This window comes from Somniosus microcephalus, chromosome 24 (genome assembly GCF_052327205.1).
Source record: "Somniosus microcephalus isolate GS21.2 chromosome 24, FLI_Smic_1.0, whole genome shotgun sequence".
NCBI classification, from domain to species: Eukaryota; Metazoa; Chordata; class Chondrichthyes; order Squaliformes; family Somniosidae; genus Somniosus; species Somniosus microcephalus.
Genome location: NC_141010.1, coordinates 43,246,927 through 43,535,284, shown reverse-complemented (window position 1 = coordinate 43,535,284; position 288,358 = coordinate 43,246,927). Strand labels below are relative to the sequence as shown.

The 288,358-nt window shown below is 44.9% G+C and overlaps 11 protein-coding genes and 1 pseudogene across 14 annotated transcripts; 3 read left to right on the top strand and 9 right to left on the bottom strand.

The window, feature by feature from the left end:
* Positions 1-14,074: 14,074 nt before the first annotated feature.
* On the bottom strand, positions 14,075-75,988 carry plekhm1 (pleckstrin homology and RUN domain containing M1). 4 transcript variants are annotated; one of them, XM_085966571.1, is made up of 12 exons: positions 75,849-75,988; positions 59,772-59,851; positions 53,962-54,206; positions 50,014-50,661; positions 37,017-37,542; positions 34,496-34,721; positions 29,841-30,767; positions 26,636-26,781; positions 25,702-25,895; positions 23,722-23,785; positions 20,757-20,914; positions 14,075-15,746 (listed from the first exon to the last, which is right to left on the bottom strand). In XM_085966571.1, the coding sequence occupies exons 2-12, from the start codon at positions 59,823-59,825 to the stop codon at positions 15,638-15,640; spliced, it is 3,297 nt and encodes a 1,098-aa protein (XP_085822697.1). In that variant the 5' UTR covers positions 59,826-59,851; positions 75,849-75,988; the 3' UTR covers positions 14,075-15,637. The 4 variants fall into 4 exon arrangements, with proteins under 4 accessions (XP_085822697.1, XP_085822699.1, XP_085822698.1 ...); XM_085966573.1 differs by having other exon boundaries at positions 37,017-37,191; XM_085966572.1 differs by lacking the exon at positions 75,849-75,988 and adding an exon at positions 75,656-75,731.
* Positions 75,989-158,290: 82,302 nt separating this feature from the next.
* LOC147101452 (interferon alpha-21-like) lies at positions 158,291-160,121 on the top strand. The gene is made up of 4 exons (XM_085966730.1): positions 158,291-158,422; positions 158,810-158,899; positions 159,377-159,616; positions 159,723-160,121. The coding sequence occupies exons 1-4, from the start codon at positions 158,291-158,293 to the stop codon at positions 159,816-159,818; spliced, it is 558 nt and encodes a 185-aa protein (XP_085822856.1). The 3' UTR covers positions 159,819-160,121.
* Positions 160,122-163,226: 3,105 nt separating this feature from the next.
* Positions 163,227-164,726, bottom strand: LOC147101451 (interferon alpha-13-like). Its single transcript, XM_085966729.1, has 4 exons — positions 164,602-164,726; positions 164,425-164,514; positions 164,027-164,257; positions 163,227-163,651 (listed from the first exon to the last, which is right to left on the bottom strand). Exons 1-4 carry the CDS (start codon positions 164,722-164,724, stop codon positions 163,553-163,555), a joined length of 543 nt encoding a protein of 180 aa, XP_085822855.1. The 5' UTR covers positions 164,725-164,726; the 3' UTR covers positions 163,227-163,552.
* A 15,299-nt stretch (positions 164,727-180,025) lies between these two features.
* Positions 180,026-181,495, bottom strand: LOC147101450 (interferon alpha-7-like). The gene is made up of 4 exons (XM_085966022.1): positions 181,406-181,495; positions 180,960-181,049; positions 180,236-180,475; positions 180,026-180,127 (listed from the first exon to the last, which is right to left on the bottom strand). The coding sequence occupies exons 1-4, from the start codon at positions 181,493-181,495 to the stop codon at positions 180,026-180,028; spliced, it is 522 nt and encodes a 173-aa protein (XP_085822148.1).
* A 1,787-nt stretch (positions 181,496-183,282) lies between these two features.
* On the top strand, positions 183,283-184,454 carry LOC147101449 (interferon alpha-13-like). Its single transcript, XM_085966021.1, has 3 exons — positions 183,283-183,405; positions 183,750-183,980; positions 184,356-184,454. The coding sequence occupies exons 1-3, from the start codon at positions 183,283-183,285 to the stop codon at positions 184,452-184,454; spliced, it is 453 nt and encodes a 150-aa protein (XP_085822147.1).
* A 5,276-nt stretch (positions 184,455-189,730) lies between these two features.
* Positions 189,731-191,274, bottom strand: LOC147101448 (interferon a3-like). Its single transcript, XM_085966020.1, has 4 exons — positions 191,143-191,274; positions 190,666-190,800; positions 189,938-190,177; positions 189,731-189,829 (listed from the first exon to the last, which is right to left on the bottom strand). Exons 1-4 carry the CDS (start codon positions 191,272-191,274, stop codon positions 189,731-189,733), a joined length of 606 nt encoding a protein of 201 aa, XP_085822146.1.
* Positions 191,275-210,869: 19,595 nt separating this feature from the next.
* On the bottom strand, positions 210,870-221,863 carry LOC147101447 (interferon alpha-B-like; annotated as a pseudogene).
* Positions 221,864-227,622: 5,759 nt separating this feature from the next.
* Positions 227,623-233,772, bottom strand: LOC147101446 (interferon alpha-5-like). Its single transcript, XM_085966728.1, has 4 exons — positions 233,641-233,772; positions 233,375-233,464; positions 227,830-228,069; positions 227,623-227,721 (listed from the first exon to the last, which is right to left on the bottom strand). Exons 1-4 carry the CDS (start codon positions 233,770-233,772, stop codon positions 227,623-227,625), a joined length of 561 nt encoding a protein of 186 aa, XP_085822854.1.
* Positions 233,773-238,733: 4,961 nt separating this feature from the next.
* LOC147101445 (interferon alpha-1-like) lies at positions 238,734-244,883 on the bottom strand. The gene is made up of 4 exons (XM_085966727.1): positions 244,752-244,883; positions 244,486-244,575; positions 238,941-239,180; positions 238,734-238,832 (listed from the first exon to the last, which is right to left on the bottom strand). The coding sequence occupies exons 1-4, from the start codon at positions 244,881-244,883 to the stop codon at positions 238,734-238,736; spliced, it is 561 nt and encodes a 186-aa protein (XP_085822853.1).
* Positions 244,884-249,932: 5,049 nt separating this feature from the next.
* On the bottom strand, positions 249,933-255,797 carry LOC147101444 (interferon alpha-5-like). Its single transcript, XM_085966726.1, has 4 exons — positions 255,666-255,797; positions 255,400-255,489; positions 250,139-250,378; positions 249,933-250,031 (listed from the first exon to the last, which is right to left on the bottom strand). Exons 1-4 carry the CDS (start codon positions 255,795-255,797, stop codon positions 249,933-249,935), a joined length of 561 nt encoding a protein of 186 aa, XP_085822852.1.
* A 6,217-nt stretch (positions 255,798-262,014) lies between these two features.
* Positions 262,015-267,778, bottom strand: LOC147101443 (interferon alpha-5-like). Its single transcript, XM_085966725.1, has 4 exons — positions 267,647-267,778; positions 267,381-267,470; positions 262,221-262,460; positions 262,015-262,113 (listed from the first exon to the last, which is right to left on the bottom strand). Exons 1-4 carry the CDS (start codon positions 267,776-267,778, stop codon positions 262,015-262,017), a joined length of 561 nt encoding a protein of 186 aa, XP_085822851.1.
* A 10,738-nt stretch (positions 267,779-278,516) lies between these two features.
* Positions 278,517-285,414, top strand: LOC147101442 (interferon alpha-F-like). Its single transcript, XM_085966724.1, has 4 exons — positions 278,517-278,701; positions 278,878-278,967; positions 284,968-285,207; positions 285,316-285,414. The coding sequence occupies exons 1-4, from the start codon at positions 278,570-278,572 to the stop codon at positions 285,412-285,414; spliced, it is 561 nt and encodes a 186-aa protein (XP_085822850.1). The 5' UTR covers positions 278,517-278,569.
* Positions 285,415-288,358: the final 2,944 nt, after the last annotated feature.

The window sequence follows — 288,358 nt, the reverse complement described above, 5'->3', positions numbered from 1 at the left end:
AAAACCAACCGCCGGAAAACCCGCCACCGCCGCGTGCGCGCCGTGGGAGCGGCCATCTTGGACGCCATCTTGCCCGACCTCGTGGGGTCCGCCATCTTATGAGCAGACAGCGTGGACGCCATCTTGTCTCGATCAGGGCCCTACAGTGGCATCGGTCACAGTGGATCAGACCAGGCCGCACCCGCTATCCAAATCAATGGTGGACATCGAGGTAAACGGGTGCAGGGTTAAATGTTTAATTGACAGTGGAAGCACAGAGAGTTTTATCCACCCTGAACTGGCACAACAACTCTCCCTAAAGGTGGTCCCTACTCAGGGTACCATCTCTATGGCTGATAAAACCCAGACATCGACCATTCTGGGTTACTGCACGGTACAATTGTCCGTTAACGGAACTGTATATGATAATTTTAAAGTATTAATCATAAAGAATCTATGTGCGAGCGTGATCTTGGGCCTGGATTTCCAGTGCAACCACCAAAGCATCACGCTCAAGTACGGTGGGTCCCAGCTGCCCCTCACAGTGTGCGGTCTGGCTACCCTGAAGGTAAAGCCGCCTTCGCTATTCGCGAACCTTACCCCTAACTGCCGGCCAATAGCGACCAAAAGCAGGAGGTACAGCTGGGAGGACAAGCGGTTTATCGCGACCGAGGTAGACAGGCTCCTGAAAGAGCGCATTATTGAACGCAGCAACAGCCCGTGGTGCACCCAAGTGGTAGTGGTAAGGGGTAGTGAGAAGAAACGGATGGTGATCGACTATGGCCAAACGATCAACAGGTACACCCAACTAGACGCCTACCCGCTACCCCGCATATCAGAAATGGTGAACCAAATCGCCCAATACCGGGTGTTCTCCACCATCGACCTTAAGTCAGCGTACCACCAGCTCCCTATCAGACCAGAGGACCGCCCGTACACCGCCTTCGAGGCGAACGGACGCCTCTACCAATTCCTCAGAGTCCCCTTTGGGGTGACGAATGGGGTCTCGGTCTTCCAGAGGGAGATGGACCGCATGGTCGATGACCACCACTTGCAGGCAACCTTCCCCTACCTCGACAACGTCACCATCTGCGGTCACAACCAGCAGGATCACGACTCGAACCTCGAGAGGTTCCTGGAAACCGCACAAAAACTCAACCTCACCTACAATGAGGACAAGTGCGTTTTCAACACCACGCGCCTCTGCATACTAGGCAGCGTGGTGGAGAATGGGGAAATCGAACCAGACCCCGACCGATTGCAACCCCTACGGGAGCTGCCCCTGCCCAACACTCCCAAAGCCCTGAAAAGGTGCCTGGGGTTATTTTCCTATTATTCCCAATGGGTCCCCAACTACTCCGACAAAGCCCGCCCCCTCTTGAAAGCATCTTCTTTTCCGCTCTCTGCTGAGGCCCACGCCGCCTTCAAAAGCATTAAGCAGGATATTGAGCGGGCCACGCTACAGGCAGTGGACGAGAACACTCCATTTCAAGTGGAAAGTGATGCGTCTGACTTCGCCTTGGCGGCCACCCTCAACCAGGCGGGGCGGCCCGTAGCTTTCTTCTCGAGGACCCTCCAAGGGCCCGAGATCAGACACTCCTCCGTGGAAAAGGAGGCCCAAGCCATCGTGGAGGCAGTGCGCCACTGGCGCCACTACCTAGCCGGCAAACGCTTCACCCTACTTACCGACCAGCGGTCGGTAGCGTTTATGTTCAATAATAAACAGAGGGGGAAGATTAAAAATGATAAGATTCTTAGGTGGCGGATCGAGCTCTCCACCTTCGAGTACGACATCATTTACCGGCCAGGGGCCCTTAACGAATCCCCTGACGCCCTCTCACGAGGGATGTGTGCCAGCGCCACCGGGGATCGGCTACAGACCCTCCACAATGACCTCTGCCACCCAGGGGTCACGCGGCTGTTCCACTTCATAAAGTCTCGTAACTTACCCTACTCGATTGAGGAAGTTCGGTCTCTGACCAGGAACTGCCGCACTTGCGCTGAGTGCAAGCCTCGGTTCTACCGCCCAGATAGAGCCCACTTAATCAAAGCCACACGGCTCTTTGAGCGGCTCAGCTTAGATTTCAAGGGCCCCCTCCCGTCCGTCGACCGCAATGTTTACTTCCTGAACATTGTGGACGAATACTCCCGGTTCCCATTCGCCTTCCCCTGCCCAGACATGACCAGCGCCACGGTCATTAAATGCCTCAACAGCCTGTTCTGCCTGTTCGGTATGCCGAGCTACATCCATACGGATAGGGGGGCGTCCTTCATGAGTGAAGAGCTACGCCAGTACATGCTGTCCAGGGGGATCGCCACGAGCCGTACCACCAGCTACAACCCCCGGGGTAACGGCCAAGTGGAGCGAGAGAACGGGACAGTATGGAAAGCAGTCACTCTAGCTCTAAGGACCAAGGGCCTCCCTATCTCCCGCTGGCAGGAAGTACTCTCGGATGTGCTCCATTCGATACGGTCGCTATTGTGTACTGCCACTAATGCCACGCCTCATGAACGAATGTTTGTCTTTCCCCGGAAATCCACCTCAGGCGTATCCATGCCGTCATGGCTCTCCACCCCAGGTCCGGTATTCGTGCGAAGGCATGTGAGAGGCCACAAGACGGACCCTCTCGTGGAGCCAGTGTACCTACTCCACGCCAACCCCCAATACGCATATGTCCGGCACGCCGACGGAAGGGAGGACACCGTGTCCATAAAAGACGTCGCCCCAGCCGGTAACGACAACAACCACGACAACGATCGCAGCGACTCTTACCCACCCACTACTCTTTCATCACCCCCGGAAGAACATCGACCGACGGCACCCCCACCAACTACCCCTTCAACAACCCTGGCGGCACCCCCGGCAGAGACCCAGGAGGCTACCGGGGACACCCAGCCGACACCCGCGGCACCGCAACAGCCACGTCGGTCGCAGAGGACTATCAAACCCCCGAACAGACTAAATCTACAGAAGGGGTGAATGTGATGAAATATTCCATTCATCACTGCCTGTGACTGTGGTCGGTTTCAGTTTCATTTCCCTTCCCCCAGTTCCGTTTCCTCACCATTGTATTGTATATTGGAATGTGTTGTGTGTAGGGCTCCGCCCATACCTGGCCCCTATGTAAGCAAACTCAGTCTGGCCTCATATCCAGTACTGCAGCCCTCCGGATGGAAGATACCTCACTCCACTACGTGTTACCTTCTAAGTTAATAAAAGCCTTGTTTTGTTTCGCTAACATCGAGTCTCGGAATTATTGAGGCACATCAACGTTGGAGATGTAACAGTTTTTAAGCAACAACGGAGGCAGGGAAAGGGGGGAGGGGAGGAAAGAACAAAAGGGAAGGTCTGTGATAGGGTGGAAAGCAGGAGTGATTAAATGACAAAGGGGTGATGGTGCAAGGCAAAAGTGGGTGGTAATGGGACAAGTGAAGAATTAAAAGATGGGCCTAGAGGCGCTATAAGTGGCAACAGCAGAACCATTACTAGCACCCGCTGTCCGAAAAAATAGGAGCAGTGATTAAGATCTGAAGTTATTAAAATCAGTGTTGAGTCCGGAAGGTTGTAAAGTGTCTAATCAAAAGATGAGGTGCTGTTCCTCGAGCTTCTGTTCAGCTTAGTGGAACAGTGTAGGAGCCGAGGTCAGAGTGGGAGTGGGTTGGAGAATTAAAATGGCAAGTGACTGGAATATCAGGATCACATTTGTAAACTGAACGGAAGTGTTCAGCAAAGCGGTCACCCAACCTGCAATTAGTCTCCCCAATGTAGAGAGTGCCACATTGTCAGCAGCAAATACAGTATACTAAATTGCAAGAAGTACAAGTAAGTTGCTGTTCCACCTGGAAGGAGTGTTTGGGGCCCTAGATGGTGGGAAGGGAGGAGGTAAAAGGGCAGGTGTTGCATTTCCTGTGCTTGCATGGGAAGGTGCCGTGGGAAGTGGAGCGGTTGATGGAAGAGTGGACCTGGGTGTCACAGAGGGAATGGTCCCTTTGGAATGCTGAAAGGGGAGAGGAGGAGAAGATGTGTTTATTGGTGCATCGCGATGGAGGTGCCGGAAATGGCAAAGAATGAGCCGTTGAATGTGGAGGCTGGTGGGTTGGAAGGTGAGGACAAGGGGGCCCCTATTGTGGTTCTGGGAGGGAGAGGAAGGGGTGAGGGCAGAAGTGCAGGAAATGGGACGGACACAATCAAGGGCCCTGTGAACCACAGTGGAGGGGAATCCTCGGTTGATGAAAAATGAAGATATATCAGACGCACTGGTGTGGAAGGAGCAAGGAACAATCTAGAGTGGAACTTCTAAACTGGAATAGGGCTAACTTCAATGGGATGCAAAAGGATTCAGCCAGGGTAAAATGGAACCAATGACTGACAGGAAAAATTGTAACGGAACAATGGGTGATCTTTAAGGAGGAGATGTTCCAAGTACAGGCTAGGCACATTCCAACAAGAGGGAAGGGTAAAGGAACCAAAGTAAGGGCTCCTTGGATGACGAGGGAGATAGAGAAGATGATGAAACAAAAATAGAGGGTGTATGATGCATGTCAGGTGAATTCTTCAAGGGAGAACCAGACCAAATACAATAAGTTGAGAGGAAGTGAAGATGAAAAAAGATTGGCAAAGAGAGAATATGAGAGTAGAATGGCGGTTAACTTAAAAGGGAACCCAAAAATCTTCTACCGGCATGTAAACGGGTAGTAACAGGTGGAGTGGGCCTATTAGCGACAAAGAAGGTGATATATGCTTAGAGGTGCAGGGCAAGGCGAGAATACTCAATGGTTACTTTGTATCAGTGTTTACTAAGGAGGTGGATGCTGACAAAATATCAGTAGCAGTGGAAAAGGTAGAAGCAATGGAAGGGGTGAAAATTGATAGACAGGATGTACTAGAAAGGCTGGGTATGCTTAGAGTGGATAAGTCGCCTGGTCCAGATGGCTTGCATCCCAGATTGCTAAGGGAATTGGGGGAGGAGATAGTGGGAGGGCTTGCCATAATTTTCCAATCTTCCTTAGATGCGTGAGACGTGCCTGAGGATTGGAAAGTGGCAAATGTGACACCATTGTTCAAGAAAGGCTGTAAGGACAATCCTAGTAACTACAGGCTGGTCAGTTTAACATCAGTGGTGGGTAAAGTTTTAGAACCAATAACCAAGGAAAAAAATTAACAGGCATTTGGAGAAGTTTAAGCTACTTAAGGAGAGCCAACACAGATTTGTAAAAAGCAGATCATGTTTGACTAATCTAATTGAATTTTTTGATGAAGTAACAGGGAGGATCAATGAAGGGAATGCAATAGATTTTGTCTACGTGGATTTTAGGAAGGTGTTTGATAGAGTACCACAGAGAAGGCTGGTTAACAAAATTGAGGCTCATGGAATAGGTGGGTCAGTGGCAGCTTGGATAAGGAATTGGCTTAAGAACAGAAAACAGCAAGTTGTGGTAAATGGCTGTTTTTCAGACTAGAGGGTGGTAGACAGTGGTGAACCCCAAGGGTCAGTGTTGGGGCCACTGCTTTTTTTGATATATATGAATGACCTGGATATTGGAATACAAAGTAGAATTTCTAAATTGGCCGATGACACCAAACTTGGGGGTATGGCAAACAGTGAGGATGATACCAATCGACTGCAACAGGACATAGAAAGGCTAGCAGAATGGGCAGACAAGTGGCAGATGGAATTTAATACAGAGAAATGTGAGGTGATGCATTTTGGTAGAAGGAACAGGGAGAGGCAATATACACTTAATGACACAGTTTTAAAGAGTGTGCAGGGACAGAGGGACCTGGGAGTTAATGTGCATAGCTCCCTGAAGGTGGCAGGACATATTGAGAGAATGGTTAGCAAAGCATATGGGATCTTGGGCTTCATAAATAGAGGTATTGAGTACAAAAGTAGAGAAGTTATGCTGAACCTTTCTAAAGCTCTGGTTAGGCCACAACTGGAGTATTGCATCCAGTTCCGGTCACCACACTTTAGAAAGGATGTGAAGGTCCTTGAGAGGGTGCAGAGGAGATTTACCAGAATGGTTCCGGGGATGGGGAATCTTAGCTACAAGGACAGGTTGGAGAAGCTGGATTTGTTTTCATTAGAGCAAAGGAGGTTGCGGGGTGATTTGATAGAGGTGTACAAGATTATGACGGGTTTGGATAGGCTAGATGGGGAAAGGCTGTTCCCACTAGTTCATGGTACAAGGACTAGGGGACACAGATTTAAGGTTTTGGGCAAAAGATACAGGGGGAACGGGAGGAAAAACTTTTTTACGCAGCGAGTGTGAGGACCTGGAACTCGCTGCCGACGGAAGTGGTTGAAGCGGAGACACTCAATGTTTTCAAGGGGAGACTGGATAGGCACTTGAGGGAAATAAATTTGCAGGACTACAGGGATAGAGCGGGGGAATGGGACTGACTCGATTGCTCTGCAGAGAGCCGGCATGGACTCGATGGGCCGAATGGCCTCCTTCTGTGCCGTTATGACTCTATGGCTCTAAAGTGAAGAACAGATGTGACATAGAAACTGGAAGAATGGAATAGAGTCCTTACATGAAGTGGAGTGGGAGGAAGTGTAATCAAGGTAGCTGTGGGAGTCAGTGAGCTTCCAGTAGAACTGTTTTTATTCCTTATATATACTCAACTCCTGGAGTAGGGCTTCAAACTGCAATGTACTTCATTGGCTGTAAAGCCCTTTGGGATATCCTGAGGTCATGAAAGGCACTACTGTATATAAATGCAGGTTCTTTCTAAGTCACAGATGAATGTGCTACAGTCTACGCAAAGCTGAAACTGCTGCATCAATAGCATCAGCGATGTAGTGAAGCCAGGTCTATGTTTAATACATTTTGGCTATATCCTTGAATTTGACCAGATTGGCAATTCATTTTAAATGTCATGAAAAATATAATTTTTAATTAAAATGGGACCTTACATCCCATCTTCTAGAGCTCCTGTTACAAGTTTCCCTGATTACTCTTGCAATGATACAGATTGGGTAATTTTCTGCTCTTTGTGGCAACAACCAAGTGTGTGCAAGGGTAGCGCTGGAGTTTAACCAGCTAAAAAATTGTGGATCACTGTCACACAGAGCACGGTTAAGCTTTGCACTGTTTGTTCAGTCAAGTCCACCCTGCTCACTAGGGCATTGATTTACAATGTTATCTGGAGGTGAATGGGAAAATCCCAGTCCCCAGTGGCAGGTCTACCTCTCTAGGTCTCATTAAAGAGCCAAGCTGGTTGGTCAATCAACAATACCTTTGAGTACTACCAAGCTCTTTTATTGATTTACTAATACTCTGGCATAAGAACCAGGGGGGAGAGGAGAATTTTTTTTACACAGTGGTTGTTATGATCTGGAATGCACTGCCTGAAAGGGTGGTGGAAACAGATTCAATAGTAACTTTCAAAAGAGAATTGGATATATACTTGAAAAAGAAAAAAAATGCAGGGCTGTGGGGAAAGAGCAGGGGATTAGGACTAATTGGAAAGCTCTTTCAAAGAGCCGGCACAGGCACGATGGGCCAAATGGCCTCCTTCTGTGCTGTATGGTTCTAACATCTGCAACAGAGAGTTGACTTAATTCTGTTCATCCACCTCCAAGCATGTCCTTTTGGAGCTAACCCATGCCCAAAGAGACCACGCTTACCTCTCCCCCCCCAAGGAGGATAGTCAGTAAAACAACTGGAAAGTTCTGTCTGAATCTTCGATAAGTGGATAGCAGGTACCAGGAACATCTTACAAATGGCATAAGAGAGTAGCAGAACTCATCATAACTTTTAAAGAACTGATAGCCATCACACATCTGTGAAAGCGGAGAGAGGAGACTCTGCCACGGAAAAGGCCATTGTTGTCAAATCCACTGGTCTCCGCGCAATTGGATTGTACTGAGGACAGGTACAAGACATTGGGTTTTCTCTTCAGCCTGCCAAATAAGGCTAATTATGATGTAGGCTTTGTAGAAACAGAGATAATTAAACAGATTTACTGTGGAGTGAGATGGAAGTAGAGTTTAACAGTCAGAATTGAATACATGCATATTCATGGCGCACAAGGAATTTAATCATGGTACAACATCTCACATATTTCTACATTATCATGCAGCACAAGTTGTTACCTCAAGTACTGCAAAGTTGCATAAAATATTCAGTCTACTCAAGCAGCGTAATTAATCATAAAACATTTTTTATGAACACCCTGAAAGTGTTGAAATTTAAATATTCACGAATTTAAGCAAGCTTTCATTTTTCAAAGAAACTATTATAGAAAACCCTTTTCTTAAAAATTGCCATTCTGCTTTTACAATATTCCCTTTTACTTTTAGAACATTTTGACTTTATGAAGACTATATCATTGTAAATACATTTCTACTGTGGAGAATAACAGATACGGTTGCAATCAGACCCATGTATCTATTATTTCTTACATGGTCTTAGTGGGGGAAATAACTGAATGACTAGATATTCTGTTCTTGATGGTGATGAATGAAGCAGGGGTGTTGCTTGGAACACCAGGAAAACTCCCTGCTCGTCTTCAAATAATGCAGTGGGATCTCTTACACCCACCTGAACAAGCAGACGGGGGGGGTTCGGTTTAACATTTCATCAGAAAGATGGTACCTCCAACGATGCAGCATTCCGCCAGTACTACACTGAAGTGTCAAGTCCTGAAGCAGAGTTTGATTTTCAGACCCAATGATGAGCGGGCTACCAACTGAGTCAACTTGCTAGTCATGGAAGGAACAAATGTAATTTGATATGTCAAATGATAAGATCACAATTTTTGGTTTTCTCCTGAATCAGTAACTACTCCCTGGTGTAATGCACACTGAAAGTTGTAGAATTCATTCCCAACTCAATATTAGTTGAGCAACTTACATAAGTACAAAGTACAAAATTAGACGTCCCTAACAGAGCCCTTATGTCTGCATATTAAACTCCGATCCCATTTGCAAAATCATTTTTAAGGACAGGAAACGGCCATTAGCCCCAACAAGCCCATATCTTTTTCAAAGATCAACCTCACCTATCTGTCTTTCCCCCCATGTCTTTCAATCCCTTCTCTCCCCAGAAACACATCCGATCATCTCTCTGCTCAATGGTAAGCTTACACCACACTTCAAGTGGCCTTTGGGCAAAAAAATGTTACTGCTCGACACACCCACTTACTCTTAATTTTCTAACTTTTACACTTCTGTCCCGTTATTGAAACCCTTATCATAGTAAACAAACAAATGTTGCAAATGCCCATCAAAAACATTTTTGAAAAGAAAAGCACATGGCATTCCTAAAGCCTTCTTGCCAACATTAGCACAATTCTGTAATTTTTTAAAATGTGAAACTGCTCTTGCAGGGCTTAAAGGGTTAGTAACTCACAGTGCTGATCTCAATGAACTGAAACTTATCACAGGCTGGATTCATTGAGTCTGAAACTAGCCATTTCTGTTGACTTCTAAAGTCAAGGTTAATTATGGGGAACTAATTCTTCCATTATGAATAGAAATGATTCACGAGATGGAATATATTTAAGTTGATTAAGCATTATTTCAGTATATCTATTTTTAAATGATTCCAATATTTATCATTTATTTTAGGCACATTGGAAATTTAATTATAATTTACATTTAGTGTCTTTAACGTAGCAAAACGTCCTAAAGTGCTTCGCAGTGAGTCAGACCAAGCAGGAGTTGGTGGGATATTATGGGAAGTGGCCAGATAAGGGGGGTTTACAAGAAGTTTTTGAAGATTGAGGGAGATGTGCAAAGTGGAGGGGGTTAGGACAAGAGACATAAGATGGTGAAGGCTCTGTCATTGACGGTAGATTAGGGTGGACTTTAGGTGGAAGGAGGCAGTTTTGAGATAGTGATGGACTGATGTGAGATTTGAAATTCAGCTAAGGTTCAAGCAGGACAATGAAGTTGCGGATCATCAGGTGGGCAACTAGAAAGGCCAAAGGGATCACGGGGCTCAGGCACAGTTTCTGGCAGGACTCAGTAGGATGGCTTCCGTCTTGCTAAGGTTGAACTGTAGAACGGCCTGGCTCCGACATGACAATGTCCGTCAGCACAGTGAGGGTCATGGAATGAAAGGTAGAGGTAAAGCTGCATATCCTGGATGTTGTCAATTCTATCCCAGATTTGAAGAGGAATAGTCAGAAAATAAGTACAGTCATTCACAGAATCACAGAAACCCCACAGTGCAGATAGAGGCCATTTCGGCCCATCGAGCCTGCACCGACACATATCCCACCCGATCCCCGTAACCCCACGTATTTAATCCCCCTAACACTAAGGGTCAATTTATCATAGCCAATCATCCTAACCCGCACATCTTTGGACTGTGGGAGGAAACCGGAGCACCCGGAGGAAACCCACGCAAACACGGGGAGAATGTGCAAACTCCACACAGACATTCTCCCCGTGTTTGCGTGGGTTTCCTCCCACAGTCCAAAGATGTGCGGGTTAGGTTGATTGGCTATGATAAATTGACCCTTAGTGTTAGGGGGATTAAATATGTGGGGTTACGGGGATAGGGTGGGATATGTGTTGGTGTAGGGGTTACGGGGATCGGGTGGGATATGTGTCGGTGCAGGCTCGATGGGCCGAAATGGCCTCTATCTGCACTGTGGGGTTTCTGTGATTCCACACACACAGTCACCCGAGGCCGGATTCGAACCCGGGTCCCTGGCGCTGTGAGGCAACAGTGCTAGCCACTATGCCACCGTGAATAATGCTACTGTCATTATTTAGCTATCATGCAGTGTGGTTAAATCTCATTTCACAATTAATGCAAGAACAGAGCTTTACATTGGAGCTGCTATTATCACACGAGACGGAAACGTTTGCAGTCATTGTATTTAACATAAAAGACTTAAGGGGAAAAATTCGGTTGATTAGCGCCTCCCGTTTGCACCCAAGAGGGCCCGCCCGGGCACGGCGATGTTTGCGCCGCTTGCGAAATTGACCAGTTTTTGCGGCGGCGCTAAACTCTACTACAATCACCTGCGCCCGCAGATCGTGATGTCAGTCGAGCGTGCAACGCCCCGGACCGGATATTGAGTGGTGCCCCCTTACTTTTTGCCTACCGCTAGCAACGACAGGTAGAGGGGGGTGTTTTGCAGTCGGAAAGGGGCTGGGGGAGCGCTATTTAAAGGCAGCCTCTTCCTGCCTTTTCTTTTGTTGGAGACATTTTTGCACCACGCATTCCGAGAGAGACTTCTGAAGAGAGTCAATGCTGTGTGTAGGAGTTTCAGGTACTGAGCAGCACTTTGCATGTTCTTTTTGATTTGACCTTCCTTGCATTGATTTAGAAGAGACTATGAGCTCTTTCCCTGGGCCCCTCCATTGTTCTTTGCAGCAGATTTGAAGTTCAGGTCTGTCCAGGCCGAGATTCAAGGCTGCAATGAGCAGGGTGTGGCTGGAGAGCAAGATCGACCCTCCCCTTTAAGAACTGGCCGGCACCAGTGTCTGTGTTCCATTGCTGACTGACATCACATGAGCTTCGCCAGCACTGAGGTAGCGTCTCGCTCCTCGGCGTTAGTGCCTTGAGAGGTGTGTAGCGCCTGATTTAGCGCTCCAACCACCTTCAGGAGTGATAGAAGCCAAGTTTGCAGTCGGAGGCGATAATTAGCGCCAGGCGCTAAAATTTGTGCCCGGTCGATAATTGCACGTCCAACGGGCTGATACAAAATCCCACCCCCCCTCGCCTGAGACTTGCTAATATTAAAGCATACACGTGGGAATGGTGCAAACGCAAGATATATTTAGTACAAATATTACTTTAAATCCCAATGTAGGATATATGATTTTCCTCAATCACCCACCTGCACATAAAAATAAGATATTCCACCTATCTAGGGATACTGTCCCTTTACTCAGTGGTTAGAAGCTGGAACGTGTAGTAGTTGGGGCGAATAGCATAGATACATTTAAGGGGAAGCTAGACAATTACGGGGCAGCACTGTTGCCTCAGTGTGCCAGGGACCCGGGTTCGAATCCGGCCTCGGGCAACTGTCTGTGTGGAGTTTGCACATTCTCCCCGTGTTTGCGTGGGTTTTCTCTGGGTGCTCCGGTTTCCTCCCACAGTCCAAAGATGTGCGGGTTAGGTTGATTGGCTATGATAAATTGACCCTTAGTGTTAGGGGGATTAAATACGTGGGGTTACAGGGATAGGGTGGGATATGTGTTGGTGTAGGGGTTACGGGGATCGGGTGGGATATGTGTCGGTGCAGGCTCGATGGGCCGAAATGGCCTCTATCTGCACTGTGGGGTTTCTGTGATTCTGTGAATTACGAGGAAGAATGTAATGCAAGGATATGTTGATAGGGTGAAATGAAGTAAAATGGCTTGTGTGAAGCATAAACCTGTTAGTATTTACAGCGCAGAAACAGGCCATTCAGCCTATGTAATGTAAATTTGGCTGCAATTAGTGTGGGTAAAAGTCCTCAGTCCCCTCTTATGTTTTACTTTCACATTTTTGAATGCTGACAGCGTATGAAAACTTTGAATGTTTTCCCTACCTCAGTAGCATCATGTAGTTGGGCAAGAGATTTGCAGAGTCTTTTAATCATTTATCTCATTGCTGTTTGTGGGACCTTGCTGTGTGCAAGTTGGTGCTACATTTCCCTACATTACAACAGTAATTCATTGAATGAAGTAGTTGGGGGAGTATTTTATGGTCCCGAAAGGCGTTAATGAAATTCAAGTTCTTTCTTTTTCTACTTCTGATGATCGACAACTTTCATCGTGTGACGTTTCTTCCAAGCTCAGGAAAGTGTGACGCAACCACCTTGGCGAATGGAAAGCTATCTTGCTCAGGCCGAAATGCTGCACCCTTAAGTAGCTCTGGGTCACGTGTGAATTGACTGGCAAAGGAATTATCACGCGAGTGAACACCCAGGATGCCACAGCTAAGCAGTGTGCTGCATTACTTGTGTGCCTAAGAGGTGTTGAAATAACCACCACAAAGTTAGCAAACTTAATAGGTTCATCAGGAGCCCAAAGGTCTGATGGCATTATCCTCGGAAACACTGTATTTGGCCCAGGTCAAAGTTGCAACAAGTCAGAAATTTCTTTGAGTTCTGATCGATCCTGGACATTGTCAACGACCAAATACGCTGCAAATATTATCCTGATGAAGACAGACTTCAACCCAAATGGAAACAGCCACTTGCTAGAAATGGAGAATGTAATCCCAAACAATACTGATAATTGTACAATGATTCGTTTATGTTCCTTTGAAGGAGGATCATTGATCCTGGGTGTCGTCTATGAAAGCTGATGCTTCCTGGGTAGCATTAATCATCCTTGTTCAAACGAGTATAAAAAAGACGATTGTACCACTGTCTGTGCAGTACAGACACTTTCATTCACAACCCACAAGTCTATCAAATTTATGCATAAGCTACTTTAAATTATTAAATTACCTTATGGATCATGGTCAGTTCATCCATGTATATTCTTGTCTATAAATATTTCAAGGCTTGCAGTATTTGAAGCCAGGTATTGTCTTTTAAATTTACTGAAACACCAGTTGTTCACTACTTTAAATGCTCGAGAATAAACTCCAATGTTCCTTCCAAATCCAAATAATCAAATCAAGAATGAATCAAATTTGTCCAGTTCATACTTTGAGATAAATATGACTTATTTTCTCACGTGACTAGCTGCCGATTTCTGCTGGGAGTAGGAGGTGGTAGCCAGAGGCTTTCTATTTAGCAAAATAGAGAAAGAGGAACCAGCATAGACAGTCACCACATGCCATACATGACCCTCCTCCTAATGAGAGCCTAAGATTACAACAGTCAATCCACTTCAAAAGTACTTCATTGGCTGTAAAGCGCTTTGAGACATCCGGTGGTCGTGAAAGGCGCTATATAAATGCAAGTCTTTCTTTTCTTAAAGAGGGAGAAAAAATGCTAAATTCCGAGAGTGAGAGACAGAGACACAGAGCTGGTGTCAGATATTTGAAGATAAGCCTTTCCGACAACATTAAAGCAGCCCCGGTAGTAGAATTCTAAATTATGAAAAAACTGTAGGAAATGGGAATCCAGTCAGATTATACCCTTCACCAAAAACCGACAGGCAGAACATTAGTTAAGATAGTCGTGTACTTTTGGATTTAAATCAGAGCCCCAAACTTTATTTGCACGATTAAAAATCAAACCTTTAATGACAGAACATTTGCTGTTCTTAAGAAAATAGAAATTACTATAGAGCCAGTGTTTAGTAAATCTAGTCATGATCTTTGATTGCAATGAAAGCATAAAGTCTGTAATGCAAAAAAGCTGATCATACAAAAAAGGTACAAAATTTAAGAATACTATATGGCTGTTATGTCCTGCTACAGTTGGAAGACCGCAAGGAACAAGTAATGCTTTACAAACTTGTAACGAGCCGTAATAAATCCAGGATGGTTCTGAAGCATCCAAGATTCTTGTGCAATTTTGAATCTCTGTGCAGTGAAACACTGCAGCCCTGCAAAACTTTGCTGCTTCCAGATTTTTTTCTTTTCTATTAAACATGTACAGAGTCCAGATTTGTCTGCCAGAATTATAAACACTTTTGTAGTGCAGACAGATTTGAACACAGGGAAGGAATGATTTGCACTGAGCTGCACACAAAAGCAAGAGAACTTCACAAACACAAATGTTACAGGGTGCATCCAACTTCCATTTCGAATGCTGAGTATTATTGGAGTTTTTTTATTAGAAAAAGTCCTGCAAGTTTAGCACCTTTGTTGTAAACTCCCATTGGAAAATAGCATAATTTTATGAAAACTATAGATAGGAAAGCTTCAATTTGTACTGATTCACGCAGAATATATTATAAGATGGTGTTAAATTAATCTAGCTACTGGATGCACCAGGATCATAATGATCAGTAACTCAAACAAACGCTCTCAAGTCAATTGATTTAGAAGCTGATGTTATCTGCATCACTGTTAATCTCTTAAAACAAAAACAAAGTCAGATAAAAAACAGATATGAAAACAGCATCACACAAGTGCACACACCCTTTTGGCACGAGTGTTAAAATACAGTAGCCATCCTGCTGTATTGGTGAAAGTTTAAATAGTTCATGTGTTTTTACAAGGGTTAGTTTGCAAAGTGCAGTTTGAAGCAGCAAAGTCTAGCAAATTTGTTATTTTCACCTGTGAATACCGTATGTACATATACTATACTGTACATGCAATGTACATTTAATATTCTCACAAACTGGTGATATAGTTTACATGTCTGAACAAATCTATATGTATGGATTTAAAAATGAGTTAAGCATTACAAAAAAGATGGAACTGTACAAGTCAAACACATTCTACCAACATATAGTAAGTGGGTGAGGCTGAACTCCAGTTGCAGGCAGCCTTCTTAGCAACAGCTCCTGTCTTAGCAGTGCGCAAGTGTCTAAAATTCTGAATCTATGTCAGCCTCTTCACAGAGGTAAAAAAGCCACACCCCTAGCGTGAGGTACGTAGGTGACGGATATTTCTCTCGAAAGGCAGTGGCTGAGGAGTTTCTGCCTACAGGAGTGGTTGTGCACAAATTCATATCGCACCATTTCTGATCAGGGGTTGCGTTGTCCTTGAAAACTGCAGAAATCCATCGAAGGTCTATACACAGTACAGAGCTCACCGCCTCTTTTCCAAGCACGTGATCTTTAATGCAGATCATTGGCTAATGCTGCATTTTGTACTCCTGGTACCTTTGTTTGCGCACACAGCGTGGACACGATTGGACACCAGTCTTGCAAACCTTATGGAAGACAGTCCTGCACTCTTTGCACCTGAGTGGAGAAAGGAACAATTAGATCATTTGTGGGGCTGTCAATTAATTGCAGTTAACTTCTGTGATTAACGTGTTCATTTTTTTTGGGAGGTTAATGTTTTTAACACGTTAATCACGGAAGTTACGGAACTAATACTGGGATTCAAAAAAGAAAAGGAGTTCCGATGTTCTATTCTTGGTTTTCAAACACCACTTTTAACCTTCCTCTTGTGGCTTTGAATATAAAAAGTAGCTCACTTTACCAGACAATGAATCCTCTGGTACCTGCCTTGGTCACTACTGCTTCCCAGCCATCCAGCACCTTGTGCTGGGAAGTGTAGGAACAGGGGAAAAGAAAAAGTATAAAGCAGACAGTAGGTCAGGGAGCAATGGTGCTCGCCACTTGATGTTGGGTGGCTGGGGCAGAGAAAGGGTGTACAGGTGTCATTCCTGATCAGGTGGTCAGACAGAACAATGCCAGGATGGGTTGGATGGGGCAAAGCAGGGCAGAAAGCCATCCGTAAAAAAAAAGTGGAGAGCAAAAAATAACGTAGAAATTTGGGCTATCAAGTGAAGAAAAAAAAAAAAATCATGATTAAAGTGGAATCAATATTCAACAGAACTCAATCGAAAGAATAAAATAAAAGGTAAACTAAAGTATTATGGAGCGAAGCACTAAAAGTGAAAGGACTCGTGAATGGCAAGTTTATATTTTATAAACTGCCCGACGATTCATTGGATAGAAAAATGGTTACTTGTATCTACCGAGTTCCAAAATCACAGAAGTACCCTTCACAATAAACAGCTGTGTCTTGAGTTTTTCCAATATAATTCTGTGTAGTATCAGCAATAAAACAAACTTGAATGAGATGGATGCAGTAATTGGATCAATTAAATCCAAGATTAACAGATTAAAGTTTTACTTTTTGATTGTTTGGCAGCCCTGTTAATTTGGTTAGAGGGAGAAAACAGAATGATCTCGCCCCGCTAAACAGTTCAAAGGGCTGTTCTGGTTAGTAAATGATCTTGCAATACACGGTAGCAAATTAGTAAATAAAAAGCTGAGAGATACGATGATAGAAGCACATCAATAATGCAAATAATTGAGGGTTTAATCTGGTATTAGGCCTCAACCAGCAAATTGGCTGTATAATAGTTCTTAAAAGGGACAGTGTCCAAATGTATTTTCCCTCTTTAGTTAAGGGCATATTCTACTTGAACTACATTTAAAAGGAGAAGGAATGGCATTGCATCGCATGTAATCCAATATTTATCTGAATGGTGGGCAGTTTGAAGTATACAATTTAAAAAGATACACATGCCCCTGGGACTAGAGGTTAAAATCTAGCCCAAATTGATAGGATGGAAGTCTGTTCCCTCTGCTGACTGTAAGGGTGCCCAAGTGAAATGATAATTCTCAATCCATTTCTTATTGGGTATAGGTCCAGAGTACAAAACTGCCCCGAATTCTGCACTCACTTGGAGTCTCACTTAGAGAAGCCATAAAGAAATGGGAAAATGTGGCACTGGAGCTTGAAGGGGTAGTTTTGAGAGCAGGGCTGAAGCACATTGCTACAGTGCAGAGTTGCTGCTTGATTCTGCATCTAATTGTGCTGCATATGACTTGGCACTGCTTGATGCAACCACTGTGTGCCTGAACATTCCTCACATTGGTGAACATAAGAGTTTAAAAAAGGCATAGAATTAGCATTGCAATACTCAATGGGTTAACACCATTAAGAGAATTACAATTAAATTTAGTCTCATTTACAACAGAATTGCACAAACTACTCACTCAATTCTTGGAAAAAAAAAACAGTAAAAGATATGCTCCTGCTATTTAGGACACAATTGGCATCTGTTTGTAAACTCTGTCCATTAGATTACACACAGAAATAGGGAATGTGCAACACACCAGGGCACCAATACTGGGTGTGAAAGGATAGGAAGTAAAGGGATAGCAAAATACTGCGGATGCTGGAAATCTAAAATAATAGAAAACGCTGGAAAAACTCAGCAGGGGATGAATAAACCTGTAACTTTCAGCTCAGCATCACAGCTATTAGCTTAGTGATATCTAAGTGTCAACACAGGCATGGCAGTCCAAGATAAGCAGTTATACTCCCTTCCAAGCACTTAATACCCAACAAACACCCTGTAATTTTGAGCCTTGATCTATGTTCCTGCCACTCAAGGTCAGTCCACTTTCATAAAGGCATTGAAGCAGATGTTACGTAGGAGATGAAAACCCGGCAATTAGTTAATAAATAATTGGATTCCACAGTGAGCAGGGTGGGGAACCCGGGGGGGGGGGGGGGGCGGCGGCAAAAGAAGCCTATAGGATCTTTCTGTATGGCCAAAGTAACATGGGCAAAATGGCCTTCCTCATCTGTATTTATCTTGTAATATTGTTCACATCTTCTCTATTTTCTAATGTTTAACACAGAACGCTTTGAACCACAGACCTGTAGCTCTCCACACCACTCTATAACCTTACCATAAAGAGTGCCCCATGCAATGTTAGACAGTAGGGCCTAGAAATTGGCGCTTGCCAACGAAAGTTGCCGGCAACTGGTTTTAACGGCCGTTGAAAATTACCGCAATGCTGTGGAGAATAATTTCGTCAGGGGGGTGGGGGGGTGGCTGGAGATTGGTGGTGCAGCACTGTACTTCTGTGCAACACCCTCCTGGTGGAGTGAGGCTGTGGAGCTCGCAAGGAATTGTGGGCAATTAAAAGGGCTGTGAATTAAAGGGGCCATGCACACTGAACTAATACAAGTTAAAAGGCAGTGAGAAAAATGCAGTTTTCAGGCCTTACTGCCTTTCAAAAAAAAAAATTAAATTTAAAAAGTCCCAAATGTGATTATTCAGCTCTTAAAGCTGAATTCTCTTGCAACCCTCAAAAAAAACAGGAAAACTGCTTCAGTACCAACACAAATGCCTCAGCAAGCCAGGGAAGGGGCACCCAGGGTCTTGCACGCAGCAATCCAACTTTGTGCAGGGGTTCAATACTGCAAGTCAGGCCCTCTACCCACAGGGGCCAGGAGGCCCTCCAGAAAGAAGGATGTGCGACTACAATGTGGGACATTTGGACAGGTTCTGGGGGAGGTGGGACCTCTACAAGCCGGATGGGTTGCGCCGCAACAGAGCCGGAACCAATGTTGTCATTGGGGGGGGGGGGGGGGGGGTTTGCTAGTGCTGTTGGGGAGGGTTTAAACTAATTTGGCAGGGGGATGGGCACCAGGGTGTAGCATTAGAAAGGAGAAATAAAGCGCACAAAGGATTTGGAGAGACAGATAGCACTAGAGTAAGAAATAGTAAGGTACTACACAGGATCAGACTAAGAGAGAATACAAGGTGGTCTAAGGTAGATTTACAGTGCATGTGTGCAAACGCACAAAGCGAGGTAAATAAGGTTGGTGAACTGCAGGCGCAAATAGCCATCATGGAATTTTAATGTCATGGCGATAATGGAGACCTGACTCAAAAAAGGGCAGGATTGGGTACTAAATATTCCTGGATACAAGGTGTTCAGGAAAGTTAGGGAAAGAAAGAGTGGTGGTGGTGTGGCAGTATTGGTAAAGGAGAATGTTACAGTGCTGGAGAGAGAGGATGTCTTGGAGGGGTCAAGGACAGAATCTATTTGGTTAGAGTTAAGAAATAATAGAGGTGCCATTACACTACTAGGTGTATTCTATAGACCTCCAACTAGTGGGAAAGATATAAAGGAGCAAATGTGCAAGAAATTACAGAGAGCTGAAAGAACTATAGAGTAGTGATAATGAGGCATTGCTGGATCTGGTTCTGGGGAATGAGGTGGGTCAAGTATCAGTAGAGGAACATTTAGGGAACAGTGATCATCGTATCATAAGGTTTAGATTAGCTCTGGAAAAGGACAGGGAGCAATCTAGAGTACTTAATTGGAGGAAGGCAAATTTCAGTGGGTTGAGAACAGATCTGGCCTGGGTAAATTGGAATCAAAGATTGGCAGGCAAAACTGTAATCGAACAATGGGCTGCCTTTAAAGAGGAGATAGTTCGGGTACAGTCAAGGTACCTTCCCACAAGGGGGAAAAGGTAGGGCAACTAAAGCCAGAGCTCCCTGGATGAGGAAAGAGATTGAGAGTAAGATGAAGCAGAAAGAGAGGCCTTGCAAACATCCAGCAGCACTCCCTACACACTTATAAAAAAAAAAAAACTTTTAACATCTATTGCAGCAAGCCGCTACTTCAATAAAATCAAAACAAAAGCTTAAATCCAAACTTACCTGAAAGATGCATGTGTCCTTTTAAGAGGTGCTGACATCACCACTGTCAGTCTACTTGCACGCCAGGTTTATTGCTTAGGACCCAGCACTGAATTCAGCGCTAGGGTCGAAGTTCGGAGTGGTGACGTTAAATCAGCGGTGCACGTCAATTGACGTCAGCATGCCGCCATTTTTTTCCCAGGGCGCTGCCAGTTACCAGCAGCGCAAAGGGAGGGAGGAAAATGGCGGTGGCCACGGAACCCGCCACCAACTGGCGAAGAGCAGCGGTCACCATTTTTTCGCCATTTCATGGCGCTACGGAGTGGCAGCAAGATGATGAATTTCTAGCCCTAAATTTCCAATTGCAGCCATGGCACTGTGGAGAGGCATAGAGCCAAGACCAAACAACATCGCCGGCTGCTCTCAGTGATTGAGTAAACAGCAGCACCAGATCGGGGCTGGGAGCAGGTCTCCGGCACTTCAAGTCAGTCGATGCGAACAGGAGGAAAATAACTACACCACTCATCATGCTACTGTGAAAACTGGATCTACAGCACATAAAAATCAGGTGCGAATATACTAGATATTACAGAGTGAAAGTAAACCTCCATTTGCAAGTTCATAAGCTTGCTTCTTCTAATTAGAAGCTTTTTGTGCAAATGCTTCTCCAAATGCTGCTTTTGTCAATGCACACTGTGCCTCCTCGTGAATTGTTCCCATAGTGCACAAAGCAAGTCTGTGATGACTGTGGCTTATATACACAACAGGAAGTGTGTCTGCTTACCTTGTAGTTGATTCAAACTCAAAAGGGAAGATGATTTCGTTGTTATTACAAAGCTGGCAGATGAAGCCACGCTGAGTGCAAAGGTCACACATATAGACATGATTGGTGGCATATTGGATGGCATGCTGCAAGAATGCTTCAAACACTCCATGTGCTGCCTGCAAGAAAAAGTGAAAAAGGTCTTGGAGATACTGGTTGATCAGAACACTGAAGTAATAACATCTTTTCTAATGTGGACACACGGTGTTTGTAGACAGGTTCACTTCTTGGAATAGTCAGATCCAAAAATATAGTGGGCGCATTGATGACTGCAAAAAGATTGTGCTGCAGTTGCTGCATCAGCTACAGCAAGAATTGCTGTAGAGAAGTTTGTGCATTTCTAATTTGCTTAAAAAATATATATAATTTATGTCTGATGTCATCACATTGTTATCATATTCTCCTTCACTTATTTACTTGACAAGATCAGATGAGACCACTCATTAATCCTTCTCTTTCAGCATTTCATTGCCTCTATTTTCAGTATATTTTGGTGCCATGCCAGGTTTCTCTATTTCTCCTCAGCTTTTATTCTCAGCTTCTTTGCCTTTTGGCATTTTCTTCAGCTACCTTTTCCTTATTGAAATTACCTGCTGCAGTACAGGACTTTTTAAGATGGAGGCAGTGTCAGCCTGATGTCGTACAGTCCTATGGTTGTGAGAGTCATTGAGAACCAGGTGGCTTCTCTCTCCATCTTCTCCCCCACCACACAATTTTAATATTTTCCTTTCCTCCCAAATTCAATATATTCTTGTTTCAATACTTTCTTTTCCCAAAATTTTTTCTCCTCTCCAGAATGCATCAGACTTTGTGCTGCGGGACAGTTCTAAAGGCATCAGTCGCCATGATACCTTGCCCGAGTGACCCTTGACAGCGAGTTTTGATGGACTATTTCACTGCAGGAGGCATCGCAGACAAGCATAATCTTGGCCTCACCTGATGAATCAGATTCACTTCCAGCAGAGTTGTTGAGTAGCAATCAGGAGTGGCAACCCTGGCTGATTTTACCATCCTTAACTAAGGAGTGTTACGCCAGTGGTAATATTCCTAATGCAACCCTGGCTGAAATAGGCTAACTCAGCACAGATCGGGGATCTAACTTGCGATCTTCCTTGTCTGCATATGGATAAATTTGTTAAGACATTGGGGGAGCCTCTTCTAAACAACTTCTTTCATTTAACTCAAGCAGCACAACACGTGTAAATGAATCTCCATGCTTGGCACAAATAAAAATCAAAGGTTGCATTAGGTTCCGAATGCATACTTCTGCTGTAATGTCCTTTTAGAAATTGCACATTTCTCCATCTGGACACTCCATATACCTTTCAATTAATTAGAATGAATAATTATCTGATGAGAGAATATAACAAGGTTGGTAAGAACATTTGCCAAGACAAAAAGGACGAGGTATTGAGCAGAGATGCTTCTGCCATTTGGACAGAGGGAATGGAAGAAATAGAGGACAAGTCATCCCAAATGCTATCATTCATCACCGGGCAACTGACTCAAGGGTACAAAAGCAGAGACCTCAGAGCAGATTGCCCATCTATCTATCCGCTCACCTGGGAAATGAGTTCCAGAGAGACAGAAAATCAAATTCAGTTCAAAATGAATGGTGACTATAGCAAAAAATGAGGGGGAAGGAAGTTGAAAATTACTCAATTGCAGTTTCATCTATATACTAATATATATATAAAGTTAGGAGGATTAGGGAAAGAATCACTTTGGGAGATTCCTATCAAATTAACATATTAAAAAACACACTTTGGCACTTTTCACATCCTCAGGATGTCCCAAAACACTTCACAGCCAATGACTTGCTTTTTAGTGTAGTCACTCACGTAGGTAAATGCAGCAGCCAGTTTGTGCACTGCGAGGTTCCACAAACAGCAAATGAGATCAATGATCAGTGAACTGGTTTTGCTGCTGTGGGTTGAGGGATAAATGTTCGCCAGAACGGTGGTTTAACAGCTCATCCGAAAACAGCACCTCCAATAATGCAGCAGGGACATTTCAGACTAGATTATGTGCTTAAGTCCTGGAGTGTGGTGTGCACCCGCAATCTTCTGGTTCAGTGACGAAAGTGCCATCACTGAGCCAAACTAATGCCAACATTAATTTGTGATCTTTTTGCAAGTTGCATGTGACTTTTGACAAAATTCCACACAGAGCTTTATTGTGTGTTAAGCAATGGATATCGCAATCACACTGTTAAAAACTGACACCTATTTCACTAATATCAGCGTCAGACTCACAGTAGGTGTACCAAAGTCATGACGGACGATAAAATAGCACATAACAAGTGTGAAGGTTTAGAGAGTCTTATTTAGGCAAAGGCTTGGGCATCTCAACAACCATATTGAGATTTGAGCTGTGTTTCAGTAATGGACACTAAAACACAGAAGCATTATAACCAGCTGACAACATTTATACATTATTGCAATTCACATTTCTACCCAGCTTAAATTTCATACGAATGGAGATTCATTATAAATTCTACTCTTTCAGAGTCGGATTAAAAATTCAGCTTGCCATCTGCAGTGTAAAACAGGACACCCGGGCATGAATGAACTAATGGGTTATTTCTCTTCAGTACAACATTCAAAAATAACCTCCCATTTTAATCATACCCATTTTAAATTGTGCATTAGATATGGGATATAACATTGGTGGAGTATGTTACGAAGCAATGATGCAGAGATTTTCAAATGACATCAAGCTGTTCCGGCTTCGCCCTCATTATTTATCAACTCTATATGAAGCAAAAGATCTGATACTGTTGTGAAACCCAGTTTGACCCATGGGTTATCTACTCCGGTTGACAAACGAAAACCTTTACTAGAATGAATGTTACACTACACAAAGCATTGCATGTTTCACATTCCACAGCATAAATAAGGAGTTGGACAATACCAGACTCTCTCACCTGTCGAAGATCAGTGACACTATACAGATGAGGTGACTCCAGGAGATATTTCTTCTGCTCTAACCTGAAACAGAGATATGAGCACTGTTGATTGTTTCACACAGCTAACAGCAAGAGTCTTCTATATTAAAGAAGAAAATAAAGCTTATTTCTTTAGTCTGTAGGCAGCTATGGAGCTGCAGTATTAGCCAAGGCAAAATGGTGCTGATATGCGAGGCTTTTTATAATGTTATGCTTGAAAAAACTAATTACAAGGACTGTTCCCCAGCAACAGCAAGAACAAAGAACCAACTACTGTACTTTTAACAATTCCATTACAGAAGACAACAGATATACTGATGAGAAATAGAACTAAATGCACAGTTCAGAACAAGGCCTTAGATTAGGACGGGGGGGGGGGGGAGGAGGTGTGGGGTGGAAAGTTACACGATTTATTTCACTGGGCAGGGCACAAAGCTCTTAAAGGGACAGTGTCCTTTTGGGATTCCTCCCCCATTACCATGGGCTGACTTGTCATCTTATTTGCATGTAGAAGCTGAACAAATGAATATATTATAATATTGTAAAGTAAAATGGTTAGAGGAAGTGAATTGTACTGGCAGGGTTGAGTCGCTCCCTTTTGAAGATGGAGCACTATATTTAGTACTGTTGGTACAGGTCATAAAGATAGCCTAGCAACAGCCGGTGTTCGCAATCAAAGTAGATCTTGGATATGTTCATAAGAAGAATGTTTAGATTAGAAATGTTATGTTCATAATAAGAATATCTAGAGACTAGAAGTGTTATGCTTACTACAGCATCTTACGTGCAAGGTTGTTGATGAAAATATAGACTTGTGTCTCTGTACTATGCATTGACCAGAGACTACCATATAAGACAATGCCAGTTCCAGTTTGATAAAAGTGTATAAATATAAGTTTTCCCCCTTGTTCAAGCAGCACGAGAAGGAACGCATGCCTACATTCACGTGCTCTGTGACAATACTCCACTTGTAAATTGCTTTTTATGCTGAAGTTAAAGAATAATGATTATAACCATAAGACTGAATTCGTTACTACAAAAGTGAACAACAGAAGACTGTTTTAAATCAACAAGTACTGTGGCCAAGAATTGCACAACATCAGAGTCAGACTCTGTACAGTTTGTCAATTGGTCAGAAGGAAATCTGAACCCAGGCCATCCCAACACCACACGACGGAAATAAAAAGACCGACCTCTATATAGCGCCTTGGATGTCTGCAGGATGTTCCAAAGTGCTTTATAGCCAATTAATTATTTTATTTTGAAATTTAGTCACTTTGTTTTATAGGCAAGTGCAGCAGCCAATTTGCAAGGTCTCATAAATGACCAATAAAACTGTTTTGGCTGGTGATGGTAATGGGGTAAATGTTGACCAGGATTCCAGAAGAACTTCACTGGAATCTTCACTCTATTCGAAGAGCAATGTTCGAAGGGATCTTTTGCAATCAACCTGAGCAGCCAGGTGGGGCATTGATTAACATTTCATCTGGAAGACAGCACCTCTGACAATGCATTACTGCTCAGTATTACACTAAATAATGAGTTTATTGCAAGTTTACAGAAATGTAACTTACTTGAACCGAGTTGGATTTATGTAAACACATATCCAACTTGAGAAAAATAGCACTTATTGCACCAGAAAATGATTACTTCCCAGCAATCTTGCTTCATCAACATCAGAATTGAGAAATGCAGCGTTACGTAATATATTGACCAAAAAAAAATGCCAAATATCTAAAATTCAAGCTATTTTGAGAGTGAAGGAACACTGTTGGACTCATTGGGTTTGGTTGGTGACTCCCATTATGAATATTTCAAAAGTGTCACTAATTATGCCATCTTGACATGTGGGGAAGGACCATTCAGGGCAGCTCCACAGTAGTGGGCGAAGAATTGGGCTTTACTTAACATGACCATGTGCAACTAGTGCAATGAAAACTAAAAGCAGTGATCGCTCACTTTTTATAGAGCTCCTGGATTGCACCACTCCGACACGTGAGAAGATAGTCTTCCAATAGCTTCAACCGATCTCTGCTCCTGTGGGCCTGGGCCATCTGTTCAACATAGTGGTAGAGACTTCCATTGACCACATTAAGATCAATGAACGGTTCATTTTGGATCTGCTGCAGGAATTTTGCCGCCACATTGGAAACCTTGGTTGAAAAACAGAAAATCTCAACATGAGTAGAGACAAACATAGTTAACCATTGCTCATTATTCTAAAACAGCATTTTCCACAACAGTAACCATGACTTTGAGAATTTGTGCCATACTATAATTATAGTGCAATTCCAAGTTATTTTAATTACACTACATACTACCAAGATTCCCTGATAATGGTATGGATGCTCTTGCTGCCTATTATAGAGGTTTCCTAATATTCTACAGAGATGAGTGAGGAATTGCAAAAAATCAGTCTCCAAGTATCAGAACTGGTGAACAGAGAGAAAGATACAGGACCATCCAACCTTACTTGGAACATCTCTCATATAAGGCAGCCCACCACGTCATCATCAGAGCAACTAGGCGTGGGCAATAAATACGGCCATGCCAGCATTTCTTCCTCCTTTTGCGAACAAAAAATACACCTCCCCTTTAAGCTGCTGCAAACCCTTGACAAACAGTCTCATCCCCCTGATTTCCCATCTCCAAATTGGTGGGCTACCTATTGGAAGCACATTTTACACTGGCAGATCACCAACCACGAGGGCTGACCCCAAAATTCACATGGGTCCCATGCGGATGTCTCTGGGTGGCCACCGTGCATGTCCCACCCACTCTTTTCCCACAAACAGACAAAGAAAATCACCCCGCTGTCTTTGGGGGGAGGGGAAGGGCAGTGGTATAGAAAGACTAGCACAATGCACGCATAAAACACACAGCATTAACTCACCCCCTGTTTCGTCAAGTCCCAGTTATGGATCATTCTGGAAGGGATAATTGTCTCTGCATCCTGATAACACATCTCACAGTAGTAGAGGCCGGAATAGGCACAAAGCTTGGGCTTTCCAAATGAAAACCCAATTTGTTGGGGGCATCCTTCAAAAAACAGAATTAAAAAAACATTTTCAGTCCATTAAAAAATAATTTAGTGTCGAGACAGAACACAATCGATTACAATTCTATAACATAACAGAATGTATAGGGACAGATGTTCCGGTTTCCGTGTCTGGGGCTATTTGACTACCTGGGCACAGGGAATGTCAAGAAAACAAAGTGAGGATGAGGGTGTGCACCCAACGGAGCCTGCCCGATTTGATATCCATTCATTTAATTGGATGACAAACTGGATTGCTCGCTTACAGACATGCACCCCTCTCAGACTGATTTTGTTTTTATTTAAATTTTTCAGCATTTGTGGTTTTTCTTTTTATCTAGAAACCAAGTTATGACTGCTTGTGCAAGGTCATGAAAAGTAGTGAGGAAATCAGAGCTTGCTCAGTTCCTTTTTCCCCCCCAAGGTGGTTAAATATCAACTCTTCAGGGGCTCAATTACTGTCAAGTAGTTTTGGATGATTGGACAATTTCCCAAATAGATGCTCTGGAGAAGTTTCCAAACACAGTTAAAAACCCAGTAACACCTCTTCAACCAGGTTTAACGTTGAAGGTTTTTTTTTAATAGCGATATTCCGTTGTTAAAGGGGACGTTTCTGTCATTTCAATTGACTGCCGGCTATGGGGAGTTCCACAGCGCAACCTGTGGCAGGGCAGGGCAATGACTGACCGCAACATCAGGATTTCCGCGTTTATTTGTGCATGCGCTAAATCCTGAAGTTACAATCAGTTTCAGAGAGGTAATGACCACAAACGCTGACAGTTTTGCCGTCATTACCACAGCAAAATCCGGGCCAATGTGTCTCAAGGAGTCAGATTCCCCCATCGCAGACTTGTTCATAGGTAACCCAGAATCTTCTGCAGATTTGAAGCCTTTTGTTTAGAGCAAGTATCAACCAGTTTTCCTTCCAATACAGAGACCTACAGATTACTAAATGACCCAGCACTATGGTGACTGCATTAACAAATGGCACATTGTTCTTTCACTCTGGGATCTGTCTTCAATCCAGCTCCGATTGATAGCACTAACATCTGTTCCTACTGACTAGAAGTACCCTCCATAAAATTAGTTTAGATAATCTCATCTTTGTTTCTGCTGGGTACAATTCCACAGCAAAAATATGGCCAAAGTTCAACACAAACTACCAACTTTGCTCAAAAGCCATGAAGATGGTTAATGTCAACAACCTCTCTCAATAACAATAGGGTACACTACAAACTTGGGCAAAAATCTTTAAATGTAGTATAATTGTTTAAAATTTATATAACTTAATAAACTGAATATTTCTGTAGGAGTGTGCCTCGAATAGTAATATGGGGATTACTCTCCTCATTCCCATACCATTTTGAGAATCTTCACTTTAACCTAACTAACCTACATCATGCGATAGTAAATAGCACATTAATTTTAATTTTGTGCTGATCAAGATAAGGGATGTTAATGCTGAGGAATGCAACACAACACTTTGGACACTGATCTCAGCACCAGTCACAGGTCTGTTATAAGATGGTTTGATGCAGAACAGAGTTCCTTCTACATCAGACGAGCACCATCTACTGTAACAGTGACATTTTTTCATTTCCCATACTAATGATCATGTGCTTGGAGTGGGATTGGTAATTAGGGGCAATTTTGTGTTCAATGCTCATTAGGAATTGGACCGAGACTGCCCAAATCCATTTCACAGAGTTACAGCACAGAAACAGGCTATTCGGCTGAACTAGTCCATGCTGGTGTTTATGCTCCACACGAGCCTCCTCCCACCCCTGATCATCTAACCGTCAGCACATACTATTCTTTTCTCCCTCATGTGCCGATCTAGCTTTCCCTTAAATTCATCTATGCTATTCACCTCAACTATTCTTCATGGTAGCGCGTTCCACAATCTTACCACAGTTTGAGTAAAGAAGTTTCTCCTGAATGCCCTATTGGATTTATTAGTGACCATCTTATTTATGACCTCTAGTTTCGGACTCCCCTACAAGTGGAAACATTTTCTCTACCTCTACCCCATCAAACCCTTCCATAATCATAAAGACCTTGATCAGGTCACCCTCAGCCTTCTCTTTTCTAGAAAAAAGAGCCCCAACCTGTTCAGCCTTTCCTAATAAGTATAACCTCTCAGTTCTGGTATCACCTAGTAATTTTTTTTGCACCTTCTCCAGTGCCTCTATATCCTTTTTATAATCTGGAGAGCAGAACTGTGCACAGTACTCCAAGTGTGGTCCAATTAAGGTTCTATACAAGTTTACATAGAAGATAGGAGCAGGAGTAGGCCATTCGGCCCCTCGAGCCTGCTCCGCCATTCAATGAGATCATGGCTGATCATCCAAATTCAGTACCCGGTCCCTGCCTTCTCCCCATATCCCTTTAGCCTTAAGAAATATATCCAACTCTCTCTTGAATATATTTAATGAACTGGCCTCCACCGCCCTCTGTGGCAGTGAATTCCACAGGTTCACCACTCTCTGGGTGAAGAAATTCCTCATTTCAGTCCTAAATGTCCTACCCCTTATCCTTAGACTATGACCCCTGGTTCTGGACTCCCTGACCATCGGGAACATCCTTCCAGCATCTAGTCTGTCCAGGCCTGACAGAATTTTATAGGTTACATAACATCTCTCTAGAAATGAACCCCAGTGCTTGGTTTGCTCATTTTATTTTTTATTAAAGGCTTTCTTAACATGTGTTGCTACTTTTATGGATTTGTGTATCAGTACCCCTAGATCCCTTTGTTCTTCATTTTAGACTCATCCAATTAGTATGTGGCCTCCTTATTCTTCCCACCAAAATGCACCACCTCACACTTCTAGCATTAGTTTTTTTGTAATTAAAAAATTAGTGGTCATTCATTCTGGATTTCTGATTGGGCCTAACTGATGTTGACGTGAGCTAGTTAGTAAACAGGGAAGACGTTCATTCCATCAGTCTGGGCTGGATTTGAACCCAGGTCCTGGAGGTGAAAGGTTAGTGTCTAACCTTATGGCCTATCCAGCCCCTTTGAGATGTGAAATGTAGATCAGCGCAGGTAGCAGTATCATACCTGCGCATCGAAAATCTTGTGAGTCCAGCCCTTTTTCCATGGGTACAACGGTTAGGCACTGCAGCAGACTGCTGTGCTCCCCCAAGCCAAGCTCCACAAGTCTTCTCTCATTCTTCTCAATGCCTGCATTTGCTGAAACCGCATCTTCTTCTGCATCCAAGAAAGATGATAGAACTGCTCGAATGAGTTCGCGCCATGATCTTGCCTCTGTTGCACTTTCTGCCCGAAGCCTCAGAGTGACTTTGGATGTAATTAATTTAAAGTAAGCTGGACCACCGAGTGCAGTATCAGGTATGACGTCTTTAAAGGTCTCAATTCTGCAGCTGTTGCATAGTATTTTCTGCTGCTCCCGGAGCTGGAAACATTTCAGTGCTTCCAATGACAAAGAGAAGATATAGGGAGTCCAGGTTTTATCAGTTAACAGGTATAGTACAGTTTCTTTAATTGCATCTAATTGAGGTTCTGCCCATGAAACCCAATTAAAATCTTGCTGGAAGCCATTTTCTTTCTCATGGTTTGACTGTTCAGCAGAATGAGGGGCACGTGGCTCAGACACACGAGCTGGCTTCTCGCTCACTGAACTCTCTGCATGCGTTGCTTCCTGTTTTGGAGCTTGGCGAGGCCGGCATTTTTCTAAAGCTTCCCGAATCCGGTCAATCCAGTCCTCCGACTCATCTCGAGAGGGTGCGCGCAGACACAACTTCTTGCCAGCAAAAACCAGCTCAAACCTCCCGTCGCTGTGGGCATGTCCCACTGATTCGCATCTTAATAAAGAGCAGTTGTCATAACAATTGCGGTCGTCGTCGTTCTGGTACAGACGGAACTCGAATGGCGATAACTCGCAGTAATACTCCTTCCAAATGCCAACGTGGCCTCGCCTTTCTAAATTGCCCAACTTCAGAAGTCCCCGGAAAGGGTTTGAAATACCTGTTCAATGAATAGTGCAAAATCAAACATTGTGATTATGTTGCCCAAATCTAGAACAAATAAAGACAACACAACTGAAACAATCACACTATGGGACTGCTCTTGGAGCCAGAAAATCCATTTTAACTTCTGATTGTCCAGTGGACACATTTACTTCTTGTGGTGGTACCAAGCATAGAGATCAGGAGAGGCCCAGGCTTCCTCGCTGGTCTGTGATGAATCTAATCTTCTACCTCAACTCCATATCCCTTGGTTCCCTTAGTATCCAAAAATCTATCGATCTCTGTCTTGAATATGCGCAATGACTGAGCCTCCACAGCCCTCTGGGGTAGAGAATTCCAAAGATTCACAACTGAGTGAAGAAATTTCTCGCATCTCAGTCCTAACTGGCCGATCCCTTATTCGGAGACTGTGACCCCTGGTTCTAGACTTCCCAGCCAGGGGAAACATTCTCCCTGCATCTACCCTATCCAGCCCCTTAAGAATGTTATATGTTTCAATGAGATCACCTCTCATTCTTCTAAACTCTAGGAAATATAGGCCTATTCCACTCAATCTCTCCTCAAAGGACACTTATCCCAGGAATCAGTCTAGTTAACTTGTTGCACTCCCTCGAAGGCAAATATATTTTTCCTTAGATAAGGAGACCAAAACAGTAAACAGTACTCCAGATGTGGTCTCACCAAGGCCCTATATAATTGTAGTAAGACTTCTTTACTCTTATACTCCAATCCCTTTGTAATAAAAGCTAACATACCATTTGCTTTCTGTACCTGCATGTTAACTTTCTGTGATTCATGTACAAGGACACCCAGGTCCCTCTGAATAATATTTCCCAGTCTCTCACCATTTAAAAATATTCTGCTTCTCTATTTTTCCTACCAAAGTGGCTAACTTTACACTTCTCCACATTATATTCCATCTGCTACATTCTTGCCCACTCACTTAACCTGTCTATAGCCCTTTGCAGCCTCTCTGCATCCTCCTCACAGCTTACTTTCCCACCTAATGTTGCATCAACAGCAAATTTGGATACATTACACTCAGTCCCCTCGTCTAAGTCATTAATATAGATTGTAAATAGCTGAGGCCCGAGCACTGATCCTTGCAGTACCCCATTAGTTACAGCCTGCCAACTCAAAAATGACACGTTTATTCCTACTCTCTGTTTTCTGTCCGTTAACCAATCCTCAATCCATGCTAATATATTCCCCCCAATCCCATGAGCCCTAATTTTGTGTGGCACCTTATTGAATGCTTTTTGAAAATCCAAATACACTACATCCACTAGTTCCCCCTTATCTACCCGGCTAGTTACAACCTCAAAATACTAACAGATATGCAATGGGAAAACCCTGAAGTAGCCCAAAATTGGGGAGGGGAGGAAAATACCATCACATTTTTTTTCTTCAGCCAAAGATATTAAACAAACAGGACTCGCGCTGGGAACAGATGGTCTGCAAAAAATTAAACCACACTTGTGCCAGAGTTTGAAGAGAGTCTGATGGTTACTCAGTATAGGCACAAGCTATTGTTTAACCAACATGAAATACTGCTGCAGTAGAATTTGCTAATCTCCATCTTTCAATTAGTCATCTAGTCACAAGATATGCACACCTGCCAGACCACAAGGGCAATTTTCCCTTTCACTTTTCCTTAGTTGTAGTTTGCACACTGTTGATAAGCAATCTTTACAAACATTCAAAATTTCGCTTGAGGCTTTCCGCAACCGGTGGGCACCGCAGGGACTGGAGTGCTTCATCACCCCCGGAACAGAATTTTAATTTATTACGTTTCCTTTAGGATTCAAGTTACAGTTTATTGGTTATGCCCCTTTAAGAAGAGGGCACGTGCTACCTTTTAATTGGTGATGACATCAGTCGTCAATCATCATTAACATAAAGAGGCAGAACTTTTGCCTGTAGGTGAAGCATGTGCATTCATTTGAATAGGCAGGTGCAGAGCTCTGCTGCCCTGTCTCCACTCAGCAGCAGCAGCGAGCGTGGACAGTATAACCACAGCTGCTTTTGATGCACCCAATCTACATTACTTGGTACAGTTTTTCTACACTTTTCCTGCTCTTGGCCCTTCACTATTGTACTGTGCCAAAGGAAAACAAGCTATTTCAACACATCAACATACATGTGCATGCAACATGTTGCACGACTGTGACTATTGTTAAAACAGCTACTGCTATATTGACATTTTATATCCAGATGCTCGGTTTGGTCCTTTTATAGTGCATCTTCAGAGTAACCAAAATAACAATCTTTACATTACTTAGTGGTAAATTTTTAAATTCTTAATAAAAACACCATGTTACTATGGTGACTTAGTTGTGAGCCTATTAAATCCTTACCAGAAACAGCTGCTACAAGGTAGATGATGATTGGTGTGTTGTAAAACTAAATGAAGTGCTCAAAGATCAGAAAAGCTTCAACCTTTAGAGATCACTGCATTTGAAAAAAAGTGAATTTATACCATCGCTCTCCCCTTGGGTTGTGAGGATGGAACAATCTACACCAAGCAAGCGCATCTCAGAGTCAGTTATTCCTTAGTCAGTCTCACTAGAACAAACTACCTGGACATCAAAATGGTCCTTCTGATGTTAGCTTTCTTCCCCATAAACTAGGAAATATAACCCCGCAAAGTGTCAGTCAAGATGGAGATCTGAACTTGGCTCTCCCAGCTGACGATATCACGCTCGACCACTGCAGCTTCTTACAATTTTGCACTAGATATTCTCAGTGTCATCGGTCACTCTTGCAAGCGGACCTTGTGTCCCTACAATGTTACAACTTCACACTTTGTTGCATGCACTGGCTACTGTCATCAGACACATGCCACCATGCGCCTTCTCTCATCTTTCTGATAGATGAACTGAAAAGTACTATATAGCAAGACAAGGCACCAGCATACACCAACAGTTTGGTTTACGTTACATAGATGAATGCACAAAATACAGTTTCCACAGGAAGATCCATTGATTTCCTACTGCTCCTTGTTCCATGAAAACAACAAGAATGTAAACTCTGGCACTTTGGGGCCAGAACTCACTGTCAAGTAAGCTGGTCCCTTCTTATGTTACAAGCATCACATGCTGTCTTGCTGTGTCTGGCAACTCTATCTCACTCTCACGCAGAGAGCAAGAGAGAGCAAGAGTCCTTGGACCTCACCCTTAACTCCGGGTGTGGGGGTTAGGCCTGCTGAGCTTTCAAATCAATAAGTTACCACTCTGACAAAAATGCTTCCCCTTTGATAAAAGAGCCTCTGACTGTCTGCTTAGCCAAGCTAGCCAGTGAAAACCATTCCTGGCTGTTTAGGCGTTGTAAGGAATCAATTCCATCACAATGGCGTTGTTTCCAATGATCCCGTGTCTCAAAGCTACAGAGATGCATGTAGACAAAGGGTTTTACAGCTGTTTGATCTCCAAGTAGCTAATTAACAGTTTAAATCATCAAGGCCTCCACCCATAGTTTAATATACTGGCTAATGTTAAGTAAAAAAAAAATGCTGTAATTCTTTGAGAGTTCATTGCGTGTAAATTGAATCAGAACAAAATCCTTACAGACCATACAGTGCAAGTTCCAAAATATTGCATAGCTATTGGGCTAATATTTTGCGTACGTACGTACGTACGTACGTACAATAGTAGAGATAGGATTAGGTGTTTAAAAAAGTCATATTCCATACCATTTGGAGGCAGTTTTTCCTTCAAACCATCCTACCTGTCTTTCGGCGATGAGTCACTTTAAAGGAGGACTCCTCTAGACCACGTTTAAACGGAGGGAGACTAGACGCTGACTGTCCATGCTCGGTCAGCCTGGTGCTACTTTCATCCACCGGTGTTGTGCTCCTTGAACATTCAGCTGAACTTGCCCTTGTGCTCTTTGGGAGCTCATCTCTAGGAGATGGTTTGCAGATGTCATCATCTGATATCCAGCTGCTTCTTTTCTGAAACAGCAAAGTTCATGTTTACAGTGAATTGTTCAGTGAGAAACACGGAGCATTTCCAGCAGTCGTTTCAAATGGCACCATATAAATAGTTTCACACGGCATTTAAAACTAAAGGGCAAAGCTCTTTATAAAAAGCACAAAGCTGTCGATGGGGTTGAAAAATGTTTTTAAAAGCTTGGAAAGCACTAAAAGAGCAAAACAATTTTTTTTAAAAAAAGACCCCACTTTAAAAGCAGCTAAATGAGATTCCCCTTTCATAGCAGAAAATGCTGGAAAAACTCAGCAGGCCAGGCAACATCCGTGGAGAGAAATTAGAGTCGACGTTTCGGGTCGAAACCCTTTTTCAAAACTGGAAAGGAAATGAAATAGATCGAAGGCAGGGCTGCGATAGAACAAAAGAAGTAAAGAGACATTAAGAGGTATTCAAAACCAGAGGAGCTGGTAACAGGACAGTGGAGACAAAAGATGGCTCAGATTAGGTGTGAAGTGTACTGGCAGGATGAGAGACAGCTGCCATGTGGGAGAGAGAAAAAAAAAGGGGGGGTGGGGGGGGGAAGGGAAAACCCAAAACAAAGGGGTGGAAAAAAAATAAGTAAAAATGTAATAGGGGCCGAGGTTATGATCTGAAATTGTTGAACTCGACATTGAGTCCGGAAGGCTGCAAAGTGCCTAATCGGAAGATGAGGTGCTGTTCCTCGAGTTTAACGTTGAGCTTCCGTGGAACAATGCAAGAGGCCAAGGATGGTGAGGTCAGAGTGGGAATGGAGCGGTGAATTAAAATGACAGGCGACCGGAAGCTTGGGGTCCCCCTTACGGATTGAACGGAGGTGTTCCGCAAAGCGGTCACCCAATCTGCGTTTGGTCTCCCCAATGTAGAGGAGCCTTCGATCTATTTCATTTCCTTTCCAGTTTTGAAAAAGGGTTTCGACCCGAAACGTCAACTCTATTTTCTCTCCACGGATGTTGCCTGGCCTGCCGAGTTTTTCCAGCATTTTCTGTTGTTATTTCGGATTTCCAGCATCTGCAGTATTTTGCTATCGTTCCCCTTTCATAGTGTGGTCATTCTTAAATGCGCTGTTTGTACCCACGTTAAGTGTTTGAACATTTTCAACACAGCACCTTGTACAAATTGAAAGATCTTCTCCCCCTGCACCCAGTAATATATTTGATAAAAGTATTCAATAAGAATTCCCTGATTTATAGGGGTGAGAGAAAAACAGAAATAATCAGAGCAGATAGTAAACTTGTAGTTCCCAGTTCATTCAATATTAAAGGGACCCAGGTATCTGATGTAAGAAAGTTCTTACAACAAGGCTTGTTCATATCATTTATAGTCCCATAGTCCACAAACCTAAGAAACTTTTGTTTTAATAAAAAGGTGTCAGAAGAAAAGACTTGTCAAATTTGGTGAAAATATTGAAGACAGAGGTTTCTCCTTCTACTTATTCAAACGGGGCACATGGACGGCCCACAAAAAAATGTCCGTTTTCCAAAAGGAACCCAACATTTGATGGAAGGAGAGAATTATATGGTTTGTTAAAAACTGGAGAATAATTTTTAATTTGGTGTTTATAGACAGTGAATAAAAATTAACATGTAAACCAAAGATTAAATATATGATTTATTCTAAACCAACGAGAACCAATTAAAGTACGTGAGGAAAACTAGTCTGCAACATAAATGAACTAGACGCTAAAGTCTTAAAACAAGATATTAAAAAAATTATATCGGTTACAAACAGCAATTATAAAATGTGGTCAGAGATTAGCAGGAAAAAACCTACCTTTTGTGCTTTATGAATATATAGAGCAGATTAATTTGACACTACTTTCTCCTTTGCTTGTTCTGTCTATCTCCCCATTCCTTTAGGCACATACACTGTTATTGCAGAAGTTAAAGCACCTCAAATTGGTGAAGGGCCCCTCAGTATCAGTGTAACCATTGGAAGGGAGTGGGGGGTAAAGGGGGAAGTGAAATGCCCTCTCCAATATTTTTTTGTAAAGCATTAGTTACGTCTCACTCCAAATCACAGAACTGCCCCCAACCAACCCTCCCCCACTTTATATTTGGTTGCACCTTTGCCCTTTAGGGGAATAGTTCAGTTTAATACACATCTATGCTGCGCAGTAGCACCACAGTACTCCGACTGTTACACTGCTGCATTTCAGGTATCTAATCAAGGAGGTTCCCTGAAGGAAGGTAGCCAAATAATTCCCCCTCGCTACAGGATGTACTGGTTGTGAAATTTGACACAGGACAGAACCACAGCAGGCAGAAAATAAGTCAACTCACATGATTATCTCCTGGTTCGGTCAAGTGATTGCTGGGCAGTCTCAATTTATCTGCTTTGTCTGTCCCACCAGTAATTCTTCCAACAACAGAAACCTGCTCTGCTGATTCAGAATAATCTCGGTCGGTTTTTACTTCCTGTTCTTGGCATGCCACAGATTGGAAAGTTCTCGTCGAGCTGGTATGGGAAAACATTTTAGCATGAACAGGGTTTAGCATCTCATCAACAAGTGGAGGGGCAGTCTTGGTGTCACTCTCAGGGTCTGGTCCATTGGCAGGAACTGGGTGATACAAGACTGAAACATGAGCAAAGGGTGGCGATTTAACTTGTGAATGGCTTTCCGTAGTTCTTGTATTCATTTCCCCATTGCATGCATGTTGGTCCACCACCTGTTCATCTGGCTGAGCATTAGTTAGAACATCCTCTTCTGGAGGCTTTGAGGACAACTTGGACTGTGGCACTGAAATATAAAAATTGTGCTTCATGGAAACTGGTGTTTGGTCTCCTTCGCTGAGTTCATCTGGTGTCCTTTAAACAGACAGAATAATTATCAGCAAGCTGCTTAGCAACAGACCAAAAAGGAGCTATACAAACTGCTCAATATAAACCTGTGGGATTTCCAGACATCAGCTAGAGGTGTCAGATTCTGAACCTATTGTCCAGGTCTGTAATCAATGCTCTGATCGTTCTCAGAGAGAGTAGGAGCTAAAATAAAGAGAAAAACAAATGGAAGGACAAAAACAAGAGAACACGAAAAGAAAGGTGAGACAACATAGGTTTCCTAAAATTCTCCTTCTTCAAACCGCACAGGCACCATAGCCCCTGGTTCATTACAGTACTCATGGTCCTCAAACAGAATATTTCTTTTTAAAAGAAAAGTCAAGAGAGAAAGGCCAATTAGCACATCGAATACCCCAACTCTCCCAGCCTAGTGGGTAACTGCATTTTAAACAACCCCAAAACCTTCATTTCAACTATCGTGCCTGCCAGATTATTCCAGATAATTATCACCCTGTGTGTGAAGAAGTTCTGTTTGGTTACTGATTTTAAATTTATTTTTTTGCTAGTTTATACCTGCTCTCCTGCCTGGGCCTGGTATCCTGTCTTGAAAGTATTATTTTGGATTTACTTTATCCAAGCATTTTATATTTCAGGGCAGATTCAGATGGACTCCCAGGATATGGCAGAGGTTTTCAATAGCTACTTTGCATCAGCCTTCATTTCAGGAGATGATGCAGAGTTATCAGTGAAACATGGTACAGGTGACTCTAAAGTTGAAAGTGTCAAAATGGATAGAGTAACGGGTCTCAAAACACATCGGGCGGCTGGTCCTGATGGCATTCAGCCAAGAGTGCTCAAAGAAATGGGAGCTGTGTTCACCAAGTCCTGTAACAGCTTGCTAGGTTCTGGGATTGTTTCCATGGACTGGCGAGAGGCCCATGTGGTACCAATATTCAAAAAAGGCAACAAGCCAGTACTGGGAAATTACAGACCAATTACCTTGAGTTCAGTTATTGGCAAGTTCCTCGAAGGGATCATTAGAGATACACTGTATTGCCACCTGGACAGAGGAGGGGTGAGTATAGACTCTCAACATGGCTTCTAGGAAAGAAGGTCATACTTAACAACCTGGTTGAATTTTGAGCAAGTTACTGGGTTGATGATGTAGGTAGCCCAGTTGATATTGTACACCTGGATTATCAGAAAGCTTTTGACAGGGTGTCATTGAAATATATTAGATTCTGAGGGGGATTGACAGGGTAGATGCTGAGAGGTTGTTTCCACTTGCTGAAGAGTCTTGAACTAAGGGGCAGAGTCTCAAGAGAAGGGGTCGGCCATTTAAGACTGAGATGAGGAGGAATTTCTTCACTCAGAGGGTTGTGAACCTTTGGAATTCTCTACCCCAAAGGCTGTGAATGCTGAGTCATTGAGTATATTCAAGGCTGAGATAGATTGATTTTTGGACTCCAGCTCTAAGGGAACCAAGGAATATGGGGATTGGGAGGGAAAGTAGAGTTGAGGTCAAAGGTCAGCCATGATCTTATTGGATGGCGGAGCAGGCTCGAAGGACCATATGGCCTACTTCTGTTCCTAATTCTTATGTTCTTATACAATAGGCTACTTAATAAGATAGAGTTCTGTGGGATTGGTGAACAGATTTTGGGTTGGTTAAGGAATTGGTTGCATTCTCATAGGCAGAAGGTTGTTATTAATTGTAGTGGTTCTATCTGGTTACTGGTGGAGTCCAAGAAGTTCCAGTGTTAAGGCCGTTACTCTTCACAATCTTGATCAGTGATTTGGAAGGCGGCACTGGAGGAACTGTCCACAAGTTCAGAGGATCGAGATTTGTGTGGGTGTTAGGATCTTAGATGAGAAAAATATATTAAAGCAGATCTCGATGTGATGAGGGAATAGGCCCACGTCTGCTAGATGTCATTTAATATAGTTAAACGTAGTAGTATGTACCAGAGTAGGGCAAATGCCAAGCATGTGTACGTCATGCAGGGTTGTGAACTTAAAGCTGTTTTGCGGGATAAAGACATAGGTATTACAGTACATGACTCGCAAGGCTCCTGCCCACTGTCGCAAGGCTATACCAAAAGGACAGAGTACCAAGATATATTGCCAGGACGATCAAATACAAAACAAAAAACACTATTATTGTTCTTATTCATGGAATGTATGCAACATAGTTTTCTAGATCAGTATGTTGAGGAACCAACTAGGGAACAGGCTATTTTAGATCTAGCATTGTGCAATGAGAAAGGGTTAATTAATAACCTTGTAGTAAAGGGGCCTTTAGGGAAGAGTGACCATAATATCATAGAATTTTATATTCAGTTTGGAAGTGATTTAGTTAAATCCGAAACTAGGGTCTTAAATCTAAACAAAGCAAACTACGTAGGTATGAGGGACGAGTTGGCTAAGGTAGATTGGGAAACTATATTAAAAGGTATGATGGTAGACAAGCAATGGCTATCATTTAAAGAATTAATACATAATTTACGACAAATATACATTCCTTTAAGACAGAAAAACCCCACAGGAAAAGTGGTCCAACTGTGGGTAACAAGAGAAGTTAAAGATAGTATTAGATCAATGGAAGAGGCTTATAATGTTGCCAAAGAGTAGTAAGCCTGAGGATTGGGAGGATTTTAGAATTCAGCAAAGGAGGACCAAGAAATTGATAAAGAAAGGGAAAACAGAATAGGAGAGTAAACTAGCGAGAGAGATAAAAACAGACTGTAAAAGCTTCTATAGGTATGTAAAAAGGAAAAGATTAGCGAAAATAAATGTGGGTCCCTTACAGGCTGAGACAGGAGGAATTATAATGAGGAATAAGGAAATGGCAGAGAAATTAAAGAAATACTTTGTGTCTGTCTTCATGGAAGAAGACGTAAAAAACTTCCCGGAAATAGTGGAGAACCAAGGGGTCTAGCGTGAATGAGGAACTATATTAGTAAAAAAAAAAAAATAGTACTGCAGAAATTAATGGGACTGAAAGCCGATAAATCCCCTGGACCTAATGGCCTACAACCTAGGGTTTTAAGAGGTGCCTATAGAGATAGTGGATGCACTGGTTGTCATTTTCCAAAATTCCATTGATTCTAGAACAGTTCCCACGGATTGGAAGGTAGCCAATGTTAGCCCACTATTTAAGAAAGGAGGGAGAGAAAAAACAGGGAACTACAGACCAGTTAGCCTGACATTAGTAGTAGGGAAAATGCTAGATTCCATTATTAAAGGACATGGTAACAGGGCATTTAGAAAATAATAATAGGATTGGGTGGAGTCAACATAGATTTATGAAAGGGAAATCATGTTTGACAAATCTGTTAGAATTTTTTGAGGTTGTAACTAGCAGAATAGATAAAGGGGAACCAGTGGATGTGGTATATTTGGATTTTCAGAAGGCATTCGATAAGGTGCCACACAAGAGGTTATTAAACAAAATTAGGGCTCATGGGATTGGGAGTAATATACTAGCATGGATTGAGGATTGGTTAATGGACAGAAAACAGAGAAGGAATAAACGGGTCAATTTTGGGTTGGCAGGCTGTAACTAGTGGGGTACCGCAAGGATCAGTGCTTGGGCCTCAGCTATTCACAATCTATATCAATGATTTGGATGAGGGGACCAAATGTAATATATCTAAGTTTGCTGATGATACAAAGCTGGGTAGGAATGTAAGTTGTGAGGAGGATGCAAGGAGGCTTCAAGGGGATATAACCAGGCTAAGGTGAGTGGGCAAGAACATGGCAAATGGAATATAATATGGAGAAATGTGAAGTTAACCACTTTGGTAGGAAAAATAGAAAAGCAGAGTATTTTTTTTAAATGGTGAGAGATTGGGAAATGTTGGTGTTCAGAGGGACCTGGGTGTCCTTGTACACGAATCACTGAAAGTTAACATGCAGGTATAGCAAGCAATTAGGAAAGCAAATGGTATGTTGGCCTTTATTACAAGAGGATTTGAGTATAAGAGTAAAGACGTCTTACTCCAATTATATAGGGCCCTGGTGAGACCACACCTGGAGTATTGTGTACAGTTTTGGTCTCCTTACCTAAGGAAGGATATACTTGCCATCGAGGGAGTGCAACAAAGGTTCACCAGACTGGTTCCTGGGATAGGGGGATTGTCCTATGAGGAGAGATCGAGTAGACTAGGCCTATATTCTCTAGAGTTTAAAAGAATGAAAGGTGATCTCATTGAAATATACAAAATTCTTACAGGGCTCGACAGGGTAGATGTTTCCCCTGGCTGGGGAGTCTAGAACCAGGGGTTACAGTCTCAGAATAAGGGGTTGGCCATTTAGGACTGAGATGAGGAGGAGCAGGAGTCGGCCATTTGAGCCTGCTCCGCCATTCAATATGATTATGGCTGATCCTCTATCTCAATACCATATTCCTGCTCTCTCCCCATACCCCTTGATGCCTTTTGTGTCTAGAAATCTATCTATCTCCTTCTTAAATATATTCAGTGACTTGGCCTCCACAGCCTTCTATGGTAGAGAATTCCACAGGTGCACCACCCTCTCTGTGTGAAGAAATTTCTCCTCATCTCAGTCCTAAATATCCTACCCCGTATCCTGAGACTGTGACCCCTCGTTCTAGACCTCCCAGCCAGGGGAAACATCCTCCCTGCATCCAGTCGGTCTAGCCCGGTCAGAATTTTATACGCTTCAATGAGATCCCCTCTCATTCTTCTAAACTCTAGTGAATACAGGCCTAGTCGACCCAATCTCTCCTCATAAGACAGTCCTGCCATCCCGGGAATCAGTCTGGTGAACCTTTGCTGCACTCCCTCTATGGCAAGTATATCCTCTCTTAGGTACTAATACTAATTTAATTCCTCCTTCTCACTAGACCCTTGGTTCCTTAGCATTTCTGGGAAGTTATTTGTGTCCTCTTCCGAAGACAGAACCAAGAATTTGCTCAATTGCTCTGCCATTTCCGTGTTCCCCATTATAAATTCTCCCGTTTCTGACTAAGTGACCTACACTTTTCTTCACTAATCTTTTTCTTTTTACATACTTGTAGAAGCTTTTACAATCCGCTTTTATGTTCCTTGAAAATTTACTCTCATACTCTATTTTTCTCCTCTTAAATCAACCCTCTGAGGGAAGAAATTTCTCCTCAGCTCAGTCCTAAATGGCCGACCTCTTATCCTGAGACTATGCCCCTAGTTCTAGACTCTCCAGCCAGGTGAAACAACCTCTCAGTATCTACGCTATGAAGCCCGCTAAAAATTGTATATGTTTCAATGGGATCACACCTCCGTCTTCTAAACTCCAGAGAATACAGGCTCATTCTACTTAATCTCTCCTCATAGGATAATCCTCTCATCCCAGGAATCAATCTAGTGAATCTTCATTGCAAGACCAAAACTGTACACAGTACTCCAGGTGTGGTCTCACCAAAGCCCTATATAATTGCAGCAAGACTTCCTTACTCTTATACTCCAACCCCCTTGCAATAAAGGCTAACATACCATTTACCTTCCTAATTGCTTACTGCACCTAACAGTTATATTTTCTTCAGAGCAAGTCTTTGCAAACATGTCTGCAATGTTGCCACACATGGCAAGCTCAGGAATTGTTACCTCACTAGTATGAGAATGTTGTGTATTAATTATTATCTGCCAAAACTACTGATATTTAGTGTGCAGAATTTGCTGTAACGAACGTGTGAAACAATGGGTCATTGTAAGAGTTAATGTACGCAGTGAAAGGCTATAAAATGATCTGCTAATGACCTGTGGCAACGTCCTGATCTTAAAGGGAAACTGGGTTAGGAGAGAAGATTCAGATTCAGGCTCCTGAAAAAGCAGAAGTGGGAACGAGGCCTAGAGAAAGAATTGCTTAGGTCGAGAACATTTATATTTCCTGAGATGTAAATAACTCGAGTTTAAATAGAGGAAAAGAAAATGCACAACAAGAGGAGAAACGAGGAGGAGGAGGGGCAGAACGGCCAGACAGGTTCACTTGGGCGCGGGACAGGAGAGCCAATGGAACCATTGGACAGAAGAACCCAGAGGAAAGCAATTAGTAGGTCGTAAAAACATTGTAGTGAAACTACTGAACAGCTAAACTAAGAGAGACTAGAGAAAGTGACTGATGATTTTAAATAAACAAAGACGGTAGAGTTCTCATATTTTAGTACAATGATTAGCTAACTACTCGATTGTTAGAGAATATGAGAATTGTAAAGAGAACCATATTACAGAATTTGAATAAAGATAGCAAGAAAAGGGGAATTAAAGTCTCTGTCTTTGAGTCAGATTGAAACCTGCACAAATGCAAGACAGGCTGGCCTGGTCCAATTGCATAGGTGACTATAAGTTAAACGCCAAGGTGGGGAATCCATCACCGACATAACATCACTATTGGCAGGGTCCATTCTGCAAAGCTTATGTGATGCTGTATTAACTTTCCTGTACTGTCTTGACATACATAATCTAAATTTTAATGAGTCTCTTAAAATAAAATCAGTAGCAGAAACCCAGATTCATTCTCCCATTCTTTAGCCCAATGGCACTGCAGGAAATTGCACTGTCCCCTAGACAATCCCAAGAGATCCGTTTACTCAGCAGAGACCAGCTCCAGATGAAGCCGTGCATTTACCCACTAAGCCACCAGCGAGATGTTTTCTCTTTATTTTAACCTAGCAGTATAAGCACAGTCAACAGCAGCTGAGAGGAAAAACTGCTTGATGGCAGGGCAAACTGGCAAGATGGGGATATGAGCAGCAAGTATTGAGCAGTCTGTGTGTGACTCCAATCAGCTCTTGGAGAGAACCTGTAAGGGGTATATTATTGACCTGGACGCCAATTTAGATCACGACATTTCACGCTAGTCACAACACGCAAGGAGCCTGGATTTCAGGATGGAAACAGCGTCCTTTTGGAACTATAAATGTGGCAGCATAAGAACATTAAGAAACAGGAGCAGGACTAGGCCATACGGCCCCTCGAGCCTGCTCCACCATTCAATATCATGGCTGATCTTCTACCTCAACTCCACCTTCCTGCACTGTCCCCATATCCCTCGATTCCCTTAGTGTCCAAAAATCTATCGATCTCTGTCTTGAATATACTCAACTGAGCATCCACAGCCCTCTGGGGTAGAGAATTCCAAAGATTCACAACCCTCTTAGTAAAGAAATTTCTCCTCATCTCAGTCCTAAATGGTTGACCCAGTAGCCTGAGACTGTGACCCCTCGTTCTAGCCTCTCCAAACCGGGGAAACAGTTTTGCAGCATCTGCCTCATCAAGCCCCCTCAGAATTTTATATGTTATAATGAGATCGCCTCTCATTCTTCTAAACTCCAGAGAATATAGGCCCATTCTACTCAATATCTCCTCGTAGGACAACCCTCTTGACGTAAGAAAACTACTAGGCACTTGGTCAGAGTATTAAACAAGGCTTTAATCGACTGTTTCACAACATGGAAGTCTAGTTGTCCTTCACTAGTTCCTGTTTACAAAATGTCCTGAGCAAGCTGGGCCTGTGCCCGAGTACTTATACTCTCCCTGGACAGCGCCACCAGCAGGCTGCCCAGTATATTTCATAAGTCATTTCTACATGAATGGCAAGATTCATATCACCTCTCATCTCAGAGAGGATAAAAAGATAGACTCAATTATATACAGGCAATTGGTAAAGATCCTGTGAACCAATGTCAAGGCAAATATTAGGTTCTCAACAGCACATCTTAGAAAAAGAACTCCCTATGTCCAGGAGTCACTGCCCCAGATCCATATACTGTCTCTATTTATTTTTACATGGGACAAAACCTGGAATTAAGCTACAAGTCTGAGCTATTTTAGTGGAATGTAGGGAATGGGCTCCAATCAGGACCTCATTGCTTATTGTAAAGTCTGCACTGTAAAGTTGAGCTTTGAGTGGAGACATCCCTCACCGACTTTCTAGGTGTTTAGAGCAACACTGAGTAGGAGAATCAGCTGTCTAACATAAAACTTTTAAAAACACTTGGACCAAAAGTTCAATCACAGTCATGATCACATATTTATGGAGCGATTTCCAAAGGGCTACAAAATTATGTGATGGAAAATCCAAATGTCAACTCCTAAACAGAAAGCTCCGCCAAAATGTACAAGATTCTGCGGATGCTGGAAATCTGAAATAAAAGCAGAAAATGCTGGAAATACTCAGGTCAGGCAGCATCTGTGGCGAGAAACAGAGTTAACGGGTATGGGGAGAAAGCAGGGACTAGGTACTGAATTTGGATGATCAGCCATGATCACATTGAATGGCGGAGCAGGCTCGAGGGGCCGAATGGCCTACTCCTATCTTCTATGTTTCTATGATTCAGGTCGATGACATGAGTTCTGACAAAAGGTCATCGACCTGAAACGTTTTTATACTAGATTCTCAAACTGAAAGGCTTCATTCGAGTAAAGGTGTTTCTATCCCTTCAGAATCCCTCAGAGAATAAGCCACTCAGTGATAGTGTTCATGAAGTGGCAAATGTGACACCATTGTTCAAGAAAGGGTGCGAGGACAATCCTAGTAACTGCAGTTCATCAGTAGTGGGTAAAGTTTTAGAAACAATAATCAAGGAAAAAATTAACAGGCACTTGGAGAAGTTTAAGCTAATTAAGGAGAGCCACAGATTTATAAAAGGAAGATTGTGTTTGACTAATCTAATTGAATTTTTTGATGAAGTAACAGGGAGGATTGATGAAGGGAATGCAATGGATGTTGTCTACATGGATTTTAGGAAGGCGTTTGACAAAGTACCACATAGAAGGCTGGTTAACAAAATTGAGGCTCATGGAATAGATGGGTCAATGACAGCTTGGATAAGGAATTGGCTTAAGGATAGGAAACAGCAAGTTGTGGTAAATGGCTGTTTTTCAGACTGGAGGATGATAGACAGTGGTGTTCCCCAAGGGTCAGTGCTAGGGCCACTGCTTTTTTGATATACTATATCTAAATGACCTGGCTATTGAAATACAGAGTAGAATCACTAAATTTGCCAATGGCACCAAACTTGGAGGTGTGGTAAACAGTGAGGATGATACCAATCGACTGCAACAGGACACAGAAAGGCTAGCAGAATGGGCAGACAAGTGGCAGATGGAATTTAATACAGAGAAGTGGGAAATGATGCATTTTGGCAGAAGGAACAGGGAGAGGCAATGTACACTTAATGACACAGTTTTAAAGAGTGTGCAGGGACAGAGGGACATATTTTGAGAGAGGGGTTAGCAAAGCATATGGGATCTTGGGCTTCATAAATAGAAGTATTGAGTACAAAAGTAGAGAAGTTATGCTGAACCTTTATAAAGCTCTGGTTAGGCCACAACTGGAGTATTGCGTCCAGTTCTGGTCACCACACTTTAGAAAGGATGTGAAGGCACTTGAGGGGGTGCAGAGGAGATTTAACAGAATGGATCTGGGGATGGGGGATCTTAGCTACAAGGACAGTTTGGCAAAGTTGGATTTGTTTTCATTAGAGCAAAGGCGGTTGAAGGGTGATTTGATAGAAGTGTACAAGATTATGACGGGTTTGGATAGGCTAGACGGGGAAAGGCTGTTCCCACTAGTTGATGGTACAAGGAATAAGAGATACAGATTTAAGGTTTTGGGCAAGAGATACAGGGGCCATGTGAGGAAAAACTTTTTTACGCAGCGAGTGGCGAGGACCTGGAACTCGCTGCTGATGGAAGTGGTGGAAGCGGAGACACTCGATGTTTTCAAGGGGAGACTGGATAGGCACTTGAGGGAAATAAACAGGCAGGGCTACGGGGATAGAGCCGGGGAGTGGGGCTGACTGGATTGCACTACAGAGAGCCGGCACAGGCTCAATGGGCTGAATGGCCTCCTTCTGTGCCATTATGACTCTATGCCATCCATTATTTTGTGAAGTTATACAGAATTTTTTTTTATTTAAAAAGAAATGACAGCGCTCATGTTGACAGCCCAAGACAGGAGACAGTTAGTGGAAATATCTTGATGCAATCACATGGTACGATTGAAGCACGTGCTGGAAATCTGATGCCTTCCGAATTGCCAAGTGATATTACTACCACCCAACAACATCAACAGGACCCGAGTCACAGCTCCTAAACTGAAATCCACACAGGGCAAAATAAACTTAGCTTCCAAAAGATGGATTGCACAACATAAAACTGCCGGTTGTGCTATTCGGAAGAATGCGAGAGTGCCCAGAAAATCAAAATGTGAAAATTGCAGACTGCAACAACAATAACTTGTATTTATATAGCGCCTTTAACGTAGTAAAACATCTCACAGTGCTTCACAGGAGCGTTATCAAACAAGATTTGACACCGAGCCACATGAGGAGATATTAGAGCAGACTTGGTCAAAAAGGTAGGTTTTAAAGGAGCATCTTAGAGAGGAAGGAGGTGGAGAGATTGAGGGAGGGAATTCCAGAGCTAAGGGTCTTGGCAGCTGAAGGCACAGCCGCCAACGGTGGAGTGATTAAAATCGGGGATGCTCAAGATGCCAGAATTGGAGGAGCGCAAAGCTCTCAGAAGTTACAGGCAATGATCCCGCTAATTTTTTTTTGGGTGTCCGGCCCCTTTAAAGGGGCAGTGGGGCCCATTCAACACCGCGCATGCACGGTTTCTGCCACTAGAATGCCGTTGAGCCGGCTGCGTGTGACCTGCAGATCGCAGCGTGGCCGCGTAGCTTAAAGGGAATAAAAACAGAAAATGCTGGAAATACTCAGGAGGTCAGGCTTTTATTTCAGATTTCCAGCATCCGCGGTATTTTGCTTTTGTATTAGTGTTTGTGGATGTGGTGTATTTGGACTTTCAAAAGGCTTTCGATAAGGTCCCGCATAAGAGATTAGCGTGTAAAATTAAGGCACATGGGATTGGGGCAAGGTACTGACTTGGATAGAGAACTGGTTGGCAGACAGAAAGCAAAGAGTTGGAATAAATGGGTCTTTTTCCGAGTGGCAGGCAGTGACTAGTGGGGTACCGCAGGGATCAGTCCTTGGACCCCAGCTATTCACAATATATATTAATGATCTGGATGAGGGAACTAGATGTAATATCTCCAAGTTTGCAGACGACACAAAGCTGAGTGGGCGTGTGTGCTGTGAGGAGGATACAGAGAAACTCCAGTATGATTTGGACAGGTTGGGTGATTGGGCAGAAGCATGGCAGATGCAATATAATGTGGATAAATGCAAAGTTATCCACTTTGGTGTCAAAAACAAGAAGGCAGATTATTATCTGAATGGCAATAGACTGGGAGAAGGGGAAGTGCAACGAGACCTGGGCATCCTTGTCCACCAGTCGCTGAAAGTAAGCATGCAGGTGCAGCAGGCGGTTAAGAAAGCAAATGGTATGTTGGCCTTCGTAGAGAGGGGGTTTGAGTACAGGAACAAGGATGTCTTGCTGCAGTTGTACAGGGCCTTGGCGAGACCACATCTGGAGTATTGTGTGCAGTTTTGGTCGCCTTATCTGAGGAAGGATGTTCTTGCCATGGAAGGAGTGCAGCGAAGATTCACCAGGCTGATACCTGGGATGGCAGGAATGACGTATGAGGAGAGATTGGGTCGATTGGGCTTGTACTCGCTGGAGTTTAGAAGAATGAGAGGGGATCTCATCGAAACTTATAAAATTCTAACAGGACTAGACAGACTAGATGCAGGAAGGATGTTCCCGATGGTCGGGGAGTCCAGAACCAGGGGTCACAGTCTAAGGATAAGGGGTAAGCCATTTAGGACAGAGATGAGGAGGAATTTCTTCACCCAGAGAGTGGTGAACATGTGGAATTCTCTACCACAGAAGGTGGTGGAGGCCAATTCATTAAATATATTCAAGAAGGAGTTGGATATATTTCTTAAGGCTAAAGGGATCAAAGGGATATGGGGAGAAAGCAGGAACAGGGTACTGAATTTGGATGATCAGCCATGATCACATTGAATGGCGGAGCAGGCTCGAGGGGCCGAATGGCCTACTCCTGCTCCTATCTTCTATGTTTCTACGTTTAATTCACTGCCACCTCTCTTCTAGGAATGCCCACCTTGAAGAAGTTCTGCTCTTCTCTCCGACAGGATTTCCGTTTGTCTCTTTTACCTTGTTCATCTTTATTGCTTTGCTTCCCTGCTCGTGTTTGCCTCCCCTTCCCCTGCCCCTACACTTGCTGAAAAACCTGTTGCATCTCCAGCTTTTCCCAGTTCTGATGAAAGGTCATCAACCTGAAACACTAACTCTGTTTCTCTCTCCACTGATGCTGCCTGACTTGCTGAGTATTTCCAGCATTTTCTGTTTTTACTTCAGATTTCCAGCATCCACAGTATTTTGCTTTAGCTTAAAGGGAACATTGGTTGTAGGACTGGAGGAGGTTAGAGAGTTAGGGAGTCAAAAACAGTTTCTTAAAAATGGCATGAAATTCTTAAAGACAAATGAGACAATGTAAGCAGCTTTATAAATGAAAATAAAAGAGAGCGTACATTACAGCACTGAGGTACAGGAGGAGAAAAATAACACTTACTCTTGGAGAGATTTGTTGGAGCTCTCTGCACTCGCGATACCCTTGTCTGTATCACATGACCACAATTCTTCAGTAGCTTGGTCAGGGCTCTTCATCCCATTTGACTGAAGCAGGCTGTCGGAGCTCAGGCTGGATGAGAGTTGGGATGACCCAGTTGTTTCCAAACTTAGCGTAGAGGATGCAAGTTTTAGTTTTCCCGAGTGGTGACCGCTGTGTGCAGTCGAGGAACTGGTGTGAGTCACTTCAATGATGTCAGACCCAGAGGACTGAGAAGCTGAATCCCAGGATCCTTTCCTCCTGCCTTCAGAAAAGGTCGGCAATAAAAGTTCAGGCAGCTCGGATTCTGAACATAAACCTGCCAAAGCCAGGGGAGTGGTGGTCCATTCATTTAGTACAGCTGATTTGTAAGAGAGTGCAAATGAAAGAGATGAGAGACCTTGCAGATAGCTCAGCAAAACCTCACTGTCCTCCGAATCGAGCAGCAACGCCACAGGGTGGTAGAAATCACACATGCTGTCCTTCTCACGGAACAGGGACACCAGATAACACTCCATCAGGCCATCATTCAGTGCAAGCCTTACCCACGCACGACACCGTCCAACATCAGTGTTAATAAAGTTCAAATGTTCCAGCTCAGTCACAACATCTCTGCAAAAATATATATATATTTTTTTTTAAAGAATCAGCATGTTAAAGATATTGATCAACCAAATTGAGTAAAAAAAAATTACACTGAATTTCATTCCAACATTATAGAATCATAGAAATTTACAGTGGGCATTTGGCACACGTGTCTCTGCTGGCAAAGAGAGAGCTAGCCAGCCTAATTGCACTTTCCAGCACTTGGTCCGTAGCCTTGTAGGTTACGGCACTTCAAGTGCATATCCAAGTACTTTTTAAATGCGATGAGGGTTTCTGCCTCTACCACCCTTTCAGGCAGTGAGTTCCAGACCCCCACCAGCCTCTGGGTGATAAAAGTTATCCTCAACTCCCCTCTAATCCATCTACCAAGTACAGGAAACTTTGTGCTATCCGGCACCGAGCTGTTGCCGTTCCCTCAAAACTGCCGGACAAACCAGCGCTAATGTTGAAAGAGACGGAAGCTTCGGAGCTCCGTATCGGTCAACAAACCCTGTTGCTTAGCAACAGCTTCTAAACAGTCCAAGCGTCTCTGTAGCTTAGCAACAGCATCAGCAGACCTTGCCTGTTGAGGAAAAAAGCAACGAGAAAAAAACCCTAACGAAAACGGCACCGGATTTTTGCCGGTGGCTCGAGCATTCCGGACAGTTAGCCTCCGGATAACACAAAGTTTCCTGTACTTTAAATCTATGCCTCCTGGTTATTGACCTCTCTGCTAAGGGAAGTAGGTCCTTCCTATCCACCCTATCTAGGCCCCTCATAATTTTATGCCTTATAATGTAATACAATGCGGACGATTCCCAGACCAATAAACCGCCGATTATTTTTTACTGCACTACTCTCTTAAATGCTGGGGTCCAGTGACCACAGATGCTAACATCTCTTTGTACCTCAACCAAGCGGCCACTATCCCCAATCAGCCATAGACAATGAGCGACAACTGATTTACTGTAGGGTATGTCACAAGTGAGCCCAATGCTGACTGTGGTCATTTTAAAGTGAATCATTTTTAAATGGGTTGAAATGCCATATTCGACTTCTTAATATTATTTGCAACATCTTCTTTGCGCGGCAAGTGAACGGCAAGATCTTGTGTGTAATCATGAAGGTCTCAGGACTGAAGAGAATCACAGCACCAAGCCACATTCAGCTTACAAGCACTGGTTCCAAAGGTCACCGAGACCAAAATGTCCTGCCTAATTTTTGCATTTGGAAATAATGTGCAAGTCACCACTTCCTTCTGTATTATGAAGCTTGGATGTGTCGATACAGTATCTTGAACAGCCTGCCCTACAGGACTCTAAATCAAGCGTGTTGATACAACCAGCTCAAGTTAGCTGCTGCTCGAGATTAAATGGAACGGAAAACAAATGGACGGCAGATTAACACACCAAACAAGATGGTGAGGAAACAGCAAACCATCAGCTGTCAGTGGATCCACATTTCATTCACGGAACAAAGAAAGCCCTACTTCTCCAAAATAAAATTGCTAAACCTGTGCCACTTTTACTTTCATACCAATGCAAAGCAGTTTCCGACAGTGTGTGTCAATATGCTATTTAACTGCAGAGGGCGTCAGAGCCAAGCCTGATCTTGTCCTTACCCATAATCCACACACATGCATTTTTTTCCCCCAGCAGGAGCCCCTGGCCAATAATCTGCAGCAGGAAACTTGGCTAGTTTGCCCTCCCTGCTAGGCCAGGGCAACTGTAGCATCCCAGCCAAATCAGCACAAACTGGGAAATGATCCTTGGAGCTTCTAGTCTGTGTAATTCATTGGCGGCGAAGTACTCTGGGACGTCCCGAGGATGTGAAAGGCACTGTATGAAAGCAAGTCCTTCCTTTCATGTCATGCAGCAGTTTTATCCACTAAGCCTTTGCAAATAAATCAATAGAATTGGATTTCTATTAGGATTTTGAAGAATTATGCCCTAGAACATAGACGTCTATGCCAAGCTCATCTATCTCAAAACAACAACAATGGTATCACTTTCCAACAACTGCTTTCAGCAAATAGATGTGCGAGTTTAACATTGCAATATTACCAGCAAACAACAGATGGTACAATTTCTGTAGCTAATTTAACAACAACTATTTATATAGGGCCTTTAACATCGTAAAACATCCCAAGGCACTTCACAGGAGTATTAGAAGACAACAAATTTGACACCGAGCCACAGAGAAATTAGAAATGTAAAATAAATGAAAAGGATTTGAAGTGGAAAGAGAGGTGAATGCTCATACCAACTATGCTTTATACACATATTTAAGAGATATATATATTTATATTTTAGGTGAGTTTTACCAAATAACTTCTTTTAAATGGTTTTTGCAAGATGACACTTTTAAGACAGTTCTTTTGAAGTTCCTTCAGTAACTGGAATCATTAAATTAAACCCCACCGAGCTCATTCAGGTCAGCTGATATACAACCGAATGATATGCAAATAACTGAAAGCTGTAGGAGACAAATCGCAAATCCACATAACAGTCACATTCATGTCAGAATGAAGCGCCTACAGATTTCAAGTGGAGCTGATGTCATCATCATAATCTGGTTCTCTCCTGCTGCTGAATCCTTCCCTACAGAGTGTGTGCGGGCGAGTGTTTAAACACACGTTTGTTTGTGATGGCGGTGTGAAGAGGAGAAGATTTGGTAGGTGCAAAGAAGAATTTAAAGCAAGCTGGCACGGGAATTTTTGCACGAATGTAGTTCGTGGAAGATCTGTGACTGTCTGTTTAGCCCATACTGCCCCGTTGGTTTGGGCCAGCAATGCATGTGCGACTGAGGCAATTCAGCAACGGGAGGCACCTGCAAATCCCTTTCCCGAAAAGGATTTTGGTGCGCCCAGCTCCACCGGCGCCAGATATCTTGTAAAATAAAAACAGAAAATGATGGAGATACTCAGCAGGTCAGGCAGCATCTGTGAAGAGAGAAACAGAGTTAACGTTTCAGGTTAATGACGTTTCGCCATCGACCTGAAACGTTAACTCTCGTTTCTCTCTTCACAGATGCTGCCTGACCTGCTGAGTATCTCAAGCATTTCCTGTTTTTATTTCAGATTTCCAGCATCTGCAGTATTTTCTTTTTGTATCTTGTAAAATAATTGGGTTTGAAGCTATTGAGCCAAACCAGATTGTTAAAAGTTAATACTAACCTTAAAAGAAGTAACATTATATAGTTTGTGATCAGAAAAATTCTACAGAATTAATCAGCATTCTTAGACCGAGAAAGACCACTTCAAATTAACTTTCAATTTTGGAGAATTATGATAATACAGTGGAAAATGAATTAGTTCTACAAACTTACCGGTGAGTGACTGTTTTAAGCAGGGTCCAAAAGACAGGCTGTGGGAGAGGTGCTCGACTGCCCTTTCGCCCTCGGTTTGCTCCGTCTGTTTTAAGGTATTTTGATTTCAAGCCATGCACAAACGCCGACTCCAAGACACAGCATAGCACATTTGCATCACTGTCATCACTGGTTACCACACAGTCCGAGTTTACGTAACGCTTCTGTAAGCACTTCAGGGAATGTGCCAGTTTCTTCTTTATCCGCTGAGAACGCAAGCGGACAATCCGTTATTTAAGTTGACATTAATGAGATGCCAATTTCCAAAAATCATACACAAAATGTCATGAATCCAGAGGCTCAGATCAGGAATTTGGGTTATTGACCCAGGTAGTTCATCTACTAAAAAAAAAGTGGCCTGAAATGGCACTGTGCAATAACAGTAACAGCTTCCACAAAATCAAACCCGCACCGAAGAAAGCAGATTATATACGCTATAGTGTAGGCTTTCTACCTACACTACTTGTAGTGCTTTCTGTTACAGGTAGATATTTCATTTCAGTACCCTTAACTTAAGCTAGATAAAGTAAGTAGTTAAGAAACTACACTGTAAACTAAGTTACCTAATTACAAATGTAATTAAATAAAACAAGGTCATATAGGGATGGCAGCGCAGGTGGTGTGCCTCAACTGCAGCATGTGGGAGTTTGTGGAGAACATTGTGATCCCGGACAACCACGTTTGCAGTAAGTGCCTGCATCTTGAGGAACTTCAGCTCAGAGTTTTTGAGCTGGTGCAGGCATTGCAGGGAATCAAGGATGGGGAGAGTTACCTGGACACTTTGATCCAGGAGGCAGTCACATCCCTTAGGTTAGGTAGTGGTACAGGTCTGGTTAGTGGTCAGGGACAGGAGGGTGTGACTGCAACTCAGGCAGGTAAGGGGACCCCAGGTGCAGTGCTGGAGGAGCCTCAGCCTTTGCCCTTGTCCAACAGGTATGAGGTTCTTGCTGCCTGTGTGGATGAGGGAAAAGCCTGCAGGATGGAGGAGCAAGCTGACCATGGCACAATGGTGCAGGAGGCCATTCAAGTGGGGGGAGTGAAAGGGAATGTAGTTGTGATAGGGGACAGTAGTCAGCGGGATAGATACTGTTCTCTGCAGCCACAACCAAGAGTTCCGAAGGTTGTGTTGCCTGCCCGGTGCCAGGGTTAAAGACATCTCCTCGCGGCTGGAGGAGAACTTGGGAGGGGGAGGATCCAGTTGTCATGGTCCACGTATGAACCAACGACATAGAGCTAGGAATGAGGTTCTGCTGAGGGAGTTTGAGCTAGGATTCAAATTAAAAAGCAGAACCTCAAAAAGGTAATAATCGCTGGATTGTTACCTGAGCCACGTGCAAATTGTATAGGGACAGATTAAAGGTTTAAATGCGTGGCTCAAAGAGTGGCGTGCGAGGAAGGGGTTTCAGTTCATGAGGCACTGGCACCAGTACTGAGGAAAGAGGGAACTGTTCCATTGGGACGGGCTCCACTTAAACCAGGCTGGGCCCAGTGACCTGGCGAACCGAATAACTAGGGCAGTAGACAGGGCTTTAAACTAATGAAGGGAGGGGTGGGAGGATTCAGGAAAGAGTAAATTTAAAAGCAGCGAGAGAAATGTCAAGGCTCTAGAGCAGAGTAGAGTTTTGGGTAAAAATAAGCACACTGGGTCAGGAAGGGAGAGAGAAAGTAACAAAGGTAATAAGGCATCAGTGACTAAGGTGATATCAGGGAAAAATAGAAATAAGTCAAAGCTAAAGGCACTATATCTGAATGCGCAAAGCATTCGTGACAAAATAGATGAATTAATAGTGCAGATAGAAATTAATAGGTTTGATCTAATAGCCATAACGGAGACGTGGTTGCAAAGTGACCAAGGTTGGGAACTAAATATTCCAGGATACTTGATTTTTAGAAGAGATAGGTAAAATGGAAAAGGAGGAGGGGTAGCCCTGATAATAAAGGATGGGATAAAGACAGGAGAGAGAAAGGATCTTAGCTCTGAAAATCAAGAAGTAGAATCAGTTTGTGTGGAGCTAAGAAACAGCAACAGGCAGAAAACATTGGTGGGAGTTGTTTATAGGCCCCCAAACAGTAGATGTAATGTAGGGCAGAGTATAAATCAGGAAATTAGAGGCGCATGAAACAAGGGTAATACAGTAATCATGGATAACTTTAATCTACATATAGACTGGGCAAACCAATTTGCAGTAATAGTGTGGAGGACAAATTTCTGGAATGTATGCAAGATAGTTTTCTAGATCAGTATTTTGAGGAACCAACTAGGGAACAGGCTATTTTAGATCTAGTATTGTGCAATGAGAAAGGGTTCATTAATAACCTTGTAGTAAAGGGCCTTTAGGAAAGAGTGACCATATCATAAAATTTTATATTCAGTTTGAAAGTGATTTAGTTAAATTCGAAACTAGGGTCTTAAATCTAAACAAAGCAAACTACGTAGGTATGAGGGGCGAGTTGGCCAAGGTAGATTGGGAAACTAGATTGAAAGGTATGACAGTAGACAAGCAATGGCTAGCATTTAAAGAATTAATACATAATTTACAACAAATATACATTCCTTTAAGGCACAAAACCCCACAGGAAAAGTGGTCCAACCGTGGCTAACAAGAGAAGTTAAAGATAGTATTAGAGCAAAGGAAGAGGCTTATAATGTTGCCAAAAAGTAGTAAGCGTGAATATTGGGAGGGTTTTAGAATTCAGCAAAGGAGGACCAAGAAATTAATAAAGAAAGGGAAAATAGAATGAGAGTAAACCAGCGAGAGACATAAAAAGACTGTAAGAGCTTCTATAGGTATGTAAAAAGGTAAAGATTAGCGAAAGTAAATGTGGGTCCCTTACAGGCAGAGACGGGAGAAGTTATAATAGGGAATAAGGAAATGACAGAGAAATTAAACAAATACTTTGGCCGCCAATTTAATAGCGCTCAGAGGGCGGGTATGGAGGCGGGTCCGCTGTCAAAATAGCAAAGATTGACAGGGGGTAGGAAACCCGCTATCAACCCGCCTCCACGCGAGTCTCCCAGGTGTCGGGTCTGTCAGCGGAGAACTGGCCCAACACCAAGCATTGGTTGTCATTTTCTAAAATTCCATAAATTCTGGAATGGTTCCTACGGATTGGAAGGTAGCAAATGTAACCCCACTAGTTAAGAAAGGAGGAAGAGAGAAAACGGGGAACTACAGACCAGTTAGCCTGACATCAGTAGTAGGGAAAATGCTAGAATCTATTATTAAGGACGTGATAACAGGGCACTTACAAAATAATAATAGGATTGGGCAGAGTCAACACAGATTTATGAAAGGGAAATCGTGTTCGACAAATCTGTTAAAGGTTTTTGAGGTTGTAACTAGCAGAATAGGTAAGGGGGAACCAGTCGATGTGGTGTATTTGGATTTTCAGAAGGCATTCGATAAGGTGCCACACAAGAGGTTATTAAACAAAATTAGGGCTCACGGGATTGGGGGTAATACACTAGCATGGATTGAGGATTAGTTCACGGACAGAAAACAGAGTAGGAATAAACGGGTCATTTTCAGATTGGCAGGCTGTAACTAGTGGGGTACCGCAAGGATCAGTGCTTGGGCCTCAGCTATTCACAATCTACATCAATGATTTGGATGAGGGGACCAAATGTAATATATCCAAGTTTGCTGATGATACAAAGCTGGGTGGGAATGTAAGTTGTGAGGAGGATGCAAGGAAGCTTCAAGGGGCTAAGTGAGTGGGCAAGAACATGGCAAATGGAAAATAAATGTGGAGAAATGTGAAGTTATCCACTTTGGTAGGAAAAATAGAAAATCAGGGTATTTTTTTTTAAATGGTGAGAGATTGGGAAATGTTGGTGTTCAGAGGGACCTGGGTGTCCTTGTACACGAATCACAAAGTTAACATGCAGGTACAGCCAGCAATTAGGAAAGCAAATGGTATGTTGGCCTTTATTACAAGAGGATTTGAGTATAAGAGTAACGACGTCTTACTGCAATTATATAGGGCCCTGGTGAGACCACACCTGGAGTACTGTGTACAGTTTTGGTCTCCTTACCTAAGGAAGGATATACTTGCCATCGAGGGAGTGCAACGAAGGTTCACCAGACTGGTTCCTGGGATGGGGGGATTGTCCTATGAGGACAGATTGAGTAGACTAGGCCTATATTCTCTAGAGTTTAGAAGAATGAGAGGTGATCTCATTGAAACATACAAAATTCTTACAGGGCTTGACAGGGTAGATGCAGGGAGACTGTTTCCCCTGGCTGGAGAGTCTAGAACCAGGGGTCACAGTCTCAGAATAAGGGGTCGGCCATTTAGGACTGAGATGAGGAGAAATTTCTTCACTCGGGGTGGTGAATCTTTGGAATTCTCTACCCCAGAGGGCTGTGGAGGCTCAGTCGTTGAGGATATTCAAGACCGAGATCGATAGATTTTGGAATATTAACGGAATCAAGGAATATAGGGATAGTGCAGGAAAGTGGAGATGAGGTAGAAGATCAGCCATGATCTTACTGAATGGCAGAGCATGCACAAAGAGCCAAATGGCCCACTCCTGCTCCTATTTATGTTCTTATGAGACATGGAAAACCTGCACGTTCATGGGAATTTTCTTAGCCTTCGGACCCCCATTCGCCACAATATTTCTGCAGCTGTCAATCTGCTTAATCACTCCCTCACACCCACCTTTGATGCCCTTATACCAAGAAAAACTTTTACTTTATTCCATTCCCCTCCCTGGCCATTGTCACAGACTGAACCAAACTGTTTGCAATCTCTGCATCCTGTTTGACCTTGAGCTGAGCTTCCGCCCCTATAATAGTTTCCATGGGAAAGTCTGCGTACGTCCAGCTCTAACATCACCCGCCTCCACCCATCAGCTGCTGAACGCCTCATCGATGACTCCAGACTCGAATATTCCAACACCTTTCTGGCTGGTCTCCCACTTTCCACCCCTGTAACTCTTAGCTCATCCAAAACGCTGCTGCCTACATTCAATTGCACACCAGGTCACACTTCCCTATCACCACTATCCTTGCTGACTTACATTGGCTCCTGGTCTCCCAATGCCTCCAATTTAAAACTCTCATCCTCATGTTTACATCCCTTCATGGCATCACCACCATCCCCAATTATCTCTTTAACCTCTTCCAGCCCTATAACCCTTCCCAAACACGGTTCCTCAGACTCTGGCCCTTTGTACATCTCCCCCTTCCTTTGCCTCACTATTGGTTGCCATGCCTTCAGCCAGATAGGCCCCGCGCTCTTACACTGTCTCCCTAAACCTTTCCACCTCTCCCTCTCCTGCTCCTCTTTTAAGACCCTCTGTAAAACCCACTTCTTTGACCAAGCTTACAGTCACCTCTCCTAATATCGCCTTCTTTGGCTCAATGACGATTTTGTCCGATTACACTTTTGTGAAGCACCTTAGGATATTTCTATACATTAAAGGCACTAAATAAATGCAAGTTATTGTTATTCATTCTGGAATCAATGAACAATCTGAGCAGTCCATTACTCCAAAATATGTAAATAACCACCAGATGTCATTTGAGCACATCCCTCCCAAATATGTTATATTTCAACTGTGGAAAAAGCAAAACTCATCTGTCTCATTCAGGTTAGTTCTCTTCCTCAATAAATATTCTACAAATAGTATCTTCTTGATTATTGGAAGAACGAGATTTACTTTACTTCATAAAGCTGAACTTTACCAATGACACAATGCAAAAGCAGAAGTGCACCCTCTATTCTAGATTTGTCAGCTGTATTAATATTTTACTTCCCCTTACCTGTTTAATGTCTCTGGGTGTAACCGAGTTTTCGGGCGTGTGCGCTGAAATCATTATGTACAGGTTCACTCACATGACACCTTTAGATAGAGGAATGAAGAAACACTTAGGATCACAGAACAAATTTAGAATTGAAATGAGCAGCGACCACGCTAACCTTGACCGTGACAAACACATCAAAGCAGAGACATTAGGCTTTATGAATTTCACCTCAAACCACCAATTTCCTTTGGATGACGAATTGTTAATCTTAACTCAAGCAGCCAACAACAGGGCTCGATGGGCCGAAATGGCCTCTATCTGCACTGTGGGGATTCTGTGGATTCTCCTGTGGAAGTGTCCCAAGACAGAAATAATCAACACATTGCGTTCTCTCTAGAACCCCACTTTAGTACTGGTTGGCCAAAAAACAACTTTGCAATCCAATCATCATCCAGCTCCACAATTTATTTTAAATAGCTGCCTCTTTAAAATGTTGATGTTCTGTACTTCAGGAAAATCAGAGAGGGTCAAATGAAGTTTGCTGCAAGCAACCTGAAGTCTAGGCCGAGATTCTTCAGCTACTTGAGACAACACGATTACCACTTTGGACAATTCTCTCGGTGTTGTCCTAATACATCAAGAGACACATGAGTCAAGTCAATCAGGGCATTTACTTTGAGGAGTGACATCATACTAATCGGAACTGGAAAAACAATACAAAGCTTCTATAACGTGCATGATCACCAAGCTACTATGAGCCGATAAGGACATAAAAAAGCTACGTTACTAGGTCAACTTTATGTACCATAGATTTGATAGCCAAGGTGTGCTAGAAAAGTCAATAATCCAGGTCTTGAGTTGAGTCTGTGTGTACCTCCCTCCCTCTCAAAGTGAACAGTTCAAACTTCACAAGCCACAATGATAACATTTGGCAAAGATGCTAAATTATTTTCTATTCAGTTACAAGGCAACAAAGGGAGATTTCTAGTACATGTATCACAATCGGATTTGCATGAAATTACACCTCATATGTGCCACAGACAAAACTGTCGGCCTTACGTACAGTTAGAATAGTACAGAACTTGAACAATAAGGTAGATTGGTTACCCTCTCAATGGCCGAGTAGATAATGGGACTTCCCAGTGTAGTATAAATCATACAGACCACAAGGTCCCAAGTTCAATACCTGATCCAGGCTGTTGGAACATTCTAGGTGCTACAATTGGCTTCAGCATCCCTAGGCTAGGGAAGATGGGGGAACAGCCAAGTGTCTTGCCCTGAATTGCCAGCTAGTGATCCCTCCGTGATCAAAAGTAGGAACCCTGGTTTATTTTACATTCCCTAACCCAGTGTGCTGCAGCTAATTGTAGCACCTGCCCTGCTCAAGATCAACTAACTCAGGGGCTCAAACGAGGGCCATGTTGGTCCACGAACCAAGATTTTTGCTTTCAATCGTTGAGGTTTCCATGCGACCATTTCCAACTTCAGAACGGGTCAGCTTGGCTCAGTTGGTTGCACTTTCACCTCTGGATCAGATGGTTGTGGATTTGAACAGCACACTTATCATCTAGGCTGACATTCTGGTGCTGTAACATCAGAGGAAGCATCCTGTGCATGAGAAATTCAACCAAGGTTCCACGTCCCTGATCAAATAGCTGTTAAAGATTCCAAGGCACCATTCAAAGCTGCGCAGCCTCATCAACATTCCTCTCAATCAATACAGGGGTACCACCAATACAAAACTGGCCATTCATCTCATTAGTGGGACACTGCTGGTGCAGAATGGCTGTGACATTTGCCTGCTAACAACTGTCACTGCATCGCAAAAAGTAATTCATGTTTGAAGTGCTATAAAACATTGATAACATGAGGTACGATACATAGCAGGTTTAATGATGAGCAAGAGAAAGTACTTCCAGTCAGAATGTTTATAATTATTGTGCAGGAAATTTCATGTGATCAATCTAGTTTGGCTGCAAAGATGCTATCAAAACATCCGCTACATGAATTTGAGTTTTGAACCCATTTCCATAAAATTATTGTGTACTTCTAATCTAGAGAGAAGGTAATAGGGTCTTGGTGGTCATAAAGTAGACTGTTGATCCCATGGTATGCAGCAGCATGGTCAATATTTGAACAGAAACAATTCCAGCACCAAGTGTTTAAGCTGCAGCTCAAGTTTTACCCAATGGGCAAACAGAGTAAAGTTGCCAAAATGATACGCTTATCAACCTAAAGAAAACAAACAGAGGTGATGGACCAATCTGCACCGAGCAAACAGTATATCGATCGAACCATACTGAACTGAACTGTCTGAACCACACTGTTCGCAACCTTGGTGTCATATTTGACCCTGAAATGAGCTTCCATCCACGTATCCGCAGCATAACAAAGACCGCCTACTTCCACCTCCGTAACATCGCCCGTCTCCGCCCTTGCCTCAGCTCATCTGCTGCTGAAGTCATCATCCACGCCTTTGTTACCTCTAGACTTGGCTATTCCAACGCACTCCTGGCCTCCCACATTCCACCCAACATAAACTTGAGGTCATCCAAAACTCAGCTGCCTGTGTCCTAACTCACACCAATTCCTGTTCGCCCATCTCCCCTGTGCTCACTAACCTACATTGGTTCCCAGTTAAGCAGCGCCTAGATTTCAAGATTCTCATCCTTGTTTTCAAATCCTTCCATGGCCTCGCCCCTCCCCATCTCTAATCTCCTTCAGCCCCCCACCCAGAGATATCTGCACTCCTCTAATTCTGCCCTCTTGAGGATCCCTGATTATAAATCGCTCAACCATTGGTGGCCGTGCCTTCTGTTGCCTGGGCCCCAAGCTCTGGAATTCCCTGCCTAAACCTGTTCGCCTCACTACCTCTCTTTCCTGCTTTAGGACGCTCCTTACAACCTACCTCTTTGACCAAGCTTTTGGTCACCTGCCCTAATTTATCCTTATGTGGATCAGTGTCAAATTTTTTGTCTTAAAATACTCCTGTGCAGTGCCTTGGAACGTTTTACTACATTAAAGGCGCTATATAAATACAAGTTGTTGTTGTATGCTGTACATGACTTAACCTAACAAAGTATGCAGTTGAATAACGCCCCAATTGATCAATAGGCGCAAGCTCACATCAGAAGGGTCAGTTAATCCTTTGGCAGACTGAAAGAGTGAGTGGAGTTCAGCATGATATTGAGTCGATCAAGCAATTTCTATTCTCCCGCAAGGTAGCGAAACCAGGACATACAATCACCAATAATAATAGCAAAATACAATCACCAGCTTATCGAAGAGGTCCACATGTTTCACTAGCCCTGCCTCGAATCCATTGCGTCTATCAAATCAGTGACTAAGTGACCAAAATGTGGAATGTCAAACAGTGTTAAGACAATGTTGATAGAAGCTGAGCTCCACATGGTGGAGTGGATCTTTGGCTCAGTGGTAGCACTCTCACCTCAGTCAGAAGGTTGTGGATTCAAGACCCACTCCAGAAACCTGAACACAAAATCTAGGCTGACACTCCAGTGTAGTACTGAGGGAGTGCTGCACGGTCGGAGGTGCCGTCTTTCAGATAAGACGTTAAACCTAGCCCCCAGCTGCCCTTGGGGGTGGACGTACAGGATCCCATGGCACTATTTCAAAGAAGAGCATGGGAATTCTCCCCTAGTACCCTGACTAATACTTATCCCTCAACCAACATCACAAACAGATTATCTTGTCATTACCTCATTGCTGTTTGTGGGAGCTTGCTGTGCGCAAATTGGCTCCCACATTTCCTACATTACAACAGTGACTACACTTCAAAAACAAAAATACGTAATTGGCTGTAAAGCGCTTTGCGACCTTCTGAGGCCGTGAATCATAGAATAGAATCATAGAATGGCTAAAGCACAGTAGGAGGCCATTTGGCCCATCGAGCCCGTGCCAGCTCGCTGCAAGAGCACTTCAGCTAGTCTCAATCCCTCACCCTTTCTCCATAGCCCTGCAAATTTTTCCGGTCAAGTACTTATCCAATTCCCTTTTGAAAGTGCATTCCAGATCGGAACCACTCACTGCATAAAAAAGTTTTTCCTCATGTCGCTTTTGGATCTTCTGTCAATCACCCTATGTCCTCCGGTCCTTGACCCCTCCGCCAATGGGAATAGCCTCTCCCCATCCACTCCGCCACGATCCCGAACACCGCCATCAAATCTCCCCTCAAAAAGGAGCTATATAAATGCAAGTTCTTTCTTTTTTGAACATGATGGTTCAGGTTTATGATGACAGCAGTTCTTGGTACAGCAAACACAAACCTGTGGGTTGTGCAGAGGGAGTATTTTAAGAATGTACTGAAGCAAACCTCATTTCAGTGTGGCATTGACACGAACTGACTGACCAGGATGTTTTTTAACACTGATACAGAGTGAACAGCTTAGAAGTCAACACCGCCCATAGCAGCAAGAATGTGGTCACTGCTGCAGAAACAGCCTCAACAGCAATAACCAAATGACTTAAACAGGCATCTGCACAGACTGTGGTAAGCACTGTTCTTCCTAAATTGGATAACCCAGCCACAAGCAGATCCATAGAACCAGCCACCACGGTGACTGGGGAAACACCAAGCAAGTCAAAAATAATGGACCAGATTTTGCTGTAGCAGGACATCTAATGTTAGTTGGACTTACCCTGCATCCTGCCGCTCACAAAATGTTGCCCACTAAGTTGCTGTAAGTGTGAGCTGATGACAGCGCAGTGAGGGAAACAGAGCATCTGGGATCGGAGTGAACAGGGCAACCAACAGGGCATCTCCTTAACCAATGATGTTTAAAGGATTGGGAAATAAACACTGGAAAGATTGAGGAGGAAGTTGAATTCAATGGCCCAGAAATTCGGGTCTCCACGGGCGAGTACGCACGGGGTACTCACCCGTAGGCCCAACGGAAGTGCCGGTTTCGTGCATGCACTGCGCATGTGCGGGAAACCAGAACTTCCGTTCCCTTAAAGGGGTTCAGAGGTCGAACGCGTGCGCCGGAGAGGCAGCGCGTGCGCATCGAACTTACGTTTTTTTCCAGGTTTCTCCGGGAGGGTAAGTCTCCAGGAGTTACACATGTAAAAAGCAGTCACAAGACCGGTTTTTAACAAGTGGTGAATTAATTAAAATTAAAACATTTTTTCCACAGGTTTATTATTTTTAAATACTTTAAAGGTAAGTTTATTTTTAGCCCTGTTAGAAAATGTAATTAATTTTTTCAAAAATTTAAATTGTTTAAAATAGTTATTTTATGTAATTTATAGTTATTTTAAAAATGATGTTTTAAAAAAAATTTATTTGAAGTTTTGGGGCTTATAGTATTTATAGTTTTGACAGGTCTTCCTGTCAATTTTGTGAATGAAGCATTCCCTGCTACCATTGGCTCTCCATGGCCCACATGATCCCAGGGGACGCATCGAACTAACTGCGCCCCTGGGATACGCGAGCACTGCGCGCCGGCAGTTGGAGCAGGCCCAGGATCGGAATCCCACGCGGGCCCACAGCACAACGGCCGGCGCGCTAGGTAAGTGCAGGTCGGAAGCCTTCAACACGAATTTCTGGGCCAATGTCAAATAAGGTACAGAAAGTGAAAAAAAAGATTAGGTTGAGAGAGAAAAATCAGAAAGGAAATGAGAAATTCAATGTAAAATTTGACATTTAAAAAAAACAAAAAAACAAATCGCTCGAAAAATTCAAAGCCTGAAGGAATTAGACTCCACGCTTGTAATAGTTCATTTTCAGTGACAGAGAGGTTGATTGGCAGTAATTAACAATTATCATGTTGTTAAAAAGAGAGTTCTTGCGCTACCATTTACTAGCCCCAAATATCTGTAGCGGGTTTAGTTCGTATTCACCGTGCAAATACAGCAACTTTATGACATTCAATGCGGGTCAGTGGTGAGGCAGACAGCGAGATGCTGTTTTCGCATTGATAACGGCGGAGGCGCACAACTCAGACAGCAACTTCTGGATATTCACATTTAACCTCGCATCTGCTCCTCGCCTGAAGTTGCTGTACCATTTACACACAAATAACAGCGAGAGTCATTAGCCTCACCGTTATTTTGACAGCAAGTTCTGGCCCAGTAACATTCCTGTGGGTTATAATACAAAATGTATATTTACTCTAAAGGATTTTAAAGTGTGATTAAATATAGTCATGGTTCTCTTAAAAAGCACTTATTCCAGTAACCCATTGTAATCTTTTTACCAGAACCAGCAGCGAATCAGATTTCAAAAGAGTTTTAAAAAAGTTAGAAGAATAAAAACAATTAAGCTAGCAAAACAAAAACTATAGCCCTAACCAGCAGGCACTCTCAAATAGAAAGAGAAAGGTTAAGTCTTTCAAAATTATCGTTGCCATTAAAGCTCACTCACTTGGCGGATGTTCCAACTCAGGAAAGAATATGTTTAAATCATGCCAGATCAGATCAGGTCAGGTCAGGATCCCCTTTACTCTGTTGCGGTCTCACTGACTCGGTCTAGAATGAAAAGCACTGCCAGCCACGGCAATAGACACAAAAAACAGGAAACAGAAGGAGTTCAAAATGCAGCTTCAGGCGATAACAGAAGTTAGGGCAGTCGGCGGGTGAGCTTTGAAGACCATTTGGCATTTTCTCACCTTCAACACTGTTTTTCATGCAACTGTTCATGATACTTATTATCCTAACTGGTTATAGTAAACGAAATGCTAGCTCGAAATTGCATTTGTTTATTGCAAGACTAACTTCTGAATCACAATGGCCCTGAAATTAGGATCGGGAGCTTGCCGCGCGTGCAAGCCCCCGATGTGCACTTACCCAGCGCGCTGACATTTCAATCCTGGCCCGCATTGCATTTCCTCTCACTGGCCCGCTTGAGGTCCTGCCGCGCTGTGCGTGCGTGACCCAGCGGCGTACTTAGCGCGATGAGCCGGCTGGGATCACGTGAGCACAGGGTAACCAATGGGAGGCTGCAAAAGTTCATTCATGAGTTTGATAGTGAGAGCTGTCAAACTCATGAAAACTCCTGGCCCCAAAACACTACTAAAACTTGAAAGAACATTTAAAAAAACATTGCACTACTTAAATGAACCATAAATAACTGCAAAAAACTATTTTAAACAATAATTTTAAAATTTGAAAAAAATATTAAAAAATCAGGGCTAAAACTAAACTTACCTTACTGTAAATTCTTTAAAAATAATAAACCTGTGGAAATTTTTTTTATAAATTGTATTAATAGACCACTTACCTGTAAAACTAAGTACTTACGTGTGGTTTTTCAAAGCGTAAAAACCGGAGGCCTTTACACATGCGCAACTCTCTAAAAAAATAAAGGAAATCCAAGTCGCACGCGCTGCCTGTGTAGTCGCACGCGTTCAGCCTCTTAACCCCTTGGGTCAGAGGAGAGGAAATGCCGGTTTTCCCCGCATGTGCTGTGCATGCTGAAAACCGGCAATTCCTCCGGGCACACGCGCGAGTACCCCGTCCGTACTCACGCATTGGGAGAGGAATTACTGGGCCATTATCTTCCTAAACTATAAAACTTATTCTCCTACTGTAAACCTACGGATCACAAAAGAACTCCTGTGATATTCTCCAGTGTGAGTCATGATCCCGTGCTGTTATTCATTAGCAGTTGATTCAGTTGGCTGTAATAAAAAGCTTTCACTCAGGCTCACAGTGAAGTTGTCAGGCACAAAAGATCATAGTAGTACATTATAGTACGGTACGGCACAGAATAAGGCCATTCAGCCCATCGTGCTGGCTCGTTGAAAGAGCTATCTAATTAGTCCCACTCCCCTGTTCTTTCCCCATAGTCCTGTAATTTTTTTCCCCTTCAAGTATTTATCCAGTATACATGATTTCAGATTTTAAAAAAATTATCAGATTAATAAATACACACTATTCCCATTATTTAGGTGTCTTGTTTAGTATTACTGGAAAGAATGAACAATAATATCTTGCATTTATATAGCGCCTTTAACATAGTGAAACATCCCAAGGCGCTTCACAGGAGCGTTATCAAACAAAATTTGACACCAAGCCACAGAAGATGATGTTAGGGCAGTGGAACACGGTGGAAGGCCAAGCTATCCGATCTGCCTGCATGCATGAAGCACAAACAACTTGGATACGTGGAAATGCTGTCTACATCTGGTTATACGCTGGTGACTGCTAGGTTCTCTCATTACCAACAGCATATCTGGCCACACCACGAAAAGCAGAGAACTTTGCCCCAGTCGACTCAAAGATATTTAGGGGGGCTCATTAAATGTCTTTTGACTGCACAAAATTTGAGTAAACAAGCTATGGGTTTTGTTCGACACACTCCAACACTGCTCACTTCTCCAGGCTGTTAAGCTGCTTTTAATATTGGTCTTAGAGAGGTGCTTATGCCGCTGATTCCCAACACACAAGCTTCATGCACCTAGCAGCAAGTGACACCAGTCCCTAATGCACAGGTCCCTGCAACCCCAAACTAAAATTACCAGGATTCACTCAGGCTGCTCTTCCCTGCTATCAACTTAAAAGGATCCTGGCAAGTTCATTTTTGGGTTGCAGCGTGTCAGGAGCCAGCGCCACGAACAGGGATCTTCACACAATATATAAAAGCAGAAAAACGGTCACTCATTAACTCTCGGCACACCACTGATCTTACTTCAACTGCGTCGGGAGAGTAATAGTATTGATGCATGCCGCTCTTGATAAAGCTCCGCAGGAACTTGGTTAAATAGCTAAGCAGCTCTGAACCAGTCTGGAATACAAACAACCGAGTAGCAATTAAGACGCTTTTATATTTAGCCCTTCTGTAGATTTATATTTTGGATTTTCGTGGGTCTATGATTCTGCCATCAGGATAAGAGAGCTGGTTTTGGTCATTTTAACACGGGGAGCCTAAATCATTGAAGTGGCAAATGTAAAAGTGCCTATTACTGCTGGGTAGTGACTACACTACTCCACCCTTTGACATCAGTGCAGTAGGAGTGCCGTCCCGTGCACTTAAGGCACTTTTACAGGACAGGAGTGCAGCTGACTGCACACACATGAATCTCCCTTGGCTGGCTGCACTCGATAGAGTAAACAAGCCCAGCTTCCAAGTAATGTTCCCTGTAATTGTTTTTTCGTGCGCGGCCCTTTTAACTGGCTGTGCGGCCCATTCAAATTTTCGCGCATGTGCGATTATTTCCATTGAAAAGCTGGTGAGCGGCCTGCGTGGGACCTCCAGACCACAGCTTAGCGGGAACATTGCTTTCAAGTACCAATGAAATCATGGTCCCAGCAAAATGTAGGTCTATGAATCTACTGGCACAATGAGTGAGTCAGTCTTAGTAACACTAATATCATGGGCTCGATTTTAACTCGGGTGTGGGGAATTGTCAGGTTCCTCAAATTTGGTGTTTCCCACACAAATCTAAACGGGTCTGAAAGATTGATGCAATTTTCACTCAATTGGCCAATTGATTTCCAACGTGTGGGAAGCCTTGGCAATGGAGTATTTCCAGTCAGAAAGTCACAGAATAGGACGCCATCATTGCTGCTGCTTTTAGGGCCCACAGCAAGCCTTGCTTCTTCTGCAGGCTTTCAAACTTCACCATCGAGATGGCACAGGAGCCTGCAGGAGCAATGGCCAACGGGAGGGCAAGAGCGGCCCCCAAATTTGATGAGGCTTCACTCCAGGCATTGCTGGATGGTGCTAGGGCCCACAGGGAGGTCCTGTTCCCTTCTTCAGGGAGGAAGAGGCCCCCCAGTCAGACCAAGGCTGTGTGGCTACAGGTGGCAGGGGAAGTCAACTCATCGTACTGGAAAAGTAAGTACTGTATGAAGTTTCCATCACCCTCAATCTGATTCCCATTGCCTTTCCTCACCAGCACTCGGCTTTAGCAATCTCTTCCTCCACATCCCACTTGACACTCACATCCATGCACCCTTACCCATTCCCTCTCTCTATGCTCACATTCACATAACTATTCCACCATGCAGCCCTCACACTCTGATGCTTTGAACACAACTGACAACACACAGGGAGGGCCCTTGGACTTGCAACCTCACTCCATCTTTGTCTCCTTCTAAGTATCTATGCTATGCAAGCTCTACACTCACTCCTTCATTCTCACTCAACCTCCACTTGTCTCCCTCATTGCAGGAAAAGAGAGCTCACAACAGGAGAGAGCAAGCGAGCGAGGACAGGAGGAGGGCCACCCTCATTAGCCCAACTCACCCCCTCGGAGGAAGGCATCCTGGAGATTGTTGGGGCTGACATAGATGCGGGAGTTGGGGAAGGAGAGACAGGTGCATCCCCGCAAGTTGGTGACAGAATTGTTTTCCATTTCTCTCATTGGCATTGCATGAGTCGCTGATAATGATTCTGAAGCTACATCATATGGACTTATGATCATCTGCAAAATGCAATGTGCATGTAACCTTGGCATCACATCTCTAACTTTTTCCTTGACTCCCCCACAGGACCATCGAGAGCCCCCGTCCCCACTGTGCAGGAGAAGAGCCTGAGCAGCCAGACTCCTCAGAGGAATCTGCAACCTCCGAGGGCACAGCGTCAGCAGAAATAAGCGCACCCAGCACCAGCGCAGACACTCACACCTCGGTGGGACCTTCGGGACAGAGTAGAGTTGTCATCTGGTGTATCACAGCTCACGAGTGAGCATCAGCAGATTGTGGAGACAGGGACAGCAGTGGAGAGTCCTCGTTAGAGGGTGCAGGACTCTGCCACCTTGGTTCAGCTGCATGTCGACCCTCAGCCTCTGGGTCCATCCGTAAGATCAGAGGTGATGGAACTCCAGGCACAGATGCAGGAGTTTCTGGCAGATTTTGTCTCTAGGGTCGCTGCGAGTGTGGAGCAAATGGAGGAGTCCATAGCGAACATGACCAGAACCTTTGTGGAGTCATTGGCGCATGAACGCATCACCACGGAAAGGATGGCAACCTCCGTGGAAATGATTGCTGCCTCCGTGGTAAAGCTGGCTACGGTAGAGGAGAGGCGGGCTACAGCCATGGAGGTGGTTAGTCACCAGGGTATGGAAAACATGGTGAGTGTTCAGAATAGAATGACATCTCTTGAGGAGCGATGGGCATCTATTGAACAGAAACCAGACCTTCATGGAAGTCCTTCTGAGTAGGACTGCCATTGCAGATAGGGGTCCCCATGACCCCCCTGATGTGCAGCAAGGTGCTCTCAAGCCACTTGCAGGAACTGAGGGGGACATGACCCATGAGAGCGAGGTTGGTGGCAGACCTCAAGGAAGTGGGGGCTCCTCTCCAAGCGCTCACACTTCCATGCCACTGCAGAGCCCTCGGTCAAAGCCCTACCGGAGTCCATACCCAACTGAGACAGACGTCTCAACTCCTGCACAGCCACAGGAGCAGCAGACTGCTGACGAGCCCTCACAGGCTCGCCACCCCAGAGGACGCCCGCCAAAGGTGTCGAGACAGGAGCAGCAGGAAAGTGAGCAAGGGGCCTCCACATCTGCTGAAGCCACAGGGGGAACCACTACGTAGGAGCACGCGCAAGAGGAAAATAAAGCACAAATAGTCACAAGGGTAGTCACTTGGGTGAAATGTTGTGTATTTTGTAAAAATGCCATCAGCTGCTTGATTTGCATAAAAATTCTGATGGCAGCTTCTGCAGCTGTGGCGTGTGTCATTTCTCGAATGGGGCTGGAGGTCCTCTAATGCCAAGAAGGGAAGGAAAAAAAAGGCCTCCCATGCTTCTGGTAGATGCCTCAGTTGAGGAAGCGCTGAGTGAGGCTGGCGAGAGGGGTCTCGCAGGAGGTCACACTGGAGAAGTGTGTGAGGCTCCAACCTTCCACAGGTGTGGTTAAGCCTGGTAAAAGTTGCCCCAGGCCTGAAACAACAAAGTCCTGCCACCTGCAAATGATGGCTGATCAAATCTCCTCTTTAATGGTGGACCTGCAGCTGATAGTCAGCAAGCCAATAGTGCTCCCGCCAGGTTTCACAGGCGTGATCCCCACCAGGCGTGTTTTATGTGGGAAAAGGGTTAAACAGGCAAGGGCCTGTTAAAATGGGATTATAAAGGCCAATGAGTGCTGTTTAAGGGCCTAAAGACCAGTCCCGCCTGTTGCAGGCGGGACTGATTCGGGACCATCAAACACGCCTGGGTTAAAATGGCTAGGGGTCGGGAACCAGGCCGGGGCCCGACCCCCAGGTTTTGCAATTTTAACCCCCCACACACCTCAAAGCCCGCCTGACGGCTGAGTTAAAATCAAGCCCCATGTGTTTGGTATCTGTGGGATTCTACATAAAATGGAGCCCAGCACTCGCTCTTCAGTCCGAGTGTAATGCCAGGAAACAGACATGCAGGTGTTGCTCTCCTTAAACTGGATGCAGCATAAGCACAAAGTATAAACGCACCTTTAGATTAATTTGCTAGTCTGCCAGGAATCTACAGACGAGTCTTCATTATCTTGTTTGCAGTTTTGAGCATAACAACTTGCATTTGTATAGCACCTTTAACATGATAAAACGTCGCAGGGCGTTTCACAGGAATGTTATCAAACAAAATTTGACACCGAGCCACATAAGGAGATATTAGGGCAGATAACCAAAAGCTTTGTCAAAGAGGTAGGTTTTAAGGAGCCTCTTAAAAAGGAAGAAAGAGAGGCGGAGAGGTTTAGGGAGGGAATTCCAGAGCTTAGGGCCCAGGCAGCTGAAGGCACGGCCTCCAATGGCAGAGCGATGAAAATCAGGGATGAACAAGAGGCCAGAATTGGAGGAGTGCAGATATTTCGAAGGGCTGGAGGAGGTTACAGAGATAGGCCATAGAGGGATTTGAAAACAAGGATGAGAATTTTAAAATCGAAGCGTTGCTTAACCGGGAGCCAAGGTAGGTCAAAGAGCAAGGGGTGATGGGTGAACGGGATTTGGAAGTGCATGTTAGGACACGGACAGCAGAGTTTTGGATGACCTCAAGTTTACCCGGGGGGGGGGGGGGGGGTGGAAGATGGGAGGCCGGCCAGGATTGCAGTGGAATAGTCAAGTCGAGAGGTAACAAAGACAAGGAGGAGGGTTTCAGCAGCAGATGAGCTGAGGCAGGGGTGGAGTCGGGCAATGTTACGGAGGTGGAAATAGGTGGTTTTAGTGATGGCGCGGATGTGGTTGGAAGCTTATCTCGGGGTCAAATACGACACCAAGGTTGCAAACAGTCTGGTCCAGCCTCAGACAGTTGCCAGGGAGAGGGATGGAGTCAGTGGCTAGGGAACGGAGTATGTGGTGGGGGCCGAAGACAATGGCTTCCGTCTTCCCAATATTTAGTTGGAGGAAATTTCTGCTCATCCAGTACTGGATGTCGGACAAACAGGTTGACAATTTGGAGACAGTGGAGGGGTCGAGAGAGGTAGAGCTGGATGTCGTCAGTGTACATGTGGAAACTGACGGTGTGTTTTCGGATGATGTCGCCGAGGGGCAGCGTTTTCGGATGATGTCGCCGAGGGGCAGCGTTTTCGGATGATGTCGCCGAGGGGCAGCGTTTTCGGATGATGTCGCCGAGGGGCAGCATGTAGATGTAGGAGGTGGCCAAGGATAGATCCTTGGGGGACACCAAAAGTAACGGTGCAGGTTCGGGAAGAGAAGCCATTTCAAGGTGATTCGCTGGCTACAACTGGATAGATAAGAATGGAACCAGGTGAGTGAAGTCCCACCCTGCTGGACAACAGTGGAAAGGCATTGGGGGAGGTTGGTGTGGCCAACCATGTCAAAGGCTGCAGCCAAGTCAAGAAGGATAAGGAGGGATAGTTTAGCACTGTCACAATCACAAGATGCCCTGCCGTTTCAGTACTGGTCACAGAACATACAATGGAAAAGTACCTATGCCAACACTTACTGCTCCCTTTTGTGAGGTTCTTCCTTTTGACCACGAAAGAATTGCAAAATCTCACTTCCTGAACGCTGAATTTGAGCATCTTGCAAGTGCTTACTCATCTAGACAACCTTGACAGTAGCTGCTGCTTCCTGCTTCTGTAGAGAAGCCTGCATGAAAGATTGACCTGTTCCAGTCATATCAATTTTCAGATCTTCCCCACAGATATTGCTGTAATACCAGCTATTTTGAAACAGATTTCAGCTCGACTGACAATTTTTCCAGCAAGAATTGTCCCCTGTTCAGAAAAGAGTGGAGCAGGGTTGCAGCAGAAAAAGGCCATGTAGGAAAATAAAAACTTAGCAGGTGGAGTCAATTATTAGGTAGAAAAATGTAAAACTAAAGGTTGAAATAAAAACACGACTTGGGAAGAAAGTATAGAGGAAAATAGGAACGAGTGTCGATTTAAAAAAAATCTAAAATGTGCTTCAGTGTTTATTTTAGTATTTTGTGGTTAACAACATGAACAAAGCCATTCCTGATCTTTCAACGATTATTATTTTTTTTCCTCCTGCATTGCATGAGCTGAAAACTCACTAAACAAGTTGGCCCAGGGAAGACAGAAATTCCACCAATCAACTAGCAGGCTAATGGTTAAAGGAAACTATATAAAATGGTTTTTAAAATCTTCTTAAATGAAAAAGGCACACAATATTTAACATGGTGTCCCACAAACAGTGGACTAAAAAAGCAGCCAATTGTACGATAAGCCTCAGGTCATCATCAGTGATCATGACCCGACAATTAACAGTCAACTAAAAACATTTTTCTTTTCTCCTCTGTCATTTTGTTGGCCAATTATCTGTCTGCTCTCCTGAAGTGTTCACTACTTCCCATGGCACTATTTCAAAGAGGAGCAGGGGGAGTTATCCCTGGTGTCCTGGCCAATATTTATCCCACAACCAACATAATAAAAAAAATTATCGGGTCATTATCACTTTGCTGTTTGTGGGACCTTGCTGTGCGCAAATTGGCTGCTGCGTTTCCCACATTACAACAGTGACTCCACTTCAAAAGTACTTCATTGACTGTAAAGCGCTTTGAGATGTCCGGTGGTTGTGAAAGGCGCTATATAAATGCAAGTCTTTCTTTCTTTACTTGCTGGGATACAGATCCACAGGCAGCTTTCCAAGAGTTGGCCCACTGTCGACCATTTGTGAGCCTAAAGATCGAGTGATAGTAGGTTATTTGACTGCAGGAAGTGTCGCAGTCATACCTGCCCTCACCTGCTATCTACACTAGCACACTTCCAACAGGGTTTGTTGGACAGATCAGTGGCGAGAACCACGTCCCATTTTCCTTTCGCCTATTACAGGTCCAGAGGCCAATTATGACAGCTGCCCTGACTGAGATCAGCTGACTTCGCAGCCAGAGGTTCCAGTAAAAATAATTGAACTTGGCACATTACTAATCTGTACAGATAGTGCGCAATCGGGAAAGCTTGACAAAGCAGCTCTCGTCAAGTGGTTCTTCTCTCCCAACTTTTCAGAGTTTCAACAAAGTCGAAAGAAAAAAGGAAGCTCGAGTTATCAAGAGTTTAGTGAAGAGAACTGCAACTGAATTGACACTGCCCAGCATTTCAGACCACAATAAAAGTCTTGAGTTTAACATGGAAAGGTTCCAGCAAAATGTTTATGAATAAAAGCTGAAATTAGCGTCGAAAAGCTTGTGTTTTTTATTAGAGAAGTCAGATTGATAACACTGTCTGTAACCCTGAAAACTTAAAATAAAATCCCCAAACACTAAATATTTTGCTTGTTAAGAAACTTTTAAGACAGGCAGTCCGATTAGTAACAGTGTTTCACTGATAATTACAAAGTATCCAACACAGACACGGTTTCATTTACAAACCAGCATCTTGCTGGAATCTCGTCCCTGTTCCTGTTACATTCCTTCCAAAGACAAATTGATGTCAGATGAGTAACATTGTTTCCCCGAGAGAGCTCAAGGATGAGACAGTGACATACAAAGGGCTTAAAATCAAACAAATAAACAAACCACCACAAGGGAATTCCCATCTCACCTGTCGCAGCTCCCATCCCAACTTTAATAACCCAGCTCCGAGTCAGGTCGCCAGCCCCCCAGATTACTCTAAGCCCCAGGCCGGGAGGCGCTGCCTTCGAGCTCCCCCTTGCCCCACCGCCCGCTTCATCCTTCGTTCCACTCGGCCCCCTTTGCCGTGTTGCGGCCCCTCTCGGCGGCCGGTTGCCTCTTACCCTCTCGCGGCCGTTCACAGGCTCCGGTTTTCAAGCCCGCGACCGGCTCCGCTCTCAGCGTCGCCCCTGAGCCACTCAGCCAACCACATAAACAGAGTCCTCCAACATCCCAGGGCTCACCGCGGCAGCAGCTCACTCCTCCAGTATCCCAGAATCCCCCCGCTCGCTTCCCACAGAATGAGCGCCATCTGGCGACAGGCTGCTGTCAATACAACAACAACTTGCATTTATATAGCGCCTTTAAGGCAGTACAACGTCCCAAGGTGTTTCTCAGGAGCGATATCAAACAAAATTTAACACAGAGCCACATAAGGAGATATTAGGGTAGATTTTAAGGTGCGTCTTAAAGGAGGAGAGAGAGGTAGAGAGGCGGAGAGATTTAGGGAGGGAAAGAAAGACTTGTATTTATATAGCGCCTTTCACGACCACCGGGCGTCTCAAAGCGCTTTACAGCCAATGAAGTACTTTTGGAGTGTAGTCACTGTTGTAATGTGGGAAATGTGGCAGCCAATTTGCGCACAGCAAGCTCCCACAAACCACAATGTGATAATGACCAGATAATCTGTTTTTGTGATGTTGATTGAGGGATAAATATTAGCCAGGACACCAGGGATAACTCCCCTGCGCTTCTTCAAAATAGTGCCATGGGATCTTTTACATCCACCAGAGAGAGCAGACTTGGTTTAACGCCTCATCTGAAAGCCGGCACCTCCGACAGTGCAGCACTCCCTCAGCACTGCACTGGGTGTGTCAGCCTAGATTTATGTGCTCAAGTTCCTGGAGTGGGACTATAAACCCACAACCTTCTGACTCAGAGGCGAGTGTGATACCCACTGAGCCATAGCTGACACTGTAAATCCAGAGTTTCGGGCAATGGCAGCGATTAAAATTGGGGATGCACAAGAGGCCAGAATTGGAGGAGTGCAAATAACTCGGTGGGTTGTCGGCACTCTTTTTATTTGGACCCCAAAAAAAAACCCAATTGGACTGTAAATAAACAAAAGTTCAACTAAAACTTAACAAATCAAATTAAAATTTGGTTTTCCGGGCTGATAATGCACTCCAGTCCCCGCGGCACCCACCGGTCGCGGAAATACTCAAGCGCGCCGGCGGACACCGCGTGCTCCATCTCCAGGGCCACCCGGGCGCGAACATGGCCGCGGAAGAGAGGCAGGCAATCCGGCTGGGCGACCCCCTCGACCGCCCGCTGCCTGGACCAATTGATGGCTCTTTTAGCCAGGCCCAGGAGCAGGCCCACAAGGAGGGTGGGTTGTAGGCAATGTTCCCTATAATTTTTTTGGGGCCCCTTTAAAGGGCTGCGTAGCCCAATCAAAATTCCTTGCATGCACATTTTTTTCAATTTAAAAGCCGGCTCACCAGCTGCACGGGAGGTTAAGAGCGCCGTGTGCCCACGCAGCTTGATGGGAACATTGGTTGTAGAGTTGGAGGGGGTTTCAGAGATTAGGGACGCAATTTTGCCGGTCCTCAGAGTGCGGGATTGAAGGTGGGACCGCTGTCAAAATGGCAAAGATTAACAGCGGGTAGGAAACCCGCTGCCAACCCACCTCCAATCAATCTTCCCAAGTGTTGGGTCCCTGATTTGCGCATGGACCCGACACCTAGCGGCGGGAAGAGGATTATAGCCACACTTACCTGCCTGTTAACAGGTACTTGATACTTGTTAACAGGCTCTTTTTCAATTTTGCCGCTTCTGCCTTGGGTTCCCCGATGTCCGGACAGCACGCCAGGTAAATGTGGCATGTTGTGAGTCTGCTGTAATGTTTCTGGATTGATGGCAACTGCAGAAGTGGTGTGAAGAATCCAATGATGCACTGGTGAGTTTCAGAGGTAAGAAAATGTTGGGAAAATCATATTTAATGCATTTAAACTTTTCTGTAGGTAACAAGTTTTGAATTGGATGTCTAGTCCCACCTCATTGGGAGAACCTCTCTCACCAGTGACAGATCGCTTCTGTAACCTCACCTGCAGCTGCCATCTGTTCTAGCCTAAGGAGGGGGTCACTGGAGAGCCTGGGTGCAAGAGCTCACCTGTGAACAGCGATTGTCAGTGTTTGCAGCACCTCAATGCTGTCAAACACTGAGAAATCAGCTGTCAAAGAAAGATTGTGTGTGGTCCCTTTAAGAAAACCGGCAGATGATGCATCATCAAATGACGTCATCCGACCGGCTTAATCATAATTGGCCGGCAAGCTCGCAGAGCGGGCTTAACAATGCCAATTGACGTAAAATCAAGTCTGTTGGCCGGATGCAGTTGGGGGCGGGACTGGAACCCGGAAACCAGCTGACCTGCTCCCAAGCCGCATCCATTTGCAAAATCGCAGCCTTGGAGTGGGGAGGCCATGGAGGAATTTGAAAACAAGGATGAGGATTTTAAAATTGAGGCGTTGCTTAACTGGGAGCCAATGTAGGTCAGTGAGCACAGAAGTGATGGGTAAATGGGACTTGGTGTGAGTTAGGTCACGGGTAGCAGAGTTTTGGAAGATCTCAAGTTTATGGAGGGTAGAACGTGGGAGGCCGGCCAGGAGTGCAATGGAATAGTCAAGTCTAGAGGTAACAAAGGCATGGATGAGGGTTTCAGCAGCGGATGAGCTGAGACGGGGCGGAATCCGGCGATGTTACAGAGGTGGAAATAGACAGTCTAGGTGATGACATGGATATGTGGTCGTAAGCTCATCTTGGAATCAAATATGAAACCAAGGTTGCGAACAGTCTGGTTCAGCCTTAGATAGTTGCCAGGGAGAGAGATGGAGTCAGTGGCTCGGGAACAGATTTTGTGGTGAGGACCAAAGACAATGGCTTCGGTCTTCCCAATATTTAGTTGGAGGAAATTTCTGCTCATCCTGTACTGGAGTCTGACAATTTAGAGACAGTGTAGGGGTTGAGAGAGGTGGTGGTGAGGTAGAGCTGGGTGTCATCGGGTTTTCGGATGATGTCGCCAAGGGGCAGCATGTAGATGAGAAATAGGAGGGGGCCAAGGATAGATCCTTGGGGGACTCCAGAGGTAACAGTGTGGGAGCAGGAAGAGAAACCATTGTAGGTGATTCTCTGGCTACGATTAGATAGATAAGAATGGAACCAGGCGAGTACAGTCCCACCCAGCTGGACAATGGTGGAGAGGCATTGGAGGAGGATGGAGTGGTCAACCATGTCAAAGGCTGCAGACACATCGAGAAGGACGAGGATGGATAGTTTACCTTTGTCACAGTCATATAGGATGTCATTTGTGATTTTGAGCAGAGCCATTTTGGTACTTTGGCAGGGGCAGAAACAACACATACAGCACGTGCCCCAGGAGAAGTTGGCTGAGATATCATAGGGATTCCACTGCCTAATGTTTTACCCAAGGCTCTCAACTCGAAACATTAACCAGGTTTTTTCCCTCTTTTCAGGTAATATAATGTATTTGTAGCATTTTCTTTTTTATTCAGGCTTAAAATTTGCTCTGCACACTGACAGGGATAACTTTCCCACCATCAGTTTGGGTGGGTGTGCAATGTCTGTATTGGGCTCCTGGTCCATACTTCCAGCAGTAGGACTTCCATCTCTCCAGGATTGCCCTGGAGTCACCAGGAATAGAAGATTAATTTCCTGGATACTTCACAGAATCATACGGCACAGAAGAAGGCCAATCGGCCCATCGTGCCTGTGCCGGTAGTTCCACTCGCCTGCTCTTTCCCCACTGCTCTGCAACTTTTTCCCCTTCAAATATTTATCCAATTCCCTTTTGAAAGTTACTATTGAATCTGTTTCCACCACCCTTTCAGGCAGTGCGTTCCAGATCATAACAACTCGCTTCATCTTTTTTCATTTACCTTGTGCTCTTCCTTGCTCCACAGCAGTGCTGCAGGCCGCTACCGGCTTGCCCTCGACCACCCTCCTGTTCGCCTCCCTCCCCCCCTCCCAGGACCTACCTGAGTTGCGCTGCCGGCGTACAGCAGCAGGCGCAGCTGATCCAAATTGATCTTCAGCAAACCAGCAAGCTTGGCGTCCACAGCTCACTGTAATTATTCATTTTCTTTGAACACTTTGGTTTATTAGTGACAAAAGTATTGGAGATGAGATAAAAGGCTGCTTAAGTAAGCTAGCAAGAAATATAAAAACAGACAGCAAGAGCTTCTACAGGTATATAAAAAGGAAGAGAGTAGCTAAAGTAAACGTTGGTCCCCTAGAGGATGAGTCTGGGGAATTAATAATGGGAAACAGGGAAATGGCGGAGACTTTGAACAAATATTTTGTATCGGTCTTCACGGTAGAAGACACTAAAAGCATCCCAATAATGGATAATCAAGGGGCTATTGGGGTAGGGGGGGACTTAAAACAATCACTATCGCTAGAGAGAAAGTACTAGGCAAACTAATGGGACTAAAGGTGGACAAGTCCCCTGGACCCCATGGCCTGCATCCTAGGGTCTTAAAAGAAGTGGCTGCAGAGATAGTGGATGCATTGGTTGTAATCTACCCAAATTCCCTGGATTCTGGAGAGGTCCCAGCGGACTGGAAAACTGCAAATGTAACGCCCCTATTTAAGAAAGGAGGGAGACATAAAGCAGGCAACTATCGGCCAGTTAGCCTAACATCTGTCATTGGGAAAATGCTGGAGTCCATCATTAAGGAAGTGGTAGCATTACATTTAGAAAATCATAATATAGTCAAGGAGAGTCAGATGGTTTTAAAAAAGGAAATCATGTTTGACAAATTTGCTGGAGTTCTTTGAGGATGTAACGAGCAGGGTGGATAAAAAGGAACCAGTAGATGTTTCCAGAAGGCGTTCGATAAGGTGCCACATAAAAGGTTACTACACAAGATAAGAGCTCACGGGGTTGGGGGTAATATATTAGCATGGATAGAGGATTGGCTAACTAACAGAAAACAGAGTCGGGATAAATGGGTCATTTTCAGGTTGGCAAACTGTAACTAGTGGGGTGCCGCAGGGATCAGTGCTGGGGCCTCAACTATTTACAATCTATATTAATGACTTGGATGAAGGGACCGAGTGTAATGTAACCAAATTTGCTGATGATACAAAGATAGGTGGGAAAGCAAATTGTGTGGAGGACGCAAAGAATCTCCAAAGGGATATAGATAGGCTAAGTGAGTGGGCAAAAATCTTGCAGATGGAGTTTAATGAGGGAAAATGCGAGGTTATCCGCTTTGGTAGGAAAAATAAAAAAGCAAATTAATATTTAAATGGGCAGAGATTTTGCTTTCTTTACTGCTGGCCACAATGCACACACAAGCTCAGTTACTGCTAGCTAGTCTGGCTAATAGTCACATCTCAGGTCAAGCTAGAGACTTATGTAGTTCTGGAAATCTTTACTACACATGCCTAAAAAGTCGGTTGCTTTGCGCCTCCCGTTAGCACCCTCTTAGGGCGCTAATGGGGCACAAAGCAACTAGCGCCCGGACGCGGTGCCACCAACGCCTCCCGTGAAATTCAGCGGGAGGTTAGTGGCGGCGGTAACCGATAGCGCCCTGTGACGCTGCGCCGCTGGCAATGACGTCATTGCCGTGCGCAGGGCCCTGTTCGCGCCCCGACCGCGATCTTCAGTAGCTCCCCCTGACTTACCACCAGACACTATGTCTGATGGGGTCAGGGGGGCCTATCTGCGGCCGGGGCGGCACTAATTAATGGCGAGGTGCCGGGCGGCCATTTTTATTGCTGGCCGCCTGCCAGCACCTGCCCCCTCCGCCATCCCCGGCCTCCTCTGAAGCCCCCCAGCGGAGTGCCATCTGCACTCCGTGAGCCCGGCACTTCTCTTGAGTGCGGGCTCTTTTGCCGGCTCTCCAATCCCTGGTAACCCAGCTGGGCCTCGGGTTGCGCTGCGCAAGGCCCTACCCTTTAAGAAGGGGAGGAAGGCCTGCCGTACCACGGCACGACCTGCCGCAGCGCCGCGATATTCCCTCGCAGCACCCCAAGAGGGTGGCGAGGCACTTCCAGTAGCACCCTGCTTCCCTCTTGGGGCACTACCGATTAATTTCGGCTGCAGGGACACTAATTTTTTTCGGGGCACTAAAGGTTGCACCCCGGCGCAGTTAGCGCCCCAAAGGGGGCGCGACTCAATTTTTCCCCCCATCATTTCATTATTCACACTATACCGGGACAAGCATCCATCTAGCAGGCATTTCAAAGTACCTGACACAGATCAATGAATCAAGCCATCCCATTTAATTACAAACATCCCAGGTGATTGATAACCTGGGGTAGTGGTACGATAAGCAGCTGTACCTGAGGTGAAGACATGGGTCAACACCAAAAAAACCCAGATTATCTCGCTCGTTCATTCATTTGCTGTTTGTGGGACTTTGCTGTGTGCAATTGGCTGGCACATTTTCTTGTATAACAACAGTGACTGCACTTCAAAAGTAATACAATGGTTGTGAAGTGCTTTGGGATGTTCTGGGGATGTGATAAGGTGCTTTATAAATATATCAATTATTTTTTTACTAAGCAATTGGGAGCCCTTTGTTAGAATTTGGTACGGCATAATCATGACACTAGGTGGTGCAAGAACTTAAATGATTGTGACACTCAGACAAATTTGCCAGGAACGTTTTTCACTGTTTGCTTGTTGCCTAGACTGACAGCAGTACCAGCCAAGACAGCTAGATCTTGGGTCCAGGCTTTCTGCCCATGCTTGGTGTTACAATAATTAACGGGAAAGTCTTCTATATTGTTAATAAACAACAACAGTGTCTGCCAATTGTAGTGTTGCTTTATTGTGGAGAAATCCAGTGGCACCATCAGCAACGTGTGTCATACACTTCCCTGTCCATGTGTTAGTAGTGTTTTTCGTGATGGAAAGAGCCAACGCCTGCAGGATGCATGGCCAGTAGGAACTAGCCAACAATTTGGGATATCCTGAGGGTCCAAAAGGTGCTAAACAAATTCACGTGTTTTCTTCTTTGTCTTCTGATTTGGTGAATGAGACCAATTCAATTCCACTTTAAGCACAAAACTATGGAAATGTACCTTCTCTTTAGACTGGCACCGACTTTCTCTTTGATGACTGATAACACAAAACATTGGCAGGGAGGCTTGCCCTGAAGAGATTGGTACATGCGCCAGCTGTCTAGACTGGCACCGGTAGAACTCTGTCTAACAAGTCATAGAATCATAGAAAGTTACAGCACAGAAGGAGGCCATTTCGGCCCATCGTGTCCGCGCCGGCCGACAAAGAGCTATCCAGCCTAATCCCACTTTCCAGCTCTTGGTCCGTAGCCCTGTAGGTTACAGCACTTCAAGTGCACATCCAAGCACTTTTTAAATGTGGTGAGGCTTTCTGCCTCTAGCACCCTTTCAGGCAATGAGTTCCAGACCCCCACCACCCTCTGGGTGAAGAAATTTCCCCTCAAATCCCCTCTAAACCTTCCACCAATTATTTTAAATCTATGCCCCCTGGTTGTTGACCCCTCTGCTAAGGGAAATAGGTCCTTCCTATCCACTCTATCTAGGATCCTCATAATTTTATACACCTCAATAAGGTCTCCCCCCAGCCTCCTCTGTTCCAAAGAAAACAACCCCAGCCTATCCAATCTTTCCTCATAGCTAAAATTCCCCAGTCCAGGCAACATCCTCGTAAATCTCCTCTGCACCCTCTCTAGTGCAATCACATCTTTCCTGTAATGTGGTGAACAGAACTGCACGCAGTACTCTAGCTGTGGCCTAACTAGTGATTTATACAGTTCTAGCATAACCTCCCCGCTCTTGTATTCTATGCCTCGGCTAATAAAGGCAAGCATTCCGTATGCCTTCTCAACCAAGTCGGCTGTGCAAATTGTTGCTTGTAAATTTGTTTGATACCACAAACAGGACCATACAGGTTCCTGCACCAAATAGTATCATGATTTCTGCTGTGCCAAGTGATTCAGCGTAAAGTCCTGCAGTAAAAATACATCTGATAAACGAAAGCTTGATATTAAATTGGCTCCAGCAAGCAAAAGGAAAAGAACTCTTAAAAAGGCTGAAGAACTATTAAAAGGATTATTAATTTACACATCGTAAAAGACCACATCGAAAAGGATAGATCACCACAGTAACTTGACCACAGCAACAAGAACGCGACTCCAGGAGATTGGTTGTGCACCTGTCTCATTGACACTGGAGAGAAAACAGGTGAGGTGTCAATTATCGTGGGCTGTATTTGGAGGAACTTATTGGCCCGGATAAGTGCCCCGCAGGTTCCAGGTATCGCATGTGCGAAAACCCGGAACTTGCGATCTGTGAAGTTTCTGCTTGACAGATCATACCCATCCGCTGGAAATTGACATTCACTGGCACAGAGTTTACCCAACTACTGCCCAGCGAATACCCACCAAACCCTTATGCCTGGTAAAAGCAGGCGTAGGGCCTTCTCTTACCAGCGTAAGGGTTAAAATAAATGTTAAAATACATTTTTAAAAATCATTTAAACATTCTCTTACTATTTAAGGCTATTTTTGTCCCATTTAAAAATGCTTACATTTATTTTTCAAAAAAATAATTTTTTATTTTAAATGTTTCATTAAAGGGTATTTTAATTCATTTTGAACCTGTGATGATTTATTTTTATTTCAGTGTTGTGAAAATGTATTTTTTAGGTGATTCCTGTTATGCTTGTGGGGAATCCGTACATCAATGGAATCTCCATAAACATAATGGGAATTCCCCCTTTGTCGTTGGTTGGGCTGAACCGCCTGCACCCCTGGGATATGTGGGCCTTTACGCAGGCGTACACCTGCAGGCTTGGGAGCGCAAGTGTTCGAAGGCCCGGAGCCATCAGGTAGGTGTGGAGTTTTCTTGTGGTTCTGAGGCCTTCGCTGGCGGCAAGCCTCCGACCGCAATTTCCACCCCGTTTGTTAACAAGCCACTGCCCCAGAGGTGTGGTTCAAATTTGAAGACTTTTAAATCTAAGCAGAAGTTAGAGTTGGAGTAAGGCTGAGCTCCAGCGTGACTGCTCCAACCTCGCCTTTCGCCCCCTGGACCTGGAATCTTCATGACTGCTCTCCACCTCGCAGCTTCATGCCTCGATGCAGGTTTACAGATTGCCTGTGAAGCAGATGACCTGGCTCTTAGAGAAAGCCAGGCTACACTACAACAGTGTCCATAAAAATACTTGGAATTTTCTCGACAAGCTTAAGCCAACCATGACTATATAACTTTCGTTATGGGGTTAATCTAAGATAGATATTTGGGCCCCGATAATAACTCCGAGTCGTGATCGGAGTGAGGGGAGCGGGTCTGATATCTGGTGGGAAACCCGGAAGAACTTTCAGCATGTCTGTCTGTGGCATTTTAACACAGACACCTAATTATTGTATTACTTCCGGGTTTGGCGTCGAATGCGCAGCAGCGGGTGTGGCGCAGACCCCATGACACGATCTCAACTCAGTTATTTAAAGGGCCAATCCAAAGATGGAATTTATAGGAGATGGGAAGTTTCGCACAGATACAGCAATTGCAGAATATGGACTCAGGATGCTCAAAGGCTGTGCCCCTCTTTAATGTCGCTTCCCTTGCTGTACTGCTGGGGGTTTTGAGGTGTTGGGGAGAGATACTGTTCCCCAGAAATGGGAGGAAGAAACCTGCTGCTGCCACAAAGAAGGCGTGGTTGGATGTGGCCGAGGAGGTCAGCAGCAGGAGCATTATGCCACGTTCCTGGATTCAGTGCAGGAAGCTCTTTAATGACCTAACCAGGTCAGAAAAGGTGCACATCACCCTCTCTCCCCTCACTCTGCCTTGTCAAGTCCCTTCCATCACCTCACTCCTCACACCCACATACCTTGCAACCGCACCCATCATTCTCTGTCTATGCACTTCCTCACATCCCCATCTATCCATGCACCACTGCCAATCACTCTCACCCTTACGTAATTTGATGCCTCTCTCTGATAGTTACCCTCACCAAATGCATTGCATCCATCAGGTGAGCACATGTCATTACAGTCACTCATAGGTCTGTTCTTTCCACCGTTGCAGGAGAAGAGAGCACAGAACACTAGGGAGAGGGAGGCGGGCCTCCACAGATTTCACAGCTAACGGCATCTCTGACCATCGGAGATGATGAGATTGGGACCTTTCATTTACCGGGTGATAGAATTAAATATCAGCGACCCACATATCATACATGTTGACTTGATTTCAGCAGCGAGTGAAATATGATTTTCATAATGCTAAGTTGCAACATTCTTACCTTGCCAATACTAATTCAGACCTTTTCTCTCCGCCAGGGCCTTCGCATGTACAGCAGCAGTCGCTGGACCACCTGGACAATGAATCCTCAGAGGAGCTGGTTCCTTCTGAGGGTGCACCGTCACAGGACTCATGCAGACCAGGCACCAGTGCAGATACTCACACTTCAGTGGGTCCGGTAAGACAGATAGTTGGATTTTCACCTGGTGGCTCACAGTTCACAAGTAAGCATGAGCAAACAGTGGTGGCATGGACAGTGGTGGGGAGTCCGTGTCGGAGGGCACCGCCCTCTCCAAGTTCTGTTCGGCTGGACACAGATGCTGTACCTCGGGGGGCCATTGATGAATAGGCTAATCATTGAGGGGCAGCAGAAAATCTGTGACGTACTGGCAGGTCTTCCACGAGTGCAGAGATAATGGAGGAGTCCAGCTCAAGCATGAGTGGGTTGATGTCGTTGCAGGGCATTGCGAGGATGTCTTCTTCCATGGATAGAGTGGCCAACTTCATGGAACGCCAATCACGGCAATCAAATGAGTCCATGCAGGTCTTGACCACGGCTGTGCAGGCTTTGGATGCCAACATGTCTGGAGCCTGTATTAGGATGATGGACAACTTAGCTTTGGCCTTACCGCGCGTCACTGATCTGCACCAAGCTGCTTTCCAGCAGAGTGGTAGGAGTGAAGTATGGCTGGACCATAAGAAATATGATGGCGAAAGGGGACCTGGAAGTGGGGACTGCACTTAAAGTGCTTTCACTTCTCACCCACTGTCCCCCCCCCTCCTCATTCAGTACCAGACATGCTGCCTCGTGTCCTGATGGTCGAGTCTGCCCATGCACAGGTGGAGCAGTCTTTGGAGGGGCCCTCACGGGCTCCAAATCCCAGAGGTTGTCGGCCAAGAGTATCTCAGCAGTCAGAGCAGGGATCTGAGCAGCCTGCCTCTACCACTGCTGAAGCCACAGGGGTTGCACCACGTAGGAGCGGTAGGAAAAGGAAGAATAAAGCTTTGTAGTTGCACAAGGGTATGCACATGGGTGTCTGAGAAAATGTTATGTTGTGAAGTTTCTGTTAGTTCAATCACATAAATTTTATTCTTTTGCACCACTTTCCCATCTTGTCCATTTTTGGTTGCTGGGTGGCGTCGCCTTTTAACTTGTTTGATGATAGAATCATAGAATGGTTACAGCAGAGAAGGAGACCATTCGGCCCATAAAACCTGTGCTGGCTCTCGACAGTTAGTCCCACTCCCCTGCCCTATCCCCGTAGCCCTGCAAATTTTTTTCCTTCAGGTACTTATCCAATTCCCTTTTGAAAGCCGTGATTGAATCTGCCTCCACCACCCTTTCAGGCAGTGCCTTCCAGATCCTAACCACTCGCTGCGTAAAAAAGTTTTTCCTCATGTCGCCTTTGGTTCTTCTGTCAGTCACCTTGAATGTGTGTCCTCTGGTTCTCGGCCCTTCTACCATGGGAACAGTTTCTCTCTATCTACTCTGCCGAGACCCCTCATGATTTTGAACACCTCTATCAAATCTCCTCTCAACCTTCTCTGCTACAAGGAGAACAACCCCAGCTTTTCCAGTCTATCCACATAACTGAGGTCCCTCATCCCTGGAACCATTCTTGTAAATCTTTTCTGCACCTTCTCTAAGGCCTTCACATCCTTCCTAAAGTGTGGTGCCCAGAGTTGGAAACTACTCCAGTTGAGGCCGAACCAGTGTTTTATAAAGGTTCGTCATAACTTCCTTGCTTACTATGGCCGCGATTTTGCGCCTGAAGGCGGGATGGTGGCAGGTCCGCTGTTCGGCGGGTTCCAGACCCGCTCCCGGTTCCCACCGCCCTGTAGTTGAAATTTTCCGTTGATTGGCCTCGTTCAGGCCGACGTGCGGATTTTCCAAGACAATTGCTGGGTGCGGGTCAGCTGCTCGTGTCTGATGAAGCGATGTTGGACTGATTATTTAAAGGGGCCATGTCCCCTCTGCAGATTAATTTCCGTTTTGTTCCCTGAAGAGCTGGCTGCTGCAGGTATAGCAATGCAAAAACCTAAGGCTGCTCCCCACTTCGATGCGGACTCCCTCCATGCTCTTGTGGAGGGAGTAAGAGGACATAAGGAGGTCCTCTTCCCGGAGACGGAAGGAGGAGGCCTCCTCAGCAACCCAAGGCAGCTTGTCTGCAAATTGCTGAGGAGGTCAGTTCGAGGTCGGTCTGCATATGCACCTGGGTGCAGTGTCACAAGAGGTTTAATGATCTGTTGCGATCAGCAAAAGTGAGTGTAACATCACATTTACCTTCCATCTACCTCCAATCTCTTCTCATCCCCATCACTCTGCATTGGCAACCTTCCCCTGCACATCCCAACTCACTCTAACATCCCTTGCACCCTCACCCATCCCTCTCTTTGTACAGAATCACGTCACCATCTTACTATGCACCACTCACACTCTTATGCAATGCCAACAACTAACAACGCACAGGGAGGGAACTTGATTTGTGCACCTCACTCTTTCATAGTCTCCCTCTAAACATCTATGTCATCTGTTCTTTACACTCACTCCATCAATCTCTCTCAAACTCCACTTATGTCCCTCATTACAGGAGAAGAGAGCCCACAATAAAAGGGAGAGGGGGAGGAAAGGAGGAGGCCCACCATCCCTGGCGCACCTAACGAGCGCTGAGGAGGCAACCCTGGAGATCGTCGAAGGTGCAGAAGAGCTGGAAGTGGGGGACGGAGAGACGGCGTAGAACAGCAAGCTGGTGACAGAATTGATTTCTAACCCTCTGGTTTAGCATTCATGAGTGACTAATATGGGAGATAGGTTCATAGAGATTGAATGCTAAGCATCTGCACAATGGGATGTGTCTGCAACATACATTTCACTTGTCTAACTCATGCCTTTACTCCCCCACAGGACCATCGAGAGCCTCCTCCCCACTGTCCAGGAGAAAGAGCAGGAGCACTCCTCAGAGGAACCACCAGCCTCTGAGGGAGTAGCGTCACCAGCATTCAGCGCACCCAGCACCAGCGCAGAGACACACACCTCGGTGGTTTTTTTACGAGATAGATTAGTGTTGTCACCTGGTGTATCACAGCTCACAAGTGAGCAGGAACAGATGTTGGAGACAGGTACAGCAGTGGAGAGTCCTCGTCGGAGGATGCAGGTCTCTCCCAGCTCTGCTCAGCTGCATGTAAACACTGAGCCTCTGGGGCCATCCAGAAAGAGAGCGGTGCTGGAGCTTCAGGAACAAGTGCAGGAGGCTCTGAGTGGGTTTCCTTCCATGGTAACTGCAAGTGTGTAGAGAATGGAGGAGTCCATTTTAACCATTAGCAATGCTGTGGTGAATGCTATGGGCAATCTAGGTGCCGCCATGGAAAGGATGGCAACCTCCATGGAGGACCTAACTCGCCAGACACAAGCCAACATGGTGGCTCTTCCAGATAGATGGCCAGCTATGGAAGATAGAAGGCCATCTATCGTAGAGAGGAACCAGAGGTACATGGACGTCCCGGTCATGAGGACTGTCCGTACAGAGACGGGTCCACATGGCCCCGCCGATGTGCAGCAAGGTGCTCTCCAGCCACTTGCTAGCAGTGAAGTGCGGGTGACCCATGAGAGGGACGTTGGTGGTCGACAACAAGGAAGTGGGGGCTCCTCTCCAAGCGATCACACGCTCTTGCCACTGCCGAGCCCTTGGTCAGTGCCCCACCTACCTGAGCCAACAGAGATGGCCAAGTCTGCCCCTGCACAGCCGCAGGAGGAGCAGATTTTGCAGGGCCCTCTAAGGCTCGCAAAACCAGAGGACGGCCGCCAAAGGCATCTAAGCAGGAGCAGCAGGGAAGTGAGCAGGCTGCCTCCACATATGCTGAAGCCACAGGGGTCTCGCAACGTAGAAGCACGTGTAAGAGGAAGATGTCACATTAATAATCACAAGGGTTCTCACTTGGGTGTTATGATAGATTTATTTGTAACGTTTCTGCTCTTTCCCAATACAGGTAGACTATCCTTTATCCGAAAACCTCGGGACCAGCCGTGTTTCGGTTTTCGGAAAATTTTGGATTTCGGAAGGTATTTTATAAGACTGGGAAATTTGTCGGGGGTGGGTCGGCGGGGGTCTGCGGGGGGGTCGGCGGGGGGGGGTCAGTGGGGAGGTCGGCGGGAGTCGGGGTCGGCGGGGGGTCGGCGGGGGTCGGCAGGGGGGGGTTGGCGGGGGTGGGTCGGCGGGGGTCCGCGGGGGGGTCGGCGGGGGGGTCGGCGGGAGTCAGGGTCGGCGGGGGGGTCGGCGGGGGTCCGCGGGGGGGGTCCGCGGGGGTCGGGGTCGGCGGGGGGGTCGTCGGGGGTCCGCGGGGGGGGGTCCGCGGGGGGTCGTCGGCGGGGGTCGGGGTCGTGCGCCACTCTGGTCATGTCATGTGCATGACTTATGCTGAACGAAAAAACCTTCGGTTTTTAGAGAGTTTCGGTTTTCGGAAGTTCGGATAAAAGGTAGTCTACCTGCATTGTAATAAATTGATGTAGAACGAAGTTTTGGCATCATTGCCATCTGTGTGCTGACAACTTGAGGTGGCGCAGTTTAGGGTAAGTGCGCCTTTAAAATCCAGCAATGGATCTGTAGTGCACAACACATACTTGCAGCCTAAACACAGAATATGCCCCTCAAATTATTCAATCACCAACATCACAGATTTCTAAATGACAAGATGTGAGAGTGCAGCTTTTACACTGCAGTTGCAGCTGTGAAGTTTCCAGCTCGCTGGTCTTCACACCACACTTGCCTGGCGTGTTGTTGGAATATCGTGAAACCCAACCCAGAAGCTGGAAAATCTAAAAACCCTGTGAAAATAGCTCTAAAGTACCACTTAATAGGCAGTTATATGCCTTTAATCCCTTTCCCGCCACTTGGTGTCGGGTCCGTTTGCAAATCGGAGACCCGACACTGGGGAAACATGCGTGGAGGCAGGATCACGGCGGGTTCAGAACCTGCCGTCAATCATAGCGAATTTAACCTCTGACCCGCCTCCAATTCCGCCCTCTGAACGCCGGCAAAATTCCGGCCTATGCCTCTATTTATGAAGCTCAGGATCCCATATGCTTTTTTAACTGCTTTCTCAACCTGCCCTGCCACCTTCAATGATTTGTGCACATATACCCCTAGGTCTCTCTGTTCCTGCACCTACTTTAGAATTGTACCCTTTAGTTTATATTGCCTTTCCTCATTCTTCCTACCACAATGTATCTCTTCGCACTTTTATACGTTAAATTTCATCTGCCACGTGTCTGCCCATTCCACCAGCCTGTCTATGTCCTCTTGAAGTCTATGAATGGGAAGAGATAAATTGATGGGGACCATTGGGGGGATGTGCAACGAGTGGTTGTTTGTTTGCAGGACTGCTTTGTTAGTGGCATGGGGGGGGCGGTGGTGGTGAGAAGAATGGCTGTTGCGTGTGCTTCTGACATCGGTTCACTGGTGCAACCTAAGTGAACCTTGCATTAATAAGGGCATCCCTGGCATCCCTGGCAGCAATGTGAGCAGTTGGTGGTGCATTGCCCTCATCACCTTCCTCCTCATCAGCTTCCTCGTCTTCCCCCTCCTCCTCTTCGGAATCGTCCAAAGAGGATCTGAGCTCTGTGCCTTGTTCCTCCTGCAGGTCCAAACCTCGCTACTGTGCAATGTTGTGCAGAGCACAGCACACCACAACCATTCTGGAGACCCTGGCTGGTGCACGTTGAAGGGCGCCTCCAGATCTGTCTAGGCATCTAAAGCGCATCTCAAGCGTGGGCTTGTTCGATCACGCATCTGCTAGTCATATGGCATTTATTGTAGCGCTGTCTGGCTTCACTAGTTGGGTTTCTGACGGGTGTCATCAGCCAAGTTTGAAGTGGGTATCCCTTGTCTCCTAGCATCCACCCCTCAAGTGTGCTTCTAGGTCTGAAGACGTCAGGGAGCTTGGACTGCCACAGTACAAAATCATCATGGCAGCTGCCCGGGAACCTTGCGCACACTTGCAGAAATATCTTTTTGCGGTTACACACCAGCTGCACATTGATGGAGTGGAAGCCCTTGTGGTTGACGAAAACTCCTGGTTGTTCTAGGGGTGCCCAGATTGCCATGTGTGCACAGTCGATGATGCCCAGCCCCTGTGGGAAGCCAGCCAGAGCCGCAAACCCGAGCGCCCGCTCATTCGGACTGGCATCATCGCTGGAGAAGTTCACATAATTGCCGGCCATGGAAAACAAGCTATCAGTCTTATGCATTTGTGGGCTGCTGTCTGGGAGATCCTGGATATGTCTCCAGCAGAGCCCTGAAAGGATCCGGAGACAAAGCAGTGGAGGGCGGTGGTGACTTTGACAGCCACTGGTAAAGCGTGGCCACCAGGTCCAGCAGGCAGCAAGTCTTCTAGCAGGCTGCAGATAGCTGCCACCACCTGAAGCGATTGCCTGAGCCTCCTGTTCGGACATGTCAAGGAAACTCAGCCTCTGCCTGTAGACCCTCTCTGCTGCTCCCCTCTCTGCTGTCTAGCTACAGGTCTCTCAAGAGCAGACTGCTGCTGCTGTTGCTGGTACTGGTACTGGTTATATTACTCCTCGTCCGAGGTCCAATCTAAGGCAGCTAAGGCATCACCCATCCTAATGTGATTCACAAAACCTCCATACTGTAGAAAATAAATAACAACAGAAAACGCTGGAAAAACTCAGCAGGCCAGGCAACATCCATGGAGAGAGAAACAGAGTCAACGTTTCGGGTCGAAACCCTTCTACAGAACTGAGAGAAAAGGCAGGAAATGAAACAAAAGGCAGTTTGGGGGCTGGGAAATGGGGGAGGGGATGAAAGAAGAGACATTAAGAGATATTCAAGGTGAGACGAGATGGTAATAGGACAGGTAAAGAGACAAAGGATGGCTCTAGATGAAGTGTGAAATGCGCTGGCAGAGTGAGAGACAGCTGCCATGTAGGAGAGAGAGAAAAGGAAAAGGCACAAACCAAAAGTGTGGATAAAAATATAAAAATATAATAGGGGCCGAGGTTATGATCTGAAATTGTTGAACTCGATATTGAGTCCGGAAGGCTGTAAAGTGCCTAATCGGAAGATGAGGTGCTGTTCCTCGAGTTTATGGTGAGCTTCCGTGGAACAATGCAAGAGGCCGAGGACAGTGAGGTCTGAGTGGGAATGGAGCGGTGAATTGAAATGACAGGTGACCGGAAGCTCGGGGTCACCCTTACGGACTGAACGGAGGTGTTCCAAAAAGCGATCACCCAATCTGCATTTGGTCTCCCCAATGTAGAGGAGACCACATCGTGAGCAGCAAATACAGTATACTAGATTGCAAGAAATACAAGTAAATCGCTGTTTCACCTGGAAGGGGTGTTTGGGGCCCTGGACAGTGGGAAGGGGGGAGGTATATGGGCAGGTGTTACATCTCCTGTGCTTGCACGGGAAGGTGCCGGGCGAAGGGGAAGGGGTGCTGGGGGTGATAGAGGAGTGGGCTAGGGTGTCTCGGAGGGAGCGGTCCCTATGGAATGCTGAAAGGGGAGGGGAGGGGAAGATGCATTTGGTGGTGGAATCACGTTGGAGGTGGCGGAAATGGCGGAGGATGGTCTGTTGAATGTGGAGGCTGGTGGGGTGAAAGGTGAGGACAAGTGGAACCCTATCATGGTTCCGGGAGGGAGGGGCAGGGGTGAGGGCTGAAGTGTGGGAGATAGAATGGACCCGGTCGAGGGCCGTGTCAACCACGGTAGAGGGGAATCCTCGGTTGAGGAAAAAGGAAGACATGTCGGAAGCACTGGTGTGGAAGGTGGCATCATCGGAGCAGATGCGGCAGAGACGGAGAAACTGGGAGAATGGAATAGAGTCCTTACAGGAGGTGGGGTGGGAGGAAGTGCAGTCCAGGTAGCTGTGGGAGTCAGTGGGCTTATCGTGAATGTTGGTCAATAACCTATCCCCAGAGATGGAGACAGAGAAGTCGAGGAAGGGAAGGGAAGAATCGGAGATGGACCATGTGAAGGTGTGGGAAGGGTGGAAATTGGAGGCAAAGTGAATGAAATTGTCTAGTTCAGGGCGTAGAAAATAAATTCTCAGCAAAAGCACTGTGAACAAACCCTTTCTCACTAGCAAGTAAGAAAGCAGCTGTAAGTAGATTATTTATTGCAATATTTCCATGAGTTTGATTCAGCCTCCTCAATTACCGTTGTTTTCTCACCTTGCTTTCACTGGCGAGTTTCAGGAAGCCGGTGAAACCTGTGGAGGTGCCATTAAATTTGAAAGTGAGTTGAAATCTTGCTCCAATTGAATGATTAGCATATGTTCAAAGGCAACCTGCCTCTCCTGAGGGGGTTGCACGCAAGCAGCCTAATGCGCTTGAGTTAAATGCGGTTCTCAGCAGGTTGAAGCTGGCTTTCTGCCGGGCTCACATTTTTCTTGGTTTTCACCCCCCACCCGTATCCAAACCCATGCGCTCCTCCACATTAAAATTCCCCCCCAATAATCTGGGACAAAATTAATTGGCATTTGGAAATGTATGGGCTAATAAATGAAAGTCAGCACGGCAAGCCGCATTTGATTTAATTGATTGAGTTCTTTGATGAAGTGACAGAGAGGGTTGATGAGGGTAGTGCAGTTTATGTTGTGTATATGGACATTTAAAAGGCATTTGCCAAAGTACCACATCATAGACTTGTTGGGTGACTATGGGGGGAATTTTGCCAGCCCTGGGGAGGCAGGACTGCCGGGAAAATGGCAGAAACTGGGAGCGGGTACCGACCCTGCTCCCAACCCGCCTCCGTGCCATCTTCCCGGGAGGCGGGTCCCCGACTCGCGCAGGGACCCGTCTCCTCGAGGCGGGAAGGGGATTACAGCCAATTAACTGCCTGTTAACAGGTAGTTAACAGGCAATTAAGAGGCTTATCCCCATTTTATCCACACAAGTGCGGGCTTCCCGACAGCTGCGAACCTCGCCAGGGTCAGCGAGGCGAGCAGTGGGTCTGCGGGGACAAAAAGTGCGCTGTGGAGGTGAGTGATGGGTGCAAGTGTGGAGCGGTAAGTATGGGAGGTGAGTGAAAAGTGTTAGAAAAAGTTTCCTTACCTTTGTTTCTTCGTGCAAGCTTCAACCCTTGGGGATCCAGAGGCTCCTCATCTCCACGGCAGGGATGAGAGAATGGTTGCTGCATTCTCCGATGCAACGGCCATCTGATTTCTGCTCAGGAAAGAGGTTTGTTGAGTCTTCAGTACAAGGACTTACCATAGAACAGAGATTGTCAGTGTTTGATAGCTTCTCGAAGCTGTTCTCAATTCATCTGTCAAAAATACACTGACGTCCTCTGTCATAGGCTTTCCCTTAATTGGCCTGCTTAGCGCGCAGGGCGGGCTTAACAAGGTCAATCAAGGGAAAATAGCGTGGGTTGGCCGGACATCGTTGGGGGTGGGACTGAAACCCGACACTAATTAGGCCTCAGATAGAGTATTGTGTTCAATTCTGGGCACCACACTTTAGGAAGGATGTCAAGGCCTTGGAGAAGGTGCAGAAGAGATCTACTCAAATGCTACCAGGAATGAGGGATGTGGCGAGACTGGATACGCTGAGGTTAGAGCAGAGCAGGTTAAGAGGAGATTTGATACAAGTGTTCAGAATCATTAAGGGTTGTGATAGAGTAAATAAGGAGAAACTGTTTCCCGTGGCAGAAGGGTCGATAACCAGAGGACACAGATTTAAGGTGATTGGCAAAAGAACCAGAGACGACATGAGGAATCATTTTTTTTACACAGTGAGTTGTTGTGATCTGGAATGCACTGCCTGAAGTAGGGGTGGAAGCTGAATCAATAGTAACTTTCAAAAGAGAATTGGATAAATACTTGAAAAAATTACAGGGCCATGGGGAAAGAGCATGGGAGTGGGATTAATTGGATAGCTCGACCAAAGAGCCGGCATAGGCACGATGGTGCTGTATCATTCTATGATTCTATGGGGGGGATCTTCTAATCTCCAGACTGTCTGGAAGCTTTTTAGTTTTGTAGTTACTAATGTGAAGTAAATAAATCTCTCAGTTTTAAAGTAGTTTTGTTCCAAACAGGTGAAATGTTAAAAGTGAATTAGTAGAAGAAGCTGGATATTGTAGTATTTCTGTATTGAACAGGGGAGATTTCTGACTAGCACAGTTCCTTGAATGCTTGAATTTAATCTCACTGTTAAATGCATATAGATGCATCAAGTCCGAGTGATTTTACAGGTGCAATAGCTTTCCATTGGAGTCCGATATTTCATTTTCCTCACTATTTTAAAATAAGTGTACAATTTACTTTCTAAACTCAAATCTACCACTTTGTAAACTATTTGTATTTGCGAAAGCTGTGCCGTGCTTGTGGGATTTTATGTTGAGTCATCAAACAGAAACTGAAACTGAATCCAGCCTCTTGCTAGTCCAAGGGGTAACAATTTGAAGGGCTCTGTTCAGGAGATGAGTGAGAAGAACAGCCTATAATTTGACTGTCTGATTTCGCTCTCTCCTGTGGGGGGAAAGGCCAGCCTCCCACTCATGGGTGCAACAGATCAGTAGTTGTGCATTCGCTATTCTGCACATTTTTGCACCACCTGAGAAACAGTTTCGGCTTGGTAGTGACTCAAAATTACAGCATAACTGAGAAAGAAACCAGCTTGAGCTCGGGTTTCTGCAGCTGGTGCCAGACCAGCTCTAGAAGGAAACATCGCACCACATGAACTTCGCCCCTCGTGGATTAGCTGATATTGAAGAGTTAACGTACTTGAACCTGTTAGCTGAGATAATCACCACTGTCAACATCGAATCGTGTGGTAAACCACGTTCACTATCGTATCACTGTTAGTAGTTAGCACTGTTCACCACTGTTCGTTATAACTGTATCACTGACCACTATTGTATCACGGTACGAGGTCGCCTCTTGCCACACTGCTATACCTGGGATGACCACCGCCGACTCCGCCTTGGCTCCACCCACCAGGCCAGGTATAAAGGTGAGCGACTGACTGGTATTCCTCCTGCTTGGATCGGATCACCCACGAGAGTGGGCTCTGTTATTTAGTCAATAAAAACCTTTAGTCACCTTCGTAACTCTTCGCCTTTTATTGGAGGAATTGATAGGTATATCAATTTTATTGACTAAATTTAATGATGTCCGACAACGAGTCACAACCGGCGGAGGAGCCACCAGCGCAGCTCCCAGGAGCACAGCCACACCAGCCAGCTTGGCTGCGAGCCCTCAGACCGCCGTACCTGGACCTGAACCCACGAGCAGCAAACTCAGCCGCAGACTTTAAACACTGGCTGGTCTGCTTCGAATCATACCTGAGAGAATCCAGCGTCCCTCAGGCATCCAAACTAAGTGTCCTGCAGGCGCAACTGAGCCCGAGAGTATACACTCTCATCGAGGACATGACTACCTACGAGACCGCCATCAACCTGCTGAAACAGAAGTACCGGACCCCGGTAAACTACATGTACGCTAGGCACCTCCTAAGATCACGGCCGCAACAGCCAGGAGAATCAGTAGCCGAATTCTCACAGGCGCTATATGCACTCGCCAGGAACTGTGACTTTAAATCGGTGTCGGCAGCCGAAAATACTGAAGATAATATCCGCGACGCATTCCTGAAAGGCCTACGGTCCGAGTACTCACGGCAAAGACTGCTGGAAGCTAAAGACCTCAGCATGGAAAAAGCTGAAGCCCTCGCTATCTCCCTGGAAGTGGCCCACCAAGATCAGGAAGCATTCACCAGGTACTGCTCGCGACCCTGGGACTCGGGCCCGACCCCTACCACAGCACCCTTCCCAGCGCCGCCCCCGGGACCTACCTCTGCGTCGGCGTCCCGGACCCGACCGGCCCCGCCACCCCCGGCACCGGCCCCGACATCGGGCATCCGCGATCGGGCCGCCGGCTGTTTTTTTTGTGGCCAGGAGAAGCACCCGAGGTCGCGCTGCCCAGCCAAGAACTCCACATGCAGAACCTGCCTGAAGAAAGGCCACTTCTCCAAGGCCTGCAGGAGCGGATCCTCAGAGGCCAGCAGTGCCGCATGCGAACTATGGGGGCGGCCATCTTCGTTTAGGGCAACTGAGGCCAGCATCCCCACACATGAGTCATGGGGGTGGCCATCTTTGTTTAGGGCAACTGAGGCCAGCATCCCCACACATGAGTCATGGGGGCGGCCATCTTTGATTAAGGCAACCGACCCCAATAGTGCCTCATGTGAGCTACGGGGGCAGCCATCTTCTCCGTCATTTTGCCCTACCTCGTGGGAGACGCCATTTTACTCACCACGCCCGACCGCCTCGCCCGCAGATGACAACGACTCGCTCAGCTACACACTAGCTTCCGTCACCCTGGACCAAGCCCGCCCGCACCATCTGTCCAAGTCAATGATGGACATCAAAGTGAACGGCCACGCCACGACCTGCCTGTTCGACAGCGGAAGCACGGAGAGCTTCATCCACCCAGACACGGTGAGCCACTACTCCCTCTCTGTCCTACCAACGCGCAGCCGAATCTCGATGGCATCGAGGTCCCACGCCACGGACATCAGCGGCTACTGTGTCGTGACCCTGTCGGTTAAGGGCACGGAGTATAAAAACTTTAAACTCCTCGTCCTCCCCCATCTCTGCGCTGCCGTCCTACTAGGGCTGGACTTCCAATCCCACCTCCAAAGCGTAACCCTAGCATACGGTGGACCCCTCCCCCCACTCACAGTCAACAACCAGCAAACGTTAAACCGCCCACCGCGTAACACCTGCAGCCTCTCCACCCTCAAGGTCCCGCCACCCTCTCTGTTTGCTAACCTTACCCCTGACTGCAAACCCGTCGCTACCAAGAGCAGGCGGTATAGCGCCGGGGACAGAGCCTTCATTAGCTCTGAGGTGCGGCGCCTCCTGAAAGAGGGCATTATCGAGGGGAGCAGCAGCCCCTGGCGTGCCCAGGTCGTAGTCGTAAAGACCGGCGATAAAAACCGCCTGGTCATCGACTACAGCCAGACCATAAACAGATATACCCAGCTGGACGCATACCCCCTCCCCCGCATATCTGACATGGTCAATCAGATTGCACAGTATAAAGTATTCTCGACCATCGACCTGAAGTCGGCCTACCACCAACTCCCTATCCACCCTGAGGACCGCCAGTATACCGCCTTCGAGGCGAATGGGCGCCTATACCACTTCCTTAGGGTCCCCTTCGGTGTCACTAATGGGGTCTCGGTCTTCCAAAGGGAGATGGACCAGATGGTTGACCAGAACGAACTGCAGGCTACATTCCCCTACCTAGATAACGTCACTATCTGCGGCCGCGACCGGCAGGAACATGACGCGAATCTGGAGAAATTCCTCCGTACGGCCCAACGGCTGAACCTCACCTACAATAAGGAGAAATGCGTGTTTAACACCACACGCCTTGCCATCCTCGGCTGCGTAGTGGAGAACGGAATCATCGGCCCCGACCCAGAAAGAATGCGCCCCCTCATGGAGCTACCCCTCCCCCACTGCCCTAAAGCACTTAGGAGAACCCTGGGGCTTTTCGCCTACTATGCCCAATGGGTACCCAATTACGCGGACAAAGCCAGACCCCTCCTGAAAGCCACTTCCTTCCCCCTCACGGAGGAGGCGTGCGCGGCCTTCTCCCTCATTAAGGGAGACATAGCCAAGGCCACGATGCACGCAGTGGACGAGTCCATCCCCTTCCAGGTGGAGAGCGACGCATCCGACTTCGCCTTAGCCGCCACCCTAAACCAGGAGGGGAGGCCAGTGGCCTTCTTCTCAAGGACCCTACAGGGCCCCGAGATCCGACATTCGTCGGTCGAGAAAGAGGCCCAGGCGATCGTGGAGGCAGTACGGCGCTGGAGGCACTACCTGGCAGGCAAACGATTTACCCTCCTCACCGACCAGCGTTCGGTGGCTTTCATGTTTAATAACAAGCTGAAGGGCAAAATCAAGAATGACAAGATTTTGAGATGGAGAATCGAGCTCTCCACCTACGATTATGAGATCTTGTACCGGCCAGGCAAGCTGAACGAATCCCCTGATGCCCTTTCACGAATGACATGCGCCAGCGCGCATATCGATAGGCTTCAGACCCTCCACGACCAGCTCTGCCACCCCGGAGTCACCAGACTCTACCATTTCATTAAGGCCCGCAACCTGACCTACTCCATCGAGGAGGTCAGGACCATGACCAGGAACTGCCAGACCTGTGCGGAGTGCAAACCGCACTTCTATAGGCCGGACCGAGCAAGCCTGATCAAGGCCACCCGCCCCTTCGAGCGCCTGAGCATCGACTTTAAGGGGCCCCTCCCGTCCTCTGACCGTAATGTGTACTTCCTCAACATCGTTGATGAGTACTCCCGTTTCCCCTTTGCCTTCCCCTGCCCCGACATGACCAGTAGCACGGTCATCAAGTGCCTGAATGCCCTCTTCGCCTTGTTCGGGTTCCCGAACTATATACACAGCGACCGGGGCTCCTCCTTCATGAGCGAGGAACTCCGGCAATTCCTCCTAGAGAGAGGTATTGCAGCAAGCAGGACCACCAGCTACAACCCCAGAGGTAACGGTCAGGTGGAAAGAGAGAACGCGACGGTATGGAAGGCCGTCCTCTTAGCCTTAAAGTCTAAGGGCCTCCCAACCTCCCGCTGGCAAGAAGTCCTCCCGACAGCGCTGCACTCCATCCGGTCATTACTTTGCACGGCCACTAACACCACCCCCCATGAACGAATGTTCGTTTTCCCCAGGAAGTCGACTACGGGAACCACTCTACCAACCTGGCTGACCGCCCCGGGGCCGGTCTGGCTGCGGAAACACGTGAGGGCCCATAAAACGGACCCCCTGGTCGAGAGGGTGAACCTCCTGCACGCCAACCCCCAGTACGCCTACGTGGCGTACCCAGACGGGCGGGAGGACACTGTCTCCCTACGAGACCTCGCACCCTCAGCCGATCCGGAAACACCGCCACCACCCCCCCCAACCCCAGCCCAGGTAGACGGCATGCCGGAACCCCACGAGCCCTCGCCGACCACGCAAACACCAGCATCAACACCGGATAAGGCACCAGCACCGGATAAGGCAACACCACCGCTGCGGCGATCGGAGAGGCTTACGAAGCCTCCGGACAGACTGACCTACCAGAATTGGTAGTACACTTCACCCCGCCGGACTTAATTCTAAACAAGGGGTGAATGTGGTAAACCACGTTCACTATCGTATCACTGTTAGTAGTTAGCACTGTTCACCACTGTTCGTTATAACTGTATCACTGACCACTATTGTATCACGGTACGAGGTCGCCTCTTGCCACACTGCTATACCTGGGATGACCACCGCCGACTCCGCCTTGGCTCCACCCACCAGGCCAGGTATAAAGGTGAGCGACTGACTGGTATTCCTCCTGCTTGGATCGGATCACCCACGAGAGTGGGCTCTGTTATTTAGTCAATAAAAACCTTTAGTCACCTTCGTAACTCTTCGCCTTTTATTGGAGGAATTGATAGGTATATCAAATCGTAAAAATGATAACATAAAAAAGGCCATTGCACCCATGCCTGTGCTAGCTCTCAACTGGAGCTAGCACAGGCATGGGTGCAATGGCCTTTTTTATGTTATCATTTTTACGATTCGATGTTGACAGTGGTGATTATCTCAGCTAACAGGTTCAAGTACGTTAACTCTTCAGCACGGTGGCATAGTGGTTAGCACTGTTGCCTCACAGCACCAGGGACCCGGGTTCAAATCCGGCCTCGGGTGACTGTCTGTGTGGAGTTTGCACATTCTCCCCGTGTTTGCGTGGGTTTCCTCCGGGTGCTCCGGTTTCCTCCCACAGTCCAAAGATGTGCGGGTTAGGTTGATTGGCTATGATAAATTGACCCTTAGTGTTAGGGGTATTAAATACGTGGGGTTACGGGGATCGGGTGGGATATGTGTCGGTGCAGGCTCGATGGGCCGAAATGGCCTCTATCTGCATTGTGGGGTTTCTGTGATTTCTGTGATTTCTGTGATTTACTCTTAATCTAATTTCACAGCCCTTTTTCCCTGTATACTTGTACATTCTTCCTTGTAAATACTTATCCAATTCAGTTTAGATGTTATATTCTCTCATGCAATAGCCACGTGCGTTAATGGATCAGTTTGAGGCCAGGATTTGGTGGTGCCCCAACTCACCAACCTGAATGTGAAATGACGGAAGCTTAAAAAACTGTATGAATTAATTATTTGCAGGCCTTGTGGGAACACAGCATCGGCGGCAGTTCAAACCGGCGGCAGTGAGTCAGGAGCAGCCTGACCAATTCAACAGCAGGGGAGAGAGGTAAAAAGTAATCAAAGTGTGACGTCACCAGGAAGCAGGTAAGTGATTGGTTGGTGAGTATTTGGTTGGTGAGTATATCTCTTTTTTAAACTTTAACTCTGGTTTATAGTTTCTAAGATCTCTCTGGTGTAGCAGGGACTGTTGGTAAACCAGTTAACTGTAGTGTAATTAGTGGGATTGATTGATTTAATTTAAATTCAATTAATTAAAGGGTAAGTCATGGCAGGACAGCCGGGCCCCGTGATCTGCTCCTCCTGCGATATGTGGGAACTCCGGGACACTTCCGGTGTCCCTGACAACTACATGTGCAGGAAGTGCATCCAGCTGCAGCTACTGACAGACCGCATTGCGGCGCTGGAGCTGAGATTGGATACATACTGGAGCGTTCATGATGCTCAGGACATCGTGAATAGCACATTTACGGAGTTGGACACACCGCAGGTAGAGGTTGGACAGGAAGAAAGGGAACGGGTGACCAACAGGCAGAGTACTAGGCGCAGGCAGGTAGTGCAGGGGTCCCCTGTGGCCACCCCCCTCTCCAACAGATACACCACTTTGAGTACTGTTGGGGGGGATGGCTTATCAGAGGAAGGCAGCAGCAGCCAACTTCCTGGCACCAGGGGTGGCTCTGCTGCACAGAATGGGAGGAAAAAGAGGGGTAGAGCTATAGTAATAGGGGATTCAATTGTAAGGGGAATAGATAGGCGTTTCTGCGGCCGCAAACGAGACTCCAGGATGGTGTGTTGCCTCCCTGGTGCAAGGGTTAAGGATGTCTCCGAGCGACTCCAGAACATCTTGGAAGGGGAGGGTGAAGAGCCAGTTGTCGTGGTGCATATAGGCACCAACGATATAGGTAAAAAGCGGGATGAGGTCCTAAAAGCGGAGTATAGGGAGTTAGGAGATAAATTAAAAAACAGGACCTCAAAGGTAGTAATCTCAGGATTGCTACCAGTGCCACGTGCTAGTCAGAGTAGAAATAGAAGGATACTTCAGATGAATACGTGGCTAGAGGAATGGTGCCAGGGGGAGGGATTCAAGTTCCTGGGACATTGGAACCGGTTCTGGGGGAGGTGGGACCAGTTCAAACCGGACGGTCTGCACCTGGGCAGGGCTGGAACCAATGTCCTAGGGGGAGTGTTTCTAGTGCTGTGGGGGAGGGTTTAAACTAAAATGGCAGGGGGTTGGGAACCTGAGAAGGGAGACAGAGGAAAGGGAAACAAGGATAAAAGCAAAAGATAGGAAGGAGAAAAACAAAAGTGGCAGTCAGAGAAATCAACGGTTTAAATCAAACATGGCCACAGTAAATAATAATTCTAATAGGTCTAAGAGCATTAAAAAAACAAGCCTGAAGGCTTTGTGTCTTAATGCAAGGAGCATTTGTAATAAGGTGGATGAATTGGCTGCGCAAATAGAAGTAAACAAATACGATTTGGTTGGGATTACGGAAACGTGGCTCAAGGAAGGCCAGGACTGGGAACTCAACATCCAGGGGTATTCGATATTCAGGAAAGATAGGCAAAATGGAAAGGGAGGTGGGGTAGCATTACTGGTTAAAGAAGGGATTAACACAATTGTAATGAAGGATATTAGCTCTGATGAGGTGGAATCTGTATGGGTAGAATTGAGAAATACTAAGGGGAAAAAAACGTTTGTGGGAGTGGTTTATAGACCTCCAAACAGTAAGGCGGAGGTTGGGGATGGCATTCAAAGAGAAATTAAAGAAGCGTGCAATAAGGGCACAGCAGTCATCATGGGTGACTTTAATCTACATATAGATTGGGCCAACCAAATGAGTAACAATACTGTGGAGGAGGAATTCCTGGAGTGTTTACGGGATGGTTTCCTGGACCAATATGTCGAGGAACCAACCAGAGATCAGGCCATCTTAGACTGGGTATTATGTAACGAGAAAGGATTAATTAGCAACCTTGTTGTAAGAGGCCCCTTGGGTCGGAGCGATCATAATATGATCGAATTCTTCATTAAGATGGAGAATGAAGTAGTTGACTCGGAGACTAGGGTCCTCAATTTAAATAAAGGAAACTATGATGGTCTGAGGAGCGAGTTGGGTAGGATTGATTGGGAAATGGCACTCAAAGGGTTGACGGTGGATAGGCAATGGCAAACATTCAAAGACCGAATGGATGAACTACAGAATTTGTTCATCCCAGGTTGGCATAAAAATAAAACAAAAAAGGTGACCCAACCGTGGCTAACAAGGGAAATTAGGGATAGCATAAGGTCCAAGGAGAGGGCATATAAATTGGCCAGAAAAAGCAATAACCCTGAGGATTGGGAGCAGTTTAGGATTCAACAAAGGAGGACAAAGGGATTAATTAAGAAAGGGAAAATAGAATATGAGAGTAAGCTTGCAGAGAACATAAAAACTGACTGTAAAGCTTTTATAGATATGTGAAGAGAAAAAGATTGGTGAAGTCAAGCGTAGGTCCCTTGCAGTCAGAATCGGGGGAATTTATAATGGGGAACAAAGAAATGGCAGACCAACTAAATACATATTTTGGTTCTGTCTTCACAAAGGAGGACACAAATAACCTCCCAGAGATGCCGGGGAACATAGGGTCTGATGAAAGGGTGGAACTGAAAGAAATCAGTATTTGTAGGGAAATGGTGTTAGGAAAATTGATGGGACTGAAGGCCGATAAATCCCCAGGGCCTGATAATCTACATCCCAGGGTACTTAAGGAAGTGGCCCTAGAAATAGTAGATGCATTGCTGGTCATCTTCCAGAACTCGATAGACTCTATAACGGTACCCATGGATTGGCGGGTAGCTAATGTTACCCCACTATTCAAAAAAGGTGGTAGAGAAAAGGCGGGGAATTATAGACTGGTAAGCTTGACATCGGTAGTGGGGAAAATGCTAGAGTCCATTATAAAAGATGTAATAGCAGAGCACTTGGAAAGCAGTGACTGGATTGGACAAAGTCAACATGGATTTACAAAAGGTAAATCATGCTTGACTAATCTACTGGAATTTTTTGAGGATATAACTGGTAAAATAGATAAGGGAGAACCAGTGGATGTGGTGTATTTGGACTTTCAGAAGGCTTTCGATAAGGTCCCGCATAAGAGATTAGCGTGCAAAATTAAGGCACATGGGATTGGGGGCAAGGTATTGACTTGGATAGAGAACTGGTTGGCGGACAGAAAGCAAAGAGTTGGAATAAACGGGTCGTTTTCCGAGTGGCAGGCAGTGACTAGTGGGGTACCGCAAGGATCGGTCCTAGGACCCCAGCTGGTCACAATATATATTAATGATCTGGACGAGGGAATTGGATGTAATATCTCCAAATTTGCAGACGACAGAAAGCTGGGGGGGAGGGTATGCTGTGAGGAGGATGTCGTGAAACTCCAGCACGATTTGGACAGGTTGGGTGATTGGGCAGAAACATGGCAAATGCACTATTATGTGGATAAATGTGAGGTTATCCACTTTGGTGGCAAAAACAGGAAGGCAGATTATTATTTGAATGGTAATAGTTTGGGAGAAGGGGAAGTGCAAAGAGACCTGGGTGTTCTTGTGCACCAGTCGCTGAAGGTAAGCATGCAGGTGCAGCAGGCGGTTAAGAAGGCAAATGGTATGTTGGCCTTCGTAGCAAGAGGGTTCGAGTACAAGAACAAGGATGTCTTGCTACAGTTGTACAGGGCCTTGGTGAGACCACACCTTGAGTATTGTGTGCAGTTTTGGTCGCCTTACCTGAGGAAGGACGTTCTTGCCATGGAAGGAGCGCAGCGAAGATTCACCAGGCTGATACCTGGGATGGCAGGAATGACGTATGAGGAGAGATTGGGTCGATTGGGCTTATACTCACTGGAGTTTAGAAGATTGAGAGGGGATCTCATCGAAACCTATAAAATTCTGTCAGGCCTGGACAGACTAGATGCAGGAAGGATGTTTCTGATGGCTGGGGAGTCCAGAACCAGAGGTCATAGTCTAAGGATAAGGGGTAAGCCATTTAGGACTGAAATGAGGAGGAATTTCTTCACCCAGAGAGTGGTGAACCTGTGGAATTCTCTGCCACAGAGGGCGGTGGAGGCCAGTTCATTAAGTATATTCAAGAAAGAGTTGGATATATTTCTTAAGGCTAAAGGGATCAAGGGATATGGGGAGAAGGCAGGGACTGGGTACTGAATTTGGATGATCAGCCATGATCTCATTGAATGGCGGAGCAGGCTTGAAGGGCCGACTGGCCTATTACTGCTCCTATCTTCTATGTATCTATGTATCTATGCAACATGATTACTGCTCATTGAACTATACTGTGAACAGGATGTTATGCTGCCTGATTGTAATCTTTTAGGATCAATAGATTACTGCAGGGTTGCGTGTAGCAATTAATCTTTCTGAGATACAAACTAGTCTGGTAATTGGGGGGGTCAGGTCCTCTCAGCTGTAACCTTGAGTGAACCATATATCTGAGGGTGAGGGAGTGCCAGGCTGCAGGGTAAGTTGGTGGCCAACAGATACTGCATTTTAGATCTGATTATCCCTGCTATTCACGCGCATAGCAATCAGAAGATGGTACCCTCAACTATTCAGAGCTTAGATTTAAGTCTTCTATTAGATATCTTGCTGAATGCAGTGAGATTGACAATCTTTCAGCAATATTTACAGTATTATTTCTCAGTAATCACTTTGCACTGACCAACTCATAAGGCTTGAGCACGTGATCACAAATGACACTTCAGTGCAGTACTGAGGGGGTGCTGCACTGTTGGAGATGCCATCTTTTGGATGAGATGTTAAACTGAGGCCCTGTCTGTCCTCTCAGGTTGATGGAAAAGAAGAGCAGGGGAGTTCTCTCCAGTGTCCTGACCAATATTTATCCCTCAACCAACACCACTAAGACAGATTATCTGGTCAATTATTTAATTGCTGTTTGTGGGAGCTTGCTGTGCATAAATTGGCTGCTGCATTTTCTACATTACAACAGTAAGTACACTTCAAATGTAATTCAGTGGTTGTGAAGCGCTCTGGGATGTCCTGAGGTTGTGAATGCTGCTATATAAATGCAAGTCTTTCTTTCTTTCTAAGTGTAATTATCCAGGGTGGTTGTTATTGTACAACAACATTCTGGCCCTCAGATCATGATATCCACCACCAAGCACAAACTGACTTCTACACCGCAGGAGCAGATCAGACTTATCAGACAGTTGGACACCACACACTGCGTTGCTGCCAAATGGTTTCAGCTTCGTAGTGATTCAAAACGTGCAGCATCACTGAAAGCAAAGCAACCGCAGTTTGGGTTTCAGCATCACCTCACACTTGGTCACCTCACCTCACACCATTTGGGCAAACGTTTTAAAAGGAGTTAATCAACTCATTTTAGTTTTATTTTATTCTTAATCTTTACCTTAGACTAAGAGCAGTTAAAAGCCACGGATCAGGAAGCCTGCATAAGTTTTGGTCTAGGCTACAATTCCTCTAGGCCATGAATCTCTGCTGTTCACCCTGCTCGGCCTGTACTCGATTAAAAACTAAGCATCAGCCCAACCCACCCAATGTGTTGACTAGAAGCTCATCAGAAGCCGTTAATCCTATGTTGATTAACTCCTTTAAAAGGAGTTAGACAATTATTATGAGAGAGAGTGCGAGGTGATCAGAATAAGTACAGACATAGGAGCCCTCGAAATTCCTCGAGAGGCCTTTTGGAGGCAGATTTGGGGTGGGTTAGAGCATCCCAGATCAGTTGGCCTCTGACCCATGACCCACTTTCTGGGGTCAGGGAGCAGTTGCTTGCTTGGGCAGCCGCTTTCACGGCACAACTGGAATGCCCTCCTCGGGAAACTCACCGTAGAGCCCAGCTGCAGCATAACGGTGCTGGAACGAGGAAATTCCAAGAAAAATAAATGGCTCTTTCTTTTTTTGAGTGGTTGTTTTTCACGCTGTGATCGACTGCAGTAGGGAAACCGCAGCTTTTTAAAATTTAAATGCCTCTGCCACCCGAGCAGTGCTGGGCACCAAGGTCACACAGGCACCCTTGCCTTCGCTAAGGATGCAAATGAGGAAAAGTCACAATACGCCCACCCGCGGAAACCTTTAATGGGGAAAAATTCAGTATCGCCCCGTTTGGGGCGCCATTATCGGCCATGCGCAAAGTTCAGCGCCTGGCGCTAATTATCGACTCCGACGGCAAACTTTGCTTTTATCGCCCATGGAGGTAATTGAAGCGCTAAATCAGGTGCTTCATACCTGTCTTAAGGCGCAAAGGCCGAGGAGCGAGGCGCTACCTTAGAGCACGGGCGAAGCAAGGAAGTGCATATCAAAATGAACCTGCAAAGTGCTGCTCAGTACCCAAAACTCCTTCACACAGCGTTGAATCTCTCCAGAAGTTTCTCTTTCTCTCAGAATGCGTGGTGCACAAATGTCACCAACAAAAAAAGGCAGGAAGCGGTCGCCTTTAAATAGCGCTCCCCCAGTCCCTTTCTGACAGCAAAACGCTCCCCTCAACCTGTCGTTGCTAGCGGCAGGCGGTAAGGCAGGGGGCGCCACTCAATATCCGGTCCGGGGCACTAACGGGGCGCTGCGCACTCGACTGACGTCACGATCTGCCGGCGCAGGAGATCGTGGCGGTAGTGTTTAGCACCGCCACAAAACGTCTAGTTAATTCCGCGAGCGGCGCAAATATCGCCGCACCCGGGCACTAGTTGCTTTGCGCCCCATTAGCGCCCTCTTAAGGCGCTTAACGGGAGGTGCAAACAACTGAATTTTTGCCCCTTAGAATTTTTGACATGGGCAAAAAGGATGGGAACCCAAAGTAACCAGATCCTGCCCAAATCCCACCCATCCAGACAGCAGTGGCTTTGCCCATCCCCTCAGGCTAGATGCAACCACAGTTCATCGACAGTATTACTCTATCGCACAATATGGTTCTAAATCTTTTGTACCATGAGAATGCAACTAGTCAGGGTTTTTTTTTATAACGTTCCTGTGAAGCGCCTTGGGACATTTTATTATGTTAAAGGTGCTATATAAGTATATAAGTTGTTGTTAAGTTGTTATTGAATAATGTAGATCGTATTGTGAAGATTGATGGGCGCGCAGAGAATTTCACTTTGTTCAGAAATTTTGCCTGTTGTCAGTTACCTCCCTTGGGTGAATGGCAAGATAAATTTCCCACTGGAAGAAGCAGACTCTATTATTAAATAGACTCAGTTTCATTTTGGCTAAGGAAAGCAGTGGTGAAATCCAGAAATCAAAACTTCTTACCTATGCTCCTTAAAATTGATACGCACTGTAGATCCTCACACATATGCTGCATGTGTTTCAATACTTTGTGATTGTCTCAGTTGATAAATAATGGAATTTAAAATAATTCTGAAATTAACCCTCATGAAATGGGCCTATGGTAACATTCCCTTTGAGAAATGAAATATTGGAAAAATAAATACTGCATGACCAAAATGGAATTATTGCCTAATTCTGTTTTTTTTTTAATGCCTTTGTTTTAATTTGATACCATCTACTCCTTCAAGCACTGATTGCTTACTGGCTGCTTACTGAGCCATGGTTCATTGGGCCCCAGTACATTGACTAAGTGGCCATTCTTTTTGTATGAGCCTTGACAGTGAGTCTATTTGTTTATGGAAGGCACTGAAGCTGAGGCCTGTCTTGTTCCCACCAATTGACGATCAGGATTATCAATCGGGAGTGGAAACCTTGACTGATGTTTCCCCTCCCTAGCTCAGGGTGCTGAGGCCAACTGTAGTGCTTCACCTGTTGAGATCAGCTTGTTCACCGCAGGCCAGGAATTGAACTTGGGATCTGCTGTTTTTTTATGGCTATGTGCAATACCTGCACCCAACAGGCCATTGAGAGAGCCGAGAGTATTAAGACATTAGTTAAAATACGCACTAGTGCAGGTTTACAAAGTCATCCAGAAATGGGGCAAAATAATGAGAAGCAAACACTAACAGACACACAGCATGAAAAATATAGACACAGAAAATATATTGAAAGCTTTGCTCTTTTAGTTTTTATTTTGATTCTGACATTTTACTACTGTATTACAAGTCAGGTGAAAATCCAATTTAACAGGAAACATTTTTATATGTTTTAGTTGTGGGGTGGGGTGGTTCAAGTTAGTGTTTACAGACAAACAGGGTCATTAAAATAATTTGCAACCATTTAAAAGCAGCACTTTGTGGGGGTTTCATGCTCTGATAAGCATGAATTCTTACTTGTAATATAAGCATGTACAGCTCGTACACATACTTAACAAATTACTTTGGGTTTAAATATCATTAAATATCATTTTAATAAATTAACACAGATTATTTTGCATATTTGGTTAAAGAGTCACAGGTTACATGAATCCGTAGCTTGCTGGGTCCAATTAGGAGTGTGGCAGTGGACACGAATGTTGGAAGTAAATTTTCCAAGACTCTGCTCTTGGCATGGAGTCTCTCTTGACAGGAGCGCAGTTTGGAGAATCAAGAAGAACGTTAGTGTTCCTGATTCGCGGTGCTCTTAATTTAACCGTCATTAATTTGAATGGCCTGCCAAAGCAGGATCTCTGCGATAGGAAAATACTGTTCTGAAGAAGGGTTTCGACCTGAAACGTTAACTCTGTTTCTCTCTCCACGGATGTTGCCTGGCCTGCTGAGTTTTTCCAGCGTTTTCTGTTGTTATTCAGGATCTCTGCGAATTAGGTGCACTGCCCTCCACGAACGATTCTCTGATCCACTCTTTTGCCAAGTGAGGCTTCATGCTGGAAGTGTCACAGAAAGTTTACCTTCTGCTGTAATCTTCGACATTCTGGGAAGAGCTTTAGAACTGGGATTGAGCCTGTAGGGATAATTTTACTAATTTATGCTCCTTGTGCAGGGGCTTTGCCTGCTGTCAATGCATGTCATGATTTGAATGTGTGCTCCCCATGATTTTGGGACAGTAATTCATGGAGAATGTGTGCCAAAATTCCTGATACATGGTCCCAATGGGTGAAGCTCCATAGCAGGGGGCAGGAATTCATAAAATTACCCTTTGTATCGCTGAAACTATCCAGCAGCACCCTCATTGGAGACAGTGCAGCAAATTCACATCTGCCATTATTATCATTATTACTGGCTAACACGTAAGAATTTTTGGCTTGAAAGAGAGGTATTCCCAGTTAGAATGGCTGACTAAAACTCTTGCTCAGTACAGTCTAAAGCTGTACATTTGACATGGATAGTCTGCTCTGTGAGAAAGTCCACCCTGTACATTAGGAAGAAGCTGTCAGTCCTCTACAAGATTTTGGAGTTGCTAGTGCTTAAGCTTACGGCAGGCCTCCATGTTTATGCCTGTTGCAGCCACACCTCAATATTCGGTAACCATCAAAAAAGTCCACACCGGACAACATCTTTATCCATTAGGTCAGCAGGGGCACTGAGTTAACAACTATGAGACATCTGTCCATGTTTCAGTTTACCTCAGGCTGTGCCCTGTTATTCCTGTGTTCCCAGCAGCCAGGTGTGTTTGAGAGGACTGCATTGCAGTAAATCACTAACCTGCAGCCCTTGAGTTTAAATCGATTTGAAAAAAAAATGAATGGATGGATAATCACAGATAGGACAGCCATGATTTCCCACACTACACTTCTGGCAAGCACAACTCCCTAATCAGAGATTGGGATCATGGAACCAGCTCTCTAATTTAGAAAAATAAACTACTATAAAAATATATTTTTTTCTTAGTAGACTTCTGACGCTAAAAGAGATGACACATAACTCTTACTAGCACAAATAAAAATGGAAAGTACTGGAAAACACTCAGCAGGTGAGACAGCATCTGTGGAGAGAGAAACACAGTTAACGTTTCACCAGAACTGAATCTGAAAAGACCTGAAACGTTAACTCTGGTTCTCTCTCCACAGATGCTGCCTGACGGGCTGAGAGTTTTCCAGCATTTTCTGTTTTTATTTCCGATTACCAGCACCCGCAGTAGTTTGGTTTTACTCTCAGATTAGCAAAGTATAAATAAATAAGTAAGTCTGGTTCTAATTGTCCAATTCAAGATTTTGCAAAATTAAAAAAAAGTAACCATTACAGGATTTTTGCGTGACATAATTAAATTACGCCAACAAGCCAATGGCTTGTTGCAAGTTTCTTCTGCTTTCATAACGAATCATTTCCCAGGCGCATCTACTGTACCCCTGAAAACAGAACAAGAATGAACATTGAGGCGATTATACACCACATTCACAGAATTAAACCATTTAATACTTTTTTAATTGGGAGAGCTTTTCTTTGATAAAGGTATGATAAAATGTAAATATACCTGATTTTGCAGAAACATTCTCAGTTTTGTGAAGTGTTTGCGAATTTTTATCTTCCTGGCCATTTTGGAGTCTGACCGTCGTCCTCCTACGTCTTGACGCAGCTCCTCGAGCTGTTGATGCAGAACTACTGCAAATTTTTCCGTTTCGTTCTTGTCCCAAGTAATGGAGCAGACGTTCGTTCTGTAAATCTTGCTGAGGTGGCACACTATTCGATAGACGATCAGAACTTTGTCCTCAGTCTGTGTGAAACACACAACACACGACTCAGAGAGTGGAGAGAATGTGGAACTCGCTACCACTTGAGGTGGTTGAGGCGAATAACACAGATGCATTTACGGGGAAGGTAGATAACCACATCAGGGAGAAAGGAATAGAAGGATATGGCGATAGGCTGAGATGAAGTGAGGTGGGAAGAGGCTTGTGTGGAGCACAAACACTGGCATAGACCTGTGGAGTGCCAAATGGCCTGTTTCTGTGCTGTACAATTCTATGTACAGTAATACAATCTTCTCACTGTTACCAATTTTTTTCCCCCTCTCAATTTTCTCTCCCCCTTCTCCTGAAGCTGCTGCCTCTTGCTAGGATACAGTTCCACAGAGACTGACAGCCCTCTGGTGTGAAGTGGCCACAGTTTACGTGTGTGAACTTTGACGATGACTGTTGGAGGGTATTTGATTTTGGGGGCATCACAACTGAGCCAGATACGCACACACGTTTTCCAGCAGAGGTCACTGGATAGCAATTTGGAGCAGGAACTGAGCTTGATTTTTTTTGCTCTCTGTTGTTATTTTAAGGGATTAATAATTACAGTGAACACATTTTGAAGATAATTATGCTTGGTATGGGTGGACAATGCTTTGCCTAAAACAGAATAATGGAATCAATAATACAACAACTATACAAAGTGCATGGATTTGTAACCTTATTTTGCATTTAATTATTCTATTTAGAAATTAAGCATCATAACAATTCAATATTAGAAATAAATAAAAGGGGTGGTGTAATGAGATAGAATATTGTTCTTTCACCTTTAGGACCGAAGTTTGAATTTTGCCCAGGATGAAGGGATGAAACTCTCTTCTTTCTGCTGGTTGTTAGGGCAATAAGTGTTTAGACAGTCTCAACTCAACCCCAGCTGGTACGAATTCATAGTAAAGAAAACCCTCACAATTTAGTATTAATTAGCACAAATTTAACAGTCTCACGCAGGATGAGTGGAGTGGGTAATGGAAATGTCACAATGGTGCAGTAGGAATGCTTTGTTGAGCTGCACTGGCATGGTAAAGGGAACTTTATTTTGCATCTAACTTGGACGAGGCCACCAAATTTACCCCTTCCTTGAGTCATGGGGTTAGCCCTTGTCAGAGCTGCCCTGAACTTTCCTCTCTTGTTCCTTTTACTCGCCCTTTTTCCTCCCTGTATTCTCATTGTGTTGAAATCAAGACCCATTATATGGTCACCCACTCTAATGCATTCTTTCCCAGAATCTCAAAACTGTGGAACTCCTTACATCCTCAAGTCTTTTCGTCTTCCTATAATCTATACATTTCTAAGATAGCAATTTTCCTCATCTCTTTTACTCTTTTCAGCCTTGGTGTTGCCCTACACTGTGGGCCTTGCCTCTTCATCACAGTTTCTCAATATTGTAAAGATCTTGCTGTGCTGTACAGCAGTTCATTTGCCAGAACAGGTAAGATCTGATTGTTGCTCCCTCTCTGTTATCCACTTTGCACACCTCTCTGACAACATAGATCAAATTTTAAACTCATGGGTTCGATTTTGACTGCCTTCGCCTGGCGTTAACAGGACAATACAGAAGCAAAATACCGTGGATGCTGGGAATCTGAAATAAAAACAGAAAATGCTGGAAATACTCAGCAGGTCAGGCAGCGTCTGCGGTGAGAGAAACAGAATTAATGTTTCAGGTCGATGAGCTTTCGTCAGAACTGGCTTCAAAATGGGGTCAGATGCCATCCTGGCCCGTTAACACTGGCAGTGAGGTCGGCTCCATTTTGAAAGGGGCCTAGCACCGGGTGTCCCAAGCACCGGCTGTTTCTGGTGATAGGCCCCTTTTAACACAATAGGATAACGATTGCCATTTTAGGTCGGAACTGTCCTGCACCATGTGCACTCTGACCAGTTCCACAGGCGATGAAACCAAGGAAGCCCAGCAAAGGTAAGTGTTGAATTATTTTTGTGGGCCCTGGAGGAGCAGGAGTGGGGCCCACAAAAATAATCTGGGCAGCTACTGCTCTTGCTGGTGGCCGCCCCAGCCCGAATCCGAGGCCTCAATCCGATGTGCTGCCTGTTTGGCATCCCGCAGGTCGACTGTCAGATTTAAATGAGGCCGGGGTCTCAAAATCACCGTAATGGGTGGCCGAACAGTGCGCTCCACCAGTCGGTCGCCCAAAGGTCAAAATAGACCTCAGCACAGAAGTCTAGCTGTAGCTTAGTGGTAGCACCCTCGCCTCTGTGTCAGAGGTTGTGGTTCATAGTCCTACTCCAGAGACTTGAGCAGAAAGTCTAAACTGACACCCTAATGCAATGCTGAGGGAGTGCTGCACTTTCAGAGGTGCCGTCTTTCAGATGAGACGTTAAACCGAGGCCCCGTCTGCTCGCTCAGGTAGACATAAAAGATCCCATGGCACTATTTCAAAGAAGAGCAGGGGAGTTATCCCTGGTGTCCACTCCTGACCAATAATTAATCCCTCAACCAACATTGCATTTCCTACATTAAAACAGTGACAATGCTTCAGAAGTGCTTAATTGGCTATAAATCACTTTGAGATATCCTGAGGTTGTGAAAGGCACTATATAAAAACACGGAGTGATTATCAGCGCAAACACATTTGCAGTCTTCTGCACGTGCGCGCTGTATTCTGGAGCCGGGCATGTGCACCCAATCCCCTTCTGCGCATGCATGCTGTTTACCGAAGCTGCACATGCAGTATCCAACAGTTGCGGCCACGCTTTTCTCAGCTTCGTGGGAGAAGGTCACTGGATCCGTTGGTGGCTGGGGCGGGGGGAGGGGGGTAGAGAGAGGAGAGAGGATTGGAGGGGGGAGAGCATCGAAAGGGGAGAGAGAGAGAGGAAATTGGAGAGGGAGAGAGAGGATTGGAGGGGGTAGAGAAAGAGGGAATTGGAGGGGGAAGAGAGATAAATCAGAGGGGAGAGAGAGGAGATCCAAGGAGGGAGAGAGGAGAGGAGATCAGAGGGGTTGGAGAGAGATTGGGGGAGAGAGAGGGGATCCGAGGGGGAAGAGAGAGAGGGGATCAGAGGGGGGAGAAAGAGCGAATTGGAGGGGGGAGAGAGAGTGAGAATCTGAGTGGGGTGAGAGAGAGGATCGAAGGGGGGAGAGAGATGGAATCAGAGGGGGGAGAGAGAGGATCGAAGGGGGGAGAGAGATGGAATCAGAGGGGGGAGAGAGGGAATCGGAGGGGGGAGAGGGAATCGGAGGTGGGGAGAGGGAATCGGAGGGGGGGAGAGGGAATCGGAGGTGGGGAGAGGGAATCGGAGGTGGGGAGAGGGAATCGGAGGTGGGGAGAGGGAATCGGAGGTGGGGAGAGGGAATCGGAGGTGGGGAGAGGGAATCGGAGGTGGGGAGAGGGGGGATCCAAGTGGGGAGAGAGAGGAGATTGGAGGGGTTAGAGGAGGGGATCCGAGGGAGGAGGGAGAGAGAGAGGGGATCAGAGAGGTGGGGGGGAGAGAGTGTGGGGGAGAGAGAGAGGATCCAAGGAAGCCCAGCAAAGGTAAGTGTTGAATTATTTTTGTGGGCCCTGGAGGAGCAGGAGTGGGGCCCACAAAAATAATCTGGGCAGCTACTGCTCTTGCTGGTGGCCGCCCCAGCCCGAATCCGAGGCCTCAATCCGATGTGCTGCCTGTTTGGCATCCCGCAGGTCGACTGTCAGATTTAAATGAGGCCGGGGTCTCAAAATCACCGTAATGGGTGGCCGAACAGTGCGCTCCACCAGTCGGTCGCCCAAAGGTCAAAATAGACCTCAGCACAGAAGTCTAGCTGTAGCTTAGTGGTAGCACCCTCGCCTCTGTGTCAGAGGTTGTGGTTCATAGTCCTACTCCAGAGACTTGAGCAGAAAGTCTAAACTGACACCCTAATGCAATGCTGAGGGAGTGCTGCACTTTCAGAGGTGCCGTCTTTCAGATGAGACGTTAAACCGAGGCCCCGTCTGCTCGCTCAGGTAGACATAAAAGATCCCATGGCACTATTTCAAAGAAGAGCAGGGGAGTTATCCCTGGTGTCCACTCCTGACCAATAATTAATCCCTCAACCAACATTGCATTTCCTACATTAAAACAGTGACAATGCTTCAGAAGTGCTTAATTGGCTATAAATCACTTTGAGATATCCTGAGGTTGTGAAAGGCACTATATAAAAACACGGAGTGATTATCAGCGCAAACACATTTGCAGTCTTCTGCACGTGCGCGCTGTATTCTGGAGCCGGGCATGTGCACCCAATCCCCTTCTGCGCATGCATGCTGTTTACCGAAGCTGCACATGCAGTATCCAACAGTTGCGGCCACGCTTTTCTCAGCTTCGTGGGAGAAGGTCACTGGATCCGTTGGTGGCTGGGGCGGGGGGAGGGGGGTAGAGAGAGGAGAGAGGATTGGAGGGGGGAGAGCATCGAAAGGGGAGAGAGAGAGAGGAAATTGGAGAGGGAGAGAGAGGATTGGAGGGGGTAGAGAAAGAGGGAATTGGAGGGGGAAGAGAGATAAATCAGAGGGGAGAGAGAGGAGATCCAAGGAGGGAGAGAGGAGAGGAGATCAGAGGGGTTGGAGAGAGATTGGGGGAGAGAGAGGGGATCCGAGGGGGAAGAGAGAGAGGGGATCAGAGGGGGGAGAAAGAGCGAATTGGAGGGGGGAGAGAGAGTGAGAATCTGAGTGGGGTGAGAGAGAGGATCGAAGGGGGGAGAGAGATGGAATCAGAGGGGGGAGAGAGAGGATCGAAGGGGGGAGAGAGATGGAATCAGAGGGGGGAGAGAGGGAATCGGAGGGGGGAGAGGGAATCGGAGGTGGGGAGAGGGAATCGGAGGGGGGGAGAGGGAATCGGAGGTGGGGAGAGGGAATCGGAGGTGGGGAGAGGGAATCGGAGGTGGGGAGAGGGAATCGGAGGTGGGGAGAGGGAATCGGAGGTGGGGAGAGGGAATCGGAGGTGGGGAGAGGGGGGATCCAAGTGGGGAGAGAGAGGAGATTGGAGGGGTTAGAGGAGGGGATCCGAGGGAGGAGGGAGAGAGAGAGGGGATCAGAGAGGTGGGGGGGAGAGAGTGTGGGGGAGAGAGAGAGGATCCAAGTGGGCGAGAGAGGAGATTGGAGGGGGGAGAGAGAGGAGATCGGAGGGGTTAGAGAGAGGAGGGGAGAGAGGGGATCTGAGGGAGGAGGGAGAGAGAGAGGGGATCAGAGAGGAGGGGGAGAGTGTGGGGGAGAGAGAGGATCAAAGGGGAAGAGAGAGGATTGGAGGGGAGAGGAGATCAAGAACTGGGGGGGGAAGAGAAGTTCAGGAACTTGGAGGGGGGGTGTTAAAGAACATGGAGAGCACAGTGGGGATGGGGGAAGAACGTCATAATGGTCTAAAGGTGGGGGGGCGGTGGGAATGACAGCAAGAACGCGATCCCAATGGTAAGATGGATCACATTCTTCCAACCCCACACCCACCCTCTTTACATTCGCACCACATTCTCCCTGGACCTGGTTGATTTCTCAGAAAGCTTGGTGCATGTGTGGCAAGTGACATAATTGGACTGGGCAAAATCCGGAAGTCATGACACTGTCACTACTCACTTCATACCCAATTAACTTGTTAGCAATCCGTGACCCACACACAATGCCTCATCTATGCGGGGGGGGGAGGGGGGAAGGTCAGGAACTTGTTCTGGGTAGAAGGTCAGGAACCCCAGTGGGGGGGGGGGGGAGAACTTGGGCAGGGGGAAGAAGTTCAGGAACTCGGGTGGGGGGTGGGGGAGAGGGAGGAGGTCAGAAACCTGGGGGGAGAAGGTAAGGAACTTGGGGGGAGGAAGTCAGGAACTCAGTTTGGGGGGGGGCGGTCACACACTTGGGCAGGGGAGAAGGTCAGGAACTTGGGGGAAAGTCAGGGTCAGGAACTTTTGTGGTGGGAAAAGTTCAGAAACCCGGGGGCAGTGGGAGGAAGGTTAGGAACTTGTGGGGGGGGGGGAAGAACTTGTTTGATGGGTGGGAGAAGGTCTTAACTATGAGGGTGAGCTCTGTTCTGTCTGGAGTCTGGCAGTCAGAATGGCTCAAATTACACTTTGCAACATAATTGATTACTTAGGCAGGGAGGATCTAATTACACATTCCAGAGAAACTGCTGGGCGTGTCTTGTCCTCCAGGGGGATCAATCAGAAATCAGGCCTTGTCCTCCAAGGTGACCAATCAGAAATCTGATGCTGGAAATAAATGCAACCATAAAAACAAGTCTGTCTTTCTTTTGTAGTCTCATCACAAGCTGGTATTCAACTTCCTGCAGAGCATTATCAAATGACACTCCCACCTTGTTTTATTCTACAGGTAATTATAAAAAGGGTGCCAGTTACCTTTAAATCTGCTGCAATCCCCATCAGATTAAGAGTCTTGATTTTCATTCTTTGTGCTCTACAATGAACTGGAAAGCTACCCCCCTGAAACAGAGCAGAGTCGGTGTTAATACCATCACATGTTGCGTTGGGAAGTTAAGTGGGTTTGGATTCTGTCCGGTAAACTCACCATTGCGTCCAACATTTGCAGAGTTTCGCTGTTGAGACGTTGATGGAGCTCCAGCCGCATTCGGTTGCCCTGACTCGAGGTCCCGGGCAACAGGACAAATAGAATAACAAGTTGCCAAATACAAGCCAAAGCCATGCTCCAAAGCAAATCTGACCTGAAATGTCACAGTAAATAAAAGGTCCATGTTCAACATCGGGGGGGAAAAGAACATGCTCTGTCACTCAACCAATCAACAAATCTCAGAGCCTCTTACCTGCTGGAGATGGGATTCTGTTCTGTGTCCAACTGGAGGGAAATGCCAAGCAGTCGCCAGATAAACCATATTCCGTGTCCAGAACTGTTTACATCACAGAAGTGAAAAATCGACCACATTCATTTTCAGATCTAGAGAGAGAAGCAAATACTTTCAAGGACAAAAAGTACCCGTGAGAGTACGTCACCCAATGAACTAATATCTGAAGTCCTCGGCACTTAGTAGAAAGTACCCGAAGGTTAGTCCCGACCAATTCAGGTTTCATGAGTTCAGATGTGTGTCGGTGTGAGACCAGTGCATGTGCCAAAATTATCAAACTACCAACGGCTGAGTAAGATTTGGACTTCCATAGCCGCTGTCAGCTCCATCCCGAAAGAAAGTCAATATCGACATGCAAATAATTGTACCTGACTTGCGAGGAGCTGTACAAGTGGGGAATCTCTGCTCCTTCCCCTTCTCTTTATGGAGCGAGTGGAGGCGGGGCAGTGAGAATTGGTGTTCTCTCAGTCTGAGGTTCTGAAAACTGCTGGTTCCTATTCTCTTCATTGGACGGGGGGAGATAGCTGGGGGACGCAGTGCACGGCCTTCCTCTTAACACGGCACCGACCCCACTGCTAGCAGTCTAACTCTGTCCCGGCAGGGGATGCCTATTTTTAATGAACCAATAAGGCTGACACTGGGTTGCCCCAGTGTCACTAACAGAAAACAGCTCTACAAGGAACTGAGGAGGCACCACCCATGCCATAATTTAAACATAAGATCTAATTAAACTAAGAAAAACTTATAATGCTAAATCATAATATTATTATCTGTGCCAATTAGTCACTCTACACCCACCAGCCACAGAATAAAATTAATTCCCTGACCAGGCATCAACTCCAGGCCGAATCCTAACCAGGGATCTGCACCTGCAGAGGCTACTGTGTACAGTTCTGGGATAAGTCTCCAAAGGACTGTGTATGCAGATGGATTGGCAGCTTTCTTTGAATCTATGGATCGCAAGGGCTTTGACAACACGCTTCAATCCCATCAGTCAGATTCACGATGAATAGTTGGGGATGGGGGTTGGATTTGGGGATGCACTAGTACTGGGCTTGTTATAGACTTGATAGTGGGGGAATGGATTGCTAGACTGGAAAGAAATTGGTGGAATATGAGGGGTGGGGGGGCGGGGGTGGGCGCAGACTGAGGGATGAACCAGTAAGGAACAAAAGAGTTGATCGAGAGTGCCCCGTGAGCACAGAGCCAGACAACCTGACAATGATGAATAGCTGCCACATCTGCCAAATGCTCCTCACTTTAAATTCTGCTGGTAAAACCTTGGATAGAGTTTCTCTGCCAGCAGTAATGCAGGAGAAAACTGGGGCCCTGATGGAAAGCTGCAGGTTTCAGGTTCTTTATTCACTTTTCCATTTGTGCTACTTTGTTTATTTCAAGCCATTCATAAACTGGGCCAATATATCCTTTCTAAAAGGTGGTTCCCAGAACTGTACACAGTGCTCCAGATGTGGTCTAACCAGGGCTTTGTATAGCTGTAGCAAAACTTCCTCCCCTTTATATTCTAGCCCTCTAGTTACAAAGGCGAACATTCCATTCGCCTTTTTGAATATTTTTTGCACCTGACCACTGCATTTTAGTGATCTGTGTACATGGACACCTAAATCTCTTTTGACCTCCACTGTTCCATGTTTTTCACCATTTAAAAAATACTCTGACCTATTTTTTTAGGTCCAAAATGGATCAGCTCACACTTACCTGTGTTGCAATCCACCTGCCACTCTTTTGTCACTCATTTAATCTATCAATGTCTCTTTGTAATTTTATGCTCCCTTCTACGCTACTTACTATGCCACCAATCTTTGTGGCATCAGCAAATTTGGATATATGGCTCTCTATTGTGTTATCTAAGTCATTGATAAAGATTGAGGGAAGCCTCAGGCTACTGGACGATATAGACAGGATGGTTAGATGGGCAGAACAGTGGCAAATGGAACTTAACCCTGAAAAGTGTGAGGTGATGCATTTTGGGAGGAAAAACAAGGCAAGGGAATACACAATGAATGGTAGGATCCTAGGAAGGACAGAGGATCAGAGGGAATAACAACAGAAAATGCTGGAAATACTCAGCAGGCCAGGCAGCATCTGTGGAGAGAGAAACAGAGTTAACGTTTCAGGTCTGGGACCCTTCATCAGAACTGGAAAAAGCTGGAGATGTAACAGATATTAAGCGGGTGCAGAGATGGGGGGGGGGTGGTTAGGAGGGGAGGAAGGAGTAGAAAGAACATCCTGTACTTTTGTAAGAGGCAGGAAAGATAAAATGTTGCAAATGGGAATGGCAAAAATCACACTGCATGAAAAATGGGGGCAGGGATAATTATCTGAAATTGTTGAACTCAATGTTGAGTCCGGCAGGCTGCAAAGTGCCCAATCGAAAGATGAGGTGCTGTTCCTCGAGCTTACGTTGAGCTTCATTGGAACAATGCAATAGCCCGAGGACAGAGAGATCAGAGTGGGAGTGAAGCGGTGAATTAAAGTGACAAGCGACCGGAAGCTCCGGGTCACCCGTACGGACTGAGCGGAGGTGTTCCGCAAAGCGGTCGCCCAATCTGCGTTTGGTCTCCCCAATGTAGAGGAGACCGCATCGTGAGCAGCGAATACAGTGTATTAAATTGCAAGAAGTACAAGTAAATCGCTACCTGGACTACACTTCCTCCCACCCTGCTTCCTGTAAGGACTCTACTCCATTCTCCCAGTTTCTCCGTCTCCGCCGCGTCTGTTCTGACAATGCCACCTTCCATACTAGTGCTTCAGACATGTCTTCCTTTTTCCTCAACCGAGGATTCCCCTCTACCGTGGTTGACACGGCCCTTGACCGTGTCCGCTCTATTTCCCGCACTTCTGCTCTCACCCCTGCCCCTCCCTCCCAGAACCATGATAGGGTTCCCCTTGTCCTCACCTTTCACCTCACCAGCCTCCACATTCAACGGATCATCCTCCGCCATTTCCGCCACCTCCAATGTGATCCCACCACCAAACACATCTTCCCCTCACCTCCCCTTTCAGCATTCCGAAGGGACCGCTCCCTCCGCGACACCCTGGTCCACTCCTCAATCACCCCCAACAGCCCTGCTCCTTCACCTGGCACCTTCCCGTGCAAGCGCAGGAGATGCAACACATGCCCTTTTACCACCTCCCTTCCCATTGTCCAGGGCCCCAAACACCCCTTCCAGGTGAAACAGTGATTTACTTGTACTTCTTGCAATTTAGTATACTGTATTCGCTGCTCATGATGCAGTCTCCTCTACATTGGGGAGACCAAACGCAGATTGGGCGACCGCTTTGCGGAACACCTCCCCTCAGTCCGTACGGGTGACCCTGAGCTTCCGGTCGCCTGTCACTTTAATTCACCGCTTCACTCCCACTCTGATCTCTCTGTCCTCGGGCTATTGCATTGTTCCAATGAAGCTCAACGTAAGCTCGAGGAACAGCACCTCATCTTTCGATTGGGCACTTTGCAGCCTGCCGGACTCAACATTGAGTTCAACAATTTCAGATAATTATCCCTGTGTGGTAAACCACTGTTAACCTGTACATGCCTGTGTGGTAAACCACTGTTAACCTGTACATGCCTGTGTGGTAAACCACTGTTAACCCTGTACAAGTCCAGGCATGTCTCAGCCCCTGGCTCCACCCCTAAGCCCGGGTATAAAGGTGACTCACCACCCTTCCCCCGGGAGCTCTTAGGAGGGATTCACTAGCAGAGGCATGCTCTAGTTCTTAGTCAATAAAAGCCTACTTCATATAAGTCCATTTCGTAGTCTTTGGTATTGTTGCTAGCGCATCAATTTTATTGACTAATTTTCAACATGGAGCAAATCTTGAAGCCGGAACGTTTAGACCTGGATCCTCAAGCAGCAGATGCAGCCAATAACTTTGAACACTGGCTGAGCTGTTTCGAAGACTTCCTGGAGGCCTCCAGCACTACTGTCACTACAGATGACGCAAAACGGCTTGTCTTGAACTCACGGGTGAGCCACCGAGTCTACTCGATCATCCGAGATGCCACTACTTACGCGGCCGCCATCGCGACGCTAAAGGAACAATACGTGAGGCCTGTTAACGAGGTCTACGCCAGACACCTCCTGGCTACCCGAAAACAGCGCCCCGGGGAATCGGGCGCTGAATATTTACTGGCACTGAGAGTCCTCGGCCGGGCCTGTAATTGCAAAGCGGTGACGGCCAAGGAATGCATGGAAGACCTGATCCGAGACGCCTACGTAGCCGGCATCAGGTCCAACTATACTCGGCAGAGGCTGCTGGAACAGAGGGGGCTCGACCTGCAGAAGACGGTGGCCCTCGCTAACTTGTTAGATGTGGCCCTCCAGAACATGGACGCCTACCCCCCTGACCGGATGGCCACGGGAGCAGCCATCTTGGGACCCGGTAAGGCCACAAGCTGCCAGCAGCCCAACTACAGCTGCAATGACCAGAGGCCAGAAATGCTACTTCTGCGGCCAGGCCAAGCACCCCAGACAGCAATGCCCAGCAAAGGACGCGACCTGCTCCAAATGCGGCAAGAAAGGCCACTACGCGAGAGTGTGCAAGGCAAAATCGACCCCCAATTCCAGCAGCGCCGCGTGTGAACCGTACAGGCTGCCATTTTGGACCCCACCAACCACATGTGAGCCATGCGGGCCGCCATTTTGGACACCACCAGCCGAGGGGGAGCTGCCATCTTGGACACCATCTCGGGACCAGGCCCTCGGCGCGGGCGAATACTACAGCGACCCACCGACCTCGACGATGGCCTCCATCACCCTGGACCAATCTAGGCCCCATCAACTAGCCAGGTCCATGATGAACGTAAAGGTAAATGGCCATGCCACAAATTGCCTTTTCGACTGCGGAAGCACGGAGAGCTTCATCCACCCCGACACGGTGCGACGCTACTCCCTATCGGTTATGCGCACACGCCACCAGGTCTTTATGGCCTCAAAGTCCCATACGGCGGACGTCGGCGGCTACTGTGTAGCGACTCTGACAGTGAACAGCGTGGAGTACAGAGAGTTTAAATTCCTCGTCCTGCCACAGCTCTGCGCTCCCGTACTGCTAGGAGTAGACTTCCAGTGCCATCTGGAGAGCGTCACGATGGCATATGGCGGGCCCCTGCCCCCACTTACAGTCTGCAGCCAGCAGAATTTAAACACGGCGCCGCGCAAAGTATGCAGCCTGTCCACCCTGAAGGTCAAACCCCTCCCGTTGTTCGCTAACCTCGCCAAAGACTGCAAGCCAATTGCTACTAAAAGCAGGCGGTACAGTGCCGGGGATAGGAGCTTTATTAAATCAGAAGTACAAAGACTCCTGAGGGAAGGGATTATCGAGGGCAGCACCAGCCCATGGCGAGCCCAAGTGGTGGTAGTAAAGACCGGCGAAAAACAGCGCCTGGTTATTGATTACAGCCAGACGATCAATCGATACACGCAATTAGACGCATACCCACTTCCCCGCATATCTGACATGGTCAACCAGATAGCACAATACCGGGTATTCTCGACGATTGATCTGAAGTCGGCATACCACCAGCTCCCCATCAGGCCTGAGGACCGCCAGTACACGGCCTTCGAGGCTGACGGTCGCCTCTACCACTTCCTCCGAGTCCCCTTCGGCGTCACCAACGGGGTCTCGGTCTTCCAAAGGGAGATGGACCGGATGGTTGACCAGAACGCGCTGCAGGCCACCTTCCCCTATCTAGACAACATCACCATCTGCGGCCATGACCGGCAGGACCACGATGCCAACCTAGAAAAATTCCTCCGTACGGCCCAACGGCTGAATCTGACATACAACAGAGAAAAATGTATGTTCCGCACCGCGCGCCTCGCTATTCTTGGCTGCGTGGTGGAAAACGGAGTCATCGGCCCCGACCCCGACCGAATGTGCCCCCTCCTGGAACTACCCCTCCCCACTGCCTAAAAGCCCTGAAGAGATGCCTAGGGTTCTTCTCTTACTACGCCCAGTGGGTGCCCAACTATGCGGACAAAGCCCGGCCCCTCATCAAGTCAACCTCCTTCCCCCTGACGGCAGAGGCCCGTGCGGCCTTCACCCTCATAAAAGAGGACACTGTGAAGGCCACAATGCACGCAGTGGATGAGTCCATCCCTTTCCAAGTGGAGAGCGATGCATCCGACTTCGCCCTAGCCGCAACCCTTAACCAGGCGGGGAGACCCGTGGCCTTCTTTTCACGGACCCTCCAGGGCCCCGAAATTCAACACTCCTCAGTCGAGAAGGAGGCCCAGGCGATAGTGGAGGCTGTACGGCACTGGAGGCATTACCTGGCCGGTAAACGTTTCACCCTGCTCACTGACCAACGGTCAGTAGCATTTATGTTTAACAACAGACAAAGGGGGAAAATCAAAAATGATAAGATATTGCGGTGGAGGATCGAGTTATCCACCTACAACTACGATATCTTATACCGGCCCGGGAAACTTAATGAGCCCCCAGACGCCCTATCCCGTGGGACATGTGCCAACGCACAAGTCGATAGGCTACGGACCCTCCACAATGATCTCTGCCACCCGGGGGTCACCAGGTTCTTCCACTTTATTAAAGCTCGCAACCTGCCTTACTCCATCGAGGAGGTCAGGACCATGACCAGGAACTGCCAGGTCTGCGCCGAATGCAAACCGCATTTTTATAGGCCAGACAGGGCACACCTGATTAAAGCCACCCGCCCCTTCGAACGTCTCAGCGTCGATTTCAAGGGGCCCCTTCCCTCCTCTGACCGCAACACGTACTTCCTCAATATTATTGACGAGTACTCCCGTTTCCCCTTCGCCATCCCCTGCCCGGACATGACCAGCGCCACAGTCATCAGGTGCCTCCACGACCTGTTCGCCATATTTGGCTTCCCCAATTACATCCACAGCGACAGGGGCTCGTCGTTCATGAGCGACGAGCTGCGCCAGTACCTGCTCGAGAAGGGCATAGCCACGAGCAGGACTACCAGCTACAACCCCCGGGGTAACGGACAGGTAGAGAGGGAGAACGCAACGGTGTGGAAGACCGCCATGCTCGCCCTAAAATCCAAGGGCCTCCCAATCTCCCGCTGGCAAGGTGTCCTCCCCGATGCGCTCCACTCCATACGATCACTGCTCTGTACTGCCACAAACGCCACCCCTCACGAGAAGATGTTCGTCTTCCCCAGGAAATCCACCTCGGGGACATCACTACCACCATGGCTGACGTCTCCGGGACCCGTCCTGCTCAGGAAACACGTGAGGAGCCATAAGACGGACCCCCTGGTCGAAAAGGTTCACCTCCTCCACGCCAACCCACAGTACGCCTACGTGGCGTATCCTGACGGGCGGGAGGACACAGTCTCAATTCGAGACCTCGCACCCTCAGGTACCACCCGAAACACCATCGATCACCATCCACTACCTCCACCCACCACCACTACCCACGACGCACCACCGGGGTGTCTACCATGAACTGACAACATGCCGGTGCCATCCCTACCCCGAGTGGACGACACGCCAGTGCTCCGTCCCACGCGAGAAGCGGCCGCGGGCAAAGAACCGCCGCAACCGGCACCACGAAGATCACTACGGCAGACAAGACCCCCGGAGAGACTTTCGTATACGAACCTTTGAAACACTTCACCCCGCCGGACTCTTTTTAAACGAGGGGTGAATGTGGTAAACCACTGTTAACCTGTACATGCCTGTGTGGTAAACCACTGTTAACCCTGTACAAGTCCAGGCATGTCTCAGCCCCTGGCTCCACCCCTAAGCCCAGGTATAAAGGTAACTCACCACCCTTCCCCCGGGAGCTCTTAGGAGGGATTCACTAGCAGAGGCATGCTCTAGTTCTTAGTCAATAAAAGCCTACTTCATATAAGTCCATTTCGTAGTCTTTGGTATTGTTGATAGCGCATCACCCTGCCCCCATTTTTCATGCAGTATGATTTTTGCCATTCCCATTTGCAACATTTTATCTTTCCTGCCTCTTACAAAAGTACAGGATGTTCTTTCTATTCCTTCCTCCCCTCCTAACCGCCACCCCCCTGTCTCTGCACCCGCTTAATATCTGTTACATCTCCAGCTTTTTCCAGTTCTGATGAAGGGTCCCAGACCTGAAATGTTAACTCTGTTTCTCTCTCCACGGATGCTGCCTGGCCTGCTGAGTATTTCCAGCATTTTCTGTTGTTATTTCAGATTTCCAGCATCTGCAGTATTTTGCTATTGTATGCGGATCAGAGGGACCTTGGTGTGCATGTACATAGATCCTAGAAGGCAGCAGGACAGGTCGATAAGGTGGTTAGAAAGGCATATGGGATACTTGCCTTCATTAGCCGAGGCATAGAATATAAGAGCGGGGAGGTTATGATGGAGCTGTACAAAACGCTGGTTAAGCCACAGCTGGAATACTGTGTGCAGTTCTGGTCACCACACTATAGGAAGGATGTGATTGTATTGGAGAGGGTGCAGAGGAGATTCACCAGGATGTTACCTGGGCTGGAGCGCTTCAGCTATGAAGAGAGACTGGACAGGCTGGGGTTGTTTTCCTTAGAGCAGAGAAGGCTGAGGGGGGACCTGATTGAGGTATACAAAATTATGAGGGGCATAGATAGGGTAGATAGAAAGGAACTTTCCCCCTTAGTAGAGGGGTCAATAACCAGGGGGCATAGTTTCAAGGTAAGGGGCAGGAGGTTTAGAGGGGATTTGAGGAAAAACTTTTTCACCCAGAGGGTGGTTGGAATGTGGAACTCACTGCCTGAAAGGGTGGTAGAGGCAGGAACCCTCACAACATTCAAGAAGCATTTAGATGAGCACTTGAAATTCCATAGCATACAAGACTACGGACCAAGTGCTGGAAAATGGGATTAGAATAGACAGGGCTTGAAGGCCGGCGCAGACACGATGGGCCGAAGGGCCTCTTTCTGTGCTGTAGAACTCTATGACTCTATAGTGAATCATTGAGGCCCCAGCACAGAATCTTGTGGGACACCACTAGTCACTTCCTTCCAATTCGAGTACATACCCATTATCCCTACTCTCTGTTTTCTACTGCCTAAATGATCTCCTAACCAGGTCGATAATTTACCTTCAATTCCATGAGCTTTAATTTTAACTAACGTTCTCTCCTGTGGAACCTTATTGAATGCCTTCTGGAAGTCCATATAAATTGAAGTGGAGGAACAGTTTTGGAGATAGTGGTAGATGGAAAATATTCTTCCTTCTTCTTTTTCCCTTTGTTCAATGTTAAGATTTCTATGCGTCGTGTGTATAAATAAAATGAGATTCTATAATCAAAGTGGCTTTTGTGTCTGACTCAGTGATATTTAGGATAGTCGAGTGCTTTATTTCTGTTCTCACAGAAAAACTGGGCACAGCGGCCTAATTGCTGTGCTGCTCACTTCCTCTAGGTGGCGATGTGCCATTACCACACAGCAACATAGGAATTGCTGGACGAAAAATGACCACGATCCATTTCGTTTGTCTTTTAGCTCGCCTGGTAATTGCATGATACAAAGATAATGGAGTTGTTGACTAATCATAGCAATCAGTCTCTTTCAGTTAGCCTACAACATGAGATGAGGTGAGGGAAAACCCCAGTGGTGGAGAGCTTTGGGAGCCATAGGTCCAAAGTTATCTTTATCCTCCCAAGCATGCTACATTTAGCAAATGTTATGTCTCAAATTACTCATATACTTAGCACAAAAAGTTATTTTTTAAAAGAAATCTATCTATTTGCATTCGAATCAATACTAACAGCTTGTACCATCTTGCTAGGGGCCTGTTCCATGGATTGTTCAGTGAAATATTATTTCCACAGGTTAATTTTGAATTTAACCCCCCCCCCTTCAAGCGCAGGTCATGTCCTCTGATTTTACTGTCCTGGAGAAGATGAAATAGCTTGTCATAATCAACATTATCTAGTCCATTTAGAATCCTAATAATGACAATCGCATCACCTCTCAACTTTCTCTTTTCCAGTGAGAACATGCCCAATTTACATAATCGCTGCACATAATCCAATCCCTCCATCCCCTCAATCATTCTGGTTGCTCTTTTCTGTCTGTATAGTTGCTCTGTGCCCATTTCTCCCTTTGGCCTGGTTTCTGCCTGTCCCACAGAATTGAGACTGTTGTGGTCAAAGTTACCAATGACATCCCCTGTGACTTCAACAGTGGTTCTATATTCCTCCTTGGCATCTATGACTCCCCACGGCGTTTTACAGGATTGACCACGCCATCTTTCTCTATCATCTCTCCTCTAAGTTTCACTTCCATGACAACGTTGTTCCACTCCTACCTATCCCAAAGTAGCCAGCACATCTGCAATGTCCTCTCCTCCCTCTCCTGCACATTCCACATTCATCCTTGGTGCTCTTCTATTTATCATTGATGTGGCTTCCTCCATGGTCATCCATAGGCACAGTTAGCTTTTAAATGTGAATTGGGAGCACTGTCTCCTCTGAGTCAGAGGGTCATGGATTCAAACCCCAATCAAGGATTTAGGAAAGTAATCGAGACTGAAAATATCATATTTCAGATGAAATGTTAAACTAAGCCTTGTTCAGGTGAATGTAAAATATCCTATGGCACTAGTCAAAGAGAAGGGAGTTCTTCTAGTGCCCTTGTCAACATTCCTCCTTCAATCCCACCACCAAAAAGTAACATTTACGCCACACAATTGCCAGGCAATGACCATCTCCAAAACGAAAGAGTCTAAACATCTCCCATTGACATTCAACGGCATTACCATCATTGAATCCCCCACCATCAAAACCCTGGGGGGTCACAATTGACCAGAAACTTAACTGGACCGGCCACATAAATACTATGGCTACAAGAGCAGGTCAGAGGCTAGGTATTCTGTGTGAGTGTCTCACCTCGTGAATCCCCAAAGCCTTTCCACCACCTACAAGGTAGAAGTCAGGGGTGTGATGGAATGCTCTCCACTTGTCTGGATGAATGTAGCTGCAACAACACTCAAGAAGCTCAACACCATCCAGGACAAAGCAGCCTGCTTGATTGGCACCCCATCCACCACCTTAAATATTCACTCCCTCCACCACTGGTGTACAGTGGCTGCAGTGTGTACCATCTACAAGATGCACTGCAGCAACTCACCAAGGCTTCTTCGACAGCACCTTCCAAACCCGTGACCTCTACTACCTAGAAGGACAAGGGCAGCAGGCGTATAGGAACACCACCACCTCTAAGTTCCCCTCCAAGTCACACACCATCCTGACTTGGAAATATATCGCCGTTCCTTCATCGTCGCTGGGTCAAAATCCTGGAACTCCCCCCCTAACAGCACTGTGGGAGTACCTTCACCACACGGACTGCAGCGGTTCAAGAAGGCAACTCACCACCATCTTCTCAAGGGCAATTAGGGATGGGCAATAAATGCTGGCCTTGCCAGTGATGCTCACATTCCATGAATTAATAAATTAAAAAAAAACATTATCTGGTTATTCATTTGTTGTTTGTGGGACCTTCTTGTGGGCTAATTGACTGCTGTGTGTTCCTATACAACAACAGTGACTGCACTTCAAAAGTAATTCATTGGCCTAGAAATTGAGTGGGGTTAGCGCCCAATTAGAGGCGCTAGAGGGCCTTGCGCCGGAATTATAGCCGCTTCGGAAATTGATTTGGGCCCTACCATCGGCGTTAGCCGGTAGCGCTGCGCCGGCACCGATGACGTCATCGGTGTGTGCAGCGTCCCGGTTGCCGTGGTAACGCGGCCGGACGCCGAAGTTCAGTTGCGGCCGCCTCGCCCGTGGCAGCCGCAACCAACGATTTTTCAAAAGTTTCTTGCTGGACTTAGCGCCGGCGCATTAAGGTAGCGCGGCGGCCGGCCGCTTTCCCGGCGGCCGCCTGCCCGCACCTCCCTCCCTGGACTCCTCCACCACCCCCCCCGTGGCACAGATGTGTGTGGGCCTCGAGCCCGGCACTTCTCCGAGGTGCCGGGCTCATTTTTCGTGCGATTCCACCGGCCAGCGGTCGGCTGCAGGCAGCTCCTCCTTAACAGAAGGAGGAGGCCTGCAGTACCCCAGCCTGCCGCACCGCATCGGGTGCCGCAGCGGGGGATTAGCGCCGCAATCCTGCATTCAGCGCCCATTGCAAGGCGCTGACACCCTCCATTAGCGCCCGCAGCCGTCTGGGCGCGGCGCAGCTGAATTTTTGGCGGGCGCAGCGGCAATTAACGCTGGCGCTAGATTTTGGGCGCTACAGCCCTGGCGGAGGCAAACTCAATTTCTAGGCCATTGTTTTTAAAGCAATTTGGGACATCCTGAGGATGTGGCAAGGCTCTATATAAATGCAACTTCTTTCTTTCTTTCTTTCTTTCTTTCTTTCTATACATACACCCAGAACACCCAACTCTATTTCCCCACCATCATAGTGACTCCACAATCACCACTATGCTGTTCAACTTTTTTGTCTGAGATCATCTATAGCAAGGGTTCCCAACCATTTTGCTTCTGAGGCCCCCCTCCTGCATTGTAAAAATTCCGCGGACCCGCTGTAACACAGCACAAGTATTTTTTCTGTATAAAATGAGTTATTAGTTATTACTAGCTCTACTACACCTTACGTAAAGAAGAATTTATTAAGTCCTAAATTTACAGAAGCAAAATACTACGGCTGTTGGAATCTGAAATAAAAACAGAAAATGCTGGAAATGCTCAGCAGGTCAGGCAGCAGCAGTGGGGAGAGAAACAGAGTTAATGTTTCAGTTCTGACGAAAGGTCATCGACTTGAAACGTTGGGGTAGATTTTCCCGAACCTGCCGGGAAGAAGGCGGGACTACAACTTTCGGGTTTTTGACCCGCCTACATCGACGCCCGGCCAATCCATGCGATCTTGATTGACCTTGTTGAGCCTGCCCAGAGGGCTCAGCAGGCCAATTAAGGGCCACCCGGCAACAGGTGACGTCACAGACTGCAATTTCATCTGTCAAGAGTTCTTGACAGATGAAATATCAGTGTTTCACAGCTGCACAGACTCAGTTAGAACTCTCAGCAGCACTCAAAGCTGAAGGCTGTCACTTTTCACAGATCGCAGCCATTCAGCTTTAAGTGCCGGCTGAGTGATGGGCTCCTGACGCCTGCAGGAAGAAAGGCTGTTAAGGTAAGTACAGGTAAGTAAAAGTTCTTTACACACTTTAGACACACCAAACACACTTACCTTTGCACTCATGCACCCATCACTCACCTGAGCGCCGACATCGCGACCCCTCCAACTCCTTCAACCCGACGGCCCGCCTGCTCTAACCTGGCGTGGTTTGGAGCCGTCGGGAAACCCACACGAAACCCCTCAAAATAGGGATTAGGCTAAAAACTGCCTGTTAACTACCTGTTAACAGGCAATTAATTGGCACTAATCCCTTCCCGCCTGGTTTCTGCGGGTCCCAGTGCGGGGTGGGTACCCGCCGCCCCTGAAACTTGTGAGGGGCGGGGTTTTGGGCGAGATGGTGTCGGGACCCCCAAATTCGGGATTCCCCCCCCCCCACCCACACGCCTGAAACCTGCCTGACGGCTCCAGGAAAATCTAGCCCGTTAACTCTGTTTCTCTCTCCACAGATGCTGCCTGACCTGCTGAATATTTCCAGCCTTTTCTGTTTTTATCCTAAATTTACATTATGTTGCTCCTTTGCTGCCCAAGGTCTGCTCCGCCCCATCAACCATTTGCTTAACAGGAAATGAACCAGGAGCAACAAGCACAACCTCACTACAGGCTCATTTTGTGTAGACTGCACTAAAGTTCCAGATCCACATCCTCCATTTTGGAAACAGAATTTCCCTCTAATTTCGATACCAAACTCCAACACGGCGGTGAAAGTCAGCGACTTGAATTAACAGCACCAGTAATGGCGGCGGATGGCACATGAGAGAAATGGAAAAATAAACAGGGCCGTGAGTGACTTTACCCACCCGACCTCATCGCCATCAATCCTTTAGTGACAAAGGCAGCCTCTCTCGTCCCTCCTCCCCAACCCTTTCACAAACAGCCGGCGGTATCTCAAAGGACACGGGTACCCAGACTAGGCCTATCCGTCCATCAGAGAAGCACGTGGCCATGAATATAAAGCTGAGGTACAAGGAAAATCGTGATAACGCCTTCAGCTATTTTATTAACTCAGACTGAAGACATTGAAAGAGAGAGTCACACCGGATCCCGATTATTATGACCATGCCACAGGCCCAGAAACTGGAAAGTCTCTTTCTTTCCATCCCCCCATCCCCTTCCAAGATCACGTGGCGCGCGCAGACTCTCTCCATTGAGGGCGCTCTATTCAAACGCGCAAGCAGCTTCCAACTGACACAGGGCGGCTCCGCATGAGGGGAAAGAAAAGGGTTGAAAGGAAGGCTCACACTCCCTCAGCGCCGGACTAACTCATGGATTTCCCCACCCCCAACTCCGATTTTAATTCCCCCGGAAGAGAAGTTATAACTCCCACTGTTTTATTTAATAGTTAAAAGCGGTGGAAGCGAATAGGGCTGGATCAAAAAAAAACTTACCAAGATAAATACTGCTGCAAAGGTCAGTGACACGCAAAAGGACTTGTCTAAGTCAGGAGCATATAAATGGTGACCAACAGTAAGAACTGGCACTTGCACAGTCTTTGTATCGCTGAGACTATTCCACTCGTCTCAATATACAAGGGAGATTACTGATGTTAATGCCATAATCATAAGCAGTCTCCCCTGTATATTAATGGGACAAACCAACTGGTGGACCCCCTAAAATCTTCTTGTGGACCCCGAGGGAGCCGCAGATCCCAGGTTGAGAACCTCTGATCTATAGAATTCCTTACATAACTTCAGTTTGATGAGATACAGCAGCCTCTTTGCTTTAGAGCTGGGAGAGTCAATGAGCCCTCCTTAATAAATTAATAACTACACGCCACATTGCTCCTCATTCTTTGGAGTTTGCATGTCTTTTGTACCTCTGCATATTACCTAAATTGCTTTTGGCATCATTCTGTTCGCACGTTGTCATTGTCTTTTGTTTACCTACTCAAACCTAAAAATATTTAAAAAAATTTAAATGGCATTGAGTAATTAAAACTTGTGGCTTAGCACAAACCATTTTTGGTTCTCATTTTGTCTTCTCACACCTATTAGTTGTGTCATTAGTCAAAACTCACTTGCTGTATTTTTGGGAAAGCAATGAATTCCTCTCTGCCTACTTTGCAGACCATAACCTTTTGGACCATTGCTGTCAGAATTGTCCAATTTGTGGATACAAAGGCCATACAGGTAGATTTACAAACAGTTTCCAAAAAAAATTACCTGCTACTTTCCACTACATCAGCCTGACGACACTAAAAAATGACATAGGATCAGAATTCACCTATAAAAACACATTTCAATGGTTTAACTACTGGGAGTGGATCACTTGACCTATGTAAATGGGTTTTGGTTCACGCCAAGCAAACACAAAGTCAAATCTTAGTTCCACATGTAAGAATAGTGGAGCCATCCAAACATCAACAAAAAAACAACTTGCATTTATATAAAACTTCCAAAGGCCTTTCACTGAAGTGTTATCAAACAAAATTTGACACCGAGCCACATAAGGGCAGATGGTCAAAAAGATAGGTTTTAAGGAGCGTCTTAAAGAAGAAAAGAGAGGTGGAGAGGTTGAGGGAGGGAATTCCAGAGCTTAGGGCCTTGACAGCAGAAGGCATCTCATGGATGGTTAAACTAGTTGTCTGCCAAAGAGTGGGAAATGGCACCCAGTGTAGGCTCAGAGCAGAAACCAAGTTTTACAATATCTCATTGAAAATTCTTAGCAGAGAATTTACCAAACCCTGAGATTTATTGCTGACGTGAAACTTATCCAAGAAGTTGTTGCATTCTTGCAGTTAACTGAGTATGCATTGTATATCAATCCTCAGAATGCAGTAAACACAGCAAAAAATATATATGCTGAATGGCCAGGCCAAACATGCAGAACAAAATATTCATTATGAAAGACTCAAGCGCAACTAAAGGGAAACAATTAATCTGGGCACAACTAAGGGTGGCTCAAGTATTCTATATCATGGAAAAGGGATCAGTCCTATTTTCTAACTCCAATGATTCTGGTACGTTTTACATTTCTAATTTTTGACATCACTTCTAATACTTCACACATTGCAATCTGAGTTGTTATCAATACATATTATACAACATGCATTGTAATCATGTGAAATATAAGTCCTAAAAAGCACGTGTAAATATTCTTCCTCTTTGATCAATTGTTGTTTGGATAGGTTCAGTACAGGCTTCGTTGATGATTCACATTTCAGCAGTTTCTCTTTTTTCTCCTTTTTTAGATAGCGCTTCTTTTGCTTTCTCTTCTTTGATTCTTATTATGATCTTTTAGTTTATGTATAGTCCACCATCAATTATGCAAAGCCTCATGGCTAGCACTAGAGCAAGCTCTCATGATATCTGAGGGGCAGATGCCTCTGCCCAATATGAAGAACCTGGTGTGGCTGAGGAAAGCATGGAAACAGAGATCATGCAACAGAGACATTGGCCATGATTTTGCCGGCGCTCAGGGGACGGGTTCGGAGGCGGGTCAGCTGTTAAATTCGGAATGATTGACGGCAGGCTGAAACCCGTATAAGGAGAGATTGGGTTGATTGGGCTTACACTCGCTGGAGTTTAGAAGAATGAGAGGGGATCTCATTGAAACTTATAAAATTCTAACAGGACTAGACAGACTAGATGCAGGAAGGATGTTCCCGATGGCGGGGAAGTCCAGAACCAGGGGTCACAGTCTAAGGATAAGGGGTAAGCCATTTAGGACTGAGATGAGGAGGAATTTCTTCACCCAGAGAGTGGTGAACCTGTGGAATTCTCTACCACAGAAGGCAGTTGAGGTCAATTCATTAAATATATTCAAGAAGGAGTTAGATATATTTCTTAAGGCTAAAGGGATCAAGGGATATGGGGAGAAGGCAGGGACAGGGTACTAAGTTTGGATGATCAGCCATGATCTCATTGAATGGCGGAGCAGGCTCGAGGGGCTGAATGGCCTACTCCTGCTCCTGTCTTCTATGTTTCTATGTAACCCGCCGTGAACCCGCCTCCATGTGAGTTTCCAAAGTGTCGGGTCTGCGATTTCAGAACAGGCCCGACACCAAGCGGCGGGGGAGGCAATTAAGATACTTAACTACTTGTTAAGTGCTTGATACCTGCCATTTTGCCAGCCTTTTTCTATTTTACCACATTTTCAACGGGTTTCACATCGTTCGCAGATCACGTCAGGTAAGTATGTTGGGAGTTCCAACAAGCTGAATAGTTCACAGCTGCAACTTCAGTATAAAAGCTAAACTCACACATCTGTTCACTGTCAAATGTCAGAGGTTGCTGATTTAAGGATTTGGAAGACACATTTGAACTGTATTGAGGCTGCAAGTGTGCGTTGTAAACTCTATTTGCACTGTCACCTCCTTGGAATAACCTCTCTCCCCATTGACTGACTGCTTCTAAGATCGCATCCTCAACTGCCATATATAGCAGCAGAATGGGAACGCTTTATACTCTGTCATCCTGGTCCTCAGAATCTGTTGAGGATCAGCTGCAGCAGCAGCAGAACCAGCCACAGCAGCATCACCAACAAAAGCGCCAACCTTCTCCTCAACCACCTGATGCTGCACAGGGCAGAGGGCGTCAGCGCAGGGCTGCACCGCACCGCAGGAGATACCCCCAACACAGCCTTTACAGGCAGAGGATGAGCTTCCTCAACATGACTGAGCAGCAGTGCCGAAGGAGGCTGAGACTTTCACGAGAGGTAGTCGCAGACATTTGCACCATGCTCAATCAGGACCTGCAGAACAGAGGAGCAGGTGGACACACCTTTCCAGTAGCTGTCAAAGTCACCACCGCACTCAACTTCTTTGCCCCAGGCTCCTTCCAGGGATCAGCAGCAGACATCAGCGGCATCTCCCAGTCGGCCGCACACAGATGCATCACGCAGGTCATCGATGCCCTCTTTCACAAGTCCGCAAATTACATCTACTTTTCCACTGATGAAGCAAGTGTTAGCGTGCGGGCGCTCGGCTTGGTCAATCTGGCTGGCTTCCCACGGGTGCAGGGCATCATCGACTGCACACATGTGGCCATCAGGGCACCCCATCAGAACCCAGCAGCATTTGTAAACCGCGAGGGCTTCCACTCCCTTAACATGCAGCTGGTCTGCAACCATAGGAAGATCATCATGCATGTGTGTGCAAAGTTCCCTGGCAGCTGCCATGACTCTTACATCCTGCGCCAGTCCACTGTGCCTCAGCTGTTTGCACCACCAAACAAACTTTCTGGCTGGCTCCTTGGAGACAAGGGCTATCCCCTGAAGAAGTGGCCAATGACACCGTTGAGGAGACCCTCAAACGAGTCTGAGGAGCGCTACAACAAAGCCACATTTCCACTCGATCTCTCATAGAGCAAACAATAGGGTTGCTCAAGATGCGCTTCAGATGTCTGGACATCTGGTGGAGCCCTTCAGTACGCACCAGCCAGGGTCTCCAGAATCGTCATTGCCTGCTGCGCCCTGCACAACATCGCACTGCAGCGAGGATTAGTGCTGCATGAGGAAGAAGGCGCAGAGCGCACAGCCTCTTGAGGAGGAGGAGGACGATGAGCAGAATGAGGGTCAGCAAGAGGAAGACCTGGAGGAGGCAGCTGCCCCAGTGCAACCAGCACGTGAGCACATTGCTGCCCATGATGCCAGGGATGGCCTAATCAGTGCCAGAGTCATGTAATTTTATGCAGCACAGACATGTGGCTGACACATACACATGAAGGTTGGCATTACCACACTGCCACACCATAGAGCATCTCTACAATGAACTGTTCAATCCTTGCACTCTCACCACCATTGCTGGACAATAAAGGCACCCTTACCCTTGTCTGTACCACCTCAATTTGTGACCAAATATATGGCAACAACATCAATCATTCACAACACATTACTTTATTACAACAAAATAAAAGAACTGAGACTTAGCATTCATTTATAGGAGAACACCCAAGTGACTACCCTAGTGACTATTTATGTGTGAGCATTCTTTTACGCGTGCTTCTACGAGGCGCTACCCCTGTCGCTTCACCAGATGTAGAGGTAGGCTGCTCACTTCCCTGCTGCACCTGCATCGACGCCTTTGGCGGTCATCTTCTGGGTTTTGGAGCCTTTGAGGGCCCCGCCAAAGTCTGCTCCTCCTGCAGCTGTCCAGGGGCAGACTCGGCCATCATTGTTCGAGGAGGCATATGGGGCTCTGACCGAGGGGTTGGCAAGGGGGGGGGGGAAATTGGAGCACTTGGAGAGGAGCCCCCACTTCCATGTCCCCTCCCACCATCATCCCTCTCATGGGCCACCCGCACTTCTCTGCTAGCAAGTAGCTGGAGAGCACCTTGCTGCACATCAGTGGGGCCATGAGGACCCATTTCTGTGCTGACATTCCTCATAACAAGGCCATCCATGAACCTCTGGTTTCTCTCCTCAATAGATGCCCATCTATCCTCCATAGATACCCATCTATTTAGAAGTGTTACCATGTTCTGCTGAGTCTGGCGATTTATGTCCTCCATGGAGGTTGCCATCCTTTCCATGGCAAAACCTACAGTTGCCAGTGCGTGCGCCATGGCGTTGTTCATATTTGAGATGGACTCCTCCATTCTCTGCACACACGCAGTCACCGTGGTTGCAAATCCTGTCAGAGCCTCTTGAACTTGTTCCTGAAGTTCCAGCATTGCCCTCTTCCTGGATGGCCCCCGAGGCTCAGCATCTGCCTGCAGCTCAGCAGAGCTAGGAGACTCCTGCAGCCTTCGGCGAGGAGTCTCCACTGCTGTCCCTGTCTCCACCATCTGAGCTTGCTCACTTGTGACTTGTGATACACCAGGTGACAACACTACTCTGTGTCGCATAGGACCCACCAAGGTGTGCGTCTCTGCGCTGGTGCTGGGTGTGATCATTTCTGCTGATGCTGCTCCCTCAGAGGCTGGAGCATCCTCTGAGGAGTGCTCCTGCTCTTCCTCATGGACAGTGAGGGGCCGGGCTCTTGCTGGTTCTGTGGGAGAATAAAGACATGAGTTAGACATGTGATATGTAGATTGCAGACACATCCCATTGTGCACACGATTAGCATTCAATTTCTAGTGACATCAGATCCCAATCGAGTCATTCATGATTGCAAAACAAGATGTCTGGAAAATAATTCTATCATCAGATTGTTCTAATGAGCCTCTCTCTCCATCCCCCACTTCAGGCTGCTTAACTTCTTCTGCGATGTCCAGAGCTGCCTCCTCAGCGCTGCCTCCTCAGCGCTGGTGAACACAGTGAGTAATGGTGGTCATCCTCCTGTTCTCTCTCTCTCCATTTTATTGTGGGCTCTCTTTTCCTGCAATGAGGGAAAGGAGTGCAGTTTTAGTGAGAGTGATGGAATGAGTGTAAAGAATGGATAGCATAGATGTTTAGAGGGAGACTATGATGGAGTGGGGTGCCAATACCAAGTTGCCTTCTTTTGAGTTGTTAGTTGTTGTCATTGCATAACGTTGAGGGTGAGTGTGAGGGGTGCATAGTAAGATGGGGATATGATTCTGAACGCAGGAGATCATTGAACCTCTTCCTGCACAGACCTGTTCCATAGAAACATAGACATAGAAGATAGGAGCAGGAGTAGGCCATTCGGCCCTTCGAGCCTGCTCCGCCATTCAATGAGATCATGGCTGATCATCCAAATTCAGTACCTTGTCCCTGCCTTCTCCCCATATCCTTTGATCCCTTTAGCCTTAAGAAATATATCCAACTCTTTTTTGAATATATTTAATGAACTGGCCTCCACCGCCCTCTGTGGCAGAGAATTCCACAGGTTCACCACTCTCTGGGTGAAGAAATTCCTCCTCATTTCAATCCTAAATGGCTTACGCCTTATCCTTAGACTATGACCCCTGGTTCTGGACTCCCCGGCCATCATAAACATCCTTCCTGCATCTAGTCTGTCCAGGCCTGACAGAATTTTATAGGTTTCGATGAGATCCCCTCTCAATCTTCTAAACTCCAGTGAGTATAATCCCAATCGACACAATCTCTCATATGTCATTCCTGCCATCCCAGGTATCAGCCTGGTGAATCTTTGCTGCACTCCTTCCATGGCAAGAACATCCTTCCTCAGGTAAGGCGACCAAAACTGCACACAATACTCAAGGTGCGGTCTCACCAAGGCCCTGTACAACTGTAGCAAGACATCCTTGTTCCTGTACTCGAACCCTCTTGCTACGAAGGCCAACATATCATTTGCCTTCTTAACCGCCTGCTGCACCTGCATGCTTACCTTCAGTGACTGGTGCACAAGAACACCCAGGTCTCTTTGCACTTCCCCTTCTCCCAATCTATTGCCATTCAAATAATAATCTGCCTTCCTGTTTTTGCCACCAAAGTGGATAACCTCACATTTATCCACATTATAGTGCATTTGCCATGTTTCTGCCCAATCACCCAATCTGTCCAAATCGTACTGGAGTTTCACGACATCCTCCTCACAGCTTACCCTCCCACCCAGCTTTGTGTCGTCTGCAAATTTGGAGATATTACATCCAATTCCCTCATCCAGATCATTAATATATATTGTGAACAGCTGGGCCCTAGGACCAATCCTTGCGGTACACCACTAGTCACTGCCTGCCACTCAGAAAACGACCCGTTTATTCCAACTCTTTGCTTTCTGTCCGCCAACCAGTTCTCTATCCAAGTCAATACCTTGCCCCCAATCCCATGTGCCTTAATTTTGCACGCTAATCTCTTATGTGGGACCTTATCGAACTGAAAGTCCAAATACACCACATCCGCTGGTTCTCCCCTATCTATTTTACCAGTTACATCCTCAAAAAATTCCAGTAGATTAGTCAAGCATGATTTACCTTTTGTAAATCCATGTTGACTTTGTCCGATCCTGTCACTGTGTACCAAATGCTCTGCTATTACATCTTTTATAATAGATTCTAGCATTTTCCCCACTACCGATGTCAGTCTTACCGGTTTATAATTCCCCGCTTTTTCTCTGCCACCTTAGCTATTTGCAGCCAGGATGCCTTGGCCTGGTGAGGAGGTCTCCTCCTTCCATTCCCAGGGAACAGAGCCTCCCTGCGACCTCTGACTCCCACCACAAGTACATGGAGGGAGTCATCATTGAAGCATGGCGCAACCCTCTGTCTCTCTGCAGTCAGTTTGCTCTCAAGCAGCACTCAGGAGTGTGAAGTAGAAGTGACAGCAAAGGTGGTGTAAGAAATCGTGGATTGAAAGAAATAATAGTCTGTTACGAGTTCCCTAGATCAGCAGTTTGCCGAATTTGATGACACAGAAAGATTCCAGTCACATCAGAAAAATAGCTGTACAGAGAGTTGAACTACAAGGTCAGCACACAAAAACAGGCCTTCGAGTGGGCATAGCTAGGCCTGATACGGGATGCAGCAGGGAGCTGTAGGATAAACAAGCCGTCTACAAGAGGGCAACAAGACCTTTAGAACAGAGATAAGGAGGAAAATGACCTCATGGGGCTGGGAGGGGGCTGTCATAAGTAGCCTCTCCCTTGTAATTGGACAATAGGTTGGGGAACAAGTGATTGACACCAGGTAATCACCAGCCCACCGAAATAACTATAAATATAGACGACCGAGAGAGGAAATCAGACAGTTAGGTGCGAAGGCTTCCCCGAGGTGTCTACGGCCTAACACCTTGGTGAAGTTTAGCCTCTGAGGTGGCTGGCGGCCTCACACCTCCAACAACCGTCCATCGGGTTGTTTCATTCTGTTCCAGGGCCATAGCTTGCCCTCATCTACCATGGGTTGCACGTCTACTGTATCTATTTCAATCGCATGTAGTAATATCTGATTATGCTTTAAACTGTAGCTCTTTAATCAAATGCCTTACAACTCCTAAAACCCTTTGGGTAATCTGTGTGTGACCTGTGATCCTAATCTTACAGTGGTGTCAGAAATGGGATCACAGAGTTGGGAGTTGTTAAGTTTCTGGTTGGGGGGACCGGAGGGTCTTGGTCAAATGCACGTGATCGTTGCTTAGACTGAGTACTTTTCTCCCTGAAGGAATGGAGCGGGAAAGAACGTGTTAAAAAGTAAAACCAGAAATACAATGGTGTTGGCATATCACCGGGAACAGTTGATCGATAGCCTGAAGGAGGTGAAGCATAAAGTGCTGGAGAGAGAGGGGGAGATAGAGAAGGAACAAAATCTAAATTGCAGGCTAATCAATCTGAAAACTCAGCAAAGAAAGGGAAAAAACAGGGATTTGGAAAGCCAGGAAAAGCTGCTGAGATGCTGATTGAAAAGAAAGGGGAAAAAAAGAGAAATTTAAAGCTTTACCAACATGGAGGTTATTAATGTCTGTGCCGAGACCAATAAAACACCAGATTTGCTGATGAAAGGAACCTTAAAAAAATGCTGGAATTTCAGTTTGTGTGAAAGTGTGTGTTAAAGTGTGGAAGTTTTCCTGACTGTGAATATTTAAGAAGTTACAGTATTCCTTTTCTCTGAAAGTCTGTCTTTTAAACAAAAAGGCCCCGATTTTCGGCTTGTGTGGGGAATGGTCAGATTTCCCCGAATGTGGGGTTTCTGACACACATAAAAAAGTGTCAGCCAGCTCCATGCAATTTTCCCTCAAGTGGCCAATTAATTCCCAGCATGTGGGAAGCCTTGCTAATTGTCCAATTCGAGTCAGAAATCCCCACAGTATGATGTCATCATTCGTGGTGCTTTCAAGGTCGAAAGCAAGCACTGCGTCCTCTGAAGGCTTCCAAACGAACCACACAGGATGGCAGAGGAGCCTACAGCAGCTGTGGACAGTGCCAGACCCCAAGCTGCCTCCAACTTCGACGAGGCTTCACTGCAGGCATTATTGGATGGGGTTAGGGCCCACAAGGAGGTCCTCTTCCCTAGGTCAGGGAGGAAGAGGCCTCCCACTGAGACCAATGCTGCATGGATGCAGGTGTCAGCAGATGCCAACTTGTTGGGAGTCACCAGAAGAACCTTGGCATTACATCTCTATCTCCTTCCTTTACTCCCCCACAGTACCATCCAGAGCCCCCATCCTCACTGTGGAGGAGGAAGAGGCTGTGCAGCCAGACTCCTCAGAGGAAGCTCCAACCTCTGAGGGCGCAGCGTCAGCAGAAGTAAGCGCACCCAGCACCAGCGCAGACACTCACACCTCGGGGGGACCTTCGGGACATAGAGTAGTGTTGTCACCTGGTGTTTCACAGCTCACAAGTGAGCCTCAGCAGATTCTGGAGACAGGGACAGCAGTCGAGAGTCCTCATCGGAGGGCGCAGGACTCTGCCAGCTCAGCTCAGCTGCGCTGCATGTCGACCCTCTGCCTCTGGGTCCATCTGCAAGAGAAGAGGTGATGGATCTCCATGCACAGATGCAGGAGTCTCTGGCAGGTTTTGTCTCCAGGGTCGCTGCGACTGTGGAGCGAATGGAGGAGTCCATAGCGACCATGAGCAGAGCCTTTGTGGAGTCATTGGCGCATGAACGCATCACCATGGAAAGGTTGGCAATCTCCATGCAGGAGATAACTCACCAGGGTACGGACAACATGATGAGTGCACATAAGAGAATGACACCTCTTGAGGAGCGTTGGCCATCTGTTGAACAGAGAAACCAGATCCTCATGGAAGTCCTTCTGAGCAGGACTGCCAGTGCAGATACGGGTCCCCATGGCCCCCTAAAGCGCAGCAAGGTGCTCTCAAGCCACTTCCAAGCGCTGGCCCCTTCTGGCCTGTGCAGCTTCAGGTGAGTGAGCAGCAGCCTGGTGCTCCTGGTGCTCATCATGCTGTTCCTGGTTCTGCTGCTGCCGCCTCTGCTGCTGGAGATCCTCTAATGGCAAGAAGGGAAGGAAAAAAAGGCGTCCCATGCTTCTCGTAGATGCCTCCGCTGAGGAAGCGCTGAGTGAGGGTGGTGAGAGGGGCTTCCCAGGAGATTGCATTGGAGAAGTATGTGGGGCTCCAACCTTCCACAGCTGTGCCTAAGCCTTGAAGAAGTAGCCCCAAACCTGCAACAACAAGGTCTTTCAACATACAAGTGCTGGCCCTTTAAATCGCAGCTTCTCCTTACCTGCAGCTGACAGCTAGCAAGCTTCACGCCAGCTCTCAGCAGCGGGGTTCCCCGCAGGCAGATTTCAGGTGGGGAAAGCCCCAAAGTCACAATGGCACGGGAAAATCAACTTCAACAAGCAGATAATTGCTTGTTAGTGCTCCGACGACCAGTCCCACCAGTGGCGGCCGGGTCTGAAGCGGGGCGCGGGGAAACGCCAGTCCGAAAGTCGGACAGGGCGGGGAATCAGGTGGCGGGGGGTTCCCGACCCGCTTTTTCACTGATTTTCGGCCCCCGGCCGCATGAAAAGCCGCCCGACGGCGTCCAGAAAATCGGGGCCAAAGTGTCTGTTATGTGTGTTTTAGCTCCACCCACTTCTCTGTGTTAAAAGCATTTAATCCTTTTGTCTTGTCTTGGATTCTGGAAGTTTTAAGAATGTGCACATAAGGTTGTGCACCCAGAATTGGAAACACACACTTTGAACTATAATTTAAGTTAAGCTGGTGTGTCAAAACTGAGAACAACAAAAAGTTTGTTTAACAAAAGATTAAGTTTCAGTCTAAGATTTAATGTTGGAGTTGTGGTTGCTATGGTGAAATTTTCCAAAGCAGTTTGATTTGATTTGTTTAAATGTGAAAAACTAATTTTTCTCCAGTTGTATTCAATGTTTTTACAGTCATTTGAAAAGGCATCTGAAGAAAGGACAATAAGAAATATGACATAATTTACTGTTTTCTGCAAGCATGTGCTATTTTGTTTTGTTTTATCTGTTCTGTTCGTGTTTAGTTAATAAAATATTGGCTTGAATTAGTTTGGAATTATTAAGGGTAACAAACCTATTAAATTGTGAAAACACAACTGTCTTTTTCAATCGGGAAAGTTTTTAAAAATTTACACGAAGTGACGCAATTACATGCGCCTGACAATGTTTCATTCCACCTTCTTAAAATCCTACAAAGGAGTTAACCTTTTCCACTGACAGCTGTTTAATCTCATCAAGCAACAAATTTAGTATTACTGAATGAAATTCAAAGATATTAGACATTATTAAATTTAAATTTCTTAATTTTAAGTTAATATTTCCCCACAGTGACAGAAGAAAAATTATGATTTGATAAATTAACCCCTTGGGCTCTTAAGCAGAGCCACAATGGATTATCTTCTTTCTTTTGTTATATGGAAGTTACCTTGTAAACTAATTGCAGCACTTCTGTCTCTAATATTAAAACACTATGTAAACCACCTAGCCTGGGAATCACCTGTTTCTGAAATTGGAATTGATAAGATAAATTGATCGAAATAAAGTTGAATATTGACAAAACCTGTCAGTTCAACAATACTGCTGTTTGGATTTTGGGATAATTTTCAAATAACAAAATGGACTCAGGCACTATATATTGGGTTACTTTTGGGAAAATAAAAGATCCTCTAAAATAATGATAAATAAAAAGTGTTAATAATCAATATTGTACTGGACAGTAAAGTTCTTCCAGGGCTCATGAATGAGATATGGATGGTAATTAATGGGCTGTGTAAAATGGAAAGAGGAAGTGATTGAGGGTGTAAGATAGAAACAGGAAAATTACACGACCAAATTGGAATTTTCCAAACTTTCTAGTGAAAGTCAGGAAAGTGTAGTTAAGAATAGTAAATTGCTAGCTTTCTCTTGGAGACATTTGTGTCCCTGCCTATAATGGACGTTTTGAGAAAACTGAATTTGATAGTCCAGCCACTACCCAAGACATCGGGACCATGCAGAGGAAGATGAGCAAAGATCTCCAGACGACTACAATCTTTTGATAGGATCACCTGAAAGCCTGAGAATGGCTTGTATCAGATGGCGTGTGTGGCATGATATTGAGATTGTGATTTGTTATGTATGAAGCAATTACCATCTGGAAATGCATGGTGAATCTGCACTGAAGAATGGGACTCAGATATGCTCAGTTACTTGACAACAGCAAGACATGAAATGGTTAATGTGGCTCAGGAGAGCGAGACAACTTTTAAAGCATTGCCACACACTCCATCGAGAAACTATCTAATTAATGAAACAATCAGAATAGAGTTAAACACACTGGTACCTGTTAGAGGGATTGAAATTGAAGTTGAAACAGAGAGTTACATGGAATTTGGATTGGGACAATTGAGGGCTAAGGAGAAACCATGTTTAGTAAGAATTATCCACAAGATGGATATGAGTAAAAGAGATCTGGAGAATCTTTTAATTCCATGATTTTTTGATTAGATGTTAAACTATAGTGCCGCTTGAAATGATTATAAGACTGACTTATAACTTGTAACTATAATAATTGTGTTTTGTAGGTAACAGGGAGTGGAAAAAACCAGTACGAATCCAGAATGAGGTGGTTTTGCTGGTGCCTCCTGTGTCACTACTACCGCAACTACCATGCTTTACAGGTCTAACAGGACCTGTCCCATCAACCAACACGTTTTACTCAATATCAAAACCTATGCTCAAGTGAAACTGACAGTAAATGAGATACTTAAGTATGAGCTGCACAATTATGTGGCACAATTCAGGTTGTCTAAGGGCTTCAGTGAGTTCGTGAGGCAACTGAACTCCTCCCTAAAGCATTTTTATGCTTTGGAGCAAGACAACTCGAGAATAGGTCATCTCTGAAGGAATAATTACAGTCCTAGCCCTTTTGGGCTACCCCAGATCAGGCGTATTCCCAAACGTTCACCTTCAACTTAAGTTAGAAATAGCCGAATTCCATAAGACGCTTAAATAGGTCTAAAGGCTCAGGCTATCTCTCCCTAAAGGAACGGAATGACTGAAGAACATAAGAACATAAGAACATAAGAAATAGGAGCTGGAGTAGGCCAATCGACCCCTCGAGCCTGCTCCACCATTCAATAAGATCATGGCTGATCTGATCCTAACCGCCAATCTACTATCACAGAACCCTCTCCTGAATCTAACAGAATTAGACACACGAAATAGCAGCAGGATCAGGCTACATGGCCCCTGAGCCCGCTCCGCTACCCACAGGGCCATGTCCGATCCGAACCTGGACTCATGTCCAAATTCCTGCCCGCTCCCCGTGACCCTTAATTCCCTTTACTTCTAGGAAACTGTCTATTTCTGTTTTAAATTTATGTAATGATGTAGCTTCTACAGCTTTTTGGGGCAGCATATTCCATGGACCTACCACCCTCTGAGTGAAGTAGTTCCTCCTCATCTCAGTTTTGAAAGAGCAGCCCCTTATTCTAAGACTATGCCCCCTAGTTCTAGTTTCACCCATCATCGGGAACATCTTCCCCGCATCCACCCGATCCAACCCCTTCACAATCTTATATGTTTCAATAAGATCGCCTCTCATTCTTCTGAACTCCAATGAGTAGAGTCCCAATCTACTCAACCTCTCCTCATATATCCATCCCCTCATCCCCGGGATTAACCGAGTGAACCTTCTTTGTACTGACTCGAGAGCAAGTATGTCTTTTCTTAAGTATGGACACCAAAGCTGTATGCAGTATTCCAGGTGCGGTCTCACCAATACCTTGTACAACTGAAGCAATACCTCCCTATTTTTATATTCTATCCCCCTAGCAATGAAAGCCAACATTCCATTGGCCTTCTTAATCACTTGCTGCACCTGCATACTAACCTTTTGAGTTTCGTGCACCAGGACCCCCAGATCCCTTTGTACTTCAGTACTTCCCAGTTTCTTGCCATTAAGATAATAACTTGCTCTAGGATTTTTCCTGCCAAAGTGCATAACCTCACACTTTCCAGTATTGTATTCCATCTGCCAAATTTCTGCCCACTTACTTAGCCTGTCTATGTCCCCTTGCAGGTTTTTTATGTCCTCCTCACTCACTACTTTCCCTCCCATCTTAGTATCATCTGCAAACTTTGATATGTTACACTCGGTCCCCTCCTCCAAATCGTTAATATAGATTGTAAGGAATTGGGGACCCAGCATTGACCCCTGCGGAACACCACTAGTTACTGATTGCCAGTCTGAGAATGAACCATTTATCCCAACTCTCTGCCTTCTGTTAGATAGCCAATCCTCTATCCATGCCAGAATATTACCCCAATCCCGTGATTTTTTATCTTAAGCAATAATCTTTTGTGTGGCACCTTGTCAAATGCCTTTTGGAAGTCTAAATACACTACGTCCACTGGTTCCCCTTTATCCACCCTATATGTTACTTCCTCAAAGAACTCCAGCAAATTTGGCATAGTGGTTAGCACTGTTGCCTCACAGCGCCAGAGACCCGGGTTCGAATCCGGCCTCGGGCGACTGTCTGTGTGGAGTTTGCACATTCTCCCCGTGTTTGCGTGGGTTTTCTCCGGGTGCTCCGGTTTCCTCCCACAGTCCAAAGATGTGCGGGTTAGGTTGATTGGCTATGATAAAATTGACCCTTAGTGTTAGGGGGATTAAATATGTGGGGTTACAGGGATAGGGTGGGATATGTGTTGGTGTAGGGGTTACGGGGATCAGGTGGGATATGTGTCGGTGCAGGCTCGATGGGCTGAAATGGCCTCTATCTGCACTGTGGGGTTTCTGTGATTCTGTGATGACTTCCCCTTCTAAAATCATGCTGACTTTGTCCTATTAAATTATGATTATCCAAATGTCCTGTTACTGTCTCCTTAATAATGGACTCCAAAATTTTACCTACCACAGATGTTAGGCTAACCGGTCTATAGTTTCCAGCCTTCTGTCTACTGCCCTTTTTAAATAAGTGTGTTACATTAGCAGTTTTCCAGTCTGCCGGGACCATTGCTGAGTCCAGGGAGTTTTGGAAAATTATTACCAATGCATCCACAATGCCTACTGCCACTTCTCTCAAGACCCTAGGATGTAAGCCATCAGGTCCAGGTGAATTATCCACCTTGAGTCCCATTATTTTACCGAGTACCACTTCCTTAGTGATTTTAATCGTGTTTAGCTCCTCCCCTCCTATAGCCCCCTGTTTGTCCAGTGTTGGGATATTCTTAGTGTCTTCTACTGTAAAGACTGATACAAAATATTCATTCAGTGTTTTTGCCATCTCCATATTTCCCACCATTAATTTCCCGGTCTCATCCTCTAAGGGACCAACATTTACTTTAGCCACCCTTTTTCTTTTTATATAACTATAAAAACTCTTACTATCTGTTTTTATATTTTTTGCTAATTTACTTCAATAATCTATCTTCCCTTTCTTAATCAATCTTTTTGTTATTTTTTGCTGTCTTTTAAAGTTTTCCCAATCCTCTATCCTCCCACTAGATTTGGCTACCTTATATGCCCTTGTTTTTAGTCGAATACTATCCTTAATTTCTTTACTTAGCCACGGATGGCTGTCTTTTCTTTTACACCCTTTTCTTCTCAGTGGAATATATATATTTTTTGGAAGTTGTAAAATAACTCCTTAAATGTACACCACTGATCATGTATCGTCTTACCCTTTAATCTATTTTCCCAATCCACTCTACTCAATTCTGCTCTCATACCTTCATAGTCTCCTTTATTCAAGCTTAGCACGCTTGTTTGAGATCCAACCTTCTCACCCTCTAATTGAATATGGAATTCAACCATGTTATGGTCACTCATTCCAAGGGGATCCTTTACTAGATGTTACCTTCCTCCAGATAGTACTTTTAATAAATTGAACTAGACTGTAACCTTCCGGATATTATGAGGGTCCAGAATAGCCCCAGAATTCTGCAACTCCTTACAAAAGAGTGCACAGAAATGTGGGTTTGCGAGTTTATACAGAATTACTTTTTGAGACAATTCTAAAAATATATCGTTTTATTTAAGAGCTGGCATTCAGTTAACATCTGTTGAATCAGTCGCACCTGACGTAGAGTCATCCAGAATCGAGTTGTCATTGGCCTGTTCTCTCTTCACAGATGCAGTCGGACCTGCTGTGATTTCCAGCAAAAAAAAAATTTTTTGTTTGTTTTTTGTTTTTCATACAGACCCCAGCATCTGCAACATTTGACCCCTTGTGACCCCACCTCATTTTTCTTTGATGTAATGTTTTCCCGACTGATCTGTTTGGATACCATCCACACCTTTGATTGCTGTGATTATCTCTCTGCCGAGGTGTGATAAAGGGCAGTTAGAAAGATTACCTGTAATGATCTGGCAGTGCTCTCTGACTATATATGCTGTGTCTATAAGCTTCTCTTCACTTCACCTGACGAAGGAGCAGCGCTCCGAAAGCTTGTGATTTCAAATAAAACTGTTGGACTATAACCTGGTGTTGTGCGACTTCTCACATTTGTAGACCCCAGGTGGGGTAAGATCAGGAAAGATAGAAGAAAAAGAGGATACTCCAGGCGGGGCAGAATTGGAACACCGGAACAGTGAATTGAATTTGAGTAAGGGGTCAGAGGTTGCTCCTCCCCCTCAAAGGAATGGATTGTAATGAAGGGGGAAATCTTCATTTTCGAGACTCCCTACTAACTAACGCCCAAGTTGAGAGAGCAATAAGAACTAGCTAGATTAGTCAAGAGCCAATTTTGAGAAGTCAATAAGGATATTTCCTTCTCAGGGTGGGGAGATGTAAGAAAGAAATAATAGTCTGTTACAGGTTCCCTAGATCAGCAGTTTGCCTAAGTTGATGACACAGAAAGATTCCAGTCATGTCAGAAAAATTGCTGTACAGAGAGCTGAATTACAGGGTCAGAACACAAAAACAGGCCTTCGAGTGGGCATAGCTAGGCCTGATACAGGATGCAGCAAGGAGCTGTAGGATAAACAAACTGTCTACAAGAGGGCAACAAAAGCTTTAGAATAGAGATAAGGAGGAAAATGACCTCATGAGGCTGGGAGGAGGCTGTCATAAGTAGCCTCTCCCTTGTAATTGGACAATAGGATGGGGAACAAATGATTGAAACCAGGCAATCACCAGCCCACTGAAATAACTATAAATATAGACAACCGAGAGAGGAAATCAGGCAGTTAGGGGCGAAGGCTTCCCCGAGATGGCTACTGCCTAACACCTTGGTCAAGTTTAGCCTCTGAGGTGGCTGACGGCCTAACACCTCCAACAACCGTCCATCCGGTTGTTTTGTTCCATTCCAGGGCCGTAGATCACCCTCATCTCTCACAGGTTGCAAACCTACTGTATCTATTTCAATCACATGTAGTAATATCTGATTATGCTTTAAGCTGTAGCTCTTTAATAAAATGCCTTACAACTCCTAAGACCCTTTGGGTAATCTGTGTGTGACCTGTGATCCTAATCTTACTGTGGACATGGCCCCCTTAAATACAATGGTAGAAAATGCGTCATCAGAGGAGCTGAACAGACCCGCACCTAGTGATTGGGCCGAGCAACGCGCACCGAGGGCGTAACAAGCCCAATTATCACAAAATTCTATCAGCAGAGCGGCTGTAGCTGGGAGCGGAACCGGAACCCGTCAACTACCTCTCCCGACGCTAACCCGCCTCAGCTGGGAAAATCCAGCCCCTTGTGTGTAAAGCTGTGTAGCAATCGGCAATCTCTCATATGGAGGGATTCTTTATAGTCTATTTGGTAAACAGGACTCATTTGCCACAGTCCACAGGTGATGTTTGTCATAGTCCTATAGAATCCAGCTAGGTGGCATCAGACCCATATGTAAGAGGCTACAAATCTTGTCCTCATTGCGCAATATTTGTCGATCAAATAGGACTTGTAGGCAGTGCAGGTTAGAAAATCAGGGCTACAATCTTCTAGCCCTATTTCCAACCTCTGCTTTTTGTGATACAACTCCCCTTGGGAACTACATAGAATTTACAGCTTAGCATCAAGGCATTTGGCCCAACTGGTCAGTGCTAGTGTTTATGCTTCACTAGAGCCTCCTCCCACCTGACTTCATCTAACCCTGTCTGCATATCCTTCTATTCCTTTCTCCCTCATGTACTTATCTAGCTTCCCCTTAAAGGCAGCTCTGCTAGTCGCCTCAACTGCTGAATGTGGTAGCAAGTTCCACATTCTAACCTCTCTCGGGGTAAAAACAAATGGCCAATTGATTTTAGGGAATGTTTTGCAGTATCCTGGATTCCACTTGTCACAGCAGTTTGTCTTTCTGCTTGTTCTGAGGCACAGACTGGTGAGACTCCAGCAGTCAGTCTTGCCATGTTTTCGCCATTCAGACCTCCAAAGAGTCAACTGATTTTTTTTAGGGTATCTTATAAATCTCATCATCATCAAGAAACTACTCATGAAATAACACTGGACGGCCAGCTGGTGGCGCGTCCAAGGAGTATAAATACTCGGGCGTGGACCCAGCTTTCCAGGGACATTTTGTAAGACAAGGAACTAGTGAAGTACAACTAGACCTCCATGTTCTGAAACAAGTTGATTAAAGCCTTGCTTTATGCTCAAACCAAGTGCGTAGTGAGTTTTATTACGTCAGATGTTGCAATATCTGGTGACAATATACTCTTCCATTTGTGTTGGGAGGATTTTACCATTAAAAAAAAGAATGACTTGCATTTATATAGCACCTTTCACAACCACCGCACGTTCCAATGCGCATTACAGACAAAAAAGTACTTTTTTGAAGTGTAGTCACTGTTGCAATGTAGGAAACGCAGCAGCCAATTTGCAGACAGCAAACTCCCACAAACAGCAATGTGATAATGACCAGATAATCTGTTTTAGTGATGTTGATTGAGGGATAAATAATGGCCATAACACCGAGGAGAACTCACCTGCTCTTCTCCAAAATAGTGCCGTGGGATCTTTTATGTCCACCAGAGTGCAGACAGGGCCTCGGTTTTATGTCCCATCCAAAAGATGGCACTTCCAACAGCACAGCGCTCCCTCAGCACTGCACTGGAGCGTCAGCCTAGATTTTTGTGTTCAAGTCTCTGGAGTGGGACCTGAACCCACAACCTTCTGACTCAGAGGCAAGGGATCTACCAACTAAGCCACAGCTGACTATTTGATGATTGGAAATTCATCTCAGTGCTCTTCACATTGATGTATAATATCTATGCAATAAAAGGCATGTGGGAAACCTTTGTAAAACACTATTATAATCTGATAATTATCAACCACACAGTTTACATTTCCACTTACAGGTTAAGAATAATGAAAGTGCTCGACTACAGTTTGCATTAAGTTGGCAAATTTTATTCCAGTGCTATATTGCTTTAGTTAACTGGTTGCTTGGTGCATATACAACTATATGTAACATTAAACTAAGATCAAAGCTTCATTACAACCAATTATATAGTGAATAAAAAACCTGTATTGCCCACATTATTGTCATTTGTCTCTTTTCTTGGTCATGTTGGAGTTTCCACTGCAAGTTCCAGTTCATCCCCACTTTGACAGGGAAATCGTGGGTACCTCATTGGTGGAAGCAATAAACAAATAAACTGTAACTTAACAAAAAACATTAAAGGAAACTTAAGAACTTAAATTAAAATTCTATTTCCCGGGGTGATGATGCACTCCAGTCCCTGAGGTGCCCACCGGTCGCGGAAGGCCTCGAGCGTGCTGGCGGACACTGCATGCTCCATCTCCAGGGCCACCCGGGCGCATACGTGGCCGCGGAGGAGAGGCAGGCAGTTCAGCCGAATGACCCCTTGACCGCCCGCTGCCTGGACCAGTTAATGGCAACTTTGGCCAAGCCCAGGAACAGTCCTAGGAGGAGGTCCCCCGACCTGCCCGCTCCCCTCCGCACTGGGTAGCAATTGATGGGATGGTTGTTCAAGAGCTTCTGCAATCATAGAAGCATAGAAGCATAGAAGATAGGAGCAGGAGTAGGCCATTTGGCCCCTCAAGCCTGCTCCGCCATTCAATGTGATCATGGCTGATCATCCAAATTCAGTACCCTGTCCGTGCTTTCTCCCCATATCCCTTGATCCCCCTAGCCTTAAGAAATATATCATCTATCACCATGGGATGTTATTATATCCTGTGGCAAAGAGGGACTGATGTAAATGGGTTTAATCTTTACATCAGCTTTATATTTCTTGATGTTCACTATAATAATCCACACCATGAACAGTTAGGACAACTGCATATCTAACATTATAGGTAAGGAACTGTTTTTTATTATTATTGCATTGCGTTTAAATACCTCTAAGCATTGAAGGCAGAATAGAAGAACTTTAAGACAAAATATAAATGTTTTAAACAACCTTTGGTTAAAACAATGAACCACAACATGGATCATATGCTTTAGGTTATATGAGACACCGCGCACACACGGCACTCTTTGAGCACTTTATTTTTAAAGCTTAAAAAGATGGTCTCTAGAAAATTGTAGTTACACCATGACCAAGGCTCTCTATGTGGGAGTCCTCCCTTTATCTATTGGGGTCTTGGCCTGGAGGGTGTTGCACGGAGCAGTCCCGTGCAATATGGTTTTAAGTTGGTTCATGGGCTCCCAGGCCGCCTGCCTTTTCTGCAGCCTCGAGGAGTCCGTGTTCCATGTGTACATAGAGTGAGAGAGGTTGCAGCCCCTCTTCCATTATTTGAAGGGGCTGCTCCTCAATTTTTGGCTGCACTTCAGTCCCATGCTCCTGATAATAATAATAATAATAATCAACTTTATTGTCATTGTTAGTGCACAAGTGCAGTACAACGAAATGTAGGCTTGCGGCTCCCGAGAGTGTACATTTAGATTAAGACATTTAAACATTCAACATTCATTTGGCTTGTAATACATTAACATAAACATAATAAAGTGCATTGGCAGATGTGCAGGCTTTAGAGTTTATTTGTGGAGTTCAGTAGGATGACAGCCCTGGGAAAGAAGCTGTTCCTAAATCTGGTCGTTCGGGTGCGAATGCATCTGTAGCATCTCCCAGATGGCAGGGGGGTGAACAGACTGTGGCTGGGGTGGGTAGGGTCTTTGATGATGGTCAGTGACCTCCGTAAACAGCGTTTCTGGTAGATGTTCTCTATGGTCAGTAGCCGGGTGCCAGTAATGCGTTGGGCAGTTTTGACTACCCACTGCAGGGGGTCACCTGGTGCGGAGGGGAGTGGGCAGATCGGAGGACCTCCTCATTGGACTGCTCCTGGGCCTGGCCAAAATGGCCATCAACTGGTCCAGGCAGCGGGTGGTCGAGGGGGGTCATTCGGCCCCACTGCCTGCCTCTCTTCTGCAGACACATTCATGCTCGGGCGGCCCTGCAGATGGAGCACGTGGTGGCCGCCGGCACGCTCGAGGCCTTCCGCGACCAGTGGGCACCGCAGGGACTAGAGTGCATCACCCCCGGCAACCAAATTTTAATTAAATTTATTAAGTTTAATTTAATGTATTTTTGTTCAGTTAAAGTTTATTTGTTTATTGTTGCCACCAAAGGAGTACACCATGACCAAGATGCACGTGCCAAAATTCGAAGCACCCTCAAATTGACAACCTAACAGATTAACTGGCTTACTGTCAGTAGGAGCTTGATGTGTGCAAATTGTCTCCTGTTTGTTTCTATAAAAGTAACTATTGGTAACTCTGGCTTGAACCCAGATAGCTTCAGCGGTATGTGCAGAAGCAAGACCACATCTATCTGGAGAAGTTACATCTACGATATTATCTTTTCAAATCCCTTTTAGATATATTTCTCAATATCCAAACTCCTCCAAGTTTGAAAGAGACATTCTTTCTCAACATTTGCATGTGAGGAAAGAAAGAAGGAAGAAAATAACTATTGTGAAAATAACATCCATCGACCAGATCCTGCTGGAGAGGAGCAACAATAGGGAGACCCAAGAGATGGAGAACACAACAGTACAAACCTGCGGAGGGGAGTGGGCGGGTTGGAGGACCTCCTCGTGGGTCTGCTCCTGGGCCTGGCCAAGAAAGCCATCAATTGGTCCAGGCAGCGGGCGGTCGAGGGGGTCATCTGGCCAGATTGCCTCCCTCTCTTCCGCGGCCATGTTCGCGCCCGGGTGGCCCTGGAGATGGAGCACGCGGTGTCTGCCGGCACGCTCGAGGACTTCCGCGACCGGTGGGCACCGCGGGGACTGGAGTGCATAATTGATTTGAATAACCAAATTCTGATTTGATTTGTTAACATTTATTTAAAGTTCTATTAGTTACAGTTTATTTGTTTATTTTTTGATTGGTGCTACCAAAAGAGGAACAGTACAAACCTAGAGCCACCTTTATGCCTCCGCTGGTTAAGTCAATTAAGAGCTGAGCCATTCCGGCCATGAAGGCTCCAGAATCAATTCCAGTCATCCTCTTTTTGGGAAAATATGTTAGACAAATAAAAACTGTAAATAAACCATTAAAACTTCAAATAAACCTTAAAAATCAAATTAAAATTTGGTTTTCCAGCCCAATTATGCACTCCAGTCCCCACGGCGCCCACCGGCGGACACCGCGTGCTCCATCTCCAGGGCCACCCGGGCGCGAACATAGCCGCGGAAGAGAGGGAGGCAATCCGGCCGGACGACCCCCTCGATCGCCCGCTGCCTGGACCGATGTATGACTCAATTCCAGTCATTGCTGAGTTAGCCGGTCTCAGCTGTTGAGGAGCTATAATTGGCTGCAGCACTTGTGAGTTAAAGAGGAGATATTGGCCAGCATACAATTCCTGGTCATTATGCAATGTGTGTGTGTTCTATAAGGATAATTCTGGACCAACAGCCTCCTGGTCGGGAAGTTCCGGTAAAAAGAAAAAATAACAGCCTCCTGGTTCACGGAGCAGGCTCACCCATTAACAATGGCCCAGTTAGTGATGTACCAGCGGGCGACCAGCTCTAGAATACAAAAACGATTGACTCCTGGAGAATTGTAAGAGAAAGCCGAACATTTGTGAAAAGCGAAAGGAAAGGAAATCAAAACCAAGCTGCAATCGGCTATTAGCAGGCCCGCTGATTTATAATTACCGAGCAAGGCAAGTTCCACCGTTCCGCGAGTTTCCCGGTGCCTAGTGAAAGCCGATGGCCTTGTCTATAAATATACCAGCAAAGGGTAAAACAGCGGAATTTCTCTCTTATAATTTATAAGATTCCAGGATTTTTATTGCAGGTTCGTTAATCACATTCCATCCGTTTCCTTCTCTGCCCCATCCCCCATAGAACCACCAGCCTTACCTGACAGATCTTTGTACTTAGAAATGAACAGGACCCGGTCTAATAGCTTAAAAAATCCACCCAAAGTTTTAACGCTTTACACCGACAGTGACCGGAGTAGTTTCTGATGTAAAACGGTTCCGCATTTTAGGATCATAAAATATAATTTTATTAATTGTTATTGTAAAGTCCCGGGACCTGAGGAACAGCCGTTGTGAAATTTAGAGAACCATCTGCCCTGTATTTAAAATCGAAGAATATTTCTTGTGACTTCATTGATCGGAGTCAATACCACTGTTTTAATTAAGCAGAAAGTGAAAGGTTTCAAATGAAGTCACTTTGGAAAGAAGTGAAAAGATTCCCTGAAAACATATTGTGGTTAGAAGCAAAATCGATCAGTTTTTGTAACGTCAAAGGAATATCCTAGTGTGCACCTTTTAAAATGGGCTCCGCTCACCCAGAAGGAACATCCCTGTCAACCCAACACTGAAGGAGTGCAGCTCGGCTAGATACTGCTTTCGGAGCTGAACCTCGATCCAGTCCGTTTCTGAGATTTCAGGTCGCTGCTTTACCCTGTGTTGGTCCAACATGGATTTTCCGAGTGTCTGGAGACTCTGGATTTTGGTAGTCTTGTTGCCCGGGACCCTGAGCCAGGACTGCCAGAGGCTGCAGTTACTTGACAATATTAATAATCAGGCTCTAGGCGCCCTGCGTGAAATGGTGAGTTTATTCAGAGAACCAGGGATTAGAGTAACCAATCTTAACCACTAGTTTCTCGGGATAATCTCCTGTCGGGAAACTGCTGAGATTGAATCAGTTTTATTACAAAACTGCATCAACTGGTGTGGAATATTTTCTTGATGGAATTCACGTTGAAGTATCAAAATCACGAAGGAATTGTGTAGAAACCGTGTAACACTTTGTATAAAGAGTGACTGGTTCCGTTAGACGGTCAGTTAAATATGGAAGGGATAAAATCTTGAAACAAATTGTTCAGTGACAATGGATGAGTGACAGTGGTTTTAAGGGAAACATTTCTGAGAGTAAGTACCGATTGTGAAGCGTGTGCCTGGAGCCAGTTCTGACAGTCGCTCTCTCCTGTTGCAGGGAGGGCCCATTCCACTACAGTGTAAAACAGAAAGGACATCACTGAGCACCAAGTCCCTGGACCTGCACCAGCTCAGCAAGAGGTTAGAGGTGAGTGTGTACTTTGTACACTGTCTAATCATTCCGCTAATGTTGCCAGGAGCAATAACCATGTGGGAAAGAGATTCACATCACCAAAATAAACCGAACGTAACTAATTTTAAATATGAATGTGTTACTTTGATCATTTTAATAAGACGGAAGATGTACTGTTGGGCCTTTAGCGGACCAACACTCTGCGGAATGGTTTGATATTCTTATGTCTATTTGATTGAAGGAATTCGTCTGCTAAATAAACGGGGTAAATAGCCCACAGCGGAATGTGGTAGGAACCAATTGGGTGTTAACCCAGTGATACTGCTAGCAGCAATCTCTGGGCTGCGCTTTGAAATTCAGATACTTTACATATTTACATCTACAGATGTCCATTAGATTAAGCTGCGGTGATTGGCTGTGAGTTTTGCCCTATCCCGGGCCGGTTAAATGGGACCAGATCCTCTCTAATGTCATTGTGTGTATTTTGCACAGACCCCGGACAGGATCCAGATTGTCCATCAAACACTGCGTCACCTCACCAAGATCTACAGCATGAACCTGGGCTCAGTCACATGGCCCCGGGACAAGGTGGAAAACTTCCGTCTTCTCCTGGATCGGCAGCTCGAGGAGCTGGAAGAATGTGTCAGGAAACCGGGCTCAGAGTCCAGGCCGAGGAGAAACGCCTCAATTCACACATACTTTAGGAAACTGAGAGAGTTTCTCAAACAGAAGGTGGGACAATTGATATTTGGCTGTGTGATTACTGACATGTAGTTCATTTCACCCCATTTAAACCGGTTCATTCTCTAATGGATTTCCCTGAATATTTCTCTTTCAGAGATTCAGTGACTGCGCCTGGGAAATAATCCGGGCTGAGACCAGGGCCCGTTTACAACACATCCTTTTAATAACGGCAAAAATCAGAAGAAATTAAAGATTTTCCATAGATGTGTTTAGTAGAGACTGGGGACAATGAATATTTATTAAAAATTGTTGAATTTTATAAAAGTCTTATTTTGTTCGATCGACCGCGCAAACCGATTTAACAGTCAGAATGGCATTGGGACAACAGATTGTAACTTTAATATTTAATTTATGAGGTGAATATTTCTGTCGATGTACTGTGTGAACTTATTTCAAATTGAAAGATATTTAGTGTATGTCAGAGGTGCTGATTGATATATATTTATACTAGTTCTATGTCGCGATACACGGTGTTTGTTGGTACCGGATGTGTCCCAAATTAGTTTCGCAATAAATATTTTGTACTTTGATATTTATGAAGTGGTCTTCGTTTCTAAATTGGTGTTCATGTCCTTTGTCTGTGTGTGTTTTTTGTTGACCTTGTAAGATATTGAAATCATTGCTCTACTCATCTCTCATTAATACCTGAATAATAATTGAAGCCATATTTAACTTTCTATCTGTGTGGTTCAATCACACTGACTCTGGTCACCATGAGCGCTCTTCCTAATGAATATTGCCCCGTGTATTTAAATAAATTGAACCATTTTCCTGCCATATGCGAAATCGGCACATTTCCATGAAAATAAAATGTTTGTTGGAGGTGTCATGGCTCCTGTGAGTCCTGTTCAGCTGTGCCGCCTCACCCAGATCCAATGTTTATTAAATTGCTGTTCGAATGCACACTCGGCTGTCAATATGCACCGGTAAATATATTGGAACCATATACCAGAACTACAATAGTTTAAAAACTACTGTGGATATTTTTCTTTAAAAATAAATTTGACCGTTTCTCGAGACGATCGCCTTGTTGTTAAATGGTGCCCGGTTTTCTAACTTGAATGTGTAATCTGCGATATTTGGTTTCTTGAAATAATGTGTGAACGAAAACAAACATATAGCGGTGACTAACAAATCCCGGCATTGATCAATCTTAATTTTTATGAATGGAAAATTTTGGCTACATTTTACAACAAACAAAAATGATCGAATTATTCGCAACACAGAATTCGACGGAATGGAAATTAGAACAAAATGTTTGTAAAGAAAAATTAATAAAATCACGGCAATTAAAAATGAATTATTGCCTCTAAAGACGTAAACATGCCAGTATAATCAGAATAGGTATCAGTTAATGGCTCTTATGCTTAGGCTCCCCGTCAGTGTAGGCAATCTAACAGAGTGCGAGAGGGCTTGAGGTACACTGAAACTCATTGAATTCCATGGCTGCAAAAACAGGCGATCCTCTCCCACAATGTTTTTAGCCAGCACCATTCACATCTTGCCACGCATTGATACCAATGTCAATGGGAAGAGATTTGAGCACCAATGCTAAATTTGTGGCCATTCTGGTGTCGAGGACGGAACAGACTCTGAAGTTAACCAGATGGAATGCAGGATTGTGGAATTACATAGATTTGCTTAGAACTTACAGCACAGAAACAGGCCATTTGGACCACGTGGTCTGTGCTGGTATTTATGCTCCACTCGATACTCCTCTCATCCTACTTAATCTGCATATCCTTCTATTCCTTCCTCCCTCCTGTACTTATATAGCTTTCCCTTAAAGGCATCGATTCTATTTGCCTCAACTTCTCGATGTTGGAGCATGTTCCACGTTGGAACTACTCTCTGAGTAAAGAACGAATGACCTATTGATTTTAGGGAATGATTTGCAGTATCCTGGGTTCCAGTTGTCACAGCAGTTTGTCTTTCTGCTTGTTCTGGTCCACAGACGGGTGAGACTCCAGCAGTCAGTCATGCCGTGTTGTCGCCATTCAGACCTCCAAAGAATCTACCAATCTCTTGAGGGGAATGTTCGTACAATATCTGGTGAGAATGTCCTCTTCCATTTGAGGAGGAAGGGTTTTACCATTGGAAATTCATCTCCGTGCGCTTCACATTGATGTACAATATCTATGCAGTAAATGGCACGCGGAAAGCTTTTGTGAAACACAAATATATTCTGATAATTATCTACCACACAGTTTACATTTCCACTTATAGATTAAGAATAATGAAAGTGCACGACTGCAATTTGCATTAAGTTACCGAATTTTATTCCATTGCTATATTGCTTTGGTTAACTGGCTGTTTGGTGCAAATACAACTGTGTGTAACATTAAATCAATATCAAAGCTTTCATTTACAGACTATTATATGTATCGTCAATAAAAAACCTGTATTGCCCACATTATTGTCATTTGTCAATTTTTCTTGGCCATATTGGAGTTTCCACCGCATCCCCACTTTGACAGAGCAATCGGGGCTGTAGTTCTTCAAGAGCTTCTGCCTCATCTATCGCCACCTAACCTTATTATATCCTGTGGCAAAGAGGGACTGATGCAAATCAGTTTAATCTTTTCAGCAGCTTTATATTTCTTGATTCTCACTAAAGTAACACACAGCATGAACAGCTGGGACAACTGCTTGTCTAATATTGTAGGTAAGGAACATTTTTGTGCTGATTTCTTTGCATTTAACCACCTTAAATCATTGAAGGAAGAAGAGAAGAAGTTTAAGACAAAATATAAATGTTTTAAACAACTTTTCGTTAAAACAAGGAACCATTCCATGATTCGTGTTCTTTAGGTTCTGTAAAACTCATCAGATAAATGTATATTTCTATAGTAAACATCTCCGCCTTTTGCTGATTTGATATTGTAGCTGGCAATGATGGGCTTTCTGTGGTTGAATAAAAATAGGTATTTTGATCTTATCGAGCTGATTTCTGGGAAGGAGGGAGGGAGGGAGGGAGGCAGGATGGAAACTTTGTCCAAAGTGTTTTAAAGCTGATGAATGACTTTTGTAGGTAAATGTGACTGTTAATTCAGCACCCAGCAAACACATGTGAGATAATTGACCAGTTAATCTAGTTTGGTGATGCTGCTTGAGGGAGGGATGTCGGCCAGGGCACCTGCACTCGTTCCTGCTTTCCTTTAACAAGTGCATTTGGAACTTTAACCCCCACCTAAACAGGCAGACCTTGGTTTAACGTCCCAGTTTCATGTTGGACATGTGAGCATATCCTCCTCTCTGTGAGACATGCACACATATTTATTAATATAACTGCACTTCCCTGTCTCCCAGTAGATTTTACAAACTTCTATCCAAATCCTTATAGACACCCAACACCAGCACTCCCAGTCGCAACAAGGTAACTCCCGAACCAGTGCAACACCTTGGGAACTCGGCTAGATCTCTTTAAGTTTCATTATTCTGCCTGGGACTGGTTCACATTCACAGACCAGATCCAAACACAAACATCCAACAATATAATCATACAGTCCATTGTCGAAATGAATAAAACTTAATGAGGCAGAGCGAAGATGCAAAAATAATTTATTGAAACACATACGTTTGTATAAAACACCTTTCAAACAACAACGATCTGGTCCAGTTATAAATATGATTCAATAAATATAAATAAATAAGTAACATTTTCTTGTAACTTAGTTTCCTCACTGTGCAAAACTAACGCGTTATTGCAAAATATATGGATATAATAAATACAAATAATTTAACATCACTATTACATGATCATTTCAAGGTTCCTTAACATTACCTCTGGCAGTGAGAGTAGCTGTAACATTGTCGATATTTTAAATAGCGAAAATACTGGAATTGTAAAAATATTCTAATAAATTAATACATTTGTTCGTGCAATTAGAAAATATTCTGTTTAAAATTTTCGCTCCGTGATCTTCAGTTGCTTTTCTTGATTTTTGCTATTATGGTCTGGATCTGCTGTAAACGGGCCTTGGTCTGAGAGTGGACGATTCTCCAGGCACAGTCACCGAATCTCTGAAAGGCAGAAAAGTTGAAATGTATTATCGGGAATATACTGGGAAAACAACCAACAATCTATGTTGAAAAGTCCCGGTACAGTTTTTACGGGAGTATAAGGATTAATTTGGTCCCGGAGTGTTGGGACATGACAAATCTCTTCATGCCGAATTCCTCTGACTGAGGTTACAGTGGAATTATTAAAATTTTCTAACAGATTTCACCGGAAATTCTCACCAGAGGGAATCTTCACCAATGCACCGATGGTGTCTACATGTAGTGACAGGAGTCATTGCTACCCCCGGGTATTTACAGGCTCGGGACTCTGCTACATTGGGGTTATCCATATGGTGCTTCACTCGGAATAAAACAATCAAACATTAATTCCCATACCTCCAGCTCTAAAAACTCCCTCAGCTTCCCGAAGTATTCCTGAATTTCCTGGCTGTTGGAGTCTGACCGAGGTTCCCTGACACACTCTCTCAGCTCCTCCAGCTGCTGATTCAGTTCAACCCGAAAACTTTCCAGCGAGGCAGCGTCCCAGGGCGCGGTGTGAAGATTCTCACTGAAAGTCCTGTTGATTTGATCCAATGTTTGGTGGATAACCAGGATCTTGTCCCCGGCCTATGAAATACACACAGTGACTTTATGAGAAAACTTGGCACTACTGAAAAGGTCAAAGGACCATATGGAATACTGGTGGCTGTCCAAATGTTATGTATACAATTAAAAGACTGATCAATAAGGCAGGCACCGCTACAACAGAAATACATTCTGAACTAGATACTTACATTTAAGTTGTTTGAATATGTGATCAGGTCGAGGGGTTGGGTCTGCAGTGCCGCTCTCTTTGTCACACAGTGCCGGGGCAGTCGACCTCCCTGGAACACAAGAGAATTCCGGTTAATACAATTTGCCACACACACAAATGCTGGAGATGGGATAGATCAAGGTCAGTTCAAGCTTACCATTTCAATCAGTCTGCCCAGAGTCTCTGTGTTGTGAACGTGTAGCCTCTCACAGCCCAGACTCAGGGTCCCGGCCAAGGAGAGCAACACAATCCCAAATCTCCAAATGCACGAGAGAGCCATGTTCAAGCAGAAAGGGTAAAGGAGCGATCTGAAATAGCAGAGTGATAAAATCATTAGCGATCAATATCAAACAAAAGCCACTTTAATGTCGGTTAGTATATGAACAAACTCGGCAGTGTCTTACCTGTTTCAGATGAATCCTTCGACAGAGACAAGTGTCAATTGATATTCGGTTCAGGAGTGAAGTGTCAGAGAGAGACCATGCCGAATATAAAGGGTCTGCAGTTTGCATCATCAAAGTGAAAAGCCCATTTAGCCACATTCGATTTTGAAATGCTGAGGTCTGTCAAAGCTCATCCGATTTCGCTTTCAGCCCACGTGTGGTTTGAGCGCATGTCGCCGCTCTGAATTGAGGAAACACCAAAACAACCCCTTGTTCAATCAGAAGTAAAAGCAAAACTGCACTGGATCAATCGGAGAATTTCTTAGAGTTTTATTTCCCAATGAATCTGGGTCAGTCGGAGAATTTCTTAGAGTTTTATTTCCCAATGAATCTGGGTCAATCGGAGAATTTCTTAGAGTTTTCTTACCCAATGAATCCCAAAAGATCAGATTGTCCCAACTTTTTGAGAAGCCGTCGAGGGTCGGATGGGTAAACTGTCAGCTGATTGCATTATTTATAAATAAACCTCCCGCCGCCCCGGTGGGCGATCATTATTCCCCGAGTTATTCCGCTCGCTTCCCCAAGTTGGGTCTCCCAGTGTTTCGCACCTGGGGAGGTCCCAGATCTGGCCGCTGGGCCTGAGCTCCATTATTCCGACTGCCGCTCCCTGTCCCTTTTTTTGCGGAAAGATGAACCCAACCCTCTAACCTCCGCTCTTTAACCGTGAGGCCTGGAGCAGCAGAAAGTCTGATCCCCGATTGGTAGATTCAGGGCACTGGAGAGGTACCACCAACGCTGCCTCCACAATATCCTGCAAATCCATTGGCAGGATAGGCGCACCAACGTCAGTATTCTCTCAGGCCAACATCCCCAGCATCGAAGCTTTGACCACGCTCGATAAGCTCCGATGGATGGGTCACATTGTCCTCATGCCCGATAGGAGACTCCCAAAACAAGCGCTCTACTTGGAACTCCGACACAGCAGGAGCGCTCCAGGTGGGCAGAGGAAACACTTCAAGGACACCCTCAAAGCCTCCTTGAAAAAGTGCAACATCGACACCTGGGAATCCCTGGCCCAAGACCGCAGAAAGTGGAGGAGAAGCATCCGGGAAGGCACGAACACCTCGAGTCTCTTCGCTGCGAGCAAGCGGAAGCCAAGCGCAAGGAGCGGAAGGAGCGCACATCAACCCAAGCACCCCACCCACCCGCCCCTTCAACCACCATCTGCCCCACCTGTGACAGAGACTATAGGTCCCGCATTGGACTCACCAGTCACCTGAGAACTCATTCTTAATGTGGAAGCAAGTCATCCTCTGTTCCGAGGGACTGCCTAAGAGAGAGGGATTCAGGGAAGCCTCAATTATGTTTTAAGACCACCTTTGCTGTGGATTCACTGGGGCACATTTCCCCAGGACAGCAGTGCTCCAGTATTAAAAAGTCTGAAGAACAATTCGCAGATGAAACGTGAACTTATCTGATCTCTCCGAAGATGCCGAGTGACCTGCTCAGCGTTTGCAGCGTTTTCTGTTTTAACTTCCCACAGCTGTTAAAGGCTGGAATGCTTTGCAAGCGAGTAGTTGAGGCAGTGACCAGTGCATCGCTTGGAACAAAACGCTGGAAAGAGTAAAAGAGATTCAGGCAGCGTTTAAGGGGGATGAAGCCAGCCAGATAGTCCACCCCCACCCCGGTGTTGGTTCAACGTGTTTTTTCCGAGTGTCTGGAGACTGGATTTTGTTCGTCATGTTGCCCGTGACCCTGGACCAGGACTGCCAGAGGCTGCAGTTACAATATGTTTTTAACAGCGATGCTCAAGAGACCCTCAGTAGAATGGTGGGTTTATATAGAGGTCCGGGGATAAGAGTAACCAATCTTAACCACTAGTTTCTCGGGATAATCTCCTGTCGAGGAAGTGCTGAGATTGAATCAGTTTTATTACAAAACTGCATCAACCGGTGTGGAATATTTCCTTGGTGGAATTCACGTTGAAGTATCAAAATAACGAAGGAATTGTGTAGAAACCGTGTTGATTCCGTCAGATGGGCAGCTGAATACATTTCAGGTCGGTCGTACGTGTCTTCACACTGTTCCCTTTGGGGAACTGTATGAAGTGGTGGAAGGATTTCTGGCCGCGATTAACGCTCCTTCCGTGACCGTAACCATCTTCGGTAAAATCTTGAAACAACTTGTTCAGTGACAATGAATGAGTACAGTGGTTTTAAGGGAAACATTTCTGAGAGTAAGTACCGATTGTGAAGCGTGTGCCTGGAGCCGGTTCTGACAGTCGCTCTCTCCTGTTGCAGGGAGGGCCCATTCCACTACAGTGTAAAACAGAAAGGACATCACTGAGCACCAAGTCCCTGGACCTGCACCAGCTCAGCAAGAGGTTAGAGGTGAGTGTGTACTTTGTACACTGTCTAATCATTCTGCTAATGTTGCCAGGAGCAATAACCATGTGGGAAATAGATTCACATCACCAAAATAAACCGAACGTAACTAATTGTAAATGTGAATGTATTACTTTGATCATTTTAATAAGACTAAAAATCTACTGTTGTGCCTTTAGCGGACGCACGAATGCTCTGCGAAATGCTTAAATAAAGCAGCTAATCCCATTTTAACAAAACTAAATGAATCTTATATAACTAAGTTTTATGTTATTGCAAATGTCTATTAGGCACTCTGTTTTCTGCCGTGTCCACTGATCATGGAAGGCCTCAAGCATGCCACCACATGCTCCCCCTCCAAGGTCACCTGGGCAAGGACTCGCGGTGGGCCACGTTTATCTTGGGAGTTGTGAATTGAAGCCTACAGCACCTTGTATTTCCCAGGTGAGTTTCCAACCAAGTACAAACCATGCCTGACTCTGTCTTAGTTTCCACGATCAGACACTTTCAGCGGAGTGCCCCAGTCAGCCTAGTGCCCAAAATACAAGTCACTCTTTTTAGAACACGTGATTGCACACGGAGACCTCGATTGGAGAAAGAGACTTTCTCCCCTTTTGTTTATGGCTGTTATTACAGCAGATAGGGGGGAACTAACGGCGAAGGCAAATGGTGGACGAATGAGCAGTCGTGCACTCTACTAAACAATTCAACGTTGGTATCATAAGTGGTAACAACAAAAATAAAGAAAATTGAAGAGAATTTCATGCAACATACTTTGCTGGAACAGGAAACTGAAAGGCCTGTGGTGGAGGAAAACAAGTAGTATCATAATTTCAGTAATGATGACTTCGTCACAGCCTGAGATCGGAAATTGTGGCTGGTTTGTGACAACCAGTGCCCACGAATTCTGAATTAATGGCACTTATGTGAATAACAGTACACAGCTGCATCCTATTTTTGCTACCAAAGCACAGCAGGAAAGATTAAGCGAGGAGGACTCGGTCTCTACAAGCAACATATATAAAAACTATTAAACATAGGAATGAATTTCGTAACAATGGAGATTCAGCAGACAATTTATATCAGGAAAGACTGAACCGGCTGGGGCTCTTTTTGTTAGAAAAGAGAAGATTGAGGGGTGACCTGATAGATGTCTCTAAGATTATGAAAGGGTTTGATAGGGTAACCTTGGGGAAAATGTTTCCACTTGTGGGGAGTCCAACACTAGAATCCATAAATATAAGATAGTCACTAATAAATCCAACAGGGGTTTCAGGAGGAACTTCTTGACCCAAAGAGTGGTTAGAATGTGGAACTCTATTACAGGGAGTGGTTGAGGTGAATAACATAGATGCATTTAAGTGAAAGCTAACTAAACACACAAGGGCGATAGCAAAATACTGCAGATGTTGGAAATCCGAAATAACAACAGAAAATGCTGGAAAAACTCAGCAGGTCAGGCAACATCCGTGGAGAGAAATTTGAGTTGACGTTTCGGGTTTGACCCTTCTTCAAAACTGGAGAGAAAAGGAACTAGATCGAAGGCAGGGCTGCGATCGGACAAAAGAATAAAAGAACCGAAAGAAGTAAAAGAGATTAGAAGCTAGACGAGATGGTAATAGGCTGGGATTAGGTGTAAAGTGTACTGGCAGGGCAAAAGATAGCTGCCAGGTGTGAGAGAGAAACAAAAGGAAAGGGGGGGGGAGGAAAGGAGTGGAAAAATATAAGTAAAAATGAAATAGGGGCCGAGGTTATGATCTGAAATTGTTGAACTCGATATTGAGTCCGGAAGGCTGTAAAGTGCCTAATCGGAAGATGAGGTGCTGTTCCTCGAGTTTACGTTGAGCTTCCGTGGAACAGTACAAGAGGCCAAGGACCGTGAGGTCCGAGTGGGAATGGAGCGGTGAATTGAAATGACAGGTGACCGGAAGCTCGGGGTTACCCTTACGGACTGAACGGAGATGTTCCGCAAAGCAGTCACCCAATCTGCGTTTGGTCTCCCCAATGTAGAGGAGACCGCATCGTGAGCAGCGAATACAGTATACTAGATTGCGAGAAGTACAAGTAAATCGCTGTTTCACCTGGAAGGGGTGTTTGGGGCCCTGGACAGTGGGGAGGGGGGAGGTATAGGGGCAGGTGTTACATCTCCTCCGCTTGCACGGGAAGGTGCCAGGCGAAGGGGAAGGGCTGTTTGGGGTGATAGAGGAGTGGACTAGGGTGTCTCGGAGAGAGCGGTCCCTGCGGAATGCTGAAAGGGGAGGGGAGGGGAAGATACGTTTGGTGGTGGGATCACTTTGGAGGTAGCGGAAATGCCGGAGGATGATCCGTTGAATGTGGAGGCTGGTGGGGTGAAAGGTGAGGACAAGGGGAACCCTATCGTGGTTCCGGGAGGGAGGGGCAGGGGTGAGGGCAGAGGTGCGGGAGATAGAACTGACACAGTCGAGGGCAGTGTCAACCACGGTAGAGGGGAATCCTCAGTTGCGGAAAAAGGAAGACATGTCTGAAGCACTGGTGTGGAAGGTGGCATCGTCGGAGCAGATACGGCGGAGGCGGAGAAACTGGGAGAATGGAATAGAGTCCTTACAGGAAGCGGGGTGGGAGGAAGTGTAGTCCAGGTAGCTGTGGGAGTCAGTGGGCTTGTAGTAAATATTGGTCGATAACCTATCCCCAGAGATGGAGACGGAGAAGTCGAGGAAGGGAAGGGAAGAGTCAGAGATGGACCATGTGAAGGTGAGGGAAGGGTGGAAATTGGAGGCAAAGTGAATGAAATTGTCAAGTTCGGGGCGAGAGCAGGAAACGGCACCGATACAGTCATCAATGTATCGGAAAAAGAGGTGAGGGAGGGGACCCGAGTAGGACTGGAACAAAGATTGTTCCACATAGCCCACGAAAAGGCAGGCATAGCTGGGACCCATGCGGGTACCCATGGCAACACCTTTGATTTGGAGGAAATGAGTGGAGTTAAAGGAGAAGTTGTTCAATGTGAGAACAAGTTCAGCCAGGCGGAGGAGCGTCGTGGTGGATGGGGACTGGTCGGGCCTCTGTTCAAGGAAGAAGCGGAGTGCCCTCAGGCCATCCGGGTGGGGGATGGAGGTGTAGAGGGATTGTACGTCCATGGTGAAAAGGAAGCGGTTGGGGCCAGGAAACTGGAAACTGTTAAAGTGGCGGAGGGCGTCCGAAGAGTCGCGGATGTAGGTGGGAAGAGACTGGACAAGGGGAGAAAAGATAGAGTCAAGATAGGAAGAGATAAGTTCCGTAGGGCAAGAACAGGCTGAAACGATGGGTCTACCAGGGCAGTCCTGTTTGTGGATCTTGGGAAGGAGGTAGAAGCGGGCTGTGCGGGGTTGGGGAACTATGAGGTTGGTGGCAGCGGGGGGAAGATCTCCAGAGGAGATGAGGTCAGTGACAGTCTTGGAAACGGTGGTTTGATGTTCGGTAGTGGGGTCATGGTCCAGGTGGAGGTAGGAGGAGGTGTCGGAGAGTTGGCGTTCAGCTTCCGCTAGGTAGAGGTCAGTACGCCAAACAGCAACAGCACCACCCTTGTCAGTGGGTTTAATGACAATGTCAGGGTTGGATCTAAGAGAATGGAGTGCTGCAAGTTCAGAGGGAGGTAGGTTGGAGTGAGTGAGGGGAGCAGAGAAATGGAGACGGCCGATGTCACGTCGGCAGTTAGCGATGAAAAGATCTAGAGAGGGTAAGAGGCCAGGGGGAGGGGTCCAGGTAGAATGGGAATTCTGCAAGCGGGAGAAAGGGTCAGTTGTGCGGGGGGAAGACTCCTGGCCAAAGAAGTGGGCACGGAGACGAAGGCGGCGGAAAAAGAGCTCAGCATCGTGCCGAGCTTGAAATTCATTGAGGTGGGGGCGTAAGGGGATGAAGCTCAGGCCTTTGCTGAGGACTGATCGTTCAGGGTCAGAGAGTGGAAGGTCAGAGGGGATAGTGAACACACGGCAGGGGGTGAGATTGGGAGAAGGGGGGTCAGAGGAAGGTGAAGGGGAAGAAGGTTCCGGAGGGGCATTGGTGTCCAAGAGTTGATGAAGCTTGCGATCCTTGACATCGGAAAGGAAGAAGAAAAGTTTTTTGTTGAAGCGTCGGATGAGTCGAAGGATGAAGTGGAACTGAGGACCCGGACAGCTTTGAGATAGAGTGCGCCGGTGTTGCTGAAGAGAGAAGTCGAGTGTGTTCATGTGGCGCCGCATGGCGTTGAGCGTGGATCTCAGGATGCGGCGAGAGCAGTAGTTCGAGGAATGATGAATATCTTGGAGATATCTCAGGAATAAAGGTTATGTGGTAGGAGGAGGCTCGCCTGGAGCATAAACACCAGCATGGACCAGTTGGACCCAATGGCTTCTTTCTGTGCTGTAAATTCTATGTCATTCTGTGCAATTTCAGTGATGTGGGCCTAGCTAATCTGGAATCAAAGAGCTCTAACATACATAATATTAGCAAAGGAAATAAGGAGGCAGAAAATTATCCACCGTTCAGAAAATTCTCCAAATGGCTTCAACCAGGTGTAAAATTGAGCTTTGCCCGGAAAAGTTTGGTTCAGTGGAATTTCTGCCGGAAACCCATTCAATCACAAAATCTGCAAATTAACGTAATTATTTGGTGATACTATAACTTCAGTGTTACAACAGAGGCGGTAACGTTATTAAGCGAACTGGAGGCATAGTTGAAAAATAAGCATATAAAATGAATAGGGGAAACCGACAGGGAAATAGTGTTAGATTGGTGCAAGTGAAGAGTTAGTACCAGTGCAGGAGAGATGGGTTGAGTGGTATCCTTCTGTGCTGTAACTTCTATGATTCAGTGATGGAATCAGCGGCCAGGTTCCAGCAATTAGCTGTTCGATATCAGCTAGGCCATGAGGGAGAGGCAGGGTGAGAAACGAGCAGGATCTTGGAAGTGGACGCACAGCAGTTGCAGAAACCCGAACTGAAGCTGGTTTGGTTTCAGTTATGTTGCACACTTCAGTTATTAGCAAGCAGAAACTGATTCTCAGCGATGTAAAATGCGCAGTGTAGCTGCAAGTATAGCTAGATTCATGTGGTAAAAGTTTCCATTTGTTTAAAAACACAGAACACAGTCTGCATCGGGAAGAGTGCTGAGTCAAGCCCTGCTCAAGTCATTTCAATGATGCACTGTAAAGTCAAATATTACTTCAATTATTATTCCGGTATTAATAAGAGTTGATTAGTACTATGATTTAAATATCTGACACAAAGTTATAGAATCCTTAGCACAGAAAGAGGCCATTCGATTCATTGTGCCTATGCTGGCTCGTTGAAAGATCTATTGAATTGGTTTCACTCCCCCAGCTCTATCCTCACAGCCTTTCAAATTTTCATTTTCAAGTATTTATCCAATTCGCTTTTGAAAGTTACTGTTGAATCTGCTTCCACCACCCTTTCAGGCAATGCATTCCAGATCATAACAACTCACTGGAAAAAAAACTCCTCATCTCCTCCCTGGTTCCTTTGCCAATTATGTTAAATCTGTGTCCTCTGGATACTAACCTTCCTGCCAGGGGAAATTGGCTCTCATTTCCACTATCAAAACCCCTCACAATTTTGAACCCCTCTATTAAACCTCCCTTTAACCATCTGTGCTCTAAGGAGAACGAGCCCAGCTTCTCTATTCTCTCCAAATTACTGTAGTCCCTCATCCCTGGTGTCATTCTGGTAAATCTCCTCTGCACCCTCTCCAAGGCCTTGGCATCCTTCCTAAAGTGCAAGGCGCAGAACTGGACACAATGGGCCAGAAGTTCATGTAGGGGGCTTCCCGCAGGTGCAAGACCCCGACCTGCACTTACCTAGCGCGCCGGCCGTTGAGCTGTGGGCTCGCGCGGGATTCCGATCCTGGGCCTGCTCCAACTGCGGCGCGCAGTGCTTGCGTATCCCAGGGACGCAGTTAGTTTGAAGTGTCCCCTGGGATCACGTGGGCCATGGAGAGCCAATGGTAGCAGGGAATCTCTATTCATAGATTTGACAGGAAGACCTGTCAAATCCATGAATAGAAATTGGCCCCGAAACCTAACTAAAACTTCAAATAATTTTTTTTTTAAATCACATTTTAAAAGTAACTATAAATTATATAAAATAACTATTTTAAACAATAATTTAATTTTTTGAAAAAATTAATTACAGTTTTTAACGGGGCTAAAAATAAACTTACCTTTCTTTAAAGTATTTAAAAATAATAAACCTGTGGAAAAAATGTTTTAATTTTACTTAATTCACCACTTACCTTGTTAAAAGCAAGCCTTGCAACTGCTTTTTAAAAGCGTAGCTACTGGAGACTTACCCTCCCGGAGAAATCTGTAAAAAAAACGGAAGTTCCAGGTGTACGTGCTGCCTCTCCGGTGCACGCATTTGACCTGTGAACCCCTTACTTCAAAGGAACGGAAGTTCTGGTTTCCCATGCATGCACGAAACCGGCACTTCTGTTGGCCCTACGCATGAGTACCCAGCGTGTACTCAAGTGTGGGGACCCGAATTTCTGGCCCATTGATTGAAGCCTACCAGTGCTTTGTAAAAGTTTTGCATAACTTCTTTGCTTTTGTTCTCTATGGGGGTTATTTTGGTGAAAGAGTGAAAACAGGCCCTAAGTGGGTGCTGTGCTAATAAGATCACCTTTTTGAAAGTCTGGTTTTAGCTCACAATTTTAGGGCTAATTGAAGATTGCCGTGATTTAAACGTGCCTGCAGGTACTAAAACAGACACCTGCAGGTTTAGCACTCAGGTGCTGATTGGCCGCAATTTTCGTGGAGCAGTATATTGGGCTCCATGCACTGAAGGAGTGGAGTGCGCTGGCTGACACGCAGTAGCAGCTTTCAGTATGGATCAGGGGCTGAGTGAATGGAGGCACAGGTCGTGGCACTGAAGGTCCTGCTGGAGGAGATCCAGAGGAGGAGGGATGTCCTGCACCCACGGCCGGGGGGGGGGGGTGCGGTGGTGGGGAGGAATCCATTTCACTCCCTATTCCTTCTGCCCCTCTCTCCTGTGGAAGCTGGTGCTGCTCTGCCTGACCTCATGACCTCCTCCCATTCCTTTCCAGAACAAGGGGGAGCCCTAGCAAGATGCCGATAACCAAGCTCTCCCTTTCTCCTGGTGATTCCTATAAGGTGTCCCATAAGGTAGTGACGTAATAAAACTCACTACGCACTTGGTTTGAGTATAAAGCAAGGCTTTAATCAACTTGTTTCAGAACATGGAGGTCTAGTTGTACTTCACTAGTTCCTGTCTTACAAAATGTCCCTGGCAACCTGGGCCCACGCCTGAGTATTTATACTCCTTGGATGGCGCCACCAGCTGGCCATCCAGCATTGTTTCATGAGTAGTTTCTTTATGAGGATGAGATTTATGACAGGTAGAATGTCGCAGCACTTACTCTTTTTAGGTGAAGTCCTCAGAGAATTTCTGGAATAATTGTTGATAGAGTGTTGGTGAAGTCTTGACAAAGCGCCCCAGAAAGTCTCCCGCTGTGTTTCAAAACTTCTCTTCAAACCCCTAGCAGCAAGTGAACAGTAAAAAGTGATGGCCTGGAGTTTCCACTCGATTGCGTTGGTTTCTTTGCCGCAATTCAGCTGAAATCGGCGTAACCGGCGCAAAATATCGCGAAACTTTAAGTGCAATTTGTGTTTGACGTAACTCAAGTTTCCGCGATCTTTTACACTAGTTTTAAAAACATCACGCTGGAAGCAAGCCCCACCCACTAAGGGCAGCACAGTGGCATAGTGGTTAGCACTGTTGCCTCACAGCGCCAGGGACCCGGGTTTGAATCTGGCCTCGGGTGACTGTCTGTGTGGAGCTTGCACATTCTCCCCGTGTTTGCGTGGGTTTTCTCCGGGTGCTCCGGTTTCCTCCCACAGTCCAAAGATGTGCGGGTTAGGTTGATTGGCTATGATAAATTGACCCTTAGTGTTAGGGGGATTAAATACGTGGGGTTACGGGGATAGAGTGGGATATGTGTTGGTGTAGGGGTTACGGGGATCGGGTGGGATATGTGTCGGTGCAGGCTCGATGGGCCGAAATGGCCTCTATCTGCACTGTGGGGTTTCTGTGATTCTGTGAAAATTGGACATGTCCCCGGGGTGAATTAATCACCATGGGAGTTTCTGCTAATTGTGCTCGTTTACAGGCCTTCGGGGAGGCTGTAAAAATTAAGATGGTTCTTTTGGGTGCAAGGACATTAAAAGATACATGCTAAAAGCTTTTAAATGTGATTTTTGTTTTAATTTACTAAGAAACAGACTAATGTACCCCAATATAACATCACATCACTCTGCCTTCCCTACCCTACTCCTGCACATCCTTACTCACACCAACTTACCTTGGACCTCCACCATCCCTCTCTATCTATATTATCACTTCCCCCTCTCACTAGCCACCCCTCACACTCACCCTCATCCTAGTGCAATCATACCAACTAACAACACACAAGGGTAGATACTTGGGTGTTTTAGCCCATGTTCATGCAAAGTTTCTGTTAATGTGGTGTCAAATATTGAAACCTTTATTTTCAACCCTTTGCATTCTTGGACAGATTTGAGTGAACCTTTGGAAGTGGCTTAGTGAGTTGCAGTGAATGGTGAGACATAGCAGTACCCCCCGCAATGGTGGTGAGTGTGAAAGGAATGGCTTGGACATTGTAGGGATGCTTTATGGTGTTGGTGTGGGGTGGTGCCAACCTGGCACATCATGTGACAGCCAGGTTGTACAGCATGAAGTGAAGTAAATCTGGCCATGGTGAGGCCATCACTGGCCTCCCAAGCAGCAATGTGATCGGGTGCAGATGTCCTGTGTCCTGTGCAGCATCAGTTGATTGCGGAGAAGGTTGGTGTTGGTGTTGGTGCTGCTGGTGTTCCTGGTGATGCTAGTGTTGGGGCTGATTGTGGTGGGATTCTGAGAAAGAAAGAAAGACTTGCATTTATATAGCACCTTTCATGAACACCGGATGTCTCAAAGTGCTTGAGGATCAAGGTGAGAGAGTTTCACAGACACCCATGCTGATGAAATAGATGGCAGGTGATGTAGAGATGGCAGAAGTGATCTGTCAATAGTGGGAGAGGTAATGAGATCAGACTGGATGGAGACTTGTGTAAAGACTTGCAGCATAGTGAACCTGTTACGAAAATGCATTTTAGAGAAGCTAGTGGTTAAGCAAACATATCTCAATCAACTGGGAGCTTTGACTTGACATTTGAAGCTGTCAACTCATCAGCTGAATCAATGACCACTGACCTCCCGCCTCAGCTTCACAGACAAGGTGAAGGCACAGTGTGAAACTAGTGGGCGACCTGTCAAATCCAAAAAGCTGGGATAGAAACATTGATAAGTGGCTGTAAACAAGCCACTAATAATTTTAATTGACTTCCCTGCTGCTGCGTGTCAGGTCTGCTCAGCGCTGACAGACCCGACATTTGGTAAAGGCATGTGGCAGCGGGTACACAGCAGGATTCCACCAGGGAAAAAATAAACTTTCCCACCCAAACCGCCACCGATCACACCCGCTGACCACTGCAAAATTCTTGCACCCCCTTTAAAATTGTACCATTTTATTTATATTGCCTCTCCTCATTCTTCCTCCCAAAATACATCACAACAATAACTTGTATTTACATAGCATGTTTAATGTAGTCAAATGTCACAAGGCGCTTCATAGAAACATAGAAGATAGGAGCAGGAGTAGACCATTCGGCCCCTTGATCCTGCTCCGCCATTTAATGAGATCATGGCTGATCATCCAAATTCAGTCCCTGTCCCTGCTTTCTCCCCATATCCCTTGATCCCTTTACCCTTTATTCTCAGCACCTTGCTGGCAAGGAAATTAATTTCTGCAAAGGACAACCTCTCTAAACACTTAAACACCTTCGTTATTCAAAACTAGTCTCTCAACTCCTCCTTGAATATATTTAATGAATTGGCCTCAATTGCCTTCTGTGGTAGAGAATTCCACAGGTTCACCACTCTCTGGGTGAAGAAATTCCTCCTCATCTCTGTCCTAAATGGCTTACCCCTTATCCTTCAACTGTGACCCCTGGTTCTGGACTCCCCCGCCATCGGGAACATCCTTCCTGCATTTAGTCTGTCTAGTCCTGTTAGAATTTTATAAGTTTCAATGAGATCCCCTCTCATTCGTCTAAACTCCAGCGAATATAAGCCCAATTGACCCAATCTCTCTTCATACGTCATTCCTGCCATCCCAGATATCAGTCTGGTGAATCTTCACTGCACTCCCTCCATGGCAAGAACATCCTTCCTCAGATAAGGTGACCAAAACTGCACACAATACTAAAGGTGTGGTCTCACCAAGGCCCAGTACAACTGCAGCAAGACATCCTTGCTTGTGTACTCGAATCCTCTCGCTATGAAGGCCAACATACCATTTGCCTTCTTAACCACCTGCTGCACCTGCATGCTTACCTTCAGCGACTGGTGCACAAGGACACCCAGGCCCCGTTGCACTTTCCCTTTTCCCAATCTATTGCCGTTCAGATAATAATCTGCCTTCTGGTTTTTGCCACCAATGTGGATAACCTCGCATTTATCCACATTATACTGCATCTGCCATGCATCTGCCCAATCACCCAACCTATCCAAAGCATACTGGAATTTCTCTGCATCCTCCTCACAGCACAGATGCCCACCCAGCTTTGTGTCATCTGCAAACTTGGAGATATTACATCTAGTTCCATCGTCTAGATCATTAATATATATTGTGAATAACTGGGGTCCTAGCACCGATCCCTGCGGTACCCCACTAGTCACTGCCTGCCACTCAGAAAAAGACCTGTTTATTCCAACTCTTTGCTTAGTGCCTGCCAACCAGTTCCTTATACAAGTCAGTACCTTACCCCTAATCCCATGTGCATTAACTTTGCACACCAATCTCTTATGCGGGACCTTATTGAAAGCCTTCTGAAAGTCCAAATACAACACATCCACTGGTTCTCCCTTATCTATTCTACCAGTTACATCCTCAAAAAATTCCAGTAGATTAGTCAAGCATGATTTACCTTTGTCCGATCCTGTCACTGTTTTCCACGTGCTCTGCTATTACATCTTTTATAATGGACTCCAGCATTTTCCCCACTACCGATGTCAGGCTTACTGGTCTATAATTCCCTGTTTTCTCTCTACCACCTTTTTTAAATAGTGGGGTTACATTAGCTACCCTCCAATACATGGGAGCTGTTCCAGAGTCTATAGAATTTTGGAAGATGACCAGCAATGCATCTATTATTTCTAGGACCACTTCCATAAGTACCCTAGGATGTAGATTATCAGGCCCTGGGGATTTATCGGCCTTCAATCCCGTCAATTTCCCTAACACCATTTCCCTACAAATACTGATTTCATTCAGTTCCTCTCTCTCATTAGACCCTATGTTCCACGACATCTCTGGGAGGTTATTTGTGTCCTCCTTTGTGGAGACAGAACCAAAGCATGTATTTAATTGGTCAGCCATTTCTTTGTTCCCCATTATAAATTTCCCTGATTCTGACTGCAAGGGACCTATGCTTGACTTCAGCAATCATTTTCCCTTCCCATATCTATAGAAGCTTTTACAGTCAGTTTTTATGTTCCCTGCAAGCTTACTCTCATACTCTATTTTCCCCCTCTTAATTAATCTCTTTTTCCTCCTCTGCTGAATCATAAACTGCTCCCAATCCTTAGGTTTGCTGCTTTTTCTGGCCAATTTATATGTCCTCTCCTTGGATCTTATGCTATCCCTAATTTCCCTTGTTAGCCACGGTTGTGTCAGGAGTCAGGAGCCACAGGAGCATTATCAAACAAAATTGGATAAAGGGGATATTAGGACAGGTGACCAAAAGCTTGGTTAAAGAGATAGGTTTTAAGGAGCGTCTTAAAGGCAGAGAGAGAAGTAGAGAGAGGGAGAGTTTTAGGGAGGGAATTCTATAGCTGTCCACATCTCTGAATTAAATTTCAACTTGCATTTGTCTGACATTTCACCGCACATAAACAGACAAAAGACACAAACACTATTCTAAAAATGAAGGCCACGGCATGAAAGTGATCAAAGTACTACTTCACTGTAATTTCAAACAAATCTGTTTTGAATAAATATGATATGTCAAAGTGTACAACTGTAGGTGTGTTTTATATATATAGATACATATACAATGAGCATTTCTGTCATGCACTAAATATCTTCAAAAACAAAATAAATCTTTTCAATCAGTATATTTTGCCATGAATAATAATTGACGTAATAAAACTCACTACACACTTGGTTTGAGCATAAAGCAAGGCTTTAATCAACTTGTTTCAGAACATGGAGGTCTAGTTGTACTTCACTAGCTCCTTGTCTTTACAAAATGTCCCTGGCAAGCTGGGGCCAACGCCCGAGTATTTATACTCCTTGGACGGCGCCACCAGCTGGCGTCCAGTGTTATTTCATAGGTAGTTTCTTGATGATGAGATTTATGACAATAATGTTATCATAAATATATTTCATTTGAAACTAAACACTTAAAAAAACAACCAATGTTCGCAGTCTCTATTAAACATGTCATTGGAAAATCTTTAGGTGTTTTTACTTTTTTGCTTGTTTGTTCTTCCTTCTCTTAGGCAGTCCCTCGGAACTGAGGATGACTTGCTTCCACATTAAAAATGAGTTCTCAGTTAACTGATGAGTCCAATGTGAGCCATGAGGGTCCTGACGTTCAAGGTCCCGAAATTAATTTTAAAGGGTGGAAGACTGTGCGGTTGATTGAACAACAGAGTAACACTTAATAAAAAAATCAACCATTTAAAAATAAATAATCACCAATCTCTGTTTCTATTAAACATATCTATGGAAAATCTTTTCTAATTTTTGCAGTTATGGTAAGGATCTGTTGTAAACGGGCCCTGGCCTCAGCACGAACTATTTCCCAGGCGCAGTCACTGAATCTCTGAAAAAGAGAAATATTCAGGGAAATCCATTATAGAATGAACAGATTTAAATGGGGTGAAATGAACTACATGCCAGTAATCACACAGTCAAATATCAATTGTCCCACCTTCTGTTTGAGAAACTCTCTCAGTTTCCTAAAGTATTTGTGAATTGAGGCGTTTCTTCTCGGCCTGGACTCTGGGCCCGGTTTCCTGACACATTCTTCCAGCTCCTCGAGCTGCCGATCCAGGAGAAGACGAAAGTTTTCCACCTTGTCCCGGGGCCATGTGACTGAGCCCAGGTTCATGCTGTAGATCTTGGCGAGGTGACGCAGTGTTTGATGGACAATCTGGATCCTGTCCGGGGTCTGTGCACAATAAACACAATGACATTAGAGGGGATCTGGTCCCATTTAACCGGCCCGGGATAGGGCAAAACTCACAGCCAATCACCGCAGCTCAGCTATTTCTTAATCTAATGGTCATCTGTAGATGTAAATATGTAAAGTGTCTGAATTTCAAAGCGCAGCCCAGAGATTGCTGCTGGCATTATTACTGGGTTAACACCCAACTGGCTCCTACCACATTCCGCTGTGGGCTATTTACCCCGTTTATTTAGCAGACGAACTCCTTCAATCAAATAGACATAAGAATATCAAACCATTCCGCAGAGTGTTGGTTCGCTAAAGGCCCAACAGTACATCTTTCGTCTTATTAAAATGATCAAAGTAACACATTCATATTTAAAATTAGTTACGTTCGGTTTATTTTGGTGATGTGAATCGATTTCCCACATGGTTATTGCTCCTGGTAACATCGGCGGAATGGTTAGACAGGAAAGTACACACTCACCTCTAACCTCTTGATGAGCTGGTGCAGGTCCAGGGACTTGGTTCTCAGTGATGTCCTTTCTGTTTTACACTGTAGTGGAATGGGCCCTCCCTGCAACAGGAGAGAGCGACTGTCAGAACCGGCTCCAGGCACACGCTTCACAATCGGTACTTACTCTCAGAAATGTTTCCCTTAAAACCACTGTCACTGTCACTGAACAATTTGTTTCAAGATTTACCTGTAACGTATTCAGCTGCCCGTCTGACAGAATCAACACGGTTTCTACACAATTCCTACGTGATTTTGATACTTCAATGTGAATTACACCAAGGAAGTATTCCACACCGGTTGATGCAGTTTTGTAATAAAACTGATTCAATCTCAGCAGTTCCTCGACAGGAGATTATCTCGAGAAACTAGTGGTTAAGATTGGTTACTCTCATCCCCGGATCTGTATATAAACCCACCATTCCACTCAGGGTCTCTTGAGCATCCCTGTTAAAAACTTGCTGTAACTGCAGCCTCTGGCAGTCCAGGTCCAGGGTCACGGGCAACATGACGAACAAAATCCAGTCTCCAAACACTCGGAAAAAACACGTTGAACCAACACCGGGGTGGGGGAGGACTATCTGGCTGGCTGCATCCCCCTTAAACGCTGCCTGAATCTCTTTTGCTCTTTCCAGTGTTTTGTTCCAAGCGATGCAATGGTCACTGTCTCAACTACTCGCTTGCAAAGCATTCCAGCCTTTAACAGCTGTGGGAAGTTAAAATAGAAAGCGCTGCAAACGCTGGAAACGCTCAGCGGGTCACTCGGCATCTTCGGAGAGATCAGACAAGTTCACGTTTCATCTGCGAATTGTTCTTCAGACTTTTTAATACAGGAGCACTGCTGTCCTGGGGAAATGTGCCCCAGTGAGTCCACAGGAAAGGTGGTCTTAAAACATAATTGAGGCTTCCCTGAATCCCTCTCTCTTAGGCAGTCTCTCGGAACCGAGGATGACTTGCTTCCACATTAAGAATGAGTTCTCAGGTGACTGATGAGTCCAATGCGGGACCTACAGTCTCTGTCACAGGTGGGACAGACGGTGGTTGAAGGGGTGGGTGGGTGGGTGCTTGGGTTGATGTGTGCTCCTTCCGCTCCTTGCGCTTGGCTTCCGCTTGCTCCCGGCCTTCCCGGATGCTTCTCCTCCACTTTGTGTGGTCTTGGGCCAGGGATTCCCAGGTGTCAGTGGGGATGTTGCAATTTTTCAAGGAAGCTTTGAGGGTGTCCTTGAAGTGTTTCCTCTGCCCACCTGCAGCTCTCCTGCTGTGTCGGAGCTCCAAGTAGAGCGCTTGTTTTGGGAGTCTCGTATGGGGCATGCGGACAATGTGACCCATCCATCGGAGCTTATCGAGCGTGGTCAAAGCTTCGATGCTGGGGATGTTGGCCTGAGAGAATACTGACGTTGGTGCGCCTATCCTGCCAATGGATTTGCAGGATCTTGTGGAGGCAGCGTTGGTGGTACCTCTCCAGTGCCCTGAATCTACCAATCGGGGATCAGACTTTCTGCTGCTCCAGGCCTCACGGTTAAAGGGCGGAGGCTAGAGGGTTGGGTTCATCTTTCCGCAAAAAAAGGGACAGGGAGCGGCAGTCGGAATAATGGAGCTCAGGCCCAGCGGCCAGATCTGGGACCTCCCCAGGTGCGAAACACTGGGAGACCCAACTTGGGGAAGCGAGCGGAATAACTCGGGGAATAATGATCGCCCACCGGGGCGGCGGGAGGTTTATTTTTAAATAATGCAATCAGCTGACAGTTTACCCATCCGACCCTCGACGGCTTCTCAAAAAGTTGGGACAATCTGATCTTTTGGGATTCATTGGGTAAGAAAACTCTAAGAAATTTTCCGATTGACCCAGATTCATTGGGAAATAAAACTCTAAGAAATTCTCCGATTGATCCAGTGCAGTTTTGCTTTTACTTCTGATTGAACAAGGGGTTGTTTTGGTGTTTCCTCAATTCAGAGCGGCGACATGCGCTCAAACCACACGTGGGCTGAAAGCGAAATCGGATGAGCTTTGACAGACCTCAGCATTTCAAAATCGAATGTGGCTAAATGGGCTTTTCACTTTGATGATGCAAACTGCAGACCCTTTATATTCGGCATGGTCTCTCTCTGACACTTCACTCCTGAACCGAATATCAATTGACACTTGTCTCTGTCGAAGGATTCATCTGAAACAGGTAAGACACTGCCGAGTTTGTTCATATGCTAACCGACATTAAAGTGGCTTTTGTTTGATATTGATCACTAATGATTTTATCACTGCTATTTCAGATCGCTCCTTTACCCTGTCTGCTTGAACATGTCTCTCTCGTGCATTTGGAGATTTGGGATTGTGTTGGTCTCCTTGGCCGGGACCCTGAGTCTGGGCTGTGAGAGGCTACACGTTCACAACACAGAGACTCTGGGCAGACTGATTGAAATGGTAAGCTTGAACTGACCTTGATCTATCCCATCTCCAGCATTTGTGTGTGTGGCAAATTGTATTAACCGGAATTCTCTTGTGTTCCAGGGAGGTCGACTGCCCCGGCACTGTGTGACAAAGAGAGCGGCACTGCAGACCCAACCCCTCGACCTGATCACATATTCAAACAACTTAAATGTAAGTATCTAGTTCAGAATGTATTTCTGTTGTAGCGGTGCCTGCCTTATTGATCAGTCTTTTAATTGTATACATAATATTTGGACAGCCACCAGTATTCCATATGGTCCTTTGACATTTTCAGTAGTGCCAAGTTTTCTCATAAAGTCACTGTGTGTATTTCATAGGCCGGGGACAAGATCCTGGTTATCCACCAAACATTGGATCAAATCAACAGGACTTTCAGTGAGAATCTTCACACCGCGCCCTGGGACGCTGCCTCGCTGGAAAGTTTTCGGGTTGAACTGAATCAGCAGCTGGAGGAGCTGAGGGAATGTGTCAGGGAACCTCGGTCAGACTCCAACAGCCAGAAAATTCAGGAATACTTCGGGAAGCTGAGGGAGTTTTTAGAGCTGGAGGTATGGGAATTAATGTTTGATTGTTTTATTCCGAGTGAAGCACCATATGGATAACCCCAATGTAGCAGAGTCCCGAGCCTGTAAATACCCGGGGGTAGCAATGACTCCTGTCACTACATGTAGACACCATCGGTGCATTGGTGAAGATTCCCTCTGGTGAGAATTTCCGTTGAAATCTGTTAGAAAATTTTAATAATTTCACTGTAACATCAGTCAGAGGAATTCGGCATGAAGAGATTTGTCATGTCCCAACACTCCGGGACCAAATTAATCCTTATACTCCCGTAAAAACTGTACCGGGACTTCTCAAAATAGATTGTTGTTTGTTTTCCCAGTATATTCCCGATAATACATTTCAACTTTTCTGCCTTTCAGAGATTCGGTGACTGTGCCTGGAGAATCGTCCACTCTCAGACCAAGGCCCGTTTACAGCAGATCCAGACCATAATAGCAAAAATCAAGAAAAGCAACTGAAGATCACGGAGCGAAAATTTTAAACAGAATATTTTCTAATTGCACGAACAAATGTATTAATTTATTAGAATATTATTACAATTCCAGTATTTTCGCTATTTAAATAATCGACAATGTTACAGCTACTCTCACTGCCAGAGGTAATGTTAAGGAACCTTGAAATGATCATGTAATAGTGATGTTAAATTATTTGTATTTATTATATCCATATATTTTGCAATAACGCGTTAGTTTTGCACAGTGAGGAAACTAAGTTACAAGAAAATGTTACTTATTTATTTATATTTATTGAATCATATTTATAACTGGACCAGATCGTTGTTGTTTGAAAGGTGTTTTATATACAAACGTATGTGTTTCAATAAATTATTTTTGCGTCTTCGCTCTGCCTCATTCAGTTTTATTCATTTCGACAATGGACTGTATGATTATATTGTTGGATGTTTGTGTTTGGACCTGGTCTGTGAATGTGAACCAGTCCCAGGCAGAATAATGAAACTTAAAGAGATCTAGCCGAGTTCCCAAGGTGTTGCACTGGTTCGGGAGTTACCTTGTTGCGACTGGGAGTGCTGGTGTTGGGTGTCTATAAGGATTTGGATAGAAGTTTGTAAAATCTACTGGGAGACAGGGAAGTGCAGTTATATTAATAAATATGTGTGCATGTCTCACAGAGAGGAGGATATGCTCACGTGTCCAACATGAAACTGGGACGTTAAACCAAGGTCTGCCTGTTTAGGTGGGGGTTAAAGTTCCAAATGCACTTGTTAAAGGAAAGCAGGAACGAGTGCAGGTGCCCTGGCCGACATCCCTCCCTCAAGCAGCATCACCAAACTAGATTAACTGGTCAATTATCTCACATGTGTTTGCTGGGTGCTGAATTAACAGTCACATTTACCTACAAAAGTCATTCATCAGCTTTAAAACACTTTGGACAAAGTTTCCATCCTGCCTCCCTCCCTCCCTCCTTCCCAGAAATCAGCTCGATAAGATCAAAATACCAATTTTTATTCAACTAGAGAAAGCCCATCATTGCCAGCTACAATATCAAATCAGCAAAAAGGCGGAGATGTTTAATATAGAAATATACATTTATCTGATGAGTTTTACACAACCTAAAGAACACGAATCATGGAATGGCTTCTTGTTTTAACGAAAAGTTGATTAAACCATTTATATTTTGTCCTAAAGTTCTTCTCTTCTCCCTTCAATGATTGAAGGTGTTTAAATGCAAAGAAATCAGCACAAAAATGTTCCTTACCTACAATATTAGATAAGCAGTTGTCCCAGCTGTTCATGCTGTGTGTTACTTTGGTGAGAATCAAGAAATATAAAGCTGCTGAAAAGATTAAACTGATTTGAATCAGTCCCTCTTTTCCACAGGATATAATAAGGTTAGGTGGCGATAGATGAGGCAGAAGCTCTTGAAGAACAACAGCCCCGATTGCTCTGTCAAAGTGGGGATGAACTGGAACATACAGTGGAAACTCCAAGATGGCCAAGAAAAGTAGACAAATGACAATAATGTGGGCAACACAGGTTTTTTATTGACGATATATATAATGGTTTGTAAATGAAAGCTTTGATACTGATTTAATGTTACACACAGTTGTATTTGCACCAAGCAGCCAGTTAACCAAAGCAATATAGCAATGGAATAAAATTCGGTAACTTAATGCAAATTGCAGTCGTGCACTTTCATTATTTTTAATCTATAAGTGGAAATGTAAACTGTGTGGTAGATAATTATCAGAATATATTTGTGTTTCACAAAAGCTTTCCGCATGCCATTTACTGCATAGATATTGTACATCAATATGAAGAGCACTGTGAGGAATTTCCAATGGCAAAACCCTCCCCCTCAAAAGGAAGAGGACATTGTCACCAGATATTGTACGAACATTCCCCTCAAGAGATTGGTAGATTCTTTGGAGGTCTGAATGGCGACAACACGGCATGACTGACTGCTGGAGTCTCACCAGTCTGTGGACCAGAACAAGCAGAAAGACAAACTGCTGTGACAACTGGAACCCAGGATACTGCGAAGGATATGCAGATGAAGTAGGATGAGAGGAGGCTCGAGTGGAGCATAAATACCAGCACAGACCACGTGGGCCAAATGGCCTGTTTCTCAGAATCACAGAATCACAGAATCTACAGTGCCGATAGAGGCCATTTCGGCCCATCGAGCCTGCACCGACACATATCCCACCCTATCCCCGTAACCCCACGTATTTAATCCCCTAACACTAAGGGTCAATTTATCATAGCCAAATCAACCTAACCTGCACATCTTTGGACTGTGGGAGGAAACCGGAGCACCCGGAGGAAACCCACGCAGACACAGGGAGAATGTGCAAATTCCACACAGACAGTCGCCCGAGGCCAGATTTGAACCTGGGTCCCTGGCGCTGTGAGGCAACAGTGCTAACCACTATGCCACCGTGCCCCTCTGTGCTGTAAGTTCTAAGCAAATCTATGTAATTCCACAATCCTGCATTCCATCTGGTTAACTTCAGAGTCTGTTCCGCCCTCGACACCAGAATGACCACAAATTTAGCATTGGTGCTCAAATCTCTTCCCATTGACATTGGTATCAATGCGTGGCAAGATGTGAATGGTGCTGGCTAAAAACATTGTGGGAGGGGATCGCCTGTTTTTGCAGCCGTGGAATTCAATGAGTTTCAGTGTACCTCAAGCCCTCTCGCACTCTGTTAGATTGCCTACACTGACGGGGAGCCTAAGCATAAGAGCCATTAACTGATACCTATTCTGATTATACTGGCATGTTTACGTCTTTAGAGGTAATAATTGATTTTTAATTGCCGTGATTTTATTATTTTTTCTTTACAAACATTTTGGTCTAGTTTCCATTCCGTCGAATTCTGTGTTGTGAATAATTCGATCATTTTTATTTATTGTAAAATGTAGCCAAATTTTTCCATTCTTAAAAATTAAGATTGATCAATGCGATTCCCAGTTTTGCAGCCTGTATATAATGGCCGGGATTTGTTAGTCAGCACTACATGTTTGTTCCCTTCCTCGACTTCTCCCGCTCCATCTCTGGGGATAGGTTATTGACCAACATTCACTACAAGCCCACTGACTCCCACAGCTACCTGGACTACACTTCCTCGCACCCCGCCTCCTGTAAGGACTCTATTCCATTCTTCCAGTTTCTCCGACGATGCCACCTTCCACACCAGTGCTTCCGACATGTCTTCCTTTTTCCTCAACTGAGGATTCCCCTCTACCGTGGTTGACACGGCCCTCGACACGGTCCGTTCTATCTCCCGCACTTCTGCCCTCACCCCTGCCCCTCCCTCCCGGAACCACGATAGGGTTCCCCTTGTCCTCACCTTTCACCCCACCAACCTCCACATTCAACAGATCATCCTCCGCCATTTCCACCACCTCCAAAGTGATCCCACCATCAAACGTATCTTCCCCTCCCCTTTCAGCATTCCATAGGGACCGCTTCCTCCGAGACACCCTAGTCCACTTCTTTATCACCCCCAGCACCGCTTCCCCTTCGCCGGCACCTTCCCATGCAAGCACAGTAGATGCAACACCTGCCGTTATACCTCCCCCCTTCCCACTGTCCAGGACCCCAAACACCCCTTCCAGGTGAAACAGCGATTTACTTGTACTTCTTGCAATCTAGCATATTGTATTCGCTGCTCACGATGTGGTCTCCTCTACATTGGGGAGACCAAATGCAGATTGGGTGACCACTTTGCGGAACACCTCCATTCAGTCCATAAGGATGACCCCGAGCTTCCGGTCGCCTGTCATTTTAATTCACCGCCCCATTCCCACTCGGACCTCACCGTACTCGGGCTCTTGCATTGTTCCACGTAAGCTCAGCATAAGCTCGAGGAACAGCACCTGATCTTCCGATTAGGCACTTTACAGCCTTCCGGACTCAATATCGAGTTCAACAATTTCAGATCATAACCTCGGCCCCCATTACATTTTTACTCATTGTTTCTCCACACCTGTGTTTTGGCCCTTCCCCCTTTGTTTCTCTCCCACATGGCAGCTGTCTCCCATTCTGCCAGCGCATTTCACACCTCATCTAGAGCCGTCTTTTGTCTCCACTAGTCCTATCACCATCTCGTCTCGTTTTGAATACCTCTTAATGTCTCTTCACTTCTCTTTTGTTCTCTCCCAGCCAGGCCTTTTAATCTATTTCATTTCCTGTGCTTTTCCAGTCTTGACAAAGGGTTTGACCCGAAACGTTGACTCTATTTTCTCTCCACCGATGTTGCCGGGCCTGCTGAGTTTTTCCAGCATTTTCTGTTGTTATTTCGGATTTCCAGCATCTGCAGTATTTTGCTATCGTACGATATGTTTGCTTTCGTTCACACATTATTTCAAGAAACCAAATATCGCAGATTACACATTCAAGTTAGAAAACCGGGCACCATTTAACAACAAGGCGATCGTCTCGAGAAACGGTCAAATTTATTTTTAAACAATAGAAAAATGTCCACAGTAGTTTTTAAACTATTGTAGTTCTGGTATATGGTTCCAATATATTTACCGGTGCATATTGACAGCCGAGTGTGCATTCGAACAGCAATTTAATAAACATTGGATCTGGGTGGGGCGGCACAGCTGAACAGGACTCACAGGAGCCACGTCACCTCCAACAAACATTTTATTTTCAAAAATGTGCCGATTTCGCATATTGCAGGAAAATGGTTCAATTTATTTAAATACACGGGGCAATATTCATTAGGAAGAGCGCTCATGGTGACCAGAGTCAGTGTACTTGAACCACACAGATAGGAAGTTAAATATGGCTTCAATTATTATTCAGGTATTAATGAAAGATGAGTAGAGCAATGATTTCAATATCTTACACACGGTCAACAAAAACACACACAAAGGAAATGAACACCAATTTAGAAACGAAGACCACTTCATAAATATCAAAGTACAAAATATTTATTGCGAAACTGTAATTTGGGACACATCCGGTTCCAACAAACACCGTGTATCGTGACATAGAACTAGTATAAATATATATCAATCAGCACCTCTGGCATACACTAAATATCTTTCAATTTGAAATATGTTCACAGTACATCCAGACAGAAATATTCACCTCATAAATTAAATATTAAAGTTACAATCTGTTGTCCCAATGCCATTCTGACTGTTAAATCGGTTTGCGCGGTCGATCGAACAAAATAAGACTTTTATAAAATTCAACAATTTTTAATAAATATTCATTGTTCCCAGTCTCTACTAAACACATCTATGGAAAATCTTTAATTTCTTCTTCTGATTTTTGCCGTTATGGTAAGGATCTGTTGTAAACGGGCCCTGGTCTCAGCCCGGATTATTTCCCAGGCGCAGTCACTGAATCTCTGAAAAAGAGAAATATTCAGGAAAATCCATTAGAGAATGAACCGGTTTAAATGGGGTGAAATGAACTACATGTCAGTAATCACACAGTCAAATATCAATTGTCCCACCTTCTGTTTGAGAAACTCTCTCAGTTTCCTAAAGTATTTGTGAATTGAAGCGTTTCTCCTCGGCCTGGACTCTGGGCCCGGTTTCCTGACACATTCTTCCAGCTCCTCGAGCTGCCGATCCAGGAGAAGACGGAAGTTTTCCACCTTGTCCCGGGGCCATGTGACTGAGCCCAGGTTCATGCTGTAGATCTTGGTGAGGTGACGCAGTGTTTGATGGACAATCTGGATCCTGTCCGGGGTCTGTGCAAAATAGACACAATGACATTAGAGGGGATCTGGTCCCATTTAACCGGCCCGGGATAGGGCAAAACTCACAGCCAATCACCGCAGCTCAGCTATTTCTTAATCTAATGGACATCTGTAGATGTAAATAAGTAAAGTGTCTGAATTTCAAAGCGCAACCCAGAGATTGCTGCTGGCAATATCACTGGGTTAACACCCAACTGGTTCCTACCACATTCCGCTGTGGGCTATTTACCCCGTTTATTTAGCAGACGAATTCCTTCAATCAAATAGACATAAGAATATCAAACCATTCCGCAGAGCGTTGGTCCGCTAAAGGCCCAACAGTACATCTTTCGTCTTATTAAAATGATCAAAGTAACACATTCATATTTAAAATTAGTTACGTTCGGTTTATTTTGGTGATGTGAATCTCTTTCCCACATGGTTATTGCTCCTGGCAACATTAGCGGAATGATTAGACAGTGTACAAAGTACACACTCACCTCTAACCTCTTGCTGAGCTGGTGCAGGTCCAGGGACTTGGTGCTCAGTGATGTCCTTTCTGTTTTACACTGTAGTGGAATGGGCCCTCCCTGCAACAGGAGAGAGCAACTGTCAGAACCGGCTCCAGGCACACGCTTCACAATCGGTACTTACTCTCAGAAATGTTTCCCTTAAAACCACTGTCACTCATCCATTGTCACTGAACAATTTGTTTCAAGATTTTATCCCTTCCATATTTAACTGACCGTCTAACGGAATCAGTCACTCTTTATACAAAGTGTTACACGGTTTCTACACAATTCCTTCGTGATTTTGATACTTCAATGTGAATTCCATCAAGAAAATATTCCACACCAGTTGATGCAGTTTTGTAATAAAACTGATTCAATCTCAGCAGTTTCCCGACAGGAGATTATCCCGAGAAACTAGTGGTTAAGATTGGTTACTCTAATCCCTGATTCTCTGAATAAACTCACCATTTCACGCAGGGCGTCTAGAGCCTGATTATTAATATTGTGAAGTAACTGCAGCCTCTGGCAGTCCTGGCTCAGGGTCCCGGGCAACAAGACTACCAAAATCCAGAGTCCCCAGACACTCGGAAAACCCATGTTGAACCAACACAGGGTAAAGCAGCGACCTGAAATCTCAGAAACGGACTGGATCGAGGTTCAGCTCCGAAAGCAGTATCTAGCCGAGCTGCACTCCTTCAGTGTTGGGTTGACAGGGATGTTCCTTCTGGGTGAGCGGAGCCCATTTTAAAGGTGCACATTAGGATATTCCTTTGACGTTTCAAAAACTGATGGATTTTGCTTCTTAACCACAATATGTTTTCAGGGAATCTTTTCACTTCTTTCCAAAGTGACTTCTCATTTGAAACCTTTCACTTTCTGCTTAATTAAAACAGTGGAATTGACTCTAATCAACGAAGTTACAAGAAATATTCTTCGATTTTAAATACAGGGCAGATGGTTCTCTAAATTTCACATCGGCTGTTCCTCAGGTCCCGGGATTTTACAATAACAATTAATAAAATTACATTTTATATAATTTAAGATCTTAAAATGCGGAACCGTTTTACATCAGAAACTACTCAGGTCACTGTCAGTGTTCCGACTTTGGGTGGTCCCACGGCACTTTCTGAAGGAAAGCAAGTGAGTTACTCTGGTGGTCTGGCCAATATTTATCCCTCAACCAATTAATTATCTGGTCATTTATCTCATTGCAGGTTGTGGGACCTTGCTATGTGCAATTTGGCTAACGCGTTTCCATACACTTTAAAAGTACTTAATTGGCTGCAAATCACATTAGGATGTTGTGAGGTTGTGAAAGATACTATGTAAATGCAAACTCTAGCTTCTTGTATAAACTCACCTTTGCAGTAAGTCAGGTGTAGTCATACCCATATTACATTTCTCCATATTATATATATATATAAAGGTTAACAATAGTATGGGTATACATATATACTTTATTTCTCTAAGTTTCCTTCAAAATTATTGGCAGGTGGGACAAACAGCAGCAGAACAAAAAATAGTGTAGAAAGAGCAGGAATTAAATGGAGGAAAGACGCAAAGCGGACCAGCATGGTGTTGGACTATATGTGTGTTAATGCGAGGAGTGTGAACAAATAAGGTTGATGAGCTACAGGCGCAAGTTGCACCATGGGAGCTATGATACAGTGGCTAAAACAAAGACCTGGCTTAAACATGGGCAGGAATGGGAACTAAATATTCCTGGCTACAATGTATTCAAGAGGGATAGGGAAGAAAAAGACAGGAGGGGTTTTGGCAGTATTGATCAAGGATAATCTTACAGGTCTACAGAGGGACAATACACATAGGATATACGACACAGAAACAGGCCATTCGGCCCAACCAGTCCATGCTGGCGTTTATGCTCCACTCGAGCCTCCTCCCCTCTTTCCTCATCTAAATCTATCAGCATAACCCTCTATTCCCTTCTCCCTCATATGCTTGTCCAGCCTCCCCTTAAATGCATCCATACTATTCGCTTCAACCACTCCCCGTGGTAGCGAGTTCCACATTCTCACCACTTTTTGGGTAAAGAGGTTTCTTCTGAATTCCCTATTTGATTTCTTGGTGACTATCTTATATTGATGGCCTCTAGTTATGCTCTTCCCCACAAGTGGAAACATTCCCTCTGTATCCACTCTATCAACATTTTTCATAATTTTAAAGACCTCTATTAGGTCACCCCTCAGCCCTCTTTTTTCAAGAGAAAAGAGGCCCAGCCTGTTCATCCTTTCCTGATATGTATACCCTTGAATTTCTGATATCATCCTTGTAAATCTTCACTGCACCCTCTCCAGTGCCTCTATATCCTTTTTTATAATATGGTAACCAGAACTGTACGCAGTACTCCAAGTGTGGTCTAACCAAGGTTCGATACAGGTTTAGCATAACTTCCCTACTTTTCAATTCTATACCTCTGGAAATAAACCCTAGTGCATGGTTTGCTTTTTTTTAATGGCCTTGCTAACCTGTAATATACTAGAGGGTTCAAAGATTGAATTTATTTGGTTAGAGTTAAGGACCAGAAATGGAGCTGTTACATTGTTGGGTGTTTACTATGGACCCCCAAATAGTGAGAAGGAGATAGAGGAACAAATCTGTAGCCAAATTACAGAGAAATGTAAAAATAATAGGGCAGTAATAGTCGGGGACTTCAATTAACCTAATATAAACTGGGGAAAAACAGAGTAAAGGGCAAGGTGGGTGAAGAATTCCTAAAATGTGTACAGGAGAACCATCTTAATCAGTAGCCCAATGAGGAAGAAAGCAGTGCTGGATCTAATCAATGGAACTGAAGATCAGGTGCTGCATATAATGGGCGGTCAATCCGCTACAGCTCATTTTGTGCCTCTGCCCAAGAAAAATTTCTAGCGCATGGGACTTTCAAAAGGCATTTGATAAAGTACCACAAAACAGACCTATTCAGAAATTGAAGCACATGTTATTAAAGGGACGGTGGCAACTTGGGTAAGTAATTGGCTAAGTGATAGGAAGCAGAGAGTAGTGGTGAATGGATGTTTTTTTTCTGACTGGAGGGCAGTATGCAGCAGGGTCCCCCAGTGGTCAGTATTAGGACCATTGCTTTCCTTGTATAGAAACATAGAAACATATAAAAATAGGAGCAGGATTGGCCATTCGGCCCTTCGAGCCTGCTCTGCCATTCAATATGATCATGCTGATCCACTATCTCAATACCATATTCCTGCCCTATCCCCCTACCCCTTGATGCCTTTTGTGTCTAGAAATCCATCTATCTCCTTCTTACAAATATTCAGTGTCTTGGCCTCCACAGCCTTCTGTGGTAGAGAATTCAACACTTCACCACCCTCTGAATGAAGAAATTTCTCCTCATCTCAGTCCTAAATGTCCTACCCCGTGTCCTGAGACTGTGACCCCTTGTTCTAGACCCCCCCAGCCAGGGGAAACATCCTCCCTGCTTCCAGTCTGTCTAGCCTTGTCAGAATTTTATATGTTTCAATGAGATCCCCTATCATTCTTCTAAACTCTAGTGAATACAGGCCTAGTCGACCCAATCTCTCCTCATACGACAGTCCTGCCATCCCACGAATCAGTCTGGTGAACCTTCGCTGCACTCCCTCTATGGCAAGTATATCCTTTCTTAGGTAAGGAGACCAAAACTGCACACAGTACTCCGGGTGTGGTCTCACCAAGGCTGTGTATAACTGTAGTAAGACATCCTTGCTCCTGTACTCAAATCCTCTTGCAATGAAGGCCAATATACAATTTGCCTTCCTAACTGCTTGCTGCACCTGCATGTTTGCTTTCAGTGACTGGTGTACAAGGGCACCCAGGTCCCTTGGTACTTCAACATTTCCCAATCTATCACCATTTAAATAATACTCTGCCTTTCTGTTTTGCCTACCGAAGTGGATAACTTCACATTTATCCACGTTATACTGCATCTGCCATGTATTTGCCCACTCACTCAACTTTTCTAAATCACCTTGAAGCCTCTTTGCATCCTCCTCACAGCTCACAATCCCACCCAGTTTCATGTCATCAGCAAACTTGAAAATATTACATTTGGTTCCCTTATCCAAATCAATGATATATATTGTGAATAGCTGGGACCCAAGCACTGAACCCTGCGGTACCCCACTAGTCACCGCCTGCCACCCCAAAAAGGACCCATTTATTCCTATTCTCTGTTTCCTGACTGTTAACCAATTTTCAATCCATGACAGTATATTACCCCCAATCCAATGTGCTTTAATTTTGCACACTAACCTCTTATGTGGGACTTTATCAAAGGCCTTCTGAAAATCCAAATACACCACATCCACTGGTTCTCCTTTATCTATTCCACCAGTTACATCCTCAAAAAACTCCAGTAGGTTTGTCAAACACGATTTCCCTTTCATAAATCCATGTTTACTTTGTCTAATCCTGTTGATATTTTCTAAATGTCCTGTTATCACATCCTTTATAATAGACTCTAGCATTTTCCCTACTACTGATGTTAGACTAACTGGTCTGTAGTTCTCTGTTTTCTCTCTTCCCTCCATTTTTAAATAGTGCGGTTACATTTGCCACCCTCCAATCTGCAGGAACTGTTCCATAAACTATAGAATTTTGGAAGATGACAACAATGCATCCATTATTTCCATGGCTACCTCTTTTAGTACTCTGGGATGAAGATTATCAGGCCCTGAGGATTTATCGGCTTTCAGTCCCATTAATTTCTCCAGCACTATTTTTTTACTAATACTAATTTCCTTTACTTCTTCCTTCTCACTAGACCCTTAGTTCCCTAGCATTTCTGGGCAGTTATTTGTGCCCTCTTCTGTGAAAACAGAACCAAAGTATTTGTTCAATTGCTCAGCCATTTCCTTGTCCCCCATTATAAATTCTCCCATTTCTGACTGTAAGGGACCTACATTTGTCTTCCCTAATCTTTTTCTTTTTACATATTTGTAGAAGCTTTTACAATCTGCTTTTATGTTCCTTGCAAGTTTACTCTCATAATCTATTTTTCCCCTCTTAATCAATCGCTTGATCCTTTTTTGCTGAATTCTAAATTGCTCCCAATCCTCAGGGTTGCTACTTTTTCTGGCAACTTTATATGACTCCTCTTTGGATCTAATACTATCCTTAATTTCTTTTGTTAGCCATGGTTGGGCCGCTTTTCCTTTTGTGTTTTTGCACCAGAAAGGAATGTTTAACTGTTGCAATTTATGCATTCGTTCCTTAAATGTTAGCCATTGCCTATCCACCATCATGCCTTTTAATGAAGCTCCCCAAACTATCATAGCCAACTCACGCCTAGGGAGTACAATTTCGAAGTTTGCAGATGATACAAAACTTGGCAACATAGAAAATAGTGAATAGGATAGTAGCAGACTTCAGGAGGACAGACAGACTGGTGAAATGGGCAGACACATGGTAGATGCAATTTAATATGGTAAAGTGTGAAGTGATGCACTTTGGGAGGAACAACATGGAGAGGCAGTATAATCTAAATGATACTATTTTGAGGGGGTGAATGAGCAGAGATCTGGGGAGTGCATATTCACAAATCTTTGACGATGGCAGGGCAAGTTGATAAGGTGGTTAAGAAAGCATATGGGATATTTGGCTTTCTAAATAGGGCCATTGAATACAAAAACAAGGAAGTCATGCTAAACCTTTACAAATCACTGATTATGGCTCAGTTGGAGTACTGTGTACAATTCTGGGCAGCACACTTTAGGAAGGATGTCAATGCCTTGGAGAGGGTGCAGAGGAGGTTTACCAGGATGATACCAGGGATGAGGGATTTCAGTTATGTGGAGAAATTAGAGAAGCTGGGATTGTTCTCCTTAGAGCAGAGAAGGTTAAGGGGAGACCTAATAGAGGTATTCAAAATTATGAGGAGCTTTGATAGAGCAATTAGGGAGAAAGTGTTTCTTGAGGGTTCAGGTACATAGGTCATTAAAATGTCATGAACAGGTACAGAAAATAATCAAAAAGATTAATGGAATGCTGACCTTTATATCTAGAGGACTAGAATACAAGGGGGTAGAAGTTATGCTGCAGCTATACAAAACCCTGGTTAGACCACACCTGGAGTACTGTGAGCAGTTCTGGGCACCACACCTTAGGAAGGATATACTGGCCTTGGAGGGAGTGCAGCGTAGGTTTACCAGAATGATACCCGGAGTTCAAAGTTTAAATTACGAGGAGAGATTACACAAATTAGGGTTGCATTCCCTAGAATTTAGAAGCTTAAGGGGTGATCTGATCAAAGTTTTCAAGATATTAAGGGGGACAGATAGGGTAGATCGAGATAAATGATTTCCGCTGGTTGGTGATTCTAGGACTAGGGAACATAGTCTAAATATTAGAGCCAGACCTTTCAAGAGTGAAATTAGGAAGCACTTCTACATACAAAGGGAGGTAGAAGTTTGGAACTCTCTTTCGCAAATGACAATTGATTCTAGATCAGTTGTTAATTTTAAATCTGAGATTGATAGCTTTTTGTTAACCAAAGGTATTAAGGGATATGGGCCAAAGGCAGATATATGGATATAGGCCACAGATCAGCCATGATAGAAATATAGAAACATAGAAAAATAGGAGCAGGTGTAGGCCATTCGGCCCTTTGAGTCTGCTCTGCCATTCAGTATGATCATGGCTGATCCTCTATCTCAATGCCATATTCCTGCTCTCTCCCATTACCCCTTGATGCCTTTTGTGTCTAGAAATCTATCTATCTCCTTCTTAAATATATTCAGTGACTTGGCCTCCACAGCCTTCTGTGGTAGAGAATTCCACAGGTTCAGCACCCTCTGAGTGAAGAAATTTCTCCTCATCTCAGTCCTAAATGTCCTACCCCGTATCCTGAGACTGTGACCCCTCTTTCTAGACCCCCCAGCCAGGGGAAACATCCTTCCTCCATCCAGTCTGTCTAGCCCTGTCAGAATTTTATACGTTTCAATGAGAACATGGATCCAGGGCAATTTGGCACATTGGATCCAAAATTGGCTTAGTGGCAGGAGGCAGAGGGTGATGGTCGAAGGTTGTTTTTGTGACTGGAAGCCTGTGTCCAGTGGTGTACCGCAGGGATCCGTGCTGGGTCCTTTGCTGTTTGTAGTGTACATTAATGATTTAGATGTGAATGTAGGAGGTATGGTCAGTAAGTTCGCAGATGACACGAAAATTGGTGGAGTGGTAAATAGCCAGGAGTGAAGCCTCAGGCTACAGGACGATATAGATGGGTTGGTCAGATGGGCAGAACTGTGGCAAATGGAATTTAACCCTGAAAAGTGTGAGGTGACGCATTTTGGGAGGACTAACAAGGCAAGGGAATACACAATGAATGGTAGGACCCTAGGAAGGACAGAGGATCAGAGGGACCTTGGTGTGCATGTACATAGATCCCTGAAGGCAGCAGGACAGGTAGATAAGGTGGTTAAAAAGGCATATGGGATACTTGCCTTCATTAGCCGAGGCATAGAATATAAGAGCAGGGAGGTTATGATGGAGCTGTACAAAATGCTAGTTAGGCCATAGCTGGAATACTGTGTGCAGTTCTGGTCACCACACTATAGGAAGGATTGCATTGGAGAGGGTGCAGAGGAGATTCACCAGGATGTTACCTGGGCTGGAGCGCTTCAGCTATGAAGAGAGACTAGACTGGCTGGGGTTGTTTTCCTTAGAGCAGAGAAGGCTGAGGGGGGACCTGATTGAGGTGTACAAAATTTTGAGGGGCATAGATAGGGTAGCTAGAAAGGAACTTTTCCCCTTAGTAGAGGTATCAATAACAAGGGGGCATAGATTCAAGGTAAGGGGCAGGAGGTTTAGAGGGGATTTGAGGAAAAACTTTTTCACCCAGAGGGTGGTTGGAATCTGGAACTCACTGCCTGAAAGGGTGGTAGAGGCAGGAACCCTCACAACATTCAAGAAGCATTTAGATGAGCACTTGAAATGCCGTAGCATACAAGGCTATGAACCAAGTGCTGGAAAATGGGATTAGAATAGATAGGGCTTGATGGCCGGCGCAGACACGATGGGCCGAAGGGCCTCTTTCTGTGCTGTATAACTCTATGACACTATGATGATGACTCTAGTTCCCCGCTAATTTTTCTAAACTCTAGTGAATACAGGCCAAGTTGACTCAATCTCTCCTCATACGACAGTCCTGCCACCCCACGAATCAGGCTGTTAAACCTTCGCTGCACTCCCTCTATGGCACGTATATCCTTTCTTAGGTAAGGAGACCAAAACTGCACACAGTACTCCAGGTGTGGTCTCACCAAGGCCCTGTACAACTGTAGTAAGACATCCTTGCTCCTGTACTCAAATCCTCTTGCAATGAAGGCCAACATACCATTTGCCTTCCTAACTGCTTGCTGCACCTGCATGTTTGCTTTCAGTGACTGGTGTACAAGGACACCCAGATCCCTTTGTACATCAGCATATCCCAATCTATCACCATTTAAATAATACTCTACCTTTCTGTTTTTCCTACCGAAGTGGATAACTTCACATATATCCACATTATACTGCATCTGCCATGTATTTGCCCACTCACTCAACTTGTCTAAATCACCTTGAAGCCTCTTTGCATCCTCCTCACAACTCACAATCCCATCTAGTTTCCTGTCATCAGCAAAGTTGGACATATTACATTTGGTTCCCTCATCCAAATCATTGATATATATTGTGAATAGCTGGGGCTCAAGCACTGATCCCTGCAATACCCCAATAGTCACCGCCTGCCACCCCAAAAAAAGACCCATTTATTCCTACTCTCTGTTTCCTGTCTGTTAACCAATTTTCAATCCATGCCAGTATATTACCCTCAAACCAACATGCTTTAATTTTGCACACTAATCTCTTACGTGGGACTTTATCAAAGGCCTTCTGAAAATCCAAATACACCACATCCACTGGCTCTCCCTTATCTATTCTACCAATTACATCCTCAAAAAACTCCAGTAGGTTTGTCAAACATGATTTCCCTTGATCTCATTGAAAGGCAGAACAGGCTCGAGGGGCTGAATGGCCTACTCCTGTTCCTATGTTCCTATGTTCCCCTGGCAAGTGAGTAGGTAACCAGAGATCATAAATTTAAAATAATTGGCAAAAAAACCAGAGGAGAATATTTTTCAGAGGCTCGTTAAGATCTAGAACGCACTACCTGGAAGGGTGGTGGAATCAGAGTCCATAGGAACTTTCAAAAGGCAATTAGACATGGATTTGAAGGGAACTAATTTGCAAGGTTACGAGGAAAAAGCTGGGATGTGGGACTAAGTTGGAAAACTCTTTCAAAGAGCCGATACAGGCACGACAGGCCAAATGGCCCCCTTTTGTGCTGTAAGATTATTGATTCTATGATTTATTTCTCTATTTTATAAAATCTATGTATTTATCTAAAATGTTTCTCTGAGATAAGAATGAAAAACACACAAATGCTGGTTTGCTGAAACAAAACAGAAAGTTATAGAACCAATTGTATTGAAGGGTATTCCCGAAACAATAAGCCACATTTCTCTTTCTGATGCTGATTGCTGTGCTGTGCATTTCCAGCACTTTCCGTTTGAATTTCATATTTATTTTCCATGTAATTCTTCTTCATCCTTTATACCACTGTGTATATACCTTCTCTTGTGAAATGTTTTGTAATCCAGTCTTTGCTGATACCCCTCAGTGGAGTTTAAATCATTACGTAACATATATAAATTAGTTTGAACGGCTTTAAATATTATAAGAACATAAGAACATAAGAAATAGGAGCAGGAGTAGGCCAATCGGCCCCTCGAGCCTGCTCCGCCATTCAATAAGATCATGGCTGATCTGATCCTAACCGCCAATCTACTATCACAGAACCATCTCCTGAATCTAACAGAATTAGACACACGAAATAGGAGCAGGATCAGGCTACACGGCCCCTGGGCCCGCTCTGCTACCCACAGGGCCATGTCCGATCCGAACCTAGACTCGTCCAAATTCCTGGCCGCTCCCCGTAACCCTTAATTCCCTTTACTTCTAGGAAACTGTTTATTTCTGTTTTAAATTTATGTAATGATGTAGCTTCTACAGCTTTTTGGGGCAGCATATTCCATGGACCTACCACCCTCTGAGTGAAGAATAAGAACTGATACAATCTTTACTTAGGCAACGCGCTCTTTGCACTACACTACAGAGAAAATGTTTTAAACATCTACTGACATTTGGACTTGCCTGTCTCAGTTAGAATGTAATTATGAGTAACTACATCAGGAGAAAACTTTGGGTAAAAATATAATTGACATAAAATCAAATCCAGGCCCAGCAACTACTGTATAAGAGAGGCTAATCATTTTGATAAGTACACATGAAAGAGTTAACCTATGCACATATGCATTTTGTACTGAATTGTATCAGATGTTAGTTCCTCTCCTTGTGTAGTCTGATAAATCCCTGTTTTTATCACATATTATTAAAAATAACAACAACTTGTATTTATATAGCGCCTTTGACATAGTAAAACATCCCAAGGTGCTTCACAGGAGTATTACAAGACAAAAAAAAAATTGACACCGAGCCACATAAGGAGAAATTAGGGCAGGTGACCAATATCTTGGACAAAGAGGTAGGTTTTAAGGAGCGTCTTAAAGGAGGAAGGAGAGGTTGAGAGACAGAGGTTTAAGCAGGGAATTCCAGAGCTTAGGGCCTAGGCAACAGAAGGCACAGTCACCAATGGTTGAGTGATTATAATCAGGGATGCTCCAGAGCACAGAATTAGAGGAGCGCAGATATCTCAAGGGGTTGTGGGGCTGAAGGAGATTACAGAGATTGGGAGGGACGAAACAAATCCCTCCAAATAAAATGAATGTTCTGTGATAAACTGCTGATGTTGTTGAAGATGGTAAGAATTAATTGTGACATCATGGCACTAATGCAGAGTAACATGAAATGGTAGGATATGATCACCCGCACCGGTTACTTCCCTATTCCAGCAGTATTACTCTGGAGAAGCGTCAAGTGGAGGCCAGGCATTTCCCTGTAGGGAGGGAGGGAACCTGGAAGAGAACAATACACCAGGATGTTCTTATACAACTCTGAGCAGAGTTTCCGAGGTGTGTACCCTACCAGGAAACTTTCATATTGACTACAAACAGTTGCACGTGGTAAGTGATTTACTGTTGACAGAATCACCAAAGGGATCTAAGTAGAGTCAGTGTTGCACCCACAGAATGAACATGAAGTTTGCCAAATTAAAGTCTGGTATTTTTTTTCTGTTCTTGCGTTTTGTAATTTTTTTCCCAATCTTCTTGGTAGGCCCACAAGGAGATTTATGTTGGTACTTTGCAAAAGTACTTTCCCCCTTCTTCAACAATTTTTGCGCTCTCAATCCTGAACACTAGGACCACTAATGACCACTGGAAGAAGGCAATGGCTCTGGTTTTAGTCTGGGGCAGGGTGGATTCAAATCCTGATTTCAGAAGGGAAAGGAGCACTTTTGGGAACTCTCCCCGAAATCCTCATAACAACTGAAAGATTAATCTAAACATGTTAGCACTGGTTATAAGCTTGAAGAGTTTCATGGGCACAGTATCGTTGACATTGAAGAATGAACGTTAAAATTAGTTATGTGATAGAGGATAACTGAGATCAAAAAGGGGGTTCAGAGGCTGCACCTTCTTATTACTTTGTCACAGACTCAGTTTTCTGCCCCCAAATATATTTTGCTTTCCTTTACGTTTTGCCAACCATTCTTTTTGGCCCCAACAGCCTTTGGAAAGGCCAAAACAAAACATTTTAAATAATTGCAACCTCACGGTGTAAGGACCAATATGGACGAGGAGCTCATCATGTATAACTAATTAAGTAAAGTGTATAAAGTTGGCCCAGCATGATATCAGCAAGCGCTAAGATATCTCCACTTCTGGGGGGTTCCAAAACCAGGGCCTTCTGGAGAAACATGTTTACTCAGAGAATAGTGAATATGTGGAACTCGCTCCCACAGGGAGTGGTTGAGGCGAGTAGCATAGATGCATTTAAGGGGAAGCTAGATAAACACATGAGGGAGAAAGGAATAGAAGGATATATTGATAGAATGAGATGGAGTAAATGGAGTGGGAGGATGCTCGTGTGGACCATAAATACCAACTGGCCTAGACGTGTTGGGCCAAAAGGCCTGTTTCTGTGCTGTAAAATTCTATGTAATTCTATGTAATAAGCCTCCTTGTGAAGAACCCCAATAATGTTGATACTGGCTCTAAATAGTCCCCTATTATTGCTGTGGTTTAATTGAACAAATGGAGGCTGCTTTCATTTTTCCTACCATAAGTAGATATTAAAAGCTATTAAAGCCATTTTTCCATTTATATAGCACCTTTCACATTAGTTTGTTCATTCACAAACCAGTTTAAAGTGTATTTTTTTGGATGTTGATCACTAGTTTTATCACTCTGCTTTACCTTGTCTTGGTTGAGCATGGCTCTCTCGTGTATTTGGAGATTTTAGATTGTGTTGGTCTTGTTGCCCGGGACCCTGAGTCTGGGCTGTGAGAGGCTGCAGTTACAGTAAGTTCTCAACACAGAGACTCTGGGCAAACTGAATGAAATGGTGAGTTTGAACTGATCTTGATCTATCCTATCTCCAGGATTTGTGTATGTGTCAAATTGTATTAACCAGAATTCTCCTGTGTCCCAGGGAGGTAGATTGCCCCAGCACTGTGTGACAAGAGAGGGACACTGCAGACCCAACCCCGTCATCACATTGAATGTGAGTATCCAGTTCAAAATGTGTGTCCGCCTTGGCTCAGTTGGTAGCACCCTCACCTCTCAGTCAGAAGGTTGTGGGTTCACAGTTCTATCTAGAGACTTGAGCACAAAAATCTAGGCTGACACTCCAGTACAGTACTGAGGGAGTGCTACACAGTCAGAGGTGTCGTCTTTTGGATGAGGCATTAAATCAAGGGCCTGTCTGCCCTCTCAGGTGGATGTAAAAGAACCTATGGCACTATTTTGAAGAAGAGCAGGGGTGTCCTGGCCAATATTTATTCTTAAATCAGCATCACTTGAACAGATTATCTGGTCATTATCACATTGCTGTTTGTGGGAGCTTGCTGTGCGCAAATTGGCTGCCATGTTTCCTACGTTACAACAGTGACTACACTTCAAAAAGTACTTCATTGGCTGTAAAGTGCTTTGGGGTGTCCGGTGGTCGTGAAAGGCGCTATATAAATGCAAGTCTTTCTTTCTTTCTATTGTAGCTGTGTCTGACATGTTGTCTTTTAAATGTATAAATAATATTGGGGCAGAACACATTTAACTATGGTCATTTAACCTTTTGAATAGTGTCAAGTTTCTCCATGCAGTCACTGTGTGTATTTTCTAGGCCGAGGACAAGATCCTGGTTATCCATCAAACATTGGATCAAATCAACAAGACTTTCAGTCAGCTCAGCGTCCTGGGACTCTGTCAGACTCCAAAAACAAGAAAATTCAGGAATACTTCAGGAAATTGAGGGAGTTTTTAGAACTGAATGTTTGGGAATTATTGTTTGGTTGTGTTATCCCTCATGAAGTGCCATGTTGATAACCCCAATGCACCAAAGTCCTGCACCTGTAGATACCCGGGGGTAGTAATCACTCCTGTCACTACATGTATACACTATCAGTGCATTTGTGAAGATTTCCTCTGTTGGGTATTGCCAGTGAAATGTGTTAGAACACATTGGGCCATAATTTGCTTTCAAAATAATAATTCAACTTTATTGTCATTGTACAACGAAATGTGATCTTGCAAGCTCCCATGAGTCCAGTACAAATAACATTAACATTAAACGTAAACAGCACCGTCCTGGGAGAAGCAAAGCCGCTGCGGCTGTGCGCGCCGCCATTCCATTTCCACCATTCCGACAATCTCCAGCCCAACGCCCGGGCCTGCTCACCAGCCACCCCTCCCGGGGCTCCTTCCGTGACCTTCTCACCAACTGCCCCTCCTCGGGGCTCCTTCCGTGACCTTCTGCACCTGGTCTTCCCTGATGGTCACACCCTCCAGGATACTAACCAGGCCTGGCTCTGCTTAGCTTCACCAAGCTATGCCAGTGACCCTGTCCCTAGTCAACTATGAGGTTAATAGCGCTCACTGTTATTTATGCGCAAATGGTACAGCAACTTCAGACGAGGGAGGATCCGAGGTTAAACGCGAAAATCCAAAAGTTGCTGTCTGTGATGCGCCATTCCACCATTAGCTTCACAAAAACGGCATCTCGCTGTCTGTCTCACCACTGAAATGCAATGAACGGTGTGAAGTTGCTGAATTTTCATTGCAGATACGAACTAAACTCGCCACAGAAAGTTAAGTCTTGTCTATTTCAGTCTTATACCGTTTTAATGACATAAATATTAATTACTGCCAGTCAACCTCTCTGGCACTGAAAATTAACTATTATAAGCATGGAGTCTCATTTCTTCAGGTCAGTTAGGAAGTAAGATCTATGGCTGCAAGGACAGTACAGACAAATCAGTGTTGGAGGCTAACTGTGTATTAGGCAATGCTATGGAACATGCAAATTGTCACGTACCAGTTGTGACACTGGGTATAAAAAGTGGTTGTTAGAGCAGATACTTTGGAATGCGATGGTCTGGCCAATCAAGTACACCGAGCTCTGCAAAGTGTTGTAAATTTCCAGGCTAAAACTAGCAAGGTTTTGTCATAAGTGTTGCAGTTAAGTATATGTTTAATTACTGTCAATAATTATTATATGCTTAATAAATCTGTGAACGTCTGACATTAAGAGCTGTGAACCCTATTATTTTGAGGAGTAATACCCTTCCCCTAACACAGCCAGCAGTATTCCTCCGGGGCACAGGGGTGGGGGGGAATGGAAATCCAGGTCGGGGCGGAGAGACGTTGGTCGGCCTCACCGCCAGATTTAGCCTCATTTCGGGTGGGATTGCAGTGGAGAATCCAGCCAAATGCGTCTTAATCCGAACCTCAGAAGACCTTCCCCTGCTGCACCAATGTAATATTTTGCCATTCTGAGTGAGATTTGCAATTTCACGCTGAACGAGGGGAAGTTTGTGCTGGGAAGCCCGTAAAACTTCAAGTGCGCCCCTACGTATGATCATGTCGATGGTTTGCGCCGCCTACCTTATCAGGTGAGCCATCTGCACAGGAGGCTGCTCATTGGTTGACCACATACAATGAGAAATCCCACCCTCCACGTTCAGCTAAAATGAAATTGAAAGCGATACTGAAATTAAAAGTGACTGTGAAAATAGTAGGTGACTGGGGACTGATTACTGCAGAGATCGGTGGCTTGCCTCACCGCTGTAGAGAGAGCATAAAACCACCTAGAGGGTCAGAAAATAGAGGAAACTGCTCCGATATTTCACAGGAAATGTGCCAGGGCTGCGGCAACATGGAAGGGCCAAACTCAATTCGATGATTCCATCCCATGGTTTGCCAGTAATTCCAGCCTGAAAAATATATCCAGTAGATTGCTGAAGTGGAGCAATGCTTTGCTGTCCAGTAACATGGTACTCTCTGCGTCAATAAGCGGGCCTCAGTAATTCATGCTCCCAGTGGGCGGAACTTCAATTTAAATATTATATTGAGGCTGGAGGCCTCTTTTTCCCCGTCCATTTTGAATTTAACTGCATGTGGACGGGTTTCACACAATTCATGAAACCAGGCAGTTAAAGTGAGATGGGGTCTGCTGCATCCAGGAGGTAAGTGGCTTTATACAATTTTACAATTTAAATCGCTTTATTGGCATGATAAGTTACATCTTATGTTGCCAAAGCATCAAAATACATTTATGGTTCAGCACATAAACGCAGTTCTATTCATACAGTGTATAAACAGGTATATCCCTGAGTGTATAAATATACATTCGCATTGTTTATATATATTTTTTTCTTAGCTTACTGGTTGTCCCTCTGTTCATGGCAAGCTGCAACATAGTGCGCCGCCAGCGTTACACAGCTTCTCTCCTCTCCCAGTAGGAATGGGAGTTTTTGGTTGTCATTCAGATTTCTGAAATCAGGGCATATTTGTGAGAATTTTTGGTAGAAATTCTCCCTGATGCCCTGATATTTTCCACAAGCTGTGAGGAAGTGCATCTCTGTCTCCACCACTCCCTGACTGCAGTGAGAGCATATCCTGTCCTCTCTTGGCAGCCTGGTCTGCCTGTGTCTGCCTTTTTCGATCGCTAGGCTATGTTCGCTAAGTCTGTACCTTGTCAAGGTTCTTCTCAGTTTGTTATCCTTTACCATGGTCAGGTAATCAGCTATGTTGTATTGTCTGTTTAGGGCCAAGTAGCAATTGAGTTTGCTTTGGGTTTTTGTTGTTTCTGCCCAATATGTCAGATATTTTTCCTTTTGCTTAGCGACGATTGTGTTGGGTCGAATTCTTTGTGTTACCTACCTCCTGGATCCAGGGTCCCAACCTAACCCATCCCCCGTGATCAGAGACCCCCTCGCGAGGCCTTTGATCACCTTCCCAGGCCTCCAATCCCCACCAAGAAGACTGCACCACCACCCCACAGATGATGCTGAGGCCCCGATCCTCTCTCCCCCCCACCGCTGATCCCCGACCCACGCCCCCCCCGCCAATTCCCGATCCTCGGCCGAGCCCCCCCGCGATCCCCGACCGAACCCCCCGATTCTTGACCGAGCCCCCCGCGATCCCAGACCGAATCGCCCCAATTCTCGACCAAGCCCCCCCGGCTCCCCGACCAAGCCCCCCGCGATCCCCGACTGAGCCCCCCCGAGATCCCCGCGATCCCCGACCGAACCCCCCCCGATTCTCAACCAAGCCCCCTGCGATTTTCGACCGAACCCCCCGATTCTCGACCGAGCCCCCCCCGAGATCCCCAACCAAACCCCCCGATTCTCGACCGAGCCCCCCGCGATCCCCAACCAAACCCCCCCGATTCTCGACCGAGCCCCCCGCGATCCCCGACCGAACCCCCCGATTCTCGACCGAGGCCCCCGCGATCCCCAACCAAACCCCCACAGCACAAAAAAAAGGCCTTTCGGCCCACCATGCCTGTGTCGACTCTTTGAAAGAGCCGTCCAATTCATCCCATTTTACTGCACTTTCCCCAGAGCCCTGCTAATTTTTCCTTTTCAAGTATTTATCAAATTCCCTTTTGAAAGTTACTACTGAGTCTGTTTCCAGCACCCTTTCAGGTGGTGAGTTCCAGACCATGACAACTCGCTGCGTGAAAAAAAATCTCCTCATCTCCCCCGTGCTTTTTTTTTTCTCCCATTTTCTTCTCTTAACTTCTCTCTCCTTAAAGGAGCAGCTGATGATGGGTATTATTCCGCAGGATGGCACAGTCTCCAATGCCTTGTCCCAGCAGCTGGTGAGCTTGTGTCATTTTGGACAACGAGGCCTAGCTCTTCCGTGGTTGCGGAACAGGAGTGTGCGAGATCTCAGCCCGCTGCAAAGGTGTGCTCTGACCCTAGCCAATTTTCCAGCTGCAGGCAGGGTCATGTACATAATTTTGGTGGTGATGGGGGGTTGATGTGGGGGTGGCGTTGGGGGGGGGGGCAACATTCCATTATCCTTTTTGATTGCTTTTAGTACCTGTGCATTAGCTTTTAATGATTTGTATGCTCAGGCTCGCAAATTTCTATGTGGGTACACAGCAGACTAACACACGATCAATGTGCCAAATTGTGAAATTTATAGTTCCAAAAGGACACCGTTTCAATCCTGAAATCCAGGCTCTTTGAGGGCTGTGAATAACGTGAAATGTTGTGATCTAAATTGGTGTCCAGGTCAATAATATGCCCCTCACAGACTAGTTCTCTCAAGGGCTGATTGGAGTCACACACAGACTGCTCAATACTCGCTGCTCATAATCCCCATCTTGCCAGTTTGCCCTGCCATCAAGCAGTTTTTCTCTCAACTGCTGTTGACTGTGCTCATACTGCTAGGTTAAAATAAAGAGAAAACATCTCGCTGGTGGCTTACTGGGTAAATGCATGGCTTCATCTGGAGCTGGTCTCTGCTGAGTAAACGGATCTCTTGGGATTGTCTAAGGGACAGTGCAATTTCCTGCAGTGCCATTGGGCTAAAGAATGGGAGAATGAATCTGGGTTTCTGCTCTCAACATTAACAGAAAATTAATTAGCTTTGTTTTACTCTCTGATTTTGTTATTCACAACTCAGTGTTATATGAATGTGGTTTTCTACTGTCAACAGCAACACAGGTATGTGCTACCTTTAGCATAAAAGCATCCCCAAATGTTTCACAGAGGTTAGAAATGGACTCCAAACAGCAGGACAGACAGTGGAGATGGCTAAAGACAAGGCGAGAAGGGTGGATTTTGAGGAGGCTTGTGAAGATTGGGCGAGAGAAAGCAAGGCAGAGGGCTTTAGGGATAGAGTTCCCGAGTGTGGGCCCAAGGTACTATAAACCCTGCCACTGACAGTGGAGCAGAGGGAAAGGGGTTTGCAAAGGTGGTCAGTCACAAGCGCAGAGGGTGCATGCTGCTACGCAGAACTGCAGGAGGTTGCAGAGGTAGAGAGGGGCACGGACATGGAGAGATTTGTAGACCAGGACAGGGACTTTGAATTCAAAGCATTGGGAGATGAGGAACCAAAGGAGATTGGTGAGGGAACGGGTCATAGGGAAATGAGACTTAGTGTAGCACATGCTGCAGGCAGATGCGTTTTGGACGAGTCAGAGTTTATGATGAGTGGAGTTTAGGGGGCTGACAAAAAGATCCCTGGACAATTAAGGCCTGGAGCGGACAAAAGAGTAGATGAAAGTTTCATTGACAAAGGGGGAGAGCTAGGAGTAGAGCGAAATTATGCTGCAGTGATAAAGGCATTCTTGGTGCTGGATAATATTTTGGGCTTGAAGTTCAACTCAGGGTCCAATAGATCACAGGTTGGATTCAGCCTGAATGAGCTGCCAGCCAGAGAGGGGGATGAAATTAGGGGCTCGGTGTGGAGTTTTTGGTGTGATTTAAATAGGGTGGCTTTGGCTTTGCTGGTCCTGAGTTGGGAAAAATTCTGTCTCGCCTATGATTTACTGTCAGATAGTACAGTGGCAGTCCATGAATTAAGGGTGATGGTGGAGGGGCAAAGCCAAACGTCAACATAAGGAAGTTGAGAACGATGTTACCAAAGGGAAGCATGTAGATGAAAGAAAGGGCAAGGAATGATCTTAAGGGGTACCCAAAGTGACTGTACAGGGCTTGAGGGAGAAGCCATTTTAGGAAGTGCGATGGCTACATTGGGCCATGTAAAAGTGGGGCCGAGCAAGGACGGTGCCACAGAGGTGAATCACTGAGGAGAAATGGTGGAAAACGATGGAGTGGTAGATCATGTGGCACACAACAGAGAGGTCACGGAGGACAAAGAGGGACAGCACGTCTCTGTGACGAAGGATGTCTATGAGGACCATGACCAGGACAGTCAAATCTCCCGTCAGTGTCACAAACTCTCTTTATCCTGCTTGAAGCGGCAATCAGAGATATTGAGGAATAGAAGGGACTAACTAATGCTGCTGAATGGTGGAATCAGTAGATTGTGAGCTTGAGCATTTGAGTGTGCGAGAGAATCAAAAGTATTTATAATAAAAATGGCAAACTCAAATGCATTAACAGGCATGAGACCAGAAAGTATTGACGTATATTTATTTAAAATCAATGTAAACAGATTCATTAAAAAAAACATATTCTGTTCCATTTCAAGGAATTTATATTTCTTATTGAACTGACTTTACACATTGTGTAAAAAGTGTAACATTTTATTGCATGAAGATATCACAACAATAAAATTGACTCAGTTCCGATGAGCAAAAGGAGTGTGAGCCGGGTGGGCCGGTCCAGGGAGCTGACACTGGAAAACCAGGGAGTACAATAAGGTGCCCAACAGAGCGAACCTGAGATGAAACTTTTCATTGTAGCAGCTGCCATTCAATAAAGGGACAGAAACAGCATTTACCTCAGACTCTCCCCAGGGAAACACTAACATTTCATCACAGGAAAATATCACGTAATAAATATCAATAAATTAAAATAAATAATTAAATATAAAAACTTATCAACACGTTCCTTGTTCTCTATCAGTCACCTTGCTGCAAATAGTGTTATTACAGCAAAACAATATAACGTCTGTAAAAATGTAATAATTTTTTAATAAATATAAGATATTTTAAATAAATGAACATCATTCCCAGTTTGTACTAAGCATGCCTTTGGAAAATCTTTAATTTCTTCTTCTGATTTTTGCCGTTATGGTAAGGATTTGTTGTAAACGGGCCCTGGTCTCAGCCCGGATTATTTCCCAGGCGCAGTCACTGAATCTCTGAAAAAGAGAAATATTCAGGGAAATCCATTAGAGAATGAACCGGTTTAAATGGGGTGAAATGAACTACATGTCAGTAATCACACAGTCAAATATCAATTGTCCCACCTTCTGTTTGAGAAACTTTCTCAGTTTCCTAAAGTATTTGTGAATTGAGGCGTTTCTCCTCGGCCTGGACTCTGAGCCCGGTTTCCTGACTCATTCTTCCAGCTCCCCGAGCTGCCGATCCAGGAGAAGATGAAAGTTTTCCACCTTGTCCCGGGGCCATGTGACTGAGCCCAGGTTCATGCTGTAGATCTTGGTGAGGTGACGCAGTGTTTGATGGACAATCTGGATCCTGTCCGGGGTCTGTGCAAAATACACACAATGACATTAGAGGGGATCTGGTCCCAATTAGATTTAGAGTAGTTATGGTAAAGGACAAGCAACAATCACATTTGAAAACATTCAAACTAGAGGAGGGCTAATTTCAGTGAGTTGAAATGGTTTCTGGCCCATGTGGATTGGAATCTAAGATTGGCAGGTAAAACAGTAAATGAAACAGTAAATCTTCAAAGAGGAGATAGTTCGGATAAACTCTAGACATATTCCCACGAAAGGGAAAGGAAGGTCATGCAAAACTAGATCTCCCTGGATGATTAAAATATATAGGGATTAAAATGAAATAACAAAAGGAGGCTTATGATAAATGGCAAGCTCAATACAGTAGATTAAGAAGCTGAATACAATCAGTACAAAGGAGACTTTTTAATATTCATTCCTGGGATGTGGGCGTGGCTGGCAAGGAAAACGGAAATAAGAGGTGCAAAGAAAGAGTATGAGAATAGATTAGTGGGTGATATTAAAGGGATCCCAAATGTGTTTTATAATTGTATAAATTGTAAATGAATAGTGAAAGGAAGAGTGGGAACACTTAGGGACCAAAATGGAAATTGTCTTGTGGAGGCTGATGTACTAAATGAAAACTTTGCATCTATCTTCAATAAAGAAGCGAATGCTACCAATGTCACAGTAAAGGAGAAGGCAGTAGAGAAATTGGATAGGATAAAAATAGATAAAGACATGGTACTTAAAAGTTTACCAGCGCTCAAAGTAGAAAAGTCACCTAGACTGGATGGGATGCATCCAAAGTTGCTGAGGGAAGTAAGGGTGGAGATAGTGAAGGCTCTAGCCACAACCTTCCAATCCTCCTTGGATATAGGAGGATTGGAGGATTGGAAACTTTACACTCATGTTCAAAAAGGGGAAAGGGATAAATGCGGCAACTACAGGCCAGTCAGCTTAACGCTGGTGGTCGGGTAAGTTTTAGAGACAATAATCCAAGATAAAATTAATTATCACTTTGAGAAATATGGATTAATAAATGACTGCTAGCAGGGATTTGTTAAAGGCAAATCATGTTTGACTAATTTGATTGAGTTATTTGATGAAGTGACGGAGAGTGTTGATGAAGGTAGCATGGTAATAGGGTAAATAAAGAGCACTGCTTCCAGTGGCAGAATTATCAGTAACAAGAGGACACAGATGGTAATTGGCAAAAGAATTGGAGGTGGGATGACAGAACTTTCATTAGACAGCAAGTTGTTATGATCTGGAATGCGCTGCCTGAAAGGCAGATTCAATAATAACTTTCAAAAGGGATTTCGATAAATAATTCAATGGGAAAACTGTGCAGGGCTATGGGGAAACAGCAGGGGAGTGAGGTTCATTTTATAGCTCTTTCAAAGAGCTGGCACAGGAACGATGGGCTGCACTGCCTCCTATTGTGCTGTATCATTATATGCATCTATGATTTAATAATTGAAGGGGAAATATGTACACGGCTACGGGGAGTGGGCAGGGTAGTAGGATTAAGAACTGGCACAGGAACGATGGGCTGCAATGAGTCGACAAAGATATGATGGGCCGAATGGCCTCCTTCTGTGCTATATCATTACATGATTCTATGATTTAACCAGCTCGGGATGGGGCAAACCTCACATTTATCACCACAGCTCAGGAGTGAAATGGTTTATCACAGAAATCACAGAAACCCCACAGTGCAGATAGAGGCCATTTCGGCCCATCGAGCCTGCAACGACACATATCCCACCCGATCTCCGTAACCCCTACACCAACACATATCCCACCCTATCCCCGTAACCCCGTGTATTTAATCCCCCTAACACTAAGGGTCAATTTATCATAGCCAGTCAACCTAACCCGCACATCTTTAGACTGTGGGAGGAAACCGGAGCACCCGGAGGAAACCCACGCAAACAGGGATTAAGATAGACACAAGGTCTGAGATCATTAGAGGTGTTGACAAAATTTCAGGGAGTCATAGAGTCATAGAGTTATACAGCACAGAAAGAGGCCATTCTGCCTATCGCATTCACACCAGCCCTCAAGCCCTGTCTAATCTAATCCCATTTTCCAGCATTTGGTCCGTAGCCTTGTATGCTATGGCATTTCAAGTGCTCATCCAAATGCTTCTTGAATGTTGTGAGGGTTCCTGCCTCTACCACCCTTTCAGGCAGTGAGTTCCAGATTCCAACCACCCTCTGGGTGAAAAAGTTCTTCCTCAAATCCCCTCTAAACCTCCTGCCCCTTACCTTGAATCTATGCCCCCTTGTTATTGACCCCTCTACTAAGGGAAAAAGTTCCTTTCTATCTATCCTATCTATGCCCCTCATAATTTTGTACACCTCAATCAGGTCCCCCCTCAGCCTTCTCTGCTCCAAGGAAAACAACCTCAGCCTGTCCAGTCTTTCTTCACAGCTGAAGCGCTCCAGCCCAGGTAACATCCTGGTGAATCTCCTCTGCACCCTCTCCAAAGCAATCACATCCTTCCTATAGTGTGGCGACCAGAACTGCACACAGTATTCCAGCTGTGGCCTAACCAGTGCTTTGTACAGCTCCATCGTAGCCTCCCTGCTCTTATATTCTATGCCTCGGCTAATGAAGGCAAGTATCCCATATGCCTTCTTAACCACCTTATCCACCTGTTCTGCTGCCTTCAGGGATCTATGTACATGCACACCAAGGTCCCTCTGATCCTCTGTCTTTCCTAGGGTCTTGCCATTCATTGTGTATTCCCTTGTCTTGTTAGTCCCTCCAAAATGCATCACCTCACACTTTTCAGGGTTAAATTCCATTTGCCACTGTTCCGCCCATCTGACCAACCCATCTATATCGTCCTGCAGACTGAGGCTACCCTCCTCGCTATTTACCACCCCACCAATTTTTGTGTCATCTGCGAACTTACTGATCATACCTTTTACATTCACATCCAAATCATTAATGTAGACCACAAACAGCAAAGGACCCAGCACCGATCCCTGTGGTACCCCACTGGACACAGGCTTCCAGTCACAAAAACAACCTTCGACCATCACCCTCTGCCTTCTGCCACTAAGCCAGTTTTGGATCCAATGTGCCAAGGCACCCTGGATCCCATGGGCTCTTACCTTCTTGACCAGTCTCCTGTGCGGGACTTTATTGAAAGCCTTACTGAAATCCATGTAAACCACATCCACTGCACTACCCTCATCCACACAGCTAGTCACCCCCTCGAAAAAATTCAATCAAATTGGTCAGACATGATCTTCCCTTGACAAAGCCATGCTGACTATTCCTGATTAATCCTTGCCTCTCCAAGTGGAGACTAATTCTATCCCTCAGAAATTTTTCCAATAATTTCCCTACCACTGATGTTAGGCTCACTGGCCTGTAATTCCCTGGTTTATCCCTACTACCCTTCTTGAATAATGGTACTACATTAGCTGTTCTCCAGTCCTCTGGCACATCCCCTGTGGCCAGAGAGGTTTTGAAAATTTGTGTCAGAGTCCCTGCAATCTCCTCCTTTGCCTCACACAGCAGCCTGGGATACATTTCATCCGGGCCTGGGGATTTATCCACTTTTAAGCCTGCTAAAACCGCTAGTACCTCCTCCCTCTCGATGCTAATATGTTCAAGTATATCACAGTCCCCCTGCCTGATTTCTATGTCTACATCGTCCTTCTCCATCGTGAACACAGATGCAAAAAATTCATTTAAAACCCCACCTACATCTTCTGGCTCCACACACAGATTGCCACTTTGGTCCCTAATGGGCCCTACTCTTTCCCTAGTTATCCTCTTGCCCTTAATATACTTATAAAACACATTTTCCTTTATTTTGCTCACCAGTGTTATTTCATGGCCCCTCCTCGCTCTCCTAATTTCTTTTTTAAGTATCCCCCTGCACTTTTTATACTCCTCTAGGGCTTCCTCTGTCTTTAGTCCTTTGTATCTGCCAAAAGCCCCCCCTTTTTTCCTAATCTATTCTCATATATCCCTTGACATCCAAGGTTCCCTGGGCTTGTTGGTCCCACCCTTGACCTTTACAGGAACATGTTGCCATTGTACTCTCTCAATTTCCTTTCTGAAAGACTCCCATTGCTCCAATGTGGATTTTCCTACAAGTAGCTGATCCCAGTCCACTTTGGCCAGATCCTGCCTTATCAAGTTAAAATCGGCCTTCCCCCAATTTAGAACCATTATTTCCGGTCCATCTCTGTCCTTTTCCATGACTACCTTAAATCTCACCGAATTATGGTCACTGTCACCAAAGTGCTCACCTACTAACACTTCTACCACTTGCCCGGCCACATTCCCTGGAATTAGGTCCAGTACCACCCCCTCTCTTGTAGGACTTTCTACATGCTGGCTCAAAAAGCTCTCCTGGATGCACTTTAAGAATTCTGCACCCTCTAAGCCTTTCACACTCTGACTACCCCAGTTAATATTGGGGAAGTTGAAATCCCCCACTATTATTACCCTATTATTTGCACATTTCTCTGAGATTTGCCTACATATCTGTTCCTCTATCTCCCCCTGACTGTTTGGGGGCCTATAGTACACTCCCAGCAAAGTGCTTGCCGCCTTTTTGTTTTTAAGTTCTACCCATATGGCCTCATTAGAGGAACCTGTTAATATATCATCCCCCCTTACAGCAGTAATTGACTCCTTAATTAATATTGCGACACCCCTCCTCTTTTACCCCCCCGCCCCCTCTGTCTCGCCTGAAGATTCTATACCCCAGAATATTTAGCTGCCAGTCTTGCCCCTCCCTCAACCATGTCTCCGTGATAGCAACAATATCATACTCCCATGTGTTCATCAACACCTTCAGTTCATCCACCTTATTCGCAAGACTCCTTGCATTAAAATAAATGCCATCCAGCCTTGCCCTACTCCCTTGTGCCGTTACATATTTACTCTGCCTTCCAAGCTGACTTGTTTTTTCCTCTATATTTGGCTGTACATCACCCCCTATTATAGCTCCACTCTGTATCCATCCCCCTGCCAAGTTAGTTTAAACACCCCCCAACAGTGCTAGCAAACCTCCCCGCAAGGATATTTGTCCCGTTTTGGTTCAGGTGCAACCCGTCCGACTTGTACAAGTCCCACCTTCCCCAGAAGCAGACCCAGTGATCCAGGAAACTAAAGCCCTCCCTCCTGCACCAACTCTTTAGCCACGTATTCAGCTGCTCTATCCTCCTATTCCTATACTCACTAGCACATGGCACCGGGAGTAATCCAGAGATTACAACCTTTGAGGTCCTGCTCTTTAATCTGCTACCTAGCTCCCTAAATTCTTGCTGCAGGACCTCATCCCTGTTCCTACCCATGTCTGGTACCAATGCGAACCACGACCTCTGACTGTTCACCCTCCCCCTTAAGAATGCCCTGCAGCCATTCAGTCAGATAGATAGAGGGCGTTTATAGTTTCTAAGGTGTGATATTCACCATCTAGAATCGGGGCAGAGGATATTTAAGAATAATATTAATAAATTTAATTAATTACATAGAATGGGAGATCAGGCGATGTGTTGCTGCTGCAATATGTGGAAGCTGGTGAACACCATTGATGCTCACAGTGATCACATTTGCAGTAAGTGTTGGCTGCTCGAGGAACTCCGGCTCCGTGTTGAAGAGCTGGAGTCTGAGTTTCAAACACTGAGACACATCAGGGAGGGGGAGAGTTACCTGGACTCTGTGTATCACGAGGTAGTCACACCAATTAGATTAATTAATTCAGATGTAGTCCGTGGCCAGGGTCAGGATGGTGTGACTAGAAGTGAGGCAGGTACGGGGATCCAGGAGGTAGTGTTGGAGGAGCCGCAGCCCTTGCACTTGTCCAACAGGTTCGAGGCTCTTACTCCCTGTGGGGACAGGAGCAGGGACTGTAGGGAGGATGAGCAACCTGGCCACAGCACCGTGGAGCAGGGGGCCATTCAAGTGGGGGGAGTTAAAAGAAATGTTGTAGTGGTAGGGGATAGTATCGTTAGGGGGCTAGATAGAGTTCTTTGCAGCCAAGAGCGAGAGTCCCGAAGGCTGTGTTGCCTGCCCGGTGCCAGGGTTAAGGACATCTCCTCTGGACTGGAGAGAAACTTGGAGTGGGAGGGGGAGGATCCAGTTGTCGTGGTCCATGTTGGTACCAATGACATAGATAGGACAAGGAAGGAGGTTCTGCTGAGGGAGTTTGAGCAGCTAGGGGCCAAATTAAAAAGCAGAACCACAAGGGTGGATTATTACCTGAGCCACGAGCGAATTTGGCTAGGACAAATAAAATTAGAGAATTAAATGCGTGGCTCAAAGACTGGTGTGGGAGAAATGGGTTTTGCTCCCTGGGACACTGGCACCAGTACTGGGGCAGGAGGGAGCTGTTCCGTTGAGACGGGCTTCACTTGGCCAGTGCTGGGACTAGAGTCCTGGCGGATCATATAACTAGGGCTGTAGAGAGGGCTTTAAACTAACTAGTGGGGGGGGGGGGGGGGTTCCTAGAGAGCAAATAATAAAAATGACAACAGAGAAGGTCATAGACTTAGGTAGCAGTGGGGAAATTAAAAACCAGAGCGTGTCAGGAAGGGGCAGAAGGTATGGAGTAAAAGGTAAAGTAATAAAAAGGGCAAAAGCAGGAACTAAGTGTCACAAAACATCTTTGAAAGTACTCTATCTGAATGCACGTAGCATTCGTAACAAAATAGACGAGTTAATGGCACAAATAAATACATATGGGTATGATCTTGTGGCCATTACAGAAACATGGCTGCAGGGTGACAATGCCTGGGAATTAAACATACCAGGTTATTTAACGATCAGGAAGGACAGGCAGGAAGGAAGGGGAGGTGGGGTGGCTATGTTAATAAAGGAAGGAATCACTGTAATACAGAGAAATGATATTGGGTCAAAAGATCAGGATAATGAAACAGTTTGGGTGGAGGTAAGGAATAATAAGGGGGAAAAACATTAGTGGGCGTAGTCTATAGGCCTCCGAACAGTGGCAACTCTGTTGGATGGAGTATCAATCAGGAAATAGTTGAGGCTTGTAATAAGGGAACATCTATAATTATGGGGGATTTTAACTATCATATTAATTGGACAAATCAAATTGGGCAGGGCTGCCTTGAGGATGAGTTCATTGAGTGTATTAGGGATGGGTTTCTTGAGCAGTATGTAACTGAACCGACCAGGGGGCAAGCAACCTTAGATCTGGTCCTGTGTAATGAGATGGGATTAATTTAAAATGTCCTAGTAAAGGATCCCCTTGGAATGAGTGACCATAACATGGTTGAATTCCATATTCAATTAGAGGGTGAGAAGGTTGGATCTCAAACAAGCATGCTAAGCTTGAATAAAGGAGACTATGACGGTATGAGAGCGGAATTGAGTAGAGTGGATTGGGAACATAGATTAAAGGGTAAGACGATACATGATCAGTGGTGTACATTTAAGGAGTTATTTTACAACTTCCAAAAAAAATATATTCCACTGAGAAGAAAAGGGTGTAAAAGAAAAGACAGCCATCCGTGGCTAAGTAAAGAAATTAAGGATAGTATTCGACTAAAAACAAGGGCATATAAGGTAGCCAAATCTAGTGGGAGGATAGAGGATTGGGAAAACTTTAAAAGACAGCAAAAAATAACAAAAAGATTGATTAAGAAAGGGAAGATAGATTATGAAAGTAAATTAGCAAAAAATATAAAAACAGATAGTAAGAGTTTTTATAGTTATATAAAAAGAAAAAGGGTGGCTAAAGTAAATGTTGGTCCCTTAGAGGATGAGACCAGGAAATTAATGGTGGGAAATATGGAGATGGCAAAAACACTGAATGAATATTTTACATCAGTCTTTACAGTAGAAGACACTAAGAATATCCCAACACTGGACAAACAGGGGGTTAAAGTGGGGGAGGAGCTAAACACGATCAAAATCACTAAGGAAGTGGTACTTGGTAAAATAATGGGACTCAAGGCGGATAAATCACCTGGACCTGATGGCTTACATCCTAGGGTCTTGAGGGAAGTGGCGGTAGGGATTGTGGATGCATTGGTAATAATTTTCCAAAACTCCCTGGACTCGGCAAAGGTCCCGGCAGACTGGAAAACTGCTAATGTAACACCCTTATTTAAAAAGGGCAGTAGACAGAAGGCTGGAAACTATAGGCCGGTTAGCCTAACATCTGTGGTAGGTAAAATTTTGGAGTCCATTATTAAGGAGACAGTAACAGGACATTTGGATAATCATAATTTAATAGGACAAAGTCAGCATGGTTTTATGAAGGGGAAGTCATGTTTGACAAATTTGCTGGAGTTCTTTGAGGAAGTAACGTATGGGGTGGATAAAGGGGAACCAGTGGACGTAGTGTATTTAGACTTCCAAAAGGCATTTGACAAGGTGCCACACAAAAGATTATTGCTTAAGATAAAAAATCACGGGATTGTGGGTAATATTCTGGCATGGATAGAGGAATGGCTATCTAACAGAAGGCAGAGAGTTGGGGTAAATGGTTCATTCTCAGACTGGCAATCAGTAACTAGTGGTGTTCCGCAGGGGTCAGTGCTGGGTCCCCAACTCTTTACAATCTATATTAACGATTTGGAGGAGGGGACCGAGTGTAACATATCAAAGTTTGCAGATGATACTAAGATGGGAGGGAAAGTAGAGAGTGAGGAGGACATAAAAAACCTGCAAGGGGACATCGACAGGCTAAGTATGTGGGCAGAGATTTGGCAGATGGAATACAATACTGGAAAGTGTGAGGTTATGCACTTTGGCAGGAAAAATCGTAGAGTAAGTTATTATCTTAATGGCAAGAAACTGGAAAGTACTGAAGTACAAAGGGATCTGGGGGTCCTGGTGCATGAAACTCAAAAGGTTAGTATGCAGGTGCAGCAAGTGATTAAGAAGGCCAATGGAATGTTGGCTTTCATTGCTAGGGGGATAGAATATAAAAATAGGGAGGTATTGCTTCAGTTGTACAAGGTATTGGTGAGATCGCACCTGGAATACTGCGTACAGTTTTGGTGTCCATACTTAAGAAAGGACATACTTGCTCTCGAGTCAGTACAAAGAAGGTTCACTCGGTTAATCCCGGGGATGAGGGGATGGACATATGAGGAGAGGTTGAGTAGATTGGGACTCTACTCATTGGAGTTCAGAAGAATGAGAGGTGATCTTATTGAAACATATAAGATTGTGAAGGGGTTGGATCTGGTGGATGCGGGGAAGATGTTCCCGATGATGGGTGAAACTAGAACTAGGGGGCATAGTCTTAGAATAAGGGGCTGCTCTTTCAAAACTGAGATGAGGAGGAACTACTTCACTCAGAGGGTGGTAGGTCCATGGAATATGCTGCCTCAAAAAGCTGTAGAAGCTACATCATTACATAAATTTAAAACAGAAATAGACAGTTTCCTAGAAGTAAAGGGAATTAAGGGTTATGGGGAGCGGGCAGGAATTTGGACATGAGTCTAGGTTCGGATCGGTCATGGCCCTGTGGGTAGCGGAGCGGGCCCAGGGGCCGTGTAGCCTGATCCTGCTCCAATTTCGTGTGTCTAATTCTGTTAGATTCAGGAGATGGTTCTGTGATAGTGGATTGGCGGTTAGGATCAGATCAGCCATGATCTTATTGAATGGCGGAGCAGGCTCGAGGGGCCGATTGGCCTACTCCTGCTCCTATTTCTTATGTGAAACGATTAGAAGGAGTGAGATGGTTACAGGGAGTGAGAAAGAGGAGGTGAGATGGAAAGAGGGAGTGAGATATTGGGAAGCAGCTGGTCATGGGAGCAAGCAGATTACAGCGGGTTAAGTGAATAGAGGGTGTGAGATGATTAGAGGGAATTAGATAGTTAAAGGGAGTGAGATAATCACTGAGTGAGGTAGAGAGTTGAGATAGTTAAAGAGTTTGATAGAGTGAGTGAGGGAGTTTGAGTGAAAGAGATAATTAGAGACAGTGAGAGTGAATGAGCTAATAAAAGAGTGAGATAGTTAGAGAAAGTGAGATAGTTAGAGGGAATTAGACAATTCGAGAGAGTGACATGGGGTGAATGAAAAGTTCTTCTTCCATGTTCACATCAATGGGTGGCTAACACTGGATTTAAATTTCCAAATTAAAGTTCTGGCCAGGATGTTGAACAAACTCATACTATCGATAAAACTCGAGTTTGAATAAAATAAAACAACACTCACCTGTAATCCCTCCGAAAGTTTCAGCAGATTCAAGGGCTTGGTTTTCAGCGAGAGCCTCTCTCTAACACACTGTCGGGGGATGCGACCGCCCTGAGACAGAAGATAATTGCTGTTACTGACAACCCCAGAAACAGGAATACTGGAGAATCACTGATTTTTAAATTGATAAAGTTATAAAACTCCAAACTATCTCCCCTGATATGACTTTTCACAACAAACAGACCCCGTGTGGACCGGATCCGGCTCGGGATGCAGGTTAAACTCACCATTTCATTCAGTTTGCTGAGAGTCTCTGTGTTGAGAACTTACTGTAACTGCAGCCTCTCACAGCCCAGACTCAGGGTCCCGGACAACAAGACCAACACAACCCAACATCTCCACACACTCGCCAAAGCCATGCTGGACCGACCCAGGGTAAAGCACCGATCTGAAGGCTCAGAAAGCGAGCGGATCCGGGTTCAGCGCCGAAAACGGTTCTTGTCACCGAATGAAAGTCTGGAAGTGGAAATGCAGCCGCTTGTGATCCGGGAGCAGCCGCCTGTGTTGCCGAGTGTTGTGGGTGTGCGGCTGGACACTGCTGGGACCTCTCACTGCCATGCTGCCGGCTTTAATATGTGGCATTCGAAAAGTGAAATCGGGCTGCGGGAGTTTTGGAAGAGCCGCAGGAGAGGAATGGTTTGTGCGGATTGTTTCTGAGGTGAGGAATCCAAAAGCTGGAGATTCCTGAACCAGCGATAGGAAAATCCCCGCTAGAAGATCCCAACCAGCGGCCGCTTCCAGCTCCGTGTTGTGTGGACTGGGATCACCGGGGCACTGAGGCGGTGTAGAGGGAGGCTCTGTATTGGGGGAGTGTGAACATGTATTGGGAGCTGTATTTTATAACCCGGGTTCCAGTGACACCGACAGCGGCAATCCCGGGGTGGCGGATTTTCGTGCTGACACTGGGCTCCAGAGAGAGCCATTCCATTTCCATTCCTCACGTACACAGGGAATGTCACAAAATCACTCTCAGCTGTAACTGCGAACAAAAACATCCCCCCGAGTGTATCTGGGACTGAGATCCCAGGAGCGCCGCCTGTAGACCGCGACAGCAAGTTATTGGCGCTTCAGTTAAACAATCATATTGCAGCAACTTAAAGAGATAATGTGTTGGTGAGAATCTTATCATCAAATCTTTTAGTTTTGGCATATTTCATTGAACATTCAAGGCCGGGGGTCAATGGTGAGAGGGAGAGCTCAGAGTAAAAGTAACATATCAAAAAATGCCTATAACTGTAAGATAATGCTGAAGAATTTTGCAAAATGTTAAAAGAAATGTTTAGAACGGAGGGGAAAAGCAGATTAGGAAGCTTACGAGTTTAAAGGGTTTTGATAGAATAAATAAGGAGAAGCTGTTTCCAGTGGCAGAAGGCTCAGTAACCAGACAACCCGGATTTAAGATCATTACTCCTGCTCCTGTTTCTCCTACTCCTGCTCCTGTTTCTCCTGCTCCTGTTTCTCCTACTCCTGCTCCTGTTTCTCCTACTCCTGCTCCTGTTTCTCCTAAGCCTGCTCCTGTTTCTCCTACTCCTGCTCCTGTTTCTCCTACTCCTGCTCCTGTTTCTCCTACTCCTGCTCCTGTTTCTCTGACTCCTGCTCCTGTTTCTCCTACTCCTACTCCTGTTTCTCCTACTCCTGCTCCTGTTTCTCCTACTCCTGCTCCTGTTTCTCCTAATCCCGCTCCTGTTTCTCTGACTCCTGCTCCTGTTTCTCCTAATCCTGCTCCTGTTTCTCTGACTCCTGCTCCTGTTTCTCCTAATCCTGCTCCTGTTTCTCCTACTCCTGCTCCTGTTTCTCCTATTCCTCCTCCTGTTTCTCCTAATCCTGCTCCTGTTTCTCCTACTCCTGCTCCCGTTTCTCCTACTCCTGCTCCTGTTTCTCCTACTCCTGCTCCTGTTTCTCCTACTCCTGCTCTTGTTTCTCCTACTCCTTTTCCTGTTTCTTCTACTCCTGCTCCTGTTTCTCCTATTACTCCTCCTGTTTCTCCTAATCCTGCTCCTGTTTCTCCTACTCCTGCTCCCGTTTCTCCTACTCCTGCTCCTGTTTCTCGTACTCCTGCTCCTGTTTCTCCTACTCCTGCTCCTGTTTCTCCTACTCCTGCTCTTGTTTCTCCTACTCCTTTTCCTGTTTCTTCTACTCCTGCTCCTGTTTCTCCTATTCCTCCTCCTGTTTCTCCTAATCCTGCTCCTGTTTCTCCTACTCCTGCTCCTGTTTCTCCTAATCCTGCTCCTGTTTCTCCTACTCCTGCTCCTGTTTCTCCTATTCCTCCTCCTGTTTCTCCTAATCCTGCTCCTGTTTCTCCTACTCCTGCTCCCGTTTCTCCTACTCCTGCTCCTGTTTCTCCTACTCCTGCTCCTGTTTCTCCTACTCCTGCTCTTGTTTCTCCTACTCCTTTTCCTGTTTCTTCTACTCCTGCTCCTGTTTCTCCTATTACTCCTCCTGTTTCTCCTAATCCTGCTCCTGTTTCTCCTACTCCTGCTCCTGTTTCTCCTACTCCTGCTCCTGTTTCTCCTACTCCTGCTCCTGTTTCTCCTACTCCTGCTGCTGTTTCTCCTACTCCTGCTCCTGTTTCTCCTACTCCTGCTCCTGTTTCTCCTACTCCTGCTCCCGTTTCTCCTACTCCTGCTCCTGTTTCTCCTACTCCTGCTCCTGTTTCTCCTACTCCTGCTCCTGTTTCTCCTACTCCTGCTGCTGTTTCTCCTACTCCTGCTCCTGTTTCTCCTACTCCTGCTGCTGTTTCTCCTACTCCTGCTCCTGTTTCTCCTACTCCTGCTCCTGTTTCTCCTACTCCTGCTGCTGTTTCTCCTACTCCTGCTCCTGTTTCTCCTACTCCTGCTCCTGTTTCTCCTACTCCTGCTCCTGTTTCTCCTACTCCTGCTCCTGTTTCTCCTACTCCTGCTGCTGTTTCTCCTACTCCTGCTCCTGTTTCTCCTACTCCTGCTCCTGTTTCTCTGACTCCTGCTCCTGTTTCTTCTACTCCTGCTCCTGTTTCTCCTACTCCTGCTACTGTTTCTCCTAATCCTGCTCCTGTTTCTTATGTTCTTTACCAGAGGTGAGATGATCAGCCGTTATTTTTGATCTGATCTGGAATGCACTTCCTGAAAGGATGGTGGAAGCAGAGTTAATAATAAATTTCTAAAGGAAATTGGGAAATACTTGAAGGGGGAAAATTGTCTGGGTTTTGGGGAAGGGGCAGGGCGATGGGATTAATTGAATCACTGATTCAAAGAGCCGGCACAGGCACGATGGGCCACATGGCCTCATATGCTGCTGTATCGTTCTATGATTCCGTGACTCTGTTATTCTATATGATAAACACTGGCGGGAAACATAAAGGGAAACATCAAGGACTTTTATCAGCACATTAATCTATGATATAAAATAATCTTATATCCTTGCTCATTTCCTGTTGCTTAGTCTGAGTTCCAGATGTCACGTTTGTGTCACACTGTTTGAGTTAACTTTTTCCCAATATAAAGTACAATACCAACATTTATATTAGGTCTTGCCTATGTGAACTTTACAGCCTGATTTCACAAACTGGCCACTGGCTCAGATAATTCAAAGGAAAAGATGTCGGGCTATTGATGGGAGTGAGCTAGTGGGGACTGAGCTAGTTGGGCACTGAGTAGTGGAAAGATAAATGGGTAGGATTTGCATAGACAGCAATAGTGTGAGTTAATTTACCCAAGTAAACTCCCATGTAAAAGATCACGGGAGAGTAACTAATTGTTAGGCCACAAATTTCCCTGAAGTTTGTCACAAATGTTGATGAGGTTTTTTTGTCTGCATTTACCATTGCAAGTTGCTATGTCAACATTTGCAATTCTATTTTGACAAGTCAGCTGTTCTGATGTAGTTGCAGCCTTTGGCCATGAGGTTGTCGTTTTCCTGCCTTAACAACCTTGCACTGTAGAGAAAAGTGTGGAGTAATGAAAGCATTCACAGGCCAATTGACAGTCTGACAGGCCCCCACTTGCTGGGACTGTGTGGAGTGGGGTTTGAACCCTCCACTCTCTGAGTCACAGGTGGGAATGGTAAATCCATTCCAAAGCCTCACTCCAGGCCCTGACAAGATTCTGAAGTCTCTTCATCTTGTAGATAAAGAAAATGTGTTTATCAGCTGACTGTGGGCAAAGACAGTAGAAGTTTGCTAAAAAGAAGTATAAGGATATTCAGTGAAATGCTGGATGCAGTTATACGTGATTGAGGACATGTTGTACTTGAGTGTGACAAAATGGCAAACATCAGTCGCATGCCTCAGTGTTACAGAGGAACGTGAAAGCGAAACCCAAGGAGGATGTAGAATAAAGGTATTACGATAAATATACAAAAGAAAGGCTGGAGAGTAACAAGGCAACACGAGGGAAGGGAGAAGAAAAAAGTGAATGTGACTGAACATTGAACAGATTTTCAGAAGGTGTAGGATAAGATGCCACAAAAGAGCCTTTGATTCCCATTCTCCACTCATTCCACTCCTCACTCATTGCCTGGTGTCCATGTCCACTCATTGTTTGATTTCCCCCTCTGTACTGTGTCCCTGATCCTCCAGCCACGCCCCCTTTTCTCAGTATCTCTGAATGTCCCTTTCCACTTAATGCCTCCAATTTCCCTTTTCCTGTTCAACACCTCAGGCTCAATCCTCTCTCATTCAGAGGGAGAATATGCAGTTGAGTAGCAGGAGAGTAAAACAGTGATACTGCCTAGGAGATGGAAATTGGGCCAATTGGGTTCAAAATGGATCCGCAGTTTTGACTGGTGAGGAAGAAGCGGGCAATGGAGAGAGGAGAATAGAGCAGAGAGGGTGTCCCAGTAACAGGCAGCAGGTATGGGAATCCAGAGTATCTATAGTGCGTATGGAAAACTGACAGGTACAAATGAGAAATAAATATCACTCCAGTAAAAGTGTAATATTGTAAACAATTTATTTATGCCAACCTGATTTCATTCAGTATAAAAGTTTCCAGTTTAGAAAAACATTGTCTATTCTCCAACTCTTAATAAATATGAATAAATTAACACTTCTTTTTAAATTCATTTTACACATTGTATAAAACTGTTAACATTTAATTACATGAAGACATCACAACTTTAAATATCAATAAATTAGGAAGGCATGATGAGACGAGTTGAAGTGTTGGCCACTGCGAGAGCAGAAATGTAAAGGTCAGTGCAGGTCAGGGATGAGCTCAGGGGTTATTGGTCTGCAAACCCCACCCTTGAGAGCCCGACAGTACCATGGCAACCAGTGACAGAGCTGGGTATTGGCCGAGGCATTCCCAGTGCAGAGAGTTCTCACTGGAAGTTCAGCAACTGGAATAAGGAGCCTTGCAGCTAAATGGAAATAAAAGAGTTCATTTGGGGTGGGGTTTTGACCCAGAACCTTCTGACTCAGTCTATTATATCTGAGCCAAGCTGACAACATTGTAAAATTAGTAATACTTTATATATAATTAAAATATATTTTGTAAAATTTCGGGGTCTTTAAAATAGCTTATCGTTCGCAGTCTGTATTAAACATGTCATTGAAAAATCTTCAGTTTCTTCTCATTTTTGACTTTAGATATTGTGTTAAAACTGTAATGTTTTATCGTATGAAGGTATCACAATAATAACATTGACTCAGTTCCGATGAGATCAGGAGCAAAAGGAGTGTGAGCCGGGTGGGCCGGTCCAGAGAGCTGACACTGGAAAACCAGCGAGTACAATAAGGTGCCCAACAGAGCGAACCTGAAATGAAACTTTTCATTGTAGCAGCTGCCATTCAATAAAGGAAGGGACAGAAACATCATTTTCCTCAGACTCCCCCCCGGGAAACACTAACATTTCATCACAGTAAAATATCACAGTAATAAATATCAATAAATTAAAATAAATAATCAAATATAAAAACTTATCAAGACATTCCTTGTTCTCTAACAGTCACCTTGCTGCAAATAGTGTCAGTATTGCAAAAAATATATATTTTGTAATAAATAGAATTTATTTTAAATAAATGAACATCATTCCCAGTCTCTACTAAACATGTCCTTGGAATGTAACAATTTATAAAAGTCAACAATTTTTAAATAACTATTCATTGTTCCCAGTCTCTATTAAACACGTCTATGGAAAATATTTAACTTCTTCTTCTGATATTTGCAGTTATGGTAAGGATCTGTTGTAAACGGGCCCTGGTCTCAGCACGGATTATTTCCCAGGCACAGTCACTGAATCTCTGAAAAAGAGAAATATTCAGGAAAATCCATTAGAGAATGAATGGGTTTAAATGGGGTGAAATGAACTACATGTCAGTAATCACACAGCCAAATATCAATTGTCCCACCTTTTGTTTGAGAAACTCTCTCAGTTTCCTAAAGTATTTGTGAATTGAGGCGTTTCTCCTCGGCCTGGACTCTGAGCCTGGTTTCCTGACACATTCTTCCAGCTCCTCGAGCTGCCGATCCAGGAGAAGACGGAAGTTTTCCACCTTGTCCCGGGGCCATGTGACCGAGCCCAGGTTCATGCTGTAGATCTTGGTGAGTTGACGCAGTGTTTGATGGACAATCTGGATCCTGTCCTGGGTCTGTGCAAAATACACACAATGACATTAGAGGGGATCTGGTCCCATTTAATTTTAGAGTGCTTATGTAAAAGGACCAGCAAGAATCATACGTGAAAATACTCAAACTGGAGGAGGGCTAATTTCAGTGAGTTGAAAGGGGTTCTGGCCCAATGTGGAACAGTAACTGAACAATGGAAGGCCTTCAAAGCGGAAATAGTTCGGGTAAACTCCAGACACATTCCCAGGAGGGGAAAAGAATGGAATCCAATCCTCGATAATCCTGGATGACTATCGATATAGAGATTAAAATGAAACAGAAAATGGAGGCTTATGATAAATGTCAGGCTCATAATACAGTCGAGAACCAAGCCAAATACAAAAGAAAATCCAGAAGAGAACTCACAAGGGAAATAAGAGGTGCAAAGACCGTGTATGGGAATAGATTAGCAGGAAAATAAAAGGGAACCCAAATGTCATTTTTAAGCATATAAACAGTAATAGTGCATTCAAAGGAAGGGTGGGATCAATTAGGGACTAGAAAAGAGATCCTGTGGAGGCAGAGGGCTTGGCTGATGCACTAAGTGAGGACTTTGCATCCGTCTTCACTAAAGTAGAGAATGCTGCCTATGTTACATTAAGGAGGAGGCAGTAGGGTAATTGGACGGGACAACGATTGATAAAGACAAGTTAGTTAAAAGTCGGCAGCGCTTGAAAAATCACCCGGCCCAGATGGGATGCACCCAAGTTTGCTGGGGGGTTTTGATATACATTGATGATCTGCACTTGAGTATACAGAACATAATTCCAAAATTTACAGATAACATAATTTCAAAATTTGCCGATGACCCGAATCTCGGAGATGTAGTAAACCGTGAGGAATATTGTTACTTGTTTCAGGAGGACACAGACAGACTGGTGAAATGGGCAGACATATGGCAGATGAAATTTAAGAGAGAGAAATCTGAAATGATGCATTTTGGTCTTCGCACAACTCGAGTTTCTGCGACATTCCGCACTGGTTTTAAACACATCGCGCTGGAAGCAGGCCCCGCCCACAAAATTGGCCACGCCCCCGGGTGAATTTACAGGCCTTCAGGGAGGCTCTGGAAATTAAGCTGGTTCTTTTGGGTGCTGGGACACTAAATAGTGCGTTTTAAAAGCTTCTAAATGTGATTTTTGTTTTACTTTACAAAGAACTTGACAAAAGTACCCCAATATAACTAGAAAATGGTTTAATATATTTTTTAAGAATGAAGATCAGTAATTTAAACTCAGGTTACTCACAGGTGATGGATTGACACTGTGATTAAAAATCCTTTTGTTTGTAATAAACACATTTTCTGCTGCTTTAATCAAATTTCGTCAAGTTAACACTTTTAAATGTATAATTCCAAATTTTTTGAATCAAATGTTTAAAAAAAATACATTTTAAAACGCTGCCCAATTGCGCTGGTTCATGGCAGATTTTGTGTTCAGTGATATGAAAATGAGTTTAAGTGGAATCTCGGGGAAAAACATTATTCAAAATGGGCCCAATTGTGGCTGCACTTTGCACCAGAATCGGCAATTATGCCAAAAGCGGAATCTCTACTCCAGGGTGTGAGATGATTCAAGTGCTTGAGAAGATAGAAACATAGAAGAATAGGAGCAGGAGTTGGCCATTCGGTCCTTAGAGCCTGCTTCGCCATTCAACATGATCATGGCTGATCCTGCATCTAAATACTATATTCCTGCTCTCTCCCCATACCCCTTGATGCCTTTTGTGTCTAGAAATTTATCTACATCCTTCACAAATTTATTCAGTGACTTGGCCTCCACAGCTTTCAGTGATAAAGATTTCCACAGGTTCGCCACCCTCTGAGTGAAGAGATTTCTCCTTATCTCAGTCCTAAATGTCTTATCCCGTATCCTGAGACTGTGACCCCTTGTTCTAGACACCCCAGCCAGGGGAAATATCCTCCCTGCATCCAGTCTGTCTAGCCCTGTCAGGATTTTATATGTTTCAATGAGATCCCCTCTCATTCTTCTAAGCTCTAGTGAATACAGGCCTAGTTGACCCAATCTCTCCTCATACAACAGTCCTGCCATCCCAGGAATCAGTGTGGTGAACCTTCGCTGCACTCCCTCTATGGCAAGTATATCCTCTCTTCGGTAAGGAGACCAAAACTGCACACAGTACTCCAGGTGTGGACTCACCAAGGCCCTGTACAACTGTAGTAAGACATCCTTGCTCCTGTACTCAAATCCTCTTGCAATGAAAGCCAACATACCATTTGCCTTCCTAACAACTTGCTGCACCTGCATGTTTGCTTTCAGTGACTGGTGTACAAGGGCACCCAGGCCTCTTTGTACATCAGCATTTCCCAATCTATTACCATTTAAATAATACTCTACCTTTCTGTTTTTCCTACCGAAGTGGATAACTTCATATTTATACTGCATCTGCCATGTATTTGCCCACTCACTCAACTTGTCTAAATCATCTTGGAACCTCTCGGCATCCTCCTGACAACTCAAAATCCCACCCAGTTTTGTGTCATCAGCAAACTTGGAAATATTACATTTGGTTCCCTCATCCAAATCATTGATATATATTGTGAATAGCTGGGGCCCAAGCACTGATCCCTGCAGTACCCCACGAGTCACCACCTGCCACCCTGAAAAGACTCATTTATTCATACTCTCTGTTTCCTGTCTGTTAACCAATTTTGAATCCATGCCAGTATATTACCCCCAATCCCATGTGCTTTAATTTTGCACACTAACCTCTTATGTGCAACTTTATCAAAGGCCTTCTGAAAATCTAAATACACCACATCCACTGGTTCTCTTATATCTATTCTAACAGTTACATCCTCAAAAATCTCCAGTATGTTCCTCAAACATGATTTCCCTTTCATAAATCCTTGTTGACTTTGTCTAATCCCGTTGATGTTTTCTAAGTGTCCTGTTATCACATCCTTTATAATAGACTCTGGCATTTTCCCTGCTATTGATGTTAGGCTAACCGATCTGCAGTTCCCAGTTTTCTCCCTCCCTCCTTTTTTAAATAGTGCGGTTACATTTGCCACCCTCCAAATCTGCCGGAACTGTTCCATAATCTATAGAATTTTGGAAAGTGACAACCAATGCATCCACTATTTCCATGGCTACCTCTTTTAGTACTCTGGGATGCAGATTATCAGGCCCTGGGAATTTATCAGCTTTCAGTCTCATTAATTTCTCCAGCACTATTTTTTTAACTAATACTAATTTCCGTTAATTCCTCCTTTTCACTAGACCCTTGGTTCCCTCGCATTCCTGGAGAGATATTTGTGTCCTCTTCCATGAAGACAGAACCAAAGTATTTGTTTAATTGCTCAGCCATTTCCTTGTTCCGCATTATACATTCTCCCATTTCTGACTGTAAGGGACCTACATTTGTCTTCACTAATCTTTTTCTTTTTACATACTTGTAGAAGCTTTTACAGTCCACGTTTATGTTCCTTACAAGTTTACTCTCATATACTATTTTTCCCCTCTTATTCAATCTCTTGGTCCTTTTTTGCTGAACTCTAAACTGCTCCCAATCCTCAGGCTTGCTACTTTTTCCAGCAATTTTATATGACTCCTCCTTGCATCTAATCCTATCCTTAATTTCCTTTGATAGCCATGGTTGGGCCGCTTTTCCTTTTGTGATTTTGCACCAGAAAGGAATGTAAATGGTTGCAATTCATGCATTCATTCCTTAAATGTTAGCCAGTGCCTATCCACCATCATGCCTTTTAATGAAACTCCCCATTCTATCAGAGCCAACACACTCCTCATGCCATTGTACTTTCCTTTGTTTAGCTTTAGGACAGAGCCAGGAATTCATCCTCCACAGTATTATTGTTAATTTGGTTTGGCCAGTCTATATGTAGATTAATGTCTCCCATGATTACTGTAGTACTCTTGTTACATGCATCTCTAATTTCCTGTTTGATGCTGTCTTCTACATTTCCACTGCTGTTGGAGGCCTATAGACAAATCCCACCAATATTTTCTGCCCCTTGGTGCTTCTTAGCTCCACCCAGACTGATTCTACATCTTGATTTTCTGAGTGAATATCCTTTCTCGCTATTGCTCTAATTTCATATTTTACTAACAAAGCCACCCCACCTCCTTTTCCTTTTTGCCTGTCCTTCCTAAATATCAAATATCGAATATCCTTGGATATTCAGCTCCCAGCCTTGGTCACCCTGCAGCCATGTCACCGTAATTGCAATTATATCGTATCGGTTTACATCTATTTGTGCTGCTAATTTGTCTACCTTATTACGAATGTTTCGTGCATTCAGATAGGGTGCCTTTAGATTTGTCTTTTTAACATTTTTAGACATGTTAACTTTTTTTGTATTATGGCCCTATTTGTCTTATTACCATTTTTTCTTACCAGGACCCTATTTGTTAGTGCACTCTTTTGTTTCTATGCTCTGTCCCCTCCTGACACAATCTGGTTATCCTTACCCCAATCAATTTCCTGCACTGCTTCATTGTCTTTTCTCTTCAGCATTCTAAAATTCTCTCCACCGGGACCTTCCGCCGCCCCGGGATTCCCGCTGTTGGTGTCACTGTAACCCGGATAATAAAATACAGCCCCCAATACATGTCCACACTCACGAGAGTCAGATAGTTAGCGGGTGTGAAAAGATTAGATTGAGTGAGATGGTCAGAGGGAGTAAGATAGTTAGAGGGAGTGAGGTAGAGGGAATGAAATTATCAGAGGAAGTAAGATAGAGGGAGTGAGATTGTAAGAGGGAGTGAGATAGAGGGAGTGAGATTGTAAGAGAGGGTGAGATAGAGGGAGTGAGATTGTAAGAGGGAGTGAGATAGAGGGAGTAAGATTGTAAGAGGCAGTGAGATAGTCAGGAAGCTGATGGTTGCAGGGATCGAGATGATTAGGGGGGTTAAACGAATAGAGGTTGTGAGATGGGAGTTAGATAATTACAAGAAGTGAGATAGTTAGTGAATGAGATAGAGTGAGATAGTTAGAGGGAGTGACATAGAGTGAGTGAGATAGATGGAATCAATTAATTACAGAGTGAGATCGTCAGTGTGAGTGAGATATTTATAGAGAGTGAGATAGTTATAGAGAGTGAGATAGTTATAGAGAGTGAGATAGTTAGAGGGAATGAGATAGTTCCAGAGAGTGACATGGAGTGAATGAAAAGTTCTCTTTCCATGTTCACATCAATGGGCGGCCAACACTGGATTTAAATTTCCAGATTAAAGTTCTGGCCAGGATGTTGAATTAACTCATACTATCGATAAAACTCGAGTTTGAATAAAATAAAACAACACTCACCTGTAAGCCCTCCGAAAGTTTCACCAGATTCAAGGGCTTGGTTTTCAGCGAGAGCCTCTCTCTGACACACTGTCGGGGGATGCGACCGCCCTGAGACAGAAGATAATCGCTGTTACTGACAACCCCAGAAACAGGAATACTGGAGAATCACTGACATTTAAATTAATAAAGTTATAAAACTCCAAACTATCTCCCCTGATATGACTTTTCACGAGAAACAGACCCCTTGTGGACCGGATCCGGCTCGGGATGCAGGTTAAACTCACCATTTCATTCAGTTTGCTGAGAGTCTCTGTGTTGAGAACTTGCTGTAACTGCAGCCTCTCACAGCCCAGACTCAGGGACCCGGACAACAAGACCAACACAACCCAACATCTCCACACACTCGCCAAAGCCATGCTGGACCGACCCAGGGTAAAGCACCGATCTGAAGGATCAGAAACCGAGCGGATCCGGGTTCAGCACCGAAAACGGTTCTTGCCACCGAATGAAAGTCTGGAAGTGGAAATGCAGCCGGTTGTGATCCGGGAGCGGCCGCCTGTGTTGCCGAGTGTTGTGGGTGTGCGGCTGGACACTGCTGGGACTTCTCACTGCCATGCTGCCGGCTTTAATATGTGGCATTCGAAAAGTGAAATCGGGCTGCAGGAGTTTTGGAAGAGCCGCAGGAGAGGAATGGTTTGTGCGGTTTGCTTCTGAGGTGAGGAATCCAAAAGCTGGAGATTCCTGATCCAGCGACAGGAAAGTCCCCGCTAGAAGATCCCAACCAGCGGCCGCTTCCAGCTCCGTGTTGTGTGGACTGGGATCACCGGGGCACTGAGGCGGTGTAGAGGGAGGCTCTGTATTGTGGGAGTGTGGACATGTATTGGGGGCTGTATTTTATAACCCGGGTTCCAGTGACACCGACAGCGGCAATCCCGGGGCGGCGGATTTTCGTGCTGACACTGGGCTCCAGAGAGAGCCATTCCATTTCAAACCCGCTCTCTCCCCGCTGGGCTCACATCGCGCTTGGACTGTTCACACTTGGCAGCTGGGACATTGCAGAGAGCCCGGCTCCCAGCCCAGGGGCACTGCTTGATGCCCACTGTCTCCGCCCGCAGTCACCTGGCGGAGTCTCTGCTCTTTCACTACAAGAAGCTTCTCATTTCTGGCCTGTTCTCTGGAGTCATTTTGAGATTTTGTTTTAAAGAATATTTAATCCGCTTCGACTCGGAGTCCGAAAGTGTTCCCGATTTGCCTTTTCTTTCCTCGTTTCTTTCTTGTCTCTCTCCCGGGAAAGTGTCCGTGTCGGTTTCTCTGTGGAAATGAGCCTTGTGTCAATTTCACTGAAAGCGAAAGTGTCTCAGGGAAAGTGACGAGTTTTGTCATTTCCGAAAGTGAGGAGTGTTTGTAAACAGAACGACTCACACTAAGAGGGGGGAGCGGCGGCTGGGAAAAGGTTTGGGATATCCGGGATTTCCCCGCGTTCACAGGGAATGTCACAAAATCACTCTCAGCTGTAACTGCGCACAATAACTTCCCCCGAGTGTCTCTGGGACTGAGATCCCAGGAGCCCCGCCTGTAGACCGCGACAGCAAGTTATTGGCGCTTCAGTTAAACAATCATATTGCAGCAACTTAAAGAGATAATGTGTTGGTGAGAATCTTTTCATCAAATCTTTTAGTTTTGGCATATTTCATTGAACATCCACGGCCGGGGATCAATGGAGAGAGGGAGAGCTCAGAGTAAAAGTAACATTTCAAAAAATGCCTATAATTGGAAGCTAATGCTGAAGAATTTTGGAAGAATGATAAAAGAAATGTTTAGAACGGAGGGGAAAAGCAGATTAGGAAGCTTAGGAGTTTAAAGGGTTTTGATAGAATAAATAAGGAGAAGCTGTTTCCAGCGGCAGAAGGCTCAGTAACCAGACAACCCGGATTTAAGATCATTACTCCTGCTCCTGTTTCTCCTACTCCTGCTCCTGTTTCTCCTACTCCTACTCCTGTTTCTCCTACTCCTGCTCCTGCTTCCCCTACTCCTGCTCCTGTTTCTCCTACTCCTGCTCCTGTTTCTCCTACTCCCGCTCCTGTTTCTCCTAATCCTGCTCCTGCTTCTCCTACTCCTGTTTCTCCTACTCCTGCTGCTGTTTCTCCTAATCCTGCTCCTGTTTCTCCTGCTCCCGCTCCTGTTTCTCCTACTCCTACTCCTGTTTCTCCTAATCCTGCTCCTGTTTCTCCTACTCCCGCTCCTGTTTCTCCTAATCCTGCTCCTGTTTCTCCTACTCCTGCTCCTGTTTCTTATGTTCTTAACCAGAGATGAGATGATCAGTCGTTATTTTTGGTCTGATCTGGAATGCACTTCCTGAAAGGATGGTGGAAGCAGAGTCAATAATAATTTTCTAAAGGGGATTGGGAAATACTTGAAGGGGGAAAATTGTCTGGGTTTTGGGGAAGTGGCAGGGGGATGGGATTAATTGTATCACTGAGTCAAAGAGCCGGCACAGGCACGATGGGCCACATGGCCTCATATGCTGCTGTATCATTCTATGATTCAGTGACTCTGTTATTCTATATTATAAACACTGGTGGGAAACATAAAGGGAAACATCAAGGACTTTTATCAGCACATTAATCTATAATATAAAATAATCTTATATCCTTGCTCATTTCCTGTTGCATAGTCAGAGTTCCAGATGTCACGCTTGTGTCACACTGTTTGAGTTAACTTTTTCCCAATATAAAGTACAATACCAACATTTATAATAGGTCTTGCCTATGTGAACTTTACAGCCTGATTTCACAAACTGGCCACTGGCTCAGATAATTCAAAGGGCAAGATGTCGGGCTTTTGATGGGAGTGAGCTGGTGGGGACTGAGCTAGTTGGGGACTGAGTAGTGGAAAGATAAATGGGTAGGATTTGCGTAGACAGCAATAGTGTGAGTTAATTTACCCATGTAAACTCCAAAGTAAAAGATCACGGGAGAGTAACTAATTGTTAGGCCACAAATTTCACTGAAGCTTGTCAGAAATGTTGATGAGGTTTATTTGTCTGCATTTACCATTGCAAGTTGCTATGTCAACATTTGCAATTCTTTTTTGATAATTCACCTGTACTGATGTAGTTGAAGCCTTTGGCCATGAGGTTGTTGTTTTCCTGCCTTAACAACCTTCCACTGGAGAGAATAGCGTGGAGTAATGAAAGCATTCACAGGCCAATTGACAGTCTGACAGGCCCCCACTTGCTGGGACTGTGTGGAGTGGGGTTTGAACCCTCCACTCTCTGAGTCACAGGTGGGAATGTTAAATCCATTCCAAAGCCTCACTCCAGGCCCTGACAAGATTCTGAAGTCTCTTCATCTTGTAGATAAAAAAATGTCTGTTTATCAACTGACTGTGGGCAAAGACAGTAGAAGTTTGCTAATAAGAATTAAAAGGATATTCAGTGAAATGCTGGACGCAGTTATACGTGATTGAGGACATGTTGTACTTGAGTGTGACGAAATGGCAAACATCAGTAGCATGCCTCAGTTTTACAGAGGAACGTGAAAGGAAAACCCGAGGAGGATGTAGAATAAAGCTATTACGATAAATATACAAAGAAAGGCTGGAGAGTAACAAGGCAACACGAGGGAAGGGAAAATAAAAAAGCGAATCTGACTGAACATTGAAAAGATTTTCAGAAGGTGTAGGATAAGATGCCACAAAAGAGCCTTTCATTCCCATTCTCCACTCATTCCACTCCTCACTCATTGCCTGGTGCCCATGTCCACTCATTGTTTGATTTCCCCCTCTGTACTGTGTCCCTGATCCTCCAGCCACGCCCCCTTTTCTCAGTATCTCTGAATGTCCCTTTCCACTTAATGCCTCCAATTTCCCTTTTCCTGTTCAACACCTCAGGCTCAATCCTCTCTCATTCAGAGGGAGAATATGCAGTTGAGTGGCAGGAGAGTAAAACAGTGACACTGCCTAGGAGACGGAAATTGGGCCAACTGGGTTCAAAATGGATCCACAGGTTTGACTGATGAGGAATAAGCAGGCAATGGAGAGAGGAGAATAGAGCAGAGAGCGTGACCCAGTAACAGGCAGCAGGTATGGGAATCCAGAGTATCTATAGTGTGTATGCAAAACTGACAGGTACAAATGAGAAATAAATATCACTCCAGTAAAAGTGTAATATTGTAAACAATTTATTTATGCCAACTTGTTTTCATTCAGTATAAAAAGTTTCCAGTTTAGAAAAACAGTTTCTATTCCCCAACTCTTAATAAATATCAATAAATTAACACTTCTTTTTAAATTCATTTTACATTTTGTATAAAACTGTTAACATTTAATTACATGATGTCATCACAACTTTAAATATCAATAAATTAGGAAGGCACGATGAGGCGAGTTGAAGTGTTGGCCACTGGCAGAGCAGAAATGTAAAGGTCAGTGCAGGTCAGGGATGAGGTCAGGGGTTATTGGTCAGCAAAACCCTATCCGTGAGAGCCCGACAGTACCATGGCAACCAGTGCCAGAGCTGGGTATTGGCCGAGGCATTCCCAGTGCAGAGAGTTCTCACTGGAAGTTCAGCAACTGGAATAAGGAGCCTTGCAGCTAAATGGAAATAAAAGAGTTCATTTGGGGTGGGGTTTTGACCCAGAACCTTCTGACTCAGTCTATTATATCTGAGCCAAGCTGACAACATTGTAAAATTAGTAATACTTTATATATAATTAAAATATATTTTGTAAAATTTAGGGGTCTTTAAAATAGCTTATCGTTCGCAGTCTGTATTAAACATGTCATTGAAAAATCTTCAGTTCCTTCTCATTTTTGACTTTAGATATTGTGTTAAAACTGTAATGTTTTATCGTATGAAGGTATCACAATAATAAAATTGACTCAGTTCCGATGAGATCAGGAGCAAAAGGAGTGTGAGCCGGGTGGGCCGGTCCAGAGAGCTGACACTGGAAAACCAGCGAGTACAATAAGGTGCCCAACAGAGCGAACCCGAGATGAAACTTTTCATTGTAGCAGCTGCCATTCAATAAAGGAAGGGACAGAAACATCATTTTCCTCAGACTCCCCCCCGGGAAACACTAACATTTCATCACAGTAAAATATCACAGTAATAAATATCAATAAATTAAAATAAATAATCAAATATAAAAACTTATCAAGACATTCCTTGTTCTCTAACAGTCACCTTGCTGCAAATAGTGTCAGTATTGCAAAAAATATATATTTTGTAATAAATAGAATTTATTTTAAATAAATGAACATCATTCCCAGTCTCTACTAAACATGTCCTTGGAATGTAACAATTTATAAAAGTCAACAATTTTTAAATAACTATTCATTGTTCCCAGTCTCTATTAAACACGTCTATGGAAAATATTTAACTTCTTCTTCTGATTTTTGCAGTTATGGTAAGGATCTGTTGTAAACGGGCCCTGGTCTCAGCACGGATTATTTCCCAGGCACAGTCACTGAATCTCTGAAAAAGAGAAATATTCAGGAAAATCCATTAGAGAATGAATGGGTTTAAATGGGGTGAAATGAACTACATGTCAGTAATCACACAGCCAAATATCAATTGTCCCACCTTCTGTTTGAGAAACTCTCTCAGTTTCCTAAAGTATTTGTGAATTGAGGCGTTTCTCCTCGGCCTGGACTCTGAGCCTGGTTTCCTGACACATTCTTCCAGCTCCTCGAGCTGCCGATCCAGGAGAAGACGGAAGTTTTCCACCTTGTCCCGGGGCCATGTGACCGAGCCCAGGTTCATGCTGTAGATCTTGGTGAGTTGACGCAGTGTTTGATGGACAATCTGGATCCTGTCCTGGGTCTGTGCAAAATACACACAATGACATTAGAGGGGATCTGGTCCCATTTAATTTTAGAGTGCTTATGTAAAAGGACCAGCAAGAATCATACGTGAAAATACTCAAACTGGAGGAGGGCTAATTTCAGTGAGTTGAAAGGGGTTCTGGCCCAATGTGGAACAGTAACTGAACAATGGAAGGCCTTCAAAGCGGAAATAGTTCGGGTAATCTCCAGACACATTCCCAGGAGGGGAAAAGAATGGAATCCAATCCTCGATAATCCTGGATGACTATCGATATAGAGATTAAAATGAAACAGAAAATGGAGGCTTATGATAAATGTCAGGCTCATAATACAGTCGAGAACCAAGCCAAATACAAAAGAAAATCCAGAAGAGAACTCACAAGGGAAATAAGAGGTGCAAAGACCGTGTATGGGAATAGATTAGCAGGAAAATAAAAGGGAACCCAAATGTCATTTTTAAGCATATAAACAGTAATAGTGCATTCAAAGGAAGGGTGGGATCAATTAGGGACTAGAAAAGAGATCCTGTGGAGGCAGAGGGCTTGGCTGATGCACTAAGTGAGGACTTTGCATCCGTCTTCACTAAAGTAGAGAATGCTGCCTATGTCACATTAAGGAGGAGGCAGTAGGGTAATTGGACAGGACAACGATTGATAAAGACAAGTTAGTTAAAAGTCGGCAGCGCTTGAAAAATCACCCGGCCCAGATGGGATGCACCCAAGTTTGCTGGGGGGTTTTGATATACATTGATGATCTGCACTTGAGTATACAGAACATAATTCCAAAATTTACAGATAACATAATTTCAAAATTTGCCGATGACCCGAATCTCGGAGATGTAGTAAACCGTGAGGAATATTGTTACTTGTTTCAGGAGGACACAGACAGACTGGTGAAATGGGCAGACATATGGCAGATGAAATTTAAGAGAGAGAAATCTGAAATGATGCATTTTGGTCTACGCACAACTCGAGTTTCTGCGACATTCCGCACTGGTTTTAAACACATCGCGCTGGAAGCAGGCCCCGCCCACAAAATTGGCCACGCCCCCGGGTGAATTTACAGGCCTTCAGGGAGGCTCTAGAAATTAAGCTGGTTCTTTTGGGTGCTAGGACACTAAATAGTGCGTTTTAAAAGCTTCTAAATGTGATTTTTGTTTTACTTTACAAAGAACTTGACAAAAGTACCCCAATATAACTAGAAAATGGTTTAATATATTTTTTAAGAATGAAGATCAGTAATTTAAACTCAGGTTACTCACAGGTGATGGATTGACACTGTGATTAAAAATCCTTTTGTTTGTAATAAACACATTTTCTGCTGCTTTAATCAAATTTCGTCAAGTTAACACTTTTAAATGTATAATTCCAAATTTTTTGAATCAAATGTTTAAAAAAAATACATTTTAAAACGCTGCCCAATTGCGCTGGTTCATGGCAGATTTTGTGTTCAGTGATATGAAAATGAGTTTAAGTGGAATCTCGGGGAAAAACATTATTCAAAATGGGCCCAATTGTGGCTGCACTTTGCACCAGAATCGGCAATTATGCCAAAAGCGGAATCTCTACTCCAGGGTGTGAGATGATTCAAGTGCTTGAGAAGATAGAAACATAGAAGAATAGGAGCAGGAGTTGGCCATTCGGTCCTTAGAGCCTGCTTCGCCATTCAACATGATCATGGCTGATCCTGCATCTAAATACTATATTCCTGCTCTCTCCCCATACCCCTTGATGCCTTTTGTGTCTAGAAATTTATCTACATCCTTCACAAATTTATTCAGTGACTTGCCCTCCACAGCTTTCAGTGATAAAGATTTCCACAGGTTCGCCACCCTCTGAGTGAAGAGATTTCTCCTTATCTCAGTCCTAAATGTCTTATCCCGTATCCTGAGACTGTGACCCCTTGTTCTAGACACCCCAGCCAGGGGAAATATCCTCCCTGCATCCAGTCTGTCTAGCCCTGTCAGGATTTTATATGTTTCAATGAGATCCCCTCTCATTCTTCTAAGCTCTAGTGAATACAGGCCTAGTTGACCCAATCTCTCCTCATACAACAGTCCTGCCATCCCAGGAATCAGTGTGGTGAACCTTCGCTGCACTCCCTCTATGGCAAGTATATCCTCTCTTCGGTAAGGAGACCAAAACTGCACACAGTACTCCAGGTGTGGACTCACCAAGGCCCTGTACAACTGTAGTAAGACATCCTTGCTCCTGTACTCAAATCCTCTTGCAATGAAAGCCAACATACCATTTGCCTTCCTAACAACTTGCTGCACCTGCATGTTTGCTTTCAGTGACTGGTGTACAAGGGCACCCAGGCCTCTTTGTACATCAGCATTTCCCAATCTATTACCATTTAAATAATACTCTACCTTTCTGTTTTTCCTACCGAAGTGGATAACTTCATATTTATACTGCATCTGCCATGTATTTGCCCACTCACTCAACTTGTCTAAATCATCTTGGAACCTCTCGGCATCCTCCTGACAACTCAAAATCCCACCCAGTTTTGTGTCATCAGCAAACTTGGAAATATTACATTTGGTTCCCTCATCCAAATCATTGATATATATTGTGAATAGCTGGGGCCCAAGCACTGATCCCTGCAGTACCCCACGAGTCACCACCTGCCACCCTGAAAAGACTCATTTATTCATACTCTCTGTTTCCTGTCTGTTAACCAATTTTGAATCCATGCCAGTATATTACCCCCAATCCCATGTGCTTTAATTTTGCACACTAACCTCTTATGTGCAACTTTATCAAAGGCCTTCTGAAAATCTAAATACACCACATCCACTGGTTCTCTTATATCTATTCTAACAGTTACATCCTCAAAAATCTCCAGTATGTTCCTCAAACATGATTTCCCTTTCATAAATCCTTGTTGACTTTGTCTAATCCCGTTGATATTTTCTAAGTGTCCTGTTATCACATCCTTTATAATAGACTCTGGCATTTTCCCTGCTATTGATGTTAGGCTAACCGGTCTGCAGTTCCCAGTTTTCTCCCTCCCTCCTTTTTTAAATAGTGCGGTTACATTTGCCACCCTCCAAATCTGCCGGAACTGTTCCATAATCTATAGAATTTTGGAAAGTGACAACCAATGCATCCACTATTTCCATGGCTACCTCTTTTAGTACTCTGGGATGCAGATTATCAGGCCCTGGGAATTTATCGGCTTTCAGTCTCATTAATTTCTCCAGCACTATTTTTTTTACTAATACTAATTTCCTTTAATTCCTCCTTTTCACTAGACCCTTGGTTCCCTCGCATTCCTGGAGAGATATTTGTGTCCTCTTCCATGAAGACAGAACCAAAGTATTTGTTTAATTGCTCAGCCATTTCCTTGTTCCGCATTATACATTCTCCCATTTCTGACTGTAAGGGACCTACATTTGTCTTCACTAATCTTTTTCTTTTTACATACTTGTAGAAGCTTTTACAGTCCACGTTTATGTTCCTTACAAGTTTACTCTCATATACTATTTTTCCCCTCTTATTCAATCTCTTGGTCCTTTTTTGCTGAACTCTAAACTGCTCCCAATCCTCAGGCTTGCTACTTTTTCCAGCAATTTTATATGACTCCTCCTTGCATCTAATCCTATCCTTAATTTCCTTTGATAGCCATGGTTGGGCCGCTTTTCCTTTTGTGATTTTGCACCAGAAAGGAATGTAAATGGTTGCAATTCATGCATTCATTCCTTAAATGTTAGCCAGTGCCTATCCACCATCATGCCTTTTAATGAAACTCCCCATTCTATCAGAGCCAACACACTCCTCATGCCATTGTACTTTCCTTTGTTTAGCTTTAGGACAGAGCCAGGAATTCATCCTCCACAGTATTATTGTTAATTTGGTTTGGCCAGTCTATATGTAGATTAATGTCTCCCATGATTACTGTAGTACTCTTGTTACATGCATCTCTAATTTCCTGTTTGATGCTGTCGTCTACATTTCCACTGCTGTTGGAGGCCTATAGACAAATCCCACCAATATTTTCTGCCCCTTGGTGCTTCTTAGCTCCACCCAGACTGATTCTACATCTTGATTTTCTGAGTGAATATCCTTTCTCGTTATTGCTCTAATTTCATATTTTACTAACAAAGCCACCCCACCTCCTTTTCCTTTTTGCCTGTCCTTCCTAAATATCAAATATCGAATATCCTTGGATATTCAGCTCCCAGCCTTGGTCACCCTGCAGCCATGTCACCGTAATTGCAATTATATCGTATCGGTTTACATCTATTTGTGCTGCTAATTTGTCTACCTTATTACGAATGTTTCGTGCATTCAGATAGGGTGCCTTTAGATTTGTCTTTTTAACATTTTTAGACATGTTAACTTTTTTTGTATTATGGCCCTATTTGTCTTATTACCATTTTTTCTTACCAGGACCCTATTTGTTAGTGCACTCTTTTGTTTCTATGCTCTGTCCCCTCCTGACACAATCTGGTTATCCTTACCCCAATCAATTTCCTGCACTGCTTCATTGTCTTTTCTCTTCAGCATTCTAAAATTCTCTCCACCGGGACCTTCCGCCGCCCCGGGATTCCCGCTGTTGGTGTCACTGTAACCCGGATAATAAAATACAGCCCCCAATACATGTCCACACTCACGAGAGTCAGATAGTTAGCGGGTGTGAAAAGATTAGATTGAGTGAGATGGTCAGAGGGAGTAAGATCGTTAGAGGGAGTGAGGTAGAGGGAATGAAATTATCAGAGGGAGTAAGATAGAGGGAGTGAGATTGTAAGAGGGAGTGAGATAGAGGGAGTGAGATTGTAAGAGAGGGTGAGATAGAGGGAGTGAGATTGTAAGAGGGAGTGAGATAGAGGGAGTAAGATTGTAAGAGGCAGTGAGATAGTCAGGAAGCTGATGGTTGCAGGGATCGAGATGATTAGGGGGGTTAAACGAATAGAGGTTGTGAGATGGGAGTTAGATAATTACAAGAAGTGAGATAGTTAGTGAATGAGATAGAGTGAGATAGTTAGAGGGAGTGACATAGAGTGAGTGAGATAGATGGAATCAATTAATTACAGAGTGAGATCGTCAGTGTGAGTGAGATATTTATAGAGAGTGAGATAGTTATAGAGAGTGAGATAGTTATAGAGAGTGAGATAGTTAGAGGGAATGAGATAGTTCCAGAGAGTGACATGGAGTGAATGAAAAGTTCTCTTTCCATGTTCACATCAATGGGCGGCCAACACTGGATTTAAATTTCCAGATTAAAGTTCTGGCCAGGATGTTGAATTAACTCATACTATCGATAAAACTCGAGTTTGAATAAAATAAAACAACACTCACCTGTAATCCCTCCGAAAGTTTCACCAGATTCAAGGGCTTGGTTTTCAGCGAGAGCCTCTCTATGACACACTGTCGGGGGATGCGACCGCCCTGAGACAGAAGATAATCGCTGTTACTGACAACCCCAGAAACAGGAATACTGGAAAATCACTGACATTTAAATTAATAAAGTTATAAAACTCCAAACTATCTCCCCTGATATGACTTTTCACGAGAAACAGACCCCTTGTGGACCGGATCCGGCTCGGGATGCAGGTTAAACTCACCATTTCATTCAGTTTGCTGAGAGTCTCTGTGTTGAGAACTTGCTGTAACTGCAGCCTCTCACAGCCCAGACTCAGGGACCCGGACAACAAGACCAACACAACCCAACATCTCCACACACTCGCCAAAGCCATGCTGGACCGACCCAGGGTAAAGCACCGATCTGAAGGATCAGAAACGGAGCGGATCCGGGTTCAGCACCGAAAACGGTTCTTGCCACCGAATGAAAGTCTGGAAGTGGAAATGCAGCCGGTTGTGATCCGGGAGCGGCCGCCTGTGTTGCCGAGTGTTGTGGGTGTGCGGCTGGACACTGCTGGGACTTCTCACTGCCATGCTGCCGGCTTTAATATGTGGCATTCGAAAAGTGAAATCGGGCTGCAGGATTTTGGAAGAGCCGCAGGAGAGGAATGGTTTGTGCGGTTTGCTTCTGAGGTGAGGAATCCAAAAGCTGGAGATTCCTGATCCAGCGACAGGAAAGTCCCCGCTAGAAGATCCCAACCAGCGGCCGCTTCCAGCTCCGTGTTGTGTGGACTGGGATCACCGGGGCACTGAGGCGGTGTAGAGGGAGGCTCTGTATTGTGGGAGTGTGGACATGTATTGGGGGCTGTATTTTATAACCCGGGTTCCAGTGACACCGACAGCGGCAATCCCGGGGCGGCGGATTTTCGTGCTGACACTGGGCTCCAGAGAGAGCCATTCCATTTCAAACCCGCTCTCTCCCCGCTGGGCTCACATCGCGCTTGGACTGTTCACACTTGGCAGCTGGGACATTGCAGAGAGCCCGGCTCCCAGCCCAGGGGCACCGCTTGATGCCCACTGTCTCCGCCCGCAGTCACCTGGCGGAGTCTCTGCTCTTTCACTACAAGAAGCTTCTCATTTCTGGCCTGTTCTCTGGAGTCATTTTGAGATTTTGTTTTAAAGAATATTTAATCCGCTTCGACTCGGAGTCCGAAAGTGTTCCCGATTTGCCTTTTCTTTCCTCGTTTCTTTCTTGTCTCTCTCCCGGGAAAGTGTCCGTGTCGGTTTCTCTGTGGAAATGAGCCTTGTGTCAATTTCACTGAAAGCGAAAGTGTCTCAGGGAAAGTGACGAGTTTTGTCATTTCCGAAAGTGAGGAGTGTTTGTAAACAGAACGACTCACACTAAGAGGGGGGAGCGGCGGCTGGGAAAAGGTTTGGGATATCCGGGATTTCCCCGCGTTCACAGGGAATGTCACAAAATCACTCTCAGCTGTAACTGCGCACAATAACTTCCCCCGAGTGTCTCTGGGACTGAGATCCCAGGAGCCCCGCCTGTAGACCGCGACAGCAAGTTATTGGCGCTTCAGTTAAACAATCATATTGCAGCAACTTAAAGAGATAATGTGTTGGTGAGAATCTTTTCATCAAATCTTTTAGTTTTGGCATATTTCATTGAATATCCACGCCGGGGGTCAATGGAGAGAGGGAGAGCTCAGAGTAAAAGTAACATTTCAAAAAATGCCTATAATTGGAAGCTAATGCTGAAGAATTTTGGAAGAATGATAAAAGAAATGTTTAGAACGGAGGGGAAAAGCAGATTAGGAAGCTTAGGAGTTTAAAGGGTTTTGATAGAATAAATAAGGAGAAGCTGTTTCCAGCGGCAGAAGGCTCAGTAACCAGACAACCCGGATTTAAGATCATTACTCCTGCTCCTGTTTCTCCTACTCCTGCTCCTGTTTCTCCTACTCCTGCTCCTGTTTCTCCTACTCCTGCTCCTGTTTCTCCTACTCCTACTCCTGTTTCTCCTAATCCTGCTCCTGTTTCTCCTACTCCCGCTCCTGTTTCTCCTAATCCTGCTCCTGTTTCTCCTACTCCTGCTCCTGTTTCTCCTACTCCTGCTCCTGTTTCTCCTACTCCTGCTCCTGTTTCTCCTACTCCTGCTCCTGTTTCTCCTACTCCTACTCCTGTTTCTCCTAATCCTGCTCCTGTTTCTCCTACTCCCGCTCCTGTTTCTCCTAATCCTGCTCCTGTTTCTCCTACTCCCGCTCCTGTTTCTCCTAATCCTGCTCCTGTTTCTCCTACTCCCGCTCCTGTTTCTCCTAATCCTGCTCCTGTTTCTCCTACTCCTGCTCCTGTTTCTTATGTTCTTAACCAGAGATGAGATGATCAGTCGTTATTTTTGGTCTGATCTGGAATGCACTTCCTGAAAGGATGGTGGAAGCAGAGTCAATAATAATTTTCTAAAGGGGATTGGGAAATACTTGAAGGGGGAAAATTGTCTGGGTTTTGGGGAAGTGGCAGGGGGATGGGATTAATTGTATCACTGATTCAAAGAGCCGGCACAGGCACGATGGGCCACATGGCCTCATATGCTGCTGTATCATTCTATGATTCAGTGACTCTGTTATTCTATATTATAAACACTGGTGGGAAACATAAAGGGAAACATCAAGGACTTTTATCAGCACATTAATCTATGATATAAAATAATCTTATATCCTTGCTCATTTCCTGTTGCATAGTCAGAGTTCCAGATGTCACGCTTGTGTCACACTGTTTGAGTTAACTTTTTCCCAATATAAAGTACAATACCAACATTTATAATAGGTCTTGCCTATGTGAACTTTACAGCCTGATTTCACAAACTGGCCACTGGCTCAGATAATTCAAAGGAAAAGATGTCGGGCTTTTGATGGGAGTGAGCTGGTGGGGACTGAGCTAGTTGGGGACTGAGTAGTGGAAAGATAAATGGGTAGGATTTGCGTAGACAGCAATAGTGTGAGTTAATTTACCCATGTAAACTCCAAAGTAAAAGATCACGGGAGAGTAACTAATTGTTAGGCCACAAATTTCACTGAAGCTTGTCAGAAATGTTGATGAGGTTTATTTGTCTGCATTTACCATTGCAAGTTGCTATGTCAACATTTGCAATTCTTTTTTGATAATTCACCTGTACTGATGTAGTTGAAGCCTTTGGCCATGAGGTTGTTGTTTTCCTGCCTTAACAACCTTCCACTGGAGAGAATAGCGTGGAGTAATGAAAGCATTCACAGGCCAATTGACAGTCTGACAGGCCCCCACTTGCTGGGACTGTGTGGAGTGGGGTTTGAACCCTTCATTCTCTGAGTCACAGGTGGGAATGTTAAATCCATTCCAAAGCCTCACTCCAGGCCCTGACAAGATTCTGAAGTCTCTTCATCTTGTAGATAAAAAAATGTCTGTTTATCAACTGACTGTGGGCAAAGACAGTAGAAGTTTGCTAATAAGAATTAAAAGGATATTCAGTGAAATGCTGGACGCAGTTATACGTGATTGAGGACATGTTGTACTTGAGTGTGACGAAATGGCAAACATCAGTAGCATGCCTCAGTTTTACAGAGGAACGTGAAAGGAAAACCCGAGGAGGATGTAGAATAAAGCTATTACGATAAATATACAAAGAAAGGCTGGAGAGTAACAAGGCAACACGAGGGAAGGGAAAATAAAAAAGCGAATCTGACTGAACATTGAAAAGATTTTCAGAAGGTGTAGGATAAGATGCCACAAAAGAGCCTTTCATTCCCATTCTCCACTCATTCCACTCCTCACTCATTGCCTGGTGCCCATGTCCACTCATTGTTTGATTTCCCCCTCTGTACTGTGTCCCTGATCCTCCAGCCACGCCCCCTTTTCTCAGTATCTCTGAATGTCCCTTTCCACTTAATGCCTCCAATTTCCCTTTTCCTGTTCAACACCTCAGGCTCAATCCTCTCTCATTCAGAGGGAGAATATGCAGTTGAGTGGCAGGAGAGTAAAACAGTGACACTGCCTAGGAGACGGAAATTGGGCCAACTGGGTTCAAAATGGATCCACAGGTTTGACTGATGAGGAATAAGCAGGCAATGGAGAGAGGAGAATAGAGCAGAGAGCGTGACCCAGTAACAGGCAGCAGGTATGGGAATCCAGAGTATCTATAGTGTGTATGCAAAACTGACAGGTACAAATGAGAAATAAATATCACTCCAGTAAAAGTGTAATATTGTAAACAATTTATTTATGCCAACTTGTTTTCATTCAGTATAAAAAGTTTCCAGTTTAGAAAAACAGTTTCTATTCCCCAACTCTTAATAAATATCAATAAATTAACACTTCTTTTTAAATTCATTTTACATTTTGTATAAAACTGTTAACATTTAATTACATGATGTCATCACAACTTTAAATATCAATAAATTAGGAAGGCACGATGAGGCGAGTTGAAGTGTTGGCCACTGGCAGAGCAGAAATGTAAAGGTCAGTGCAGGTCAGGGATGAGGTCAGGGGTTATTGGTCAGCAAAACCCTATCCGTGAGAGCCCGACAGTACCATGGCAACCAGTGCCAGAGCTGGGTATTGGCCGAGGCATTCCCAGTGCAGAGAGTTCTCACTGGAAGCTCAGCAACTGGAATAAGGAGCCTTGCAGCTAAATGGAAATAAAAGAGTTCATTTGGGGTGGGGTTTTGACCCAGAACCTTCTGACTCAGTCTATTATATCTGAGCCAAGCTGACAACATTGTAAAATTAGTAATACTTTATATATAATTAAAATATATTTTGTAAAATTTCGGGGTCTTTAAAATAGCTTATCGTTCGCAGTCTGTATTAAACATGTCATTGAAAAATCTTCAGTTTCTTCTCATTTTTGACTTTAGATATTGTGTTAAAACTGTAATGTTTTATCGTATGAAGGTATCACAATAATAACATTGACTCAGTTCCGATGAGATCAGGAGCAAAAGGAGTGTGAGCCGGGTGGGCCGGTCCAGGGAGCTGACACTGGAAAACCAGCGAGTGCAATAAGGTGCCCAACAGAGCGAACCCGAGATGAAACTTTTCATTGTAGCAGCTGCCATTCAATAAAGGAAGGGACAGAAACATCATTTTCCTCAGACTCCCCCCCGGGAAACACTAACATTTCATCACAGTAAAATATCACAGTAATAAATATCAATAAATTAAAATAAATAATCCAATATAAAAACTTATCAAGACATTCCTTGTTCTCTAACAGTCACCTTGCTGCAAATAGTGTCAGTATTGCAAAAAATATATATTTTGTAATAAATAGAATTTATTTTAAATAAATGAACATCATTCCCGGTCTCTACTAAACATGTCCTTGGAATGTAACAATTTATAAAAGTCAACAATTTTTAAATAACTATTCATTGTTCCCAGTCTCTATTAAACACGTCTATGGAAAATATTTAACTTCTTCGTCTGATTTTTGCAGTTATGGTAAGGATCTGTTGTAAACGGGCCCTGGTCTCAGCACGGATTATTTCCCAGGCACAGTCACTGAATCTCTGAAAAAGAGAAATATTAGGAAAATCCATTAGAGAATGAATGGGTTTAAATGGGGTGAAATGAACTACATGTCAGTAATCACACAGCCAAATATCAATTGTCCCACCTTCTGTTTGAGAAACTCTCTCAGTTTCCTAAAGTATTTGTGAATTGAGGCGTTTCTCCTCGGCCTGGACTCTGAGCCTGGTTTCCTGACACATTCTTCCAGCTCCTCGAGCTGCCGATCCAGGAGAAGACGGAAGTTTTCCACCTTGTCCCGGGGCCATGTGACCGAGCCCAGGTTCATGCTGTAGATCTTGGTGAGTTGACGCAGTGTTTGATGGACAATCTGGATCCTGTCCTGGGTCTGTGCAAAATACACACAATGACATTAGAGGGGATCTGGTCCCATTTAATTTTAGAGTGTTTATGTAAAAGGACCAGCAAGAATCATACGTGAAAATACTCAAACTGGAGGAGGGCTAATTTCAGTGAGTTGAAAGGGGTTCTGGCCCAATGTGGAACAGTAACTGAACAATGGAAGGCCTTCAAAGCGGAAATAGTTCGGGTAAACTCCAGACACATTCCCAGGAGGGGAAAAGAATGGAATCCAATCCTCGATAATCCTGGATGACTATCGATATAGAGATTAAAATGAAACAGAAAATGGAGGCTTATGATAAATGTCAGGCTCATAATACAGTCGAGAACCAAGCCAAATACAAAAGAAAATCCAGAAGAGAACTCACAAGGGAAATAAGAGGTGCAAAGACCGTGTATGGGAATAGATTAGCAGGAAAATAAAAGGGAACCCAAATGTCATTTTTAAGCATATAAACAGTAATAGTGCATTCAAAGGAAGGGTGGGATCAATTAGGGACTAGAAAAGAGATCCTGTGGAGGCAAAGGGCTTGGCTGATGCACTAAGTGAGGACTTTGCATCCGTCTTCACTAAAGTAGAGAATGCTGCCAATGTCACATTAAGGAGGAGGCAGTCGGGTAATTGGACAGGACAACGATTGATAAAGACAAGTTAGTTAAAAGTCGGCAGCGCTTGAAAAATCACCCGGCCCAGATGGGATGCACCCAAGTTTGCTGGGGGGTTTTGATATACATTGATGATCTGCACTTGAGTATACAGAACATAATTCCAAAATTTACAGATAACATAATTTCAAAATTTGCCGATGACCCGAATCTCGGAGATGTCGTAAATCGTGAGGAATATTGTTACTTGATTCAGGAGGACACAGACAGACTGGTGAAATGGGCAGACATATGGCAGATGAAATTTAAGAGAGAGAAATCTGAAATGATGCATTTTGGTCTTCGCACAACTCGAGTTTCTGCGACATTCCGCACTGGTTTTAAACACATCGCGCTGGAAGCAGGCCCCGCCCACAAAATTGGCCACGCCCCCGGGTGAATTCACAGGCCTTCAGGGAGGCTCCAGAAATTAAGCTGGTTCTTTGGGTGCTAGGACACGAAAAAGTGCGTTTTAAAAGCTTCTAAATGTAATTTTTGTTTTACTTTACAAAGAATTTGACAAATGTACCCCAATATAACTAGAAAATGTTTTAATATATTTTTTAAGAATGAAGATCAGTCATTTAAACTCAGGTTAGTCACAGGTGATGGATTGAAACTGTGATTAAAAATGCTTTTTTTTGTAATAAACACATTTTCTGCTCTTTTAATCAATATTTCACCAAGTTACCACTTTTAAATATATGATTCGAAATTTTTGAATCAAATGTTAAAAAATAAGACATTTTAAAACGCTGCCCAATTGCACTGGTTCTTGGCAGATTTTGTGTTCAGTGATAAGCAAATGATTTTAAGCGGAATCTCGGGGAAAAGCATTATTCAAAATGGGCCCAATTGCATCTGCACTTTGCACCAGAATTGGCAATTATGCCAAAAGCGGAATCTCTACTCCAGGGTGTGAAATGATTAAAGTGCTTGAGAAGATAGAAACATGGAAAAATAGGAGCACGAGTTGGCCATTCGGCCCTTAGAGCCTGCTTCGCCATTCATCATGATCATGGCTCATCCGCTATCTAAATACCATATTCCCGCTCTCTCCCCATACCCCTTGATGCCTTTTGTGTCTAGAAATCTATCTACGTCCTTCTTAAATATATTCAGTGGCTTGGCCTGCACAGCCTTCTGTGGTAGAGAATTCCACAGGTTCACCACCCTCTGAGTGAAGAAATTTCTCCTCATCTCAGTCCTAAATATCCTATCCCGTATCCTGAGACTGTGACCCCTTTTTCTAGACACCCCAGCCAGGGGAAATATCCTCCCTGCATCCAGCCTGTCTAGCCCTGTCAGAATTTTATATGTTTCAATGAGATCCCCTCTCATTCTTCTAAACTCTAGTGAATACAGGCCTAGTTGACCCAATCTCTCCTCATATGACAGTCCTGCCATTCCAGGAATCAGTGTGGTGAACCTTCGCTGCACTCCCTCTATGGCAAGTATATCCTTTCTTAGGTAAGAAGACCAAAACTGCATACAGTACTCCGGATGTGGTCTCACCAAGGCCCTGTATAACTGTAGTAAGACATCCTTGCTTCTGTACTCAAATTCTCTTGCAATGAAGGCCAACATACCATTTGCCTTCCTAATGACTTGCTGCACCTGCATGTTTGCTTTCAGTGACTGGTGTGCAGAGACACCCAGGTCTCTTTGTACAGCAGCATTTCTCAATATATCACCATTTAAATAATACTCTATCTTTCTGTGTTTCCTACCGAAGTGGATAACTTCACATTTATCCACGTTATACTGCATCTGCCATGTATTTGCCCACTCACTCAATTTGTCTAAATCGCCTTGAAGGTTCTTGGCATCCTCCTCGCAACTCACAATCCCACCTAGTTTTGTGTCGTCAGCAAACTTGGAAATATTACATTTGGTTCCCTCATCTAAATCATTGATATATATTGTGAATAGCTGGGGCCCAAGCACTGATCCATGCGGTACCCCACTAGTGACCACCTACCACCCCAAAAAGGACTCATTTATTCATACTCTCTGTTTCCTGTCTGTGAACCAATTTTCAATTCATACCAGTATATTACCTCCAATCCCATGTGCTTTAATTTTGCACACTAACCTTTTATGTGCCACTTTATCAAAGGCCTTCTGAATATCCAAATACACCAAATCCACTGGTTCTCTCTTATCTTTTCTACCAGTTACATCCTCAAAAACTCCAGTATGTTTGTCAAACACGATTTCCCTTTCATGAATCATTGTTGACTTTTTCTAATTCCGTTGATATTTTCTAAGTGTCCTGTTATCACATCCTTTATAATAGACTCTGGCATTATCCCTACTACTGATGTTAGGCTAACCGGTCTGCAGTTCCCTGTTTTTGCTCTCCCTCCTTTTTTAAATAGTGGGGTTACATTTGCCATCCTCCAAATCTGCCGGAACTGTTCCATAATCTATAGAATTTTGGAAGATGACAACCAATGCATACATTATTTCCATGGCTACCTCTTTTAGAACTCTGGGATGCAGATTATCAGGCCCTGGGAATTTATCGGCTTTCAGTCTCATTAATTTCCCCAGCACTATTTTATTACTAATGCGAATTTCTTTTAATTCCTCCTTCTCACTACACCCTTGGTTCCCTCGCATTTCTGCAGAGTTATTTGTGTCCTCTTCTATGAAGACAGAACCAAAGTATTTGGTTAATTGCTCTGCCATTTCCTTGTTTCCCGTTATAAATTCTCCTGTTTCTGACTGTGAGTGAACTACATTTGTCTTCACTAATCTTTTTCTTTTTACATACTTGTAGAAGCTTTTACAGTCCACTTTTATGTTCCTTACAAGTTTACTCTCATACACTATTTTCCCCCTCTTATCAATCTCTTGGTCCTTTTTTGCAGAACTCTAAATTGCTCCCAATCCTCAGGCTTGCTACTTTTCCGGCAACTTTATATGACTCCTCCTTGCATCTAATACTATCCTTAATTTCTTTTGATAGCCATGGTTGGGCCGTTTTACCTATTGTGATTTTGCGCCAGAAAGGAATGGTTGCAATTCATGCATTCCATTCCTTAAATGTTAGCCATTGCCTATCCACCATCATGCCTTTTAATGAAGCTCCCCAATCTATCATAGCCAACTCACTCCTCATGCCATCGTAGTTTCCTTTGTTTAGCTTTAGGACAGATCCAGGAATTCATCCTCCACGGTATTATTGCTAATTTGGTTTGGCCAGTCTGTATGTAGATTAAATCTCCCATGATTACTGTAGTACCCTTGTTACATGCACCTCTAATTTCTGGTTTGATGCTGTCTCCTACATTACCACTACTGTTTGGAGGCCTATAGACAACTCCCACCAAATGTTTTCTGCCCCTTGGTGCTTCTTAGCTCCACCCAGGCTGATTCTACATCTTGATTTTCTGAGCCAATATCCTTGCTCGCTATTGCTCTGATTTCATATTTTACTAACAAAGCCAACCCACCTCCTTTTTCTGTTTGCCTGTCCTTCCTAAATATCAAATATCCTTGGACATTCAGCTCCCAGCCTTGGTCACCCTGCAGCCATGTCTCCGTAATTGCAATTATATTGTATCCATTTACATCTATTTGTGCTGTTAATTCATCTACCTTATTATGAATGCTTCATGGATTCAAATACGGTGCCTTTAGATTTGTCCTTTTAACATTTTTAGACATCTTAACATTTTTTTTGTATTATGGCCCTATTTGTCTTATTACCATTTTTTCTTACCAGGACCCTATTTGTTAGTGTACTCTTTTGTTTCTACGCTCTGTCCCCTCCTGACACAATCTTGTTATCCTTACCCCAATCAATTTCCTGCACTGCTTCATTGTCTTTTCTCTTCAGAATTCTAAATTTCTCTCCACCGGGACCCTCCGCCGCCCCAGGATTCCCGCTGTTGGTGTCACTGTAACCCGGATAATAAAATACAGCCCCCAATACATGTCCACACTCACGAGAATCAGATAGTTAGCGGGTGTGAAAAGATTAGATTGAGTGAGATGGTCAGAGGGAGTAAGATAGTTAGAGGGAGTGAGGTAGAGGGAATGAGATTATAAGAGGGAGTAAGATAGAGGGAGTGAGATTGTAAGAGAGAGTGAGATAGAGGGAGTGAGATTTTAAGAGGGAGTGAGATAGAGGACTGAGACTGTAAGAGGGCGTGCGATAGAGGGAGATAGTTAGAGGGAATGAGATAGTTCCAGAGAGTGACATGGAGTGAATGAAAAGTACTCTTTCCATGTTCACATCAATGGGCGGCCAACACTGGACTTAAATTTCCAAATTAAAGTTCTGGCCAGGATGTTGAATTAACTCATACTATCGATAAAACTCGAGTTTGAATAAAATAAAACAACACTCACCTGTAATCCCTCCGAAAGTTTCACCAGATTCAAGGTCTTGGTTTTCAGCGAGAGCCTCTCTCTTACACATTGTCGGGGGATGCGACCGCCCTGAGACAGAAGATAATCGCTGTTACTGACAACCCCAGAAACAGGAATACTGGAGAATCACTGACTTTTAATTTGATAAAGTTATAAAACTCCAAACTATCTCCCCTGATATGACTTTTCACAACAAACAGACCCCGTGTGGACCGGATCCGGCTCGGGATGCAGGTTAAACTCACCATTTCATTCAGTTTGCTGAGAGTCTCTGTGTTGAGAACTTGCTGTAACTGCAGCCTCTCACAGCCCAGACTCAGGGTCCCGGACAACAAGACCAACACAACCCAACATCTCCACACATTCGCCAAAGCCATGCTGGACCGACCCAGGGTAAAGCACCGATCTGAAGGATCAGAAACCGAGCGGATCCGGGTTCAGCGCCGAAAACGGTTCTTGTCACCGAATAAAAGTCTGGAAGTGGAAATGCAGCCGCTTGTGATCCGGGAGCGGCCGCCTGTGTTGCCGAGTGTTGTGGGTGTGCGGCTGGACACTGCTGGGACTTCTCACTGCCATGCTGCCGGCTTTAATATGTGGCATTCGAAAAGTGAAATCGGGCTGCGGGAGTTTTGGAAGAGCCGCAGGAGAGGAATGGTTTGTGCGGTTTGTTTCTGAGGTGAGGAATCCAAAAGCTGGAGATTCCTGAACCAGCGACAGGAAAGTCCCCGCTAGAAGATCCCAACCAGCGGCCGCTTCCAGCTCCGTGTTGTGTGGACTGGGATCACCGGGGCACTGAGGCGGTGTAGAGGGAGGCTCTGTATTGGGGGAGTGTGGACATGTATTGGGGGCTGTATTTTATAACCCGGGTTCCAGTAACACCGACAGCGGCAAACCCGGGGCGGCGGATTTTCGTGCTGACACTGGGCTCCAGAGAGAGCCATTCCATTTCAAACCCGCTCTCTCCCCGCTGGGCTCACATCGCGCTTGGACTGTTCACACTTGGCAGCTGGGACATTGCAGAGAGCCCGGCTCCCAGCCCAGGGGCACCGCTTGATGCCCACTGTCTCCGCCCGCAGTCACCTGGCGGAGGCTCTGCTCTTTCACTACAAGAAGCTTCTCATTTCTGGCCTGTTCTCTGGAGTCATTTTGAGATTTTGTTTTAAAGAATATTTAATCCGCTTCGACTCGGAATCCGAAAGTGTTCCCGATTTGCCTTTTCTTTCCTAGTTTCTTTCTTGTCTCTCTCCCGGGAAAGTGTCCGTGTCGGTTTCTCTGTGGAAATGAGCCTTGTGTCAATTTCACTGAAAGCGAAAGTGTCTCAGGGAAAGTGACGAGTTTTGTCATTTCCGAAAGTGAGGAGTGTTTGTAAACAGAACGGCTCACTCTGAGAGGGGGGAGCGGAGGCTGGGAAAAGGTTTGGGATATCCGGGATTTCCCCGCGTACACAGGGAATGTCACAAAATCACTCTCAGCTGTAACTGCGCACAATAACTTCCCCCGAGTGTCTCTGGGACTGAGATCCCAGGAGCCCCGCCTGTAGACAGCGACAGCAAGTTATTGGCGCTTCAGTTAAACAATCATATTGCAGCAACTTAAAGAGATAATGTGTTAGTGAGAATCTTTTCATCAAATCTTTTAGTTTTGGAATGTTTCATTGAACATCCATGACCGGGGGTCAAGGGTGAGAGGGAGAGCTCAGAGTAAAAGTAACATTTCAAAAAATGCCTATAACTGTAAGCTAATGCTGAAGAATTTTGGAAGAATGATAAAAGAAATGTTTAGAACGGAGGGGAAAAGCAGATTAGGAAGCTTAGGAGGGAAAAGGGTTTTGATAGAATAAATAAGGAGAAGCTGTTTCCAGTGGCAGAAGGGTCAGTAACCAGACAACCCGGATTTAAGATCATTACTCCTGCTCCTGTTTCTCCCACTCCTGCTCCTGTTTCTCCTAATCCTGCTCCTGTTTCTCCTACTCCTGCTCCTGTTTCTCCTAATCATGCTCCTGTTTCTCCTACTCCTGCTCCTGTTTCTCCTACTCCTGCTCCTGTTTCTCCTACTCCTGCTCCTGTTTCTCCTACTCCTGCTCCTGTTTCTCCTACTCCTGCTCCTGTTTCGCCTACTCCTGCTCCTGTTTCTCCTAATCCTGCTCCTGTTTCTCCTACTCCTGCTACTGTTTCTCCTACTCCTGCTCCTGTTTCTCTGACTCCTGCTCCTGTTTCTCCTACTCCTGCTCCTGTTTCTCCTACTCTTGCTCCTGTTTCTCCTACTCCTGCTCCTGTTTCTCCTACTCCTGCTCCTGTTTCTCCTACTCCTGCTCCTGTTTCTCCTAATCCTGCTCCTGTTTCTCCTACTCCTGCTCCTGTTTCTCCTACTCCTGCTCCTGTTTCTCTGACTCCTGCTCCTGTTTCTCCTAATCCTGCTCCTGTTTCTCCTACTCCTGCTCCTGTTTCTCCTAATCCTGCTCCTGTTTCTCCTACTCCTGCTCCTGTTTCTCCTAATCCTGCTCTTGTTTCTCCTGCTCCTGCTCCTGTTTCTCCTAATCCTGCTCCTGTTTCTCCCACTCCTGCTCCTGTTTCTCCTAATCCTGCTCCTGTTTCTCCTACTCTTGCTCCTGTTTCTCCTACTCCTGCTCCTGTTTCTCCTACTCCTGCTCCTGTTTCTCCTACTCCTGCTCCTGTTTCTCCTACTCCTGCTGCTGTTTCTCCTACTCCTGCTCCTGTTTCTCTTACTCCTGCTCCTGCTTCTCCTACTCCTGCTCCTGTTTCTCCTACTCCTGCTCCTGTTTCTCCTACTCCTATTTTTCCTACTCCTGCTCCTGTTTCTCCTACTCCTGCTCCTGTTTCTCCTACTCCTGCTGCTGTTTCTCCTACTCCTGCTCCTGTTTCTCCTACTCCTGCTCCTGTTTCTCTTACTCCTGCTCCTGCTTCTCCTACTCCTGCTCCTGTTTCTCCTACTCCTGCTCCTGTTTCTCCTACTCCTGTTTCTCCTACTCCTGCTCCTGTTTCTCTGACTCCTGCTCCTGTTTCTCCTACTCCTGCTCCTGTTTCTCTTACTCCTGCTCCTGTTTCTCCTACTCCTGCTCCTGTTTCTCCTACTCCTGCTCCTGTTTCTCCTACTCCTGTTTCTCCTACTCCTGCTCCTGTTTCTCCTAATCCTGCTCCTGTTTCTCCTACTCCTGCTCCTGTTTCTCCTAATCCTGCTCTTGTTTCTCCTGCTCCTGCTCCTGTTTCTCCTAATCCTGCTCCTGTTTCTCCTACTCCTGCTTCTGTTTCACCTAATCCTGCTCCTATTTCTCCTAATCCTGCTCCTGTTTCTCCTACTCCTGCTCCTGTTTCTCTGACTCCTGCTCCTGTTTCTCCTACTCCTGTTTCTCATACTCCTGCTCCTGTTTCTGCTACTCCTGCTCCTGTTTCTCCTACTCCTGCTCCTGTTTCTTCTACTCCTGCTCCTGTTTCTCCTACTCCTGCTCCTGTTTCTCCTAATCCTGCTCCTGTTTCTCCTACTCCTGCTCCTGTTTCTTATGTTCTTAACTAGAGATGAGATGATCTGCTGTTATTTTTGGTCTGACCTGGAATGCACTTCCTGAAAGGATGGTGGAAGCAGAGTCAATAATAATTTTCTAAAGGAAATTGGGAAATACTTGAAGGGGGAAAATTGTCTGGGTTTTGGGGAAGGGGCAGCGGGATGGGATTAATTGGATCACTGATTCATAGAGCCGGCACAGGCACGATGGGCCACATGGCCTCATATGCTGCTGTATCATTCTATGATTCAGTGACTCTGTTATTCTATATGATAAACACTGGTGGGAAACATAAAGGGAAACATCAAGGACTTTTATCAGCACATTAATCTATAATATAAAATAATCTTATATCCTTGCTCATTTCCTGTTGCTTAGTCTGAGTTCCAGATGTCACGCTTGTGTCACACCTTTTGAGTTAACTTTTTCCCAATATAAAGTACAATACCAACATTTATATTAGGTCTTGCCTATGTGAACTTTACAGCCTGATTTCACAAACTGGCCACTGGCTCAGATAATTCAAAGGAAAAGATGTCGGGCTGTTGATGGGAGTGAGCTGGTGGGGACTGAGCTATTTGGGGACTGAGTAGTGGAAAGATAAATGGGTAGGATTTGCATAGGCAGCAATAGTGTGAGTTAATTTACCCATGTAAACTCCCATGTAAAAGATCATGGGGGAGTAACTAATTTTTAGGCCACAAATTTCACTGAAGTTTGTCACAAATGTTGATGAGGTTTCTTTGTCCGCATTTACCATTGCAAGTTGCTATGTCAACATTTGCAATTCTATTTTGATAATTCAGCTGTACTGATGTAGTTGAAGCCTTTGGCCAGGAGTTTGTCGTTTTCCTGCCTTAACAACCTTGCACTGTAGAGAATAGTGTGGAGTAATGAAAGCATTCACAGGCCAATTGACAGTCTGACAGGCCCCCACTTGCTGGGACTGTGTGGAGTGGGGTTTGAACCCTCCACTCTCTGAGTCAGAGGTGGGAATGTTAAATCCATTCCAAAGCCTCACTCCAGGCCCTGACAAGATTCTGAAGTCTCTTCATCTTGTCGATAAAAAAATGTCTGTTTATCAACTGACTGTGGGCAAAGGCAGTAGAAGTTTGCTAATAAGAAGTAAAAGGATATTCAGTGAAATGCTGGACGCAGTTATACATGATTGAGGACATGTTGTAGTTGAGTGTGACGAAATGGCAAACATCAGTAGCATGCCTCAGTTTTACAGAGGAATGTGAAAGCGAAACCCAAGGAGGATGTAGAATAAAGCTATTACGATAAATATACAAAAGAAAGGCTGGAGAGTAACAAGGCAACACGAGGGAAGGGAGAATAAAAAAGTGAATCTGACTGAACATTGAAAAGATTTTCAGAAGGTGTAGGATAAGATGCCACAAAAGAGACATTCATTCCCATTCTCCACTCATTCCACTCCTCACTCATTCCCTGGTGTCCATGTCCACTCATTGTTTGATTTCCCCCTCTGTACTGTGTCTCTGATCCTCCAGCCACTCCGCCTTTTCTCAGTATCTCTGAATGTCCCTTTCCACTTAATGCCTCCAATTTCCCCTTTCCTGTTCAACACCTCAGGCTCAATCCTCTCTCATTCAGAGGGAGAATATGCAGTTGAGTAGCAGGAGAGTAAAACAGTGATACTGCCTTGGAGACGGAAATTGGGCCAATTGGGTTCAAATTTGATTCACAGTTTTGACTGGCGAGGAACAAGCGGACAGTGGAGAGAGGAGAATAGAGCAGAGAGGGTGTCCCAGTAACAGGCAGCAGGTATGGGAATCCAGAGTATCTATAGTAATTATGGAAAATTTACAAGTACAAATGAGAAATAAATATCACTCCAGTAAAAGTGTAATATCGTAAACAATTTATTTATGACAACTTGTTTTCATTCAGTATAAAAAGTTTCCAGTTTAGAAAAGCATTGTTTATTCACCAACTCTTAATAATATAAATAAATTAACACTTTTTAAATTCATTTTAGACATTGTATAAAACTGTTAACATTTAATTACATGAAGACATCACAACTTTAAATATCAATAAATTCGGAAGGTGTGATGAGGCGAGTTGAGGTGTTGGCCACTGCGAGAGCAGAAATGTAAAGGTCAGTGCAGGTCAGGGATGAGGTCAGGGGTTATTGGTCAGCAAACCCCAGCCTTGAGAGCCCGACAGTACCATGGCAACCAGTGCCAGAGCTGGGTATTGGCCGAGGCATTCCCAGTGCAGAGAGTTCTCACTGGAAGTTCAGCAACGGGAATAAGGAGCCTTGCAGCTAAATGGAAATAAAAGAGTTCATTTGGGGTGGGGTTTTGACCCAGAACCTTCTGACTCAGTCTATTACATCTGAGCCAAGCTGACAACATTGTATAATTAGTAAGATTTTATATATAATAAAATATATTTTGTAAAAATTCGTGGTCTTTAAAATAGCTTATCGTTCGCAGTCTGTATTAAACATGTCATTGAAAAATCTTCAGTTCCTTCTCATTTTTGACTTTAGATATTGTGTTAAAACTGTAATGTTTTATCGTATGAAGGTATCACAATAATAAAATTGACTCAGTTCCGATGAGATCAGGAGCAAAAGGAGTGTGAGCCGAGTGGGCCGGTCCAGGGAACTGACACTGGAAAACCAGCGAGTACAATAAGGTGCCCAACAGAGCGAACCCGAGATGAAAATTTTCATTGTAGCAGCTGCCATTCAATAAAGGAAGGGACAGAAACATCATTTTCCTCAGACTCCCCCCCGGGAAACACTAACATTTCATCACAGTAAAATATCACAGTAATAAATATCAATAAATTAAAATAAATAATCCAATATAAAAACTTATCAAGACATTCCTTGTTCTCTAACAGTCACCTTGCTGCAAATAGTGTCAGTATTGCAAAATATATATTTTTTAATAAATAGAATTTATTTTAAATAAATGAACATCATTCCCAGTCTCTACTAAACATGTCCTTGGAATGTAACAATTTATAAAAGTCAATAATTTTTAAATAACTATTCATTGTTCCCAGTCTCTATTAAACACGTCTATGGAAAATATTTAACTTCTTCTTCTGATTTTTGCAGTTATGGTAAGGATCTGTTGTAAACGGGCCCTGGTCTCAGCACGGATTATTTCCCAGGCACAGTCACTGAATCTCTGAAAAAGAGAAATATTAGGAAAATCCATTAGAGAATGAATGGGTTTAAATGGGGTGAAATGAACTACATGTCAGTAATCACACAGCCAAATATCAATTGTCCCACCTTCTGTTTGAGAAACTCTCTCAGTTTCCTAAAGTATTTGTGAATTGAGGCGTTTCTCCTCGGCCTGGACTCTGAGCCTGGTTTCCTGACACATTCTTCCAGCTCCTCGAATTGCCGATCCAGGAGAAGACGGAAGTTTTCCACCTTGTCCCGGGGCCATGTGACCGAGCCCAGGTTCATGCTGTAGATCTTGGTGAGTTGACGCAGTGTTTGATGGACAATCTGGATCCTGTCCTGGGTCTGTGCAAAATACACACAATGACATTAGAGGGGATCTGGTCCCATTTAATTTTAGAGTGTTTATGGAAAAGGACCAGCAAGAATCATACGTGAAAATACTCAAACTGGAGGAGGGCTATTTTCAGTGAGTTGAAAGGGGTTCTGGCCCAATGTGGAACAGTAACTGAACAATGGAAGGCCTTCAAAGCGGAGATAGTTCGGGTAAACTCTAGACACATTCCCAGGAGGGGAAAAGAATGGAATCCAATCCTCGATAATCCTGGATGACTATCGATATAGAGATTAAAATGAAACAGAAAATGGAGGCTTATGATAAATGTTAGGCTCATAATACAGTCGAGAACCAAGCCAAATACAAAAGAAAATCCAGAAGAGAACTCACAAGGGAAATAAGAGGTGCAAAGACCGTGTATGGGAATAGATTAGCAGGAAAATAAAAGGGAACCCAAATGTCATTTTTAAGCATATAAACAGTAATAGTGCATTCAAAGGAAGGGTGGGATCAATTAGGGACTAGAAAAGAGATCCTGTGGAGGCAGAGGACTTGGCTGATGCACTAAGTGAGGACTTTGCATCCGTCTTCACTAAAGAAGAGAATGCTGCCAATGACACATTAAGCAGGAGGCAGTAGAGTCATTGGACAGGACAACGATTGATAAAGACAAGTTAGTTAAAAGTCGGCAGTGCTTGAAAAATCACCCGGCCCAGATGGGATGCATCCAAGTTTGCTGGGGGGTTTTGATATACATTGATGACCTGGACTTGAGTATACAGGACATAATTCCAAAATTTACAGATTACATAATTTCAAAATTTGCCGATGACCCGAATCTCGGAGATGTAGTAAACCGTGAGGAATATTGTTACTTGATTCAGGAGGACACAGACAGACTGGTGAAATGGGCAGACATATGGCAGATGAAATTTAAGAGAGAGAAATCTGAAATGATGCATTTTGGTCTTCGCACAACTCGGGTTTCTGCGACATTCCGCACTGGTTTTAAACACATCGCGCTGGAAGCAGGCCCCGCCCACAAAATTGGCCACGCCCCCGGGTGAATTTACAGACCTTCAGGGAGGCTCTAGAAATTAAGCTGGTTCTTTTGGGTGCTAGGACACTAAATAGTGCGTTTTAAAAGCTTCTAAATGTGATTTTTGTTTTACTTTACAAAGAGCTTGACAAATGTACCCCAATATAACTAGAAAATGGTTTAATATATTTTTTAAGAATGAAGATCTGTAATTTAAACTCGGGTTACTCACAGGTGATGGATTGACACTGTGATTAAAAATGCCTTTTTTTGTAATAAACACGTTTTCTGCTCTTTTAATCAAATTCCGTCAAGTTAACACTTTTAAATATATGATACGAAATTTTAGAAAAATAGGAGCAAGAGAAGGCCTTTCGGCCCTTGGAGCCTGCTTTGCCAATCATCATGATCATGGCTGATCCTCTATCTAAATACCATATTCCCACTCTCTCCCCATACCCCTTGATGCCTTTTGTGTCTAGCAATCTATCTGCGTCCTTCTTAAATATATTCAGTGACTTGGCCTCCACAGCCTTCAGTGGTAAAGAATTCCGCAGGTTCACCACCGTCTGAGTGAAGAAATTTCTCCTCATCTCAGTCCTAAATGTCCTAACCCATATCCTGAGACTGTGACCCCTTGTTCTAGACACCCCAGCCAGGGGACATATCCTCCCTGCATCCAGTCTGTCTAGCCCTGTCAGAATTTTATATGTTTCAATGAGATCCCCTCTCATTCCTCTAAACTCTAGTGAATACAGGCCTAGTCAACCCAATCTCTCCTCATACGACAGTCCTGCCTTCCCAGGAATCAGTGTGGTGAACCTTCGCTGCACTCCCTCTATGACAAGTATATCCGTTCTTAGGTAAGGAGACCAAAACTGCACACAGTACTCTGGGTGTGGTCTCACCAAGGCCGTGTATAACTGTAGTAAGACATCCTTGCTCCTGTACTCAAATCCTCTTGCAATGAAGGCCAACATACCATTTGCCTTCCTAACGACTTGCTGCACCGGCATGTTTGCTTTCAGTCACTGGTGTACAAGGACACCCAGGTCTCTTTGTACATCAGCATTTCCCAATCTATCACCATTTAAATAATACTCTACCTTTCTGTTTTTCCTACCGGAATGGATAACTTCACATTTATACTGCATCTGCCATGTATTTGCCCACTCACTCAACTTGTCTAAATCGCCTTGAAGCCTCTTGGCATCCTCCTCACAACGCACAATCCCACCTAGCTTTATGTCGTCAGCAAACTTGGAAATATTACATTTGGTTCCCTCATCTAAATCATTGATATATATTGTGAATAGCTGGGGCCCAAGCACTGCAGTACCCCACTAGTCAACACCTGCTACCCTGGAAAAGACTAATTTATTCCTACACTCTGTTTCCTGTCTGTTAAACAATTTTCAATCCATGCCAGTATATTGCCTCCAATCCCATGTGCTTTAATTTTGCACACTAACCTCTTATGTGCGACTTTATCAAAGGCCTTCTGAAAATCCAAATACACCACATCCACTGGTTCTACCAGTTCTATCCAGTTACATCCTCAAAATTCTCCAGTAGGTTGGTCAAACACGATTTCCCTTTCATAAATCCTTGTTGACTTTGTCTAATCCCGTTGATATTTTCTAAGTGTCCTGTTATCACATCCTTTATATTAGACTCTGGCATTTTCTGCACTACTGATGTTAGGCTAACCGGTCTGCAGTTCCCGGTTTTCTCCCTCCCTCCTTTTTTATATAGTGCGGTTACATTTGCCACCCTCCAAATCTGCCGGAACTGTTCCATAATCTATAGAATTTTGGAAGATGACAACCAATGCATCCATTATTTCCATGGCTACCTCTTTTAGTACTCTGGGATGCAGATTATCAGGCCCTGGGAATTTATCGGCTTTCAGTCCCATTAATTTCTCCAGCACTATTTTTTATACGAATTCTAATTTCCTTTAATTCCTCCTTCTCACTACACCCTTGGTTCCCTCACATTTCTGGAGAGTTATTTGTGTCCTCTTCCATGAAGACAGAACCAAAGTATTTGCTTAATTGCTCAGCCATTTCCTTGTTCCCCATTATAAATTCTCCCAAAGAGACCTACATTTGTCTTCACCAGTCTTTTTTCTTTTTACATACTTGTAGAAGCCGTTAGAGTCCACTTTTATGTTCCTTACAAGTTTACTCTCATACACTATTTCCCCCCTCTTAATCAATCTATTGGTCCTTTTTTGCTGAACTCTAAACTGCTCCCAATCCTCAGACTTGCTACACTTTCTGGCAACTTTATATGACTCCTCCTTGCATCTAATACTATCCTTAATTTCTTTTGATAGCCATTGTTGGGCCGCTTTTCCTTTTGTGATTTTGCGCCAGACAGAAATGTAAATGGTTGCAATTCATGCATTCATTCCTTAAATGTTAGCTAGTGCCTATCCACCGTCATGCCTTTTAATGAAGCTCCCCAATCTATCATAGCCAACTCATTCCTCATGCCATCGTAGTTTCCTTTGTTTAGCTTCAGGACAGATCCAGGAATTCATCCTCCACAGTATTATTGCTAATTTGGTTTGGCCAGTCTATATGTAGATTTAAGTCTCCCATGATTACAGTAGTACCCTTGTTACATGCATCTCTAATTTCCTGTTTGATGCTGTCTCCTACATTACCACTGCTGTTGGAGGCCTATAGACAATTCCCACCAATGTTTTCTGCCACTTGGTGCTTCTTAGCTCCACCCAGACTGATTCTATATCTTGATTTTCTGAACCAATATCCTTTCTCGCTATTGCTCTGATTTCATATTTTAGTAACGAAGCCACCCTTTTCTTTTTTGCCTGTCCTTCCTAAATATCAAATATCCTTGGATATTCCGCTCCCAGCCTTGGTCACCCTGCAGCCATGCCTCTGTAATTGCAATGATATCGTATCCGTTTATATCTATTTGTGCTGTTAATTCGTCCACCTTATTATGAATGCTTCATGCATTCAGATACGGTGCCTTTAGATTTGTCTTTTTAACATTTTTAGACATCTTAACACTTTTTTTGTATTATGGCCCTATTTGTCTTATTACCATTTTTTCTTACCAGGACCCTATTTGTTAGTGTACTCTTTTGTTTCTATGCTCTGTCCCCTCCTGACAAAATCTTGTTATCCATACCCCAATCAATTTCCTGCACTGCTTCATTGTCTTTTCTCTTCAGCATTCTAAATTTCTCTCCACCGGGACACTCCGCCGCCCCGGGATTCCCGCTGTTGGTGTCACTGTAACCCGGATAATAAAATACAGACCCCAATACATGTCCACACTCACGACAGTCAGATAGTTAGTGGGTGTGAAAAGATAAGATTGGGTCAGATGGTCAGAGGGAGTAAGATAGTTAGAGGGAGTGAGGTAGATGGAATGAGATTATAAGAGGGAGTAAGATAGAGGGAGTGAGATTGTAAGAGGGAGTGAGATTAAGCAGTGAGTCTGTAAGAGGGAGTGAGATAGTCAGGAAGCTGATGGTTGCAGGGATTGAGATGATTAGAGGGTTAAACGAATAGAGGTAGCGAGATGATTAGTGGGAGTTAGATAGTTACAAGGAGTGAGATAGTTAGTGAGTGAGATAGAGTGAGATAGTTAGAGGGAGTGAGATAGAGTGAGTGAGATAGATGGAGTCAATTAATTACAGAGTGAGATCGTCAGTGTGAGTGAGATAGTTATAGAGAGTGAGAAAGTTATACAGAGTGAGATGGAGTGAATTAAAAGTTCTCTTTCCATGTCCACATTAATGGGCGGGCAACACTGGATTTAACCAAATTAAAGTTCTGGCCAGGATGTTGAATTAACTCATACTATCGATACAACTCGAGTTTGAATAAAATAAAACAACACTCACCTGTAATCCCTCCGAAAGTTTCAGCAGATTCAAGGGCTTGGTTTTCAGCGAGAGCCTCTCTCTGACACACTGCCGGGGGATGCGACCGCCCTGAGACAGAAGATAATCGCTGTTACTGACAACCCCAGAAACAGGAATACTGGAGAATCACTGATTTTTAAACGGATAAAGTTATAAAACTCCAAACTATCTCCCCTGATATGACTTTTCGCAACAAACAGACCCCGTGTGGACCGGATCCGTCTCGGGATGCAGGTTAAACTCACCATTTCATTCAGTTTGCTGAGAGTCTCTGTGTTGAGAACTTGCTGTAACTGCAGCCTCTCACAGCCCAGACTCAGGGTCCCGGACAACAAGACCAACACAACCCAACATCTCCACACACTCGCCAAAGCCATGCTGGACCGACCCAGGGTAAAGCACCGATCTGAAGGATCAGAAACCGAGCGGATCCGGGTTCAGCGCCGAAAACGGTTCTTGTCACCGAATGAAAGTCTGGAAGTGGAAATGCAGCCGCTTGTGATCCTGGAGCGGCCGTCTGTGTTGCCGAGTGTTGTGGGTGTGCGGCTGGACACTGCTGGGACCTCTCACTGCCATGCTGCCGGCTTTAATATGTGGCATTCGAAAAGTGAAATCGGGCTGCGGGAGTTTTGGAAGAGCCGCAGGAGAGGAATAGTTTGTGCGGTTTGTTTCTGAGGTGAGGAATCCAAAAGCTGGAGATTCCTGAACCAGCGACAGGAAAATCCCCGCTAGAAGGTCCCAACCAGCGGCCGCTTCCAGCTCCGTGTTGTGTGGACTGGGATCACCGAGGCACTGAGGCGGTGTAGAGGGAGGCTCTGTATTGGGGGAGTGTGAACATGTATTGGGGGCTGTATTTTATAACCCGGGTTCCCGTGACAGCGACAGCGGCAATCCCGGGGCGGCGGATTTTCGTGCTGACACTGGGCTCCAGAGAGAGCCATTCCATTTCAAACCCGCTCTCTCCCCGCTGGGCTCACATCGCGCTTGGACTGTTCACACTTGGCAGCTGGGACATTGCAGAGAGCCCGGCTCCCAGCCCAGGGGCACTGCTTGATGCCCACTGTCTCCGCCCGCAGTCACCTGGCGGAGTCTCTGCTCTTTCACTACAAGAAGCTTCTCATTTCTGGCCTGTTCTCTGGAGTCATTTTGAGATTTTGTTTTAAGGAATATTTAATCCGCTTCGACTCGGAGTCCGAAAGTGTTCCCGATTTGCCTTTTCTTACCTCGTTTCTTTCTTGTCTCTCTCCCGGGAAAGTGTCCGTGTCAATTTCTCTGTGGAAATGAGCCTTGTGTCAATTTCACTGAAAGCGAAAGTGCCTCAGGGAAAGTGACGAGTTTTGTCATTTCCGAAAGTGATTTAACTATTTTAACCTTTAACTATCTCACTCCCTCTAACCGTTTCACGTCCCCTATCTACCTGACTCTCGGAAATTTTCTCAAACACTTCAATCATCTCACACTCCGGAGTAGAGTTTCCGCTTTCAGCGCAATTGCCGATTCTGGCGCAAATTGCGGCCAAATTTCGGCCCGTTTCGAATAATGTTTTCCCCCTGAGTCTCCGCTCAAACTCATTTGTGTATCACTGAACACAAAATCTGCCAGCATCCAGCGCAATTGGGCAGTATTTTAAAATGTCATTAAAAAAAATTGGTTTAAAAAATTTCCCTGCATATATTTAAAAGTGGGAACTTGGTGAAGTTTGATTAAAACAGCGGAAAATATGTTTCTCAGAAAAAGAAAGCATTTTTACTCACAGTGTCAATCCAGCACCTGTGAGTAACCCGAGTTTAAATTACTGATCTTCATTGTTAAAATAATATAAAACTATTTTCTAGTTATATTGGGGTCCATTTGTCAGGTTCATAATACATTAAAACAAAAATCACATTTAGAAGCTTTTAAAACACACTTTTTAGTGTCCGTGCACCCAAAAGAAGCAGCTTAAATCCTGGAGCCTCCCTGAAGGCCTGTAAATTTACCCTGGGGGCGGGGCCAATTCTGTAGGCGGGGCCTGCGTCCAGCGCGGTGTGTTTAAAACTAGCGCAAAAGATCGCAGTAACTCGAGTTGCGGAATCCCACTACCCTGGCATTCTCCAGAGCCCTGCACATTATTGGTGCAATTCCCTTTTGAAAGCTATTATTGAATCTACTTCCACCACCCTTTAAGGCAGTTAATTCCAGATCAGAACAAAATGCCACCTAAATAAGATTCTCCTCATCTTGTTTTTGTGCTCTCTATGCCTCTGTTTAAAAAGCCAATGATCCCACATGCTTTTTAACAGATTTCTCAAGTTGTCCTACCACCTTCAAAGACTGGTATACGTGGACCCCTCCCCCCTCTCTCTGTTCCTGCACCACCTTTAAAATTGTACTGTTTAGTTTATATTGCCTCTCCGCATGCTTCCTACCAAAATGCATCATTTCAGACTTTTCTGTGTTAAATTTCATCTGCCATATGTCTGCCCATTTCACCAGGCTGTCTATGTCCTCCTGAAGTAAGTAACGATACTTCTCATGGTTTACTACATCTCCGAGATTCGGGTCATCTGCAAATTTTGAAATGATGTCCTGTATACTCAAGTCCAGGTCATCAATATATATCAAAACAAGCAGTGGTTCTAATACCGAGCCCTAGGGGACACCATTGTACACTTCCCTCCAGTCTGATAAACAACCGTCTGTCGCTTAGCCAATTTTGTATCCACGCTGCCACTGTCCTTTTAATCCAATTTTGCTAACAGGGCTATGATGTGGTACTTTATCAAATACCTTTTTAAAATCTAAATACACTAAATCAACTGCATTGCTTTCATTAAAACTTTCCGTTACCTCACCAAAGAGCTCAATCTAGTTAGTTAAACATGGCCTGCCTTTATCAAATCCCTTCTGGCTGTCTTTTATTAAACCATAATTTTCCAAGAGACGATTAATTTTGTCCCAGAGTATTGGCTCTAAAACTTATCTGACCACCAGCATTAAGCTGACTGACCTGTAGTGGCCGGGATTACCCCTCTCCCCTTTTTTGAACAGTGGTGTAACATTTGCAATCCTCCAGTCCTCCTCTATCTAAGGAGGATTGATGATTGTGGCCAGAGCCTCTGCTATCTCCACTCTTATTTCCCTCGTTAACCTTGGATGCATCCCATCCGGAATGGGTGATTTTTCTAGCACTGCCGACCGTTTAAGTAACTCGTCTTTATCAATCTTTGTCCTGTCCAATGACTCTACTGCCTCCTGCTTAATGTGACATTGGCAGCATTCTCTTCTTTAGTGAAGACGGATGCAAAGTCCTCACTTAGTGCATCAGCCATGCCCTCTGCCTCCCCAAGATCTCTTTTCTAGTCCCTAATTGGTCCCACCCTTCCTTTGAATGCCCTATTACTGTTTATATGCTTAAAAACGACATTTGGTTTCCCTTTTATGTTTCCTGCTAATCTATTCTCATTCACACTCTTTGCACCTGTTATTTCCTTTGTCAGTTCTCCTCTGTATTTTTTGTATTCACCTTGGTTCTCTACTATATTACGAGCCTGACATTTATCATAAGCCTCCATTTTCTGTTTCATTTTAATCTCTGTATCGTTAGTCATCCAGGATTATCTAGCATTGGATGCCATTCTTTCCCCCTCCTGGGAATGTGTCTATTTTTAAAAAGCTGAGCTGTCTTTTGCATCACCCCACACTGTATAGAGACCGAAGATTAGTGTAATAGTTCAGTCTTTTTGATTGGCGCTATTCTAAAAATTACTTTTCAAAATTCTCTAACCATAAAACAGTAACTTAGTAAGGCTATGAAGGGATGGTTGGGAAAGATCTTGCTCCATGAGGGTTGGCATCATTTAAAGAATGGTATATGGTTTTATATGGATAGTTTACCCGAACTATCTCCTCTTTGAAGGCCTCCCATTGTTCAGTTACTGTTTTTCCTGCGAATCTTAGATACTAATCCACATTGGGCCAGAACCCCTTTCAACTCACTGAAATTAGCCCTCCTCCAGTTTGAGTATTTTCACGTATGATTCTTGCTTGTCCTTTTCCATAAACACTCTAAAATTAAACGGGACCAGATCCCCTCTAATGTCATTGTGTGTATTTTGCACAGACCCAGGACAGGATCCAGATTGTCCATCAAACACTGCGTCACCTCACCAAGATCTACAGCATGAACCTGGGCTCGGTCACATGGCCCCGGGACAAGGTGGAAAACTTCCGTCTTCTCCTGGATCGGCAGCTCGAGGAGCTGGAAGAATGTGTCAGGAAACCGGGCCCAGAGTCCAGTCCGAGGAGAAACGCCTCAATTCACAAATACTTTAGGAAACTGAGAAAGTTTCTCAAACAGAAGGTGGGACAATTGATATTTGACTGTGTGATTACTGACATGTCGTTCATTTCACCCCATTTAGACCTGTTCATTCCCTAATGGATTTCCCTGAATATTTCTCTTTTTCAGAGATTCAGTGCTGAGACCAGGGCCCGTTTACAACAGATCCTTACCATAACTGCAAAAATCAGAAGAAGAAGTTAAAGATATCCATAGACGTGTTTAATAGAGACTGGGAACAATGAATATTTATAAAAAATTGTTGACGTTTAATAAATTGTTGCATTCCAAAGAAATGTTTAGTACAGATTGGGAATGACGTTTATTTATTGAAAGTAACTTCTATTTATACAAAAAAATTATATATTAACACTTTATTTTTTTGCTGTAATGACACTATTTGCAGCAAGGTGACTGATTGATAGAAAAGAAGGAATGTCTTGATAAGTTTTTATATTTGATTATTTATTTTAATTTATTGATATTTATTACTGTGATATTTTCCTGTGATGAAATGTTAGTGTTTCCCTGGGGGGAGTCTGAGGAAAATGATGTTTCTGTCCCTTCCTTTATTGAATGGCAGCTGCTACAATGAAAAGTTTCATCTCAGGTTCTCTCTGGTGGGCAGCTTATTGCACTCGCTGGTTTTCCAGTGTCAGCTCTCTGGACCGGCCCACCCGGCTCACACTACTTCTGCTCCTGATCTCATCTGAATTGAGTCAATTTTATTGTTGGGATATCTTTATACAATAAAATGTTACAGTTTTAACACAATGTGTAAAGTCAAAAATGAGAAGGAACTGAAGATTTTTCAATGACATGTTTAATACAGACTGAGAACAATAGGTTATTTTAAAGACCCCGAATTTTTACAAAATATATTTTAATTATATATAAAGTATTACTAATTTTACAATGTTGTCAGCTTGGCTCAGATGTAATAGACTGAGTCAGAAGGTTCTGGGTCAAAACCCCACCCCAAATGAACTATTTTATTTCCATTTAGCTGCAAGGCTCCTTATTCCAGTTGCTGAACTTCCAGTGAGAACTCTCTGCACTGGGAATGCCTCGGCCAATACCCAGCTCTGGCACTGGTTGCCATGGTACTGTCGGGCTCTCAAGGGTGGGGTTGCAGACCAATAACCCCTGACCTCATCCCTGACCTCATCCCTGACCTACACTGACCTTTACATTTCTGCTCTCGCAGTGGCCAACACTTCAACTCGCCTCATCGTGCCTTCCTAATTTATTGATATTTAAAGTTGTGATGTCTTCATGTAATTAAATTTTAAACGTTTTATACAATGTGCAAAATGAATTGAAAAAGAAGTGTTAATTTATTGAAATTTATTAAGAGTTGGGAAATAGACAATGTTTTTCTGAACTGTAAAATTTTTGTGCTGAATGAAAACATGTTGGGATAAATAAATTGTTTAAAAAATTACACTTTTGCTGGACTGATATTTATTCCTCATTTGTGTCTGTCAGTTTTTCATACTCACTATAAATACTCTGGATTCCCATACCTGCTGCCTGTTACTGGGACACCCTCTCCACTCTATTCTCCTCTCTCCACTGCCCGTTTGTTCCTCACCAGTCAAAACTGTGAAACCATTTTAAACCCAATTGGCCCAATTTCCATCTCCTAGACAGTACCACTGTTTTACTCTCCTGCTACTCAACTGTGTATTCTCTCTGAGGTGTTGAACAGGAAAGGGGAATTTGAAGGGATTAAGTGGAAAGGGACATTCAGAGATACTGAGAAAAGTGGAGTGGCTGGAGGATCAGGGACAGAGTGCAGAGGGGGAAATCAGGCAGTGAGCAAACAAAGACATCAGGCAATGAGTGAAGAGGGAAATGAGTGAAGAAAGGGACTGAAAGTCTCTTATGTGACATCTTATCCTACACCTTCTGAAAATCTTTTCATCGTTCAGTCCCGGCGATTGGAGACCTGTCAGACTGTTATTCGGCCTTTGAATGCTTTCATTACTTCACACTATTCTCTCCAGTGGAAGAATGTTAAGGCAGGAAAACAACTACCTCATGGCCAAAGGCTACAACTACATCAGAACAGCTGACTTATCAAAATAGACTTGCAATGGTAAATGCAGAAAAAAAGTCATCAAAATCTGTGACAACCTTCAGTGAAATTTGTGGCCTAACAATTAGTTACTCTCCCGTGATTTTTACATGAGAATGGGCAAGTTAACCCGCACTATTGCTGTCTTTGCAATTCCTACTCCTTTACCTTTCCACTACTCAGTCCCCAACCTCCCACCAGCTCACTCCAATCAATAGCCCAACACCTTTTCCTTTGAATTATCTGAGCCAGTGGCCAATTTGTGAAATCAGACTGTAAAGTTCACATCGGCAAGACCTATTATAAATGTTGGTATTGTAATTTACATTTGGAAAAAGTTAACTCAAACAGTGTGACACAAACGTGACATCTGGAAGTCAGACTATGCAAAAGAAAATGAACAAGGATATAAGATTATTTTATATTATAGATTAATGTGCTGAAAAAGTCCTTGACGTTTCCCTTTATGTTTCCCACCAGTGTTTATCATATAGAATAACAGAGTCAATGAATCATAGAATGATACAGCAGCAAATGAGGCCATGTGGCCCATCGTGCCTGTCCCGGGTCTTTTATTCAGTGATCCAATTAATCCCATCCCCCTGCCCTTTCCCCAAAACCCAGACAATTTTCCCCCTTCAAGTATTTCCCAATTCCCTTTAGAAAATTATTATTGACTCTGCTTCCACCATCCTTTCAGGAAGTGCATTCCAGATCAGCTCAAAAATAACGACTGACCATCTCTTCTCTGGTTAATAACATAAGAAACAGGAGCAGGAGTAGGAGAAACAGGGGCAGGAGTAGGAGAAACAGGAGCAGGAGTAGGAGAAACAGGAACAGGAGTAGGAGAGACAGGAGTAGGAGGACAGGAGCAGGAGTAGGAGAAACAAGAGCAGGAGTAGGAGAAACAGGAGCAGGATTAGGAGAAACAGGAGCAGGAGTAGGAGAAACAGGAGCAGGATTTGGAGAAACAGAAGCAGGAGTAGGAGAAACAGGAGCAGGAGTAGGAGAAACAGGAGCAGGAGTAGGAGAAACAGGAGCAGAATTAGGAGAAACAGGAGCAGGAGTAGGAGAAACAGGAGCAGGAGTAGGAGAAACAGGAGCAGGATTAGGAGAAACAGGAGCAGGATTAGGAGAAACAGGAGCAGGAGTAGGAGAAACAGGAGCAGGATTAGGAGAAACAGGAGCAGGAGTAGCAGAAACAGGAGCAGGAGTAGGAGAAACAGGAGCAGGAGAAACAGGAGCAGATTTAGGAGAAACAGGAGCAGGAGTAGGAGAAACAGGAGCAGAGTAGGAGAAACAGGAGCAGGAGTAGGAGAAACAGAAGCAGGATTAGGAGAAACAGGAGCAGGAGTAGGAGAAACAGGAGCAGGATTAGGAGAAACAGGAGCAGGAGTAGGAGAAACAGGAGCAGGAGTAGGAGAAACAGCAGCAGAAGTAGGAGAAACAGGAGCAGGAGTAGGAGAAACAGGAGCAGGGGTAGGAGAAACAGGAGCTGGAGTAGGAGAAACAGGAGCTGGAGTAGGAGAAACAGGAGCAGGAGTAGGAGAAACAGGAGCAGGAGCAGGTGAAACAGGAGCAGTAGTAGGAGAAACGGGAGCAGGAGTAGGAGAAACAGGAGCAGGAGCAGGAGAAACAGGAGCAGGATTAGGAGAAACAGGAGCAGGAGCGGGAGAAACAGGAGCAGGAGTAGGAGAAAGAGGAGCAGGAGTAGGGGAAACAGAAGCAGGAGTAGGAGAAACAGGAGCAGGAGTAGGAGAAACAGGAGCAGGAGTAGGAGAAACAGGAGCAGGAGCAGGAGAAACAGGAATAGGAGTAAGAAAAACAGGAGCAGAAGTAGGAGAAACAGGAGCAGGAGTAGGAGAAACAGGAGCAGGAGTAGGAGAAACAGGAGCAGGAGTAGGAGAAACAGGAGCAGGAGTAGGAGAAACAGGCGCAGGATTGGAGAAACAGGAGCAGGATTAGGAGAAGCAGGAGTAGGAGAAACAGGAGCAGGAGTAGGAGAAACAGGAACAGGAGCAGGAGAAACAGGAGCAGGAGTAGGAGAAACAGGAGCAGGAGAAGGAAAAACAGGAGCAGGAGTAGGAGAAACAGGAGCAGGAGCAGGTGAAACAGGAGCAGTAGTAGGAGAAACGGGAGCAGGAGTAGGAGAAACAGGAGCAGGAGTAGGAGAAACAGGAGCAGGATTAGGAGAAACAGGAGCAGGAGCGGGAGAAACAGGAGCAGGAGTAGGAGAAACAGGAGCAGGAGTAGGGGAAACAGAAGCAGGAGTAGGAGAAAGAGGAGCAGGAGTAGGAAAAACAGGAGCAGGAGTAGGAGAAACAGGAGCAGGAGTAGGAGAAACAGGAGCAGGAGTAGGAGAAACAGGAATAGGAGTAAGAAAAACAGGAGCAGAAGTAGGAGAAACAGGAGCAGCAGTAGCAGAAACAGGAGCAGGAGTAGGAGAAACAGGAGCAGGAGTAGGAGAAACAGGAGCAGGAGTAGGAGAAACAGGCGCAGGATTGGATAAACAGGAGCAGGATTAGGAGAAGCAGGAGTAGGAGAAACAGGAGCAGGAGCAGGAGAAACAGGAACAGGAGCAGGAGAAACAGGAGCAGGAGTAGGAGAAACAGGAGCAGGAGAAGGAAAAACAGGAGCAGGAGTAGGAGAAACAGGAGCAGGAGTAGGAGAAACAGGAGCAGGGGTAGGAGAAACAGGAGCTGGAGTAGGAGAAACAGGAGCTGGAGTAGGAGAAGCAGGAGCAGGAGTAGGAGAAACAGGAGCAGGAGCAGGTGAAACAGGAGCAGTAGTAGGAGAAACGGGAGCAGGAGTAGCAGAAACAGGAGCAGGAGTAGGAGAAACAGGAGCAGGATTAGGAGAAACAGGAGCAGGAGTCGGAGAAACAGGAGCAGGAGTAGGAGAAAGAGGAGCAGGAGTAGGGGAAACAGAAGCAGGAGTAGGAGAAACAGGAGCAGGAGTAGGAGAAACAGGAGCACGAGTAGGAGAAACAGAAACAGGAGTAATGATTTTAAATCCGGGTTGTCTGGTTACTGACCCTTCTGCCACTGGAAACAGCTTCTCCTTATTACAGCTGATCATCTCATCTCTGGTTAAGAACATAAGAAACAGGAGCAGGAGTAGGAGAAACAGGAGCAGGAGTAGGAGAAACAGGAGCAGGAGTAGGAGAAACAGGAATAGGAGTAGGAAGAACAGGAGCAGGAGTAGGAGAAACAGGAGCAGGAGTAGGAGAAACAGGAGCAACAGTAATGATCTTAAATCCGGGTTGTTTGGTTACTGACCCTTCTGCCACTGGAAACAGCTTCTCCTTATTTATTCTAACAAAACCCTTTTCCCTCCTAAGCTTCCTAATCTGCTTTTCCCCTCCGTTCTAAACATTTCTTTTATCATTCTTCCAAAATTCTTCAGCATTAGCTTACAGTTATAGGCATTTTTTGAAATGTTACTTTTACTCTGAGCTCTCCCTCTCTCCATTGCTCCCCGGCCGTGGATGTTCAATGAAATATGCCAAAACTAAAAGATTTGATGAAAAGATTCTCACTAACACATTATCTCTTTCAGTTGCTGCAATATGATTGTTTAACTGAAGCGCCAATAACTTGCTGTCGCTGTCTACAGGCGGGGCTCCTGGGATCTCAGTCCCAGAGACGCTCGGGGGGAAGTTTTTGTTCGCAGTTGCAGCTGAGAGTGATTTTGTGACATTCCCTGTGCACGCGGGGAAATCCCGGATATCCCAAACCTTTTCCCAGCCCCCGCTCCCCACACTCAGTGTGAGCCGTTCTGTTTACAAACACTCCTCACTTTCGGAAATGACAAAACTCGTCACTTTCCCTGAGACACTTTCGCTTTCAGTGAAATTGACACAAGGCTCATTTCCACAGAGAAACCGACACGGACACTTTCCCGGGAGAGAGACAAGAAAGAAACGAGGAAAGAAAAGGCAAATCGGGAACACTTTCGGACTCCGAGTCGAAGCGGATTAAATATTATTTAAAACAAAATCTCAAAATGACTCCAGAGAACAGGCCAGAAATGAAAAGCTTCTTGTAGTGAAAGAACAGAGCCTCCGCCAGGTGACTGCGGGCGGAGACAGTGGGCATCAAGCGGTGCCCCTGGGCTGGGAGCCGGGCTCTCTGCAATGTCCCAGCTGCCAAGTGTGAACAGTCCAAGCGCGATGTGAGCCCAGCGGGGAAAGAGCGGGTTTGAAATGGAATGGCTCTCTCTGGAGCCCAGTGTCAGCACGAAAATCCGCCGCCCCGGGATTGCCGCTGTCGGTGTCACTGGAACCCGGGTTATAAAATACAGCCCCCAATATATGTCCACACTTCCCCAATACAGAGCCTCCCTCTACACCGCCTCAGTGCCCCGGTGATCCCAGTCCACACAACACGGAGCTGGAAGCTGGTTGGGATCTTCTGGCGGGGATTTTCCTGTCGCTGGTTCAGGAATCTCCAGCTTTTGGATTCCTCAACCCAGAAACAAACCGCACAAACCATTCCTCTCCTCCGGCTCTTCCAAAACTCCCGGAGCCCGATTTCACTTTTCGAATGCCACATATTAAAGCCGGCAGCATCGCAGTGAGAGGTCCCAGCAGCGTCCAGCCGCACACCCACAACACTCGGCAACACAGGCGGCCGCTCCCGGATCACAAGCGGCTGCATTTCCACTTCCAGACTTTCATTCGGTGACAAGAACCGTTTTTGGCGCTGAACCCGGATCCGCTCGGTTTCTGATCCCTCAGATCGGTGCTTTACCCTGGGTCGGTCCAGCATGGCTTTGGCGAGTGTGTGGAGATGTTGGGTTGTGTTGGTCTTGTTGTCCGGGACCCTGAGTCTGGGCTGTGAGAGGCTGCAGTTACAGCAAGTTCTCAACACAGAGACTCTCAGCAAACTGAATGAAATGGTGAGTTTAACCTGCATCCCGAGCCGGATCCGGTCCACACGGGGTCTGTTTGTTGCGAAAAGTCATATCAGGGGAGATAGTTTGGAGTTTTATAACTTTATCCGTTTAAAAATCAGTGATTCTCCAGTATTCCTGTTTCTGGGGTTGTCAGTAACAGCGATTATCTTCTGTCTCAGGGCGGTCGCATCCCCCGACAGTGTGTTAGAGAGAGGCTCTCGCTGAAAACCAAGCCCTTGAATCTGCTGAAACTTTCGGAGGGATTACAGGTGAGTGTTGTTTTATTTTATTCAAACTCGAGTTTTATCGATAGTATGAGTTAATTCAACATCCTGGCCAGAACTTTAATTTGGTTAAATCCAGTGTTGCCCGCCCATTAATGTGGACATGGAAAGAGAACTTTTCATTCACTCCATCTCACTCTGTATAACTTTCTCACTCTCTATAACTATCTCACTCACACTGACGATCTCACTCTGTAATTAATTGACTCCATCTATCTCACTCACTAACTATCTCACTCCTTGTAACTATCTAACTCCCACTAATCATCTCGCTACCTCTATTCGTTTAACCCACTAATCATCTCAATCCCTGCAACCATCAGCTTCCTGACTATCTCACTCCCTCTTACAGACTCACTGCTTAATCTCACTCCCTCTTACAATCTCACTCCCTCTATCTCACTCTCTCTTACAATCTCACTCCCTCTACCTCACTCCCTCTAACTATCTTACTCCCTCTGACCATCTCACTCAATCTAATCTTTTCACACCCGCTATCTATCTGACTCTCGTGAGTGTGGACATGTATTGGGGGCTGTATTTTATTATCCGGGTTACAGTGACACCAACAGCGGGAATCCCGGGGCAGCGGAAGGTCCCGGTGGAGAGAATTTTAGAATGCTGAAGAGAAAAGACAATGAAGCAGTGCAGGAAATTGATTGGGGTAAGGATAACCAGATTGTGTCAGGAGGGGACAGAGCATAGAAACAAAAGAGTACACTAACAAATAGGGCCCTGGTAAGAAAAAATGGTAATAAGACAAAAGGCCATAACACAAAAAAATGTTAAGATGTCTAATAATGTTAAAAAGACAAATCTAAAGGCATCGTATCTGAATGCACGAAGCATTTGTAATAAGGTAGACAAATTAGCAGCACAAATAGATGTAAACGGATACGATATAATTGCAATTACGGTGACAAGGCGGCAAGATGACCAAGGCTGGGAGCTGAATATCCAAGGATATTCGATATTCGATATTTAGGAAGGACAGGCAAAAAGGAAAAGGAGGTGGGGTGGCTTTGTTAGTAAAATATGAAATCAGAGCAATAGCGAGAAAAGGATATTCGCTCAGAAAATCAAGATGTAGAACCAGTCTGGGTGGAGCTAAGAAGCACGAAATGGTAGAAAACATTGGTGGGAGTTGTCTATAGGCCTCCAACAGTAGTGGTAATGTAGAAGACAGCATCAAACAGGAAATTAGAGATGCATGTAAGAAGGGTACTACAGCAATCATGGGAGGCTTTGGCCAAACCAAATTAACAATAATACTATGGAGGATGAATTCCTGGATCTGTCCTAAAGCTAAACAAAGGAAAGTACAATTGCATGAGGAGTGAGTTGGCTATGATAGAATGGGGAGCTTCATTAAAAGGCATGATGGTGGATAGGCACTGGCTAACATTTAAGGAATGAATGCATGAATTGCAACCATTTACATTCCTTTCTGGTGCAAAATCACAAAAGGAAAAGTGGCCCAACCATGGCTATCAAAAGAAATTAAGGATAGTATTAGATGCAAGGAGGAGTCATATAAAGTTGCCAGAAAAAGTAGCAAGCCTGAGGATTGGGAGCAGTTTAGAGTTCAGCAAAAAAGGACCAAGAGATTGAATAAGAGGGGAAAAATAGCACATGAGAGTAAACTTGTAAGGAACATAAACGTGGACTGTAAAAGCTTCTACAAGTATGTAAAAAGAAAAAGATTAGTGAAGACAAATGTAGGTCCCTTACAGTCAGAAATGGGAGAATGTATAATGGGGAACAAGGAAATGGCTGAGCAATTAAACAAATACTTTGGTTCCATCTTCATGGAAGAGGACACAAATATCTCTCCAGAAATGCGAGGGAACCAAGGGTCTAGTGAGAAGGAGGGATTAAAGGAAATTAGTATTAGTAAAAAAAAGTGCTGGAGAAATTAATGAGACTGAAAGCTGATAGATTCCCAGGGACCGGTAATCCGCATCCCAGAGTACTAAAAGAGGTAGCCATGGAAATAGTGGATGCATTGGTTGTCACTTTCCAAAACTCTATAGATTATGGAACAGTTCCGGCAGATTTGGAGGGTGGCAAATGTAACCGCACTATTTAAAAAAGGAGGGAGGGAGAAAACTGGGAACTGCAGACCGGTTAGCCTAACATCAGTAGCAGGGAAAATGCCAGAGTCTATTATAAAGGATGTGATAACAGGACACTTAGAAAATATCAACGGGATTAGACAAAGTCAACAAGGATTTATGAAAGGGAAATCATGTTTGAGGAACATACTGCAGATTTTTGAGGATGTAACTGTTGTGTATTTAGATTTTCAGAAGTCCTTTAATAAAGTCGCACATAAGAGGTTAGTGTGCAAAATTAAAGCACATGGGATTGGGAGTAATATACTGGCATGGATTGAAAATTGGTTAACAGACAGGAAACAGAGAGTAGGAATAAATGAGTCTTTTTCAGGGTGGCAGGTGGTGACTAGTGGGGTACTGCAGGGATCAGTGCTTGGGCCCCAGCTATTCACAATATATATCAATGATTTGGATGAGGGAACCATATGTAATATTTCCAAGTTTGCTGATGACACAAAACTGGGTGGGATTTTGAGTTGTCAGGAGGATGCCAAGAGGCTCCAAGATGATTTAGACAAGTTGAGTGAGTGGGCAAATACATGGCAGATGCAGTATAAATATGAAGTTATCCACTTCGGTAGGAAAAACAGAAAGTTTAGAGTTTTAGTGATAGATTGGGAAATGCTGATGTACAAAGAGACCTGGGTGCCCTTGTACACCAGTCACTGAAAGCAAACATGCAGGTGCAGCAAGTTGTTAGGAAGGCAAATGGTATGTTGGCTTTCATTGCAAGAGGATTTGAGTACAGGAGCAAGGAGGTCTTACTACAGTTATACAGGGCCTTGGTGAGACCACACCTGGAGTACTGTGTGCAGTTTTGGTCTCCTTACCGAAGAGAGGATATACTTGCCATAGAGGGAGTGCAGCGAAGGTTCACCAGACTGATACCTGGGATGGCAGGACTGTCGTATGAGGAGAGATTGGGTCAACTAGGCTTGTATTCACTAGAGTTTAGAAGAATGAGAGGGGATCTCATTGAAACATATAAAATCCTGACAGGGCTAGACAGTCTGGATGCAGGGAGGATATTTCCCCTGGCTGGTGTGCCTTGAAAAAGGGGTCACAGTCTCAGGATACGGGGTAGGACATTTAGGACTGAGATAAGGAGAAATCTCTTCACTCAGAGGGTGGTGAACCTGTGGAAATCTTTATCACTGAAAGCTGTGGAGGCCAAGTCACTGAATAAATTTGAGAAGGATGTAGATAGATTTCTAGACACAAAAGGCATCAAGGGGTATGGGGAGAGAGCGCGAATATAGTATTTAGATGGAGGGTCAGCCATGATCATGATGAATGGCGAAGCAGGCTCTAAGGACCGAATGGCCAACCCCTGCTCCTATTTTTCTATGTTTCTATCTTCTCAAGCACTTTAATCATCTCACACCCTGGAGTAGAGATTCCGCTTTTGGCATAATTGCCGATTCTGGTGCAAAGTGCGCCACAATTGGGCCCATTTTTAATAATGTTTTTCCCCGAGATTCCACTTAAAATCATTTGCTTATCACTGAACACAAAATCTGCCAAGAACCAGTGCAATTGGGCAGCGTTTTAAAATGTTTTTTTTTAATAAATATTTGATTCAAAAAATTTCCCTTCATATATTTAAAAGTGGTAACTTGGTGAAATTTGATGAAAAGAGCAGAAAACGTGTTTATTACAAAAAAGGCATTTTTAATCACAGCGTCAATCCATCACATGTGAGTAACCTGAGTTTAAATTACTGATCTTCATTCTTAAAAAATATATGAAACCATTTTCTAGTTATATTGGGGTACATTTGTCAAGTTCTTTGTAAAGTAAGACAAAAATCACATTTAGAAGCTTTTAAAACGCACTATTTAGTGTCCTAGCACCCAAAAGAACCAGCTTAATTTCTAGAGCCTCCCTTAAGGCCTGTAAATTCACCCGGGGGCGTGGCCAATATTGTGGGCGGGGCCTGCTTCCAGCGCGATGTGTTTAAAACCAGTGCGGAAGGTCACAGAAACTCGAGTTGTGCGAAGAATGCATCATTTCAGATTCCTCTCTCTTAAATTTCATCTGCCATATGTCTGCCCATTTCACCAGTCTGTCTGTGTCCTCCTGAAACAAGTAACAATATTCCTCACGGTTTACTTCATCTCCGAGATTCGGGTCATCGGCAAATTTTGAAATTATGTTATCTGTAAATTTTGGAATTATGTTCTGTATACTCAAGTCCAGGTCATCAATGTATATCAAAAAAACAATGGTTCTAATACCGACCCCTAGGGGACACCGCTGTACACTTCCTCCAGTCTTAAAAACAACCGTCCATCACTACTCTCTGCTTTCTGTCACTTAGTCTCTTTAGTCCAATGGGCTTCAGCTTTGCTAACAAATCTATTAAGTGATACTTTATCAAATACCTTATTAAAATCTAAATACACAAAATTAACTGCATTGTTTTCATTAACACTCAATCAAGTTAGTCAAACACGAAATAACAACAGAAAATGCTGGAAAAACTCAGCAGGTCAGGCAACATCCGTGGACAGAAATTTGAGGTGACGTTTCGGGTCGAACCCTTCTTCAAAACTGGAAAGAAAAGATAGATCGGAGGCAGGGCTGCGATCGGACAAAAGAATAAAAGAAACAAAAGAAGTAAAAAAGAGACAATGAAAGGTGTTAGAAGCGAGACGAGATGGTAATAGGCTGAGATTAGGTGTAAAGTGTACTGGCAGGGCAAGAGATAGCTGCCAGGTGTGAGAGCGAAACAAAAGGAAAGGGGCGGGGGGGGGGGAAGGAGTGGAAAAATTACAAGAAAAAATGAAATAGGGGCTGAGGTTATGAACTGAAATTGTTTAACTCGATATTGAGTCCGGAAGGCAACAGGTTGCCTAATCGTAGGTTGAGGTGCTGTTCCTCGAGTTTACGTTGAGCTTCCGTGGAGCTATCGTACTAATCAAACACGATCTGCCTTTATCAAATCCCTTCTGACTGTCATTTATTATTTAAACTTAACCGACATCCAGCATTAAGCTGACTGACCTGTAGTTGTCCGAATTATCCCTCTCCCATTTTTTGAACAGTGGTATAACATTTGGTATCCACTTGTCCTCCTATATCGAAGGATTATTGGGAAAATGCGGTCAGAGCCTCTGCTGTCTCCACTCTTATTACCCCCAGCAAACTTGGATGCATCCCATCTGGGCCGGTGATTTTCAAGCACTGCCGACTTTTAACTAACTTGTCTTTATCAATCGTTGTCCTGTCCAATTACTCTACTGCCTCCTGCTTAATGGGTCATTGGCAGCATTCTCTTCTTTAGTGAAGACGGATGCAAAGTCCTCACTTAGTGCATCAGCCAAGCCCTCTGCCTCCACAGGATCTCTTTTCTAGTCCCTAATTGGTCCCACCCTTCCTTTGAATGCACTATTACTGTTTATATGCTTAAACACGACATTTGGTTTCCCTTTTATTTTCCTGCTAATCTATTCCCATACACGGTCTTTGCACCTCTTATTTCCCTTGTGAGTTCTCTTCTGTATTTTTTTTGTATTTGGCTTGGTTCTCGACTGTATTATGAGCCTGACATTTATCATAAGCTCCATTTTCTGTTTCATTTTAATCTCTATATCGATAGTCATCCAGGATTATCGAGGATTGGATTCCATTCTTTCCCCCTCCTGGGAATGTGTCTGGAGTTTACCCGAACTCTCTCCGCTTTGAAGGCCTTCCATTGTTCAGTTACTGTTCCACATTGGGCCAGAACCCCTTTCAACTCACTGAAATTAGCCCTCCTCTAGTTTGAGTATTTTCACATATGATTCTTGCTTGTCCTTTTCCATAAGCACTCTAATATTAAATGGGACCAGATCCCCTCTAATGTCATTGTGTGTATTTTGCACAGACCCCGGACAGGATCCAGATTGTCCATCAAACACTGCGTCACCTCACCAAGATCTACAGCATGAACCTGGGCTCAGTCACATGGCCCCGGGACAAGGTGGAAAACTTTCGTCTTCTCCTGGATCGGCAGCTCGAGGAGCTGGAAGAATGTGTCAGGAAACCGGGCTCAGAGTCCAGGCCGAGGAGAAACGCCTCAATTCACAAATACTTCAGGAAACTGAGAGAGTTTCTCAAACAGAAGGTGGGACAATTGATATTTGGCTGTGTGATTACTGACATGTAGTTCATTTCACCCCATTTAAACCCATTCATTCTCTAATGGATTTTCCTGAATATTTCTCTTTTTCAGAGATTCAGTGACTGTGCCTGGGAAATAATCCGTGCTGAGACCAGGGCCCGTTTACAACAGATCCTTACCATAACTGCAAAAATCAGAAGAAGAAATTAAAGATTTTCCATAGACGTGTTTAGTAGAGACTGGCAATCATGTTCATTTATTTAAAATAACTACTATTTATTACAAAATCTATATATTTTTTGCTCTATTTGCAGCGAGGTGACTGATGGAGAACAGGGAATGTCTTGATAAGTTTTTATATTTGATTATTTATTTTAATTTATTGATATTTATTACTGTGATATTTTCCTGTGATGAAATGTTAGTGTTTCCCGGGGGGGAGTCTGAGGAAAATGATGTTTCTGTCCCTTCCTTTATTGAATGGCAGCTGCTACAATGAAAATTTTCATCTCGGGTTCGCTCTGTTGGGCACCTTATTGTACTCGCTGGTTTTCCAGTGTCAGCTCCCTGGACCGGCCCACCCGGCTCACACTCCTTTTGCTCCTGATCTCATCGGAACTGAGTCAATTTTATTATTGTGATACCTTCATACGATAAAACATTACAGTTTTAACACAATATCTAAAGTCAAAAATGAGAAGAAACTGAAGATTTTTCAATGACATGTTTAATACAGACTGCGAACGATAAGCTATTTTAAAGACCCCGAATTTTTACAAAATATATTTTAATTATATATAAAGTATTACTAATTTTACAATGTTGTCAGCTTGGCTCAGATGTAATAGACTGAGTCAGAAGGTTCTGGGTCAAAACCCCACCCCAAATGAAATCTTTTATTTCCATTTAGCTGCAAGGCTCCTTATTCCCGTTGCTGAACTTCCAGTGAGAACTCTCTGCACTGGGAATGCCTCGGCCAATACCCAGCTCTGTCACTGGTTGCCATGGTACTGTCGGGCTCTCAAGGATGGGGTTTGCAGACCAATAACCCCTGACCTCATCCCTGACCTGCACTGACCTTTACATTTCTGCTCTCGCAGTGGCCAACACTTCAACTCGCCTCATCGTGCCTTCCTAATTTATTGATATTTAAAGTTGTGATGACGTCATGTAATTAAATGTTAACAGTTTTATACAAAGTGTAAAATGAATTTAAAAAGAAGTGTTAATTTATTGATATTTATTAAGAGTTGGGGAATAGACAATGTTTTTCTAAACTGGAAACTTTTTATACTGAATGAAAACAAGTTGGCATAAATAAATTGTTTACAATATTACTCTTTTACTGGAGTGATATTTATTTCTCATTTGTACCTGTCAGTTTTCCATACGCACTATAGATACTCTGGATTCCCATACCTGCTGCCTGTTACTGGGTCACCCTCTCTGCTCTATTCTCCTCTCTCGATTGCCCGCTTCTTCCTCACCAGTCAAAACTGTGGATCCATTTTGAACCCAATTGGCCCAATTTCCATCTCTTAGGCAGTATCACTGTTTTACTCTCCTGCTACTCAACTGCATATTCTCCCTCTGAATGAGAGAGGATTGAACCTGAGGTGTTGAATAGGAAAGGGGAAATTGGAGGCATTAAGTGGAAAGGGACATTCAGAGATACTGAGAAAAGGGGGCGTCGCTGGAGGATCAGGGACACAGTACAGAGGGGGAAATCAAACAATGAGTGGACATGGACACCAGGCAATGAGTGAGGAGTGGAATGAGTGGAGAATGGGAATGAAAGTCTCTTTTGTGGCATCTTATCCTACACCTTCTGAAAATCTTTTCAATGTTCAGTCACATTCACTTTTTTATTCTCCCTTCCCTCGTGTTGCCTTGTTACTCTCCAGTGTTTCTTTTGTATATTTATCATAATAGCTTTATTCTACATCCTCCTCGGGTTTCGCTTTCACGTTCCTCTGTAACACTGAGGCATGCTACTGATGTTTGCCATTTTGTCACACTCAAGTACAACATGTCCTCAATCACGTATAACTGCGTCCAGCATTTCACTGAATACCCTTTTACTTCTTATTAGCAAACTTCTACTGTCTTTGCCCACAGTCAGCTGATAAACACATTTTTTTTATCTACAAGATGAAGAGACTTCAGAATCTTGTCAGGGCCTGGAGTGAGGCTTTGGAATGGATTTAACATTCCCACCTCTGACTCAGAGAGTGGAGGGTTCAAACCCCACTCCACACAGTCCCAGCAAGTGGGGGCCTGTCAGACTGTCAATTGGCCTGTGAATGCTTTCATTACTCCACACTATTCTCTCCAGTGGAAGGTTGTTAAGGCAGGAAAACAACAACCTCATGGTCAAAGGCTTCAACTACATCAGTACAGCTGAATTATCAAAATAGAATTGCAAATGTTGACATAGCAACTTGCAATGGTAAATGCGGACAAAAAAACCTCATCAACATTTGTGACAAACTTCAGTGAAATTTGTGGCCTAAAAATTAGTTACTCTCCCGTGATCTTTTACATGGGAGTTTACATGGGTAAATTAACTCACACTATTGCTGTCTATGCAAATCCTACCCATTTATCTTTCCACTACTCAGTGCCCAACTAGCTCAGTCCCCACTAGCTCACTCCCATCAATAGCCCGACATCTTTTCCTTTGAATTATCTGAGCCAGTGGCCAGTTTGTGAAATCAGGCTGTAAAGTTCACATAGGCAAGACCTATTATAAATGTTGGTATTGTACTTTATATTGGGAAAAAGTTAACTCAAACAGTGTGACACAAGCGTGACATCTGGAACTCAGACTATGCAAAAGGAAATGAGCAAAGATATAAGATTATTTTATATCATAGATTAATGTGCTGATAAAAGTCCTTGACGTTTCCCTTTATGTTTCCCACCAGTGTTTATCATATAGAATAACAGAGTCACTGAATCATAGAATGATACAGCAGCATATGAGGCCGTGTGGCCCATCGTGCCTGTGCCGGCTCTTTGAACCAGTGATCCAATTAATCCCATCCCCCTGCCCCTTCCCCAAAACTCAGGCAATTTTCCCCCTTCAAGTATTTCCCAATTCCCTTTAGAAAATTATTATTGACTCTGCTTCCACCATCCTTTCAGGAAGTGC

Bases quoted from the DNA above. Each gene is read 5' to 3' on its own strand.
- LOC147101446 (XM_085966728.1), bottom strand. From the start codon at position 233,772: ATGGCTTTGGCGAGTGTGTGGAGATGTTGGGTTGTGTTGGTCTTGTTG. The intron at 228,070-233,374 runs GTGAGTGTTGTT...TATTTTGCACAG, and splicing joins AACTTTCGGAGGGCTTACAG to ACCCAGGACAGGATCCAGAT. The intron at 227,722-227,829 runs GTGGGACAATTG...TCTCTTTTTCAG, and splicing joins GAGAGTTTCTCAAACAAAAG to AGATTCAGTGACTGTGCCTG.
- LOC147101445 (XM_085966727.1), bottom strand. From the start codon at position 244,883: ATGGCTTTGGCGAGTGTGTGGAGATGTTGGGTTGTGTTGGTCTTGTTG. The intron at 244,576-244,751 runs GTGAGTTTAACC...CTTCTGTCTCAG, and splicing joins TCAGCAAACTGAATGAAATG to GGCGGTCGCATCCCCCGACA. The intron at 239,181-244,485 runs GTGAGTGTTGTT...TATTTTGCACAG, and splicing joins AACTTTCGGAGGGATTACAG to ACCCAGGACAGGATCCAGAT.
- LOC147101452 (XM_085966730.1), top strand. From the start codon at position 158,291: ATGGATTTTCCGAGTGTCTGGAGACTCTGGATTTTGGTAGTCTTGTTG. The intron at 158,900-159,376 runs GTGAGTGTGTAC...TATTTTGCACAG, and splicing joins AGCTCAGCAAGAGGTTAGAG to ACCCCGGACAGGATCCAGAT. The intron at 159,617-159,722 runs GTGGGACAATTG...TTTCTCTTTCAG, and splicing joins GAGAGTTTCTCAAACAGAAG to AGATTCAGTGACTGCGCCTG.
- plekhm1 (XM_085966571.1), bottom strand. From the start codon at position 59,825: ATGATTTCAGCGCACACGCCCGAAAACTCGGTTACACCCAGAGACATT. The intron at 34,722-37,016 runs GTGAGTTGACTT...TTGCTGTTTCAG, and splicing joins CCGAACCAGGAGATAATCAT to AAAAGAAGCAGCTGGATATC. The intron at 30,768-34,495 runs GTAGGATGGTTT...TTCATTGAACAG, and splicing joins GACTCATCGCCGAAAGACAG to GTATTTCAAACCCTTTCCGG.
- LOC147101451 (XM_085966729.1), bottom strand. From the start codon at position 164,724: ATGGCTCTCTCGTGCATTTGGAGATTTGGGATTGTGTTGCTCTCCTTG. The intron at 164,258-164,424 runs GTAAGTATCTAG...TGTATTTCATAG, and splicing joins CATATTCAAACAACTTAAAT to GCCGGGGACAAGATCCTGGT. The intron at 163,652-164,026 runs GTATGGGAATTA...TCTGCCTTTCAG, and splicing joins GGGAGTTTTTAGAGCTGGAG to AGATTCGGTGACTGTGCCTG.
- LOC147101450 (XM_085966022.1), bottom strand. From the start codon at position 181,495: ATGTTGCCCGTGACCCTGGACCTGGACTGCCAGAGGCTGCAGTTACAG. The intron at 181,050-181,405 runs GTGGGTTTATAT...CTCCTGTTGCAG, and splicing joins AAGAGACCCTGAGTGGAATG to GGAGGGCCCATTCCACTACA. The intron at 180,128-180,235 runs GTGGGACAATTG...TCTCTTTTTCAG, and splicing joins GAGAGTTTCTCAAACAGAAG to AGATTCAGTGACTGCGCCTG.
- LOC147101444 (XM_085966726.1), bottom strand. From the start codon at position 255,797: ATGGCTTTGGCGAATGTGTGGAGATGTTGGGTTGTGTTGGTCTTGTTG. The intron at 250,379-255,399 runs GTGAGTGTTGTT...TATTTTGCACAG, and splicing joins AACTTTCGGAGGGATTACAG to ACCCAGGACAGGATCCAGAT. The intron at 250,032-250,138 runs GTGGGACAATTG...TCTCTTTTTCAG, and splicing joins GAGAGTTTCTCAAACAGAAG to AGATTCAGTGACTGTGCCTG.
- LOC147101443 (XM_085966725.1), bottom strand. From the start codon at position 267,778: ATGGCTTTGGCGAGTGTGTGGAGATGTTGGGTTGTGTTGGTCTTGTTG. The intron at 267,471-267,646 runs GTGAGTTTAACC...CTTCTGTCTCAG, and splicing joins TCAGCAAACTGAATGAAATG to GGCGGTCGCATCCCCCGGCA. The intron at 262,114-262,220 runs GTGGGACAATTG...TCTCTTTTTCAG, and splicing joins GAGAGTTTCTCAAACAGAAG to AGATTCAGTGACTGTGCCTG.
- LOC147101442 (XM_085966724.1), top strand. From the start codon at position 278,570: ATGGCTTTGGCGAGTGTGTGGAGATGTTGGGTTGTGTTGGTCTTGTTG. The intron at 278,702-278,877 runs GTGAGTTTAACC...CTTCTGTCTCAG, and splicing joins TCAGCAAACTGAATGAAATG to GGCGGTCGCATCCCCCGACA. The intron at 278,968-284,967 runs GTGAGTGTTGTT...TATTTTGCACAG, and splicing joins AACTTTCGGAGGGATTACAG to ACCCCGGACAGGATCCAGAT.
- LOC147101448 (XM_085966020.1), bottom strand. From the start codon at position 191,274: ATGGGTTTTCCGAGTGTCTGGGGACTCTGGATTTTGGTAGTCTTGTTG. The intron at 190,801-191,142 runs GTGAGTTTATTC...CCGATTGTGAAG, and splicing joins TAGACGCCCTGCGTGAAATG to CGTGTGCCTGGAGCCGGTTC. The intron at 189,830-189,937 runs GTGGGACAATTG...TCTCTTTTTCAG, and splicing joins GAGAGTTTCTCAAACAGAAG to AGATTCAGTGACTGCGCCTG.
- LOC147101449 (XM_085966021.1), top strand. From the start codon at position 183,283: ATGTCTCTCTCGTGCATTTGGAGATTTGGGATTGTGTTGGTCTCCTTG. The intron at 183,406-183,749 runs GTAAGCTTGAAC...TGTATTTCATAG, and splicing joins TGGGCAGACTGATTGAAATG to GCCGGGGACAAGATCCTGGT. The intron at 183,981-184,355 runs GTATGGGAATTA...TCTGCCTTTCAG, and splicing joins GGGAGTTTTTAGAGCTGGAG to AGATTCGGTGACTGTGCCTG.